Raw genomic sequence first — 267,852 nt, forward strand, 5'->3', positions numbered from 1 at the left:
CCCCATCAAACACTCCCAGGACAGGTACAGCACGGGGTTAGATACAGTGTAAAGCTCCCTCTACATTCTCCCCATCAAACACACCCAGGACAGGTACAGCACGGGGTTAGATACATAGTAACGCTCCCTCTACACTGTCCCCATCAAACACTCCCAGGACAGGTACAGTACGAGGTTAGATACAGAGTAAAGCTCCCTCTACACTGTCCCATCAAACACTACCAGGACAGGTGCACCACGGGGTTACAAACGGAATAAATGTTCCTCTCCAATTTCCACAACAGAAGCTGCCAGGATATTTACAGCAAGTAGAGGGAATGAAGCAATGTTTTCAAAGGAAGGGTTTTATTTTGAAAAGAGATCGCAAATTATCAACATAACAGAACTGACCCCAAATGATGATTACTCCAATATCCAAATCCAAAACGATGCAGAATTCATTCCCATCCCACTTTTCCGGATAATCTTAAATAGATAAACATAGAAATAATTAGCAATGACAGACCACAAGGAATAGGAGCAGGACTGGTCCATTCAGCCCTTCGAACTCACTCCACCAGTCAATATGATCATGGAGATTCTTCCATTTCAACACCGTCTTCCTGCCCTATCCACGTGCCTCTTGTTGATCCATCAATCGCAGTCCAGAACCGGCTCAATGACTGAGTCTCCACATCCCTTTGGGATAGAGAATTCCCAGGATTCACCACCATCTGAGTGACAAAATTCCTCCTCATCTCAGTCCGGCATATCGTTGGTTAATACACAGAATAGATTATATCTGGGAATGAATTACAGACTGCAATCTAATGGAGGGCTTCGGGATAGATTATATACAGAATAACAGATACCCGGGAGTGAGTTACAGACTGGAAACTAATCGAGGGGATCAGGATAGTTTATATATAGAATAACAGATACCCGGGAGTGAGTTACAGACTGGAATCTAATAGAGGGCTTCGGGATAGTTTATATATAGAATAACTGATACCCGGGAGTGAGTGACAGACAGGAATCTAATTGAGGGGTTCAGGATAGTTTATATATAGAATAACAGATACCCAGGAGTGAGTTACAGACTGGAATCTAATCGAGGGGTTCAGGATAGTTTATTTTAAGAATAACAGATACCCAGGAGTGCGTTACAGACTGGAATCTAATCGAGGGGTTCTGGATGGTTTATATATAGAATAACAGATACCCAGGAATGAGTTACAGACTGGAATCTAATCGAGGGGATCAGGATAGTTTACATATAGAATAACAGATACCCGGGAGTGAGTGACAGGCTGGAACCTAATCGAGGGGTTCAGGATAGTTTATATAGAGAATAACAGATACCCAGGAATGAGTGACAGGCTGGAATCTAATCGAGGGGTTCAGGATAGTTTATATAGAGAATAACAGATACCCAGGAATGAGTTACAGACTGGAATCTAATCGAGGGGATCAGGATAGTTTATATAGAGAATAACAGATACCCAGGAATGAGTTACAGACTGGAATCTAATCGAGGGGTCCAGGATATTTTACATATAGAATAACAGATACCCAGGAATGAGTTACAGACTGGAATCTAATCGAGGGGTTCAGGATAGTTTATATAGAGAATAGGACGAAGTCTTACAACACCAGGTTAAAGTCCAACAGGTTTGTTTCGATGTCACTAGCTTTCGGAGCGCTGCTCCGTCCTCAGTTGAATCCTGCCACCTGAGGAAGGAGCAGCGCTCCGAAAGCTAGTGACATCGAAACAAACCTGTTGGACTTTAACCTGGTGTTGTAAGACTTCGTACTGTGCTCACCCCAGTCCAACGCCGGCATCTCCACATCATATGTAGAGAATAACAGATACCCGGGAGTGAGTTACAGACGGGAATCTAATCGAGGGGTTCAGGATAGTTTATATAAAGAATAACAGATACCCAGGAGTGCGTTACAGACTGGAATCTAATCGAGGGGATCAGGATAGTTTATATAGAGAATAGGACGAAGTCTTACAACACCAGGTTAAAGTCCAACTGGTTTGTTTCGATGTCACTAGCTTTCGGAGCGCTGCTCCGTCCTCAGGTGAATCCTGCCACCTGAGGAAGGAGCAGCGCTCCGAAAGCTAGTGACATCGAAACAAACCTGTTGGACTTTAACCTGGTGTTGTAAGACTTCGTACTGTGCTCACCCCAGTCCAACGCCAGCATCTCCACATCATATATAGAGAATAACAGATACCCAGGAGTGTGTTACAGAGTGAAACCAAATTGAGGGGTTAGATTTAACTCACTCTTACACACTCACTCACACCCTGACACAATCGCTCACTAACACACACTATCACGCACTTAATAACGAAATCACGCTTACACACCCTGATGCACACTTGCTCACTATTACACACTCGCTCACACACTGAAACTCAATTATTCCTACACACTCACTCATTATTACACACTGACTTACTCTCACACTCTCACTTACACATTCACACCACTCACTCAGTCTTACACACACTCATTCTCTCATACGTAAGCACTCACTTGCACACTCACTCTTACACATTCCTTCACACACACACACACACTCGCTCTTACACTCACTCACTCTCACTCACTCGCACACACTCACTCACACCCACTATTAAACACACACTCGCACACTCACTCACCTACTCACTCATTGTTCCACACTAACTCGCCCACACACTCAAACTCACTTACACAATCACTCACACTGACATACACACACACACTGACTTGCTCACTCTTACACAAACTCACCATTACACATTCAGTAACTCTTGACACAGTCACTCACTCACATACTCACACACTAACTAATTCACACTTACACACTCACTCACTTATACACTGACACAACCACTCACTCACGCTGTCCCCATCAAACACTCCCAGGACAGGTACAGCACAGGGTTAGATACAGAGTAAGGGTTCCTCTATGCTGTCCCCATCAAAAACTCCCAAGGCAGCTACAGCACGGGGTTAGATACAGAGTAAAGCACCCTCTACACTGTCCCCATCAAACACTCCCAGAACAGGTACAGCACAGAGTTAGATACAGAGTATAGCTCCCTCTACACTGGCCCCATCAAACACTCCCAGGGCAGGTACAGCACGGGGTTAGATATAGAGTAAAGCTCCCTCTACACTGTCCCCAGCAAACACTCCCAGGACAGGTACAGCACGGGGTTAGATACAGAGTAAATCTCCCTCTACACTGTTCCCAGCAAACACTCCCGGGGCAGGTACAGCACGGGGTTAGATACAGAGTAAAGCACCCTCTACACTGTCCCCAGCAAACACTCCCACGGCAGGTACAGCACGGGGGTTAGAAACAGAGTAAAGCTCCCTCGACACTGTCCCCATCAAACACTCCCAGGACAGGTACGGCACGGGGTTAGATACAGAGTAAAGCTCCCTCCACACTGTCCTCAGCAAACACTCCCAGGACAGGTACAGCACGGGGTTAGATACAGAGTAAAGCTCCCTCTACACTGTCCCCATCAAACACTCCCAGGACAGGTACAGCACAGGGTTAGAAACAGAGTAAAGCTCCCTCGACACTGTCCCCATCAAACACTCCCAGGACAGGTACGGCACGGGGTTAGATACAGAGTAAAGCTCCCTCCACACTGTCCCCAGCAAACACTCCCAGGACAGGTACAGCAAGGGGTTAGATACAGAGTAAAGCTCCCTCTACACTGTCCCCATCAAACACTCCCAGGACAGGTACAGCACAGGGTTAGATACAGAGTAAAGCTCCCTCTACACTGTCCCCAGCAAACGCTCCCAGGACAGGTACAGCACGGGGTTAGATACAGAGTAAAGCTCCCTCCACACTGTCCCCAGCAAACACTCCCAGGACAGGTACAGCACGGGGTTAGATACAGAGTAAAGCTCCCTCTACACTGACCCCATCAAACACTCCCAGGACAGGTACAGCACAGGGTTAGATACAGAGTAAAGCTCCCTCTACACTGTCCCCAGCAAACGCTCCCAGGACAGGTACAGCACGGGGTTAGATACAGAGTAAAGCTCCCTCTACACTGTCCCCATCAAACACTCCCAGGACAGGTTCAGCACGGCGTTAGATACAGAGTAAAGCTCCCTCTACACTGTCCCCATCAAACACTCCCAGGACAGGTACAGCACGGGGTTAGATACAGAGTAAAGCTCCCTCTACACTGTCCCCATCAAACACTCCCAGGACAGGTACAGGACGGGGTTAGATACAGAGTAAAGCTACCTCTACACTGTCCCCATCAAACACTCCCAGGACAGGTACAGCACGGGGTTAGATACAGAGTAAAGTTCCCTCTACACTGCCCCATCAAACACTACCAGGACAGGTGCACCACGGGGTTACAAACGGAATAAATGTTCCTCTCCAATTTCCACAACAGAAGCTGCCAGGATATTTACAGCAAGTAGTGGGAATGAGGCAATGTTTTCAAAGGAAGGGTTTTATTTTCAAAGAAGATAGTGAATTCTCAACAGAACAGAACTTACCCCAAATGATGATTTCTCCAATATCCAAATCCAAAACGATGCCGAATTCATTCCCATCCCACTTTTCCGGATAATCTTAAATAGATAAACAGAGAGATAATTAGCAATAACAGACCACAAGGAATAGGAGCAGGACTGGGCCATTCAGCCGTTCGAGCTCAGCGAGTGAGTGACGGACGCAGCGAGAGAGAGTGACGGACGCAGCGAGTGAGAGTGAGGGACGCAGCGAGAGAGAGTGAGGGACGCAGCGAGAAAGAGTGAGGGACGCAGCGAGAGAGAGTGAGGGACGCAGCGAGAGAGAGTGAGGGACGCAGCGAGGGAGAGTGAGGGACGCAGCGAGGGAGAGTGAGGGACGCAGCGAGAGAGTGTGAGGGACGCAGCGAGAGAGAGTGAGGGACGCAGCGAGAGAGAGTGAGGGACGCAGCGAGAGAGAGTGAGGGACGCAGCGAGAGAGAGTGAGGGACGCAGCGAGAGAGAGTGAGGGACGCAGCGAGAGAGAGTGAGGGACGCAGCGAGAGAGAGTGAGGGACGCAGCGAGAGAGAGTGAGGGACGCAGCGAGAGTGAGTGAGGGACGCAGCGAGAGAGTGTGAGGGACGCAGCGAGAGAGAGTGAGGGACGCAGCGAGAGAGAGTGAGGGACGCAGCGAGAGAGAGTGAGGGACGCAGCGAGAGTGAGTGAGGGAGGCAGCGAGAGAGAGTGAGGGACGCAGCGAGAGAGAGTGAGGGACGCAGCGAGAGAGAGTGAGGGACGCAGCGAGAGAGAGTGAGGGACGCAGCGAGAGAGAGTGAGGGACGCAGAGAGAGAGAGTGAGGGACGCTGAGAGAGAGAGTGAGGGACCCAGCGAGAGATTGTGAGGGACCCAGCGAGAGAGAGTGAGGGACGCAGCGAGAGAGAGTGAGGGACTCAGCGAGAGAGAGTGAGGGACGCAGCGAGAGAGAGTGAGGGACACAGCTAGAGAGAGTGACGGGCACAGCTAGAGAGAGTGAGGGACGCAGCGAGAGAGAGTGAGGGACGCAGCGAGAGAGAGTGAGGGACGCAGAGAGAGAGAGAGTGAGTGACACAGCGAGAGAGAGTGAGGGACACAGCGAGAGAGAGACTGAGGGACACAGCGAGAGAGAGACTGAGGGACACAGCGAGAGAGAGACTGAGGGACACTGCGAGAGAGAGAGTGAGGGACACAGCGAGAGAGAGAGTGAGGGACACAGCGAGAGAGAGAGTGAGGGACGCAGCGAGAGAGAGACTGAGGGGGACGCAGCGAGAGAGAATGAGGGGGACGCAGCGAGAGAGGGGGACGCAGCGAGAGAGGGGGACGCAGCGAGAGAGGGGGACGCAGCGAGAGAGGGGGACGCAGCGAGAGAGGGGGACGCAGCGAGAGAGGGGGACGCAGCGAGAGAGGGGGACGCAGCGAGAGAGGGGGACGCAGCGAGAGAGGGGGACGCAGCGAGAGAGGGGGACGCAGCGAGAGAGGGGGACGCAGCGAGAGAGGGGGACGCAGCGAGAGAGGGGGACGCAGCGAGAGAGGGGGACGCAGCGAGAGAGGGGGACGCAGCGAGAGAGGGGGACGCAGCGAGAGAGGGGGACGCAGCGAGAGAGGGGGACGCAGCGAGAGAGGGGGACGCAGCGAGAGAGGGGGACGCAGCGAGAGAGGGGGACGCAGCGAGAGAGGGGGACGCAGCGAGAGAGGGGGACGCAGCGAGAGAGGGGGACGCAGCGAGAGAGGGGGACGCAGCGAGAGAGGGGGACGCAGCGAGAGAGGGGGACGCAGCGAGAGAGGGGGACGCAGCGAGAGAGGGGGACGCAGCGAGAGAGGGGGACGCAGCGAGAGAGGGGGACGCAGCGAGAGAGGGGGACGCAGCGAGAGAGGGGGACGCAGCGAGAGAGGGGGACGCAGCGAGAGAGGGGGACGCAGCGAGACAGGGGTGTCATGATATTCAAACACACACATCATGATAGACACACCAACAGACAAATCAGAACACACAACACCACAACCAATGACAGAAAGATATAAAAGCACAGACACGACCCCCGGTGGTCAGTATTAGCTGCAGAGGAGAACCAGGACACATCTATTGCCAAACACACTTAGGGAGACAGCACGTGCAGAGTATCCAGAACGAACTGTATTATAAGAGTTATAATAAAATAGAGTTGTACCACATACAACTGTGTTGGCTCATCTGTGCACCAGAGCACCCAACACCACATGGTACAGGAGTGGAGCGATACCTGCCGGCATACCTCCGTGTACACAGACAACCAGCAGTGCCCAGGCATGATGTACAAGCTCCCGGTTCCGCAGGCGCTCCAGTGCGACGGCGACCTCCACGAAAACTGGCGGCGATTCCGGCAAAATTTCGAATTGTTCCTGGTGGCAGCTGAACTCAAAGACCTGGATGATAGGGAAAAAATTGAATTTCTCCTCACCGTCGTCGGTGCAAGGGCAAGAGAAATGTTCAGAAGGTTCAGGTTCTTCAGGAGGCAGCAAAGGTACGATTACCAGGCAGTCCTGGGCAAATTCTCCAAGTACTGTGAAGAATACGCAATCCAATGGGCACTTAAAGGTAAGAAAAGCTGCAGTACTCACCTCGTGGCTGGGATCCCGGAGCCCGAAATCCCGGGCCTGAGAAAAGGCTGGGTCGAGTTCGGCGGCCATCTTGCTAAAGGTATAACGCTAGCACAGTTGCGCGAGAAGTGCGCAGAACCGGAAGTTTCGTTTGCGCATGCGCGAGATGCTGCGCATGCGCAGTCAAGAAAACGGCCATCGGTAAAGGAACAGCGATCTGAGCATGCGCAGTCGCTTCCTACGTGCTACATACCGAGCGTCAGGATGTCAGAGGCCCCAGACTGCACCAATTTAAAAGGGAAATGTCCCAAATCCAATTTAAAAGGGAAACGTCCCAAATCAAAAAAACAAAAATCTGTTAAAGCTGAAAAACAACCTTCCCTCACCTGGAATGACAGCACAGTGCCGCAAATTGACCCAGGAGATGAATTTGACCTCCGAAGAACCCTCCGACAAGCAGTTACCTACGCACAAGCCGATGATTCCGACCTTGAATACTTCGATGACGATTTTTACAGGGTTTCCGGACCTCGCGAGCCCAATGATAGCTCCGTGGTCCTATATGACTATGACTCGGACGAACCTTTCGTGTTGCACATTGGCGGCCCCCACATTGAATCCGACGCAGATGCGGATTCATTTTTCGGATTTGAGGATCTTCAATCCAGCAGATATGACGTTCCAACTTATCAGTACCGGATGATGCTGCAGCCTGACATTAACAGACAGGGAGCGGTGCAAGTACACGGAGAGTGCCCTGCTGCCACACAGAGCGTGGTCCACGTCCCGCTCAACGTTCCCGACTCTATGAAAGAAGACATGCAAGACTCCAGAGTGCAGTCCTCGCATGAACCAGAAGTGACTCCAGTGTCACAAGCTTCCACAGCAAGCTCGTGGACAGACTCCACAATTGCAGAAATGCAAGACTCCAGAGCGCAGTCCTTGCACGGACAAGAAGTGACTCCAGTGTCACAAGCCTCCACAGAGAGCTCGTGGACAGCCTCCACGATAGAAGCAACGCAAGACTCCAGAGCGCAGTCCTTGCACGAACAAGAAGTGACTCCAGTGTCACAAGCCTCCACAGAGAGCTCGTGGACAGCCTCCACGATAGAAGCAACGCAAGACTCCAGAGCGCAGTCCTTGCACGAACAAGAAGTGACTCCAGTGTCACAAGCCTCCACAGAGAGCTCGTGGACGGACTCCACGATGGAAGGAACGCAAGACTCCAGAGCGCAGTCCTTGCAGGAACAAGACCATGAGGGTCTAGCAACCTCTCCTGACCAACCAGCGGCAGACGATGCAAGTCTGCCATGCTCACGTGAACAGCAAGAAGGCTATAACAGCCTACCATGCTCCACTACACAGCAGCATGACCATGACGGTCTCTCATGCTACAATGAAGGGCACAGCGCTGAAGACTGTTCAAGCCCAACTGAAGACAAGCCAAAGGAATCGCCTCGTCCAAGCCCGAAGAAAAATGGTTTATGCGCTGACCTTCAGGATCATTGTAGCCGAACAGAGATTAATAATGCTGCACGGCCACAGAAGGATGCTGAGGATTTGCTAACGAAATTAATTGAATGTTTAACTTGCAAGGAGCAGACTGAGAATTGCCAGTGTTTTAGTACGGATCGAAAAAATGGACAAGGCATTGATCCTCAGGTAATGGAAATAACACAACCTGAATCATATCTACAGCAGGGACAAATGTCTCCCTTCAACACAATGCCGCAAAATCCCAACTTCGGAGACCAGCAGTTAGTAAGTAATGACTCTTCAAACCTGGAGGGGAACATTAATTGCATTGAACCTATACACACTCCACTGATTATTGAGCAGAACATTGGAGCAAGAATCCTGAGGACACCGACATCGAGTAGCCAGATAACGAATCTAAAACCCACAGCAGTTTCAAGTGAACCAAGTGTGCTTTCCACTAATGGTGAAGATGCAGATAAGGTCGACCCGATTATCCATTGTACCACACTAACCCCAGTGATTAAGCAGTTATGTATGGGGAGTATAATGTGGGCAATTGAGAACAGTAAAATAGAGATTGTGACCATGCCAGTCCCAGCAAAATCAGACCCAGAGACCATGAAGGCATGTACATTAAACAAAGTTACATATGAGGTACCTGAGAAGAAAAGTGAAACGGAATGTTCTTTGGAAAATGGTACAATGTCGATAGAAACAGTGGATCCTATATTCGAGACCATACATATGGGAGAATTTGGGGGTAATAAACAAGGTTCTGCAATGTCTGGGGGAAGATTTAAAGTTCCAAAGAAGAAAAGCCCAAATGAAGGACAATGGCAAGACAATGACAGTCCACCGACATGGTGTGCACCACCAGATGAAAACTCTGACAATTTACCCAACCCTAGTGAACAGCAAGCTGCTAATGACGATCTATCCACGGGATGTGAGACGAGTGACGACAGCATCCCACTTCCCATGCAAAAGGTGCAAGGTGACAGACCTCGCCTAGTGCGTACCGAGGCACTCGACGATCACGGTGGGACCACTGACGACTGCGGTGGCGGCGCACCGCTTCCACCCTCGATGGCTCGAGCCTCTCCGCTGGTTGGTGCATTCCTGCATGTTCCGACTCCAGAAGTGCAGCTTCAGGGAATCTCGGCTGCCTCCAGTGAACCTGTTGGGACTCCGGACGGGGGGCATCGACGGAAGGCAGACCGGACTCCAGATGGGGAGCAGCCAAGCGCCGACTCTGATTTGCGCACGCCAGACCTTGCTCCGGACGGGCGGTGTCGCGGCCTCGGTGATGGCACGCTCAGGGTGACGGCAGATGCCACGGCGACAGGGAATGGATCGCGTGGCAGTCCCACTGGGTCGGCAGTGGCAACCAGCACCGGCGGTCCAAGATGGACACACCAATTCGCGCCATCGCCAGACGTTGATGCGAGCAACAATTCTCTCTCCAAGGCGACATGCTTCGACGTTTCTCTGCGGAGTCGCCCTTCCGGCACAGCAGGTGGCCGGAACCAGCGTACACTGTCTCGGCCAACTTCCACATCTGGCACAGTCATCGCCTTGCATGATATTAGTGATGGTGCTACTTCGATGGCAACGACCCATCGGCTACAAGATGCCGTCCACCACAAACATAAAAAGAAAACAGACTCCACCTTGTTCCTGGCATGCAGGGCGGATGGATTGGTGCGTAGGCGCAATCAGCGGGCTTTGTGCCGCCTTCCACGCTCGCAACTGCACCGTACGCACACGCCGGATCCTCCACTGGTTCCCAAGGATGACTTCGTGGAGATGCCACGGATCATGCCCCTTCCATCGCCACCAGAACCAAACCACAGCCAGGGCACCACTAACAAAGATGTTGAATGTTATATTTGCACGAATGAAAAAACCAAGCACTGCACGAAGTACAACAAATGGTAAAGTAGAGACTTCGGCAACAGCATCACCTCCAACAGTCCAAGGTGAACCAGTGTGACCCCAAATCTCCACAGCTGAACCGGCTTGAGGACCAGCCCATTCTTGAGGCGGTCACCCATTAGACTGGACTTATAACGCTGTTCATACGTTCAAAAAGTCAAACACTTCTGTATTATAACCTGTTGTTGTTTATTGTTCCAGATATCGTCTGACCGGACCAATGTTCAAGTTTTTTTTTTCTCTCGCATCCAAGTTTTGTTATGGTACAACCTTGTTAGTGTGACGCACCCGACATCGCCCCATGTAAATAGTTACGTCATAAACACACGCTGTACACAACACAAACACACACTCTTAGATGCACTCACGACACAATTATATTTATAACCACGTAGGCACTTATCTTTGTAAAAAGGGGGGATGTCATGATATTCAAACACACACATCATGATAGACACACCAACAGACAAATCAGAACACACAACACCACAACCAATGACAGAAAGATATAAAAGCACAGACACGACCCCCGGTGGTCAGTATTAGCTGCAGAGGAGAACCAGGACACATCTATTGCCAAACACACTTAGGGAGACAGCACGTGCAGAGTATCCAGAACGAACTGTATTATAAGAGTTATAATAAAATAGAGTTGTACCACATACAACTGTGTTGGCTCATCTGTGCACCAGAGTACCCAACACCACAAGGGGGACGCAGCGAGAGAGGGGGACGCAGCGAGAGAGGGGGACGCAGCGAGAGAGGGGGACGCAGCGAGAGAGGGGGACGCAGCGAGAGAGAGAGAGAGGGGAACAGGGAGAGAGAGAGAGAGAGGGGGACAGGAAGAGAGGGAGAGAGAGGGGGACAGGAAGAGAGAGGGGGACAGGAAGAGAGGGAGAGGGGGACAGGGAGAGAGAGAGAGGGGGACAGGGAGAGAGAGAGAGGGGGACAGGGAGAGAGAGAGAGGGGGACAGGGAGAGAGAGAGAGGGGGACAGGGAGAGAGAGAGGGGGACAGGGAGAGAGAGAGAGGGGGACAGGGAGAGAGAGGGGGACAGGGAGAGAGAGGGGGACAGGGAGAGAGAGGGGGACAGGGAGAGAGAGGGGGACAGGGAGAGAGAGGGGGACAGGGAGAGAGGGGGACAGGGAGAGAGGGGGACAGGGAGAGAGGGGGACAGGGAGAGAGGGGGACAGGGAGAGAGGGGGACAGGGAGAGAGGGGGACAGGGAGAGAGGGGGACAGGGAGAGAGGGGGACAGGGAGAGAGGGGGACAGGGAGAGAGGGGGACAGGGAGAGAGGGGGACAGGGAGAGAGAGGGGGACAGGGAGAGAGAGGGGGACAGGGAGAGAAAGGGGGACAGGGAGAGAGAGGGGGACAGGGAGAGAGAGGGGGACAGGCAGGGAGAGAGAGAGGGTCAGGGAGGGAGAGGGACAGGGAGAGAGGGGGACAGGGAGAGAGAGGGGGACAGGGAGAGAGAGGGGGACAGGGAGAGAGAGGGGGACAGGGGGAGAGAGGGGGACAGGGGGAGAGAGGGGGACAGGGAGAGAGAGACGCAAATAGAAAGAGTGCGTGAGTGTGTAAGTGGGAGTGTGTACGTGAGTGTGAGTGAGTGCGCGTGAGTGAGTACGAATGAGTGTGTGTGTAAGAATAAATGTGTGTGCATAAGAATGAGTGTAAGCATCTGTGTGAGTGAGCGAGTGAGTGTGTAACAGTGAGTGTGTGTGTGTAAGCATCAGTGTGAGCGCGTGCGAGTGAGCACGTGTACACGAATGCGTGCGCGCAAGTGATTTTGTGTGTGTGTGTGTAAGTGAGGCAGTGCGTGAGAGTGTGAATGAGTGCGTGTGCATGTGTACGAGCGAGGGATGCACAGAGCGAGGGGCGCACCGAGAGCGAGGGGCGCACCGAGAGCGAGGGGCGCACCGAGAGCGAGGGGCGCACCGAGAGCGAGGGGCGCACCGAGAGCGAGGGGCGCACCGAGAGCGAGGGGCGCACCGAGAGCGAGGGGCGCACCGAGAGCGAGGGGCGCACCGAGAGCGAGGGGCGCACCGAGAGCGAGGGGCGCACCGAGAGCGTGGGGCGCACCGAGAGCGTGGGACGCACCGAGAGCGTGGGACGCACAGAGAGCGTGGGACGCACAGAGAGCGTGGGACGCACAGAGAGCGTGGGACGCACAGAGAGCGTGGGACGCACAGAGAGCGTGGGACGCACAGAGAGCGTGGGACGCACAGAGAGCGTGGGACGCACAGAGAGCGTGGGACGCACAGAGAGCGTGGGACGCACAGAGAGCGTGGGACGCACAGAGAGCGTGGGACGCACAGAGAGCGTGGGACGCACAGAGAGCGTGGGACGCACAGAGAGCGTGGGACGCACAGAGAGCGTGGGACGCACAGAGAGCGTGGGACGCACAGAGAGCGTGGGGTAAAGCTCCCTCTACACTGTCCCCAGCAAACACACCCAGGACAGGTAGAGCACGGGGTTAGATACAGAGTAAAGCACCCTCTACACTGTCCCCATCAAACACTTCCAGGACAGGTACAGCACTGGGTGAAATACAGTAAAAAGCTCCCTCTCCACTATCACCATCAAACAGTCCCAAGATAGGTACAGCACGGGGTTAGATACAGATTAAAGCTCCCTCCACGTCGTCCCCATCAAACACTCCCAGGACAGGCACAGCACGGGGTTAGATACAGAGTAAAGCTCCCTCTACACTGTCCCCATCAAACACTCCCACACAGGTACAGCACGGGGTTAGATACAGAGTAAAGCTCCCTCCACGTCGTCCCCATCAAACAGTTCCAGGGCAGGTACAGCATAAGGTTAGATAAAGAGTAAAGCTCCCTCTACACTGTCCCCATCAAATACTTCTCGGACAGGTACAGCACGGGGTGAGATACAGAGTAAAGCTCCCTCTAGACTGTCCCCATCAAACACTCCCAAGACAGGTACAGCACGCGGTGAGATACAGAGTAAAGCTCTGGGGCAGCATGGTAGCATTGTGGATCGCACAATTGCTTCACAGCTCCAGGGACCCAGGTTCGATTCCGTCTTGGGTCACTGTCTGTGCGGAGTCTGCACATGCTTCCAGTGTGTGCGTGGGTTTCCTCTGGGTGCTCCGGTTTCCTCCCACAGTCCAAAGATGTGCAAGTTAGGTGGATTGGCCATGCTAAATTGCCCTTAGTGTCCAAAATTGTCCAGATGTAGCTCCCTCTACATCTGTCCTCACCAAATACTCCCAGGAGAGGTACATAGGAACTGGAATGGGCCATTCAGCTGATCTGCCTTAGCGACTAGACCACCTTAATCAATAACCTATTTTAATAATCCGATACAAAGCCCTGGATGACTTTATTTCCCAGCAGCATCAGTAGCTGTAAATCCTGCTCTACACGGTGTGAGAAATATTACTGCATTAGAGAATGTCATTGTGAATATTACCTTGTAATATATAACCGTTCTCATCCACATCTCTATTGAGAACACATTAGCTCCTTTCCCAGTGATCACTGCAGTTGACCCCGTCACTGTTTATACTGTGAGCTCTTGTCCCAGTTAATACTACATTACACCACACTGCTGTGGACACTACAATTAACAGTTTTGGAGTGCTGACTACCATGTACCCAGGGTAAGAGCCTGTGGGACTACCATGTATAATAATCTTTATTGTCACACGTAGGCTGACATTAACACTGCAATGAAGTTACTGTGAAAATCCCCGAGTCGCCACATTCCGGCGCCTGTTCGGGTATACAGAGGGAGAATTCAGAATGTCCAAATTATCAAACAGCATGTCTTTCAGACTTGTGGGAGGAAACCGGAGCTCCCGGAGGAAACCCACGCAGACACAGGGAGAACATGCCAAGAATCGAACCCGGGACCCTGGAGCTGTGAAGCCACAGTGCTACCCTCTGTGCTACCGTGCCGCGTAATGAGTCACACACACAACCTCCCACCCCACCCAAGACACACAAACACGTGTACAGACAAACACAAACTCACACACAGACACAAACTCAGACAGGCTGCGTCATTACATCTTTCAAATGGAGCGAGATCCATTCTCCACCTTTAACTTGGAGTGGTGTATCTGGCCTGTGTGTGACCCAAGTTACACACTGACTCTGAACATCCTCACAACAGCTTGGGGACAGACTTTTCGAAAGCACTTTTCATAACCTTTGGGTATCACAAACTGCTTCACAGGCAATGGAGCCCTTTTGAAATCGAGTCAGTGGTAATTTAGGAAATGGACCAGCTAATTTCAGAGAGACACACAGAAACAGGATGAGATTGTGCTGTACATGTTTCACAGCTGACACTGAGACACACACGAGATGTACAATATCAATTATTATTCTGAAGCATGTGATTAAATCACCCTTAAACTAAATTCCAGTGTTTCAGAGTAAAGCTTTCTCTGCACTGTCCATCAAACACTCACAACCAAAATACTGTCTGGGCTTAAATACAGAGTCAAAATCCCTCTGTCCTGTCCAAAGAATTTTTCATTGCAGATAGTTATTTTTATTTTATGGAAAAGCAGAACTCAAATTGCACCGAATCCCAGGGTGGACTCTTGCTTATTTCAGCCCTTCACATTTAAACATGAAGTTTAAGCTCCGATTCCAGGTGTCTGCTTGTCTCTGTTTGTATATTCTCTGTTATTGTTGTTTTGTCACTTGTCTGAAGTATTTGAATAATAGGCCTTGGTTAATCAATCCTTTATCTCAGCACATGGAAGTTGTGAATCTTCAAGGCTGTCAGTCTGATATAGATAACAAAAAACTACATCCTTTGATCAATCCATTCCCCAACCCTAAATAGATCTCACACATTTCCATAATGCAGGATTACCTCCATCAAAACTTCTAATCAGTTCCCAATACTCTTGTTAACACTTGCCTGTATAACCTAAATTCCACTGACAGATTCCGAAAGCTGCACAGAAAAATGACTGGTTATTTTAAACTTTGAAACAAAACTATTTGAACTTGTGCTTCAATCCTATTATACAGAAAGGTTGTCCCTGTGGGCTGACAGTTTCTCAGTAAGACTGAAACATTGAGGTACGCCTCGCACTGCTCTTGACAACATTTGTGGCACTTCCAAAATCTACGATACATTGCTGTCTGTATTGTGTGAATCTAGCTGTGAAATATCTGTACAGTTTAAACTTCCACTGTTTCTGTCTTCTCATCATTTAAAAAGATCACGGTTCTATCCTTTTTAAGTCTAAAGCACATCATCTAAACCTTTCCCAACACTGAAACACGTCCACCAGTTCAGTCTACTGCCAAAACGATAATATCTCCCTGCAATTTGATATTTCCAGCTATGTTGCTTACAACGCTGTCTAATGTTTGGTGTCATTGGCAAACTGGGATGTGTAGCATTCTATCAAATGGTCTTAAATGGCTAATATATATGTGTGTGTGCGCGCCAATGTGTGTGTACACGCATGTGTCTATGCACGCATGTGTGTGTATGTATGCATGTATCTGGACCCGTGTATGTATCAGTCAGTGTGTGCACGCGCATGTGTGTGTGTATCTGTGAACCTGTGTGTGTATACGCATTTAAGTCTCAAAGGAAAATATGAGCAGGTGTAGGCGATTTGGCCCATCGAGTCTGCTCCACCATTCAAACAGATCCTGGAACGCACAGACGCACGCACACTCACACACACATTCCTATTGCATTATACACACTCGATTTGTGTCTGGAACATGCTCAATGATTGAGCTTCCACAACCCTCTGGATTCTCCACCCTCTTAATGAAGAAATTCATCCTCATCTCAGTCTGCAATGGTCTACCCCTGATTCTGAGCATTCATGTCAAGAGGGCGAGAAGACAAGACCAGGGATCTACTTCTGAGGCTGGATAAGGCTCTGGTCAGATCCCATTTGGAGTATTGTGAGCAGTTTTGGGCCCGGTATCTAAGGAAGGATGTGCTGGCCTTGGAAAGGGTCCAGAGGAGGTTCACAAGAATGGTCCCTGGAATGAAGAACCTGTCGTATGAGGAATGGTTGAGGACACTGGGTCTGTACTCGTTGGCGGTCAGAAGGATGAGGGGGGATCTTATTGAAACTTACAGGATACTGCGAGGCCTGGATAGAGTGGACGTGGAGAGGATGTTTCCACTTGTAGGAACAATTAGAAGCAGAGGACACCATCTCAGACTAAAGGGACGATCCTTTAAAACAGAGATGAGGAGGAATTTCTTCAGCCAGAGGGTGGTGAATCTGTGGAACCCTTTGCCGCAGAAGGGTGTCGAGGCCAAATCACTGAGTATCTCTAAGACAGGGATAGATAGGTTCTTGATCAATAAGGGGATCAGGGGTTATGGAGAGAAGGCAGGAGAATGGGAATTAGAAAAATATTACCCATGATTGAATGGTGGAGCAGACTCGATGGGCCGAGTGGCCTAATTCTGCTTCTATGTCTGGTGGTATGAGACTGTGCCCCCTCCCCCTGGTTCTAATCTCACCTGTCAGAATGATCATCCAACCTACATCTATCTTGTGATGCCCCGTATGAATTGTGTATGTTTCAAGATCACCTCTCATTTTTCGGCACTCTCGGGAACACGGGTACATTTTCCTCAATCTCTCCTCATCAGACAACTTCACCATCCCAGGGATTCGTCTGGTGAATCTCCGTTACACTCCTTCTACAGCAAGTATATCCTTCCTTAGATATGGAGAACAAAACTCTACACAATGGTCCAGGTGTGTTGATACCAAGGCTCTGTACAATTGCAGCAAGTCATCTTAAACCCTGTACTAATAACCCCGAGCGATGAAAGTTAACGTACCATTGGCCCTCCTGATTGCTTAATGTACCCGCACGCTCGCGTTTAGTGACCCATGAATAAGGAGTTAGATACAGAGTAAGGTTTCCTCTACACTGCCCACATCAAACACTCCCAGGACAGGTACAGCACAGGTTCAGATACAGAGTACAGCTCCCTCTACACTGTCCCCATCAAACACTCCCAGGACAGGTACAGCATGGGGTTAGAACAGAGTACAGCTCCCTCTACACTGTCCCCATCAAACACCCCCAGGACAGGTATAGCACTGGGTCAGATACAGAGTACAGCTCCCTCTACACTGTCCCCATCAAACACTCCCAGGACAGGTACAGCACGGGGTCAGATACAGAGTAAAGCTCCCTCTACACTGTCCCCACCAAACACTCCCAAGACATGTACAGCACGGGGTTAGATACAGAGTAAAGCTCCCTCTACACTGTCCCCAGCAAACACTCCCAGGACAGGTACAGCATGGGGTTAGAACAGAGTACAGCTCCCTCTACACTGTCCCCATCAAACACCCCCAGGACAGGTATAGCACTGGGTCAGATACAGAGTACAGCTCCCTCTACACTGTCCCCATCAAACACTCCCAGGACAGGTACAGCACGGGGTCAGATACAGAGTAAAGCTCCCTCTACACTGTCCCCACCAAACACTCCCAAGACATGTACAGCACGGGGTTAGATACAGAGTAAAGCTCCCTCTACACTGTCCCCAGCAAACACTCCCAGGACAGGTACAGCACGGGGTTCGATACAGAGTAAAGCTCCCTCTACACTGTCCCCACCAAACAATCCCAGGACATGTACAGCACGGGGTTAGATACAGAGTAAAGCGAAAGCGAGTGAGGGACGCAGCAGGAGAGAGTGAGGGACGCAGCGAGAGAGAGTGAGGGACGCAGCGAGAGAGAGTGAGGGACGCAGCGAGAGAGAGTGAGGGACGCAGCGAGAGAGAGTGAGGGACGCAGCGAGAGAGAGTGAGGGACGCAGCGAGAGAGAGTGAGGGACGCAGCGAGAGAGAGTGAGGGACGCAGCGAGAGAGAGTGAGGGACGCAGCGAGAGAGTGTGAGGGACGCAGCGAGAGAGAGTGAGGGACGCAGCGAGAGAGAGTGAGGGACGCAGAGAGAGTGAGTGAGGGACGCAGCGAGAGAGAGTGAGGGACGCAGCGAGAGAGAGTGAGGGACGCAGCGAGAGAGAGGGACGCAGCGAGAGAGCGTGAGGGACGCAGCGAGAGAGCGTGAGAGACGCAGCGAGAGAGAGGGAAGCAGCGAGAGAGAGACGCAGCGAGAGAGAGGGACGCAGCGAGAGAGAGGGACGCAGCGAGGGCGAGGGTCGCAGCGAGGGCGAGGGTCGCAGCGAGGGCGAGGGTCGCAGCGAGGGCGAGTGACGCAGCGAGGGCGAGGGAGGCAGCGAGGGAGAGGGAGGCAGCGAGGGAGAGGGAGGCAGCGAGGGAAAGGGAGGCAGCGAGGGAAAGGGAGGCAGCGAGGGAGACGGACGCTGCGAGAGAGGGACGCTGCGAGAGAGAGGGATGCAGCGAGAGAGAGGGACGCTGCGAGAGAGAGGGACGCAGCGAGAGAGAGACGCAGCGAGAGAGAGGGACGCAGCGAGAGAGAGGGACGCAGCGAGGGCGAGGGTCGCAGCGAGGGCGAGGGTCGCAGCGAGGGCGAGTGACGCAGCGAGGGCGAGTGACGCAGCGAGGGCGAGTGACGCAGCGAGGGCGAGGGACGCAGCGAGGGCGAGGGACGCAGCGAGGGAGAGGGACGCAGCGAGGGAGAGGGAGGCAGCGAGGGAGAGGGAGGCAGCGAGGGAGAGGGAGGCAGCGAGGGAGAGGGAGGCAGCGAGGGAGAGGGAGGCAGCGAGGGAGAGGGGGACACAGCGAGAGAGAGGGGGACACAGCGAGAGAGATGGGGACACAGCGAGAGAGAGGGGGACACCGCGAGAGAGAGGGGGACACCGCGAGAGAGAGGGGGACACAGCGAGAGAGAGGGGGACACAGCGAGAGAGAGGGGGACACAGCGAGAGAGAGGGGGACACAGCGAGAGAGAGGGGGACACAGCGAGAGAGGGGGACAGAGAGGGACACAGCGAGAGAGAGTGGGACAGAGAGAGAGAGAGAGGTACACAGCGAGAGAGACAGAGAGAGGGTGACACATAGAGGGAGAGGGACACAGAGAGTGACACAGAGAGAAAGAGGTACGCAGTAAAAGACAGGGATAGAATGAAATAGAAGGACACAGAGAGAGACAGAGAGACAGGGACACAGAGGGAGAGAGGGATACATAGAGGGACAGAGAGAGGGGGCCACACAGACAGAGCGAGGGACACACACAGAAAGAGGTACACAGCGGGTCAGGATGTGAGGTTTCGGGGACGTGAGTGGGTCAGGATGTGAGGGTTAGGGGACATGAGGATGTGATGGTGTGAGGGTGCCAGGACGTGAGGCAGTCAGGACATTGGGGTTATTAAACTGACCGTTTTCATTGAATCCAAATTGTTTCATTTTAAATTCTAAACTCAGGAATTGACATCAGTGGATTTCAGTGAAAAATCCCATTGAACCTCCTTGTCTAATAAAATGATGTTGTTGCCGATGACCCTGTATTGATTCAGGAATAAACTTTATATCTCAGTGAGAAAAAGTCAAATTGAATCCATATTTATAGAGCAGCTCATTGAAGAAATCTGTCTGTGAACAACATGTAAAATATGAAGTGAAACTTTGCAATGAGCTTTGTTTGTCTGGCCAGGAATCTTCTCTTAAAATGGAGGCAGAAATGAACTTGTGTTTAACTCACATTCTGTGATTTCTTGCTGGTTTTTACTCATTCTATGGAAAGCCTTTCTAAGGCGACAGACGAATAGTCATTCCAAATACGTCAGAAATTCAGAGGGAAACAAATGTTAAACCAAAGACAGAAATAAGGACAGGACAGAATCTGTTGTTGACTGCTGAATTAACATAACCATAGACAGGACAAGTGTCTTCCTTAGCAGACACAGGAACCACACCGAGGGGGACATTGCTGACAGAAAGTCGGGGGTGGGGTCTGCACACAGGTCACTGAGGAGATCTCAGTCCAAACTGTTTCCAATCATTTCCCAAATGTTTGACAACATTTGTGGCACTTCCAAAATTTAAGGTACTTTGCTGTCTGTATTCTGTGAATCCAGCTGTGAAATATCTTCACTTCAATGTCTTTTCCCCAACACTATCCCCAAATCCCTTTATGTCAATGCGATTTAGAAATCAGTCAATTTCTGCTATAAACTTAGTCAATATCTTTCCATCTTTGAGAGTGGAGAAATCACCAGGAATGTGGGATTTTATCTCCAGGGTTAGGTTGGAGAAACAGGGCTCATTCAGGCCCTATTGAACCAATCTCTCCTCCTAGGACAGTCCGGCAACCTCCCTATCAGACGATTGACCCTCCGCTGCACTCTCTCTTTGACAACTATATCCTTTCTCAGTTAGGGAGACCGAAACTATACGCAATACTCCAGGTGTGGTCTCACCAAGGCCTTGTGTAACTGCAGGAAGACATCTCCACTTCTGAATTCAAATCCCTCTTGCAATGAAGGCCAACGTGTCATTGGCCTTCTTAACTGCTTGCTGCACCCCCCTCTCCTCTTTCAGTGACTGGTGTACAAGCTCCATTTGTACATCCACATTGTCCAACATATCATGTTTAAATACAACTCTTTCCTTCAGTTTTTGTTTGACACTAACTTGGACAACTGTCCGAATTGTCTCAGTGTTGTGCTCACATAAAATGGCCACCGTTAAGTAACTTAAAATGGCTGACTGCTGATCGTGGATTTGTTTAGACAGATTCTCAGAGAGAGATAGAGAGATGCAGAGACAGATAAGATGGGGAGACTAACAGAATACATCAATTCAAGATTCAGAATCTCCATCAAACACTGTTAGCAAAAGTCCATCATGGGGTTACATACAGATTACACATCCCTCTAAACCGTCCCCATCAAACACTCCAAGGGCAGCTACATTACGATGATGTATACAGAGTAAAGCTTCCTCGACGCTGTCCCCATCAAACACTCCCAGGACACGTACAGCACGGGGTTAGATACAGAGTAAAGCTCCCTCTACACTGTCCCCATCAAACACACTCAGGACAGGTACAGCACGGGGTTAGATACAGAGTAAAGCTCCCTCTACACTGTCCCCATCAAACACTCCCAGGACAGGTACAGCACGGGGTTAGATACAGTGTAAAGCTCCCTCTACATTCTCCCCATCAAACACACCCAGGACAGGTACAGCACGGGGTTAGATACAGAGTAACGCTCCCTCTACACTGTCCCCATCAAACACTCCCAGGACAGGTACAGTACGAGGTTGGATACAGAGTAAAGCTCCCTCTGCACTGTCCCTATCAAACACTCCCAGGGCAGCTACAGCACGGGGTTAGATACAGAGTAAAGCTCCCTCTACACTGTCCCATCAAACACTACCAGGACAGGTGCACCACGGGGTTACAAACGGAATAAATGTTCCTCTCCAATTTCCACAACAGAAGCTGCCAGGATATTTACAGCAAGTAGAGGGAATGAAGCAATGTTTTCAAAGGAAGGGTTTTATTTTGAAAAGATATCGCAAATTATCAACATAACAGAACTGACCCCAAATGATGATTACTCCAATATCCAAATCCAAAACGATGCCGAATTCATTCCCATCCCACTTTTCCGGATAATCTTAACTAGATAAACATAGAAATAATTAGCAATGACAGACCACAAGGAATAGGAGCAGGACTGGTCCATTCAGCCCTTCGAACTCACTCCACCAGTCAATATGATCATGGAGATTCTTCCATTTCAACACCGTCTTCCTGCCCTATCCACGTGCCTCTTGTTGATCCATCAATCGCAGTCCAGAACCGGCTCATTGACTGAGTCTCCACATCCCTTTGGGATAGAGAATTCCCAGGATTCACCACCATCTGAGTGACAAAATTCCTCCTCATCTCAGTCCGGCATATCGTTGGTTAATACACAGAATAGATTATATCTGGGAATGAATTACAGACTGCAATCTAATGGAGGGCTTCGGGATAGATTATATACAGAATAACAGATACCCGGGAGTGAGTTACAGACTGGAAACTAATCGAGGGGATCAGGATAGTTTATATATAGAATAACAGATACCCGGGAGTGAGTTACAGACTGGAATCTAATCGAGGGCTTCGGGATAGTTTATATATAGAATAACTGATACCCGGGAGTGAGTGACAGACAGGAATCTAATTTAGGGGTTCAGGATAGTTTATATATAGAATAACAGATACCCAGGAGTGAGTTACAGACTGGAATCTAATCGAGGGGTTCAGGATAGTTTATATAAAGAATAACAGATACCCAGGAGTGCGTTACAGACTGGAATCTAATCGAGGGGTTCTGGATGGTTTATATGCAGAATAACAGATACCCAGGAATGAGTTACAGACTGGAATCTAATCGAGGGGTTCAGGATAGTTTACATATAGAATAACAGATACCCGGGAGTGAGTGACAGGCTGGAATCTAATCGAGGGGTTCAGGATAGTTTATATAGAGAATAGGACGAAGTCTTACAACACCAGGTTAAGGTCCAACTGGTTTGTTTCGATGTCACTAGCTTTCGGAGCGCTGCTCCGTCCTCAGGTGAATCCTGCCACCTGAGGAAGGAGCAGCGCTCCGAAAGCTAGTGACATCGAAACAAACCTGTTGGACTTTAACCTGGTGTTGTAAGACTTCGTACTGTGCTCACCCCAGTCCAACGCCGGCATCTCCACATCATATATAGAGAATAACAGATACCCAGGAGTGTGTTACAGAGTGAAACCAAATTGAGGGGTTAGATTTAACTCACTCTTACACACTCACTCACACCCTGACACAATCGCTCACTAACACACACTATCACGCACTTAATAACGAAATCACGCTTACACACCCTGATGCACACTTGCTCACTATTACACACTCGCTCACACACTGAAACTCAATTATTCCTACACACTCACTCATTATTACACACTGACTTACTCTCACACTCTCACTTACACATTCACACCACTCACTCAGTCTTACACACACTCATTCTCTCATACGTAAGCACTCACTTGCACACTCACTCACACTCCCTCACTCACTCTTACACATTCCTTCACACACACACACACACACTCGCTCTTACACTCACTCACTCTCACTCACTCACACACACTCACTCACACCCACTATTACACACACACTCGCACACTCACTCACCTACTCACTCATTGTTCCACACTAACTCGCCCACACACTCAAACTCACTTACACAATCACTCACACTGACATACACACACACATTGACTTGCTCACTCTTCCACAAACTCACCATTACACATTCAGTAACTCTTGACACAGTCACTCACTCACATACTCACACAGTAACTAATTCACACTTACACACTCACTCACTTATACACTGACACAACCACTCACTCACGCTGTCCCCATCAAACACTCCCAGGACAGGTACAGCACAGGGTTAGATACAGAGTAAGGGTTCCTCTATGCTGTCCCCATCAAAAACTCCCATGGCAGCTACAGCACGGGGTTAGATACAGAGTAAAGCACCCTCTACACTGTCCCCATCAAACACTCCCAGAACAGGTACAGCACAGAGTTAGATACAGAGTATAGCTCCCTCTACACTGGCCCCATCAAACACTCCCAGGGCAGGTACAGCACGGGGTTAGATACAGAGTAAAGCTCCCTCTACACTGTCCCCAGCAAACACTCCCAGGACAGGTACAGCACGGGGTTAGATACAGAGTAAAGCTCCCTCTACACTGTCCCCATCAAACACTCCCAGGACAGGTACAGCACAGGGTTAGATAAAGAGTAAAGCTCCCTCTACACTGTCCCCAGCAAACACTCCCAGGACAGGTACAGCACGGGGTTAGACAGAGTAAAGCTCCCTCTACACTGTCCCCATCAAACACTCACAGGACAGGTACAGCATGGGGTTAGATACAGAGTAAAGCAACCTCTACACTGTCCCCATCAAACACTCCCAGGACAGGTACAGCACGGAGTTTTATACAGAGTAAATCTCCCTCTACACTGTTCCCAGCAAACACTCCCGGGGCAGGTACAGCACGGGGTTAGATACAGAGTAAAGCACCCTCTACACTGTCCCCAGCAAACACTCCCAGGGCAGGTACAGCACGGGGGTTAGAAACAGAGTAAAGCTCCCTCTACACTGTCCCCATCAAACACTCCCAGGACAGGTACGGCACGGGGTTAGATACAGAGTAAAGCTCCCTCTACACTGTCCCCAGCAAACACTCCCAGGACAGGTACAGCACGGGGTTAGATACAGAGTAAAGCTCCCTCTACACTGTCCCCATCAAACACTCCCAGGACAGGTACAGCACAGGGTTAGATACAGAGTAAAGCTCCCTCTTCACTGTCCCCAGCAAACGCTCCCAGGACAGGTACAGCACGGGGTTAGATACAGAGTAAAGCTCCCTCTACACTGTCCCCATCAAACACTCCCAGGCCAGGTTCAGCACGGCGTTAGATACAGAGTAAAGCTCCCTCTACACTGTCCCCATCAAACACTCCCAGGACAGGTACAGCACGGGGTTAGATACAGAGTAAAGCTCCCTCTACACTGTCCCCATCAAACACTCCCAGGACAGGTACAGCACGGGGTTAGATACAGAGTAAAGCTACCTCTACACTGTCCCCATCAAACACTCCCAGGACAGGTACAGCACGGGGTTAGATACAGAGTAAAGTTCCCTCTACACTGCCCCATCAAACACTCCCAGGACAGGTACAGCACGGGGTTAGATACAGAGTAAAGCTCCCTCTATACTGTCCCCATCAAACACTACCAGGACAGGTGCACCACGGGGTTACAAACGGAATAAATGTTCCTCTCCAATTTCCACAACAGAAGCTGCCAGGATATTTACAGCAAGTAGTGGGAATGAGGCAATGTTTTCAAAGGAAGGGTTTTATTTTCAAAGAAGGTAGTGAATTCTCAACAGAACAGAACTTACCCCAAATGATGATTTCTCCAGTATCCAAATCCAAAACGATGCCGAATTCATTCCCATCCCACTTTTCCGGATAATCTTAAATAGATAAACAGAGAGATAATTAGCAATAACAGACCACAAGGAATAGGAGCAGGACTGGGCCATTCAGCCGTTCGAGCTCAGCGAGAGAGAGTGAGGGACGCAGCGAGAGAGAGTGAGGGACGCAGCGAGAGAGAGTGAGGGACGCAGCGAGAGAGAGTGAGGGACGCAGCGAGAGAGAGTGAGGGACGCAGCGAGAGAGAGTGAGGGACGCAGCGAGAGAGAGTGAGGGACGCAGCGAGAGAGAGTGAGGGACGCAGCGAGAGAGAGTGAGGGACGCAGCGAGAGAGAGTGAGGGACGCAGCGAGAGAGAGTGAGGGACGCAGCGAGAGAGAGTGAGGGACTCAGCGAGAGAGAGTGAGGGACGCAGCGAGAGAGAGTGAGGGACGCAGCGAGAGAGAGTGAGGGACGCAGCGAGAGAGAGTGAGGGACGCAGCGAGAGTGAGTGAGGGACGCAGCGAGAGAGAGTGAGGGACGCAGCGAGAGAGAGTGAGGGACGCAGCGAGAGAGAGTGAGGGACGCAGCGAGAGAAATCGTGTAAGGGGGCTAGTTTGCAGACTTCCGCTGCGGCTGCACTCCCATTTCCCCCGGGGAGGTTGACACAAAGCCCGGTGCTGGCATCTTCCTTCAACATCTGGAGCAAGCGGAGACGCCATTTTGCTTTGGTAAACTTGACGGTGCGAGCCCCTATTTATGGAAACCACCGATTCACCCCAGCGGCAAGACTGGATACAATATTTAAACAGTGGCATAAAGCTGGGCTGAGACAGGTTACAGACTTGTTGTTGGAAAGTAGATTTGAAGAATTGAGGGAGAAACATAAAATGCAGAGGGACGTGAAGTTTAATTATCTTCAATGATGAAACTTGGTGAAAAAGGAGTTGTCCTCGTTCGTTTGCCTACCGGAGAACAAGCTGCTGGAGAAATTGCTCCTCCCAGCTGAGTTGGTGATGGGAGAATTACTAACATTTACAGGTGGCTGATGGACAGAAAGAAAGCAGCGATTGAAGAGATGAAACAAAAGTGGAAGGAAGAGTTGGATATGGAGTTGGAATGGGGACTATGGAGTGAGATTATACACAGGGTCAATGCGACATCTTCATGTGCTCGGATGGGCTTGATACAATTCAAGGATGTACACAGGGGCCCATATGACACAGGAACGAATGAGCAGATTCCTCACAGAGGAAGAAGATAAATGTGAGAGTGTAAAGGAGGACCAGTTAACCATGTCCACATCTTCTGGTCACGTCCACGATTTGTGGGCTTCTGGCTCTCGCTATTTCAACACGAACAAAAGTTGTGGAGGTGGAAATATTACTGGGACCACGAGGCAATTTCTGGGGTGTCGGAAGTACCGGGACTAATAGGTGGGGACGGGGCCGATGTGGTGGCCTTTGTCACATTGATCGCCCGGAGGCTAATTTTATTGGAAGGGAAGTCAGAAGATCCGCCAAAAATATCGACATGGTTGAGGGATATTGCGGAATTCCTTAAACTTGAGAAACTAAAGTTAGCCCTTTGTGGCTCAGATGGGGGTTTCTGGACGAGATGGAAGCTGTTCTTGTCTCTATTTACAGATCTGTTTGTTGCCAGTGGGTAAGGGGAGGGAAGAGCGGAAAGGTTTAATGGAAATAAAGGAATAAATGTCAAATGAGGAGAATAGTATTTTGTTTGTGTTGTGACTGACTGATTGTTTGTATGTTGTTATGTCCGTCCTCATCGGAATGAAAATATTTTCAAAAAACACAGCAACGGTGACCACACTTATTAAAAAGTAGCTCACGGACTGCAAAATGTTTGAAGGTCATGAGTTAAAAGTCTTAAACTTAAACGTGGGAATGAGGGAGTTAATTCAACCTTTCCACAGGGGACGTAGGGGAATTTTCCACCATGATCACATTTCTGACTGGGGAATCTTGCTGTGCAATCAATATGCCTGCTGTCAGTGTGTACATGTTCAAGTAGAAAGAGAGAAAGAAATCCATCTTCAGAGACTCTGAACTTAATTTTGAAAGTGCCACCATTTTGGGGCTCTTCCTGTGCACAAGCTGCCAGCAGAATTCCCCAACTTAAAAACAAGGTGAGAGTGGAGAGTGACGGGCGAGTTAACAGAAAGCAGTTGGGGTTATCAAACTAACCGTTTTCATTGAATCCAAATTGTTTCATTATCAATTCTAATCTCATGAAATGACATCAGATGATTTCAGTGAAAAAATCCCATTGAACCTCCTTGTCTAATAAAATGATGTTGTTGCCGATGACCCTGTATTGATTGAGGAATAAGCTTGACATCTCACAGTGTGAATAAATCAAATTGAATCCAAATTTATAGAGCAGCTCATTGAAGAAATCTGTCTGTGAGCAACATGTAAAATATGAAGTGAAACTTTGCAATGAGCTTTGTTTTTGTGGCCAGGAATCTTCTCTTAAAGACCCATCAAACATTCCCAGGACAGGTACTGCACGGGGTTAGATAAAGAGTAATGCTCCCTCGACACTGTCACCATCAAACACTCCCAGGGCAGGTACAGCACAGGGTCAGATACAGAGTAAAGCTCCCTCTACACTGTCCCCATCAAACACTCCCAGGACAGGTACAGCACGGTGTTAGATACAGAGTAAAGCTCCCTCTACACTGTCCCCAGCAAACACTCCCAGGACAGGTTCAGCATGGGGTTACAAAGGGAATAAATGTTCCTCTACAGTTTCCAAAACAGAAGCTGCCAGGATATTTACAGCAAGTAGAGGGAATGAGGCAATGTTTCCAAAGGAAGGGTTTTATTTTTAAAGAAGGTAGGAAATTATCAACGTAACAGAACTTATCCCAAATGATGATTTCTCCAATATCCAAATCCAAAACGATGCCGAATTCATTCCCATCCCACTTTTCTGGATACTCTGAAATAGATAAACAGAGAGATAATTAGCAATAACAGACCACAAGGAATAGGAGCAGGATCTAATTGAGGGATTCAGGGGTGTTTATATATAGAATAACAGATACCCGGGAGTGAGTTACAGACTGGAATCTAATTGAGGGATTCAGGGGTGTTTATATATAGAATAACAGATACCCGGGAGTGAGTTACAGACTGGAATCTAATTGAGGGATTCAGGGGTGTTTATATATAGAATAACAGGTACCTGGGTGTGAGTTACAGACTGGAATCTAATCGAGGGGTTCACAATGGTTTATATATTGAATAACAGATACCCGGGAGTGAGTTACAGACTGGAATCTAATCGAGCTCTCGAGTCGTGCAAGACTCGCTCACTCTTGCACACACTCAGTTAACAGATACACTGCAGTGCGATACAGTGTGCAATCTAATCGAGTGGATTTAACTCACACTTACACACTCACTCACACAGTCGTACACAATCACTCACTAACACACTCACTAACTCACTCTTACACACCCTGACTCACACTCGCTCACCATTACACACTCACTCACACTCTTATTCCTACACCCTCACTCATTATTACACACTCACTTACTCTCACACACTCACTCAGTCTCTCACACACACTCTCTCACACTTAAACACTCACTCACACCCCCCACTCACCTTTACACATTCAATCACACACACACTCACTCTCTTACACACTCACTCACACACTCACTCTTATACATTCACTCACACACTGCTACAAACTCGCACTCACACTCCCTCACACACTTAATCATTCACTCTTACACACACACTCACCCCCACTATTACACACACACACTCGCACACTCACTCATTCTTACACACTAACTCGCTCACACACTCAAATTCACTTACACAATCACACACACTGACTCGCTCACTCTTGCACACACTCACAGTTAACAGATACACTGCAGTGCGATACAGTGTGCAATCTAATCGAGTGGATTTAACTCACGCTTACACACTCACTCACACTCACTTACACACTGATACTCACTCATTCCTATAGACTCACTCATTATTACACACTGATTCCACACTCACTCACTCTCACACACTCACTCAATCAGTCTCACACACACACATACTCACACACTCTTGCACAATCACTCACTAACATACTCTCACTCATTAACTCACTCTTACACACCCCGACTCACACTCACTCACCATTACACAATCACTCACTCACACTCACTTACACACTGAAACTCACTCATTACTACAGACTCACTCATTATTGCACGCTGATTCCACACTCACTCTCTCACACCCACACACACCCACCCACTCACACACACCCACCCACTCACACATACCCACCCACTCACACACACCCACCCACTCACCCACACCCACTCACCCACACCCACTCACCCACACCCACTCACCCACACCCACTCACCCACACCCACTCACCCACACCCACTCACCCACACCCACACCCACTCACCCACACCCACTCACCCACACCCACTCACCCACACCCACTCACCCACACCCACTCACCCACACCCACTCACACACACCCACTCACACACACCCACTCACACACACCCACTCACACACACCCACTCACACACACCCACTCACACACACCCACTCACACACACCCACTCACACACACCCACTCACACACACCCACTCACACACACACCCACTCACACACACACCCACCCACTCACACCCACCCACTCACACCCACCCACTCACACCCACCCACTCACACCCACCCACTCACACCCACCCACTCACACCCACCCACTCACACCCACCCACTCACACACACACACCCACTCACCCACACCCACTCACCCACACCCACTCACCCACACCCACTCACCCACACCCACTCACCCACACCCACTCACCCACACCCACTCACCCACACCCACTCACCCACACCCACTCACCCACTCACCCACACCCACTCACCCACACCCACTCACCCACACCCACTCACCCACACCCACTCACCCACACCCACTCACCCACACCCACTCACCCACTCACCCACACCCACTCACCCACACCCACTCACCCACACCCACTCACCCACACCCACTCACCCACACCCACTCACCCACACACCCACACCCACTCACCCACACCCACTCACCCACACCCACTCACCCACACCCACTCACCCACACCCACTCACCCACTCACCCACACCCACTCACCCACACCCACTCACCCACACCCACTCACCCACACCCACTCACCCACACCCACTCACCCACACCCACTCACCCACTCACCCACTCACCCACACACCCACACCCACTCACCCACACCCACTCACCCACTCTCCCACACACACCCACACCCACTCACCCACACCCACTCACCCACACCCACTCACCCACACCCACTCACACACACCCACTCACACACACCCACTCACACACATCCACTCACACACACCCACTCACACACACCCACTCACACACACCCACTCACACACACCCACTCACACACACCCACTCACACACACCCACTCACACACACCCACTCACACACACCCACTCACACACACCCACTCACACACACCCACTCACACACACCCACTCACACACACCCACTCACACACTATCACTCACACACTATCACTCACACACTGTCACTCTGACACACTGTCACTCTGACACACTGTCAGTCCCACATGCTAACTCACACTCACTCTTACATAATCACTCACACTCACCCCAACACAGTCAATCACATGCTCACTATTACATACAGATACACTCTTTCACTCTCAATAATCCACTCACTCATTCTTACACGCCAACTCTCTCTCACACACTCACACACACTCAAACTGACTTACACAATCACTCACTCTGACATACACACACAGACTCGCTCACTCTTACACACTCACCATTACACACTCACTCACATACTCATACACGCTAACTAATTCACACTTACACTCTCACTCACTTATACACTTACACTTACACAGTCACTCACACTAACTCTTACATCCACACTCACTTTTACACACACACTAACTCACCCAATCACACACTCACACTTACACCCTGACTCTGACACACTCTCTCACTCACACTCACTCAGTCATACATACTCAGGCACACACATCCACACACATGCACTCACATGCTCACTCACTCACACACACTCACTCAGGATCAGACTCACTCACACACAATTATTCACTCACACTCACTCACTCTTACACACGCACTCACTCTCGCTCACACACAGACTGACTCACTCATTCACACTAACTTACACACAATTACTCATTCACACTCACTCACACTCACTCACTCATACATACTCAGACACTCACATCCTCACTCATACACTCACACTCACACATTCACTCACTCCTACACGCTCAATCACTCTCACTCAGACACAGACACACTCAGTTGTTCACACTCACTTACACACAATTCCTCACTCACACTCACGCTTGCACAATCCTCTTACACTCACACTTACACACTCACACTTACACAAACACTATCATTCTTACACACTGTCTCACACACACACAATCTTACATACTCACACTCACTCACATCCTCACTCACACACTATTACACACACATTCTTACATACGCACACACTTACACACACATACTCACTCACTTTTACACATTAACTCGCTCAGTCTTACACACACACCCACACTTGCAATCACTCACACTCACATACCCACTCACACACTAATCACTCACACACCAACCCGCTCACAACCACACCCACAGACTCGCACATTCACATTCACTCACACGCTCACTCTTATACACTCAGTCACTCTTATTCAAACACACTCTTCACACACTTACACACACACACTCGTACTGACTCACTCTCACACACACTAGTTCTCACCAATTCTCACTCTTACACTCACTCACTGTATGACACACTCACATCCACACTGACTCTGACACACTCATTCACTGTTATACACACTCACTCGCACTTACACACTCACTCAGACAGTGGGGGCGCAGAGCGAGTGGCGCAGCGAGGGAGAGGCACGCAGCGAGAGAGAGGGGGACGCAGCGAGAGAGAGGGGGACGCAGCGAGAGAGAGGGGGACGCAGCGAGAGAGAGGGGGACGCAGCGAGAGAGAGGCACGCAGCGAGAGAGAGGGGGCCACAGCGAGAGAGAGGGGGCCACAGCGAGAGAGAGGGGGCCACAGCGAGAGAGAGGGGGCCACAGCGAGAGAGAGGGGGCCACAGCGAGAGAGAGGGGGCCACAGCGAGAGAGAGGGGGCCACAGCGAGAGAGAGGGGGCCACAGCGAGAGAGAGGGGGCCACAGCGAGAGAGAGGGGGCCACAGCGAGAGAGAGGGGGCCACAGCGAGAGAGAGGGGGCCACAGCGAGAGAGAGGGGGACACAGCGAGAGAGAGGGGGACACAGCGAGAGAGAGGGGGACACAGCGAGAGAGAGGGGGACACAGCGAGAGAGAGGGGGACACAGCGAGAGAGAGGGGGACACAGCGAGAGAGAGGGGGACACAGCGAGAGAGAGGGGGACACAGCGAGAGAGAGGGGGACACAGCGAGAGAGAGGGGGACACAGCGAGAGAGAGGGGGACACAGCGAGAGAGAGGGGGACACAGCGAGAGAGAGGGGGACACAGCGAGAGAGAGGGGGACACAGCGAGAGAGAGGGGGACACAGCGAGAGAGAGGGGGACACAGCGAGAGAGAGGGGGACACAGCGAGAGAGAGGGGGACACAGCGAGAGAGAGGGGGACACAGCGAGAGAGAGGGGGACACAGCGAGAGAGAGGGGGACACAGCGAGAGAGAGGGGGACACAGCGAGAGAGAGGGGGACACAGCGAGAGAGAGGGGGACACAGCGAGAGAGAGGGGGACACAGCGAGAGAGAGGGGGACACAGCGAGAGAGAGGGGGACACAGCGAGAGAGAGGGGGACACAGCGAGAGAGAGGGGGACACAGCGAGAGAGAGGGGGACACAGCGAGAGAGAGGGGGACACAGCGAGAGAGAGGGGGACACAGCGAGAGAGAGGGGGACACAGCGAGAGAGAGGGGTCTGAGAGGGACACAGCGAGAGAGAGTGGGACAGAGAGAGAGAGGTACACAGCGAGAGAGACATGGAGAGGGCCATACATAGAGGGAGAGGGACACAGAGAGAGTGACACAGAGAGAAAGAGGTACTCAGTAAAAGAGAGGGATAGAGTGAGATAGAAGGACACAGAGAGAGACAGGGACACAGAGGGAGAGAGGGATACAGAGATGGACAGAGAGAGGGGGCCACACAGAGCGAGGGACACACACAGAAAGAGGTACACAGCGGGTCAGGATGTGAGGTTTCGGGGACGTGAGTGGGTCAGGATGTGAGGGTTTGGGGACATGAGGATGTGATGGTGTGAGGGTGCCAGGACGTGAGGCAGTCAGGACATTGGGGTTATTAAACTGACCGTTTTCATTGAATCCAAATTGTTTCATTCTAAATTCCAATCTCAGGAATTGACATCAGTGGATTTCAGTGAAAAATCCCATTGAACCTCCTTGTTTAATAAATTGATGTTGTTGCCGATGACCCTGTATTGATTCAGGAATAAGCTTAACATCTCAGTGAGAAAAAGTCAAATTGAATCCATATTTATAGAGCAGCTCATTGAAGAAATCTGTCTGTGAACAACAGGTAAAATATGAAGTGAAACTTTGCAATGAGCTTTGTTTGTCTGGCCAGGAATCTTCTCTTAAAATGGAGGCAGAAATGAAGTTGTGTTTAACTCACATTCTGTGATTTCTTGCTGGTTTTTACTCATTCTATGGAAAGCCTTTCTAAGGCGACAGACGAATAGTCATTCCAAACACGTCAGAAATTCAGAGGGAAACAAATGTTAAACCAAAGACAGAAATAAGGACAGGACAGAATCTGTTGTTGACTGCTGAATTAACATAACCATAGACAGGACAAGTGTCTTCCTTAGCAGACACAGGAACCACACCGAGGGGGACATTGCTGACAGAAAGTCGGGGGTGGGGTCTGCACACAGGTCACTGAGGAGATCTCAGTCCAAACTGTTTCCAATCATTTCCCAAATGTTTGACAACATTTGTGGCACTTCCAAAATTTAAGGTACTTTGCTGTCTGTATTCTGTGAATCCAGCTGTGAAATATCTTCACTTCAATGTCTTTTCCCCAACACTATCCCCATATCCCTTTATGTCAATGCGATTTAGAAATCAGTCAATTTCTGCTATAAACTTAGTCAATATCTTTCCATCTTTGAGAGTGGAGAAATCACCAGGATTGTGGGTGTGATCTCCAGGGTTAGGTTGGAGAAACAGGGCTCATTCAGGCCCTATTGAACCAATCTCTCCTCCTAGGACAGTCCGGCAACCTCCCTATCAGACGATTGACCCTCCGCTGCACTCTCTCTTTGACAACTATATCCTTTCTCAGTTAGGGAGACCAAAACTATACGCAATACTCCAGGTGTGGTCTCACCAAGGCCTTGTGTAACTGCAGGAAGACATCTCCACTTCTGAATTCAAATCCCTCTTGCAATGAAGGCCAACGTGTCATTGGCCTTCTTAACTGCTTGCTGCACCCCCCTCTCCTCTTTCAGTGACTGGTGTTCAAGCTCCATTTGTACATCCACATTGCCCAACATATCATGTTTAAATACAACTCTTTCCTTCAGTTTTTGTTTGACACTAACTTGGACAACTGTCCGAATTGTCTCAGTGTTGTGCTCACATAAAATGGCCACCGTTAAGTAACTTAAAATGGCTGACTGCTGATCGTGGATTTGTTTAGACAGATTCTCAGAGAGAGATAGAGAGATGCAGAGACAGATAAGATGGGGAGACTAACAGAATACATCAATTCAAGATTCAGAATCTCCATCAAACACTGTTAGCAAAAGTCCATCATGGGGTTACATACAGATTACACATCCCTCTAAATCGTCCCCATCAAACACTCCAAGGGCAGCTACATTACGATGATGTATACAGAGTAAAGCTTCCTCGACGCTGTCCCCATCAAACACTCCCAGGACAGGTACAGCACGGGGTTAGATACAGAGTAAAGCTCCCTCTACACTGTCCCCATCAAACACACCCAGGACAGGTACAGCACGGGGTTAGATACAGAGTAAAGCTCCCTCTACACTGTCCCCATCAAACACTCCCAGGACAGGTACAGCACGGGGTTAGATACAGTGTAAAGCTCCCTCTACATTCTCCCCATCAAACACACCCAGGACAGGTACAGCACGGGGTTAGATACAGAGTAACGCTCCCTCTACACTGTCCCCATCAAACACTCCCAGGACAGGTACAGTACGAGGTTGGATACAGAGTAAAGCTCCCTCTGCACTGTCCCTATCAAACACTCCCAGGGCAGCTACAGCACGGGGTTAGATACAGAGTAAAGCTCCCTCTACACTGTCCCATCAAACACTACCAGGACAGGTGCACCACGGGGTTACAAACGGAATAAATGTTCCTCTCCAATTTCCACAACAGAAGCTGCCAGGATATTTACAGCAAGTAGAGGGAATGAAGCAATGTTTTCAAAGGAAGGGTTTTATTTTGAAAAGAGATCGCAAATTATCAACATAACAGAACTGACCCCAAATGATGATTACTCCAATATCCAAATCCAAAACGATGCAGAATTCATTCCCATCCCACTTTTCCGGATAATCTTAAATAGATAAACATAGAAATAATTAGCAATGACAGACCACAAGGAATAGGAGCAGGACTGGTCCATTCAGCCCTTCGAACTCACTCCACCAGTCAATATGATCATGGAGATTCTTCCATTTCAACACCGTCTTCCTGCCCTATCCACGTGCCTCTTGTTGATCCATCAATCGCAGTCCAGAACCGGCTCAATGACTGAGTCTCCACATCCCTTTGGGATAGAGAATTCCCAGGATTCACCACCATCTGAGTGACAAAATTCCTCCTCATCTCAGTCCGGCATATCGTTGGTTAATACACAGAATAGATTATATCTGGGAATGAATTACAGACTGCAATCTAATGGAGGGCTTCGGGATAGATTATATACAGAATAACAGATATCCGGGAGTGAGTTACAGACGGGAATCTAATCGAGGGGTTCAGGATAGTTTATATTAAGAATAACAGATACCCAGGAGTGCGTTACAGACTGGAATCTAATCGAGGGGTTCTGGATGGTTTATATACAGAATAACAGATACCCAGGAATGAGTTACAGACTGGAATCTAATCGAGGGTTTCAGGATAGTTTACATATAGAATAACAGATACCCGGGAGTGAGTGACAGGCTGGAATCTAATCGAGGGGTTCAGGATAGTTTATATATAGAATAACAGATACCCAGGAGTGTGTTACAGCGTGAAACCAAATTGAGGGGTTAGATTTAACTCACTCTTACACACTCACTCACACCCTGACACAATCGCTCACTAACACACACTATCACGCACTTAATAACGAAATCACGCTTACACACCCTGATGCACACTTGCTCACTATTACACACTCGCTCACACACTGAAACTCAATTATTCCTACACACTCACTCATTATTACACACTGACTTACTCTCACACTCTCACTTACACATTCACACCACTCACTCAGTCTTACACACACTCATTCTCTCATACGTAAGCACTCACTTGCACACTCACTCACACTCCCTCACTCACTCTTACACATTCCTTCACACACACACACACACACACTCGCTCTTACACTCACTCACTCCCACTCACTCACACACACTCACTCACACCCACTATTACACACACACTCGCACACTCACTCACCTACTCACTCATTGTTCCACACTAACTCGCCCACACACTCAAACTCACTTACACAATCACACACACTGACATACACACACACACTGACTTGCTCACTCTTACACAAACTCACCATTACACATTCAGTAACTCTTGACACAGTCACTCACTCACATACTCACACACTAACTAATTCACACTTACACACTCACTCACTTATACACTGACACAACCACTCACTCACGCTGTCCCCATCAAACACTCCCAGGACAGGTACAGCACAGGGTTAGATACAGAGTAAGGGTTCCTCTATGCTGTCCCCATCAAAAGCTCCCATGGCAGCTACAGCACGGGGTTAGATACAGAGTAAAGCACCCTCTACACTGTCCCAATCAAACACTCCCAGAACAGGTACAGCACAGAGTTAGATACAGAGTATAGCTCCCTCTACACTGGCCCCATCAAACACTCCCAGGGCAGGTACAGCACGGGGTTAGATACAGAGTAAAGCTCCCTCTACACTGTCCCCAGCAAACACTCCCAGGACAGGTACAGCACGGGGTTAGATACAGAGTAAATCTCCCTCTACACTGTTCCCAGCAAACACTCCTGGGGCAGGTACAGCACGGGGTTAGATACAGAGTAAAGCACCCTCTACACTGTCCCCAGCAAACACTCCCAGGGCAGGTACAGCACGGGGGTTAGAAACAGAGTAAAGCTCCCTCTACACTGTCCCCATCAAACACTCCCAGGACAGGTACGGCACGGGGTTAGATACAGAGTAAAGCTCCCTCTACACTGTCCCCAGCAAACACTCCCAGGACAGGTACAGCACGGGGTTAGATACAGAGTAAAGCTCCCTCTACACTGTCCCCATCAAACACTCCCAGGACAGGTTCAGCACGGCGTTAGATACAGAGTAAAGCTCCCTCTACACTGTCCCCATCAAACACTCCCAGGACAGGTACAGCACGGGGTTAGATACAGAGTAAAGCTCCCTCTACACTGTCCCCATCAAACACTCCCAGGACAGGTACTGCACGGGGTTAGATACAGAGTAAAGCTACCTCTGCACTGTCCCCATCAAACACTCCCAGGACAGGTACAGCACGGGGTTAGATACAGAGTAAAGTTCCCTCTACACTGCCCCATCAAACACTCCCAGGACAGGTACAGCACGGGGTTAGATACAGAGTAAAGCTCCCTCTATACTGTCCCCATCAAACACTACCAGGACAGGTGCACCACGGGGTTACAAACGGAATAAATGTTCCTCTCCAATTTCCACAACAGAAGCTGCCAGGATATTTACAGCAAGTAGTGGGAATGAGGCAATGTTTTCAAAGGAAGGGTTTTATTTTCAAAGAAGATAGTGAATTCTCAACAGAACAGAACTTACCCCAAATGATGATTTCTCCAGTATCCAAATCCAAAACGATGCCGAATTCATTCCCATCCCACTTTTCCGGATAATCTTAAATAGATAAACAGAGAGATAATTAGCAATAACAGACCACAAGGAATAGGAGCAGGACTGGGCCATTCAGCCGTTCGAGCTCAGCGAGAGTGAGTGACGGACGCAGCGAGAGAGAGTGACGGACGCAGCGAGAGAGAGTGACGGACGCAGCGAGAGAGAGTGACGGACGCAGCGAGAGAGAGTGACGGACGCAGCGAGAGAGAGTGACGGACGCAGCGAGAGAGAGTGAGGGACGCAGCGAGAGAGAGTGAGGGACGCAGCGAGAGAGAGTGAGGGACGCAGCGAGAGAGAGTGAGGGACGCAGCGAGAGAGAGTGAGGGACGCAGCGAGAGAGAGTGAGGGACGCAGCGAGAGAGAGTGAGGGACGCAGCGAGAGAGAGTGAGGGACGCAGCGAGAGAGAGTGAGGGACGCAGCGAGAGAGAGTGAGGGACGCAGCGAGAGAGAGTGAGGGACGCAGCGAGAGAGAGTGAGGGACGCAGCGAGAGTGAGTGAGGGACGCAGCGAGAGAGAGTGAGGGACGCAGCGAGAGAGAGTGAGGGACGCAGCGAGAGAGAGTGAGGGACGCAGCGAGAGAGAGTGAGGGAGGCAGCGAGAGAGAGTGAGGGAGGCAGCGAGAGAGAGTGAGGGACGCAGCGAGAGAGAGTGAGGGACGCAGCGAGAGAGAGTGAGGGATGCAGCGAGAGAGAGTGAGGGACGCAGCGAGAGAGAGAGAGAGTGAGTGACACAGCGAGAGAGAGTGACACAACGAGAGAGAGTGACACAGCGAGAGAGAGTGACACAACGAGAGAGAGTGACACAACGAGAGAGAGTGACACAACGAGAGAGAGTGACACAGCGAGTGAGAGTGAGGGACACAGCGAGAGAGAGACTGAGGGACAAAGCGAGAGTGAGACTGAGGGACACTGCGAGAGAGAGAGTGTGAGGGACACTGCGAGAGAGAGAGTGTGAGGGACACAGCGAGAGAGGGGGACACAGCGAGAGAGAGAGAGAGAGAGAGAGAGGGACGCAGCGAGAGAGGGGGACGCAGCGAGAGAGGGGGACGCAGCGAGAGAGGGGGACGCAGCGAGAGAGGGGGACGCAGCGAGAGAGGGGGACGCAGCGAGAGAGGGGGACGCAGCGAGAGAGGGGGACGCAACGAGAGAGAGTGACACAACGAGAGAGAGTGACACAGCGAGTGAGAGTGAGGGATGCAGCGAGAGAGAGTGAGGGACGCAGAGAGAGAGAGAGAGAGTGAGTGACACAGCGAGAGAGAGTGACACAACGAGAGAGAGTGACACAGCGAGAGAGAGTGACACAGCGAGAGAGAGTGACACAGCGAGAGAGAGTGAGGGATGCAGCGAGAGAGAGTGAGGGACGCAGAGAGAGAGAGAGAGAGTGAGTGACACAGCGAGAGAGAGTGACACAACGAGAGAGAGTGACACAGCGAGAGAGAGTGACACAACGAGAGAGAGTGACACAACGAGAGAGAGTGACACAGCGAGTGAGAGTGAGGGACACAGCGAGAGAGAGACTGAGGGACAAAGCGAGAGTGAGACTGAGGGACACTGCGAGAGAGAGAGTGTGAGGGACACTGCGAGAGAGAGAGTGTGAGGGACACAGCGAGAGAGGGGGACACAGCGAGAGAGAGAGAGAGAGAGAGGGACGCAGCGAGAGAGGGGGACGCAGCGAGAGAGGGGGACGCAGCGAGAGAGGGGGACGCAGCGAGAGAGGGGGACGCAGCGAGAGAGGGGGACGCAGCGAGAGAGGGGGACGCAGCGAGAGAGGGGGACGCAGCGAGAGAGGGGGACGCAGCGAGAGCGGGGGACGCAGCGAGAGCGGGGGACGCAGCGAGAGCGGGGGACGCAGCGAGAGCGGGGGACGCAGCGAGAGAGGGGGACGCAGCGAGAGAGGGGGACGCAGCGAGAGAGGGGGACGCAGCGAGAGAGGGGGACGCAGCGAGAAAGGGGGACGCAGCGAGAGAGGGGGACGCAGCGAGAGAGGGGGACGCAGCGAGAGAGGGGGACGCAGCGAGAGAGGGGGACGCAGCGAGAGAGGGGGACGCAGCGAGAGAGGGGGACGCAGCGAGAGAGGGGGACGCAGCGAGAGAGGGGGACGCAGCGAGAGAGGGGGACGCAGCGAGAGAGGGGGACGCAGCGAGAGAGGGGGACGCAGCGAGAGAGGGGGACGCAGCGAGAGAGGGGGACGCAGCGAGAGAGGGGGACGCAGCGAGAGAGGGGGACGCAGCGAGAGAGGGGGACGCAGCGAGAGAGGGGGACGCAGCGAGAGAGGGGGACGCAGCGAGAGAGGGGGACGCAGCGAGAGAGGGGGACGCAGCGAGAGAGGGGGACGCAGCGAGAGAGGGGGACGCAGCGAGAGAGGGGGACGCAGCGAGAGAGGGGGACGCAGCGAGAGAGGGGGACGCAGCGAGAGAGGGGGACGCAGCGAGAGAGGGGGACGCAGCGAGAGAGAGGGACGCAGCGAGAGAGGGGGACGCAGCGAGAGAGGGGGACGCAGCGAGAGAGGGGGACGCAGCGAGAGAGGGGGACGCAGCGAGAGAGGGGGACGCAGCGAGAGAGGGGGACGCAGCGAGAGAGGGGGACGCAGCGAGAGAGGGGGACGCAGCGAGAGAGGGGGACGCAGCGAGAGAGAGAGAGAGAGGGGAACAGGGAGAGAGAGAGAGAGGGGAACAGGGAGAGAGAGAGGGGGACAGGGAGAGAGGGAGAGAGAGGGGGACAGGAAGAGAGGGAGAGAGAGGGGGACAGGAAGAGAGGGAGAGGTGGACAGGGAGAGAGAGAGAGGGGGACAGGGAGAGAGAGGGGGCCAGGGAGAGAGAGGGGGACAGGGAGAGAGAGGGGGACAGGGAGAGAGAGGGGGACAGGGAGAGAGAGGGGGACAGGGAGAGAGAGGGGGACAGGGAGAGAGAGGGGGACAGGGAGAGAGAGGGGGACAGGGAGAGAGAGAGAGAGGGGGACAGGGAGAGAGAGAGAGAGGGGGACAGGGAGAGAGAGAGAGGGGGGGACAGGGAGAGAGAGAGAGAGAGGGGGACAGGGAGAGAGAGAGAAAGAGGGGGACAGGGAGAGAGAGAGAGAGAGGGGGACAGGGAGAGAGAGAGAGAGAGGGGGACAGGGAGAGAGAGAGAGAGGGGGGGACAGGGAGAGAGAGAGAGGGGGACAGGGAGAGAGAGAGAGAGAGGGGGACAGGGAGAGAGAGAGAGAGAGGGGGACAGGGAGAGAGAGAGAGAGAGGGGGGGACAGGGAGAGAGAGAGAGAGAGGGGGGGACAGGGAGAGAGAGAGAGAGAGAGGGGGGGACAGGGAGAGAGAGAGAGAGAGAGAGGGGGGGACAGGGAGAGAGAGAGAGAGAGAGGGGGGGACAGGGAGAGAGAGAGAGAGAGGGGGGGGACAGGGAGAGAGAGAGAGAGAGAGGGGGGACAGGGAGAGAGAGAGAGAGAGAGGGGGACACAGGGAGAGAGAGAGAGGGGGACACAGGGAGAGAGAGAGAGAGAGGGGGACACAGGGAGAGAGAGAGAGAGAGGGGGACACAGGAAGAGAGAGAGAGAGGGGGACACAGGGAGAGAGAGAGAGAGAGGGGGACACAGGGAGAGAGAGAGAGAGAGGGGGACACAGGGAGAGAGAGGGGGACAGAGAGAGAGAGGGGGACAGGGAGAGAGAGGGGGACAGGGAGAGAGAGGGGGACAGGGAGAGAGAGGGGGACAGGGAGAGAGAGGGGGACAGGGAGAGAGAGGGGGACAGGGAGAGAGAGGGGGACAGGGAGAGAGAGGGGGACAGGGAGAGAGAGGGGGACAGGGAGAGAGAGGGGGACAGGGAGAGAGAGGGGGACAGGGAGAGAGAGGGGGACAGGGAGAGAGAGGGGGACAGGGAGAGAGAGGGGGACAGGGAGAGAGAGGGGGACAGGGAGAGAGAGGGGGACAGGGAGAGAGAGGGGGACAGGGAGAGAGAGGGGGACAGGGAGAGAGAGGGGGACAGGGAGAGAGAGGGGGACAGGGAGAGAGAGGGGGACAGGGAGAGAGAGGGGGACAGGGAGAGAGAGGGGGACAGGGAGCGAGAGGGGGACAGGGAGAGAGAGGGGGACAGGGAGCGAGAGGGGGACAGGGAGAGAGAGGGACAGGGAGAGAGAGGGACAGGGAGAGAGAGGGACAGGGAGAGAGAGGGGGACAGGGAGAGAGAGGGGGACAGGCAGGGAGAGAGAGGGACAGGGAGAGAGAGGGACAGGGAGAGAGAGGGACAGGGAGAGAGAGGGGGACAGGCAGCGAGAGAGAGAGGGACAGGGAGAGAGAGGGACAGGGAGAGAGGGGGACAGGGAGAGAGAGGGGGACAGGGAGAGAGAGGGGGACAGGGAGAGAGAGGGGGACAGGGAGAGAGAGGGGGACAGGGAGAGAGAGGGGGACAGGGAGAGAGAGGGGGACAGGGAGAGAGAGGGGGACAGGGAGAGAGAGGGGGACAGGGAGAGAGAGGGGGACAGGGAGAGAGAGGGGGACAGGGAGAGAGAGACGCAAATAGAAAGAGTGCGTTAGTGTGTAAGTGGGAGTGTGTACGTGAGTGTGAGTGAGTGCGCGTGAGTGAGTACGAATGAGTGTGTGTGTAAGAATACATGTGTGTGCATAAGAATGAGTGTAAGCATCTGTGTGAGTGAGCGAGTGAGTGTGTAACAGTGAGTGTGTGTGTGTAAGCATCAGTGTGAGCGCGTGCGAGTGAGCACGTGTACACAAATGCGTGCGCGCAAGTGATTTTGTGTGTGTGTGTGTAAGTGAGGCAGTGCGTGAGAGTGTGAATGAGTGCGTGTGCATGTGTACGAGCGAGGGGCGCACCGAGAGCGAGGGGCGCACCGAGAGCGAGGGGCGCACCGAGAGCGAGGGGCGCACCGAGAGCGAGGGGCGCACCGAGAGCGAGGGGCGCACCGAGAGCGAGGGGCGCACCGAGAGCGAGGGGCGCACCGAGAGCGTGGGACGCACCGAGAGCGTGGGACGCACAGAGAGCGTGGGACGCACAGAGAGCGTGGGACGCACAGAGAGCGTGGGACGCACAGAGAGCGTGGGACGCACAGAGAGCGTGGGACGCACAGAGAGCGTGGGGTAAAGCTCCCTCTACACTGTCCCCAGCAAACACACCCAGGACAGGTCGAGCACGGGGTTAGATACAGAGTAAAGCACCCTCTACACTGTCCCCATCAAACACTTCCAGGACAGGTACAGCACTGGGTGAAATACAGTAAAAAGCTCCCTCTACACTATCACCATCAAACAGTCCCAAGATAGGTACAGCACGGGGTTAGATACAGATTAAAGCTCCCTCCACGTCGTCCCCATTAAACATTAACAGGACAGGTACAGCATAAGGTTAGATAAAGAGTAAAGCTCCCTCTGCACTGTCCCCATCAAATACTTCTCGGACAGGTACAGCACGGGGTGAGATACAGAGTAAAGCTCCCTCTAGACTGTCCCCATCAAACACTCCCAAGACAGGTACAGCACGCGGTGAGATACAGAGTAAAGCTCTGGGGCAGCATGGTAGCATTGTGGATCGCACAATTGCTTCACAGCTCCAGGGTCCCAGGTTCGATTCCGTCTTGGGTCACTGTCTGTGCGGAGTCTGCACATGCTCCCCGTGTGTGCGTGGGTTTCCTCTGGGTGCTCCGGTTTCCTCCCACAGTCCAAAGATGTGCAAGTTAGGTGGATTGGCCATGCTAAATTGCCCTTAGTGTCCAAAATTGTCCAGATGTAGCTCCCTCTACATCTGTCCTCACCAAATACTCCCAGGAGAGGTACATAGGAACAGGAATGGGCCATTCAGCTGATCTGCCTTAGCGACTGGACCACCTTAATCAATAACCTATTTTAATAATCCGATACAAAGCCCTGGATGACTTTATTTCCCAGCAGCATCAGTAGCTGTAAATCCTGCTCTACACGGTGTGAGAAATATTACTGCATTAGAGAATGTCATTGTGAATATTACCTTGTAATATATAACCGTTCTCATCCACATCTCTATTGAGAACACATTAGCTCCTTTCCCAGTGATCACTGCAGTTGACCCCGTCACTGTTTATACTATGAGCTCTTGTCCCAGTTAATACTACATTACACCACACTGCTGTGGACACTACAATTAACAGTTTTGGAGTGCTGACTACCATGTACCCAGGGTAAGAGCCTGTGGGACTACCATGTATAATAATCTTTATTGTCACACGTAGGCTGACATTAACACTGCAATGAAGTTACTGTGAAAATCCCCGAGTCGCCACATTCCGGCGCCTGTTCGGGTATACAGAGGGAGAATTCAGAATGTCCAAATTACCTAACAGCACGTCTTTCAGACTTGTGGGAGGAAACCGGAGCTCCCGGAGGAAACCCACGCAGACACAGGGAGAACATGCCAAGAATCGAACCCGGGACCCTGGAGCTGTGAAGCCACAGTGCTACCCTCTGTGCTACCGTGCCGCGTAATGAGTCACACACACAACCTCCCACCCCACCCAAGACACACAAACACGTGTACAGACAAACACAAACTCACACACAGACACAAACTCAGACAGGCTGCGTCATTACATCTTTCAAATGGAGCGAGATCCATTCTCCACCTTTAACTTGGAGTGGTGTATCTGGCCTGTGTGTGACCCAAGTTACACACTGACTCTGAACATCCTCACAACAGCTTGGGGACAGACTTTTCGAAAGCACTTTTCATAACCTTTGGGTATCACAAACTGCTTCACAGGCAATGGAGCCCTTTTGAAATCGAGTCAGTGGTAATTTAGGAAATGGACCAGCTAATTTCAGAGAGACACACAGAAACAGGATGAGATTGTGCTGTACATGTTTCACAGCTGACACTGAGACACACACGAGATGTACAATATCAATTATTATTCTGAAGCATGTGATTAAATCACCCTTAAACTAAATTCCAGTGTTTCAGAGTAAAGCTTTATCTGCACTGTCCATCAAACACTCACAACCAAAATACTGTCTGGGCTTAAATACAGAGTCAAAATCCCTCTGTCCTGTCCAAAGAATTTTTCATTGCAGATAGTTATTTTTATTTTATGGAAAAGCAGAACTCAAATTGCACCGAATCCCAGGGTGGACTCTTGCTTATTTCAGCCCTTCACATTTAAACATGAAGTTTAAGCTCCGATTCCAGGTGGCTGCTTGTCTCTGTTTGTATATTCTCTGTTATTGTTGTTTTGTCACTTGTCTGAAGTATTTGAATAATAGGCCTTGGTTAATCAATCCTTTATCTCAGCACATGGAAGTTGTGAATCTTCAAGGCTGTCAGTCTGAGAAAGATAACAAAAAACTACATCCTTTGATCAATCCATTCCCCAACCCTAAATAGATCTCACACATTTCCATAATGCAGGATTACCTCCATCAAAACTTCTAATCATTTCCCAATACTCTTGTTAACACTTGCCTGTATAACCTAAATTCCACTGACAGATTCCGAAAGCTGCACAGAAAAATGACTGGTTATTTTAAACTTTGAAACAAAACTGTTTGAACTTGTGCTTCAATCCTATTATACAGAAAGGTTGTCCCTGTGGGCTGACAGTTTCTCAGTAAGACTGAAACATTGAGGTACGCCTCGCACTGCACTTGACAACATTTGTGGCACTTCCAAAATCTACCATACATTGCTGTCTGTATTGTGTGAATCTAGCTGTGAAATATCTGTACAGTTTAAACTTCCAATGTTTCTGTCTTCTCATCATTTAAAAAGATCACGGTTCTATCCTTTTTAAGTCTAAAGCACATCATCTAAACCTTTCCCAACACTGAAACACGTCCACCAGTTCAGTCTACTGCCAAAACGATAATATCTCCCTGCAATTTGATATTTCCAGCTATGTTGCTTACAATGCTGTCTAATGTTTGGTGTCATTGGCAAACTGGGATGTGTAGCATTCTATCAAATGGTCTTAAATGGCTAATATATATGTGTGAGTGTGCACACGCATGTGTCTATGCACGCATGTGTGTGTATGTATGCATGTATCTGGACCCGTGTATGTATCAGTCAGTGTGTGCACGCGCATGTGTGTGTGTATCTGTGAACCTGTGTGTGTATACGCATTTAAGTCTCAAAGGAAAATATGAGCAGGTGTAGGCGATTTGGCCCATCGAGTCTGCTCCACCATTCAAACAGATCCTGGCACGCACAGACGCACGCACACTCACACACACATTCCTATTGCATTATACACACTCGATGTGTGTCTGGAACATGCTCAATGATTGAGCTTCCACAACCCTCTGGATTCTCCACCCTCTTAATGAAGAAATTCATCCTCATCTCAGTCTGCAATGGTCTACCCCTGATTCTGAGCATTCATATCAAGAGGGCGAGAAGACAAGACCAGGGATCTACTTCTGAGGCTGGAAAAGGCTCTGGTCAGATCCCATTTGGAGTATTGTGAGCAGTTTTGGGCCCGGTATCTAAGGAAGGATGTGCTGGCCTTGGAAAGGGTCCAGAGGAGGTTCACAAGAATGGTCCCTGGAATGAAGAACCTGTCGTATGAGGAATGGTTGAGGACACTGGGTCTGTACTCGTTGGCGGTCAGAAGGATGAGAGGGGATCTTATTGAAACTTACAGGATACTGCGAGGCCTGGATAGAGTGGACGTGGAGAGGATGTTTCCACTTGTAGGAACAATTAGAAGCAGAGGACACCATCTCAGACTAAAGGGACGATCCTTTAAAACAGAGATGAGGAGGAATTTCTTCAGCCAGAGGGTGGTGAATCTGTGGAACCCTTTGCCGCAGAAGGGTGTCGAGGCCAAATCACTGAGTATCTCTAAGACAGGGATAGATAGGTTCTTGATCAATTAGGGGATCAGGGGTTATGGAGAGAAGGCAGGAGAATGGGAATTAGAAAAATATTACCCATGATTGAATGGTGGAGCAGACTCGATGGGCCGAGTGGCCTAATTCTGCTTCTTTGTCTTGTGGTTTGAGACTGTGCCCCCTCCCCCTGGTTCTAATCTCACCAGTCAGAGTGATCATCCAACCTACATCTATCTTGTGATGCCCCGTATGAATTGTGTATGTTTCAAGATCACCTCTCATTTTTCGGCACTCTCGGGAACACAGGTACATTTTCCTCAATCTCTCCTCATCAGACAACTTCACCATCCCAGGGATTCGTCTGGTGAATCTCCGTTACACTCCTTCTACAGCAAGTATATCCTTCCTTATATATGGAGAACAAAACTCTACACAATGGTCCAGGTGTGTTGTGACCAAGGCTCTGTAAAATTGCAGCAAGTCATCTTAACCCCTGTAATAATAACCCCGAGCGATGAAAGTTAACGTACCATTGGCCCTCCTGGTTGCTTAATGTACCCGCACGCTAGCGTTTAGTGACCCATGAATAAGGAGTTAGATACAGAGTAAGGTTTACTCTACACTGTCCACATCAAACACTCCCAGGACAGGTACAGCACAGGGTCAGATACAGAGTAAAGCTCCCTCTACACTGTCCCCGTCAAACACTCCCAGGACAGGTACAGCACGGGGTTAGATACAGAGTAAAGCTCCCTCTACACTGTCCCCATCAAACACTCCCAGGACAGGTACAGCACGGGGTTAGATACAGAGTAAGGTTTCCTCTACACTGCCCACATCAAACACTCCCAGGACAGGTACAGCACGGGGTTAGATACAGAGTAAAGCTCCCTCTACACTGTCCCCAGCAAACACTCCCAGGACAGGTACAGCACGGGGTTAGATACAGAGTAAAGCTCCCTCTACACTGTCCCCATCAAACACTCCCAGGACAGGTACAGCACAGGGTCAGATACAGAGTACAGCTCCCTCTACACTGTCCCCATCAAACACTCCCAGGACAGGTACAGCACGGGGTTAGATACAGAGTAAAGATCCCTCTACACTGTCCCCAGCAAACACTCCTAGGGCAGGTACAGCACAGGGTTCGAGACAGAGTAAAGCTCCCTCTACACTGTCACCACCATACACTCCCAGTACAGGTACAGCACGGGGTTCGATACAGAGTAAAGCTCCCTCTACACTGTCCCCATCAAACACTCCCAGGACAGGTCCAGCACAGGGTTAGATACAGAGTAAAGCTCCCTCTACACTATCCCCATCAAACACTCCCGGGACGGGTACAGCACAGGGTCAGATACAGAGTACAGCTCCCTCTACACTGTCCCCATCAAACACTCCCAGGACAGGTACAGCACGGGGTTAGATACAGAGTAAAGCTCCCTCTACACTGTCCCCAGCAAACACTCCCAGGACAGGTACAGCACGGGGTCAGATACAGAGTAAAGCTCCCTCTACACTGTCCCCAGCAAACACTCGCAGGACAGGTACAGCACGGGGTTAGATACAGAGTAAAGCAAAAGTGAGTGAGGGACATAGCGAGAGAGAGAGTGAGGGACATAGCGAGAGAGAGAGTGAGGGACATAGCGAGAGAGAGAGTGAGGGACATAGCGAGAGAGAGAGTGAGGGACATAGCGAGAGAGAGAGTGAGGGACATAGCGAGAGAGAGAGTGAGGGACATAGCGAGAGAGAGGGTGAGGGACATAGCGAGAGAGAGGGTGAGGGACATAGCGAGAGAGAGGGACGCAGCGAGAGAGAGAGAGAGAGAGGGACGCAGCGAGAGAGAGAGAGAGAGAGAGAGGGACGCAGCGAGAGAGAGAGACGCAGCGAGAGAGAGAGAGACGCAGCGAGAGAGAGAGAGACGCAGCGAGAGAGAGAGAGACGCAGCGAGAGAGAGAGGGACGCAGCGAGAGAGAGAGGGACGCAGCGAGAGAGAGAGGGACGCAGCGAGAGAGAGAGGGACGCAGCGAGAGAGAGAGGGACGCAGCGAGGGAGAGAGGGACGCAGCGAGGGAGAGAGGGACGCAGCGAGGGAGAGAGGGACGCAGCGAGGGAGAGGGACGCAGCGAGGGAGAGGGACGCAGCGAGGGAGAGGGACGCAGCGAGGGAGAGGGACGCAGCGAGGGAGAGGGACGCAGCGAGGGAGAGGGACGCAGCGAGGGAGAGGGACGCAGCGAGGGAGAGGGACGCAGCGAGGGAGAGGGACGCAGCGAGGGAGAGGGACGCAGCGAGGGAGAGGGACGCAGCGAGGGAGAGGGACGCAGCGAGGGAGAGGGACGCAGCGAGGGAGAGGGACGCAGCGAGGGAGAGGGACGCAGCGAGGGAGAGGGACGCAGCGAGGGAGAGGGACGCAGCGAGAGAGAGGGACGCAGCGAGAGAGAGGGACGCAGCGAGGGAGAGGGACGCAGCGAGGGAGAGGGTCGCAGCGAGGGAGAGGGTCGCAGCGAGGGAGAGGGTCGCAGCGAGGGAGAGGGTCGCAGCGAGGGAGAGGGTCGCAGCGAGGGAGAGGGTCGCAGCGAGGGAGAGGGTCGCAGCGAGGGATAGGGTCGCAGCGAGGGATAGGGTCGCAGCGAGGGAGAGGGAGGCAGCGAGGGAGAGGGAGGCAGCGAGGGAGAGGGAGGCAGCGAGGGAGAGGGAGGCAGCGAGGGAGAGGGAGGCAGCGAGGGAGAGGGAGGCAGCGAGGGAGAGGGAGGCAGCGAGGGAGAGGGAGGCAGCGAGGGAGAGGGAGGCAGCGAGGGAGAGGGAGGCAGCGAGGGAGAGGGAGGCAGCGAGGGAGAGGGAAGCAGCGAGGGAGAGGGAGGCAGCGAGGGAGAGGGAGGGAGCGAGGGAGAGGGAGGCAGCGAGGGAGAGGGAGGCAGCGAGGGAGAGGGAGGCAGCGAGGGAGAGGGAGGCAGCGAGGGAGAGGGAGGCAGCGAGGGAGAGGGAGGCAGCGAGGGAGAGGGAGGCAGCGAGGGAGAGGGAGGCAGCGAGGGAGAGGGAGGCAGCGAGGGAGAGGGAGGCAGCGAGGGAGAGGGAGGCAGCGAGGGAGAGGGAGGCAGCGAGGGAGAGGGAGGCAGCGAGGGAGAGGGAGGCAGCGAGGGAGAGGGAGGCAGCGAGGGAGGGGGAGGCAGCGAGGGAGGGGGAGGCAGCGAGGGAGGGGTCGCAGCGAGGGAGGGGGACGCAGCGAGGGAGAGGGACGCAGCGAGGGCGAGAGTGACAGCGTGGGCGAGGGACACAGCGAGGGCGAGAGACACAGCGAGGGCTAGGGAGAGGCACGCAGCGAGAGAGAGGCACGCAGCGAGAGAGAGGCACGCAGCGAGAGAGAGGCACGAAGCGAGAGAGAGGCACGAAGCGAGAGAGAGGCACGCAGCGAGAGAGAGGCACGCAGCGAGGGAGAGGGAGGCAGCGAGGGAGAGGGAGGCAGCGAGGGAGAGGGAGGCAGCGAGGGAGAGGGAGGCAGCGAGGGAGAGGGAGGCAGCGAGGGAGAGGGAGGCAGCGAGGGAGAGGGAGGCAGCGAGGGAGAGGGAGGCAGCGAGGGAGAGGGAGGTAGCGAGGGAGAGGGAGGCAGCGAGGGAGAGGGAGGCAGCGAGGGAGAGGGAGGCAGCGAGGGAGAGGGAGGCAGCGAGGGAGAGGGAGGCAGCGAGGGAGGGGGAGGCAGCGAGGGAGGGATCGCAGCGAGGGAGGGGAACGCAGCGAGGGAGAGGGACGCAGCGAGGGCGAGAGTGACAGCGTGGGCGAGGGACACAGCGAGGGCGAGAGACACAGCGAGGGCTAGGGAGAGGCACGCAGCGAGAGAGAGGCACGCAGCGAGAGAGAGGCACGAAGCGAGAGAGAGGCACGAAGCGAGAGAGAGGCACGCAGCGAGAGAGAGGCACGCAGCGAGAGAGAGGCACGCAGCGAGAGAGAGGCACGCAGCGAGAGAGAGGCACGCAGCGAGAGAGAGGCACGCAGCGAGAGAGAGGCACGCAGCGAGAGAGAGGCACGAAGCGAGAGAGAGGCACGAAGCGAGAGAGAGGCACGAAGCGAGAGAGAGGCACGCAGCGAGAGAGAGGCACGCAGCGAGAGAGAGGCACGCAGCGAGAGAGAGGCACGCAGCGAGAGAGTGGCACGCAGCGAGGGAGAGGGGGACACAGCGAGGGAGAGGGGGACACAGCGAGGGAGAGGGGGACACAGCGAGGGAGAGGGGGACACAGCGAGGGAGAGGGGGACACAGCGAGGGAGAGGGGGACACAGCGAGGGAGAGGGGGACACAGCGAGAGAGAGGGGGACACAGCGAGAGAGAGGGGGACACAGCGAGAGAGAGGGGGACACAGCGAGAGAGAGGGGGACACAGCGAGAGAGAGGGGGACACAGCGAGAGAGAGGGGGACACAGCGAGAGAGAGGGGGACACAGCGAGAGAGAGGGGGACACAGCGAGAGAGAGGGGGACACAGCGAGAGAGAGGGGGACACAGCGAGAGAGAGGGGGACACAGCGAGAGAGAGGGGGACACAGCGAGAGAGAGGGGGACACAGCGAGAGAGAGGGGGACACAGCGAGAGAGAGGGGGACACAGCGAGAGAGAGGGGGACACAGCGAGAGAGAGGGGGACACAGCGAGAGAGAGGGGGACACAGCGAGAGAGAGGGGGACACAGCGAGAGAGAGGGGGACACAGCGAGAGAGAGGGGGACACAGCGAGAGAGGGGACACAGCGAGAGAGAGGGGGACGCAGCGAGAGAGAGGGGGACGCAGCGAGAGAGAGGGGGACGCAGCGAGAGAGAGGGGGACGCAGCGAGAGAGAGGGGGACGCAGCGAGAGAGAGGGGGACGCAGCGAGAGAGAGGGGGACGCAGCGAGAGAGAGGGGGACGCAGCGAGAGAGGGGGACGCAGCGAGAGAGAGGGGGACGCAGCGAGAGAGAGGGGGACGCAGCGAGAGAGAGGGGGACGCAGCGAGAGAGGGGGACGCAGCGAGAGAGAGGGGGACGCAGCGAGAGAGAGGGGGACGCAGCGAGAGAGAGGGGGACGCAGCGAGAGAGAGGGGGACGCAGCGAGAGAGAGGGGGACGCAGCGAGAGAGAGGGGGACGCAGCGAGAGAGAGGGGGACGCAGCGAGAGAGAGGGGGACGCAGCGAGAGAGAGGGGGACGCAGCGAGAGAGAGGGGGACGCAGCGAGAGAGAGGGGGACGCAGCGAGAGAGAGGGGGACGCAGCGAGAGAGAGGGGGACGCAGCGAGAGAGAGGGGGACGCAGCGAGAGAGAGGGGGACGCAGCGAGAGAGAGGGGGACGCAGCGAGAGAGAGGGTGACGCAGCGAGAGAGAGGGTGACTCAGCGAGAGAGAGGGTGACTCAGCGAGAGAGAGGGGGACACAGCGAGAGAGAGGGGGACACAGCGAGAGAGAGGGGGACACAGCGAGAGAGAGGGGGACACAGCGAGAGAGAGGGGGACACAGCGAGAGAGAGGGGGACACAGCGAGAGAGAGGGGGACACAGCGAGAGAGAGGGGGACACAGCGAGAGAGAGGGGGACACAGCGAGAGAGAGGGGGACACAGCGAGAGAGAGGGGGACACAGCGAGGGAGAGGGGGACACAGCGAGGGAGAGGGGGACACAGCGAGAGAGAGGGGGACACAGCGAGAGAGAGGGGGACACAGCGAGAGAGAGGGGGACACAGCGAGAGAGAGGGGGACACAGCGAGAGAGAGGGGACACAGCGAGAGAGAGGGGACACAGCGAGAGAGAGGGGGACACAGCGAGAGAGAGGGGGACACAGCGAGAGAGAGGGGGACACAGCGAGAGAGAGGGGGACACAGCGAGGAGAGGGGGACACAGCGAGAGAGAGGGGGACACAGCGAGAGAGAGGGGGACACAACGAGAGAGAGGGGGACACAGCGAGAGAGAGGGGGACACAGCGAGAGAGAGGGGGACACAGCGAGAGAGAGGGGGACACAGCGAGAGAGAGGGGGACACAGCGAGAGAGAGGGGGACACAGCGAGAGAGAGGGGGACACAGCGAGAGAGAGAGGGGGACACAGCGAGAGAGAGGGGGACACAGCGAGAGAGAGGGGGACACAGCGAGAGAGAGGGGGACACAGCGAGAGACCGGGGGGCACAGCGAGAGAGCGGGGGACACAGCGAGAGAGCGGGGGACACAGCGAGAGAGCGGGGGACACAGCAAAAGAGCGGGGGACACAGCGAGAGAGCGGGGGACACAGCGAGAGAGCGGGGGACACAGCGAGAGAGCGGGGGACACAGCGAGAGAGCGGGGGACTCAGCGAGAGAGCGGGGGACACAGCGAGAGAGAGGGGGACACAGCGAGAGAGAGGGGGACACAGCGAGAGAGAGGGGGACACAGCGAGAGAGAGGGGGACACAGCGAGAGAGAGGGGGACACAGCGAGAGAGAGGGGGACACAGCGAGAGAGAGGGGGACACAGCGAGAGAGAGGGGGACACAGCGAGAGAGAGGGGGACACAGCGAGAGAGAGGGGAACACAGCGAGAGAGAGAGGGGGACACAGCGAGAGAGAGGGGGACACAGCGAGAGAGTGGGACAGAGAGAGAGAGGTACACAGCGAGAGAGACAGAGAGAGGGCGACACAGAGGGAGAGGGACACAGAGAGAGTGACACAGAGAGAAAGAGGTACGCAGTAAAATAGAGGGATAGAGTGAGATAGAAGGACACAGAGAGAGACAGGGACACAGAGGGATACAGAGAGGGACAGAGAGAGGGGGCCACTCAGACTGAGCGAGGGACACACACAGAAAGAGGTACACAGCGGGTCAGGATGTGAGGTTTCGGGGACGTGAGTGGGTCAGGATGTGAGTGTTAGGGGACATGAGGATGTGATGGTGTGAGGGTGCCAGGACGTGAGGCAGTCAGGATATTGGGGTTATTAAACTGACCGTTTTCATTGAATCCAAATTGTTTCATTATAAATTCTAATCTCAGGAATTGACATCTGTGGATTTCATTGAAAAATCCCATTGAACCTCCTTGTCTAATAAAATGATGTTGTTGCCGATGACCCTGTATTGATTCAGGAATAAACTTTACATCTCAGTGAGAAAAAGTCAAATTGAATCCATATTGATAGAGCAGCTCATTGAAGAAATCTGTCTGTGAACAACAGGTAAAATATGAAGTGAAACTTTGCAATGAGCTTTGTTTTTGTGGCCAGGAATCTTCTCTTAAAATGGAGGCAGAAATGAAGTTGTGTTTAACTCACATTCTGTGATTTCTTGCTGGTTTTTACTCATTCTATGGAAAGCCTTCCTAAGGCGACAGACGAATAGTCATTCCAAACACGTCAGAAATTCAGAGGGAAACAAATGTTAAACCAAAGACAGAAATAATGACAGGACATTGCTGAATCTCGTGTTGACTGCTGAATTAACATAACCATAGACAGGACAAGTGTCTTCCTTAGCAGGCACAGGAAACACACCGAGGGAGGTTCCTGACAGAACGTCGGGGGTGGGGTCTGTACACACGTCACTGAGTAGATCTCAGTCCAAACTGTTTCTAATCATTTCCCAATACTATTTTAAATTAGGATTCAATCCTATTGGAGGGGAGTGAATGAGTGAGTGAGAGATATGGCAGATGCAGTATAACGTGGATAAATGTGAGGTTATCCACTTGGGTAGAAAAAATAAGAACGTCTCTGTCTAACAATTACATTTAATCCAATTTTTTCCGGCCTGCTCAGTGAACAACAGTGGTGTGGGGAAAGCCAAGGTTTGGCTGAAGTCACATTTTTTGTGTGTGGGGCTGAGCAGCAAGGAGATCAGTATCTCTCGTCAGTCATTTACATGTCAATAGAGAGCTGTCCTCTGAGACAGACATTCCACTCATGGCAGAGACTAGGGGTGGAGTCTGCTCACAGCTCACTGAGGATATATCTGTATCTGAGGGACTTCAGTTCACAAACCAAAAACTCATTACACTGAAAACATTACCCCTCTGCTTCAGTGTGTGTGTCAATCTGCCTGTTTTGAGCTGTGCATTTTGGGTGTTGACATGTTACTGATTGACTCGAGATTGGAAATGTTGGACTCCTGTTGTGCTGTTTTGTATATTTTATTAAAATGTCCCTGTTATTGCCTTTATAATCAATTTTATCTCCTTTTTTTCTCCAGAGGCGTTTTTATTTGGAAAACTGGAAGGGGGTCGGGAATCCAGTGAGGAGGACGAAGGAGTGTGAATTCTTCCCGAGGGAGCGCTGGCTGAGGCCTGTTCCGCAGGCTTCACCCGGGTTATTACCCTGACTGAGGTTTAATTTTAATATTGGAGGGATCAAAGAGAGTGAGGGAGGGAGGGAGACAGAAATATGTATAAGAGGGACAGAGAGACAGCGAGAAACACAAGAGAAGGGGATTTTCACAGTAACTTCATTGCAGTATTAATGTCAACCTAATTGTGACAATAAAAAGATTTTGAGTATTAATTGTCTCTCAATCTTTTTTAACCTCTGGTTGAAAGCTGTGACTTATTTGTATTCGGATGTTGCTGAGGGGTTGTAAAACTGAAAAAGGGACCCTGGGCTCTCGCTGTATTGAATAGCTTCATTCTTTTCCTGTGGTTTAGTTAATTTTCTCCCTCTTTTTCCCAGGAATTTGAATTTGAAAAGACTGCAATGTGAGCAGGAACCTTTGGGTAAGGGAATTTCTCCAGAGCATGGATGGATAGACTGAGGCCTACTCCACAGGCCGCACTCACGTGAGTTGTCTCTTTATTGCAGCCCCGGCCTTGCACTTAAGACACAAACACATTAAACCTTTGGTGGGCGGCAAAGAGTAAAATTCCAATCTGGAATATGAAGCTGTCTAATTTTGTTCCAAAATAACAGGGGTTATATTAATTCTGAGCGTCCCAGGGATGGAGGTGGGGGTGCGGTGTGGGGGAGGGGGGGGCATTTCGCTGTTTCAGCCACTCTCTGCAATCTGGTAGAGAGAGAGAGAGAAATCTCAGATCAGAAACTCTGAACTCAATTTTGAAAGTGGTCATCATTTGTTGGGCTCTCCCTGTGCACAGGTTGCCTGCAGAATTCACAAAATTATCGATAGTGGAGTCACTTTTAAAATGGATCCATTGACTGTAAAGTAATCTCGATTGCCCAGAATTAAAGTCCCTTAACTTGAAGCAGGTATAATTCTGGAATGAAGCCTGTGTTTTCGGCCAAGACACAAGTATCAGGATGAAATTAAATTTGCAGGAGGTCATTTGAATTTAGTTTGCTGTGGTTGTGAATGTTGGATTCCTGTGTGTGACCCTGTCTCTCTCTCTCTTTCTCCTTCCCAACTATTAGAATGATAGAAAGAGAGAGAGAGAGAAGTACAGAAAGTGTGTGGGGCTGGGGGGTAATGGAGATTAGAGAGAGGGAGAGGAGAAAGACAGAGATGGTGGAGGGAGAGGGAGGTCGTGAAAAAGAGAGGCTTTCTCTCCCTTTCTGTCTTCTTTCCATTCTTGCCTCTCTCTATCTCCCCAGCTTTCTGCCACTATCTGTCCATCTCTCTGCAGCTTTTTAGTGTCTCTTTAAACCTTTAATCTAAGAAAACCACCCCACAAACTGCAATGGGGAGTCTCATCACATCTTTCTGGGGAGACCCTGATTAGGGAAATAAATAGAAATAAATGCTGGGAGGGTGATGAGGGATAACGAGGGAGACAGAAATATGAATGAGAGGGATAGAGAGACCGAATGAGATAGCGAGAGAGAGAGAAAGAGAAACACAAGGGAAGCGGGAACTGTCTCTCAATCTTTTTTATTCTGTGGTTTATAACAGATTATTGTAGGTGGATGTTGCTGAGAGTTTGGGTGTAACTGAGAGGGGGAATCTTGGCCTCTTGCTGTGCTACAAGTTTAAACATTTTCCTGCATTTCAGTGAATTTTCTCCCTCTTTTCCCCAGGAATTTGAAATTTGAAGACTGCAATGCGACCAGGAATCTTTGGACAAAGGCTATTCTCCAGAGGACACGTGGATGGACTGAGGCCGATTCCACAGGCCGCACTCATGTGAGTTGTCTCTTTATTGCCGCCCCGGCCTTGCACTTTGACACAAACACATTAACCCTTTGGTGGGTGACAAAGAGTAAAATACCAATCTGGAATATGAAACTGTCTAATGTTGTTCCAAAATAACAAGGGTTATATTAATTCTGAGCATCCCAGGTATGTGTGGTGGGGGTGGGGGGGGGGGGGGGGGGGGGGAGTGGATTTCACTGCCTCAGCCACTCTCTGCAACCTGGTAGCAAATGTCAACGACACTCAACATTGCCGACTGCACCTCCTGGGATCTTTCTGTGTGCCAATGGATTTTGTTTTAAAAAATGTTTTTCTTTGTTTTAAGAGGCAGTTTAACTCTTTCAGAAACTGAAGGGACTTCTCCAGGGATGTTCCAATCCACACATGACACGGCGGTGGGAGTTAGGTGCAGTGGGGAATGGGGCTCCCAGCAGGAGTGAGGGGGAGTGGGGGGAGGAAGGACAGTGTCCCATCTGGTTAGGTCCAGATTGCTGCTGCTGTGGGATCTTGCTGTTCACTCACAGGCCTGTGGCCTTTGCCCGCGCAGCAACAGTGACCACAACTCTTAAAATAAAATAGCTCTCTTCCTGTGTTTGCGTGGGTTTCGCCCCCACAACCCAAAGATGTGCAGGCTAGGTGGATTGGCCACGCGAAATTGTCCCTTCATTGGAAAAAATGAATTAGGTACTCTAAATTTATATAAATAAATATAGAGTACCTACTTTTTTTTTTAATGAAATAGCTCACGGACTGCAAAGTGGGTTCGAAGGTCTCGAATTTTAAAGTCTTAAATTTGAGTGCTTGGCGACGAGAGAGTTAATGAACCCTTTCTGCATGCACTGAAGCGATATTCAGCCATGATCTCATCGCTGCTGAGAGAGAAATCCACCATCAGAAACTCTGAACTCAATTTGGAAAGTGTCACCATTTTTGGGATCTCCCCGTGCACAAGTTGCCTGCAGAATTCCGGAAATGAACCAACGGTGGGGTCACTTTAATAATGAATCCATCGACTGTGAAGTAATCTCGAATTATAGTCCCTTAACTTGAAGGGGGTATAAATCTGGAATAAAGCCTGTGTTTTAGGCCGAGATTTAAATGTGAGGGTGAAATGAAATTGGCAGGGGGCCATTTGAATTCAGTTTGCTGTGGAAGTGATTGTTGGATTCCTGTGTGTGACACTCTCTCTCTCTCCTTCCCAACTACTGGGATGAGAGAGAGAGAGAGAGAGAGAGAGAGAGGACAGAAAGAGTGGGGTCGTGGAGGGCTGTGGGGGGGGGGGGGTGTAAGAGGAAGATGTGAGAGAGAGAGAGTTTGGACGGAGAGGGAGGTAGTGAAAAAGAGAGGTTTTCTCTCCCTTTCTGCCTTCTTTCCATTCTAGCCCCTCTCTTGCTCTGTCTCCCCCGCGTTCTGCCACTATCTGTCCATCTCTCTCCAGCTTTTTAGTGTCTCTTTAAACCTTTCATCAATGAAACCATCCCACAAACTGCAATGAGGAGTCTCATCACATCTTTCTGGGGATACCCTGATTTAGGAAATAAATAGAAATAAATGCTGGGAGGGCGATTGTAAAAAGTCTCCGGACGGACCAGGCAGCTGGTTTCCCAGTTTAAAGAGGGAAGTGTAACTTTCTGGGGACAGTGAATGTGTCTCCAGACTCACAATACCCGTGGTGTTCAGGGGTGGGGGTATTTGGGGGGGGGGGGAAGAGATGGAAGAAAGAATATAGCGGGCAAGGGAAGGAATATGTCTCTCCCCCATCCCCCCACTCACCTGCCTGTCCCACCCGGTCAGGATCACATTGCTGGTTGTGGGATCCTGCTGTGCGTCAGTGGCCTGCAGCCTTTCCTGAACTGTCAACTTAGTGACCACGCACTATTTAAAATTAAACTGGCTCACTGAGTGTGCAGCAGTCGGGAGAGGGTCTGAAATGAATAGGCCGCAGCCTGGGTACAGGTTTGTCCTCAATGGTGGTGTTTGTGTTTTCGACAGGGCGGTGGGATAGGAAGGATTTCTGAGGGGGGTTTGGGGTTAAATGTCCCTGCCTCAGTCACCCCAGCTTTCTATCTCTCTCTCCTACTTTCCAGCCATTTCTTTCTACATTTCATCTTGTACTAAATGTAATAGAGAACCCCAATGTGATTTGTCGAGAGAGTGGAGAGAGTGGCGGGAGAAAGAGAGTGAAAAAGAGAGGGCAGGGAGAGAAAGAGAGAGACAGTGGAGGTAAAGAGATATAGTGAAAAGGGGAGGGGGACAGAGAAAGACAGAGGGTGGAGGGAGAGAGAGTGAAAAAGAGGGTGGGAGAGAGAGTGAAAAAGAGGGGGAGAGAGAAAGAGAGAGAGAGTGGAGGGAGAAAGATATAGTGACAAGGGGAGGGGGACAGAGAAAGACAGGGTTGAGGGAGAGAGAATGAAAAAGAGAGGGGGGACAGAGAAAGACAGGCTGGAGGGAGAGGGAGTGAAAAAGAGGGAGAGAGAACGACAAGAGGGTGGAAGGAGATAAAGTGAAAAGGGGAGGGGGACAGAGAAAGACAGAGGGTGGAGGGAGAGAGTGAAAAAGGGGGAGAGAGAGAGGGCGGTGGGAGCGAGGAGTGAAAAAGAGAGGGGGTGAGAGAAAAGGGAGGGTCAGGGGAAACGGGGGGAGAGATGTGGGGTGGAGTGAGGGGGTGATCAGGCACAGGGTCTGGGGGTGGGGGTTCTGCTGTGCACTGTCACGGCCCAGTTACATTATCTTTTAGAAAGTGCGATTTTACACAATCCTGAGACAGTCGATGTGAATATGTCCTGAGACAGCCCTGTCCTGTCCTGAGAGTCGATTTGAAAATGTCCTGAGACAGCCCTGTCCTGTTCTGAGACAGCCCTGTCCTGTCCTGAGACGAGTTGATTTGAAAATACCTCCAGAGGGAAAGAAGCCCTGAGAGAGAAAGAGAGGGGGGGGTGGGAGAAATTGCCTGTCTCACTCTTCCCCACCGCATCCCCCTCCCCTCACTGAGCCTCTCTCTACAGCTATTTCCCTCTATATTTCCTCTTCCAATAAAATGATAAAAACACCAATGTGATTTGTCGTTATTTGAATGGGGAGGCTGGTGGGGGTGGCGAATGTGTGGCTGTGTAAGGGATTGTTTCTAATCCCGGAATATCTCCTGTGATGAAGGCGGACTGATTAGTGAAGTGTTGGTGATGGGGGGGGGGCTCACTGAGTTCTCCAAAGTTTCCAAACTTTGCCCCACTCCCCTCACCCCACTGACAGCTTTAAAGAGGGACTTTTCATTGAGACAATTTGCCAATTGCACAGTGCCCGTGTTTGACCGGAATGTCACTGTTGTGTGTGGAAAGGCCCACCCAGGGCAGCGTTTGAATCGTATTGGACTAAGTTTGTCTGTCTCTTTCCCCATCTTTCTCCCTGAACCGGAGAAATGGGTGAAGAGAGAGAGAGAGAGAGCAAGGGAAACAGGAATAGAGAGCAGAATAGAGGTGGAGTTTGGTGGGAGGGTCAAATAGGGGGTGGGGGGGTTAGACACCTGGGGGTCTCAGGGGAGTTGGGGGGGGGGTCTGTCACACCATGTGGAGATTCCCAGATTTGGGAATAGGAATAAATGCAGGGAGGGCGATTGTAAAAAGTCTCCTAACGGACTGGGCAGCTGATTTGCCCAGTGGAAAAAGGGGAGGGTAACTCTTTCTGGGGACAGAGGGGATGTGTCTCCTGACTTCCGGAATCCAGATGGTGTTCAGGTTGGGGGGCGGGGGGCTCGGAGAGATAGAGTGTTGGGACGTGGGTGAGGGAGGGAAGATGACAGCAGACGGGGGAAGGAAAGTGGCTTCACTCAGGGCCCATTTTGTCTGGTTCTGACGCCCGATCAAGGTTTTATTTTAATATTTGATGGACAAAGAGAGCATGAGTGAAGGAGGGATGGGTTTGGCGGTGTGAACGAGGGATAGAGAGACAGAGAGAAACACAAGGGAAGGGGTCAGTCTCCCAATCTGTTCTAGTCTGGTTGGTAACGGTGATATTTGTGTGTGTGGTTGGTGCTGAGAGATTGTGGAACTGGGAGGCTGGGAGAACTGGGCTGTTATAGGGAGAAACAGGGAGAGCTGTAGGAAAAGAGGGAGAATGAGGGAAACGGGGAGAGAGAGAGAGCGAGCCTCCTGGCATCTTGCTATGCATGCAACAAACTGGAATTGCAACAATGAGCAAAGAAATGGTTCATGGTCAGTAATATACTGTTGAATTTTTGAATTAAAAGTTCCTAAATCTGTATACTGGAGACAGAGAGACAGACAAAGAGAGGGTGGACGGACAGAGCGGCAAACAGGGTGGAGGGAGAGAGAGAGAGATAGACAGACAAAGAGAGGGTGGACGGACAGAGAGAGGGAGACAAACAGGGTGGAGGGAGAGAGAGACAGACAAAGAGAAGGTGGACAGACAGAGAGCGGGAGACAAACAGGGTGGAAGGAGAGAGAGAGACAGACAGACAAAGAGAAGGTAGAGGGAGAGAGAGAGAGAGAGACAAAGAGGGTGGAGGGAGAGAGAGAGAGACAGACAAAGAGAGGGTGGAGGGAGAGAGAGATATGTACAAAGAGAGGGAGGGAGAGGGAGAGATAGCCAAACAGAACAGATGTGGGATGGGGTGAGGGAGTCAACAGGGTCTGGGGTGAGGGTCTAGTGTGCAGTCCCTGCCCAGTCACATCTTGTTTAGAAAGTGCGATTTTACAGAAACTCCAATCCCGAGTCGGTATGAAGATGTTTCCTGAGGGAGTGAGCAGATTCTTCCCAGTTGTACCTCTCTCTCTCTTTCTGTAGATTTGTTCCTGACCTGCATCCCCTCCCAGCTTTCCTCTCCCTCTCCAGCTATTTCTCTCCCTATATTTCCCCTTCAATAAAATGATAAAAACACCAATGTGATTTGTTAATATTTGTATTGGGAGCCTGGCAGGGGAGTGTGTGTGTGTGTGTGGGGGGGGGGAGGGGTTTAAGAGAGATGCAGGATCTGGGCTGGGCTCCTGTCTCCATCATGTTTATTTTTGTGGGATCCTGCTGTGCACACTGCAACATGTAAACATGAACGTATCGACTTCCATAATGTTCCCGAGGTGCTGGGATTGAATTTGTAAATGTGAGGCTGTGTCAGGGCTTGTTTCTAATCCCGGAATATCTCCCGTGCTGAAGGCTGACTGATTAGTGAAGTGTTGGTGATTGGGGGGGGGGTTGTGTGTGTGGGAGGGGGTTAATTCAGCTCACCGAGTTCTCCAAAGTTTCCAGGCTGCCCCCCCCCCACCCCTCTGCCCCACTGTCAGTTTTAAAGAGGGGCTTCCATTTAATCAGACAATTTCCCAAGCGCACGGTGCCCGTGTTGTACTGTGATTAATGTCACGGTTCCTTGTGAAAGCCCAGGGGACCGTTTGAATTGAGTTTCTGCTTGTAACATTCTCAGTCTCTCTCTCTCCCCGTCTGTCTCCCCCTCTCCCTCTCAGCCCCCCTCTCCCTCGCAGCCCCCCTCTCCCTCGCAGCCTCCATCGTTCTGCCAGACTGAGAGAAATTGTTGAAGAGAGAGAGAGAGAGAGAGAGAAAGGGGAGAGTGAGGGAAACAGGACTAGACGGCAGAATAGAGGTGGAGTTTGGAGGGTGGGCCGAGGGAGGTGTGGGGGGGGATGGTTAGAGAGACAGTATCTGGGAGTCTCCAGTGTGAAGGTGCCCAGCTCCCAGTCCCAGGCATGGGGGTGGGCGTGGGGAGGCTCTGTCACACCCTGTGGGGATTCCCTGATTTAGGAATAGAAATAAATTCTGGGGGGCGATTATAAAAAGTCTCCTAAAGGAATGGGCGGCTGATTTCCCCAGTGGAAAGAGGGCAGTGACGTGATGACTTTGCATTTGTCCCTGTGTCTGTCTCTCTCTCTGTCGCTCTGTGTCTGCGTCATGTTCTCGTTCTGTCAACACCTCTCTGACTGCCTAACTCTGTCTCTCTCTTTGCCTCTCTCTCTCCCTCGGTCTCTGCGCCAGTTTCTCATTCTGTCTCTCTCTCTGACTGCCTGGCTCTTTCTGTCTCTGTCTATGTCTCTCTCCCTGTTGGTCTGTCTCTACCTCTCTTTACTTCTCTCTCACTCCCTCTGTCTCTGCCTGCCTGTCTGCGTGTCGTTGTGTCACTCTCTTTCTGTCTGTCTCTGTGTGTAATGTGTGTCACATGTTTTAAAGGGCTCAACACAGCTGACATTACAATAAATCCAGGTTCGAGTTAAATGCACAGGAAATATTTGGATTTGTGTTTTAGTGGTGTACTGACTTTGCATTTTTCCCTTTCTCTCTGTCTCTCTGTTTGTTCTGTCTCTGTCTGTTTCTCTCTCTCTCTCGGTCTGTTTCTGCCCCTCTGTCTGTTTCCCTCTCTGTCTGTTTGGTGGGCGGCAAACAGTAAAATACCAATCTGGAATATGAAGCTGACTAATTTTGTTCCAAAATAACAGGGGTTATATTAATTCTGAGCGTCCCAGGGATGGAGGTGGGGGTGCGGTGTGGGGGAGGGGGCATTTCACTGTTTCAGCCACTCTCTGCAATCTGGTAGAGAGAGAGAGAGAAATCTCAGACATGAAACTCTGAACTCAATTTTGAAAGTGGTCATCGTTTGTTGGGCTCTCCCTGTGCACAGGTTGCCTGCAGAATTCACAAAATTATCGATAGTGGAGTCACTTTTAAAATGGATCCATTGACTGTAAAGTAATCTCGATTGCCCAGAATTAAAGTCCCTTAACTTGAAGCGGGTATAATTCTGGAATGAAGCCTGTGTTTTCGGCCGAGACACAAGTATCAGGGTGAAATTAAATTTGCAGGAGGTCATTTGAATTTAGTTTGCTGTGGTTGTGAATGTTGGATTCCTGTGTGTGACCCTGTCTCTCTCTCTCTTTCTCCTTCCCAACTATTAGAATGATAGAAAGAGAGAGAGAGAGAAGTACAGAAAGAGTGTGGGGCTGGGGGGTAATGGAGATTAGAGAGAGGGAGAGGAGAAAGACAGAGATGGTGGAGGGAGAGGGAGGTCGTGAAAAAGAGAGAGGCTTTCTCTCCCTTTCTGTCTTCTTTCCATTCTTGCCTCTCTCTATCTCCCCAGCTTTCTGCCACTATCTGTCCATCTCTCTGCAGCTTTTTAGTGTCTCTTTAAACCTTTAATCTAAGAAAACCACCCCACAAACTGCAATGGGGAGTCTCATCACATCTTTCTGGGGAGACCCTGATTAGGGAAATAAATAGAAATAAATGCTGGGAGGGTGATGAGGGATAACGAGGGAGACAGAAATATGAATGAGAGGGATAGAGAGACCGAATGAGATAGCGAGAGAGAGAGAAAGAGAAACACAAGGGAAGCGGGAACTGTCTCTCAATCTTTTTTATTCTGTGGTTTATAACAGATTATTGTAGGTGGATGTTGCTGAGAGTTTGGGTGTAACTGAGAGGGGGAATCTTGGCCTCTTGCTGTGCTACAAGTTTAAACATTTTCCTGCGTTTCAGTGAATTTTCTCCCTCTTTTCCCCAGGAATTTGAAATTTGAAGACTGCAATGCGACCAGGAATCTTTGGACAAAGGCTATTCTCCAGAGGACACGTGGATGGACTGAGGCCGATTCCACAGGCCGCACTCATGTGAGTTGTCTCTTTATTGCCGCCCCGGCCTTGCACTTTGACACAAACACATTAACCCTTTGGTGGGTGACAAAGAGTAAAATACCAATCTGGAATATGAAGCTGTCTAATGTTGTTCCAAAATAACAAGGGTTATATTAATTCTGAGCATCCCAGGTATGTGTGGTGGGGGTGGGGGGGGGGGGGGGGGGGGGGGGAGTGGATTTCACTGCCTCAGCCACTCTCTGCAACCTGGTAGCAAATGTCAACGACACTCAACATTGCCGACTGCACCTCCTGGGATCTTTCTGTGTGCCAATGGATTTTGTTTTAAAAAATGTTTTTCTTCGTTTTAAGAGGCAGTTTAACTCTTTCAGAAACTGAAGGGACTTCTCCAGGGATGTTCCAATCCACACATGACACGGCGGTGGGAGTTAGGTGCAGTGGGGAATGGGGCTCCCAGCAGGAGTGAGGGGGAGTGGGGGGAGGAAGGACAGTGTCCCATCTGGTTAGGTCCAGATTGCTGCTGCTGTGGGATCTTGCTGTTCACTCACAGGCCTGTGGCCTTTGCCCGCGCAGCAACAGTGACCACAACTCTTAAAATAAAATAGCTCTCTTCCTGTGTTTGCGTGGGTTTCGCCCCCACAACCCAAAGATGTGCAGGCTAGGTGGATTGGCCACGCGAAATTGTCCCTTCATTGGAAAAAATGAATTAGGTACTCTAAATTTATATAAATAAATATAGAGTACCTACTTTTTTTTTTTTTAATGAAATAGCTCACGGACTGCAAAGTGGGTTCGAAGGTCTCGAATTTTAAAGTCTTAAATTTGAGTGCTTGGCGACGAGAGAGTTAATGAACCCTTTCTGCATGCACTGAAGCGATATTCAGCCATGATCTCATCGCTGCTGAGAGAGAAATCCACCATCAGAAACTCTGAACTCAATTTGGAAAGTGTCACCATTTTTGGGATCTCCCCGTGCACAAGTTGCCTGCAGAATTCCGGAAATGAACCAACGGTGGGGTCACTTTAATAATGAATCCATCGACTGTAAAGTAATCTCGAATTATAGTCCCTTAACTTGAAGGGGGTATAAATCTGGAATAAAGCCTGTGTTTTAGGCCGAGATTTAAATGTGAGGGTGAAATGAAATTGGCAGGGGGCCATTTGAATTCAGTTTGCTGTGGAAGTGATTGTTGGATTCCTGTGTGTGACACTCTCTCTCTCTCCTTCCCAACTACTGGGATGAGAGAGAGAGAGAGAGAGAGAGAGAGAGGACAGAAAGAGTGGGGTCGTGGAGGGCTGTGGGGGGGGGGGGGGGGGTGTAAGAGGAAGATGTGAGAGAGAGAGAGTTTGGACGGAGAGGGAGGTAGTGAAAAAGAGAGGTTTTCTCTCCCTTTCTGCCTTCTTTCCATTCTAGCCCCTCTCTTGCTCTGTCTCCCCCGCGTTCTGCCACTATCTGTCCATCTCTCTCCAGCTTTTTAGTGTCTCTTTAAACCTTTCATCAATGAAACCATCCCACAAACTGCAATGAGGAGTCTCATCACATCTTTCTGGGGATACCCTGATTTAGGAAATAAATAGAAATAAATGCTGGGAGGGCGATTGTAAAAAGTCTCCGGACGGACCAGGCAGCTGGTTTCCCAGTTTAAAGAGGGAAGTGTAACTTTCTGGGGACAGTGGATGTGTCTCCAGACTCACAATACCCGTGGTGTTCAGGGGTGGGGGTATTTGGCGGGGGGGGGGGGGGGAAGAGATGGAAGAAAGAATATAGCGGGCAAGGGAAGGAATATGTCTCTCCCCCATCCCCCCACTCACCTGCCTGTCCCACCCGGTCAGGATCACATTGCTGGTTGTGGGATCCTGCTGTGCGTCAGTGGCCTGCAGCCTTTCCTGAACTGTCAACTTAGTGACCACGCACTATTTAAAATTAAACTGGCTCACTGAGTGTGCAGCAGTCGGGAGAGGGTCTGAAATGAATAGGCCGCAGCCTGGGTACAGGTTTGTCCTCAATGGTGGTGTTTGTGTTTTCGACAGGGCGGTGGGATAGGAAGGATTTCTGAGGGGGGTTTGGGGTTAAATGTCCCTGCCTCAGTCACCCCAGCTTTCTATCTCTCTCTCCTACTTTCCAGCCATTTCTTTCTACATTTCATCTTGTACTAAATGTAATAGAGAACCCCAATGTGATTTGTCGAGAGAGTGGAGAGAGTGGCGGGAGAAAGAGAGTGAAAAAGAGAGGGCAGGGAGAGAAAGAGAGAGACAGTGGAGGTAAAGAGATATAGTGAAAAGGGGAGGGGGACAGAGAAAGACAGAGGGTGGAGGGAGAGAGAGTGAAAAAGAGGGTGGGAGAGAGAGTGAAAAAGAGGGGGAGAGAGAAAGAGAGAGAGAGTGGAGGGAGAAAGATATAGTGACAAGGGGAGGGGGACAGAGAAAGACAGGGTTGAGGGAGAGAGAATGAAAAAGAGAGGGGGGACAGAGAAAGACAGGCTGGAGGGAGAGGGAGTGAAAAAGAGGGAGAGAGAACGACAAGAGGGTGGAAGGAGATAAAGTGAAAAGGGGAGGGGGACAGAGAAAGACAGAGGGTGGAGGGAGAGAGTGAAAAAGGGGGAGAGAGAGAGGGCGGTGGGAGCGAGGAGTGAAAAAGAGAGGGGGTGAGAGAAAAGGGAGGGTCAGGGGAAACGGGGGGAGAGATGTGGGGTGGAGTGAGGGGGTGATCAGGCACAGGGTCTGGGGGTGGGGGTTCTGCTGTGCACTGTCACGGCCCAGTTACATTATCTTTTAGAAAGTGCGATTTTACACAATCCTGAGACAGTCGATGTGAATATGTCCTGAGACAGCCCTGTCCTGTCCTGAGACAGTCGATTTGAAAATGTCCTGAGACAGCCCTGTCTGTTCTGAGACAGTCAATTTGAAAATGTCCTGAGACAGCCCTGTCCTGTCCTGAGACGAGTTGATTTGAAAATACCTCCAGAGGGAAAGAAGCCCTGAGAGAGAAAGAGAGGGGGGGGTGGGAGAAATTGCCTGTCTCACTCTTCCCCACCGCATCCCCCTCCCCTCACTGAGCCTCTCTCTACAGCTATTTCCCTCTATATTTCCTCTTCCAATAAAATGATAAAAACACCAATGTGATTTGTCGTTATTTGAATGGGGAGGCTGGTGGGGGTGGCGAATGTGTGGCTGTGTAAGGGATTGTTTCTAATCCCGGAATATCTCCTGTGATGAAGGCGGACTGATTAGTGAAGTGTTGGTGATGGGGGGGGGGCTCACTGAGTTCTCCAAAGTTTCCAAACTTTGCCCCACTCCCCTCACCCCACTGACAGCTTTAAAGAGGGACTTTTCATTGAGACAATTTGCCAATTGCACAGTGCCCGTGTTTGACCGGAATGTCACTGTTGTGTGTGGAAAGGCCCACCCAGGGCAGCGTTTGAATCGTATTGGACTAAGTTTGTCTGTCTCTTTCCCCATCTTTCTCCCTGAACCGGAGAAATGGGTGAAGAGAGAGAGAGAGAGAGCAAGGGAAACAGGAATAGAGAGCAGAATAGAGGTGGAGTTTGGTGGGAGGGTCAAATAGGGGGTGGGGGGGTTAGACACCTGGGGGTCTCAGGGGAGTTGGGGGGGGGTCTGTCACACCATGTGGAGATTCCCGGATTTGGGAATAGGAATAAATGCAGGGAGGGCGATTGTAAAAAGTCTCCTAACGGACTGGGCAGCTGATTTGCCCAGTGGAAAAAGGGGAGGGTAACTCTTTCTGGGGACAGAGGGGATGTGTCTCCTGACTTCCGGAATCCAGATGGTGTTCAGGTTGGGGGGCGGGGGGCTCGGAGAGATAGAGTGTTGGGACGTGGGTGAGGGAGGGAAGATGACAGCAGACGGGGGAAGGAAAGTGGCTTCACTCAGGGCCCATTTTGTCTGGTTCTGACGCCCGATCAAGGTTTTATTTTAATATTTGATGGACAAAGAGAGCATGAGTGAAGGAGGGATGGGTTTGGCGGTGTGAACGAGGGATAGAGAGACAGAGAGAAACACAAGGGAAGGGGTCAGTCTCCCAATCTGTTCTAGTCTGGTTGGTAACGGTGATATTTGTATGTGTGGTTGGTGCTGAGAGATTGTGGAACTGGGAGGCTGGGAGAACTGGGCTGTTATAGGGAGAAACAGGGAGAGCTGTAGGAAAAGAGGGAGAATGAGGGAAACGGGGAGAGAGAGAGCGAGCCTCCTGGCATCTTGCTATGCATGCAACAAACTGGAATTGCAACAATGAGCAAAGAAATGGTTCATGGTCAGTAATATACTGTTGAATTTTTGAATTAAAAGTTCCTAAATCTGTATACTGGAGACAGAGAGACAGACAAAGAGAGGGTGGACGGACAGAGCGGCAAACAGGGTGGAGGGAGAGAGAGAGAGATAGACAGACAAAGAGAGGGTGGACGGACAGAGAGAGGGAGACAAACAGGGTGGAGGGAGAGAGAGACAGACAAAGAGAAGGTGGACAGACAGAGAGCGGGAGACAAACAGGGTGGAAGGAGAGAGAGAGACAGACAGACAAAGAGAAGGTAGAGGGAGAGAGAGAGAGAGAGACAAAGAGGGTGGAGGGAGAGAGAGACAGACAGACAGACAAAGAGAGGGTGGAGGGAGAGAGAGATATGTACAAAGAGAGGGAGGGAGAGGGAGAGATAGCCAAACAGAACAGATGTGGGATGGGGTGAGGGAGTCAACAGGGTCTGGGGTGAGGGTCTAGTGTGCAGTCCCTGCCCAGTCACATCTTGTTTAGAAAGTGCGATTTTACAGAAACTCCAATCCCGAGTCGGTATGAAGATGTTTCCTGAGGGAGTGAGCAGATTCTTCCCAGTTGTACCTCTCTCTCTCTTTCTGTAGATTTGTTCCTGACCTGCATCCCCTCCCAGCTTTCCTCTCCCTCTCCAGCTATTTCTCTCTCCCTATATTTCCCCTTCAATAAAATGATAAAAACACCAATGTGATTTGTTAATATTTGTATTGGGAGCCTGGCAGGGGAGTGTGTGTGTGTGTGTGTGGGGGGGGGAGGGGTTTAAGAGAGATGGCTGACTGATTAGTGAAGTGTTGGTGATTGGGGGGGGGGGGGGGGTTGTGTGTGTGGGAGGGGGTTAATTCAGCTCACCGAGTTCTCCAAAGTTTCCAGGCTGCCCCCCCACCCCCCTGCCCCACTGTCAGTTTTAAAGAGGGGCTTCCATTTAATCAGACAATTTCCCAATCGCACGGTGCCCGTGTTGTACTGTGATTAATGTCACGGTTCCTTGTGAAAGCCCAGGGGACCGTTTGAATTGAGTTTCTGCTTGTAACATTCTCAGTCTCTCTCTCTCCCCGTCTGTCTCCCCCTCTCCCTCTCAGCCCCCCTCTCCCTCTCAGCCCCCCTCTCCCTCGCAGCCCCCCTCTCCCTCGCAGCCCCCCTCTCCCTCTCAGCCCCCCTCTCCCTCGCAGCCCCCCTCTCCCTCGCAGCCCCCCTCTCCCTCGCAGCCCCCCTCTCCCTCGCAGCCCCCCCTCTCCCTCGCAGCCCCCCCTCTCCCTCGCAGCCCCCCCTCTCCCTCGCAGCCCCCCTCTCCCTCGCAGCCCCCCTCTCCCTCGCAGCCCCCCTCTCCCTCGCAGCCCCCCTCTCCCTCGCAGCCTCCATCGTTCTGCCAGACTGAGAGAAATTGTTGAAGAGAGAGAGAGAGAGAGAGAAAGGGGAGAGTGAGGGAAACAGGACTAGACGGCAGAATAGAGGTGGAGTTTGGTGGGTGGGCCGAGGGAGGTGTGGGGGGGGATGGTTAGAGAGACAGTATCTGGGAGTCTCCAGTGTGAAGGTGCCCAGCTCCCAGTCCCAGGCATGGGGGTGGGGGTGGGGAGGCTCTGTCACACCCTGTGGGGATTCCCTGATTTAGGAATAGAAATAAATTCTGGGGGGGCGATTATAAAAAGTCTCCTAAAGGAATGGGCGGCTGATTTCCCCAGTGGAAAGAGGGCAGTGACGTGATGACTTTGCATTTGTCCCTGTGTCTGTCTCTCTCTCTGTCGCTCTGTGTCTGCGTCATGTTCTCGTTCTGTCAACACCTCTCTGACTGCCTAACTCTGTCTCTCTCTTTGCCTCTCTCTCTCCCTCGGTCTCTGCGCCAGTTTCTCATTCTGTCTCTCTCTCTGACTGCCTGGCTCTTTCTGTCTCTGTCTATGTCTCTCTCCCTGTTGGTCTGTCTCTACCTCTCTTTACTTCTCTCTCACTCCCTCTGTCTCTGCCTGCCTGTCTGCGTGTCGTTGTGTCACTCTCTTTCTGTCTGTCTCTGTGTGTAATGTGTGTCACATGTTTTAAAGGGCTCAACACAGCTGACATTACAATAAATCCAGGTTCGAGTTAAATGCACAGGAAATATTTGGATTTGTGTTTTAGTGGTGTACTGACTTTGCATTTTTCCCTTTCTCTCTGTCTCTCTGTTTGTTCTGTCTCTGTCTGTTTCTCTCTCTCTCTCGGTCTGTTTCTGCCCCTCTGTCTGTTTCCCTCTCTGTCTGTTTGGTGGGCGGCAAAGAGTAAAATACCAATCTGGAATATGAAGCTGACTAATTTTGTTCCAAAATAACAGGGGTTATATTAATTCTGAGCGTCCCAGGGATGGAGGTGGGGGTGCGGTGTGGGGGAGGGGGCATTTCACTGTTTCAGCCACTCTCTGCAATCTGGTAGAGAGAGAGAGAGAAATCTCAGACATGAAACTCTGAACTCAATTTTGAAAGTGGTCATCGTTTGTTGGGCTCTCCCTGTGCACAGGTTGCCTGCAGAATTCACAAAATTATCGATAGTGGAGTCACTTTTAAAATGGATCCATTGACTGTAAAGTAATCTCGATTGCCCAGAATTAAAGTCCCTTAACTTGAAGCGGGTATAATTCTGGAATGAAGCCTGTGTTTTCGGCCGAGACACAAGTATCAGGGTGAAATTAAATTTGCAGGAGGTCATTTGAATTTAGTTTGCTGTGGTTGTGAATGTTGGATTCCTGTGTGTGACCCTGTCTCTCTCTCTCTTTCTCCTTCCCAACTATTAGAATGATAGAAAGAGAGAGAGAGAGAAGTACAGAAAGAGTGTGGGGCTGGGGGGTAATGGAGATTAGAGAGAGGGAGAGGAGAAAGACAGAGATGGTGGAGGGAGAGGGAGGTCGTGAAAAAGAGAGAGGCTTTCTCTCCCTTTCTGTCTTCTTTCCATTCTTGCCTCTCTCTATCTCCCCAGCTTTCTGCCACTATCTGTCCATCTCTCTGCAGCTTTTTAGTGTCTCTTTAAACCTTTAATCTAAGAAAACCACCCCACAAACTGCAATGGGGAGTCTCATCACATCTTTCTGGGGAGACCCTGATTAGGGAAATAAATAGAAATAAATGCTGGGAGGGTGATGAGGGATAACGAGGGAGACAGAAATATGAATGAGAGGGATAGAGAGACCGAATGAGATAGCGAGAGAGAGAGAAAGAGAAACACAAGGGAAGCGGGAACTGTCTCTCAATCTTTTTTATTCTGTGGTTTATAACAGATTATTGTAGGTGGATGTTGCTGAGAGTTTGGGTGTAACTGAGAGGGGGAATCTTGGCCTCTTGCTGTGCTACAAGTTTAAACATTTTCCTGCGTTTCAGTGAATTTTCTCCCTCTTTTCCCCAGGAATTTGAAATTTGAAGACTGCAATGCGACCAGGAATCTTTGGACAAAGGCTATTCTCCAGAGGACATGTGGATGGACTGAGGCCGATTCCACAGGCCGCACTCACGTGAGTTGTCTCTTTATTGCCGCCCCGGCCTTGCACTTTGACACAAACACATTAACCCTTTGGTGGGTGACAAAGAGTAAAATACCAATCTGGAATATGAAGCTGTCTAATGTTGTTCCAAAATAACAAGGGTTATATTAATTCTGAGCATCCCAGGTATGTGTGGTGGGGGTGGGGGGGGGGGGGGGGAGTGGATTTCACTGCCTCAGCCACTCTCTGCAACCTGGTAGCAAATGTCAACGACACTCAACATTGCCGACTGCACCTCCTGGGATCTTTCTGTGTGCCAATGGATTTTGTTTTAAAAAATGTTTTTCTTCGTTTTAAGAGGCAGTTTAACTCTTTCAGAAACTGAAGGGACTTCTCCAGGGATGTTCCAATCCACACATGACACGGCGGTGGGAGTTAGGTGCAGTGGGGAATGGGGCTCCCAGCAGGAGTGAGGGGGAGTGGGGGGAGGAAGGACAGTGTCCCATCTGGTTAGGTCCAGATTGCTGCTGCTGTGGGATCTTGCTGTTCACTCACAGGCCTGTGGCCTTTGCCCGCGCAGCAACAGTGACCACAACTCTTAAAATAAAATAGCTCTCTTCCTGTGTTTGCGTGGGTTTCGCCCCCACAACCCAAAGATGTGCAGGCTAGGTGGATTGGCCACGCGAAATTGTCCCTTCATTGGAAAAAATGAATTAGGTACTCTAAATTTATATAAATAAATATAGAGTACCTACTTTTTTTTTAAAAATGAAATAGCTCACGGACTGCAAAGTGGGTTCGAAGGTCTCGAATTTTAAAGTCTTAAATTTGAGTGCTTGGCAACGAGAGAGTTAATGAACCCTTTCTGCATGCACTGAAGCGATATTCAGCCATGATCTCATCGCTGCTGAGAGAGAAATCCACCATCAGAAACTCTGAACTCAATTTGGAAAGTGTCACCATTTTTGGGATCTCCCCGTGCACAAGTTGCCTGCAGAATTCCGGAAATGAACCAACGGTGGGGTCACTTTAATAATGAATCCATCGACTGTAAAGTAATCTCGAATTATAGTCCCTTAACTTGAAGGGGGTATAAATCTGGAATAAAGCCTGTGTTTTAGGCCGAGATTTAAATGTGAGGGTGAAATGAAATTGGCAGGGGGCCATTTGAATTCAGTTTGCTGTGGAAGTGATTGTTGGATTCCTGTGAGTGACCCTCTCTCTCTCTCTCTCTCTCCTTCCCAACTACTGGGATGAAAGAGAGAGAGACAAGGACAGAAAGAGTGGGGTCGTGGAGGGCTGTGGCGGCGGGGTAAGAGGGAGATGTGAGAGAGAGAGTTTGGACGGAGAGGGAGGTAGTGAAAAAGAGAGGTTTTCTCTCCCTTTCTGCCTTCTTTCCATTCTTGCCTCTCTCTCTCTCTGTCTCCCCAGCGTTCTGCCGCTATCTGTCCATCTCTCTCCAGCTTTTTAGTGTCTCTTTAAACCTTTCATCAATGAAACCTTCCCACAAACTGCAATGAGGAGTCTCATCACATCTTTCTGGGGATACCCTGATTTAGGAAATAAATAGAAATAAATGCTGGGAGGGTGATTGTAAAAAGTCTCCGGACGGACCAGGCAGCTGGTTTCCCAGTTTAAAGAGGGAAGTGTAACTTTCTGGGGACAGTGGCTGTGTCTCCAGACTCACAATACCCGTGGTGTTCAGGGGTGGGGGTATTTGGGGGGGGGAAAGAGATGGAAGAAAGAATATAGCGGGCAAGGGAAGGAATATGTCTCTCCCCCATCCCCCCACTCACCTGCCTGTCCCACCCTGTCAGGATCACATTGCTGGTTGTGGGATCCTGCTGTGCGTCAGTGGCCTGCAGCCTTTCCTGAACTGTCAACTTAGTGACCACGCACAATTTAAAATTAAACTGGCTCACTGAGTGTGCAGCAGTCGGGAGAGGGTCTGAAATGAATAGGCCGCAGCCTGGGTACAGGTTTGTCCTCAATGGTGGTGTTTGTGTTTTAGACAGGGCGGTGGGATAGGAAGGATTTCTGAGGGGGGTTTGGGGTTAAATGTCCCTGCCTCAGTCACCCCAGCTTTCTATCTCTCTCTCTCCTACTTTCCAGCCATTTCTTTCTACATTTCATCTTGTACTAAATGTAATAGAGAACCCCAATGTGATTTGTCGAGAGAGTGGAGAGAGTGGCGGGAGAAAGAGAGTGAAAAAGAGAGGGCAGGGAGAGAAAGAGAGACAGTGGAGGTAAAGAGATATAGTGAAAAGGGGAGGGGGACAGAGAAAGACAGAGGGTGGAGGGAGAGAGAGTGAAAAAGAGGGTGGGAGAGAGAGTGAAAAAGAGGGGGAGAGAGAAAGAGAGAGAGTGGAGGGAGAAAGATATAGTGACAAGGGGAGGGGACAGAGAAAGACAGGGTTGAGGGAGAGAGAATGAAAAAGAGAGGGGGGACAGGGAAAGACAGGCTGGAGGGAGAGGGAGTGAAAAAGAGGGAGAGAGAACGACAAGAGGGTGGAAGGAGATAAAGTGAAAAGGGGAGGGGGACAGAGAAAGACAGAGGGTGGAGGGAGAGAGTGAAAAAGGGGGAGAGAGAGAGGGCGGTGGGAGCGAGGAGTGAAAAAGAGAGGGGGTGAGAGAAAAGGGAGGGTCAGGGGAAACGGGGGGAGAGATGTGGGGTGGAGTGAGGGGGTGATCAGGCACAGGGTCTGGGGGTGGGGGTTCTGCTGTGCACTGTCACGGCCCAGTTACATTATCTTTTAGAAAGTGCGATTTTACACAATCCTGAGACAGTCGATGTGAAAATGTCCTGAGACAGTACTGTCCTGTCCTGAGACAGTCGATTTGAAAATGTCCTGAGACAGCCCTGTCCTGTTCTGAGACAGTCGATTTGAAAATGTCCTGAGACAGCCCTGTCCTGTCCTGAGACAGTCAATTTGAAAATGTCCTGAGACAGCCCTGTCCTGTCCTGAGACAGTCGATTTGAAAATACATCCAGAGGGAAAGAAGCCCTGAGAGAGAAAGAGAGGGGGGGTGGGAGAAATTGCCTGTCTCACTCTTCCCCACCGCATCCCCCTCCCCTCACTGAGCCTCTCTCTCCAGCTATTTCCCTCTATATTTCCTCTTCCAATAAAATGATAAAAACACCAATGTGATTTGTCGTTATTTGAATGGGGAGGCTGGTGGGGGTGGCGAATGTGTGTGTGTGTAGGTGGGGGGTGTGGAAGGGGGCGGTTGAGTGGGAGGTTAAGAGAGAGGCAGGATCTGGGCTGGGCTCCTGTCTCCATCATGTTTATTTTTGTGGGATCCTGCTGTGCACACTGCAACATGTAAACATGAACGTATCGACTTCCATAATGTTCCCGAGGTGCTGGGATTGAATTTGTAAATGTGAGGCTGTGTAAGGGATTGTTTCTAATCCCGGAATATCTCCCGTGCTGAAGGCGGACTGATTAGTGAAGTGTTGGTGATGGGGGGGGGCTCACTGAGTTCTCCAAAGTCTCCAAACTTTGCCCCACTCCCCTCACCCCACTGACAGCTTTCAAGAGGGACTTTTCATTGAGACAATTTGCCAATTGCACAGTGCCCATGTTTGACCGGAATGTCACTGTTGTGTGTGGAAAGGCCCACCCAGGGCAGCGTTTGAATCGTATTGGACTAAGTTTGTCTGTCTCTTTCCCCATCTTTCTCCCTGAACCGGAGAAATGGGTGAAGAGAGAGAGAGAGAGAGCATGGGAAACAGGAATAGAGAGCAGAATAGAGGTGGAGTTTGGTGGGAGGGTCAAATAGGGGGTGGGGGGGTTAGACACCTGGGGGTCTCAGGGGAGTGGGGGGGGGGGGGGGGGAGGGGGTACTGTCACACCATGTGGAGATTTCCGGATTTGGGAATAGGAATAAAAGCAGGGACGGCGATTGTAAAAAGTCTCCTAACGGACTGGGCAGCTGATTTGCCCAGTGGAAAAAGGGGAGGGTAACTCTTTCTGGGGACAGAGGGGATGTGTCTCCTGACTTCCGGAATCCAGATGGTGTTCAGGTTGGGGGGCGGGGGGCTCGGAGAGATAGAGTGTTGGGACGTGGGTGAGGGAGGGAAGATGACAGCAGACAGGGGAAGGAAAGTGGCTTCACTCAGGGCCCATTTTGTCTGGTTCTGATGCCCGATCAAGGTTTGATTTTAATATTTGATGGACAAAGAGAGCATGAGTGAAGGAGGGATGGGTTTGGCGGTGTGAATGAGGGATAGAGAGACAGAGAGAAACACAAGGGAAGGGGTCAGTCTCCCAATCTGTTCTAGTCTGGTTGGTAACGGTGATATTTGTGTGTGTGGATGGTGCTGAGAGATTGTGGAACTGGGAGGCTGGGAGAGCTGGGCTGTTATAGGGAGAAACAGGGAGAGCTGTAGGAAAAGAGGGAGAATGAGGGAAACGGGGAGAGAGAGTGAGAGAGAGCCTCCTGGCATCTTGCTATGCATGCAACAAACTGGAATTGCAACAATGAGCAAAGAAATGGTTCATGGTCAGTAATATACTGTTGAATTTTTGAATTAAAAGTTCCTAAATCTGTATACTGGAGGCAGAGAGACAGACAAAGAGAGGGTGGACGGACAGAGAGACAAACAAGGTGGAGGGAGAGAGAGAGAGAGACAGACAGACAAAGAGAGGGTGGAGGGAGAGAGAGAGACACAAAGAGGGTGGAGGGAGAGAGAGAGAGACAGACAGACAAAGAGAAGGTAGAGGGAGAGAGAGAGAGACAAAGAGGGTGGAGGGAGAGAGAGAGAGACAGACAAAGAGAGGGTGGAGGGAGAGAGAGATATGTACAAAGAGAGGGAGGGAGAGGGAGAGATAGCCAAACAGAACAGATGTGGGATGGGGTGAGGGAGTCAACAGGGTCTGGGGGTGAGGGTCTAGTGTGCAGTCCCTGCCCAGTCACATCTTGTTTAGAAAGTGCGATTTTACAGAAACTCCAATCCCGAGTCGGTATGAAGATGTTTCCTGAGGGAGTGAGCAGATTCTTCCCAGTTGTACCTCTCTCTCTCTTTCTGTAGATTTGTTTCCTGACCTGCATCCCCTCCCAGCTTTCCTCTCCCTCTCGCTCTCTCTCTCCAGCTATTTCTCTCCCTATATTTCCCCTTCAATAAAATGATAAAAACACCAATGTGATTTGTCAATATTTGTATTGGGAGCCTGGCAGGGGGAAGAGAGAGTGTGTGTGTGTGTGGGGGGGGGGGGGGGGGTAGTGTGTGTGTGTGTGGGGGGGGGGGGGGAAAGAGTGTGTGTGTGTGTGTGTGGTGGGGGGGGGGGGGTAGTGTGTGTGTGGGGGGGGGGCAGGGTGGGGGGGGAAGAGTGTGTGTGTGTGTGTGTGTGTGTGTGGGGGGGGGGGTTGTGTGTGTGTGTGGGGGGGGGGTTGTGTGTGTGTGTGGGGAAGAGGGGGGGGTGTTAAGAGAGACGCATGATATGGACTGGGCTCCTGTCTCCATCATGTTTATTTTTGTGGGATCCTGCTGTGCACACTGCAACATGTAAACATGAACGTATCGACTTCCATAATGTTCCCGAGGTGCTGGGATTGAATTTGTAAATGTGAGGCTGTGTAAGGGATTGTTTCTAATCCCGGAATATCTCCTGTGCTGAAGACGGACTGATAGTGAAGTGTTGGTAATTGGGGGGGGGTTGTGTGTGTGTTGGAGGGGGTTAATTCAGCTCACCGAGTTCTCCAAAGTTTCCAGGCTGCCCCCCCACCCCCCCTGCCCCACTGTCAGTTTTAAAGAGGGGCTTCCATTTAATCAGACAATTTCCCAAGCGCACGGTGCCCGTGTTGTACTGTGATTAATGTCACGGTTCCTTGTGAAAGCCCAGGGGACCGTTTGAATCGACTTTTACTGAGTTTCTGCTTGTAACATTCTCAGTCTCAGTCTCAGTCTCTCCCCCTCAGCCCCTCTCTCCCCCTCAGCCCCTCTCTCCCCCTCAGCCCCTCTCTCCCCCTCAGCCCCTCTCTCCCCCTCAGCCCCTCTCTCCCCCTCAGCCCCTCTCCTTCTCAGCCTCCATCGTTCTCCCAGAATGAGAGAAATTGTTGAAGAGAGAGAGAGAAAGGGGAGAGTGAGGGAAACAGGACTAGACGGCAGAATAGAGGTGGAGTTTGGAGGGTGGGCCGAGGGAGGTGTGGGGGGGGATGGTTAGAGAGGCAGTATCTGGGAGTCTCCAGTGTGAAGGTGCCCAGCTCCCAGTCCCAGGCATGGGGGTGGGCGTGGGGAGGCTCTGTCACACCCTGTGGGGATTCCCTGATTTAGGAATAGAAATAAATTCTGGGGGGCGATTATAAAAAGTCTCCTAAAGGAATGGGCGGCTGATTTCCCCAGTGGAAAGAGGGCAGTGACGTGATGACTTTGCATTGTCTGTCCCTGTGTCTGTCTCTCTCTCTGTCGCTCTGTGTCTGCGTCATTTTCTCGTTCTGTCAACACCTCTCTGACTGCCTAACTCTGTCTCTCTCTTTGCCTCTCTCTCTCCCTCTGTCTCTGCGCCAGTTTCTCATTCTGTCTCTCTCTCTGACTGCCTGGCTCTTTCTGTCTCTGTCTATGTCTCTCTCCCTGTTGGTCTGTCTCTACCTCTCTTTACTTCTCTCTCACTCCCTCTGTCTCTGCCTGCCTGTCTGCGTGTCGTTGTGTCACTCTCTTTCTGTCAGTCTCTGTGTGCAATGTGTGTCACATGTTTTAAAGGGCTCAACACAGCTGACATTGCAATAAATCCAGGTTAGAGTTAAATGCACAGGAAATATTTGTATTTTAGTGGTGTACTGACTTTGCATTTTTCCCTTTCTCTCTGTCTCTCTGTCTGTTTCTGTCTCTGTCTGTTTCTGTCTCTCTGTCTGTCTCCCTCCCTTCCATCTTTGTCTTCGGCTAGTGAAGTATCAGAGAGAGATAGACAGAGAGAGAGAGAGAGAGAGAGAGACAGAGAGAGAGAGAGAGAGAGAGAGAGAGACAGAGAGACAGAGAGACAGAGAGACAGAGAGACAGAGAGACAGAGAGACAGAGAGACAGAGAGACAGAGAGACAGAGAGACAGAGAGACAGAGAGACAGAGAGACAGAGACAGAGAGAGTTAGAGAGAGAGAGAGTTAGAGAGAGAGAGAGAGAGTCAGAGACAGAGAGTCAGAGACAGAGAGTCAGAGACAGAGAGTCAGAGACAGAGAGTCAGAGACAGAGAGTCAGAGACAGAGAGTCAGAGAGAGAGAGTCAGAGAGAGAGAGAGTCAAGAAAGAGAGTCAGAGAGAGAAAGAGTCAGAGACAGAGAGAGACTGAGAATCAGAGACAGAGAGAGAGATAGAGTTAGAGAGTCAGAGACAGAGACAAAGAGAGACAGAGTCAGAGAGAGAGAGAGACACAGAGTGAGAGAGTCAGAGACAGAGACACAGAGTCAGAGAGAGAGACAGAGAGAGAGTCAGAGACAGAGACAGAGAGAGAGAGAGAAAGAGAGAGAGAGAGAGAGAAGCCAGAGGGGCAGGGAGAGGGAAGAGGAGATTGTTGGATGGGGTTCTCTGCTGCACAGCCAGGGCACAGACCCCCACCTCCCCACCCCATATTCCTCACCCCGCCATGGTGTCCACACTGTAAACCTAAATAGACGGAGGGAAAGGGCGGGGGGAGAAACAGGGGGAGGGAGAACCAAACTGAGAGGGGGTGGGGAACATTGGGGACTCAGTTAGGATAATGGATACTGGAACTTGGAGCGGTTGAGTCCTCCTCCGTTGTGGGGCTGCCGTGGGATCCTGCTGTGCAGAATGGTCTTCATTGTAACTTTAGTCATTAGTACATTGACTGTGTGTGTGTGTGTGTGTGGAGGGGCGGGGGGGGGGGGGGGGGGGGGGTAAGATTTGGGTTTTAGTTCTGTAATCATGAAAATTAAACATGTCCAGTGTGGTGGGACACTTATTCTAAATGGGAAGACAGGAGATTTTCCGAGGACATTTCAATCCAGCTCTCACAAAGAGACAAGGAAAGGAAAAGCTGCGATTGGGGCCTGGTTCAATTTACCAATCGCACAGTGCCAGTGTTTTACTGGAAATGAATGGGAAAGGAGAGAGAGAATGGGAAAGGAGAGAGAGAAAGGGAAAGGAGAGAGAGAGAAAGGGAAAGGAGAGAGAGAGAAAGGGAAAGGAGAGAGAGAGAAAGGGAAAGGAGAGAGAGAGAGAAAGGGAAAGGAGAGAGAGAGAAAGGAAAGGAGAGAGAGAATGGGTAAGGAGAGACAGAATGGGTAAGGAGAGAGAACACGGGAAAGGAGAGGGAGAGAGAATGGGAAAGGAAAGAGAAAGGAAAATGAGAGAGAGAATGAAATGGAGAGTGGAGAGAATGGAAATGGAGAGAGATGGGAAAGGAGAGAGAGGGGAAAGGAGAGAGAAAGGAAAAGGAGAGAATGGGAAAGGAGAGAGAGAAAGGAAAGGAGAGAGAGAATGGCAAGGAGAGGGAGAGAGAGAATGGGAAAGGAAAGAGAAAGGAAAATGAGAGAGAGAATGGGAAAGGAGAGAGAGAGAATCGGGAAGGTGCCCATGTTTTATTGAAATTCGCTTATTGTCACAAGTAGGCTTCAAATGAAGTTACTGTGAAAAGCCCCTAGTCGCCACATTCCGCCGCCTGTTCGGGGAGGCTGGTACGGGAATGGAACCGTGCTGTTGGCCTGCCTCGGTCTGCTTTCAAAGCCAGCGATTTGGCCCTGTGCTAAACAGCCCCAGTTTGTGCTGAACAGCCCAGTTAATGGGGAATTAATGGGAAAGGAGAGAGAGAGAATGGGAAAGGAGAGAGAGAATGGAAAGGAGAGAGAGAATGGGAAAGGAGAGAGAGAATGGGAAAGGAGAGAGAGAATGGGAAAGGAGAGAGAGAATGGGAAAGGAGAGAGAAAGGAAAATGGAGAGAGAGAATGGAAATGGAGAGAGAGAATGGGAAAGGAGAGAGAATGGGAAAAGGAGAGAGAGAATGGAAATGGAGAGAGAGAATGGGAAAGGAGAGAGAATGGGAAAGGAGAGAGAGAAATGGCAAGGAGAGGAGAACATGGGAAAGGAGAGGGAGAGAGTGAATTGGTAGGAAAGAGAAAGGGAAAGGAGAGAGAGAATGGGAAAGGAGAGAGAGAGAATGGGAAAGGAGAGAGAGAGAATGGGAAAGGAGAGAGAGAGAATGGGAAAGGAGAGAGAGAACGGGAAAGGAGAGAGAGAACGGGAAAGGAGAGAGAGAACGGGAAAGGAGAGAGAGAACGGGAAAGGAGAGAGAGAACGGGAAAGGAGAGTGAGAGCGGGAAAGGAGAGAGAGAGAACAGGAAGGAGAGAGAGAACGGGAAAGGAGAGAGAGAACGGGAAAGGAGAGAGAACGGGCAAGTAGAGAGAACATGGGAAAGGAGAGGGAGAGAGAATGGGAGAGGGAGAGAGATAATGGGAAAGGAAAGAGAAAGGAAAAGGATAGAGAGAATGGAAATGGAGAGAGAGAATGGGAAAGGAGAGAGAGAATGGGAAAGGAGAGAGAGAATGGGAAAGGAGAGAGAGAATGGGAAAGGAGAGAGAGAATGGGAAAGGAGAGAGAGAATGGGAAAGGAGAGAGAGAATGGGAAAGGAGAGAGAGAATGGGAAAGGAGGAGAGAGAATGGGAAAGGAGAGAGAGAATGGGAAAGGAGAGAGAGAATGGGAAAGGAGAGAGAGAATGGGAAGGAGAGAGAGAGAAAGGGAAATGAGAGAGAGAGAAAGGAAAATGAGAGAGAGAATGGGAAAGGAGAGAGAGAGAGAGAAAGGGAAAGGAGGAGAGAGAGAATACAGTAAAGGGGGAGAGAGAGAAGGGGATGGAGATTGGTAACGGTGCCTTGGAGTCTTGCTGGGCAGAGATGACCCAGAAAGTGCCTCCTAAAGGAGCAGCCGCTGGGTTTTAAATCCATCCTCCACTTGTGAAGCTGCTGGGAGAGGGACGTGAATTGAAAGTTGTTTAAGGTGAAGTTTTATTCCTGGATAATCTGCTGCCAGTTTTCCCCACACGGGGATGAATTGAGAGATTCAGTGCGATGTGCAGGAAGCATTTTGAGTTTATTGAGGTGTTGACTGGATTTCTCTCTCTGTCTCTCTCTCTCTGTCTGCCTGGACACATTTTGGACCATCTGTGAATTTTGTGTTTATAAAGATCCACCCTGGATAATGTTGCTGTCTCGCTTGTTTTAAAGAAGGATACAGCTCTGGGGAGGATCAAAGGATGTGGGGGGTGGGGGGGGGAGGGGAACAGGTCACTGAGTTGGATGGTCAGCGTGATAATGAATGGCAGAGCAGCTTGGAAGGGCCGAATGGCCTGCTCCTGGTTTCAGTGTTTAAATTGTTCCCCTGTCCGTTGTGTGTGTGTGTGTGTGTGTGTGTGTGTGTGTGGAATCGTGCTGTGTACTCTCCTGGTCTGGCTCCCTATTACTTACAAACACCCGCGAGCTCACTGTAAATGTAAAAGATTGAGGGAAAGAGGGAGGCTGGGAGAGGAGAGGCAGACAGAGAGAGAGAGATGGAGAAATGAAGGAGGGAAGGGCAGCTGAACAGGGAGGGGCTGGGAGGGGGGGGGGGTGAGGGGCTCAGGAAGGGTAGTGGAAAGAGACAGAGTGTGGGGGGGGCGGGGAAGTGTCCACCTCTGCCGTGGGACTTACTGGGATCTTGCTGTGCGGAACTGCCTTCATTGCGACTGTAATTGATTCATTGACTGGAGAGGGTTTGGGATGTGAATGTGGAATGTTAAACATTTAAACATGTCCAGTGTGGGGGGACTTTATTCAGGATGATAAGACAGAACATTTGAAAGTTATTTCGATCGAGCGTTGACAAGGGCCTGGAATGTAAAAGGCGGTGACTGGAAGCGGGCTTAAATTGCCAATCGGAACGTTCGTCATGTCACATTTACATGGAAAAGGCCAGGGACCATTTTAATTCACTTTACTGAGTTTCTGAGTGCAGAATGTTCTTGTCTCTGTCTCTTCCAGATTTCTCTCTGTTGGAGAGAATTGGGCGGTTTGCGACACCCAACGTGTGGTAACATTCAAGGCTCTGGGCCTAGTGCTGGGCAGAGGGATTGGAGCAGATTCGAGTATTTACACTTGTCTCTCCAGGCTTGGTGGGTGGAAGGGCCGGTTCTGTGCGCTCTGATTCTGTGGAGATCCGGCTCAGAGAGGGAGAGGGAGAGAGAGAGAGAGAGAGAGAAATGAAATGGAGGGAGAGGGGAGAGAGAGAAATGAAATGAGAGAGAGAAATGAAAAGTGAGAGAGGGAGAGAAATGAAATGAGAGAGAGGGAAGGAGAGAAATGAAATGAGAGGGAGGGAGAGAGAGAAATGAAATGAGAGGGAGGAGGGGGAGAGAATGAAATGAGAGGAAGGGAGGGAGAGAAATGAAATGAGAGAGAGGGAAGGAGAGAAACGAAATGAGAGGGAGGGAGGGAGAGAAATGAAAAGTGAGAGAGGGAGAGAAATGAAATGATGAGAGAGAGAAATGAAAAGTGAGAGAGGGAGAGAAATGAAATGAGAGGGAGGGAGAGAAATGAAATGAGAGAGAGGGAAGGAGAGAAATGAAATGAGAGGGAGGGAGGGAGAGAAATGAAATGAGAGGGAGGGAGAGAAATGAAATGAGAGAGAGGGAAGGAGAGAAATGAAATGAGAGGGAGGGAGGGAGAGAAATGAAATTAGAGGGAGGGAGGGAGAGAATGAAATGAGAGGGAGGGAGGAGAGAAATGAAATGAGAGGGAGGGAGAGAAATGAAATGAGAGGGAGGGGGAGAAATGAAATGAGAGAGAGGGAAGGAGAGAAATGAAATGAGAGGGAGGGAGGGAGAGAAATGAAATGAGAGGGAGGGAGGGAGAGAAATGAAATGAGAGGGAGGGAGGGAGAGAAATGAAATGAGAGGGAGGGAGGGAGAGAAATGAAATGAGAGGGAGGGAGGGAGAGAAATGAATGAGAGGAGGGAGAGAAATGAAAAGTGAGAGGGAGAGAGAGAAATGAAATGAGAGAGAAAGAGAGATGGAGGCAGAGGTAAGTGATGGGAGTTGAGACTGGGATGTGAAGGGGATCTGGAGGGGTGGGGGGAGAGAGACAGAGTGTGGGAGGGGTGTCCTGCACCATCGTGGTACTGCCAGTGGGATCTTGCTGTGTAGAATTGCCTTCATCGCTCATGTACACTGACTGGAGGGGTGATTGGATCTGATTGTGCAATAGGACGGAGATAGGGGAGAGTGCAAAGCCAGAGGGAGCGGAGAGAGAGACAAGAATCGTGGATGGGGGTTTCCTGGTGTAGAGTCAGGGTCCAGCGCCCTCCCCCCACCCCTCCCCTTCCCCTTGCGCCCACACAACCCGCCAGTGTTCCTCGCAAGGCGACACTGTCCACACTGGGGGGGTGGGGAATATTGTGGGCTGTGTGGGTGAAAGAGAGCCAGTGAGGTGATGGGGTGGGAGGGGGTATCCAGAGACAGCAAAGCAGAGGTGGACATTGGTTGATGGGTCAACGGAGGGGGGGGATAAAGTCACAGGATCTGACAGTCTCCAGTGTGGGATCGTGCTGTGTGAGGCTGAGGGAAATATTGACATGGGGCGGTGGGACTGGAGAATCAATCTCCACTTGGAGAGGCGAGCTTTGATCAGGAATAGTCAGCGTGGCAGAGGGAGGCCGTGCTGAACCAATGGGACTGAATTATTTTGAGGAGGTGACCAGATGAGGGTGTTGCAGTTGATGTAGTTTATCTGGATTGCAGCCAAGCCTCTGACAAGGTCCCACATGGGAGACTGACAAAGAAGTCAATGCACATGGGAGATGGGGTAACTTGGAAGCAGAACTGAGTTAGTGATAGGAGACAGAGGGTGGTGGAAAGAAGGCTGTTTGTGTGACTGGAGGCCAGTCATAGAGTTAAAGATGTTTACAGCATGTAAAACGTCCCTTCGGCCCAGCGTGTCCATGCTGCCCAGTTTCTATCACTAAGCTAGTCCCACTTGCACGCATTTGGCCCATATCCCTCTGTACCCACCCTGCCCACGGATGGGAGGGTTCCAGCCTCCCTAGACCCCACCCTACATTCTTTGCACAACAACTGCGGCAATTCTGGGAAAGGGAGCGGTTGCTGAAAGAACCTTTGAGGGTGGACAGACAATATGCGGAGGCACCGGAGGAGGGACTGTACAGGGAAAGGCAAAGGCTACATGTAGAATTTGACTTGTTGACTATGGGTAATGCAGAGGCACAATGGAGGAAGGCACAGGGTGTACAGTACGAATATGGGGAGAAGGCGAGCTGGTTGCTGCCCCACCAACTGAGGAAGAGGGAGCAGCGAGGGTGAGAGATGAGGAGGGAGAGATTGGAGCGGGGAGCGGAGAGAGTGAATGGGGTGTTCAAGGCATTCTGTAAAAGATTATACAAAGCTCAGCCCCCGGAAGGGAAGGAGAGAATGATGAGCTTTCTGGATCAGCTGGAATTCCCTAAGGTGGAGGAGCAGGAGAAGGCGGGACTGGGAGCACAGATTGAGATGGAGGAGGTAGTGAAAGGGATTGGGAGCATGCAGGCGGGGAAGGCGCCGGGACCAGACGGATTCCCGGTGGAATTTTATAGGACGTATATGGACTTGCTGGCCCCGCTTCTGACGAGAACCTTTAATGAGGCTAGGGAAAGGGGGCAGCTGCCCCCAACTATGTCAGAGGCAACGTATCGCTCCTCCTAAAGAAGGAAAAAGACCCGCTGCAATGCGGGTCCTATAGGCCCATTTCTCTTTTAAATGTGGATGCTAAGATTCTGGCCAAGGTAATGGCGACGAGGATAGAAGACTGTGTCCCGGGGGTGGTTCATGAGGACCAAACTGGGTTTGTGAAGGGGAGACAGCTGAACACGAACATACGGAGGTTGCTAGGGGTAATGATGATGCCCTCGCCAGAGGGGGGAAGCGGAGATAGTGGTGGCGATGGATGCCGAGAAAGCATTTGATAGAGTGGAGTGGGATTATCTGTGGGAGGTGCTGAGGAGATTTGGCTTTGGAGATGGGTATATCGGATGGGTACAGTTTGCTGTATAGGGCACCGATGGTGAGTGTGGTTACGAATGGACGGGGGTCTGAGTATTTCCGGCTTTACAGAGGGACGAGGCAGGGGTGTTCCCTGGCTCCGTTATTGTTTGCACTGGTGATTGAGCCCCTGGCCATAGCACTGAGGGGTTCCAGGAAGTGGAGGGGAGTACTCAGGGGAGGAGAAGAACACCGGGTATCTTTGTATGCGGATGATTTGTTGTTGTATGTGGCGGACATGGTGGAGGGGATGCCAGAGATAATGCGGATACTTGGGGAGGTTGGGGATTTTTCAGGGTATAAATTGAACATGGGGAAAAGTGAGTTGTTTGTGGTGCATCCGGGGGGAGCAGAGCAGGGAAATAGAGGATTTACCGCTGAGGAAGGTAACAAGAGACTTCCGGTACTTGGGGATTCAGATAGCCAAGAATTGGGGAACCTTACACCGGCTTAATTTAACACGATTGGTGGAACAGATGGAGGAGGACTTCAAGAGATGGGACATGGTGTCCCTGTCACTGGCAGGTAGGGTGCAGGCGGTTAAAATGGTGGTTCTCCCGAGATTCCTCTTTGTGTTTCAGTGCCTCCCGGTGATGGTCACGAAGGCTTTTTTTTTTTTTAAAGAGAATCGAGAAAAGCATTATGAGTTTTGTGTGGGCCGGGAAGACCCCGAGAGTGAGGAGGGGGTTCTTGCAGCATAGTAGGGATAGGGGGGGGCTGGCACTACCGAGCCTAAGTGAATACTACTGGGCCGCCAATATTTCAATGGTGTGTAAGTGGATGGGAGAAGGGAGGGGAGCGGCGTGGAAGAGATTGGAGAGGGCCTCCTGCAAGGGGACCAGTTTACAAGCAATGGTGACGGCGCCGTTGCCGTTCTCACCGAAGAAATACACTACAAGCCCGGTGGTGGTGGCAACATTAAAAATTTGGGGGCAGTGGAGACGGCATAGGGGAAGGACGGGAGCCTCGGTGCGGTCCCCGATAAGAAATAACCACAGGTTTGTTCCGGGGAGAATGGATGGGGGATTTGGAGCATGGCAAAGAGCTGGGGTAGTACAATTGAGAGATCTGTTCGTAGATGGGACGTTTGCGAGTCTGGGAGCGCTGACGGAAAAATATGGGGTGCCCCAAGGGAATGCATTTCGGTACATGCAATGGAGGGCTTTTGCGAGGCAACAGGTAAGGGAATTCCCGCAGCTCCCGACGCAGGAGGTGCAGGATAGAGTGATCTCAGAGACATGGGTGGGGGATGGTAGGGTGTCGGATATATACAGGGAAATGAGGGACGAGGGGGAGATCATGGTAGATGAGCTGAAAGGGAATTGGGAAGAAGAGCTGGGGGAGGAGATTGAGGAGGGGCTGTGGGCTGATGCCCTACGTAGGGTAAACTCGTCGTCCTCGTATGCCAGGCTAAGCCTGATACAATTCAAGGTTCTGCAGAGGGCGCATATGACTGGAGCACGGCTCAGTAAATTTTTCGGGGTAGAGGATAGGTGTGGGAGATGCTCGAGAAGCCCAGCGAATCACACCCACATGTTTTGGTCATGTCCGGCATTACAGGGGTTCTGGGTGGGGGTGGCGAAGGTGCTTTCGAAGGTGGTGGGGGTCCGGGTCGAGCCAAGCTGGCGGTTGGCTATATTTGGGGTTGCAGAAGAGCCGGGAGTGCAGGAGGCGAGAGAGGCTGATGTTTTGGCCTTTGCGTCCCTAGCAGCCCGGCGCAGGATATTGCTTATGTGGAAGGAAGCCAAACACCCGGGGGTGGAGACCTGGATAAACAACATGGCAGGGTTTATAAAGTTAGAACGGATCAAGTTCGTATTAAGGGGTTCGGCTCAAGGGTTCACCAGGCGGTGGCAACCGTTCGTCAACTACCTCACAGAACGATAGAGGGAATGAAAAGGAAGAAAGACAACAGCAGCAATCCGTGGGGGGTGGGGGGGGGGGGGGGAGGATCCGGGCGGGCTCTCAGGGATGTCATTGTATATGTATAGACATTGGTTACAGGTAATGTATATTGGACTGTTGGATTGTATCTTTGGAGAGTAACTATTTTGGACAAGGCAGTTGCCATTTAGTTTGGTTTTTGTTTCTGTTTGTATATAATTTATTTATTTGTTCAAAATTGGCCACTGTTATTTATATTGCTTTATTGTTGTTTAAAAGAAAAACTATGCACTGTTCTGTTTGGCCAAAAAAAAATCTTGAATAAAATATATATTTTTAAAAAAGATGAAATAACCGAGGAATCATCCAGCGATGTTTTGTGGGTGGAACCAAGGATGGGATGGTGACCTCATTGGGATTGTACCCAAATAGTCAACAGGAATTGGAAGCGGAAATATGCAGGGAGATTGGGGGAAACCTGCAGGGTAGGGGGAGGGGGCGGGGGGGGGGGGGGGAGACAGAGGGGGGAGAAGGTGGGGAGGAGACAGAGGGGGAGAGGGTGGGGGATGCGGGTGAAAAGACAGAGGGGGAGAAGGTGGGGGGGGGGGGGAGAAGAGACAGAGGGGGAAGAGGGTAAATACCAGTCCTGGAGTGAGCAGGGAGAGTGATGGAGGGGAAAGTGTCGGATATCTATCAGGATTTGTTGGAAGCGGAGGAGACCCCGGTGGAGGAACTGAAGGGCAAGTGGGAGGGGTTAGGTGGGGAGTTAGAGGCGGGTTTGTGGGCGGACGCCCGCAGGGTTAATTCCTCCTCATCATGTGCCAGGCTCAGCCTATTACAGTTTAAGGTGGTACACCGGGCACACATGAAGACGGCGAGGATGAGCAAGTTTTTCGGGGTAGACGAGAGATGTGCAGGAAGCCCAGCAAACCACGTCCACATGTTTTGGGCATGCCCGAAGCTTAGAGGGTTTTGCTCAAGCAATGTCCAAGGTGCTAGACACGCGGGTGGCGCCGAGTCCGGAGGTAGCGATCTTTGGAGTGTCAGAAGATCCGGGAGTACAGGGAGTGAAATAGGCCGACGTTCTGGCCTTTGCCTCCCTGGTAGCCCGGAGACGGGTCCTTTTAATGTGGAGGCACTCGGAGCCCCCGAGTGTGGATACTTGGGTCAGTGACATGGCTGGGTTCCTCAATCCGGAGAAAATAAAGTTTGCCTTGAGGGGGTCAATGCTGGGGTTCTCTCGGAGGACGCAGCCGTTCGTAGACTTTCTGGGGGCAAATTAAAGTGTCGGCAGAAGCAGCATTGTGAAGGGGGGGGGTGGTAGATGCAATATGGTTAAGGGATGTACAGAAGGGGTTGGGTGGGAAATGTTTTGTTTACTATGTTGATGGTTATGTTATTATTGCTTTTGTTATTGTTATCAATAAAAATATTTTTTTTAAAACAACTAAATTGTAGCATCGTCTGGCCGTGTTTATAAAATGGGTTTTATAAAACAGATTGGGGGCAGTCCCAGAATGTTGCTGTGCCTTTATTATTTCAATAACACTTTGCTTTAATCAATTTCCAGCTTTCTCTTTCTCTCCCCGAGGAGAGTTGATTTTGAAGCTTGGACGACGCAAAGAGAATCTTTCCTCGGCGAGGAATCCTCAGACAGGAGTTCTAACCTGAGAGAAACAGAATAAATGTCAATGTGTCTTTGTCCGTCATTATTGGGGTTTCATTATTCTGAAGTGTACTCAAGCGTTGTGCTCTTTTTTTTTTTTGGAAGCAGGTGGGGGGGGGGGGGGGGGAATCAGGAGTTTCAGTGTCTCTGGGGGTGGGGGGGGCGGGGAAAGAGGCAGGAGTCAGTGTCTCTGGGGGGAGTGGGAGACCAGTGACATTTTCACACCGAGGGTTGGGTGAGTTATTCCAGTGAACAAGATGTTGTGTGGGAGCAGGAGGGAAAGCTGCCTCAGGAGGGGATTAAGGAGGTGGAGTGGGGAGCAGGAGGGAACGCAGCCTCAGGAGGGGATTAAGCAGGTGGAGTGGGGAGAAGGAGGGAACACAGCCTCAGGAGGGGATTAAGGAGGTGGAGTGGGGAGCAGGAGGGAACGCAGCCTCAGGAGGGGATTAAGGAGGTGGAGTGGGGAGCAGGAGGGAACGCAGCCTCAGGAGGGGATTAAGGAGGTGGAGTGGGGAGCAGGAGGGAACGCAGCCTCAGGAGGGGATTAAGGAGGTGGAGTGGGGAGCAGGAGGGAACGCAGCCTCAGGAGGGGATAAAGGTGGCGAGTGGGAGTAGGAGGGAACACAGGAGGGGTCTGGTGTGTTGAATAAATTAAACAGTGGATTTGCACCTTCATTTCATTTGAACTCTCCCCATGTGGGTCAGTGTTTTGTAAGGGGGGGGGGGAACGGAACCCCCCCATCTCTGTATCCACATTGGCAATAAAATGTGTAAACAACCAACTTGACCTGAGGATTATGTATTTTTTCCACGGGGGATATTTTTTGCGGAAGAATGTGTGGGGGATTATAATTGGGGGGGGGAAATATTTGGAGGATGGGGTGGGAATATTTGGAGTAAAAGTTTTGGGGGGGGAAAAATTTGAGGGGGGGGCAAGTTTGAGGGGGGGGCAAGTTTGAGGGGGGGGCAAGTTTGAGGGGGGGGCAAGTTTGAGGGGGGGGGCAAGTTTGAGGGGGGGGCAAGTTTGAGGGGGGGGCAAGTTTGAGGGGGGGGCCAGTTTGAGGGGGGGGCCAGTTTGAGGGGGGGGCCAGTTTGAGGGGGGGGCCAGTTTGAGGGGGGGGCCAGTTTGAGGGGGGGGCCAGTTTGAGGGGGGGGGCAGTTTGAGGGGGGGGCCAGTTTGAGGGGGGGGCCAGTTTGAGGGGGTACTATCTGGAGTTGACACCATGAAATGAAATGAAAATCGCTTATTGTCACAAGTAGGCTTCAAATGAAGTTACTGTGAAAAGACCCTAGTCGCCACATTCCAGCGCCTGTTCGGGGAAGCTGTTACGGATCATTATCTTACTTAATGTTGAATGGGATTGACTACAAATGGCTTACTAATACTATTATTTTTCATGTTCTTGCTCTCCGAAATTGGGTTCTTGAGGAAAATAGCTTTTGCAAATTGGTTGGATAATTAAAAAGTGTGAAAACAATGCATTTATATGTGTTGAATTTAGAAGTGTGAGCTTTATAATTTCATTATTCTTCAGGGCTGAATCTTTTCGCTGACAAGTTGAATATATTTTGGGAGTGTAGCTTTAAATTAAAGTTAACTGAAATGTGCCCTGCAATATGTTATCTAGTCTCCCTGGTGGCAATCCTGGTCAATTGTTGTCTTGCAAAGGAAATCTCCAGTTCCTTAACTGAGCAGAAGGTATTTACTCTTCTGCACCATGGCAGCAGCCGACGAACATAAAATAAGTCAATCTCCCAAATTTTCAGAAAAGTGTTATGGATAGCGGGTTAGAAATAGTGTTTCAATAAACTCTCTGTTTGTAAGATGAAGGAGAGTTGGAATCCAGGTTCACTAATTTGCATTTATTCTTCGATTCTTACCTAATGTGTTTCACGATGCCATGCAGAAGTGGGAAGAGGAGGCCCTTTTGAGGTTACGTTACAGGCTTCCATGAAATAAATCAATGAAAATGAAATGCACAAAACAATTTTGGTGGTTCTGTGTCATATGCAATTAAAGAAAAATCTGAAATTGTGAGTTAGAGGCAGCCAGTCCTGCATCCGAGCATGATGAAACCTTAACTCTATTAAACAACCAGGAAAATGCTGCAGGAAAATCGTGTTGATTGAAGAGCGCATAAGTGTGGACTCAGATAATGCTACAGTTTGGGCTACAGGGATAGGTGTCAGCATCATAATAACCACAGTACGAAGTCTTACAACACCAGGTTAAAGTCCAACAGGTTTGTTTCGATGTCACTAGCTTTCGGAGCGCTGCTCCTTCCTCAGCTTAATGTCAGGATTCATCTGAGGAAGAAGCAGCGCTCCGAAAGCTAGTGACATCGAAACAAACCTGTTGGACTTTAACCTGGTGTTGTAAGACTTCGTACTGTGCTCACCCCAGTCCAACGCCGGCATCTCCACATCATAATAACCAGGAATGGCAGTTCTGGGATAAAAATATATTTGGCTTTAAAAGTGAAATGGAAGTACAATATTCGATGCTGGCAATGACTATGCACTGTTTGCACTCTGAAATGTAGCTGAGTGAAGATTTTGATTCGGCATAAATACGTAAAATAACAGTGTATATGTGTAACTGGACGTATACATTGGCTAATAACAGGACCTAATTTCGGTTATAGGTTTGTCTTTACTAATTTTTCAGTGTAAAGACCTTAAAATTACGATGGATCATTTGTTCAGCGAAGTAATTTCGGACTCTGTCTTTGAACGTGCTACCTCTCCATGGATATGACAAGGCTAATGTTTTACGTAGTGGGATGTGATGGTCCTGCTTTTAAAACATAAAGAAGCAAATTGGAGTATTCAACTTTATAATTTCTCAGCAATTCTTTGAGTGAAAAGACCGACCCCCCCCCCCCCCCCCACCACGAAAACAATCAATGGAATTAGTAGCAACAGTGAAACTTAACATGGAATGCATCTTTGATTCATAAAATATATAGTATGTGATTACACATAGATCTCGGGATTCAATGATTCAATATAAAGTCCCTAATTTCTGCCTCGCTTGAAGGTTGTAACTTATTTGAAATAGTGCTTACATTTAAGAACTTAATCAGTTCAGAATTACCTTAGCTTTCCAGGCAAATATTGACACGAATATTGCGTACAAGATGCTTTTGCAGAATACAATAAGGTATGTCAATTTTGCTGTTCCCATGCCTTGCATTTTCTCTTCTGTTGAGTGGATATAAGGCAAACAGGATGTTGACAATTGTTTTTTAAATTAAGACATTGTACCGCTGACGATGAATACATTTTCATATCAGGTGCTAAAAGTTTGATTCGAATTGTCAAGATAAATAATTCCCGCTTCGATGCAATGAATGTTTTACTTTACAATATTTCACTGCAGCACGTGTTCTCCAACCATGAACCATAATCAATACTGCAGATCTCTGTTCCTTTTGGGGTATTTGAGAGATAATAATATTCTAGGTTCAGGTTAACGATCATTGACTCTCGCTTTCTTGTTTTCCCCCACAGCCTCTCTACATCTCCTGGTAAAAAGATGACATCTATGTCCCTGGCTCTTTTATCATCTGCCAATGATAACAACTTTCCTTTTTTGTCTTCCCAAAACCTATAGTTGTTCTGTACACTTGTTTCAAACCTCAACTCAATGCCCTCTGATCCCACTAATACAACCCGGATCTAACCTCTGAGCCCAAATCACATCCCTGGGACAGTTCTGGTGAATATTATCTGCAGACAATCCTTCCTGAAATGTAGCGACCGGAAGCAGACGAAAGGAAATAGGGACTTACCTTTACTAAGGCCACAGATTTCTGAAAAAAATGAAGGGAAAAAAATCATTTAGCTTCTAATAACTAAAGAAATCACGCTGTAAATGCAGAATATTACAGTTGTAATTCACAATGGCAATGTTGCGTGTTTTCTATAAGACGGCTCCTTAGTAAGTGACAATGTCGGTTATCTATTTCTATTATGTTACTTGACTTATCAGTGAATGATTAAATCACTGACCAATATACTCTGCTATCCATTACTTTTAGCACAGGGATTAATTAGAAGCAAGGTCTTGCTTTCGTTGAAGCTGAATTAAAATGGCCCCCATGTTCCATGTGGACTTACTGGCGTTGACGGTTAATTTTGAGCTGAATGTAGTAGGATCGGATCCATTCGAATAGTGATTCACTTTGCACTCAACGGTCTGAGACAGGGCCCATGTTTGCTGATCAAATCTCAGCCGACTGCTGATGCTATATGATTCGGGCCCTCCGATGGAATTGAGGTCAGTCTGAATGTTTGAGTCGTTGTCCGGCTTCTGATTGTCATCTACAAACCAGAGGATCTGGATGTTGTCAGGGTAGAAATCAATGACCGTGCAAACCACGGTTGCTTTCTCTTTATCCTTAATCTCTTCGGGCGAGGGATCGAAGAGAGTAATTTTTGGATCTCGACGCGGCTGGTCTGTGTGGGAATTAACCAAATCATGGAGATTATATGGGTGAGAGTGAAAATCAACTGACACCATAAAACAACATCACTTTAAATTGTGCTGCAAACATTGTTAGCTCTGCGGAAACTCTGGAATAACATGGAACCCATTATTACTGTCACACCGAATCAAATACATATGTTATGAGAGCTCTGTCCGTTTAAACCGAAACTACCGAGAAATCAGAATCCTCTGTTCCACATGTGAAGTGCAATTGGGTGTCATAACCGGGAATTACTCCAATCTTTTACAAACGCTTTATCGGGAGTCGAATTTAACTTGTCGGCCAAAATTGTGAAGCAGCCCTCTTCCTGTTGCATTATTCTGCACCTTACTAGTAAGGACATTATGCTGAAACTTTATAAAGCAGCCGGACGGTTGATTATTCCACACTGCCTGATAAACTAATTTAAGAAGGATGTGATAAACCTTGAGATGTTGTACAGGAAAGTGACACTAAGGGAGGCAGGAATGAAGAGTTGCACTCATAATGGTAGGTTGGAGAAGTTTGAAAATGTATTGCTGTTACTCTTTTATACGTGTAGAGGACAAAGGTTTAATGCCGTGAACAAGCGACTGAGAGAATATTAAAGAGATTTTTTTTGTATACTGAGTGTATTAATGATTCAGTACTCGATACCCACAGGTGTGCCGGAATCTGAGCTACGCGATATTTTTTTAACAAGGCATTGGGGGAACAACTGAGGATTTTACCTTGCGGAGCGAAGGGGATGGTGTTGGTTAATGGACAGCCTAGATGTTTTTTTTAGAGGACGTGCATGCTCTGCAGGGGACAAATTAATTGTTCATCTGTTGTACTAATTCCATTACTCTTTGACTGTGATGCTAATTTTGTCTCGTTCACAAAATGTTGCCCTATTGTAATCAGTATAATGACGGAATAACGCAGTTAAGAGAGAGTATATTAGGCTGATCATGCCAGTGCCGCTTCTTCGGTAGAGTTGTGGAAATGTACGTCTCAATTATTGGTGATAATCTTAGAAGTGCAGTCCATGGACATCTCACTGTTCCCTCGCCCCCAACAAGTGAAATGTATTCCAACGTTTCTTCTCTACCAGACAGCCTCCCACGTGTAATAGTTCTATGAGCTTATCGGTCAACTTATTTCTTCCTCGATAAAACAGGTCATGCCTGCTGTATTCCTCCCTGTGTTGTTGATAACCCCGTAGTTGTGAGCAATCGTTTCAATATGCTGTTCCGCCTTCTCTGACACTTATTTCTTATTTTGGTCGGGGTAGAACGTCACAAAACCCAGTCTATGTATTTAGTATTTTATGCACTTGGGCGCAACTGGCAAGGTCAGCATGTGTTGCCAAATCCTTTAAACTGAGTTGCTTGCCACATTATTTCCGCTCTACTTAAGAGTGAAGGACATTGCTTTGTCTCTGGAGTCACACGCAGGCCATACCAGGTAAAATTGCCTGATCTCCTACCCCCAAAGGCATTCGAGAACCAGATGGGCCTTTACAACAATCTAAAGTGGTTTACATGGTTACCAGTACTGAAACTCGCTTTTAATTTCAGCTTGAATAATTAGGTACGAATTGCACCAGGGCCCGTGCGAGGATTCGAACCCGTGTCCCCTGAGCATCAGTCTAGGCCTGCTGTATTACAAATGACACTACCATTTCCCCATCATGCCCAACAAAATGTGATCTAACTAATTTTCCACGAAACGTTCATGCATACTATTCACTTTTGAATACTTTTATTTTTTAAAGATATAACGTGCTCGTTATTGTCTTGTTCAGATTGGATAAAAATAAATGTTGAAATTGCAAGAAGCTATTATTTTGTATTGTATAAGGGACACTAATTCGAATTAAGCCTGCACTTTGCTCAAAGACAGATTAAAGCTAAAGCGGACTCAAATATAACCATTTATGTGCATTTATGCGCACCCTCGAAGCGAACAATCAGGAATCTCAGAATCTAACAGTACATGCAAGCCATTAGAACTACTGCGACTTTCTTGGCTCTTTAATTATATAGTTATATACTTTTTGAATGCCTTGCATTTGTCTGTGGCTATTCAATTCAATTTACTAGTCTTAATAATATATGTCTAGTTACGACCACTATACAAAACCTTTATACGTATCAGCCTTTAAACACCATATTTACGTCAACACTTCCCTCGACCTCCACCTCAAGCTAACAGGAACAATATATATTTTTAGGTCAGGTTGGGGAAGGACGGTGGTTATTATGAGACTCCAGATTTCCATCAGGAATTGTGAAAGCAATATCTTCCTGATTTGAATTCTATATGGCCGAGCCAGGAATTTAAGATATTCCTCTATTGATAAGAATTCTGATGTGCACATCAGGCAACTTTAAAATAATCTTTCATAATACACTTCGCAGCCCACACTGCTGATCAATTGATATTTAATGTGTTACTACTGTATTAATCTTCTTGAACTATTTCGAATGAACAAAATTTGGGTTAAATGACGGTAAAAATGAGTTATTTGGGCTGCGACTGTGATTATTGGCCCTTTAGTGGGATGTGGGATTCGCGGGATGTATGATTCGCGAACACAGTTACAGATGAGTCCGTGCAAGAATTAACGCATTGACTACCTCTCCAAACCTGTTGAGGGGAGAGTGTGAGAGAAGGGTATGTGGGAGGAGGGGTGAGGAGCAGTGTTTGAGCAGTGCTGGTGAGTCCACCTTTACTGTCCGTCCCTCCTGGCTGCCCAGATTTGACAAAGGTAGCTGTGGCCTCCTCTGTGAACTGTTACAGACCATATGTTCATCGCTGGGCTAGACATGGTATCCCAACATATTAACACACTGACGGTAAAACAGCGTAAGGAGGATTTGCTGGCTCTCATTACGGAGACTCCAGTCTGCGGGAAAATGTAGACCAGTATCTTCAGAAACCTGTATTTGGTGTTACCCCTCTGCAATGTAAACTAATAAATAATACCCTTCGAAGGGCATTCAAATTTAGTTATTTTAGATTGACATGTAAAAGCATTTACATTGTAAATATTATACAAGATTTGTTGTTGGTGTTTAGAACTGAAGTAGTGAAGTGTATTGGCCAATTGGAGATTATAAATTAGACTATCAAATGTTTGATAGTGAAATTGAAGTATCCTTGGTCGGAATGATTTGGTCTTGCAATTAACAAAATAAAATTCATATTAAACGACATGATAATTCTTGATGCACCATTCTTCAACATTTGTATTCGATAAAGCAAAAATACAGCTGGCCGATAAATGAAACAATTGTAAGTCGGTTGCCTTAAACCGAGTCCCTGCCACATTGTCCTTGAAGACGTTTAGAAGATTACTCATTACATGTTTATAGTTTCCGTATTTTCGTTTGTGCTCCATTTATTTATTTCTCTCTCTCTCTCTGGATCGATTTTCTCTATTTGTATTTTTCTGGATTTGCTGACACCCAAATTTATCGACTTCTTCCCAACACTCAATTTCCATGAATCCGACTTTGCATAATGGCGTTAACTCCTGTCGTTCATGGCGGTGCCAGATACCCAGGTTGCCTCGCTGTTCCGTTTCCGACTCAGAATTCCGGATCTTTGCAGCCTGATTTGGTGACGGTTGCATGGGAAATGTGCTGCCCACAACCTATGCCTTAAAAATTCCCAGGTTTACCAAAATTCCATAAAAAGAGTTGTTCAAAGTTTTGATAACTACCGAGGTGTATGGGTTTGTCCATGATGAGCAGGAACGGGGAGACACGTTACAATAATCTATTAAACACGGTGATTGTGAATGGGGGTCTCTCAATGGGATTGATATATAATAGTTCGACAGGTTCGAGCAATCCAAGCGAATATTATTGAAATGTGTTAAGACGAGTTGTGGTGCCCTCAATGATAAACAGCAAAATAACTTTCGAGACGGGTCGGACATTGACTCATAAGTAAACCCATTCACTTCCATTATATGTTACAACCTGCAAATTTAATGTGATGCTCTGAATTGTTAACCTACCTATAACTGCTACCTTGGTCCCAACTCCAAACGTATAATCGTAGTTATTTGAGCACAGTGGTGCAGGCCAGTGTTAAAACTAGCAATCAGCTAAAATGAAAAATGAACCACCTTCCTAAATATGTGTTCAAAGAACGAACTTGTATCCTCTCCCATTTTATTTTGCAAACATCAGTAACCCCATGTTTTAGATAGCACTTTTAAGGTACCTGAACATCAAAATTTCTCAGATAGGACGACAAATGGTGCACATGGAAGTGGATATTTGAGGGGATAGTGAAACACATGTTTAAGTAATGAAGTTTTAAGAAGCAACTTTAAGGCAATGGGTGGACTAATGGAGTGGGAGTGTTTTGAAGTGATGAGACACTTTAAACTAAAGATTGGGGGGGGGGGGGGGGAGTCGGGGAACCAAGAGGTGAAGTAATCAGTGAGAAGTGTAGCTGCTTAGGAATACAAAAAAGCACGAAAAGACAGAACTCAGGAGAGGTTACAATAGTCCCCATCCCACAAAATATACACACTGTATGTAAAGGCTCAGTAAACCACGGTCCACCACACTAAGAAAGCAAAAAGGGACGGTCAATACAGAATTAAAGGTGCTATATTTAAAGGCGCGCAGTGTACGGAGCAAGGTAGATGAGCTTATGGCCCAGATTGTGACTGGCAGGTATGATGTGGTACGCATCACAGTGACATGGTTGCAGCGGGTTCAGGACTGGCATTTAAACATCCAGGGATTCACAACCTATCGAAAAGACAGAGAGGTGGGCAGAGGGGGCGGGGTTGCCTTGTTAATTAGGAATGAAATTAAATCAATAGCACTAAACGACATGGCGTCGGATGATGTGGAGTCTGTGTGGGTAGAGTTGAGGAACCACAAAGGCAAAAAATCCATAATGGGAGTTATGTACAGGCCTCCTAACAGTGGTCAGGACCAGGGGCACAAGATGCACCACGAAATAGAAAGTGCATGTCAGAAAGGCAAGGTCACGGTGATCATGGGGGACTTCAATATGCAGACGGACTGGGTAAATAATACTACCAGTGGACCCAAGGCAAGGGAATTCATTGAATGTTTACAGGAGGGCTTTTTGGAACAGCTTGTGATGGAGCCCACGAGGGAACAGGCCATTCTGGACTTAGTGTTATGTAATGAGCCAGACTTGATTAAAGATCTTAAATTAAGGGAGCACTTTGGAGGAAGTGATCATAATATGGTAGAATTCAATCTCCAATTTGAAAGAAAGAAGGTAGAATCAGATGTAAAGGTGTGACAGTTAAATAAAGGTAACTACAGGGGCATGAGGGAGGAACTGACGAAAATCGACTGGGAGCAGACCATAGTGGGAAAGACAGTAGAACAGCAATGGCAGGAGTTTCTGGGAGTAATTGAGGACACAGTACAGAGGTTCATCCCAAACAAAAGAAAGGTTATCAGAGGGGGGATTAGGCAGCCATGGCTGACAAAGGAAGTAGGGAATGCATCAAAGCAATAGAGAAAGCCTATAATGTGGCAAAGAGTAGTGGGAAGTCAGAAGATTGGGAAGGCTACAAAAACAAACAGAGGATAACAAAGAGAGAGATAAGGAAAGAGAGGATCAAATTTGAAGGTAGGCTAGCCAGTAACATTAGGAATGATAGTAAAAGTTTCTTTAAATACATTAAAAACAAACGGGAGGCAAAAGTTGACATTGGGCCGCTCCAAAATGTCGCTGGTAATTTTGTGATGGGAGACAAGGAAATAGCCGAGGAACTGAATAAGTACTTTGCGTCAGTCTTCACAGTAGAAGACATGAGTAATATCCCAACAATTCCGGAGAGTCAGGGGACTGAGTTGAATATGGTAGCCATCACAAATGAGAACATGCTAGAGAAACTAAGAGGTCTAAAAATTGATAAATCTCCGGGCCCAGTTGGGCTACATCCTAGAGTTCTAAAGGAGATAGCTGAAGAAATAGTAGGGCGTTGGTGATGATGTTTCAACAGTCACTGGAGTCAGGGAAAGTATCAGAGGATTGGAAAATCGCTGTTGTAACCCCCCTGTTCAAGAAGGGAACAAGGAAAAAGATGGAAAATTATAGGCCAATTAGCCTAACCTCGGTAGTTGGCAAGATTCTAGAATCCATCCTTAAGGATGAGATTTCTAAATTCTTGGAAGTGCAGGGTCGGATTAGGACAAGTCAGCATGGATTTAGTAAGGGGAGGTCGTGCCTGACAAACCTGTTAGAGTTCTTTGAAGAGATAACAAATAGGTTAGACCAAGGAGAGCCAATGGATGTTATCTATCTTGACTTCCAAAAGGCCTTTGACAAGGTGCCTCACGGGAGACTGCTGAGTAAAATAAGGGCCCATGGTATTCGAGGCAAGGTACTAACATGGATTGACGATTGGCTGTCAGGCAGAAGGCAGGGAGTTGGGATAAAAGGTTCTTTTTCGGAATGGCAACCGGTGACGAGTGGTGTCCCGCAGGGTTCAGTGTTGGGGCCACATCTGTTCTCTTTAGATATTAACGATCTAGATGACGGGGCTGAGGACATTCTGGCTAGGTTTGCCGATGATACGAAGATAGGTGGAGGGGCAGGTAGTATGGAGGAGGTGGGGAGGCTTCAGAAAGATTTAGACAGTTTAGGAGAGTGGTCCAAGAAGTGGCTGATGAAATTCAACGTGGGCAAGTGCGAGGTCTTGCACTTTGGAAAAAAGAATAGAGGCGTGGACTATTTTCTAAACGGTGACAAAATTCAAAATGCTGATTTGCAAAGGGACTTGGGAGTCCTAGTCCAGGATTCTCTAAAGGTAAACTTGCAGGTTGAGTCCGTAATTAAGAAAGCAAATGCAATGTTGTCATTCATCTCAAGAGGCTTGGAATATAAAAGCAGGGATGTACTTCTGAAGCTTGATAAAGCATTAGTTAGGCCCCATTTAGAATACTGTGAGCAATTTTGGGCCCCACACCTCAGGAAGGACATACTGGCACTGGAGCGGGTCCAGCGGAGATTCACACGGATGATCCCAGGAATGGTAGGCCTAACATACGATGAACGTCTGAGGATCCTGGGATTATATTCATTGGAGTTTAGGAGGTTGAGGGGAGATCTAATAGAGACTTACAAGATAATGAATGGCTTAGATAGGGTGGATGTAGGGAAGTTGTTTCCATTAACAGGGGAGACTAGGACCCGGGGGCACAGCCTTAGAACAAAAGGGAGTCACTTTAGAACAGAGATGAGGAGAAATTTCTTCAGCCAGAGAGTGGTGGGTCTGTGGAATTCATTGCCACAGAGGGCGGTGAAGGCCGGGAGATTGAGTGTCTTTGAGACAGAAGTTGATAAATTCTTGATTTCTCGAGGAATTAAGGGCTATGGAGAGAGAGCGGATAAATGGAGTTGAAATCAGCCATGATTGAATGGTGGAGTGGACTCGATGGGCTGAATGGCCTTACTTCCACTCCTATGTCTTATGGTCTTATGGACACAAGGTTGACGGCATGTTGTTAAGTGGTGAAGGTATCATGGAAAGATTTATAACAGAGACACGGAGGGTGTGAGAAACCAAATGGAGATATGATGAAGCTAGCAGTAACCGCCAAAATGAATGAATGAGGAAATATTAAAGACGCTCCCTCTGCGCCACATGGACAGCGGTGCTTGGGATTCGTGGCTCTTCGGCAGCTTCTCAAGTGCATTTGCAGGAGTGCAACAAATACTGACTTTCTCAGCTTGTCACATCTCGTGACAAATGAGAGAAACGCAAACTTCTTTCTGTGTTTTAGATTAAGGAGACATTTAAATATTTTCAATGAAGTCTGACTCTGGCATTGTCTGCTTCAAATATTTACTTTAGAAATAAAACAGGACGATTCCATCTCAATTTCTCATTTGGGAACTGAAAATCACAAAAGGAACATTAAGTGAACCGTGTTTCGAACTTTCTACTCACCCAACACAATCAGTTTGGTCCCGTCACCAAAGAAATACTCGTAGCTACCAGAGCACAGTATTTTAAACCACCGCTAAAACTATTGAGTTCCCTGAAACGGTGTGGTACATTTAAGAGACTGATTACGCTAATGCTGCATCCACAGCATCCAAATCAAGAGTGTCCACACGGTTTTCCACGTGCTTTATACATGTTTAAAGGATCAGTGTTCCCTCGTGCCCCCCTGAGTGTCTTCTTGTGTCCACATAATAAATGCACTGTGTAAAGGAAAACGTTCTTTCCACAACCAACCGTGAAACGTGAACGTATGTTGACAATATGCATGATCAGAGGTGACATAACATTGCTGTGCTCACCTTTTACAACCAATTTGGTCCCGCTACCGAAGTAGTACTCATTCCCCGAACACAGTGTGAGACGCATGTAGGGAAACTTCATATGGTAAACTGAGGTAGCGCTGCTGCCTCTTTCACGTTTGCCGCAGCACTTCACGCCCTCATCAATACATCATTTGAAATAACTTTGCTTTTTATAAACTTTCTAGCTCTATATAATCTTTCTTATCAGTCCATGGTCAAACTGTGTAGATGCGTCAGCAACGGACAAGGCTATCCAGCCTTTTCTTTCCTCTCGATTTGGACATGAGCTATATGTACCCGAATTTGTTTGAGAAAAAGTTAGGTTTTCCATATTGCTCCAGAAAACTGAGTGAGGGATATGATTATTCAGAATTCATAGCATTGAATTTACAGTTCTGCAAATTTCCATTCCATTCAACAATATCTTCCCAGCCATCAGGAAATAAATGTTGTTCATACTATACTACGAACTAAACTAAAACCACGGATATCGAATGATCTTCATTTTTACCCGTAGTTTCGAGGCATTTTGTTACAGCTGCGAGACAAAATGTATATTTCTATACATTTCTACACAAAGATTAATCAGTGCAGTGGAATCATTCAATACCGTGTGGCATTCATTATTCCGCCGCAACACCCTCTCATTATTCATTTTTTTAAAAACCATGCGCTCCTTTCTCCTGCACTGTTAATAATATTGCGTTCACTTTTTTGTCTAGATTATGTTCTGTATCTTGATCCACGGTATAACTATTTGCCTCTCTTGCCTTCGGCACGATCCACCAAGACTTGTTCCATAATTATGTGCAGGTATTTTAATTTACGTTTCTTTAATATATATATTTTCCCCAGATGTTATGGTCATTCTTGGTTGAGCAAACAGATCTCGAGTTCAAATACTTACTGAACCCAAAGTCCATAAGAGCATAAGACATAGGAACTGAATTAGGCCATTCGGCCCATCGAGTCTGCTCCACCGTTCAATCATGGCTGATATTTTCTCATCCCCGTTCTCCCCATAACCCCTGATCCTCTTATTAATCAAGAACCTATCTATCTCTGTTTTTACTACACTCAGTGATTTGGCATCCATTGCCTTATGTGGTGAAGCGTTCCACAGATTGACCACCCTCTGGCTGAAGAAATTCCTCCTCATCTCTGTTTTAAAATAATCTTCCCTTTAGACTGAGATTGTGTCCAGTGGTTTTAGTTTTTCCTACAAGTGGATCATCCTCTCCATGTCCACTCTATCCAGGCCACGCAGTACTCTGCAATTTTTAATAAGATCCCCCCTCATCCTTCTAAACTCCAACGAGGAGATACCCAGAACGAGTAGAGACCCTCAACAGTTCCTCATACGACAAGCACCTTGTTCAAAAGATCATTATTGTGAACCTCCTCTGGATCTTTTCCAAAGCTAGCACATCCTTCCTTCGATACGGGCCCCAAAACCGCTCACCATACTCCAAATGAGGTCTGACCAGAGCCTTATGCAGCCTCATAAGTACATCCCTGGTCTTGTATTCTAGCCCTCTCAACGTGAATTCTAACATTGCATTTGCCTTCATAAATGCCGACTGAACCTGCACGTTAACCCTAAGGCCAATATTTCACTCTCCTAGTACTGTTAAGTTAGTGCCATCTCCAAAGTACAAGCTCTGGCTGCTTCCTGTGCCCACATAATCATGAGACATCACAAAAATGTACCTGAACAGTGTCCTCTCAAGTTGAACTGTTCCGACAATTAATTTATGACTTTTGGCTTTTGGTTAACATAAAAGAACAAGAAGTCAAATTAAACTCTTAAGATAGACGGTGTTTGAATTTAAACCATCTTTCCCAATGTGTGTCTTTTCATATGCGTGTGCAACTGTCAGTCAATTATTCAAGTTATAGTTTTGACAATACTAGATGATTATCTGGGGATGAATAACGATTAAGTAAATTCTGCAGGCAATCGGAATCCTGAACAGTGTTTGTTTTATCAAAAAGAAATATGACTCAGACAAAACGGTTAATGTCGACCCTTTCGCAAAATGTAAACGTTGGTTGCTCCCCGAGTACTACAGCAAACAACAATACTAAAACATTAACAGGCAGATAACTATGACCATATGTACACAGACACACCGAAAAATGAGCTGATAGATGGTTAGATAGGCAGATTAATTGAGATAGAAAACGTACCGACAACAGTCAACTTGGTCCCAGCTCCGAAGTAGTAAATGCTGCCAGAGCACAAAGCTAGATCCCTGTATCAAAACTTCCGATCACTCAGTGGCAAATATGCCTTCACATCAAAGATAATATGTAAACAGAGGATCCTTGTAACTTAAGGGATATTGAATCATTGCGACCGGCGTAGAAACCATTCAGTTTTAAGAAGATTGCTGCAACATGTGCTTAAACTATCGCTAATCTGTCTCACAGCACGATGCACCTGCATTTAGTCTATGCCCTTTGACACCCTTGTCGACCAAGATCTAGCAACATTAGAGCAAATTACTCTCAATCCTCAGCAATTTCTTGAGGTTGCACCGGTTGAGGGGGAGACCACGGTTGCACCAATATTTATGCCCTGCCGCCACCCCTGAAGGGCCGAGTTGTGTTCCGAATGCTACCTCCGCCCTCCCCACCCTCGTTTGGGACTGTCACCAGAGGAAATATCTAGAGATAACACCACCTGCCGTTATGGTGGTATTTCTAACGTCTCAGTTCTGACATCAATCTTTATTTTTACCTGGAATAATGCTTCGACATGGTGTTCTCCAACATAGTTTATGAAAATGTATGTAGGCAAAATGACACAACCTTTCTTATGTTTGACACTCCTTTGATTTTGTTCTACTGTCATAGTCGTTCGAGTCAGGCTGCTTGGAGTTACATTGTCGCATGTTATTTTTATCTGAGATACTTTGCATATTGTTCCCACACAACCATTTTCCTACGGGAAGGTGATTAGAACAGTAGCGAATTTGTATTCGTAAGGTGAAGTGCCGAAATAAATTGATCGAGTTCATATATTTTCATTCCCTCCATCCTAACGCCCTCACCCCACAACATATATTATTGAATTGAACAATCTTTATCAGTGTTAGCAATGCGGGCACTTACCTAAAACGACTACTTTGGTCCCAGCTCCGAAGTATGCTTCGGAATTGCTACACAGCCTTACGAGGCTGTCACAAAATCGACCTTGCACCTGTTAAGTCGGAATGCTCCATAACAGTTCCTACTATGGCTGTAGCCATCAAGGATTTCTGGACCAGATGACCAGATGTGGCCAAATCGCCCCTGGAAGCGTCACATCATTCTAATTCGGCATCTTAAAACCATCCGCTTGCCTTGACCTGAATAGCGTTACCAACTAACTATTTATTTATATAGAGTTTCATGTTTTCAATTGACCTTCCCTGCATTAACGGATTTGGCGCGGATTTGATGACAGGGAGAGAATTTAAGATGTATCTTTTTTACAAAGAGTTTGTTTCTGATGTATCTCCTGAACGGCGGTTGCTTGAATGTACTTTTTCGGTAGACCTCCACAAGCGGAATTACTTTATATCTATCGTTGCGCATGCTTTTAGCATAAAGGTTCGGTTCTATCAATCCTTATTGTTCTATACATACGGAAACCTAAAACGGGTCCCTGTCAACACTTAGTCGCTTTACATATTTACTTTCTCCAATCTGAGGATTCTTTTCACTTACCTAATACAACCAGTTTTGTCCCGCTTCCGAAGTATGCTTCTCTGTTGTTACACAGCCGTACGAGGCTGTCACAAAAATCACTTTCGTATCTGGAACGCGGTTTCTATTCTCCCGAAGAACTGTCTATGTTAATGAACTATAAATTCTTTCCGGACTTAGAGCCAGATTGTGGCCAGAGTACACTTTGAACCATTACTGCTCCGTATCGAGTCTTTATTTACTTGTCTTGGCTCGTTAACCATTAATCGCGTGACCCAGTAATGTTTTAACTAGATAGAGTACGTAGCTTTAATTTACCCACCACAGGAATGCAGAAATGTGTCTTTGAGTGTGTGTGCTGTGTTAGGGAGAGGGGGGGGGGCGGGAGCAGGGAGAGCAGGTACGGCAGTGGCAATGCGGGGTGCGGGGGCCTGATTTCCTCGGGCTTTTGTAGGGGGGTTAGTTTCTGAGAATCAGGCATGAACGTTCTAACTTTAATGTCAATTGTTGAAGTGTATACGTACTAGAGAATATCATTATCTATCTATCCTCTGAGCTCTATCATTCGGCTTACGACGTTGCCATGTCACTGCTTCATGTTCTATATGTGAGGCAATATAAACTGAGTCTATGCATCCGATCGGCAGCTTTTATATGTAATAACGAACACGACCCCTCCACACTTTTAGCCGCGTAAAGAAAGATATTTTGATTGACAGATTTCGAACATGTACAGAGTTGCCTCAATGAAAACAAAAATTAGTAACTTTGTCGCCTTGCCAAAGCCAGCTTAAACGACGATCAAACCTAATTCACGACAAGGCCTGCAACACGCCCTTTCCAACTGAACGTGGTTGAGAATACTGCAGGCTAAAACTCACAGACCGATTGATGTTTTGGACAAATTTTGAAAAATCAAGCAAAATATTCATCAATAACCTGTGCGGACTACTTAGTTGAGATGATGAAGGAAAGATTGACTCACCCAGAACTGTTAATTTGGTGCCTTGACCAAAGTAGTTCACATTTGCAGCACTGTGATACAGAGGCGTCACAAAATGGCTCAAGGTATTTTTTGTGTCGAATATCTAACATGCAAATCCAAACTGCATGGGTCTCTTATGGAAGGCAAGGCCTTGTTCTAACCTTCCTGATAGCATACTAATCTATTGACGCTGCGTCGGTCAATCTGAATCTGTGAATTGCATGCCTGCATACCGCAAAGGTACAGAATGTGGATCATAGTGCAGGTTTTGGAGACTAAACAATCTTGCGTGAGTGCAATTATTTACTAATCGCAGGTTGCGCATTCCAAGCTCTGAGCAGTGTCCCATTTTAAATTTAACTAAGGGGGGAAACACCACCCTAATATAGGTTGATGTTAGCAAAAGTAAATTTGTGTTGCTCGACGATGCAGCAGCCATCTTTCCTTTGTTAGTTAAAAACAACGGTAGTGAGGCCAAGGGATCGATCACCACACTATCGTGAGAATGGAAAGCAGTCTAGGTATGAAGAATAGACAAAGCGTGTTGAGGCAAAGTTAACAGGCGAAATTAGTTTCTAATCAGTAAGTTTGGAAATCAAATAGCTGAACATTAATCCACGGATAAAACGTCATTTTTCTTACCTAATACCGTAAGTTTGGTGCCTGGCCCGAAGTAGATTGTTGTTCCAGCACATCAATAGACCACTTTACAACAACCTGTGAAAAAGAAAGAGATCAAATTTAACTGTTCATGATCTATGAAGCAGAGGTCAAGTGGGTAAAACGTCCAAAGCAGTTTTGGGCCAATTAAGTTTTCCTTGACAAAGTGGGCTCTGCAGGGATGTGCAAATAGTAGAATTTCCTGATGGTATTGCTGCGTACGAAATGACCGAGCCATTTGTTGTGCTATTGATTGCGGGTAGGCCGAGGCGTGAGTTGCAGCTTAGGAGCAGCCAATGTTCTCATCAATAACATTGAAAAACATTACCCTTTTGGATAAAATAAAAATGTGTAATATTTTTTATGGATGACGATTCCAATAGCAATTTAAGGTGAAAATAACACAAATCACTCAATATTCCTTCTGTGATGTTGGCGCAGTGATCTCCGCTGCCACTATCCTTCAGCACATCTTCTGAGAGGTTTTTGTACGGCGGCTGCATTGACTTTTATCACCGTGCTCCCCCTGTCCCACACTGATACACACTCATACAAAAAATAACACGAGCGTTACCAGGCTCCGCCTCATCAGTGACTGCTCAAGGATTCTGTTGGTAATGCCATTTGTGATGAATATGTGGAGGGTGGTTGTACCATCATCGGAGAATGATTTACATTGGAAGGAACCTCCTGATGTCTTCAGCGCAAGGACGTAAAATGGCCATTCAACCAAATGAAAGTAGGACAAGATGGGATTATTCAGCGGACCCCGGCTGCAAAATAGAGCCATTCAGCCCACGAGAGCCTGTGATCCAGCGAAGGTGAGAGGCCCATTCCGCCCCCTAATCTTTCCCACAGAAGAGCAGGAGCACAAAACTAAAGAAAGTACTTCGACAATTCGCTACGCTACTCTTTTTAACTTCTTCCCTCCCTTCCTTCCTTCCCTCCTGACTTACTTCCGCCCTTCCTTTCTTCCGTACTTCCCATTCGTCATTAATTTCTTTCTTTTTTTCTTTCTTTTTTTTCTTTATTGATGTATTATATATTTATTTCCTTCTCCCTTTCCTTCTTTTTTAATTTTAATCATCGCGCCTATTCTTTTCACTACTCCATCTACCAATTTCTCGCATTCTGCATTGCTGTATTGTTCCTTTCTCACTGTAGTGTACCTCACTGCCCCTCCACAAGCGATCATTATTTGCTTCATCGCTTGAATTCTCCTTTCGACAAGGCGCTAGGGCCCTGGATAGCATTTGGGACAGAACGCACTCAGTAGATTGTATTCGCGCCTATCGCACTGTCCTGAATTATCACACAGAGCATTGTATTCTTGCAAAGCAAAGGGTGCATATGTTTCCAGGTGTCCTGGCCGCATTTGCGGGCTGTTATAGTTTTGACTGATCTGATTTCAAACGACCCTGAATCGTGACGAACCTACAATAGAAACCTGACATTGTGAACTCTATCGTTCCGTTCTCATTTTGAGATGATTGATCTTCGGGTGAAAGAAGTGCGAGCCTTCGAACTGAAGAGTTTTCAAAGATGAATTTATCAGAAAAGCCTAAAGTTGATTGAACTAATAGGACAGGGACTTCAGGATAGTAACAACGGACGGCGATATGAGCGTCAGGATGTAAGTCATCAGTCTTTCCCAGTATGCAATTGCGAGTACAATGTGTGAATGCGAATGTTTCTTAATAATACGTAACAGACGAAAATGAACTCTGAGAAATAGTATGACTGCGTCCAGAAGTTTGGTGAATCGAAATGTCCAGCATTGTGCACAATTCCGCTAGTAATCCTGGCGAAGACATTGTGTAAAGATATCAGATTAGGTGCCGTAATAATTGACAACGAAGTGAAAAGTTATATATATCGGGAATGATTTAACAATCTGGTATCATTTTCTCTGGCAAGCGGGGAGGCTGATGGTGACTTGACATAAATTAATCAAATTTCGAAGATCATTGATAGCATGTGCGTAGAGAGGGTGTGGGGGAGTTCGTAATTAACGGTCGTTAATGTCAGAAAGTAACTCATATGTCGCTCGGGCAATTAAGTAGAAACATTCCGAAACATGACTGGAGAATATTGAACTCAAGATCGTATTGGGTTCTGTGATGCGAATAGAAGAAGTACGTTTGAGGAGAAGGCTGTTTAATGAAATAGGGGAAATTGCGGACATGGAGCTGTATTTTCGTGGTTTTTATTTGGGATCAGAACGTCGTTGAAAGCACGAGAATTTTTGAGGAATGAGATGAAGCGGGAAGACTGCAGGCCAATGTTGACCACGTAAATCAATATGGGCCTCATCTCCGGTTCCGTTGCTGTGAATACTCGATAATTCGTAGGATAGATATCGATTCTCGTAAAACCGCACGATTACGTCTGGTCGTGTGAAATAATGTATTTTCCCCTGTCAACAACAGTGCGTCAGAGGTATTGACCCGTCTGTTACTGCACACAGGGCGCGAGAGGGATGCTAATGCGATATTTAATGAACCAGTTCGAGACAATTTAGTGTTAACTTTTAAGTCGTAATTTGAAACATGCAAATGTGTCAGCAATAAGGTAGGACTCCTCTGTTGGAGGAGATGTCCTGACAGAAAGCTACGTTTGTTGAACTTCCGCCACGGAGAGAGCGCTGCACTGCAGGTGGATCAACACTGATGTAATACTGCACCAAGGAAGCGTCCGCACTGGCCGAGTGCTTTCTGTAGGATCAGCGCACATTGAGGCAACAGTATCGGAAAGCTCGTACTGAGATAGCGCTGTACTGTGTCAGTTAATGGTGAGGCTATTTTCCGGTGCCAAATAACTCATCATGAGTGAAACCTGAGATTTCATTCGAACGCATCGTCCTGGGATATAAATGATCCCAAACTACTCTTGCCAATGTCAGCTTGAGACGTTTGCCACTATATTGTCACTATTTCGAAGAGCATCAGGATAATCTTGTCAATATCCTGTAACAAACATTATCAATCCTCCAAATGCGCTCAAATAGGTTAGGTGGGCCCTTGTTACATTGTGTTTGTGGTACCCAGCTTAACACAAATTCGCTTTTCTGTTCCCTTCCTACTATATAGACCTAAGTCCAAAAATATTTCCCAATTTCGGCAGTGCTCCGCTGTCACGCTGATACTGTTGAGCCAATCTAGCATTGGTCTGACGATATACGTACGTTTTAATTAAGAGGGAATTAAAGTAAGAACGGATAACGTGTTTCACGATTTCTCACCTAACCCGTCAAAAATTGTCATCCCGATTGAGTAAAAGTATGCATCAGGCAGCTATAAGTCCATGCGCCCTCCAGTGGTGGCGAAGGGGCTGCAATGTACTCATGGTCATTATCTTCTGAATTTGGTTATGGTAAACATCCACTTCCATCCAGTGCAATAGAGCCTTAGCGGGCACGTACAGTCTGTCATTTATTTTCAATACGCCGTGCTTATAATTATTGTCTCGTGTAACTACGGTCAGGACATAGCAACGGACGTAAACTTCATCCTCCTCTAATGTCGAATACCATTCTTGAAACAACAGTTCGATGCCATTGAAAAGGTGTGTGGATAAAGACCATCTGGAAGTAATAGTGGCATTCAATAAGGAGACGTTGCAGCGTGCTTGGCTTCAGTGATTCAAAGTTCTAGTGATTCTGCCATTTGGCACTCGACTACCCTCATCGGAACAGGAGTAGGCCATTCATCCCCCAAGTCTTCCACACCGTTTAGCAGCTGACCAGTGGGCTAACTCCATTTGCGTACCTTTGGCCCATATCCCTTGATATGTAGCTAAACAAAAATCTATCCATCTCAGGTTTCAAATTGGCAACGTTTCTAGCTTCAGCTGCTGTTTGTGGGAGAGAGTGCGAAACCTCATCACACCTCTGCCTTCCCTCGCCCTCGCCTTCCCCCTTCCTTGCCCCAACGAAATCTGGTGGCTATTGCAATTATTGTCTGTCATCATGAATTTGTTGAATTTAAATTTCCAACATTCCCTTTTAGGATTTCAACTCATCTCTCATCATTGCTGCGAGGTTCCGAATTAAACAATTATTAAACCGCCCCCCAGCACCACACTGCGCCCCCCCCCCCAACACCACCACCATACCACCACTGCAAAATACAAAATGTGCAACTCACTATCGGTAACAACATAACTTGATCTTGTATGAAGGAATATGAAGAGAGGCAGAAGACATATTGTGTAACAATTCCATATTGCCAAGAATATTAATAAAGTACATTTGAAGATGTAACATGCAATGCAGATGCAGGGGAACCGGTAGATGTAATTTACCTGGATTTTCTCAAGGCATATAATATTATGTAATACTAAATATTATTACATATTATGTGCGAGACACAATAGGTTTTGTGTGTCGGTGCCAATGCACTCGCCTTGTCAGGAGAATAGTTATGGGACAGAAGTCAACCTGGATAAACATGGAATTTTAAGTTTGGTAGGCATTGTCATGTTGAGATCAAACTTTAATTTGTAATATACTGTGAAAGCTGAATATTAGGTCAATATTTTAGTAATTAGGTGTTTCCTTTATCCATACGGGTGATCCATTTACCTATTATGCCTTTGGTTGAAAATTGGGAGTGACATAAATTCCTCTCGCGTGTCATTGTAACGGCATGCAAAGATCCTGAGCAATTTTCCATTATGCACTTAATAGGACGAGATGTAAGACTCTTCCTCCACGATCCTCTACTGCTGTTCAATAAGATCATTCCCTACTCTCGCTGTGGTCTTAAGTAAAGTTGCCATATGACCATAGGCTGCTTTCCCCTATGAAGGGAAGTGTTGACTAGTGGTGATTTAACCTGAGTATCACCACACCACCGGTGAGGGGCAAGATAGAGAAGGGGATGGGGGTGGGGGTGCCTTCATTAATAACTTCAGCCGGTACGGGGATTGAAGCCGCATAGTTACCCTGAACAGCCTTCCGTCCAACGTAGCTGATCCGCCACGGCCAATTAAGAGCGAGCGTTAAGTCCAGTTGCCCGTCTCCCCGAGTAGATGAAACATCTGTGCAACTCAGCCTCAAATGTTCAATGATCTAACTTCCACTGTCCTCCTGGAAAGAGAGTCCCAAAGACTAAGGGCCATCTGACAAAACATATTTCTCTTCCTCTCTGTTCTAAATGCAAGATCCCTCATTCTGAACTATGCTTCCTCCTTAAGGTTCTCCCAGGATATGAAATAAGTTAATCACTAATTGCTCAAAATCCTGTGAGAAGACGCTCAATCTGCCGATCGTGTGTTCCTAAGTTGAACTTTTGATCCCTGCGACTAACTTGGTGAACTGCTTCCAAATCAGGTGTACTGCCCCCAAATAATGAGATGGACGCGAGACACAGTACTATGAGTACAGTCTGAACGATGCCTTGCAATACAAACAAGCATCCCATTTGCATTTGTAATTATTTGCTGTGACTGTGTGCTATTTTTTATTCTGATGAATTTATAATGACCTCAATGTCACTGTATTTAGCTGAGTTCTATAGCCTTCATCGAGTTAAATACTATTCTGCTCTTCTGCCCATCAAGACAACTTTGAAAACCTCACAGTTTTCAACAAAATATTAATCTGCCAAATTTTACAGACTGACTTAACCCACAAACGGTTTGCTAACTATTTGAGTCATTCTCACATAGGGTTACCTACTTACGTTTGTGCCATCAACAAATGTGCCTGCAATAACCTCAGTTTCATCATCAAATCCATCAATATTGGTCATATATAGGTGCAAATCCGTCATTTATTTGGTTCTGAAACAAAATATTGATCTGGATGATTCTGAGAACTTTAGAGAGGACCAGCGAACTTGTCTATCCATTCTGAGAAGTATTTCGAAATAGTTGAATATCTTTGTTTTTGAACATGTAGCAAAACTCATGCAGGATTGGATTATGCAGCCTCTTCTACCATTAATCCGGAGTGCATATGTTTAGTGGTTTACATGTGTAATCTCATTGATACCCTTAGTATCCGGGGATTTGTTCCAACGTACAGGTCAGCAGATCTGGCTGCAAAACGCTTAGGTTACCCATGCAACTCATAGAGTCACAGATGTTTGCAGCATGGACAGAGACCCTTCTGCCCGACTTGTCCATACCGCCCAGTTTCTATCACTAACCGAGTCCCACATGCCCGCATTTGGCCCATATCTCTCTATACCCACCCTGCCTATGTAACTATCTAACTGTTTTTTAAAGGACAACATTGAACCCGCCTCTACCACTGCCTCAGGCAGCCTGTTCCAGATGCTCACCGCCCGCTGTGTGAAAACATTTCCCCTCTGGTCTCTTTTGTAACTCTCATTTGTAACCTTAAACCTATGCCCTCTAATACTAGACTCCTCTACCTTTGGGAAAAGATGTTGAATATCTACCTTATCTGTGCTCCTCGTTATTTTAGAGACCTCTATGAGATCACACCTAAGCCTCCTATGATCCAGGGGAAAACGTCCCAGACTATCCAACCTCTCCTTATACCTCAGGTCATCAAGTCCTGGTAGGAAGGGGCAGCACGGTGGCGCAGTGGTTACCACTGCTATGTCACGGCGCCGATGTCCCAGGTTCGATTCCGGCTCTGGGTCACTGTGCATGTGGAATTTGCTCATTCTCTCCGTGTTTGCGTGGATTTCGCCCCCACAACCCAAAGATGTGCAGGGTAGGTGGATTTGCCACGCTATTTGCCACTTAATTGGAAATAATTAATTGGGCATTTTAAATGTCCTGGTAGCATCCTCGTAAATCTCTTGTGCACTGTTTTAGTTTAACAATGCCTTTCCTATAATAGGGTGACCAGAACTGAACACAGTATTCCATGTGTGGCCTTTCCAATATTTTGTACGACTTCAACGAGACGTTCCAACTCCTGTATTGCTCCAACCAATCGAACCTACCATGCTGAATGCCTTCTTCACCACCCTGTCCACCTGCGACTTCACCTTCATGGAGCATTGAATTGTACCTCTAGATCTCTTTGTTCTACAACTCTCCCCCAACTTCCTACCATTAACTGAGTAGTCCCTGCCCTGGTTTTATGTACCAAAATGCATTACCTCACGTTCATCCAATTAATCATCATCTGCCTTCCATCGACCCACTGGCCTAAATGATCAAGATCATGTAGCAATCTTATAAAACTTACTTCACTATCCACTATGCCAGCAATCGTGGTGTAATCTGCAAACGCACTAACCATGACTCCTACATTCTCAGACAAAGCAGTTATATATATGGCAAATAAGAATGGACACAGGACCGTTTCCTGAGGCACACAGCTGGCCACAGGCCTCCGGTTTGAAAGTCAACCCGTCAGAACCAACGTTGGGCTTCGGTAACCAAACTATTTTTGTATCCAATTGGCTACCTCACCCTGGATTCGGTGATAATTAACCTTTTGCAACAACCTAGCATGCAGTAGTTTGTCAACCGACTTCGAAAGTCCATGGAGACAACGTCGGCAGCCCTTCCCTCATCTACCGCATTGGATACCCCTACAAAAATCTAAATCACATTCGTGAAACATGACTTCCCCTTAGAAAGCCATGCTGACTTTCCCTAATTAGCCCTTGCCTGTCTAAATACCAGTAGATCATGTCCCTCAGAATACCTTCTACCAACTTGCCCACTACGGAAGTAAAGCTCACCGGCCTGTAGTTCCCAGGCGTATCCCTACAGCTCTTCTTAAATAAGGGCACAATACCCTCCAATTTTCAGGCACCTATCTCAGCTAGGGGGGGGGGGGGGGGGGCGGTAATTTCCAACCTAGCCTCTCACCACATCCTGGGATACGTTTCATCAGGTCCCGTGGATTTATCTATCTTCTTGCGCTTTAATACCTCCAGGATCACCTTCTTTGTTATATGTACACTCCTCAAGCCATCAGTTTTTATTTCCCCAATTTCCCTCACATTCATGCCTTTCTCAACTATAAATACTGACGAGAAATATTCATTTAAGATCGCTCCCATTCCTTCTAGATCGGCATGAGGTTGACCTTATTTGCCTTTAACAGGCCCTATCATCCCCCTAATCATTCGTATGCCCACTATGTGTCTGTAAAAGCTCTTTGGATTTTCCTTTCCCTTATCTGCTAAGACAATTTCATATTCCCCCTTTGCCCTTCTAATTTCTCTCTTAACTCTACTCTGACAAGCCGTATGCACTCCAAGGGATTCAGTTAATCCCGGCTGCCGATGTGTGTCATATGCCTCCTTCTTCATCTTCATCCTGGCCTCAATTCCCCGAGTCATCCACGGTTCCCTACTTCTACCAGCCTTCACTCGAAGACGAATGTGATCACCCTGAACCCGAGTTAACACCGTTTTGTAAGACTCCCATTTACCAGCTGTCCCCTTGCCTGTGAAGAGGCTCCCCCAGTCGACCTTTGAACGTTTCCACCTAATACCATCGAAATTGCTCTTGCCCCAATTTAGATTTATCTATTGGGCCAGACCTATCATTCTCCATATCTATATTATGGAATTATGGTCACTGGTCCCAAAGTTGTCCCTCACTAACACTTCCATCAGCTGCCCTTCCTTATTCCCCAAGAGGAGGTCAGGTTTTGCCCCATCCCTCGTCGGGCCATCAACATGTTAAATGAGGAATTATTCCTGAATACACTCGACATATTTATCGTCACCTAAACCCTTAGTGTTCTTGCTGTCCCAGCTAATGTCGGTAAAGTTAAAGTCCCTCACTATTACCACCCTATTTTTCCGTCAGCTAGCTTTAATCTCCTTACGTATTTGCTTCTCGATTTCCCGCTGACTATTTGGGGGCCTATAGTTCAATCCTATCAAAGTGATCTCTCCCTTCGTATAGAATAACCTTGAATTCATGTCGGTAACTCAATAATCTTGACCTTAAATAGGTGCACTAGCGACACTTATTTGTCTTCGAACATGAATCTAAAACGCCGCTGTGATATGTGGAGTGACATGCTGAAGAGAGTGAACATGCATTATGGCTTGCTCGGCTAATTGTGGAAGGGTTCGATGACAACATCATCAGACGAAACTGACTCACCAATGACAGGCGCATTTCGCCCAGTTGTTATTCTCCAGGGTCATGCTAACCTTGACTTCATTACAGCCTATGTTCAAACATGGACAAACGAGCTGGACTGAAGAAGCGGCATTCGAGTGGTTGCCCTTCATGCCAAGGCAGCTGTTCAATAAGAACCGCCTGCAAAGTGGCGTAAATGGGAATCGGGGGAAACTCGACACTGGTTGGGGGCATGGCTCGCAGAATGGAAGACGATTCTGATTGTAGTCGATCAATAATCTCGTTCCCTGGCGAAACGGCAGTGGTTCCACAGGATAGTCTGCTCAGCCCAACCATCTTCAGGTGCTTCATAAATTACTATTCCTCCATCATAAAGTCAAATGTTGGATTGGTCACTCATGCTTTCATCATGTTCAGTACAATTCGGCGATCCTATGAAGATGCCTGTTCTCAGCTCTTGCAAGATCAGTAACACATTCAAACTTGGGCTGACAAGTGGTAAGCGCTATTTGCGCCACACAATTAACAGACAATGACCATCTTCGACAAGAGAGAACCCATCCACCGCCCATTCACAGTCAATGGCATTACAATCGCGGAATGCTCCATTATCAATGTCCTGTAAACCCCAACATTTAAAATTCATTTTTACGGGATTTAGGCTTCGCTGCTGTGACAGCATTCTTTGCTCATCCTTAATTGCCGTTGAGAAGGTGATGTTGAGCTTCCTCCTGAACCGCTGTGTTCCGTGTTGAGTAGGTACACCCACTGTGCTTTTAGACAGGGAGTTCAAGGAATTTGGATGCAGTGACAGAACGAAACGGCGACGTATTTTCAAATCGGGATGGTAAGTGACTTGGATGGGAACTTGCAGGTGGTGGTATTCCCATGTATCTGCGACCCATTTCCGAGATGACTACAGACGTGGGTTTGAAAGTTGCTGCCTGAGGTGTCTTGGTGAGCTCCTGCAGTGCATCTGGTACATGGTACAAACTGCTGCTACTGTGCATCAGTGGTAGAGCGAATGAATGTTCGTGCAAGGGTAACAATGAAGCGGGCTATTTGTTTGTTCCTGAATGGGCTCGAGCTTCTTGAGGTTCTTCTGGAGCAGCCGTCATCCAGGCGGTTGGGGCGTATTCCATCATACTCGTGACATGAGCTTGTAGGCTTCGGGGAGTCAGAAGGTGAGGAACTCACCACAGGATTCGTCATCTCTGACCTGCTCTTGTAGCCCCAGTATTTATATTGCTGATCGAGTTCAGTTTCTGATCAATGGTAATCCACAAGATGTTGATAATGGATGAATCAGTGATGGCAATGCCATTAAATGTTAAGGGGAGATTGGACTTTCGGTGTGACAACATGTGGAGAGACAACGAGTAGGAGGTGTCTGCAAATAGCGCGCTGTGCGTTTAGCTCCTTTCGCAGTTTTTTGGGGGCATTTGTGTTCATAAGCGCACTCGGTTATTGGAATAAAGTGACCACAGAGAGGACATTCCCATGAAGATCAAGAAGAAAAAGCCTTAATGCTGACGTTTGTCGTCTCAGTCGGAGGCTTCGAGGGGCTCGGCAATGGCGAAGATGGTGAAGGCAGCTACTGTGACATCGGCCACTCCACTAACGGCCGGGATGCTTGTCGACAAAGAGGCAATGCGTGCACTGACGGGAAAGAACGCCATCAGGCTTGACGAGGATGTCGGAGCAAAACTGATAAAGATGAGGCGGCGTGGGGTGGGGGGGGGGGGGGGGGGGGGCTTAGTTGTTCAACAACAGTGAAGTCCGATTTGGGGTGGTTTCCCCAGCACAACTGAAAGGGACATTGCTGGGGAATGACTATTTTTTTGAGGCGCCAGAGAAGGCTGATTCTTTTGTAAAAACATCATCGACTAACCTCCGTTGGCGGCCATGATGTGAGTGTTTGCACACAAGGTAGCTCCTGCTGAAAGGCACAGAAAATACCTCTTTTTACCCGATAGTGGGTGGAATGTTGATGAAACGCTGTAGGTGATGATGGGAGGAGTAGTTTCTCCCAAGAGTGGTATATCTGCCAGTTACCCAACTAGACAGAAGACGGTGAGAGACCTGGCTAAGGGGTTGAAGGAAACCCGTGGTGCAGCAGCCAGTGTTAGAACGGCTGCGGGCGAAGGGCTGGTGCAAGGTGGAAGGCCCCAGATGGAGCAGTTGATGGCTTTTATTAAGGAGGGAGGAAATGTGGGAGGGTCGCTCGAAGGCCATCGAAGGAGCTGTGGCATCTCTGAGGAGTTCGATGGAACGGGTGGCGAAGTGTTTGGAGGTGCAGGGGTTGGACAGTCGGGAGATTGAATGAGTGATCTGGGACCACAATGATCGTGTGGTGGCTCTGCAGGCAGAGGTCGGTTCCCAGGAGACCTTTATAAAACGTCGAGGGCAAAGATGGAGGAGCAGGATAATACCACTAAAAGGCAGAACCTGCGAATCGTGGTCCTGCCTGAAGGGGTGGAAGGTATGAATGCAATGAAAAACATCTCGCAGATGCCGGCAGGAACTGATGGTGGAACAGCTGCGAGATAAGGCCGCTGAAGTGGGCCGAGCACACATCCCTGAGGCAGAAGCCTAGAGTGTGAAGCCATCACGGGGAGTGCTTGTGTGACATTTGTCTGGCATTTAAACATCCAGGGATTCACAACCTATCGAAAAGACAGGAAGGTAGGCAGAGGGGGCGGGGTTGCCTTGATAATTAGGAATGAAATTAAATCAATAGCACTAAATGACATAGGGTCAGATGATGTGGAGTCTGTGTGGGTAGAGTTGAGGAACCACATAGGCAAAAAAAAACCACAATAGAAGTTATGTACAGGCCTCCTAACAGTGGTCAGGACCGGGGGCACAAAATGCACCACGAAATACAAAATGCATGTCAGAAAGGCAAGGTCACAGTGATCATGGGGGACTTCAATATGCAGGTGGACTGGGTAAATAATGCTGCCAGTGGAGCCAAGGAAAGGGAATTCATTGAATGTTTACAGGAGGGCTTTTTGGAACAGCTTGTGATGGAGCCCACGAGGGAACAGGCCATTCTGGACTTAGTGTTATGTAATGAGCCAGATTGATTAAAGATCTTAAAGTAAGGGAGCACTTAGGAGGCAGTGATCATAATATGGTAGAATTCAATCTCCAATTTGAAAGAAAGAAGGTAGAATCAGATGTAAAGGTGTGACAGTTAAATAAAGGTAACTACAGGGGCATGAGGGAGGAACTGACGAAAATCGACTGGGAGCAGAGCCTAGTGGGAAAGACAGTAGAACAGCAATGGCAGGAGTTTCTGGGAGTAATTGAGGACACAGTGCAGAGGTTCATCCCAAAGAAAAGAAAGGTTATCAGAGGGGGGATTAGGCAGCCATGGCTGACAAAGGAAGTTAGGGAATGCATCAAAGCAAAAGAGAAAGCCTATAATGTGGCAAAGAGTAGTGTGAAGTCCGAAGATTGGGAAGGCTACAAAAACAAACAGAGGATAACAAAGAGAGAAAAAGGAAAGAGAGGATCAAATATGAATGTAGGATAGCCAGTAACATTAGGAATGATAGTAAAAGTTTCTTTAAATACATTAAAAACAAACGGGAGGCAAAAGTTGACATTGGGCCGCTCCAAAATATCGCTGGTAATTTTGTGATGGGAGACAAGGAAATAGCTGAGGAACTAAATAAGTACTTTGCGTCAGTCTTCACAGTAGAAGACATGAGTAATATCCCAACAATTCCGGAGAGTCAGGGGGCAGAGTTGAATATGGTAGCCATCACAAAGGAGAAAGTGCTAGAGAAACTAAGAGGTCTAAAAATTGATAAATCTCCGGGCCCAGATGGACTACATCCCAGAGTTCTAAAGGAGATAGCTGAAGCAATAGTGGAGGCGTTATTTATGATCATTCAAAAGTCACTGGAGTCCGGGAAAGTCCCAGAGGATTGGAAAATTGCTGTTGTAACCCCCTGTTCAAGAAGGGAACAAGGAAAAAAATGGAAAATTATAGGCCAATTAGCCTAACGTCGGTTGTTGGCAAGATTCTAGAATCCATTGTTAAGGATGAGATTTCTAAATTCTTGGAAGTGCAGGGTCAGATTAGGACAAGTCAGCATGGATTTAGTAAGGGGAGGTCGTGCTTGACAAACCTGTTAGAGTTCTTTGAAGAGATAACAAATAGGTTAGACCAAGGAGAACCAATGGATGTTATCTATCTTGACTTCCAAAAGGCCCTTGATAAGGTGCCTCACGGGAGACTGCTGAGTAAAATAAGGGCCCATGGTATTCGAGGCAAGGTACTAACATGGATTGACGATTGGCTGTCAGGCAAAAGGCAGAGAGTTGGGATAAAAGGTTCTTTTTCGGAATGGCAACCAGTGACGAGTGGTGTCGCGCAGGGTTCAGTGTTGGGGCCACAGCTGTTCTCTTTATATATTAACGATCTAGATGACGGGACTGGGGGCATTCTGGCTAAGTTTGCCGATGATACAAAGATAGGTGGAGGGGCAGGTAGTATGGAGGAGGTGGGGAGGCTGCAGAAAGATTTAGACAGTTTAAGAGAGTGGTCCAAGAAATGGCTGATGAGATTCAACGTGTGCAAGTGCGAGGTCTTGCACTTTGGAAAAAAGAATAGAGGCATGGACTATTTTCTAAACAGTGACAAAATTCATAATGCTGAAGTGCAAAGGGACTTGGGAGTCCTAGTCCAGGAATCTCTAATTGTAAACTTGCAGGTTGAGTCCGTAATTAAGAAAGCAAATGCAATGTTGTCATTCATCTCAAGAGGCTTGGAATATAAAAGCAGGGATGTACTTCTGAAGCTTTATAAAGCATTAGTTAGGCCCCATTAGAATATTGTGAGCAGTTTTGGGCCCCACACCTCAGGAAGGACATACTGGCACTGGAGCGGGTCCAGCGGAGATTCACACGTATGATCCCAGGAATGGTAGGCCTAACATACGATGAACGTCTGAGGATCCTGGGATTATATTCATTGGAGTTTAGGAGGTTGAGGGGAGATCTAATAGAAACTTACAAGATAATGAATGGCTTAGATAGGGTGGATGTAGGGAAGTTGTTTCCATTAGCAGGGGAGACTAGGACCCGGGGGCACAGCCTTAGAATAAAAGGGAGTCACTTTAGAACAGAGATGAGGAGAAATTTCTTCAGCCAGAGCGTGGTGGGTCTGTGGAATTCATTGCCACAGAGGGCGGTGGAGGCCGGGACGTTGAGTGTCTTTAAGACAGAAGTTGATAAATTCTTGATTTCTCGAGGAATTAAGGGCTATGGAGAGAGAGCGGGTAAATGGAGTTGAAATCAGCCATGATTGAATGGTGGAGTGGACTCGATGGGCCGAATGGCCTTACTTCCGCTCCTATGTCTTATGGTCTTATGGTCTTATGGACATCACAAATTTGTTGCGAAAGAGGAGAATTACCATTGGGACAGGGAGAAGTGTGCCTCCCGCTTGGCGCGGAATAAAGTTCGGATTAATCTGGACATCGGAGAAGCGGCGGTGGAACAGGTTTGGGAGCTCTACCCGACGAAATTATGGGTGACGTTCGCAGGACTGGAGTATTATTTCGAGTCCCCCAAAGCGTCCAAAGACTTCATGAAAGAGCATAAACTGGGGGATAACTGAATAGACAATGCTTGGGAACCGGCTACTGGCACTTCGTAATGGTTGGAAAAGTGGGATTAGGGATTGGGGGATTTTACTCCCCTCCGGTTTCGAGTGTGTCCTTTTTTTCGGTTTTGCTGTTTACTGTTGGGATTCTAAGGAGTTGCTGTGGTTAAAAAAACTTATGTGGGGATGGATGTTCCCATCCCTCCCTCCTGTTTTATGGAATTGTTTACGTTTAACATCTGTTTGTTTGCTTTGAGAGAAGGCAGCCTGGTGTTCAGGAGAAGACTTTATTTGGGTGGGGGAGGGTAAAGTCAGGATGGAGCCTTCTTCCTTGAGCTGAGGACTTGGAAGAGAGGCAGAGGCTATGTTATTGGGCGCTGCATTTCGGCAGCGGCTGCCACGCTAGCAGGGTATGCTGGTGAACGAAAGCCAAGTGTTGGAGAGGAGGCCGAGAGTGTGGCGGAGGGGTGGAGGGGGGGGGTATGTGGAGGGGGTAATGGGGTGAGGGAAGGCAGTTGTTGCGACGAGTCAGGGGGTGAGAAATGACATGGACAGGGGCGAAGAATGGGCCATCTGAGATGGGCAAGGTACAGAGTGGGATTAAGTGTGTGGGGGTTAAGTGGGGACGATGGGCGCTAGAGGGGATTGGAGGCGTATGCCTCCAGTACGGCTGGTAATGTAGAGCATCCAAGGACTGAATGGGCCGCTTAAAAGCTCGCAGTGTTCATGCACCTCAGGTGCTTGAAAGCGGGGTTGGACTATTTGCAGGGGGACGCACCGTGTAAGGACCAGGTTAGGTTAAGGAAGGGGTGGGTCAGCCAGGTTTTCCACTCGGGGTGCAATTCGAAATCGCGGGGGTGGCGATGTTAATGAGCAACAAAATGGGATTTGTGAGTTCGAAGGAGGTGAGGGATCCGGGTGGGGGATATGTGATTGTGAGTGGGGTATTGGAAGGGGCATTGGTCGTGTTGGTAACTGTGTATGCCCCAAATTGGGATGATGTGGGTTTATACGGGGTTTCTGGCAGTGATCCCGGATTTGACCGTGCACCAGTCGATCATGGAAGTAGATTTTAACTGTGTCCTATGGCCGTGGGTGGAAAAGGTGAGCCCCAGGTCTATGAGTTGTGTACGAATGGCAAGGGAGCTGGGGAGTGGGCGGGGGGGGGTGGTTATGGAGAGAATGGGTATGGTGGACCTAAGGTGTATTCGAGGACTGATTACTTTGTAGTCCGTCGGGAGATTTCGGTTGGGTTGGAGGGGGCAGAATATGCGGGAATAGTTATCTCGGCCCATGCGCCCCACTGGTTGGAGATTCGGTTTAGATCGAGACTAGTGCAGAGGCCGGGGTTGAGGTTTGATTCGGGATTGTTGGCATGGGGAGTATTCGAGAGATCCCACCGCGGAGAGTTTGGCATGGAGAAAACTGTTGCAGAGGCAGTTTGACAGGCTGACAATGGGGAGCACAGTCGGGCAAGTCCGTGGGGAGGGAGAGGTACAGTATGAGTATGGGAAGAAGGCGAGCCGTATGCTGGCACAGCAGCTGCAGAGGCAGGCTGCGTCCAGGTAAGTATTGAAGATACGGACTGGGGCTGGGAATGTGGTGCCAGAGCTGGGGATGATAAATCAGGAGTTTATGGAGTACTACCAGGGACCTTACGAGCTGAACCCGGGAGGTGAAGAGGGGGACATAGATATTTTCTTGACCAGCTGGAATTTACCCAGGTGTTTGAAGCAAAGAAGGAGGCATTACTGGACTCCCTGGTCTGAGGAAGGTACTGGATAGTATCAGGGGCATGAAGTCGGAGAAGGGCCCAGACCCAGATGGGTACACGGCGGAATTTTCTCAGGAATGTGCGACGGACTGACATCATATTTGTTGGGGGCGTTTAATGATGTGCTGGAGTATGGGGTGTTGCTGGAGACAATGACGGAAACAGTCATTCACTTCATTCTTTAAAAGAGCTACTCACCGTCAGTTGTTAAGGAGTTTAGTTTAATGTTGGGGGGGGGGGGGTTACATTAATTTGTGCTTTTGATTGTTTATTGCGTTCTTTTTGTGTTGTAATTTTAATTATCCGTTCTTATTACTGTGTTTGGAACACAAAAACTTGCAATAAAAATATATTTTTGAAAAAGAGATGGTTTAATTCGCTCTTATTAGAGATGGCCACAGCCTGGCACTTGTCTGGCGTAAATGTTAGTTTCACCTTGTCCACCCTAGCCAAGATATTGCCCAGTCTTGCTGCATTTTCACGTGGAATGCGTCAGTGTCGGAGGGGTTGCGAATAGTGCTGAATTGTGAAGCCATCATTGAAATCTGCACATAGACCATTTGTTGGAAGGAATGTCATTTATGAAGCAGCTAGAGATTGTTGGTCCTAGGCCACGAGCCGAAGCAAATCCTTTAGTGATGTCCAAGGAATGGATGGCAGATCTCCAACAACTTCATACATCGTTCATCGAGCTAGGAGTCTCCCCAACCTGTTGAGATTTTTCACTCTGATTTCTACTGACTCCACTTTTGCTGGGGCTACCTTCAGCCACACTCGATCAAGTTATGCCTTGCTGTCAAGGGCAGTCACTCTCATCTCACCTCTGGACTTCAACATTTATGTCCATGCCTGAATCAAGGTTGGAATGAGGTCAGGATCCGAGTAACGCTTGTGGAAACCAGTTTTGTGACTGTACTGGAAGAAGTTGGCGTGAGGCGTGGCACGTTACGGAGTGCACGTCGTCAGTACTATTACAGGAATATTGTTAGGGTCCATAGCCATTGCAGTATCCAGTACCTTCAGCGGTTTTTTCCCCTCACATGGGCGGAATAGAATTATTTAAAGACGGTCATCTGTGATTCGGAAGACTCTGGAGGAGACGGAGATTGTTCATCCACTTGGCACTTCTGGCTGAAGATTATTGCAAATGCTTTAGCCTTGTCTTCTGCACGGGTGTGCTGGGCCCCTCTCTCATTGACGATGGAGATAGTTGTGGAGCCTCCTCCTCCTTCAGTAAGTTATTGAATTGTCCACCACTATTCACGATTGGATGTGGCAGGACCGCAGAACATAGATCTGAGACTTCGGTTGTGGGATCGCTTAACTCTGTCTATCACTTCCTGCCTATGTTGTTTGGCATGCAAGTAGTTCTGTGTTGTAATTTCACCAAGTTGTCACCTCATTTTTCGACATGCTTGGCGTACTCCTATCATGCAATCTTACACGTTTCTTTGAACTAGGGTTGATCCCCTGGCTTGGTGTCAAGGTAGAATAGGAGATATGTCAGCCCATCAGGTTACAGATTGTGGTTGAGTACAATTATTTTGCTGCTGATGACCCACAGTGCCTTATGGATTCCCAGTGTTGGGTTTCTTGATATGTTCTAAATCTCCTATACTGAGCGCGATGGTAGTGCCACACAACACAATTGATGGTATCCTCAATGTGAAAATTGGACATCATCTCCGCACCAAGAGTACGGAAGTCAGCCCTACCGATACAGCTGTGGACAGAAGAACCTGCGGACAGCAGGTTAGTGGGGATGATGTCTACTAGATTTTCTTCCTGCTATTTCCCTCACCACCTTTGTGGGCAGCACGGTAGCACATTGGTTAACATAGTTGCTTCACAGCTCCAGGATCCCAGGTTCGATTCCCGGCTTGGGTCACTGTCTGTGCGGAGTCTGCACGTTCTCGCCGAGTGTGCGTGGGTTTCCTCCGGTTGCCTCCACAGTCCAAAGGTGTGAATGTTAGGTAGATTGACCATTCTAAATTGCCCTTAATGTTCAAAAAGGTTAGGTGGGGTTACTGGGTTACGGGGATAAAGGGGACAAGGAGGATGTGTGGAGCTTAAGTGGGGTCCTCTTTTCAAGGGACGGTGCAGACTCTATGGGCCGAATGGCCTCCTTCTGCACTGTAAATTCTATGAAAACCTGCCGTAGTTACTGTCTAGCAGTCGTCTCCTTTTGAACTCGACTATCTAAGTCAGTAGTGGAGCTACCAAGCACCTCTTATGATGGAATGTATCCATCCAGGCTACATTCTGTGCACTTGACACCCTCTGTGCTTCCTCAAATGGTATTCAACATGGAGGAGCACTAATGCATCAGCTCAGATTACACGATACGTGTTAATCAGCAGCAGTTTTCTGTGTGAATGTTGGACCGGAAGCCGTGAGTTTTCATAGTCTCCAGAGTCGGTGTTGAGGACCCAACGCAACTCCCTCCACCATGCAGATTAGAAACAAGTTCTATGAAGAGTTCAACACTGCTATGAGTAAAATCACAATGTCATCCATGTTGGGGGATTTCAACACAAGAGTAGGAGAAGTCCATGAGGCATGATCTTCCAGTGCTGGATACCATGCCCCGGGAAAGGTAAATAAAAACTGGTAGAAACTAACAGGATAATAAAAGCAAATTACTGCGATGCTGGAATCTGAAACAAAAACAGAAAACACTGGACGATTTCAGCATGTCTGACAGCATCTGTGGGGAGGACATGGGGCTAAGGTTTCGAGTCTGGATGAAAACCCGAAGAAAAAAGGAAATTACTGCGGAAACCAACAGGGTGTTTCTGCGAGCACTAGCTTCGAGTAGTTAGCATTTCCTTTCAGAAGCAGCCACGCCATAAGTTGTCTTCGATGCATCAAATTGCAGGTCCTTGGCAACAGCTTGTTAGCACCATCACCAGCTCTGAATCCCTCCGGCCTTACTGTTTTATGGATCTCGCGATGGTGTGCTCTAGGTTGAGGATGGAACCGATCTATTTTTTAAAATTCAAATCAAATCTGCGGTACTCGGGTCAACGTAGCAATACCGCCTACACAGATTAAAGAAAAACGCACATAAATGTGCCCCATGAGTGAACTGGATCTCGTTGACATGTCGACTGACCACAAAGTGAATGGAAAGATATTCCGAGACATCATCGACAATAGCACACTCTCAACACATGGGAAGCGAGAGACCGAAAAACGCTAAGTAGTTGGAGATCAAAATCATGGTGCTGGAAACAATCACTGAAGTCAAGCGGTACACTCCCATTCAGGTGCGGGGATGGGGCTGTGCGTCATCGCTGACAACAATATGCAGCTGTTGAAATGCGCGGGATAACGCATGTGTTGTTCCCTGGGGAGAACGGTGTCACCGAATATTATCTCAACACCATAGAAAGCCTGTCTCCCATGGCAGAGCTGGAATGGAATGCAGAATAGAGGAGTGTATAGCAGTTATTGAATACTTTGTCTTGGCAAAACCTCCAGGTGCCGACGATAAACCATCTGAACCCATCAAACACAGGCAATAAGCATTTTTGTAGCACGTTACTGATCTTACTGGAGCGACGCAGTGAGCGGACAGTGCCGCAGTGTGAATGTGATGCAAATATTGTGAGCATGCCAACCAGCAAACGTTGGCTGCGAACATCTCCCCAAATCACAATCTTATTTCATAAGTGGAAGACGTACAATTGAAGTGACCGTCTCAGTTCGCCAGCTGAAGGGCAAATGTGTGACAAATGCATACTGGATAAATTAGATTCGTGCATCTCACCGAGGCAATGATACAGTTGATCCGCCATGTTCCACTTAAGCCGCTGGGGAAAATTGGCGTTTGCCAAAGCTTCGCTAGAGAAAGAGTGGCGAAACCTATGCCAAAACAACATTACAACCCAGTGAGGCCCACAGTGATGCCGAAGAGGATCAGGACTGTTTCCGAAAGTATTTTCTGCTTTTATCCAACTGTCATATGTGGAAAGTACATTTGCAGCGGATGTTAACATACATATCAGAACAGATGGAAAACCGGGCAGCCTTGCTCGTCTGATATCAAATGCAAAGGCGGGTGAAACAGCAACTGAATTCAGTAGAAGGTGACACACTACCAATCTATAGCGAGGAACACCGGTATATTTTCTGATCCCTTTACGGAATATGCTTTCAACATCAGTAACAGGGAGAACCTGCCAGGGTCTATAATGTTACTATCATGCCATCATCTGTCAGCATTGACAATCTAACGCAGGAGGTTGTGGATAGTTTCACATATCTCGGCTCCATTATCACCAGCAGTCTGTGGCTTCCGACTGAAATCCACACAAGCATTGCAAAAGCTCCAGGTGCTATGTTGCAACTGTGTCAGGGATTGTGGTATAACAGCAAACTTATTGAGACCATCAACTGTGACTTTGTCAAGCCTGCATATTTACCACACGTCTCTACAAATGGTAAGACATGAGCTTTATATTTTGGGCTAGATACATTACTGACCGGTATCGGCCTTCGCTGCCTCAACCTACTCTGAGCATCTTTTGGCAGAACATTATCATGAATGAAGCGTTCCTGGAGAGTGATTCATCCATCAGCAAACACTCATTGATCTGTCTGCGCTGGAATTCATCAGATGGATGTCGGAGCATATCCACAGTTCCAAAGCGTGTTGAATTTGTCACTCGGTTTCGAGTAATTTGGCATTCATACCTCTGCCAGGCCTGAGGAAGGGTTGAGGACTCTGGGCCTGTACTTGTTGGAGTTTAGAAGGATGAGGGGAGATCATATTGAAACTTACAGGGTACTACCAAGCCTGGATAGAGTGAACGTGTAGAGGTGGTGTACACTTGTGGGAGCAACTAGGACCAGAGGGCACCGTCTCAGGCTAAAGGGACGATCATTTAAAATAGAGATGAGGAGGAATTTCAACATCCAGAGGGTGGTGAATCTGTGGAACTCTTTGCCGCAGAAGGCTGTGGAGGCCAAATCACTGAGTGTCTTTAAGACAGAGATAGATAGGTTCTTGATTAATAAGGAGATCAGGGGTTATGGGCAAGAGGCAGGGGAATGGCAATGAGGAAAATATCAGCCATGATTGAATGGCGGAGCAGACTCGATGGGCGGAGTGGCTGAATTCGGCACCTATGCCTTACGGTCTTATGGTCTTATCACACCTGCAAGCCATATATTAAGTTGGCTGATATTAACGTTGGAGAACGGGATAGAATCGTTGACAGCAGGTGGCGTGGATGCTGACTATTTGGAAGGGAATTGGGTGAGATGTTCACAATCCGAAAATTGCCTGTGGGTGAGAAGTGGCACAGAAGAGAAAAAAAAACCAGCGACTCGTCCACCTCCCACGTGCTCATTCTCTTGATTGGCGGTAAATGCAGCAGAGACTGCCAGGCAAGTGCGTGGCTCCCTAACCACACCAACCAATGCTTAGTGGGCAGCACGGTCGCATTGTGGATAGCACAATTGCTTCACAGCTCCAGGGTCCCAGGTTTGATTCCGGCTTGGGTCACTGTCTGTTCGGAGTCTGCACATCCTCCCCGTGTGTGCGTGGGTTTCCTCCGGGTGCTCCGGTTCCCTCCCACAGTCCAAAGATGTGCAGGTTAGGTGGATTGGCCATGCTAAATTGTCCTTAGTGTCCAAAATTGCCCTTAGTGTTGGGTGGGGTTACTGGGTTATGGGGATAGGGTGGAGGTGTTGACCTTGGGTAGGGTGCTCTTTCCAAGAGCCGGTGTAGACTCGATGGGCTGAATGGCCTCCTTCTGCACTGTAAATTCTATGTTAAATTAACAAGGATTTGTCCACCAAAACATAACCGGTTCTTTGTGAAACGGAAGGTAGCTACCGCATAAATAATATTGTCTGACACATTCAATCAGTCAAATGGTTGACATGTTGTCAATCCCTTTCGGAATCCGCAGCTTTCTTGGGAGAGAGTTTGCGAGCTTCCCTCCAGCCATTCGTGGACAAGTGTTTCATGAAGATGTCACCGGGAGGGCTTTTTAATGTTCGGCTGACTCTGCATTCAACATTTATACTCTCGGCCGTAATTAACAGAAACGCAATTCGCTTTAGTCAACATGTAATTGTATGTATTGGAAGCAAATTGTGCTCTTGAATTACCATTGTTTGTCGATCAAGAATTCTATATGATATATCTAATGTTGACGAGTCTGCTTTACCTGACTGCCTGCCGGGGTTCCCAATTACGTCACAACAGCCGAATAGTGTGTTCAGAAACAGAGGGAAGCGACACAGAACGTTAGTACAATGGTGGAACAGCATTTCGTAAAGGAACGAAGACAGAGAGTGCTCAGCGGTGTTGAGTTCCAAAGTTCAAGTCGACGTTGGATGGACTCTACTTTAATACTAGGAGTACTATAGGTGATACTGATATCACGAACCACGCTGACTTTATCGGCTTGAGAACTGTTGAAAACACCAGTTCGTGGGGATGTGCAGTTTTTCTTTTGGAATGGTGTAACGTACATACGAACAGGACGACACTATTCTAAGACAATTGTGATTATGAACCACGAAGCACATAGTTTATTTAGAGCATAACCCATTTTCCAAAATACATCTACGATCCCTAACATCTTATGAGTTCCCCTTTCCACCAAACAACATGCAAGTTAAATAGATCTATCAATTAAATCCAGTTTATAATCATCACACAATGCAGGTCCGATGATTAAGTCTGGGAAACGCATTTCGCGTGTCCAGTCAAATCACATAAACACCCGGTACACAGGTTTATGCACTGCCATGGTTCTAAGACTTAGAGGATGTTAGATGTAAAAGTGGCCCTCTCGACTGATAGATGTAAAAAACGGTCTCCAGGCTTTTAGATGCAAACTGGTCTATATTGCCTCCGAGGTTGCTCGCAATTATTTCACTGTTCCCCTGTGCTGGACCCTAGAAATGACCATGTGTATGCGTCAAGTTTCTCCCAAACGCCGAGGTAAACTTTTCAACTATTAAAACCAAAGAGAAAATGCTGGGAAATCTCAGCAGGTCTGGCAGCATCTGTAGAGAGAAATAAGAGCTAACGTTTCGAGTTCAGGTGACCGTTTGTCAAAGCTAAGGTTTACTACTAATAGGCATTTCACAGCTGATTCTGGTGCCTGGTAATCTCGTATGCATGCTATTGCTGTTTTTGGCATACTTATACAGATTGCTGTGCACATCACACCCTGTTGTCTTGTAAAATTCGTGTCACTTCTATTGCTAAACAAATGCATGACACTGATGAAGTCATGGTTATGGATTGACATGTGGAAATGTGATATGGTTGCAGATATGTGGTTGAAGGATGGGCAGGACTGGCAATCAACAGCCATTGCATAGGATGTTCAGATAAGACATGGCATGTTGTAGAAGTGAGGAGGTGTAGAAGTGTGGTGCTAATAGTGACGGATTATTAATTAATGAGTCGTTCACTCCAGTAAGTGTGTGGGGGGGGGGTCAATATAGGTTCTGTCAGTGCGGAGTTTGCACATCCTCCCCGTGTCTGTGTGGTCTCACCCCAACCCAAAGATGTACAGAGCATTGAACAATGAATTGCCCCTTAATATGAAACATTAATAGCTTTGTGGGTAAAGCTCAGGATGAAAAGGGGCATTTACATCTGTAAGTGTTAAAGTTAGGGTTATGTATAGGCCTCCAAACAGTCAGCGAGCAATAGAGGAACAAATATGAAGGAAATTCACTGGGGTGTGCAAAAATAATAACGGGGTTATTATATTAGCTAACTCCGAAATAGTTGGAATGTACGAAGATAAAAGCAAATTACTGCGGATGCTGGAAACTGAAACAAAGCAGAAAACATTGGACAATCTCATCAGGTCTGCGAGCATTTCTGGAGAGAGAAGGGAGCCAACTTTCCAAGTCTGGATGAAGTTAGCACAGTATCATCAAGAGGTTCACCACGATGATCCCTTGGATGGAGCATTATGAAGAGAGGCTGGATAGCTCGGGTTGTTTTCCTTGGAGCAGGGAAGGCTGAGTTGGGGCCTGATTGAGGTGTAAAAGATTATGAAGAGTATTGATAGTGTGGGTAGGAAACAGCGATCCCCTTGAGTTCAAGTATCAATAAGGAGTGAACATAATTTTAAGGTGAGGAGAATGGCGTTGAGAGAAGGTTTGAGGGTTTTCTTTTCACCTAGATATTGTTGCGAGTGTGCAACATCATGTCTTGTAGGCTAGTGGGGTCGGGAAACCTCACAATCTCTGCCATGGTAGCACAGTGGTTAGCACTGTTGCTTCACAGCTCCAGGTTCCCAGATTCGAATCCGGTTTGGGCCCACTGTCTGTGCGGAGTCTCTTAAAACCTTAAAACCTCTCCTGGAACCCCTTTTGAAACGTGGACTCAGAAGCGACAAGAGAGGAGACTATTAACTGCAACTCTGGTCCGGAGTGGGCGGTAACACTGCATGTTTATGTTCCTTGTGTCTTTCTGGTAGCAGTATCCCCGGCTCCTTCCCTTTTCCGATGAACACTCGGTTACCGCTGAACACAACTTTAGTGACGTTAAATCGCTTCACTGCAGTTGGCTTGGGGACGGATAATCAATTTTTAGCCGGTTTCCCACAGTTATACTGCTAATTCGACCGCAAAAAAGATGATTTGCACGCTTATAGGCAGCGAGTTCCAGATTCCAAACACCCTCTGGATGAAAATGCTTTCCCTCACATCCTCTCTAAACCACCTTCAATTGATGTCGCCAATTTATTGACTCCTCTTCTAAGGGGAAATATACATTCCTATCTAACCTATGTGTGCTCCTCAATCCGGTCCCGCTCAGGCTTCCCTGCGCCATGAAAAGACGTCTGCCTATCCAGTCTCTGTTTCTAACTGAAATATCCCAGCCCAGGCGACACCTTGGTGAATCTGCTCTGAACCCTCTCTCGTGTAATCACTCCCTCCCTGCGGCGAACAGAAATGCACACTGTACTCCAGCTGTGACCCAATGTGCTGTTTAAACAGCTCCAGCAGAACCTCGGCCCTTATATTCCATAAGTCGGCACATAAAGGCAGGTATCACATATGTCGTATCACAAGTACTGTAGTGAGCTCATTTTACTCGAATTATACGGTCATGACTCGCACAGTCTAAAAGGGTCGTAGGTTTTTGATCTGGTGGCACAGTGGTGGTACCTGCTTCTGAGGCCGAAAATCTGGATTCAACGCAAATGAAGGTTGACGGAAACGCATTGATGACACGGCTGAAACGCAAAGAAAACGGCTAAGTATCATTTTTGCGTTCATTCGACGTCCGCCAATGACAGGCGTTGAAGGCGAGAGTGATTCCTGACAGGCATGAAATGGAAACACATTGGCGCCTCTACAATCACTATGTGTGCAGCATGGTATCATAACTCCAGGGTCCCAGGTTCGATTCCCGGCTTGGGTCACTGTCTGTGCGGAGTCTGCACATCCTCCCTGGGTCTCCCTGGGTTTCCTCCCGGTGCTCCGGTTTCCTCCCACAAGAAAGACGTGCTGTTAGGATATTCTGAATTCTCCCCCTGTGTACCCGAACAGGCGCCAGAATGTGACGACTAGGGGCTTTTCACATTAACCTCATTGCAGTGTTAATGTAAACCTGCTTGTGACAAAGAAGATTATTATTACATGTATCGCCCAAAGCTGTGAGATGCACGCAAGGGTGTACAATGCCATAGCAACAGAGATTGTTGGCAGTCGACTTGGCGGCGGGGAATTGGACTTCGGTGCGGTTAGCCATTGTGGGTTTGATGCATGCGAAAAACACGGGACCCCCATCCTCGTTTTGTCTGCAGACAATTCAGGATCTGCCGCCTGACCTTACCTGGGATGCATTGGGTTGCGTTGAGGGTTGGACCGAATTTCGATCCGAGAGCCCAAGACGGTGACTGAGTTTTTGTTTCACACCTGCACCCCTTCCGATCACTGTGATCACTAGCAGCGCAGTAATAATCCGCCGTATCAGTCGGATCCACGCGCAGTATTTTCAGGCTGCAGCTTTTGAAATCGGGCCTGGTGACTTCAACCTTTCCCGGGAAACTGTCCTCAGGCTGAGGATCAGAGCCGAAAGCCGATGTAATGATCAGCTGCAAACCCTCTCCGATCTTCTGACGATACCAGTTCATGTAGGTCTCGCTGGTGTCATTCTGGTAACACTGCATCTCCACTGTCTTCCCCTTTTCAACGGACATGCGGTTCCACCACTGTGTAACGAAAGCGCTCCGATAGCCAACTGCGGAGAAACATGAGGAACAGATAGGATCAAAAATGAAATGGGACGGTGAAGGTAGCGAGGATGCTCCGTCTTTTGTCTGCAGACAATTCGCTCAATCACGCCACAAACCATACCTCAATAATAAAAGCCTTACGACTTCCACCAGCGAGAGTGCCCGGCGCCTCTCATTGCCGTGACATTGAAAATTGTACTGATATAGAAGGCTATATACATATAATATATGCATATATATTTCAAAAACAAGGTATTTAGAAAACGAAGCAATTGTGCAGTTCAGAAGCTGAAGTCGGCGAATGGTCAGCTCTTGAAAGAGATGCGTTACAATTACTCACACCTCCATGTAATTTGACAGTAGATCAGCAAATCTGTTTGTACTTAAATCATGATCCATGTACCTTTTGTAAGCCGCGTCTGCAAGTGTTTCATTATGCTCCCAGCCAACCGGCAGTCCGCCGTTCAAAGATTACCACACGACAAATCTGACTGATAAAATCGTTTCTACAGAACCAAGAAGTACATAGAACATTACAGCGCAGTACAGGCCCTTCGGCCCTCGATGTTGCGCCGACCTGTGAAACCACTCTAAAGCCCATCTACACTATTCCCTTATCGTCCATATGTCTATCCAATGACCATTTAAATGCCCTTAGTGTTGGCGAGTCCACTACTGTTGCAGGCAGGGAATTCCACGCCCTTACTACTCTCTGACTAAAGAACCTATCTCTGACATCTGTCCTATATCTATCTCCTCTTAATTTAAAGCTATGTCCCCTCGTGCTAGTCATCACCATCCGAGGGAAAAGGCTCTCACTCACTGTCCACCCTATCCAATCCTCTGATCATCTTGTATGCTCAATTAAGTCACCTCTTCAGTGACTTAAGTGACTTCTCTTAAGAGAAAAAAAAATAACATTCGCGAAACGAGTCATACAAGGATGAAAAGTAACCTGGGAGCATCAGCAACAATAGGTGTTGGAACATAATACGCCTCATGATGCCGGAATGTGAACCTTCAGTGAATATCTGGCCTCGGTTACCCTCCCATGGACTGCACTCTGAACGCGCTGTCACTCCGTTTACGCCAGACTGTGGAAATTACGTCATTTCAAGAGTAGCCAATAAAACGTCCCCTGCTTCATCAAAGCCAAGCGTACGCTTTAAGGTTGTGTTCATAAAGTCTTCTTGCAATGTGCAATATTTTGTAGGTCAGTGGGTTGCTCAGAAAGATTTGAACGGCCTACATCTTTGTGGTTTGTTCGTGAAGGCGTTGCGAAATCCTCTCCAACTCGCTTCATGATTCACCCTCCGATGGACATCGGAACGTAACTCTCATTTCAAGCAGTATTAACGGCAATGTGCAAGCAGGAACACTCTTCCTCAGCTGGATAAAACTAAGAGGAGATGCGATGTATATCTTTCAAATGAAAAAGGCTTTTGAGAGAGTACAGGGGTCCAAACAGCTTCCGTTGAGTGGAGGGTAGAGTAACTAAAGGCGATTCGTCAAAGGGCAACGGCGGGGGGGGGGGGGGGGATACCATTTTGATTTCAAATAATTGCGTTTTCAAAAGCTGGAGTAAATTTCCTGACAGACGAGAGGGAGCAGATCGAAAATAAATTGTGGGAGGAGGTTTCGAAATATGTTTGAACAGGATATATTCAGAGCCCTTTTTGCACTGTTGAGACGCGTTGGCCTTTAGTTATCCAGCGTTGTTCAAAAGCGGGGAATATATTTGGGAGTGGGCAGGTGTCTTTAATATGTGCTGCTTCGTGAACAGTCCGCTCACTGACTAACAGGGCGGCATGTTTTTGAACCCCAAACAGAAACTACTGGATAATCGCAGATGGTCTGGCAGCATCTGTGGCGAGAAGAGGGAGCTAACAGTTCCAGTCTGGGTGACTCTTTGTCAGAGCTAGCTTTGATGTTGTTAGACATGCTGAGATTATCCAATATTTTCTGGTTTTATTTCAGATTCCGGTATCCGCAGTAATTTGATCTTGCCACCATGTTTTTGATGCAGCCCGGCACATGTTTGAGTCACTGTGATCACTCGCAGCGCAGTAATAGACCGCAGTGTCAGCCGGTTCCACGTTCTCTATTTTCAGACTGCAGCGCTTTGTCTCCGTTCTGCTGCCTTTGAATCTCTCCGGTACACCTCCCTCAGGGGTGGGATGTGAGGTGCCAATCGAAGTCATCAGGAGCTGTAACCTTGCTCCGGATTGCTGGCGGTACCAGTACATGTAGGTATTGCTAGTGTCGTTCTGGTAACAATGCATTTCCGCCGATTCTCCCTCGACAACGGACAATCGATTCGCCCATTGGGAGACGAGAGCGCTCCTGCAAGTGGCTGAGGAGACAAATGAGAAACAGTTCAGATCAAATATAAAGTGGCACAATAACGATAGGGAGAAAGCCTTTGTCAAAGCTCAAAACGAACCCCTCAGTTGCTTTGCATCTGAGCCGAGTAACGGACTGCAGAATATAACGTTGTCTGTTTTCTTATTGATAACAGAATATTTGGCAGAGAAATTATCAATTTTCTAACTGATCGAACTGATTGAAGTATTCCTTTAGCAACAAGTACCGATGATGCTAAAGGCCGTGTGAGCCGAACCCAAATCGCTCGACAGGTATTAACCGTCACCTGGAAGCAACAGCAACAGTGGACAGAGGTACACAGTGCACGGCATGGTCTGGGTTTTGAACATTCTTTCAAACTTCCAAGTTCGCTGTGTTTACTGACTGCAGTCCTATTGCCTTTGCACTTCGTTTTATGATTAGGTGCGGAAGTGATGTCATTGGACGTGCACTCGACAGCATATGTACTTGTTTATCAAAGCAATACAGTTGTGTTGGTTTTGTGTGTAATGGTAATGATGTACAGCTTTTGTTCGAGGCGGATTTTACTCAGTATCGCCTTTATGTGTTTTTCATTGGCTATGGACTCCGCTTGCTAGCCCAGCATATATTGTCCATCCCTAAAGGCCCTTGCGGAGCTGGTGAGTAACCATCTGAAATCTATGCAGTCCATTTTCTGAAGGTACGCCCACACTGCTGTCGGGGTGAGAGAGGGGGGGGGGGCTGGTTTGTGATGCGCACCACGCCCCAGAGCGCGGGTTCAATTCCCATACAGGTTGCGGGTATTCACGCAACCTTGCTCCTCGACTGACGTGTGCCGACTCTCCTGTTAAATCACCACCAGTCACCTCTCCCTGTCAAAGGGAAAGAAGCCTGTGGTCACCTATGTCCATGGCTACTTTACTTACTCTAAGGGTAGGAGGTCCGAGGCAGTTAGGGTACTTCTCAGTCGGGTTAATGTGTGGCCGTAGCGGAACTTGTGAATGTATCTTTTGCAGGTGTCCTTTTTTGTTGTCTTATGTCTGCAATGTGGAGAATGACATTATTTGTCGGACTTGTGTCCTCAAATCATGAAAGACGAGAGGATGTTACATGGAGGTCTTCCTAAGCATGAGGTAGCGTCGGTAAGGATTAATTGTTTTCAGTAGCAGGAAGGTCTGTAATCAGGTGAACATACTGAATATGGTCCATGAAAGCAGCAGAACTGACCTCAGAAGCTTTTTGTTGCACTTAAGGAATGGTTGACGTCTGAAATGCAGCGCTTGGAAGTCTAATGGATACAGATTGAATCCTAAATTTCAAAGCCAATTCGGAAGCACAATTGACTAAAAAAGCAGCATCGGCAGTTTGACAGGGAACGGGTAAGATAATTAAAGCAATTAGTTTCAAGCACAATGAGTTAGTTAGTTAGTTAGTTAGTTATCCCTCAGTTAGTTCTGCTTGCCTTTAGGATCTGAATAAAACGGGGATTTCTCAGATTGATCAATGAGTTGAAATAACCAGGCAAGGGATGTCGTGAATCTGGAGGGAACAGAGTCTCCCGATATTGCTGTAGTTCGGAATGAGTTCAAGTGAGAAAGTAGTGCATTTTCTCAGAACGGAATAGTTATTTGCCATTGTCACTTTCAAGATCTCAGGAATACCAAAGCAACTTTAAACCGACTGAATTGTTACCCTAATTTTAATCGCTGTTAAAAGGGAAGAATCTGGACAGGAAATTAACACCAACGTGAGAATTTTAATTTCCAACTGACTTGTTAACTGGGTTTCCCGTTTTATCGTTGGATGTACGCTTGGCAGAATGTTTTTTGATGTAGTGACCATGGGACCTGTTGCGCCTCCCTCAGGTTTCTATGGGCGTGGCTAGCTTGGACGTCTCAAGCCAGCGTCACAATATCAATGGTGGGAGCACTTTGTCAGTGTTGGTGAAACAAACTCCTAATTCCCTGCTCTGGGGCTGAGTCCGACCTCAAACCTCAACTTCCTCGCTCGGAGATCAAAGAGATAGTGATATTATGTGATGAAAGGGAAATTGAACTCGCCCTAGAAGTCTTTCGTTCATATCCTACCTGCTTTCTAACTCTCTTTCTGCAAATGGTAATTAATGGCGGTGAGAATCGGATACTGGGAAATGATTACGCCTCAGAACTGAAAATTGTTTGAACTGGTCTTATTTTCTCCATCCTACTGAAAAGGCTGTGTGCCAAGTGCTGGCAATTAGGATTCAGTAGGTAGGCCAAGTTTTTTTCATGTGTCGGTGCAGACTCGGTGGGTGGAAGGGCATCTTGTGCACTGTATTTCCTCTGATTCTGTGACGCCGAGGGCTTGTTTTTTTCAAACTTGTGAATTGGTTGGAAGTAGGGCAGTACCCCATGGCCGGCATCGCAGTAAGTAAACATAACGTCGCTCGGTGTCATGCGCCATATGGTGAGAGCGAATTTCGTCTGGCTCTCGTTTCTCTCCATCCCTAATCTCGCATTAAAAATGACTACGACCATCAAAATATCGCCCTGCTGACAGTATTTGCTCGAGTTGCTCTTGTAACGCTGCGGATCTTGGCTGAATGTGTGTTCCAAAATTCCTGGTGACTTCATAATTGGCAGATCTGCAATGCATATGATCGACAGGTGAATGATCCTCACTGACCGGCAGCTGCAAGAACAATGTGCTGGTGATTGGTTTAATCGATTTCATCTGCGCACTGGACAATGTGAGCAGAGGCAGAGGCTGCTGCCGAAAACTGGCCGCCCTCACAAACTGCTGAATGTAATCATCTCATTCCACAACAGCACGGTGCGGTCAGCGAACACGTTAAAGTCCATCATGGCGCGTTAAACAAGGTTCTCTCCCGGCTCCGACACTCTTTTCCATGTTCTGCCCTTTGTTGCTGTTGGACTGCTCCAGGTCACCTGCACCGCTTTTATACTCGCAGAACGCGAAGTGATACAAATCTGTTCAGCCTTGTTCACTTGAGGTCGCATCGAAAACTGAACAAAGTCCTCTTCAGGTAATTGACCTGTTCATAGAATAGATTTCATAGAATTTACAGTGCAGAAGGAGGCCATTCGGCCCATCGAGTCTGCACCGGCTCTTGGAAAGAGCACCCTACCCAAGGTCAAACACCTCCACCCAATGCCCATAACCCAGTAACCCCACCCAACTCTAAGGGCAATTTTGGACACTAAGGGCAATTTAGCATGGCCAATCCACCTCACCTGCACATCGTTGGACCGTGGGAGGAAACCGGAGCACCCGGAGGAAACCCACGCACACACGGGGAGGATGTACAGACTCCGCACTGACAGTGACCCAAGCCGGAATCGAACCTGGGACCCTGGAGCTGTGAAACAATTGTGCTATCCACAATGCTACCGTGCTGCCTATTCGAGCTACTCAAAAGTAATGTATGCTGAGGAAAACCTCAAGCAGCAAGTGGACATACTGACTCACGTCTGCAATGATATTGCTTTGACAACCACCATCCGCTGGACAATTGTCACGAACTTGAATGTTGCCATAGTGCCACCTATCGGCGTTACCGATGTGGCACTGGCCATTGTTGATACCATCACATATATAGACTCGGCAATCATCCTTTCAAATTACTAAACCTTATATCAACCCTCTCGTGGCAAAATTGGTAGCCATGTGTATCGATGGAGAACAAACTGGGCCTCTATCAACGCTCCATTCTCAGTAAACACCTCTGCAGTTTTGTAACCTGGACAAGATCTTCAAGGAAGGAGAAAGTTCTCAGTAATATCCGGCCATACTCTTGAATGGATGATGCCAATGCGCCCACGCGTATTGTATGCAGTGAGTTCGCCAATGGGACACAGCTTCTTGGCCGTCCATACACCTTGCTCCATTAACACCTAAAAGCGAGTTATGGAAATGGGGGATATTAAGGGAGCCAACCGGAAGTTAGTTGCTGTCGGCCTTGGCCTGTGGAGGCTGAGTTTATGGAGGGCTTTTGGAGAAGTGAGCAGAAATGCAAAATCTCAGCTGGCCGAGAAAAGGGACGGCCAAGATACAGCAGTCTGTTGATTCCTCTCTAATTTCAGTCCATTCTCTTCATCTGCATCGACTTCGGCAGACGTTGATATGTCAGGATGGGACTGCTGAGTCACTCAAGCAGTAATTTAGAAAGGGCGGGGCTCCGCGACACAAAGCACCTTAGAAAGGGTGTTGCCCATTAATTCAATCCAAGTAACTGAGATTGATATTTTTTTGTGAAGGCTTAACATCTTTTTGGTGGAGGGGTGAGTTTGTTACTATTCGTCCACGTTATTAATGTTGTGCCGACCCTCCACTCACCGAACTTGAGCGAATACTCTCTCCAATAACTGTGTTAACTCATTTAAACCGAAAATGCCATTCTTGTTCTTTCGACATGTAAACTTGTAAAACAGCATAGTGGTTCCAGCTAACTTCAAATGTCGATTTTCTTTCCGCATCGCCATTTCACAATTTATTAATCAGCTTGCACACAAAAAGCTGCACGGTATCCTCACTGAACAATCCGGTTGCGGATCACTGCTCACTCCATGGTCCTGATACTCGAGCTTACTTTCGGAAGTTTTTGAAACAGCTCCTCACCAGCTTGAGTCACTGTGTTCACTAACAGCGCAGTAATACACCGCAGTGTCAGTCGGCACCGCGACCTTTATTTTCAGGCTGCACGACTTCGTTTCGGGTCTTGTAACTTCAAAACCCTCAGCGAACCCCTTTTCAGGCGTGGGGTCTGAACTGATCACCGAGGTGAACATGAGCTTCAACCCCTCCCCACGATATTGGCGATACCAGTACATGTAGCTCTCGGTAGTGTCGTTCTGGTAACAGTGTATCTCTGCTGTGTTCCCCTTGCCGACAGCGAGCCGGCTCGGCCACTGGGAAACGAGGGCAGAACTGCAGCCAGCTGCGGAGGAACGCGAGAAAGAGATCGGTTCAATAATGAACTGTTAAAATACGGATATAGATTAATTTTCCTTCAAAATACATTGTACACACATACATATACGTGTATATACAGCGTTCCAGATAACGCATAGTGCACCAGATCAAAACGCTGCCGGAATCAATAACAAGGCGTCTGAACCATCTTACTGATTAAAGCACTTCCATGTGACCAATAATGGAAGTTGTTGAACGCAGATTGATACTGGCCCAAAATGTTATGCAAAGAGGAGAAGTAACCTGGTAGCAGCAGCATCACCAGGAGATGCAGACAATCTGAATACAGCATGGCGCAAGAATGGAAACCTCTGCCAGCCTTCCAAATCCGTCCTCCTCTCAGACACGGGAGCGTTATCGCCCCCTCAGCAACGCTTTATGCTTGAATGTGGAAATGACGTCATTGCGAGTAGACTCAAGACACCTCCCACGTATGCCTCCAAGCAAACCATATGACATTTATTGTGCGCACACCGGGGAACAAGAGAATTATGATTTATCGCAAATAGCATTTCATCACAATGGTTTGGAATGAATTACATATGTGTGGTTTCTCGAAAGATAAGTGACGTGAAAATGCGGGAGACTCTTTTCGGACTCGCTTCATTTCTCCACTCACCATCGCAGCAGGTCATCGACAGTTAAGCTACGTCAAAGTCGCACAACTATTGCCCTGATACGACACTGCAAATTCCAATGTCGAAGTAAACGTTTCATCGTCAGCCAGAGAAGACTAAGTCGAGATCCGATAGACATATTTCAAATGCAGCGTCTGGATGTCGTACAGAAATATTAACTTTTTTCCCTTGGCAGTAGCCTGGGCGAAAAGGGAACAACGGCTAAACAGTATTTATGATAATCCAACAGGGAAGATAGAAAAGTGTAGTTAACTTATTGTGGTAGTAATACTTATATGGATGTCAGGTTGCAGGAAGCATGGTCAATAATAATGTTGAGAAGGTATTATGACATATAGTGGAACACGATATCATTTTCGCCCTCTTCGGAAATGAATTTAGTGGAAGGAAATATGAAGCAATTTTAAATATTCAAGGAAAGCCAAATTGAATATTCTGTCGCGATATAAGTCCACGTTTCATCTCCGATAATTTTCTGTTTTGGGACGTACTGAATTTTGGTGTTGGGATTCTATTGTCACTGCTTTGAAACGAAGTGATTATTTCATCCAACGGCAAAGTGTTACTCAAGGCTCAATATTCCTTCATGAACAAGTGGTTTTTTTTCGGAGTGCTGCTTTTCCGACCTGCCAATAATTGCCTCTCAAGATACTACCTGGCAGTGTGTCTTTTGACCTGTAACTGAATTAGGTTGAGTTCTGTGGTCACTAGCAGCGCAGTAATAGACAGCAGTGTCAGACGGTTCCCAGCTCAGCATCATCAGGCTGCACGAGGTAAGATCGGGTCTGGTGACGTTTACCCTTCCGGTAAAATTCTTTTCTGGCGTGGGCACTGAACCGAAACCCGAAGTGCCGAGGAGCTGGAGCTCTGCTCCGCGTTTCTGGCGATACAAATACATGCAACTATCGGTCGAGTCGTTTTGGCAACAGTGCATCTCAGTTGTCTTCCCTTTGTCAATGGACAACCGTTAGCACCATGTAGGAAACGAGAGCGCCCCTGCAGCCTACTGCGGGGTAACATCAGAAATAGGTCAGATCAATTGGACAGCGTTGCATAAGGAGATAAGTGTATTCTGTCGTCAAAGGACACGGTGGACTCGACACGCGTTCCGTTCGCTTTTCAGGCAGAGGGTCATGTCTGCACGACCAGTTACCGCTGGACTCAATTGGAGAGCAACCGAATTGCTAGGTTCGGCCGGCATGACAATTACTCATCGAGACCAAATGTAAGCCAGGTGACCATTATCTCCGCCGCAAACTGGACCTCAGTTGCCATGCTTTGCACTGCTGGTCAGTCCAGCGAAGCTGACTAGTGCGGCGCAATGATCTGGCCAATGACAGATCTACTGCCGAGTGCATTTTTAAGTCCTGACCACGCGAAAATGTCGGTTCAAAATACTGAGTATTTTGCACCGGCCCTTGGAAGGAGCACCCTGCCCAAGCCCACACCATCACTCTACCCCCGTAACCCACCCAACCTTTTTGGACACTACGTGCAATTTAGCACGGCCAATTCACCTAAACTGCACATCATTGGACTGTGGGAGGAAACCGTAGCACCCGTAGGAACCCCCTGCAGGCACGGGGAGAAAGTGCAGACTCCGCACAGGCAGTGACCCAAGCGGGGAATCAAACGTGGGACCCTGGAGCTTTGAAGCAACTGTGCTAACCACTACCGTGCTGCCCTAAAAAGGCCGCTCGTAAGAAACTACTCATGGTAAATGATGGATCAATACCAATTGTGGCGCAACCTTTGACCGGATTTTAAAAAAACACTTTCAAGGATATTTATTTTTTACAGCAAGCCCCGATGTATTGAAACACAACATTTACAAATGCCTCAAAGAGCATTTAGAAATTCAGATGCTGAACTGGCTTTTTAGCCAATGCAAATTCTCGAGCAAAATTACCGAGAGCAAAAAAGGAGTCTACTAAATTACATGACAAAATATTCCCTTTGCACCGAGAATTGAAGGAGACGAAGCCAGATAAAGACTGGACCAATGTGGCAACAGGATGAAATGTCACCTGGGAGCAACAGAAACGTAACGTGCAGGCAAGCAGTAGATATCATTATCCGGAATGTCCTTTCGACGCCTCAGCCCTGAACACGTTTCACGCGCTGTAGTTCGATTGTTCCTGCACCTCGTTTTTGCTATGGATGAGGATATTACGTGATTTAAAGATCACCCAATAGCTATCCCCCTTTGTATCCAAACACAATTGAAGTATTATTTTCGTGTGTGAATGCAAGAACAATAACTATCCAGTGTTGCCTTGCAATGTTTACTGTTTTGCAGATGATGAAGATATTCATTAAAAAGGAACGATTGGCACACATTTATTTTAGTTCATTCATTGGAAGTGGGCATTATTGTCTTGACCAGCACTTTTTCACCACCGCTAACTGCCCCTTGGAAGGTAGAGCTGAACTGCATTCTTGAGCGGCTGCAGAAAATGTTTTGTAGATCGACCCAATGTGCTGTGAGAGAGAGAATTACATGCTTTTGACCCAGTGACACTGGAGGAACAACGATATTCTTCCCAACCAGGGCTGTTTGTGGATTGAAGGGCAACTCCACGATGATGGGTTTTCCAATGTACCTGCAACCCTTGCCCTTCGAGATGGTAATGGTCGTGGGTCTGCAACGTGCAATAAAAGTAGCCCCGGAGAATTTCTACACTGAGTCCTAGGGACCATAAATCTGCTGCCATGATGGAATGTTATCGGCTTGTAGAAAAAAAATTCAGGTTAGAGACAGTAAACCCTGTCCGAATTCGCCTTATTTCGCCATGGGCACCTCAGCCGCCATCGAGTGGAAAGCCGACCAAGAGGTTAATTTGACATTTTCAAGATAGAGATTTGACTGAGTACAGCCTTTCTTCCCAGAGGGCTATGATAAATGACGATTTAAAAAATCCAACCGGCTAAGATGTGGAGAGGTTTTCTTTAAACTCATTAATATACAATTTTGATAGACCAAGTAAGGAAACGCGTTTACCATTAAATAGCAGGTTTGGCGAAGAGGGGACACAGATTAAAGTTCAATCTTAAAAGGCCCACAGGGATGATAAGGAGTTATTTGTCCTTTTAACATACTGAGTTGTCAGGAGCTGGAATATATTTCCCGAGAACATTGAGGAAGCGCAATTGTAATATTGAGATCTGTTTTGGAAATGTATTCTGGCTGAATTTGTAATACCGCACATTGTGGAATCAGAAACAATGAGATGAATTACAGGGAGGCAGAAATAATTGCCTGTCCCAGTTGCTACCGTGTTTGTTCAAGCCTACGTGTTTTGTTATTTTTTGGAAAGTACTGGATTTGGTATTGTTACTCGGGCAATGCTGTGGGGCTATGGAAGACTATCCAATGGGGTCGTTGTCAAACACCGGACATGGCGTCATTTAATTCACTGATGGTTTTGTAAGCCATGCTTGCTGGAGCTTTCCGAACTTTCGGCAAATAGCATAGTCTGGTGGCATGTTTTTGACCTACGTCTGCACCGGTTTGAGTCACTGTGATCACTCGCAGCACAGTAATAGGTAGCAGTGTCAGTTGGCTCCACGCTCTCTATTGTCAGACTGCAGGACTTAAGATCGGGTCGGGTGCCTTTAATCCTCGTCGTGACACCTTTTTCAAGCGTGGGCTTTGAGATGCCCGCAGAGGACATTAAGAGCTGCAAACCCTGCCCGTGGCTCTGGCGATACCAGTACATGTAGCTATAGTCGGTATCGTTCTGGTAACAGTGCATCTCCGCCGTGCCCCTCTCATCAATTGAAAGCCGGTTCCGCCATTGGGAAACGAGAACGCTCCTGCAGGCACCTAAAGAAGTAGATAAGAAAGAGCTCGCATCAAATATGCGCTGGCACAATAAGAAATATCAGAATCTACCCACGGTCGATCATCTCGTTGCACCAACAGAATGGTAATTGCCTTGCATCACTGAGTGCAATTTTAAGAGTGCTCCAGCGATACCCAAAGCTTCAGTCCGATATATGTGGAATTCTAATATCAACCAGCTGACGAAATTACACAACGCCGATTTTGCCTCGATCGGAATGTCGTGCTCCTTAAACCCCGAAGCGAGACTTACTGGTTCTGATGACCAGTGAGGGCAGTGTGTCCGGAATGTCTAACGAGGCCCGTCCAAATTCCAATTAATTGACAGGGAAAAAGAGAAGTCGATGACAGGTATTTTCTCTTTTAAAGAACAAAAATGTATCAGACCAAAAATGTAAACATGATCAGAGGCACAGAATCATACATCTCCAAAACAGATCTATCACTCAACCATTAGAGAGCTTTCACGTATTCCCTCGATCTTTACCCACGATCCTGAAATCATTACTCATTCAAGCATGAATCCAAATATTGTAGACTTCTATTGTTTTTTACCCCCACCAGCCGATCGGGTAAGGTCTTGCAGACGACACATTTAGAGCACCGGTTAAAGCAAGAAGCAATAACTTAAACGACAGATACTGATTGAATTGTTTACGAAATAACACAAAACCTATATTTCTTCAAGCAGATTGATGCTGCCTGAAATTTCTTCAACAATTTCTTCTTTAACACTAACCTGGGAGAAGCAGCAGAAACAATTTCGTGCATAATGTACAAAACATGATGGCCGACTTTGATCCGTCTTTTCAGCTTCCAGTCTCGCCCTGTGTTCACAGCCTGCAGTTCCGCTGCTATTGTCTCTCGGTTTGTGATCAGGTACGGAAGAAACGTCATTTCAGTCACATCCAATAGAAAATCTCCTTGTTATCAAAACACAGCAGACAGCTATTTCTCATTTCTTAAGGTAAGAATTACATGTGTGCAGCTTTGCAGCTTTGGATTGCAGGTTGCGATTGCCTCCAGCACTCGGGAAATTACTCACGCGTGGAATGGTTGTTATTTACCTGCCTTCTGGAGATACACATTGTTTATAGCAATCCAATAATATCACACCGACCAGAAAGCATGAAGGAAAGTTTTAATCGAGGTATCGAAATCATGAATAATTTAAAGAAATTAACTAATGAAATAAATTAGTATAAAAAGGATAGTATATATCGGTTGCTGACTGTAGCTTAACTCAAAATCCTTCACAACAGAAATGGAAATACATGGTACAAAGTTCATGGATAAATGACAAATGAGTAGGTTAAACAAAAGCAGCCGCATAAAGTATTCCAAAGACTCCATTCAAGGAAGATGGGTCGCGCGTCCTCAGTTAATGGTGTGGACATTAATGAGTCCTTGCAGACCGTTTGCACTGCTTTGGTAAAAACGGATGACGTGTCATTGATTTTAAATTCTCCATCAAGAAATATCGTGACGTTTTGCAAAAACAGAAAACAAAACGTCCTCCATTGATGCTGTCGAATGGACTGGAAGAGTGGATATTTGCATCAGAGATCAGTGCATCTTTGCAGAAACGACGATTGCACTTTTTTTGCATTCATACGATGTTACGTTTGACCAGGCCACGTTTGTGCTCAGTATGCGTGCTATGAAATTCGAACTGTTGTACTGCAGGGTATTGGAGAGGTTATTTTAATCTAGCTAACATTCACTGCAAGCATCAGTAAGGCTCTACATTTACATTTTAGCGATATCTCTTTATTTTTGTTTGACATTGGAGACAACACCTGTGTTGCAATGGCAAAGGAGTCGCTTGTGTAATACAGACAGTCCTGACTTACACACAGATTGCCTTTCTTCACTGTCACCAGTACAAGATCGCGGACATCCCTGCCTAACCGCACTGATACGACACGGCATGCAGCGGTTCAAGAGGAGGATTACCACACTTCCTCAAGTGGCAATTAGAGGTGCGCAATAAATGCTGGCCTCGCCAAATAAAATACTGAGACCCGAGAAGGCTGAGTCATTTGGACCTATCATCAAAAAACAGAAACTTCCAGACAGCAAATCCTTGCCACAGTAGTTGGTCAGCTTGAATGGTGGAGTGGACCTTCAGTTCGGAACCTCTTCATCCAGAAGCGGGTGGGGTATTTGGGGTAACGTGCCGTCATTAAATTCCGAATAAGCCATTGTGTGCTGACGTCTTCCCTTCCTTATGGTTGTCCTTCTTTCTGACTATCCCAAGCAATGAAGCAATGATTATGTGACGTTCAGCGTCGATATGGCCTATTCTGTGGCTGAGACACGTCAGTTGTTTTGCCACTATGCCTTAGAAAAGCCCGGCTGTCTCTCTCATTTTCGCACTGAGGTTTTTCATCTTGTTTTGTCACGTGCCCAAAGCAATTGCGCCATCTCCGGCGAGACATTCACGGCAGCAGCACGAGGTGTCGGCCTTGGAATGTAAAATGCATCTCCTTTCTCTCTTTTATCGCCCCAGGGACAACTATCGTGATAAAAGCATGATCCAATTGGGATGCAGGCGAAACCGCAGCGTCGTTATTGAAACAATCCCTCTCCTGCGAATCTGTACCAAATGATGCTGGGGCAATTTGGATAGACCCTGGATAGAATGTGTGTCCTCGCTATTTGCCTCACTACCAAAGAACGGCAGCGCCAATAAGATTCCGCTGGACAAATAAGTCTGCAGCTGACGCCACGTGTGGTGAGGACGGTGACATCGCATTCCCAACAGCACCCGCATTTAGAGCGTTCCTTCGAGACTTCCTTTCTCAGCAGATCGTTCGTTTCAGTGAAGGTAAAATATCGCCTTACTGCAATGAAGAAAATAGGAACTACGTAACCCACAGAACGACATTCAGCGAGGAAGCCGGAGGCGTCGAGCAGCTCCCCTCATGGACAAAACGACTGCGTCGGCGACAGGAGCTTCCCCAATATCATCAGGGACAGTGGCCAGCGGTCTAGCTAAAGGATGTGATGCCCACGTCGAGAAGCAGTGGAGTCCGATGGAAAACGAGCTATATTAATAATTTTAGGAAACCCTGGGTACTGAAATGAAATGAAATTCGCTTATTGTCACAAGTAGGCTTCAAATGAAGTTACTGTGAAAAGTCCCTAGTCGCCACATTCCGGCGCCTGTTCGGGGAGGCTAGTGCGGGAATTGAACCGTGCTGCTGGCCTGCCTTGGTCTGCTTTCAAAGCCAGCGATATAGCCCTAGGCTAAACACGCCCCTGCCGGCTGAAATTAGAAAGAAAGCTGCGGAGTCTGCAAAAATCACGGCGAGGCAGTGGGAAGCACGGAGGAAGCACGGACAAGTCGAAAAGGGCAGCTTGTCTCACCTGAAGCTAAAGTGATAAAAACAGGAGGCTGACGGTGAAAGCCGACAACTACGAAGACCGAACAAGGAGGCTGTACCTTAGAGTCGCCGGTTTGCCAAAGGGAGTAGAGGGACTGAACTCAATTGCTGAAATGGTCTGGAAAAAGCTGGAAGAGGATGGATCCACGTGTCCCGCCAGATTCCACTCCCCAAATTGTAGAGCGCCTCTTGGACACTTCGCCAAAGTCCCTGACTAACGAGCTGCCACGTGCGATAACAGTGCTCGTCCACTGTTTTCAGGAGAAAGAGTGCATACTAAGGGCGGCACGGTAGCACAGTGGTTAGCACCATTGTTTCACAGCGCCCGGGACCCGGGTTCGATTCCCGAGTTGGGTCACTTGTCTTGTGAAGGTAGAGTTGTTTTCTGGAAAGGGATTGAAAACTGCTGGTTGAAACTGGATCCGAATCTCAGAGAAAGGACCAGTCCCAGTCAAGTGAGATTACAGTGCGCTGGGTAACACCCTTGAAAGGGGTTTTGGTGTATGGATTGTGTTATTACATAAAGGTTATAGGTCAGGTGAACTTCACAATACACTTTGGAGTTTCTATGCCCTGACCCTTAACACACTGTCTGTGCGAAGTCTGCACGTTCTCCCCGTGTTTGCGTGGGTTTCCTCCGAGTGCTCTGGTTTCCTCTCACTGTTCAAAGATGCATGGGTTAGGTGGATTGGTCATGCTAAATTGGCCCGCAGTGTCCAAAAAAGTTAGTTGGCTTTGCTGGGTTACGGAGATAGGCTGGAGTTGTGGCCATCAGTAGGATGCTCTTCCAGAGGCCTATGTGGACTTGATGGCAAACCTGTATGGATATACCAGGCATGGGTGTTGAGTATGCAGGCAGCATTGAATAAGGCTAAGGCCGCCTTGCTGCAGGGAAAGAGATTGCTGTGGGGTTGTTATACGCTGTGAGACTGTGGGTCATGTACGAGTCAAAATACTTCTACTTCGATACGCCAGAGTAAATGGGTGCCTTTATCAAGAAGCATGGACTTGGTTCAAATTAAACAATAAAACCATAAGACATAGGAGCAGAATTAGGCCATTGACCCATCGAGTCTGCTCCGCCATTCCATCATGGCTGACATTTTCTCACCACCATTGTCCTGCCTTCTCCCCATAACCCCTGATCCCCTTATTGATCAAGAATCTATCTATCTCTGCCTTAAAGACACTCAGTGAATTGACCTCCACAGCCTTCTGTGGTAAAGAGTTCCACAGATTCACCACCCTCTGGCTGAAGAAATTCCTCCTAATCTCTGTTTTAAAGGATCGTCCCTTTAGTCTGAGATGGTGTCCTCTGCTTCTAGTTTTTCCTACAAATGGAAACATCCTCTCCACGTGCACTCTATCCTGGCCTTCCATTTCTAACCTAAATACATACCAGCTGATGTTTGGAGGGGATTTCAACAATCTTCTGGATCCAAAACTAGACAGATCAAGGATTGTATGGTTTCATCCCTCGGGGATGCCGAATGAGAAGAAGTAGCGATGGGAGGGGGGTAAGCGGTCATACCACTGGTAGGTTTTGCATCTTGGGGACAAGAACATCTCATTCTGTTCCGGGGTGCATAAGATCGGCTCCAGAATTTTCTTTATTTAATAGGTGGTTCCTTTATTCCCTGGGTGCGGAGAGCAGAATATTTGACAATTGCTATCTCAGACCTCCCTCTATACTTATCCATGGAAGCGGATTCCAGCCAGCGGCCACCCTGGAGACTCGACGTAGCCACTGGCGTATGGAGGGTTCTGTGAGCACATGACAAAAACCATTGAGGACACTAGATTAAATAGGAACCCCTCTTCCTTTTCCTACATTGGGAAGCCCTTTAACCGTTCATAACAGGGAAATTCATTTTGTTTGAAGCACGTTTAAATGGGACGATGAGGACAGAGAAACAACGACTTGTGGATGTGCTCCTTGAGACGGGTCATCTATATTCGTCTGACATTAATCCGGAGTTTCTTGCGAATAGGAAGAAGCTGAAATCCTTGGTTGATTTGCTGTCAACAGGGAAGGCGGTGGGCCAACTCCAGCGCTTCGGATGGTGGCTGTTTATGAGTATGGGAAAAGGCCAGCTGTCTTCTCGCTCACCAGTTATGGCAAATTCGCCTACCCTGTGCACCTTTTTCAGTTGTGGGGTTGAACCCGGGTTCGATTCCCGACTTGGGCCACTGCCTGTGCGGAGTCTGCCCGTTCTCCCCGTGTGCGCGTGGGTTTCCTCTTGATATTCCGGTTTCCTCCCATAGTCCAAAAATGTCCAGGTTAGGTAGATTGGCTATTCTAAATTGTCCTTAGTGTCCAAAATGATTGGATAAGGTGGGGTTGTGGGGAACGTGGATGTCTGGGGATAGGGTGGAGGTGTGGGCTTCGGTAGGGTTCTCTTTCTCAGTGCCGGTGTAGACTCGATGGTTAAAATTGCGTCCTCCTGCACTATAAATTCAATGATTCAATGAACCCACGCAGACACGGGGATAATGTGCAAACGCCACATGGAAAGTGACCCGGCGCCGGGGTCGAACTCGGGTCCAACGCGGCAGTGCTAAACACTGCGCCACCGTGCTGCCCCCGAGGTTTTCCTTTATTTTTCACTGCCTCATGATCTGTGTCCTCGAATTTCTTTTTGCTAAATCAAAATTTATGACGTCTTGTATTTGGGCAGGTAAGGGCTCCAAGTGTCCGTCGAGCTTTTTTTTCAGATAGACAGGTAATGTGTATATATATATTTTTTTTTTGGGAGGGGGGGGTGTGGGGGGGGGGGGGGGGGGTCAGGTACTATCAATTTTTCTCGTTTGTTATTGGACAACAACGTCGATAAGATACTGGAATGGTTTGGGGAACCGGGACCCATGTCGAGACAGATGGAGGCAAGCTCCTGTCGGGTCTCTAGACTGAGGGCTTTGCAATGGCCCAGTTTCCACTCTCTCCGAAGAGGTTCTGTTTGAAGCTGGTGGTGTTTCTCACTCTTAAAATATGGTGGCAATTTAGACAGCAGTACCAATTAGGATCCACGTTGCTGCTGTACTTATTGTGGAAAGCACCGATTTGATCATTCGGATTTAGGCACGAGGTTAAGGTCATGGGAAGGGGACGGTATTGGGAGTGTTAGCAATCAAATTGTGGGGGGATGGTTTGCTAGTATGGAGCTATTATCAACAAAGTATGAACTCCCGGGGATGAACTAATTTCATTCCGTCCAGTTGCGTGATTTTGTTCGAAAGTCCTTTCTCACGTTCCTCACGGCTCCGTAGCTCTCCCTCTTGAGTAGGATCCTATTGGATGTTGGGTCCTGAGGGGTGGGGGAGCAGTTCGAACATCTATGGAAAATCTTGCCAACGGGGGTGGCCCCCCACAGCCTTCTGCGGCAATGAGTTCCACAGATTCACCACCCTCTGGCTGAAGAAATTCCTCCTGATCTCTGTTTTAAAGGATCGTCCCTTTAGTCTGAGATGGTGTCCTCTGCTTCTAGTTTTTCCTACACGTGGAAACATCCTCTCCACGTCCACTCTATCCAGGCCTCGCAGTATCGTGTAAGTTTCAATAAGATCCACCATCATCCTTCTAAACTCCAACGAGTACAGACACAGCGTCCTCATCCATCCCTCAATATGGCAAGCTCTTCATTCCAGGGATCATTCTTGTGAACATACTCTGGGACCTTTCCAAGGCCAGCATATCCTTCTTAGATACGGGGCCCAAAATTGCTCACAGTGCTCCAAAAGGGGCTCTGACCAGAGCCTTATATAACGTCAGAAGTACGTCCCTGGTCTTGTATTCTAGCCCTCTCGACATGAATGCTAACATTGCATTTACCTTCCTAACTGCCGACTGAACCTACACGTTAACCTTACGAGAATCGTGACGAAGGACTCCAAAGTCCCTTTGTGCTTGTGATTCCCTAATCATCTCGCCATTTATAAAATAGTCTATGCCTCCATTTCTTCTCCCAAAGTGCATAACCTCACACATTTCCACATTGTATTCCATCTGCCGCTTCATTGCCCACTGTCCTAGCCTTCCCACGTCCTTCTGCAGCCCGACTGCTTCCTCAATACTGCCTGTCCCTCTACAGATCTTTGTATCATCTGCAAACTTAGCAACAGTGCCTTCAGTTCCTTCTCCTAGACCATGAATGTGTATTGTCAAAAGTTGTGGTCCCAGCGCCGACTCCCGAGGCACATCACTAGTCACCGGCTGCCATCCTGAAAAATGCTCCTTTATCCCACTCTCTGCCTTCTGCCAGTCAGGCATGCCAGTATTTTACCTTAACATCATAGACTCTTTACTTATTCAACAGTCCCCTATGTGGCACCTTCTGGAAATCTAAATAAATCACATCGACATCCTCCTTTGTCTAACTTCCCTGCTACTACCTCAAAGAACTCTAACAGTTTTGTCAGACAAGCCCTCCCCTTGAGGAAGCAGTGTTGACTCAGTCCTATTTTACCTTTCACTTCCAACCAATTTAGTGTACCCAGTTATTTTTTTCCAATTAAGGGGCAATTTAGCGTGGCCAATCCACCTAGCCTGCACATCTTTGGGTTGTGGGGGCGAAACCCACGCAAACACGGGGTGAATGTGCAAACTCCACACGGACGGTGACCCAGAGCCGGGATCGAACCTGGCACCTCGGCGCCGTGAGGCTGCAGGGTTAACGCACTGCGCCACCATGCGGCCCGATCGCATCGTTAATAATGGACTCCAAAATCTTACCAACGACCGAAGTAAGGCTAACCGGCCTATAATTTCCAATCTTCTGCCTCCCTCCCTTCTTAAACAGCGGTGTTACATTAGCCACTTTCCAGTCCCCTGGGACCATCCCTGACACCAGTGATTCCATAAAGATAATCACAATGCCTCCACAATCTCCGGAACTATCTCTTTTAGAACCCTGGGGTGTAGTCCATCCGGTCCAGGTGATTTATCGACCTTGAGATATTTCAGTTTCCCCAGAACGTTCTCCTTAGTAATGGTCACTGCACTCACCTCTGCCCCCTGCTTCTCCTGGAGCTCTGGCATCTCACTGGTGTCTTCCACGGTGAAGACTGATACAAAGTAACTATTCAGTTCGTCTGCCATTTCTTTGTTTCCTATTCTTACTTCCCAAGCCACATGTCCCAGTGGACCAATGTACATTTTTGCCTCTCTCTTACCTTTTATATATTGAAAAAAAGGCTTCCTATCTTGCTTTATATTATTAGCTAGCTTACATTCATGCTTCATTTTCAGCCCCCCTCATTGCCTTTTTCGTTGTCCTCTGATCGCTTTTAAAGGCTTCCCAATCCTCAGGCTTCCCATTAATCGTTGTCACTTTATACGCGCTTTCATTTCTTTTATGCTGTCCTTGACTTCACTCGTCAGCCATGGATGCGTTGCCCCCCCCCCCCCCCCCACACACACACACCTCCTTCCTTGTTTCGTCCTCCTTGGGGTGAATGTCTGTTTTCCACCCGATTAACCCCCCAAAAAACCTGCCATTACTGTTCCATTGTCTTCCCCGCTGGGCTCCTTTTCCAATCAAATCTGGCCAGCTCCTCCCTCATCCCTTTGTAGTTGCACTTATTTAATTGTAATACAGTTACATCTGATTCCAGCTTCTCCCTCTCAAACTGCAGGGCACATTCGGCCGTATTGTGGTTACTGCTCCCTAAGGGTTCTTTCGCCTTATGTTCCACAATCAAGTCTGCTTCATTACACATTACCAAATCCAGAATTGACTGTTCCCTAGTAGGCTCTATCGCAAGCTGCTCCAAAAAAATCATCTCAGAAAGACATTCCACAAACTCCTTTTCTTGGGATCCACTACCAACCTGATGTCCCCCATGATTACTGTACCAATGCCTTGTTACATGGCTTTTCGATCTCCTGATTAATTTTCTGCCCCACAACCTGACTACTGCTAGTGGGCCTATACATTACTCCCACAGGGTCTTTTACCTTTGCGATGCCTCAACTCTACCCACAGAGATTCTATGCCTTCTGATCCTTTATCGCTCCTTGCTATCCATTTAACCATTCCTTACGAACAATGCAACCCCGCCCCCTTTGTCCATCTGCCTGTCCTTTGGATAGGACACAAATCCTTGCATATTTAGAGACCAGCCCTGATCCCCTTGCAGCCTCATTTCTGTGATGCCCACAACATCGTACCGGCCAATTTCAATGTGCGCATCAAGCCCATTTACCTTGTTCCGTATACTGAGCACATTTAGGTACAACACCCTCAATCCTGAATTGACCAACTCCCTTTTCACACTTGTCACCATTTTTGCTCTGCCTGAGGGTGATGTTGTTTTTTATTTTGGTTCTCTGATTCCCCTTCAGTCATGACACCTTCTAAGATCTCATTCTGGTTCCCACCGTCCTGCCATACTAGTTTAAATATTCCAGAGTGAATCTAGCAAACCTCCTAGCCAGGATATCGGTGCCCCTCCAATCCAGATGCAACCTGTCCTTCTTGTACACGTTCTACCTGCACCGGAGGAGGTCCTAATCGTCCAAAAATCTGAAACCCACCCTCCTACGCCACCAGTTTCCCCAATCTTTAGCTGCTCTATCCTTCTATTTTTAGCATCAGTAATACGTGGCATAGGGAGTAATCCCGAGATTACAACCCGAGAGGTTCTGCTTTTTAGCTTACTGCCTAACTCCCTGAACTCCTTCTGCGTGACATCATCACTCTTCCTGCCTATGTCGTTAGTACCAATGTGTACTACGAACTCTGGCTGTTCACCCTCACCCTTCAGGATGTCCTGTGTTCATTCAGAGACATCCTTGACCCTGACACCAGGGAGGCAACATACCATTCTGCAGTCTCTTACACGTCCACAGAAACCGTGTGTTGTTTGCGCATCCTCCCCGTGTCTGCGTGGGTCTCACCACCACAACCCAAAGACATGCAGTGCACTTGGATTGGCCACGCTAAATTGCTCCTGAATTGGGGAAAAAAAGAAAATACACCATGGATTAATTTACAACAGAATTTTATATCAACTGGCCGACAGGGGATGAGTTAGTTAATCTCGGAAAATCTTTGAAAAGCTTTACTCTGTACTTGTTGAGATTTAGACGAGCGACCGCTGATATTACTGAAAAACATAAGATCCAGATGGGACTTGGTAACGGTAATACCGGGAAAATGCTCCCTCGTTTGGTGGTGACTGTAGCCAGGGGATACATAAAAACATACATGGAAAATAAAAGCACGAGGAGGCCGTTCGGGCCTTCTAATCTATTCCGCCATTCATAGTGATGATGGCTGATCATCGAGTACAATACCCTGATCCCTCCTACCGCACCCCCCCCCCCCCCACTCCCCTCCCATGATCCATTTAGCCCAAGAGCTATATCTAAATCCCGTCTTGAAATTCCGCAACCTCTTGGTCTCAACTACTTCTTATGAACCTGAATTTCACCACTCCCTTGGTGAACTCTCTTGCCCGGGAAGCAGCCGTTTCTGGGTCAGTACATTATTGAAGCCCTGAGTTGGTAGAGATTTGATAGACAAAGAAGGCAGATCGGGTGAGCAGATAGAATCGTGACGTGCAGCCGATAATCAGATTGACCTTCATTGCTTTTAATAGTGGAGCAGTCTCTAAAGGGGTAGTAGCCCACTCCTGCTCTTAACTTCAATGCTGTTCTGTACACTGTACATCGAATACTTAGGCCTTATTTAATCCACGTTCACAAGGCGTTCATGGGACACAGGTAAACACATTATTCTGGTTGTTGGCAGGGCATAGTTAAAAAATATAGATCCGGATTTCTGTGCAGTAAATTTCGCGTGTGAAAAGAAGAATTGTAGAATTTGAAAACTTATATTTGATCACATACGAATATTCGATTCCAGAACAGGAGCGGCCCATCTGGCCCATTTTGCATGTTTCGCCATTCAACAATGTTATTGTGGCCTTACCATCCAGATCCTACCGATACCCGACATCCTGTGTTACCCGTGTGAGTCAGGAACATATAAACGTCTCCCTCAAAAATATTCAACGACCCTACCTCAGTAACTCTGGCAAAATGAATTCCACACACTCACTAACCTCTGAGAAAAAGCGCCCCCCTGTTTCTAGTCTCGCGTACAAGGAGCATTGTCCTTTGAACATTGCCTCTGTCAAGCTCCACCTGGATCCTCGGTGTTTCAATATGATCACCTCTCATTCATCCAAATGCCAATGCGTACAGACGCAACCTGCCCAGTGTTTCTTCATGGGAGAACCTTCAATCCATGATTCATTCGCAGATCAGTCATGGTCTCATGCGAAGGGTGAAGAAGGAATGAGGGTTAACACGTCCCGGCCCGTTGCTGTCCGATATCAGCGGCTTATTTTGTTAGTAGACCCTGCATTCCTTTCATTTTTTCACTCCCCAATATCTCCCTTCCAGCTTCTCCATCGTTCCTTTCGCCTATCTGTCTTTATTTTCAAACTTCTTCTTTCGCTCCTCATTCATTCCATTTGAACAGATCTTGTCTGAAATCGAAAGAGAGACTATTGCGAAATGTGTAAAGTAGATGAACGCGACATGGATCGCAGGTGTGGAAGGGCTGTCTCACTTGAGCGGTTTTTGTCATTGTGCCAGATGAGCCTGTAGCGCTGTGTCCTATCACCAACCGCGCAGTAGTACACCGCCGCGTCTGTAAGCTTGACAGCTTCCAACTTCAAAGTGGACATCTTGTCGTCCGTTGTCCGGCTTATTTCAAATCCCGTTTTGAATCCCTTTGCATACTCAGCCCGTCCAGCTCTGTAGAAGTAACCGATGAAGATCAATCCTCCCCTGCCGATCTGTCGATACCAAGACATGCTGTCTCGGACTGTTTCATTCTGATTACAGTTGAACTCGATGGTTTTCCCTTCCATTGCCACCAGAGCAAGTGGCCACTGATGCACCAGATCCCCATAGGCACTGGCTGAAAACCGACAATGGGAGAAATGTATTTATATACGCTATTGATCAGCGAGTCGATTGCAAATTGAAAGGTGATTTCAATCATTAAATTATACATGTTAATCCTTTCAATGGTAACATTTAATTTCGTTAAATTGATTACTTAAAGATATTCCAATGCAACCCTTAAACAGAGGGACAGTTCTCGCGGTAGATTCGGGCCAACACATTTCGCACAGACAACAAACAAAACATTTCCACACAGCTGTTGATGCAAGCATGTTGCCTGCAAAGCGGCTAGTTTGCAAGATTGTCTCCATTTCCCTCTGAAATGGCCTCAGATCAACGACATCAAGTTCTAAACAATGTTGCTCCCCACTGTCGTCTCAAAGATAGTTAGATATCTTGGTCACTAGCGGCCCTGTCATCCCGCGGGGGATCCGGAAATCTTCAAAACAAATTAAGCGGCAAAATCTTAAAAAATGTAAGTCTTTCCGTTTCTAAGTAAAATATATGTCTAAAATCTTAACACGCAATAGAGAATTCCGGGGTATAAATTCGACACATCGTCTCTCGCTTTAGGTAACGGAGGAACAAGCAAACTATATTGTAAAAGGATTGTTTATTTCGATTCTTACACGTTAGTCGTATTATAGCGCTAAGCTTGAGTAAAGTCGAAAGCATCGTGGCTGTAAGACCTTATCCGACACGTGCTGCCTTCTTCAGAGATTAGGATTGAGTGTCCAATGCGTTAAATTAATTGAAGTTTTACATCAGAGTGGAAAGTTGCATCGAAGAGGCTGAACCCTCCGCTACTACCGGAAGTTGCATCTACATCCGTGAGCGTCATGTCACACAACACTACCCTTCCTGCGATCTGACATTTCCATCAGAGCAGAGATGTTACTGGCCTCTTGGTATTTGCACCACTCAAGCCCCAGTCAATGGGACTGGCGAGAAGAGAAAACATAGTTTCTACTTGAAAGCAAATGCGGTATCACCATTTAATCGCCACCATCAACATATTCTGTGTGACCATTGATAATAAAACGTAACTGGACTGATCACATTCGGGACGGCACCTTGACACGGTGCTGTGGCACTGCTGTTTTATCATACGAGGGACCCTGGTTCGATTCTGAACTTGTGGCATTACCTGGATGCACTGTAACCAATCAATGTTTGTCGGTGTACCATTTGTCAATGTTCTCTGTTGATTATTCTTTTGTCTACTATGCACGTACTGTGTACGTTCCCTCGGCCGCAGAAAAATACCTTTCTCTGTACTTCGGTACACGTGACATTAAATCAAATCAATCAATCAAGACCTGTGTGGCAACTGTCTCCCCCATTGGTTTCCTCCGGATGATCCAGTTTCCTCCCACCGTCCAAAGATGTGTAGATTTAAAGATGTTGATTGAACGTGCTAAATTACCCCTTAGTGTCCAAAGGTTAGGTAGGGTTACAGGGAAAGGGCGGGGGAGAGGGATGTTCTTTCGGAGGGTCGTTGCAGACTCGAATGCTTCCTTCAGCACGTTCGGATTCGGCGGAAATGCTGTGTGAGCTGGTCAAAAGCCGAGATATCCCGTGGTGAATTAGTCAGGTATTGGCACAGCAAAGCCTGCCCTGCATCTACAAAGCAAACGTGAAAAGTGTGATGGCACAGAAGTGCAGCTGCAAGCTTGCCCGAGAAGCTGGGTAAAAGGAAGTATAGTTCTGGCTTGACAACCCATCCACCACATCACACAGTGGCAACGGTTTGGGCAGTATGCAAAGTAGAAATCACCAAGGCTCTTTCAATAATCATTTCAAACCCAGGATTCCTGCCACCGAGAAGCCGATACCGCACCTCCACATGACCTTCCACAATGGGTAATATGGATGAACAGAAGATGCTCGGTTACCAGCGATTTCACATCCGATGCAAGAATAAGATATTCCAGAATGGGTGCTAATGATAGGGGGCTAGAGTTGAAGTAGATCATTTAAACTCAGTTGATCAAACAAACAAAACGAAGAAAAGGTTTTCCATTGAAATATTGTCAATGAAAACCATCAATTTTCATCCCAGCCCAACCAGTCCACCCCTGTTGGTGGATTGACGTGTTCATACGTCGCTGCAGATCATGCCTCTGAAATGTCCCAGTAGGTTATTGAGTGAGGGACCGTTTGCGATAATTGTTCGCCACCTCAGCGATGCACACAGGGGCATGGTTGATTTTTTTGAACACCTCAATTTTTCGTTCACCCCTGTTTCCTTGTTTGCCCCCCTTCCTTCCCGTTGTCTGTTTTAATGGATTACCATGCGATCAGAACTGAGCAGGTCTGAGAGGGCTATACTTGCGTTTGTTTGTGCTGACTGTTCGGGATTTGAAATCGCAGCAAAACCAGCGAAATGAACTGTTATTACTCGTCACACTCTATTGCATTATTATTTTCTGGGCAAGCACGTAGGAGCACAGAGTGCAATGGCGCTACAGCGCTGCGTAACGGATGAACGTGAAACCTGCGATATGGACCGCGCAATCCATAATATCGGTCTTTCAAAGTGAAAGCTCAGAATTGTTTGAAAATATTTTTGTTCGAGGCTTTTTCCGTACATACACAAAAATATCAGAAGACCAAAGCATCAATCTGAACGAACACAAATCCCCAAACTAGTCTGATACCAACATCCCACTACATCCTGCCTTGACAATTTGTCCCTCTCATCCCCCACCTATCTCCGCCCCCTTTCTCCCCTCAATACTCCTTGGAGAAATCAACGAACGGTTTCTACCTCCGGGTGAACCCTCTGCCGAACCCGGAAAGCGAACCTGACCTTCTCCAAACGCAGGAATTCTGCCAGGTCACTCACATATAACCCCGCCTTCGGCGGCGGCACATGTCTCCTCATGAAATCCGTCACCTACCGGTACCTAAAGCCCTTGTGCAATTGTTGAATTCCTCCAAGTCATTCAGTCCCGCAAACTTGCCTTCTATAAACAAGTATCTCAGGTTGTCTATCCTGACATGCATCTACCCCCAGAGCCTTGCATCCAGCTCGGCCGGTTGAACCCAGCTATTGTCACATATGAACGCCGACAACCGCATGCTCTCCAGCCAAAGATATTGCCTGCGCAGCACGGTAGCATTGTGGATAGCACAATTGCTTCACAGCTCCAGGGTCCCAGGTTCGATTCCAGGCTTGGGTCACTGTCTGTGCGGACTCTACACATCCTCCCCGTTTCCTCCGGGTACTCCGGTTTCCTCCCACAGTCCAAAGATGTGCAGGTTAGGTGGATTGGCCATGATAAATTGCTCTTAGTGTCCAAAATTGCCCTTAGTGTTGGGTGGGGTTACTGGGTTATGGGGATAGGGTGGAGGTGTTGAACTTGGGTAGGGTGCTCTTTCCAAGAGCCGGTACAGACTCGATGGGCTGAATTGCCTCCTTCTGCACTGTAAATTCTATGAAACTGCCTATATACATGGAACGCGAGAATGGAAGAGGTGACAACAGTCCTGCCGTCAAAACCGCCCCCCTACACGAATTCGCATCCATTCGCCCCCAAACCGATCTCACCACTACCGCCTAATTCCTCACCATTGCACTGTCCGACCGATAACAATTTATCAGAACCGGCAATGCCCTTCAAACTCGCCCCCTCTCCAGAAACACGTGCCTCACCCATGATGTCCTCCCCCCCCCCCCCCCCCCGCACCTCCCACACACACACACACATAACCACAGAAATGAGCCTGTTACCCTTTTCGAAAAATGACTTCGGAACAAAGAGTGGGAGGTTTTGGAATATGAACAAGAACCCCGTTCAACACCACCGTCATTCCCAACCTCTGCATGCCAGTACCTGCTGCAACACATCCCACCTCTTAAAATCCGCCTTCATTCCCCCGAACAATCGTTTCTAAATTGAACCAAAGTTCAGTTTGTGTGGCTGGGCCCAGCTCCGTTCCACTTGGATTCCTAGATACCTAAAACTCGCCCCACCGCCCTGAACGGCCACAGGCATAACCTCCCAGCTTGCCCTCTCGCACTGATTGGTAACACCTTGGTCTTCGCATGTTCAATTTGTACCGTCAAAACCAGCCAAATTCCCTCTAATCTCCATCATCCCTCCAATGCTGCCCACCGGGTCCGAAATATATAATAACACATCATCGGCATATAGTAAAACTCTCTGGTTTGCACCTTTCCGCCCCCAACACTATCCCTCTCCAATCCCTCAACGCCCAAAGCACAATTTTCAGCAGCTCTATCAGCAAGGCATAACGCAACGTGGAGGGTGGGCACACCTGCCTTGTCGCACAATGTAACCGAAAGTACCCCAAACTCATCCAGTTTGTCTAAACACGAACGCCAGCGCCCCCTAGAGCACGGAACCAGGTCCATGAACCCCTGCACAAACCTGAACTGTACCAGCACCGCCAACAAATAGGCCCACTCCACCAGGTCAAAGGACTTCTCTGTGTCCATTGTCACCACTTCTTCTAACTCCTCCCCGCCCCCGAGGCCATCATAATTACATTAAGTAGCCTGCACACTTTCGCCAACAACTGCCTTCCCTTCACAAATGTCACCTGGATCTCCCCGATCACCACGGCTCACATTCCTCAATTCGCGATGCTAGCACCTTAGCCAATAATTAGCATCAGTATTGATATCTGGTGGTACGGCCTACACTGCTCCGAGTCCTTCTCTTGCTTTAAGATGAGGGAGATAGAAGCCTGTGACAATGTTGGGGAGAGCTCCCCCAAATGCCTCACCTCATTGTACGTCCTCACGAACAATGCCCCCCGCGCTCAACACCAAACATCTAATAAAACTCTATTGGGAACCCGGGGTGTTCCTCACCTGCATCGCACCCTCGTGGTCAATCTGCTACCTTAACGCAATTACGGCCCCAAGCCCCTGCAACCTCTTCCCCTCCACCTGACAGAACTCCAACCCTTCCAGGAACTGCCGCATCCCCTCCTCCCCGACCGCGGGCTCCGACTCTTGCAGCCCTCTCGAAGGTCTCAAATGCCCCATCATCCCTCCGAATCCGCCAACACCTTACCCCTCTCGCCCCCCCCCCCCCCAATGTGCCTTGCCACCACCTGCTTCCTCAGGTCATGGGGCAGCATCATTTTCGCATTTCCCCTTACTATTAGAGTGCCCCTCTGTCCCTCCGCAACCGACCTCCTGACTTTCCCATCGACACTAACCAAACGCCTGGAACCTCTCCCTCTCCTCTGGCGTGACCTAGTACCTCCGATCTACGCTTGTAATGTCCTACACCAGCCTCGCTGTCCCCTAATGTTTCATCCTCTCCTTATGCGCCTGGATTGAAATAACTTCCCCCTAATCTACTGCAATGGCGTGCCTCTAAACTCTCCTCTGCAATGGGCCAGCGAGCCGCTCAGACCAAGGGCGCTTCCGAAAATACAATACAATATCGTTATTAGATATAGTTTAATACGTATACAGTTCCCTGCTCGTAGCATGACCGGACAACACAATGTAATTTACTCCAGCTATTTCCAGGAAAATGGAGAGAAGCACAACACGCCAGAATTAGTCAACACTACCTTACTTCGGGCAAGATGTAGGAGAGCAAAGGAAAATAATCTGAGATACAAGGTGGCCGGTTATCCCCGACAGACTGTTTCTCTCAGCCAAGAGATTGATGATGAAGACAATGCAAATTTCCAGGTCAGAGCGGACGTTCGTTCAGCAACAAAGTGCGGAACTTGCTTTAGCGCCTCCTTTGAGCACAGGGCGGTTGATTGTGTTTTCTAACCTGTGGTGTACTTTTGTGCGACGCAGCCCCGCATTTATGCTCGGGAACACGGCAACAAATTTGAGCAGAGCAAGATCCCACGACACCACTGTGTCTGGACCACCAAATCTTTGGTTAGTAACTGTAGGTCAGAGCTCAGTATTAAACACGGGGATTTGAGGTTAGTCGTCTTTTCATTTGTGCCAGAAAAAACTCTGATTATATCAGAGATGGCTGACAGAATGTTTAATTTTTTCCTCAGGGCCAACAGTGCAAAAGATCAGTGCTTCCCTCACTTCTCCACCGTGGGATCATAGACATCTGTCCAATCCAGTTATGCCTTGAGTTGCTGATCATTCTCACATCAGTGTTGACCTTATTCTTCAAAATTTCACAACACTGATATTTTTGAAGATTACTTGGCATTTTCTCTCATTGCTGCTACGCGCAGATTACGACTCTGACTTAATAGCGACTCACAAGGGACTATTATGGCCCCGGAGTTTAGTCTAACTCCTTGTCGAGTAACTCCGTCCCCTTTTGGAACTGTAGCATGAACCCTTTTAACCCCAAACTGCACTGTGCTGCGAGAAGGCGGGTAATACGTTGCCGAGGAGTTTATCAGTATATCGCTGCAGTATTTTCAAGAATTAAGAATGCATTGATGTTGTCTTTCCCGACAGAAATTAAGTTGAATTAATATAACTGAAACAACAAAAGAACTGATATAATATGTGAAATGATATCACATAGCTCGTGGTGCGAAATTGACGCAGAAACACATTTTAATTGATAGAACAGGAGGGAATTGCATTGAAACCGGTCGGAAAAATCGATTCGTGCAGACAGTTAGATCAATAACACAGAGTTGGATACTCACCTAGTCAAACATGTAAACAGACACATAGGTAAACAGACAAACAAAGACCCGAAGATACAGAGAGATCATTTATCTCCTATAGATATAAGCTGAGCCCTTACAGCTTTTTGTTGAACGCCCCGAACTCTTGGAGTCGCTGTGCTCACTCCAGGCACAGTAATAGACGGCGGTTTGATTCGCCAGCAAACTGGGGGACTCCAGGTAAAAGTGTGTGCTGTTGGGTCTCCTGGCCGTGAAACCGTCCACCTGAAATGTGGGTGTCACCACGTCAGCATAGTTAGAGTAGAACATGTTTTGAGGCTCTCGATCGGGACGCCACCTGTACCAGTAGAAATAGGAGCCAGCTGTTGCTTGTTTGTTGAGGCACTCGATCCTAAGTTGAGTCCTGGGGAAAGTGGATATGGATGCGGGCGTCTGTAAGATTACCACCGCCTGCACTCCTGTAAAATACGGAGAAAGATAAAATGTGGAAAAATAGTTGCAAATCCAGGAATATTATCGAAATAGGTATAATTTCAGCTCCACCTCACCTGTCAGTATTAGCAAAACAAAGAGCTGGGACACAGCCATCTCTGGAGAAAGGTGGTTGCGTTCAATGTGTGAATTCACTTGAGCAGTTCTATTGAGGAATATCTGAAATGTACGGCGCTTGCAGCAATATATATGTTTCCGTATTCCGGCAGGCTGGATCGCTCTTTCTTCATTGGCTCGTGTGCCTGATCTCGTCTTTTTCGATGAGAAAGGGGTGTGGAGGCTGGGCGATAGGTTCATTCACGATTGAGCTGTTGAAATGAAGCCTGCAGCCACCTCCTTCTGAACCGCGCCCACGTTTTTCCTTCTGATTGCCACTTGCTCAGATCATGCGCTCAGCGCCAACTCTCCCAAAGTTCTGTGAAACACCCTCTTGCGGCTGAGCCAGTTATTCGATGGCACCATTCCGTTAGAACTGCTCTCCTTCCCGCCCCAGTCCGCAGCACAGTTCCGAAAGAAAGTCTTTGCATCTCGCTGAATCACCACGTTTTATTTAAACACTCGATAACAAAGTTTCGAGCGAGGAAGGCGTAGGCGGACACACATCGCCACCTCCTGGCTATGTAATGCAACTGCAACGTCCCAGTTGGATGGGGTGGCGCTGACGACTCTTCTAGTTGTACTTTGCGATATGGATGATTTCAATTGTCCTTCCCTGCGTAAAATGCTGTCTTCCGCTTCATTGTACCGCGTGTAATAAATAAAATAAAATATATTCTGTCACTCGGTTGCCCTTAATATATACTGTGCTTAAAGTTGACCACTAAGCCTTAATTCATCGCTCTTTCTTAACCTATGGAAGCCTCCTTATATTATGCCTCCTATTCGGATCGGCTGCTTAGTCCTATCCAATTTAACTTGAAATAAGTCCGCGGTGTGTGCTTCAACTGGTCTGTGTTGCGGCGATATCCTCAATCATCCCGTTCAATATCAGTGATTGAGGCTGTACTTAAAATAGTCACCAACAGAAATCTAACAGCAAAACCTCATAAACATTTCAGTCGATGTTCTGTGATTAAAGGAAAACAAATACATTTAACGCAGAACACTAAGTCATCAGATCTACTCAGACTACTGCAATTAAATGACCCTCTCTTTAACATGTCCTTATTTCTTTTTCCTTTCTTTTCCATCCACCCCCACCACCCCCGCTATCTCTATCGCTACAAATAGACAGATTGTTGCTTCTTCGTGCACCTGTTTCGAAACCTAAACGAGCAAAACTGCGCAAAGCTGCGAGGGTTCTGAGAGAACCTAATCTTTTCTCTTCTCCAGTTTCTGTCGCGGCTTCTGCTGAGTCTGCAGCTGTGTGCACCCTCACTGACTGCGCAGTAATACACCGCCGAGGCGGCTGGGTTAATTCTGTGGATACTGAGAGTGCACAGCTTATCGTTCATCGTTCGGGTGGTTTCAAATCCCGTTTTGAAGCTCTCTTCGTATTGAGCGTCGCTGCCTCTGTACCTGTACCCGATGAGCGTGAATCCTTGTCCAGAAATCTGGCGGTACCAGAACACGACATTCCGAACGGTCCCATTCTGATAACAATTTAACCCGGCTTCTTGATCCAGTTCCACAGCGACCCAAGCCGGCCACTGATGTATGACATCCCCAGGGGAACACTCTGAAAAAACAGGCGATATGTTTAATAATCGGATACATCTGAGAAGTTGGAGTATATTTCCAGTTGGTGCCTGGGAAAATAACCGACACGAGACAGTGTTTCACCTGCATGAAGTGGTTACAATGCTCAGGTCAAGCACACAATTAGTCCGATACGTCTGGAATTATCAGCAAAGGAAGAGGGGAACAATGAAAAACGTTCAGTTTTTTCCAAAACCGTCGCTTTCTGGAACATAAAGCTAAATTGAGAATATGTGTTATCAATGATTTTCTAATAGCTTGAATAATGTTAAAAGCCTTTTCGCAAGAATATACACCAATTGGCATATCGCTGTTCGATATTGTTTTCTTGCGCGAATAAAGATATCCGATCATGGCATCAAACAGATTCGTCACTTTTTTTCCCGTTGAAAGCGAGAAATGTACAAGACTTAGAATTAGTCAAAGTTTTCTTACTTGGAGATAGAAATACAAGAGCAAATGCGAGGAAACTGAGATGCATGGTTGACGGCAATCGACTATATAATGTTGTTGCAGAGGGCTGGGAATGAAAGGGGTTGTGCAGCATGAACAACTATCTGCGTCAGGGCCGGAAGTTGGTTTTAGTACACTTTTACCATCCCAGCTGTTGCTGCGACTCTGAGTCGGATGCGGGAGCGGAACCCTCGCTCGATAGATCGTGAGTTCTTATTTTTATTTAGAGACACGGATGAACAAAATCATAGGACTGCCGATTATCTTTTAGCAAAATAACAAAACATTTTAAGACAAGAAACGATTAAAACAGGGGCTAATTTAGCATAGGGCTAAATAGCTGTCTTTGAAAGCAGGCCAGCAGCACGGTTCCATTCCCGTACCAGCCTCCCCGAACAGGCGCCGGAATGTGGCGACTAGGGGCTTTTCACAGTAACTTCATTTGAAGCCTACTTGTGACAATAAGCGATTTTCATTCCATTTCATTTCAAACTGTCGACTGTCGTCAAAACCCACCGATTCACTAAAGCCCTTTAGGGAAGGAAATCTGTCATCCTTACCTGGTCTGGCCTACTTTTGACTCCAGATCCACAGCAACGTGTCCGACTCTTATTTTCCTCCAGCCCTGGCACAGCCTACGTCCCATGAACAAATAATAAATAAAACAATGCTTCCCATTCTTCGAGGATGTTTTAGGCGATGTGAGCCAAGCTTGCTGTAGCGTTGGCCCGATTGAACTAATGTCAGAGCTTGTGAGCCTCGCCTCACAGTTAATCGACCTTGAACAGTTGCTGGAGAAGTCATGTATTTAATATAACTAAACGGGTAGCTGGTAAATCCAGAGACTGGCTTATCGACAACAGCTGAGCTGCAAATCTCAAATCGTTCAAAACGGGTAAAGCTGGTAGCTTTGCTCTGCTAAAGTGAAGAAATTAACTGCTGGGTTTTAAAGATAAACTGGTAGTTCCAGGTTGAAGATCATTGACCCGATATCTTTAGTGCAACATTTATTCACTTAATAGAGTAAAAATCTCATTGCGGGCTCTGTGGGCTTTGAAAATATGCGGCGACGCCAATATTGCAGGATTCTCTAGCAGTGATATACCAATCAGCTCTACTATAAGTGAACCTCTGTACAGAAGGACAATTGAATGCTCAAACTATTCGACGGTATGAACTTCTGGTTTCTCAGAAGAAACGCACCAAAACAAAGCCAAGAGAAGCGGGAAAACGGGTTGCAAACAGCTTCAGAAAATATGTCAGGTCCCAGGGGCATAGGAATTATCTGGAGCTGCATCTCGACTTTGCACAATGGGACAGTGAGGTGCCCCTGCCCTGAAAACGTTGGTTTAGCCACCTCAGTGCTGCTAATGTCATCAAAAATATTTGCATGGACGGCACCCGGAATGACGAGGGACGTCCGCTTATTGGCTAGCTTGTGGTTTAGAAAACCGGGAACCGCTCCTGCTGAGAACGAGGTGGAGCCTGACTCCCGGCTCAGCTCCTGAACGTGGAAAGAAAGAACAAATCGCAACAGGTTGAACGGCCCCGAAAAACACCTCAGTGCTAAAAATCGCCAGGAAACTACGGAAGCGCCTGTGTTATGGGCAGAAGACTCATGGGTGGATGTTTGTCATCATAACTGGCTTCGATCGAATAATTGGGAAGAAACGATGTTCCCTCAAGTCGGATCGGTAACGAGAGGGCACAGATATAAAATGAGGGACGCGAGAGAAAGGAAAAGTAAGCGGGATATTAACGGAAGGACCGAGAGAGCCTGCTCCATATCTGCGTATGTTCCTACTCCCTATTTTTGAATTTGTCTGTCAATCTAGCCACGTAAGTGAACATATATGCCTCAGTATCTGTCTGCTAATGCACTAAGTACACTGTAAGTAAAAGCTGTGAGTTTGCGTCTCCAAGGCAGCGCAGGTTTTTGTAGCACGGTTCTGCCCGAGTGCATGTCTGTGCATCACTGGAGGCGCAGAAATACACAGCTGCGTCGCTCGGCTGGAGCTCCTCGATCGCCAGATTGAAGATACCTTCTGGAGTCTTCTGCGCCTTGAACCGCTCCGTGATTCCTTCCGATCTAGTTGGCTCAGCTCCTTGTACTGCGTACAAAATGTGCCGGAGCCCTCGGTCCAGCGACTGACGGTACCAGTACATGTAAGTATCAGTCCCGCGTTGGGCGCATGGAATCGTTACAGACTCTCCATTTTTCACCGTTATTGATCTTATGGACTGTACGATCTTTTGAGACTCGCCAAGCCCTCGAAACAGAACAAGAATTATGAGTATTAACCTGGCCAGCTAGGCAATCCGATTGCAAAACTGAATTTGAAATAAACATTGGATCATTGTACAGGGGCATTAATGGGACTGAACAGGGAATGAATGGGACAAGAACACAAGGTGTCCAAAATCTAATAAGTGGGCACAGAGTTCGAGGCACAATATCCTGATGCCCTATGTTTGCTCAAGCGCTTCCCCCATTTACACCATTTGAATTTTTCAATAAGTACATTTTCGCGCTCTCTAAAGCCACACATACAGTTGCCTCGGAGATATTGAACTCGACATTTACTTTTAACGGAGCAGCATGGTCTGCATTTTTACAAATGCGTTTTCTGAAGCTGCTTTGTCCCCGCCACTGCATATTCAACTGGTGTGTCCTCCAGCCCAGGACAATGTGTTTCTTGCCGATACGTCCAGTGCAGAAAAATAGATCAAACCTGCAGGTATCTGGCGTTCCCTGCGGGCCCCCTTGGTTTGGAATGCCCCCAATGTAAGTATTGAAGTTCCTCACGTCTGCAATGTTACAACACTCAACTATCCAAACCAATTAAAGTGTTCGCTTGCTCACGGGACAGCGCAAGATAATTTATTTAACAAGCATGTTCCTTTCCTTTACACACCTCTCCATCCTTCCGTCGCACCCCCCCCCCCCCCCCTCTCTCGGTTTCCCTCTCTCTATATACGTTATTTGAAGATTCCACCCTACCTATCTTTACTAGCCGCTTGATCGTCGGGATTCATTATGTGTTCCAGCCCAAATCTCTAACTGCTGCACGTGGCGGTGGCTTCTCGCTTTACTCACCCGCCAATAGGAAGAAGATGGAACTGGAAAGACAGCGCCAAGCCGACATGATGCAGGCGGAGGGTGTCTGGGGAGAGATTGCACTCTCAATTGGTCGCACACAGGCAGGAGGTGCGAGGCCGCCCGCCTGCAAGAGGTGACGAAACTGTGCACGTCAACTCCGAACGGCAGCCTTGCCCTTATTGCCCGACCCAGAGGCCCGCCCTTTCTTCTCTCACTGATATACACACCACGCCTCCCATTTTGGCCGCCCCGCTGCTCCATCTACGACACGCACACCTTTCACGCCTGATCCGCTGAGAATCAAGCCCGCTCGCGTTTTCTGTCGCAGGGATTTTCTGGAATGAGTCGTCTTGCCGGGTTGGCACCGTGACCAATGCTGATGTTCCGCAATGATCGATCTCATCCCAATTGCTTTGAATTGACCGGAACGATTAGATGCACTTAACCAGAGGTACCCAAGAAATAAGAGTTTCATTATGGGGAAATATCAAATATTGATTTTCGGTGAACAGGGAACATGGAGTCATGGTCTATTCCTATTGCTGGCATCCTCAGAATACATGATAGAGACAAACAAATTAGTAAGTCCCTTGCAGCTGAAAATATGAATGAAACCAGATCAGCGCTCACAAGAAATACAACTTCAGAAAGAGTGTTATAGAGGGACAGAGCCAAGCCTAAAGAGCGAGACCGGCTATCGGAGCAGCCTCTCGTTCTCTCTCTGGATTTATCTCAGACTCTCTCTCTCTCCGCAACACCTACAAGAATGATTTCAATAATTAGATGTTTCAACATTTATGTTCACAGTGTTCAGGATCAACGAAACAAGGCGGGGGAGGGGAGAGTTTAATTTCAAGTATGACGTGATCTCAGTGACGAGTAAATGGTCATCGAAAGGCCACGGAACGGCCTGCCCCATTGGCCTACTGGAGCCTCGAAGCAGTCAAACGTTCCACAACCTTTTCCTATGGAACAGGATGGAGAGAGGGCTCACACCTGTGGTTACTGGGAGTCTGAATGACATCCTGGTTTTGTGCACCAGCATTGACGAGGATAAATTACCTCCTCCAATCATAGAACCACAGAGTTAGAGCTTCACAGCACATAATTCTCGCCTGTTTCGGCCAGTTATTGAGTAATAGACAGGGAGAGGTGAATTACCCTTATCACTTTATTATTCATCTGGCGCAAGCAACTCAATGAGCCTCCTTCCATATCCCCGGGAGGAACTCATTGCCCTGCCCCCTGGAGTCAAATGAAAGTGATGTGAAGAAACATAAACTAATTTTGTTCACTAAATGGCATCGACGACGCAGATGCATTTGTTTGAGAAAGGAATGAGGGCATCGTGACTGTCGTTATGACATCCAGAACGAAGTAACAGATTTCTGTTAATCGAATGTGATTCAGATATTTATGCAGATGCGTGAAAAATGGTGAGATGGAAATCACCAATGATCTAACTGCCTGGCAGGAAATGGTTCGAGCGGTGGCTATATGGCCTCCTAGTTTTCCTGCGCAATAAACCCGAAGGCCAGACACTTTTGTTTTCAATTTTGAGTGTCAATTCATTTTTTCCAATTAAGGGGCAATTCAGCGCGGCCAATCCACCCAGCTTGCCCATTCTTGGGTTGTGGGGACGAAACTACGCAAACACGGGGAGAATGTGCAAACTCCACACGGACAGTGACCGGGATCGAACCTGGGACCTCGGCGCCGTGAGGCCGCAGTGCTAACCCACTGCGCCGCCGAAGGCCCGGCATGATTGGGTTTCTGTCTAACCGGAGAACGGGGGGGGGGGGGGGGGGGCGGTGCTGATTGTTTCTACCTCTTATTCTGTGTACTAGGCGCTACAGAATAAATAAACGTAGCCTTATTTATGTGCATGTGCATTGAGGGGGCCAATAGCCTTCTGTTGCTGTGTTTTTGGTTCAAGCGTCATCTGCGGGACATCATGGTCATACCACGCTCTCTGCTGTCCCTGTTGTGAAAGGGAACAGAGTCTGTGCATGGATTAGAGTGGCTTACTTCTTTCGTTATTGTTGGATTTGGTGAATTTATTATTTAATTACTTGATATTTCTGTTCACGATTCCTTTCTAAGGCTATGCACAATCCAACCATGTCAGACCTCCCCCAGGTCAACCATTAGGTATCTGTTTGCCGTTTCTGGGCAAACGTTCCTGCTCTGTGGAAACCTCTTTCCAGCCATGATCTCGGTTCCGGCATCATTCTAGTGCTTATATATTGACGTCCCAGAATAGGGAAATGTATCTCTACGTGAAATGATGTTGTCCATCTTGGAAAAAAATGACATCTTTGTAAGGCAATGACAGATTTGATCTGGAACAGCCATACTGGGGGTTTTCTTAAACTGTTTGACAGTTGGGAGTCACTTTGAAAGCAGCTGGCACAGCAATGCACGCCCAGCTCCTCTGTCAGCGCGCTGAGCTCCTGCCCACTCTGCCGCTGGCCAGTAAGCCTGGGCACCGCTCCCCCTGCATTCGGAGATTCAAACTGCCGACGCTTGCCTCAATACTGCCCGTAGAATTGCAACTTCGGTGTACTGGTATTCGAATTAGCGCTTCCTGATTGGGTTTCTCACGGATAGCCTGTGCGAGCTCATTTCAGGCATAGAGAGGTAAGACAGTAAATTGTACATTTTTAAAATTCACTTATATGATGTGATCGTTGCTGACTTATATGACATTTATCTCTCACCTCTTCTTGAAGTGTATGGGGCTGGCTTAGCACAGGGCTAAATCGCTGGCTTTTGAAGCAGACCAAGGCAGGCCAGCAGCACGGTTCAATTCCCGCACCAGCCTCCCCGAACAGGCGCCGTAATATGGCGACGAGGGGCTTTTCGCAATAACTTTATTTGAAGCCTACTTGCGACAATAAGCGATTTTCACTTTGATTTCATTTCAAGTCAGCGGGTTGCGAGGGCATTTCAGAGTCAACATTGCTCTGGATCCAGAGTGACATAGAGGCCAGAGCGGGGAACGAGAATAAATGTTAGGATCTTCCAGGTTTTAATTCCATTCACATATCACCATTAGAGGGTTGGGAACCCAAGGCCCCCAGATCATTTGCCCGGGTGTCTGGATTACTAGTCCACTGACAATATAGCCAAACCCCCTGCTCCCCATTCTGAAAAGGAACAGAATGAATGAAGTGAAGGAAAAGTAAATTACTTTGATTTCCCAAACTCCTTACCCTGAAACACAGTCGCAGAGACAACATCAGATATACAGTATCCTAGAATTGTTGCAGTGCAGCAGGAGTAAATTCAGCCCACCTTGTCTGCACTGTGTTACCATTGACTGATAAAATAGTGCCATTTATCTTCCTTCTCACTGTCATGGATGCCGGAACTGGCAACTAGCGGATTTCCACAGTAACTTCATTGCAGTGTTAATATAAGGTTACTTGTGACAATGAAGATTATCAGTATTATTTTATACTCTAACTAGGCACTTTTTAAAAGGATATCAGACAATCCGCCTCTTCCAGCAGCACCCCCTCCCCTCTTCCCACAGTGCATTTCAGACCTATAGGTAAAAAGGTGTTCTCCATATCCCTCCGAAATCCCGTGCCCCCTCACCTTGAACTTATGGCCAGTCGCGACTGACCCTTCATCGAAGAGGAACAGCTGTTCCCGATCCACCCTACCCATGACCCTCAAAATTGTGTACAGCTAGATCAGAGCGCCCATCAATCTCCTCTGCCGGAAGGAAAACCAGCCGGCCTCTCAACCTCCCTTCATAAGTTCAATGTTCCATGTCAGGTAATGTCACGCATGAAGCTCCTGGCACCTCCCCCATTGAAACGACATATTTCCCATAATGTGGCGACCAGAATTGCACACAGTACACCAGATATGACCTCGCCACACTTCTATACAACTCCAACATTATCTCTCTCCTTTTGTAATCTAAGGCTGGATTGTGATTTAAGGTAGACATCAGATGAGGAAGTTCCCCAAAACGAAGTTGAAGGGTCGCTGCTGGGGGACGCCGCACGCGGATTTCCTGGCGGCGTGGGATCGTTTCAATGGGAAACCCAGAGCGATAGTCTCCAGTCCACCAGCACCGAGCTTCTCTACGCTGCGCCTTTCCCTATCGGCGGGATTTTATTCCCGCCGCTTGTCAATGGGATTTCCTACTTAAGCGTCTCCATGCCGCCGTAAAGCCACTGCAGGGAATGTATTGCCGGCAGGAACAGTGAATCGGAGCGGCCAGAGCTGCCCATTGACCAGCCGCGCGAATAGAGAATCCCGCCGCCAGTGACCAGCATGCCGCCGAGAAACGCACGGCTGTGGGACCGTAAAATCCCGCCCAATCTTTTTAACGTGTTGTTTTTCTGTCAGTGTGAAATACTACTCCGACTTAAACACAGAATGATTATTGGATTTAAATGAACGGTAGTGAATCAGTTAGTTATTTAAGATAATCCATGCCTGTTTCACTGTCACATATATTCAGACATAACTGTAAATCCCAATGTTAAAAATCAATTAATTGATGAGCATAGGAAGGATCTATATCAATCTAAGACCGTTGCGGACCCAAGGGAGAAATGGAAAATTATATATTGCAAGGATGCGATGGTTGGCGCTGTTGCCTCACAGTACCAGGGTCCCAGATTCGATTACTGGCTTGGGACACTGTCTGTTTGGAGTCTGCACGTTCTCCTTGTGTCTGCGTGGGTTTCCTCCGGACGCTCCGGTTTCCTTCCACACGTCCCGAAAGATGTGCTGTTAGGTAATGGGACATTCTGAATTCTCCCTCAGTGTACTCGAACAGGCACGAATGTGGTGACTAGGGGTTTTTCATAGTAACTTCATTGCTTTCTTAATTTAAGCCTATTTGTGACAATAATAAAGATTATTATTCGAAAGATTATGATTAAAAAAGGCTGGGCGGATTTTTGTGTGGAGCTAAATTATTAATTCACGTAAATAGTTTGCAGAGACGGTAAAATATACTGGTCTTCTTCGGTTGTCTAGACTCTGAGACTTGCGAGGAATACTGTTGAACATTATGTACAGCGCTATTCAAAAAAGATTGGCGAGCTGCGTTATTGAACTGCTACAACCCAGATGCGTGACCTTCGGAACTCAGCTCCAAGAATTTGAGTCACAGGCAGTGAAGGGACGGAGATATGGTTCAAATTCAAGATGGTGTGTGGCCTGGAGAGAAATGTTCAGCTATTGTGTTCCTATGCATTTGTCCATTGATGTTCCAAGTACTTAAGTTAGCGGTTTGGCGAGTTGCTGCACTGCATCTGGAAGTGTGCACCGTATGCTGTGTTGGATTGCAGAGAGGCCTACTATTTCAGTCTATTGTTTTCAATTCATCCATGCGTTTGAACTGAAGAGCGCCACCTATTCGCAGAAGACACAACCTGCGGGCAATATAGATAGGCGATGCTCGGCAAACGTGCAGTAGCATGGGCAGAAATCAACTAACACGTGTAATTGACATTGGACGGTTGGAGGTGCCACCATTCCTTTAATGAAGCTAAATGGGCAGCTGGTAATTTCAGAGACCGGCTTAGAGTCAATAGCTGAGCTCTAAATTACATATGGTTCCATCCGTGTACGAATGGTAGAGTTCCTCTGCTAAAGTGAAGGGATAAATCATTGGATTTTAAGGCCTTGTAGCCACATGGCGAAGATCAATGAAACAAGATTTTCAGTGCACACATTTATTCGCTTAAAAAGTATGTGCCCCATTGCAGGCCGTGTGGGTGTTGAACGTGTGTGCAGGCGACAATATTGCAGGAGTATGCATTAGTGGTCTACAAATCGGCACTAATATAATCGTTCCTCTGTGCTGAATGGTATAACTATTCATTGGCACGCCTGCTAGCTTCTAAGAGTAAACAGCGACACTCGCAGGGAGAAGATGGGAAATGGGTTTCAAACAGTTTCAGGAAAGCTATCAGGAGACAGGTGCTGCAGACCTGCGAGTATCTGGAGCCGCGTCTGAACATTGCACGATGTGACCCTTCCCTGAATGTCTGTTTCACAATTCTATCTGGGTTTGCTACCTTAGTGGTGCTAATGTGATACAAAGCGATTTACCAGATAACACCCGGAATGACGGAGGTCGTCTTTATTGGCTCGCGTGTAGTTTAGAATACCAGAGACAAATTCCTGGTATTTCCCGATGCTGCTGATAAGAGGTAGGGCCTACCCCCTTGACCAGCTCCTGCTAGTGGAATGAAATTACAAATCACACCTGGTTGAAGGGCCCCGAGGTACGCCTCAGGTTTAAGTATCGGGAGACAATGAACGGAGCACCTGTCTTGGGCAGAACACTAATTGGTGGATGTTTGTCATCATAACTGACTTGGATAGAATATGTGGTTAAAAAAATATATGTTCCCTGCAGTAGGGTCGGTAACGAGAGGGCACATATATAATTTAACGGAGAGATGGAGAGATTGCGAGCTGTGTATCTGTGTTTTCTTACGCCCTATTTGTCAGTCAGTCTGTCCATTTATCGAGCCACGTATGTAAAGATACATGCTCCATTCTCCGTCTATCTGTCTACTCGTAAAACATCCGAAAGTCAGTCTGAGACAGGGCAGGTTTTTGTAGCACGGTTCTGTCCGAGAGTATGTCTGTGCGCCGCTGGTGGCGCAGTAATACACCGCTGCGTCGCGCGGCTGCACATCTCCGACCATTAGATTGAAGGAGCCGTCTGCAGTCTTCTTCGCCTTGAACCGCGCTTTGAACTCGTCCGACTTGTACGGCTCCTCGCTTTGGAATGCATGCAGAATGTACCGGAGCCCCTGGTCCGGCGACTGACGGTACCAGAACATGTAATCATCAGATCCGTGCTGGGTGTGGGTGCATGCAATCGTTGCAGACTCGCCCTCTCTCATCGATATACACTTGCTGGACTGTACTATCTTTTGTGACTCGCCAAACCCTCGAAACATAACAAGAACTGTCAATATTAATGTGGTTAGGTATTCCACTCATTGCAAAACCAAAATTGAAAAACATTGGATACTTGTGTGAGGGGATTAATGATACGAAACACAATACATGGAGCATAAACACACAGTGGTCGTGATCTAATCAGATGGGCGCCGAGGCCCTGAATGTCCTCATGTCCCGATGTGCACATTTTTTCTGCATATTCCTGTACTTTTTGTTATTTGCCGATTAGTAAAATCCAGAATTATATATGTGCAATCATCAAGGATCTCGCGTTGTTTGGAAGCGGGTTTCGGGTCCCCCCTCGTGTCGCCATTAACATTTCTCACAGCTGTAATCTTACAGCACGCAACCATCCGAGAGAAATGATATCCTCCCTGGCTCACAGGGTAGAACACGATCATTTATCTGACAATCTTGATGCTTTCTTTGACATGATTTTCACGCTCTCCCACGTTCCGTAACCGCGCCCCCCCCCCCCCCTTCTCTCCTCGGTTTCCCTCTCTTCATACAAGTTGTTGTATGAATCCACCCCACGTTCGTCCCCAACCACTTGGTCTGCATTCCAGGTCAAAACCCCAATTTCCTCCATGTGACGGTTACTTCTCGATTTACTTACCCGCTAATAAGATCAAGAGAGTTGTTAAGAGCCAGAGACAAGCGGGCATGGTGCACGGCGGATGGTTTGTGGGCAGAAATTGCACTGTGAATTACGAACCCAGTGGTAGACGGAGCGATACAGACCGTCTGCAAGATATGAAGTAGTGTTGCAGCTCATCTCCTCGAGGCAGCCTTGCCCTTCAGTGCCTGACGCACAGACTCGCCCATCATTCTCTTTTGGAAATGCTCACCACGCCCCCCATTTTGGCAGCAGTTTCTCCATCTCTTTCTGACACCATTTAACTCCTAATCTTACTGAGTGTTAACCCCTCTCCCGTTCTCACGAGATTTCCTGGCGCATGAGCTTTCCCGATTAACCCGTTGGCTAATGCCCCTGTTATAAAATGGATAACCTCTTCTCACTTGCTTTGAATTTATCAGAATGGTAGGTGCACTTAACAAGAGTCAACCGCGAAATAAGTATTTCCTGATCAGGAAGGTAATAAACATTGCTTTAAGTTGATTTTTGAACTTGGAGTCATGGTCTACATCGATTGTTTAAAAGACATGATAGATCATTCAAATAAATTATTTTGAATGGTAAAAGAGACCTGTGCAGATGAGGGTAAGATTAATATCCGATAAGGGCTGACAACAAAAAAATGCTACTTCAGAACTAGCCCAACTGGCCTTCGGAACTTCCGTTCGTATATCTCTACTTCTGCACCTCTCTCCCCCTCTCTGAATCTTCCTCGCGCAGAATCTTTCTCGGCGCCTCTCTCGCTATTTCTCTCTCTCTCTCGGTCTCTCCCTCTCTTTGTCTTACGTCCTCCACCTCACCCACAAGGATGAGGCCGAGTTATGGTATCAGGCATCAGATGACATTTGATGTGATGTTGACGGTACCAATGATAACGGAAACAGGGCTGATTAACAAGGTTGAATTTCAGGTCTGACATGATCTATCTGACGATCATAATGGAATCGAGGACCACGGGACGGTCTGCTCCTCTTAATGTGCGACAGGCTCCATGAGGTTGAATATTTCACGATCTGCTCCGGTATGAGAGGTTGGGGATAGTGATATTCCTATATAGTGTGGTTTCTAGCAGACTGAATGGTTTAGCTGTACCAGCCCTGAGGTAGCTGAATGACCTCCTATGACCTCCTATTCTAGAGCCAGACATGTTTTCAGCACAAACTACTCCCCTCGATCTACCGTCTGCGTTGGGCAATTCTGGAGTCAGAAGCGAGGAAAAGATGCATTGCCCTATCCCTTTTACTGTTCACCTGGCCAGAGGGAGTGAATGAGCCTCCTGTATATCTTCAACAGTATCTCGGTGCTCTACGCCTGGAGTCACATGGAAGACAGATCAGAAAACGTAAGCCGGTTTCCTTCCCTAAATTACAAGGGACGAGAGCTCGCTGAGTGTACTTTTCAATTCCACAGGTACCAAACGGATTTAAGTTCATCGAATGTGATTCAGGGTGTTGAGGGTGACGATGCAAAGATGTGGAAAAAGTTTGAGATGCAAATCATCCATGATCTAACTAACTGACACAACTGGTTCGCACGGAGGCTCAATGCCTTCTTCCCATTCCTGTGCGAGAGGCCCGAAGGGTATTCCTGTTACTGTGTAACAGGATAGAACGGGCGAATGGCCTGAATCCTTTTTACAGGCATGAGCCGGGTAGGGGGATGGTGTTCCACGGACCTCCCTCTGCGCCTGTGTAAGAGGCTGGAGGGGATGAATGCGGTCATCCCTGTTCGTGTGCAGCTGTGTCTCGGGACCGAATGACCTGCTGCTCCTGCGTTTTGACTAAACGTTCATCTGTTCTACAACGTGGTCCTGCAGGAACCTCTGCTGTCCTTGAAAGTGAACAGAGTCGGTGTCTGCACTCTCGTGTATTCTTTACTTCACTCTTGTTGACTTTCGTGATATTCTTATTTCATTACTTACTTTTTCTGTTAACCATTCCATTTAAAGTTGGTTGCACCATCCAACCCTGCCAGTTCCTGAAATACCTCCCCAGGTCAACCATCAGCTTTCTCTTTCCAGTTTCTAGACGAAGGTGTGTCGTGCCTAATGGACGGATACATGAATTCACTTCCACCATTATCCTTACGCATGTCCCTTTCCATATTCATCAGCGTCTGAAAACTGAAAACGTTTTTTCCTTCAAACTATTCTGGCCTTCTTCACAAAGAAATACTTTCGTCTGCCAATGACAGATTTGATCTCGAACCGGTGTTTCCTGCTTGAATTGGGGTTTTCTGTGCACCGTTCCATCGGCACTTAGTCCCCATGCAGTGCACCTGCGGTTCTTTCTGCACAATTGCCTCCACCTTCTCCAGGGAAATTAGGGATATTCAATCCATATTATTGCCAGCCAACGAGACCCAGAGCCCACGACTGAAGGAGGAAAAGTGTTTCAAAGCCGCCCTCTCTGTTAGGGGCCATTAGTCAGGCTGACCTTGCCGGCCAGGACGGCATTGCGTGAAGAAAAAATAATCAATAAGGGAAAACCGTCTTCACACGTAATCAATGATGACAGCCAATAATCTATCAGCCTGGTTTAGTCTCTGTACTTACTCTGAAAAGCACCCGAGTCCGAAACTGATCAGCGGTTCTCAGAGCGAGGAGGGAAAGCAGTGGCTTCAGTTCCAAGAAATTTAGCTGCAGAGCATTTCTTCTCATCGAAATCTGGATGCTCATAAAGTTCTTCCCACACCGACCCCGGGCGCCGAAAGGCACAGAATCGATCACCAAGAAGCTTCAAATATGCGTGAGCACGTTTCCCGCAAGTGTTTCCCGCCGCAGAAACTGCATTTCCAGCTGTCCTTCCTTGTTGATTGACAAACGCGGGAAGCCACTGGCGTCCCAAAACCTTCCAGTTGCCGCTCGGAAACAGGCACGACGCTGAAATGGATTAGAATTACTAAAGGACGCGCGCGGGTCATTTCTGTCAGTCCTGCAACGTCAACGAGGCAACGTTAGTCCCAGCTCGGAGTTCCTAAAATTTCCGCAAATGTACCAGAACCAAATTATGGCGTGCCCACATCTGCATGAGTGCTAATATTAAACGCTAGAAGTAATATAAAAACTACTTGTGTTCTTTATTTCAGAAGGCGCTGCCGCACTGAATCATGCAGTTCCTCAATCATCCCATTCAGCTGCAACGACGAGTCACTGAGACGGAATTTAACACACGGGGCAGAAATTAAACAGCAAAAATATTTTGATTCAATTACATATATGCAGATGAATCTGAGAGACATTTTCGATTGTTCTGGGTTTAAAGGAAAAAAATCAGATAAAATGCAAAACGCACAACACGATTGCACCAGAGAAACTCGCACCAGTGCAATTAAATCCATCCGATAGTCAATTCTTTCTTTCTCTCTGTCTGTCTTTCTTTCTTTCCTTCTGTCTGTCTGCCTGTCTGTCTGTCTTTCTTTCTGTCTTTCTGTCTTTGTTTTTCTGTCACTTTAAAGCTTCTCATTCTGCACCGCTGCAGATACATTCATTCTTGTTTCCTGGTGCAGCTGTTCACAAGCCGGAAGGAACGAAGCAAGGTTGAGGCGAAATCCGAGACATTACCTGCTCTAGTTTTTGTCAGGGCTTCCGGTGTGTCTGCAGCTGTGTGCACCATCACTGGCTGCGCAGTAATACACCGCCCAGCCGGCTGCTTTAACTCTTTGGATTTTCAGAGTGGACATCTTATCATTCATCGTTCGGGTGATTTGAAATGCGGTTTTGAAGGCCTTGTCGTACACAGCGTCGCTACCCCTGTACTGAGACCCGATGAATGTCAACCCTTGTCCAGGGATTTGGCGATACCAGATCATGTTATCCGCATACCGCCATTCTGAAAACAATTTATCTCGGCCTCTTGTCCCGGTTCCACAGCGACGGAAGCCGGCCACTGATGAATCACATCCGCCAGAGGACACTCTGGTGAAAAACAGGCGACATATTTCATAATCGGATACATTTGAGAAAGTAACTTACATTTCCAGTTAATGCCTTGGTGAATATTGGTAACGAAGAAGTGCGTCACCTGCATATAAGCTTTAAAATACCCACCGCCAACATATAACTAATCCCATATCTGGAGTTCCCAGCAAATCAATAGCAGAATAATGAATAACGTAGTTTTTCCGAAACCATCACTTTCTGGACTTTTAAGTTAAAGTGACATTAACTGTTAACGATAAATATCTGAATAATACTAAACGTCCTTTCAGAAGACAATGCACCGACTATCTCCGATCATGGCATCAGCTCATTCCACAGAACTGGGGCCAAATGATTTTCCCGGGAAGTACAGCACTTCAAAATAGTCAAAGTTATCTGACTTGGAGATAGAAATAGAAGAGCAAAGGCAAACAAATTGAAATGCATGTTTGCCGGAAATCGATGATAGAATGTTTGCCTGAGGGCTCAGGGCGATGGTTTTGAAGGGTGTGCAAATGTCGACGTCAAATCCGGAAGTTGTTCAAATATATTTAAATAAGGAGCCTCCATTTCTCTAGCGCCTCACGTTGAAACGAATGAAAATCGCTTATTGTCACGAGTAGGCTTCAATGAAGTTACTGTGAAAAGCCCCTAGTCGCCACATTCCGGCGCCTGTTCGGGGAGGCTGGTACGGGTACGTTCGAAGGTGAGGTAGTCCATTTGCAAACCCATTTTCTTTATTTGAAGGTCAGCTACTGTTTCATAATTGAAACATTGCAACCCCTTTGGGCAGAACAAGGTCTAACCACCAAGGCCGTGGCCGGAGATAGATAATTTGTTGTTATTGATTTTGTTTGAGGGACCTTGATTGCTGTGGAGATTAGTCGGAGCCCTGAGCTTGTCCTTCCAATAACGCTGACCGTTATATACGCCCAATTAAGAGGGTGGGCGGAGGCTCTGTTTAATTATCTCCTCAGCACTACCCATTATGCAGTACACCCTTATTACCGCATGAAAGTGGAACAGCGAACGAGCCGCTCAAACAATGACTTTGTTTGGTCAGTCGAAATAGAATGTTAAAAGTGATAGGGGGGCTATTATGAGTTTGAATAGAGAATGTGCATTTTTATAGTCGGCCGGGAGTTGGTTATAGAGAGATTTACCTCGATTGGACCACTGTTGAGCAATATTCATCCTGTGGAGAGGCTCAAGCAGCAAGGATGTTTTTAATTGGAGCAGAGCAAGTTCAAAGAAGGATAGAACAGGGAACCAATGCAGACACAGGGACAAAGTACAAACTCCAGACAGACAGCCACCCAAGGGCCGAATCGATCCCGGGTTTTTGCCGCAGTGAGGCGGCAGTGTTAACCACCGGTGTTTAGTATAAAGGACGTACCGTCCGCCCCAATAAGCACCATATCATGGTCAACAACAGAACGTGTATCTTGGGAAAGAGAGTAACACGCATATGGACCTTTCCCTGTTTCTCTTTCCCTCTCACCCAGGAGATTACACGAATGAGATTAACACGTATGGGCTGCCCAGGGAAGCAGGACGTGGACAGCAATAGAATGTCAGGCCTAACATGACATAACTGACGAGCTGGAGACACACGAGATATAGTGGGATCGCATTCTGCTATTGATATGCAGCAGGTTTGAAGAGGTTGAATCGTTGCCCACATGTTCCTGTGTAACAGGTCAGAGTGAGAGATACTGCAGTTAACCTGCGGTTTCAGGAGTCTGAATGGCCTCTTTGTGCCGTTCAACAACGTTGAGAGAGATGAATGACCAGCTCGTCTTCATGTGTAGTAAGTGATAGAAAGCTGACTCGGCCTCGTCCTTTTGCTGGTTAAAAGGCTCAAGGAACTGAATGAGCCCTCACAATTTTTTCGGATGTAACTTAATGTTCTGCGCATGAAATCAGGAGAACTGGCGATTCAGGGACTTATGGATCTGCTGTGACTTTGCTCAGTATGCGCCGGCCATGTTTGACAAAGGCGATAGTGGAAACACAGCGCCACCTCGTGGCAGAACTTCGTAAGATTAAATCAGTTCATTTTGTTCCTGGTTCAGGGCGGTCTGGGTCCAGAATATGTGAGGGTGTTTTGTCTGACGAGAAAGAGTCTGAACCGCAGCGCCTTTAAAGCTTCACATAAAAATATACAAAACACATCCCCCAATCGCACCACAACCTCCTTTGACGCTGTTGCCCTTCAGAGTCGAGTTCTTATTTTCAGTAATTTTCAGAACCAAAAATCCGCCTTCTGAACGTTCTTTGTACTAACCATCGGTACCGGCAAATTGGGCCGAATAACAAGAGGCCTTTTCTGGTGGGCGGAATATATCGTCCCCGGTTATCAGGACGTGTCCCGTTTCCACAGTAAGGGCATTTAATCGGGTTCTTGGTTAAATTCAAGCATAATATCTATGCAGAAGGGCAGCAATAATATTCATATTTCTACAATTGCACGTGAATGTAATGATCACATCCTTTATATAATGTCAAAAGCACTTGTGTTCCCATCAGTGGGACTAAGTAAACGGTCCTCGAGTAAATAATTATTTCTTGATTTTACGAGCCTCACTTTAACTACTTGATAAACGTCTTTAACCATCCCATTTTAGTTGCAAAGGCCAGTAATTGCGACTGTTCTAAAAAGACAGTCTAGTGGCATCATTGCGGAGGAATTCGAGAAAGACTTTGACGACATGTTTGGGGGGGGAGGGCGATTCTGGAAGAGAAATCGGTTGAATGCACGCCGAACGTTCTATCACCAGGGGACTTGCACGACTGCTATAAAATCCGCCGTGACATTTCAGTTGTCTCCTGTGTTTTTTATGCATCTTTTTGTCTGTCTTTCCGTGTACACTTTTTTGCTGGTTCCCCTTCATCCTCTCTTTCTAGGTCGACAGAAACTATTTGTTGTTTTGACGATGAGCCGGATTTTAAAGCAGAAACGAGCGAACTTGCTGTCGGTGGGAGGGGTTTGGATTAACCAACGCAGAAGACGTTATTCGACGAAAGTTTTTGTTCGGGCCTGGATTGAGTCTGGAACGCTGTGCTGCATCACTGGCAGCGCAGTAATACTCGGCCGAGTCGGCAAGTTCAACGATTCCAATCCTGAGGCTCGACATCTTGTCGTTCCCCGTTTTTGTGATTTCAAATCCACTTTTGAAGCGCTCTTCATATTGAGCTTCATTGCCTCTGTACTTACTGCCGAGGAGCGCGAATCCTTCTCCGGGAATTTGGCGATACCAGAGCATGGTAGCACGCACAGTCTCATTCTGGTGACAATTTAACTGGACCCCTTGACCCTGTGCAACAGCGATTGAGGCCGGCCACTGATGGATGACATCCGCCAACAGGCAATCTGAATAGAAACAGGTGACAGTTTTAAAATCGCAAGCTTTTCAAAATTCCTACGTGTTGATAACTTCCTTGGCCATTCGAATTGATGCTTCATGAATATCCGACATTAAAGCGGGTTTCAGATGCATGTACGTTTTTCAATGCACGATGCTCGTCTAAATAAATAAATCGTATAAAGCTCGCGTTATCAGCAACTGAAAAGTGGATAATGTTTACCCATGGAAAAGAACAATTCAGCTCTGGAAGGGCAAGTTTAATTCTGAATATCTTACCGCAGTTACAGTATATTTAGTGCCTCTTCGGTAGATTCGTTCTGATTGTATTGAATTACACATCTTAGATTTTTTTCTTCTGGTGGATATGTAATTATTCTGTAAAATTGCAGCACCGCATAATTTTCTAAATTTAGTTCACTATTAGAGAATATCAAGAGTGTGAGACAAGATGATCTTACTTGGTTTCAGGTGAAGAAGAGCAAAGAGGAGAAAATCGAGATGCATGGCTGAGATCAAGCGGCCATATCATGTTTCATTCAAAGCTGAGAGTGAGTCAGAAAGATGTGACGCCAACGCCGGAAGGTGGCAAAGCAAATAGAAATAAAGAATGCGCGAGCCGCAGTCTTTTCGGCTGTCAATCAGCAGTGAATGTTACTCCATACCGACATGAATGCGCTTACATTTTAAAGTCTCCCTTCGCCCGACCGACTGAGTTTGATACCGACGGGGGTGCCGATATAGTGTGTGTATGGGGGGCGGGGGGGGGGGGGGGGGGGGGGGAGGTCCGAGAGTGATAGGGGAGTTGGTGATGGTTCGGATATCGGCATGTCGGGGGTTGTGCATCATGGGGGTGAGGGACTTTTTTTCTCCATTGATGGGATTTGGCCTTTGCTGATCGGGCCATTATTTATTCTGCATTTCTGAGTGGATATAGGAATCAGTCACATTGCAATTGGACTGGGGTCACATGTAATCGTTCACTAGGTAGGGGCGATAGATTTCATGCCATGAAGGGCATTAGTGGACGTTTTCTTTTACGACCATGGTTTCATAGAACATAAAACATTACAGCGCAGTACAGGCCCTTCGGCCCTCGATGTTGCGCCGACCTGTGAAACCACTCTAAAGCCCATCTACACTATTCCCTTATCGTCCATATGTCTATCAAATGACCATTTGAATGCCCTTAGTGTTGGTGAGTCCACTACTGTTGCAGGCAGGGCATTCCACGCCCTTACTACTCTCTGAGTAAAGAACCTACCTCTGACATCTGTCTTATATCTATCACCCCTCAATTTAAAGCTATGTCCCCTCATGCTAGACATCACGACCCGAGGAAACAGGCTCTCACTGTCCACCCTATCTAATCCTCTGATCATCTTGTATGCCTCAATTAAGTCACCTCTTAACCTTCTCTCTAACGAAAACAGCCTCAAGTCCCTCAGCCTTCCCTCATAAGATCTTCCCTCCATACCAGGCAACATCCTGGTAAATCACCTCTGCACCCTTTCCAATGCTTCCACATCCTTCCAATAATGCGGCGACCAGAATTGCACGCAATACTCCAAATGCGGCCGCACCAGAGTTTTGTACAGCTGCAACATGACCTCATGGCTCCGAAACTCAATCCCTCTACCAATAAAAGCTAACACACCGTGCACCTTCTTAACAACCCTCTCCACCTGGGTGGCAACTTTCAGGGATCTATGTACATGGACACCGAGATCTCTCTGCTCATCCACACTACCAAGAATCTTACCATTAGCCCAGTACTCTGTCTTCCAATTATTCCTTCCAAAATGAATCACCTCACACTTTTCTGCATTAAACTCCAGTTGCCACCTCTCAGCCCAGCTCTGCAGCTTATCTATGTCCCTCTGTAACTTGTAACATTCTTCCTCACTGTCCACAACTCCACCGACTTTAGTGTCATCAGCAAATGTAGTCACCCATCCTTCTACGCCCCCCTCCAGGTCATTTATAAAAATGACAAACAGCAGTGGCCCCAAAACAGATCCTTGTGGTACACCACGAGTAACTGGACTCCAGGCTGAACATGGTCATCATAAGACGTTTAACATGAATTAACTGCAGGCGGAATTCCTGCCCCTCCACGGGGATCAGCCCAGTCTCAGGGCGCAGCCGGCCAACCTGATTTTCCGAAAGCTCGCTGGTGTTTGAAGTATCAGAAGCTATTGAACCTCTACAGTGCAGGAGGAAACTATTCGTCCAATCGACTAGGCGCCCATCCTTTGAAAAGGCAGTCAGCGTCGGCGCATGTCCCGGCCACATCCCCGCAACACCGTAAGCTAACGGGCATATTTTTGGACACTAAGGGGACATTTAATTTGGCAAATCAACCTCACCTGCAAACCTTTGGGCTTTGGGAGGAACCCGGAGCACCGGAAGAAACCCAGGCAGCCACTAGGAAAACGTAACAAATCCACACAGACAGTGACCCAAGGCCAGAATTGAACCTGGGTCCCTGGCGCTACAATGCAGCAGTGCTAACCACTGTGATCGAAGACAGGGCTGGGACGATGAATCTAAGTCCTGGAAGTCTCGGACGAAGCATTTTGTACTTGCCGTTAGGCGGCAAGAGGGCAGAGGCCTCGAGAGTTGGACAGAGCGGACTCGGGACTTGGGTGTTGGTCCAGTCGCCTGGAGGAGCGGAGCGCCCGCAGCGGCCGCACCTTGAGGCAAAAGCGGCCGGGTGCAGGGTGGGCAGTTAAATTAAGGTTGCTGTTTGAGTGGACACCTTCCCACCCCCTGACATTCTCATCTGAGGCCTGGATGCCCGTCTCTCGCCTGAAACATTGACGGTGTGCGGTGAAAAGGCCCCTAAGTGGCCAATTACTGGCGACGTTCGAGCCGAAAATGAAGGCAAGGTGGTCTGGCCTCACCTATTCCAGGTGAAGAATGCACGAAATATTCAGGTAGGCCTGAACCCGTCCATAATGCCACTGAATCAATCAAAGAATCTTCCCGCTAACAAACCCCCGGAGTCAATACCTACTACTACCTTTTCCCATCTTCAGCACTTCCCCGAGCCTTCATTACCTGGATAATTCCAGCAACTGAACTTTAGCACTCTAAGGTTTCTTTGATTTCTAGTCCCCTGGGTGGATTCTCTCTCGGGTGGTTACCGCCAGAGGTCTCCCTCCCCCCCCCCCCCCCCCCCCTCCAGTTTGGCAGATCCCCCTTCCTGAATCCTCTCGCTCACTGGACTCCCTCTACATACCCACCCCGGGACCCGGAACTTTAGTTTTGAGGCACCAAAACAGTTTCCCCTCATCGTTGTTGGACACGTAATGCGTAAGGCGTTGCAGATGCGCCGGATTGCTGAGCACTGAAGGTGAAAAGTTTGAAAAAAGAGCATACACGAGCCTGCGGCAGCCCGTTATCCTGCAGGTTCCCCACATGCCCGCAACTCTGGTGCCTAACGGGGAATACCGTCCTCAGCAATCAGCTGTGTTCCCATTTATTAATAGCGTCGGTTAACTTCATTGAAGAAGGAACACATTTGAGTGAGCGGAGGGAAGGTGGTGGTCAAGGAGTTGGAGGGATGAGCATAGCGTCGGAGAAAATTAGATGTTTATTCCAAGCCAAGAGCAGGACAGATCGTGAAGGCAATGCTGTCGAATGGACTTTTGGAATGATGATTTCCCCAATACACATTCAAACAAAGGAAATAGAACATGTACGTGATAACGAACAACACCCATGGTTGCGAGGAAGGAAAGAGGCGTGGTGCCCTTTACTAGATAATTCTCTAAAATGTGCTGGGACCAGCAATGGGGACAGAATGGTTTCTTCTGTCTTGTCCCATTCTGTGATCCCATGATCTGGGTTCATTCACTGTGCATCAAACAGCAAACTTATGCTGCCACCTAATGGCAGACAATACACCTGATATTAACGCACAGTTGTCGGTTTTTGTAGCTGCAGACCCGCCGTCTGAAACGCTGTGCGAGACTGCAAGCGCAGAAGTAGATAGCGGTTTGAGATGAAGAAAGATTTGGCAACTTCAGAGTAAACAACGTGTCACTGGGTCGTTTGGCTTCAAAAGACTCAGATGTGTAACCTGTAGATTCCCCTTTTCCAACCGAGTAGAATAAAGCTTCCATGGTCCGGCCTTGCCGTTGCCTGTACCAGTACATATAGCTGCATGCAGTATTCGTTAGAGTGCAACTAAGTGTTGTCGACTTTCCGACTTCAATCGACACACTGGAAGGTGACTGCTCCACGAAAGTGGCAAAAAACCCTGTGAAGTGGAAGAAACGACAGGATCACATCTCTTCTAATGACGGGTTGGAAAACGGATTACATTTGTGGAAAGAATTGCATTCATATAGCGCCCGTCAGAACTTCGGGATATTCTTGCGCGCTTCGCAAAAAGAGTAGATTTTTAAGTGTTCACAGCTAAAATATAGGCAAAACCGACGGAAAGTTCAAATCAATAGCAACATTGCAATTCACATGTTTTATGTGCTCTATTTAGAGTTGGGTCCGTTTCACATATTTGTCCTGGACACAGGTAATACCGTTCTACAAGTGTAGCTATGAGATCATTTGGTGCACTGAAGAGGACAGACATGGGGAATATTACAACGAAACCAATGCCACTCTAAAGGGGGAGGCTCACCAATTAGAAGCAGCAAGAGTATAATTTTACCTCATCCTCTTGAATGAGATTCGAACCTTTAACTCTCTGACCCAGAGATCAGAGCGCTACCGACGAAACTGCAGCTAACAATATAAGGTATCATGCCCATAACTTACCAGGCAAAAGTGCAGCCATTGATATCACATAACAAAGTTCATGGAGCATTTTTCATTCGGAAGTAGCTAGATGCGAGGACGACTTTGGACCAACACCGCAAAGAATGCAGTTTCTCTTCTGCGACCTGTTAAATAACAAACATTTGGTTGTCTTGACAAGAAAAACGTCATTTCCTGTTCAAGGTAAGTGCCAACATATTACTTTTCTGAGCTGTTCCCTCCTATTGGTCATTTCAGTAAAGTTGTAGAATGACATTGGACAGTACGATAGGCAAGGACTGCACAGCAGTCGTGATTCCTCAGAGTAGAATGGAAGAGTTAGTGTATCTGGTCGGTTGTCGGGAATACAGAGTCCACAGGGTGAAGAGAATTGGCAAAAGTGCACATCGTAGATGAGGAAAGCTTTGTCTCTGCTTCCCGATGCTAACATTGCCTGAAAGTGAATTGCGATAGAACATTAGGAGCTTTCAAATTAGAATTGGACAACCAATTGGACTGGAAGACACCTGGCCTGTAGGGGAAAAAAATAACATACATGGGATGGACGGAATTGAGGTCAGAAATGTGATTTTATATACATAGAACATACAGTGCAGGAGGATGCCATTCGGCCCATTGCGTCTGCACCGACCCACGTAAGCCTTATCCCCATAACCCAATAACCTCTCCCGACCTTTTTGGACACTAAGGGCAATTTATCATGGCCAATCTACCTAACCTGCACATCTTTGTACTGTGGGAGGAAAGCCAGAGCCCCCAGAGGAAACCCACGGAGACACAGGAACGTGCAGACTCCGCACAGACAGTGACCCAGTGGGGAATCGAACCTGGGACCTGGCGCTGTGAATCCACAGTGCTAGCCACTGTGTGCTACGGTGCTGCCCTGTGTGTCTGTTGATGCCCATTTTGTGCCTGTTGATGCATAAGTAACATGGGGTCATGTATATTCCCAACACACTATTAAATGAATCAAATTGTCAAAACAAGGATAAGCACAAAACGTATTGTGTTACCATTTATTGACAGGATGTGGGTGTCTCTGGGAAAGGCAACACTTATTGCTCATTCCAGTTTTTTTGCTGAGTTGACGATCGTCACAGATAAGGGCCGACGCTCAGAAAACGCGGCTCGGCACATCGCGCGAGAGCCGGTAAAGTACAACCACCTAACTGTTCTCATCCCATTTCCCAGCACTGGGCCCATAGCCGTCTATGCCTTGGCATTGCAACTTCGCAAATGTTATGATGATCTCAGCCTCGACCAACCTTTCAGGCAGTGGGTTCCAGACCCCCACCAGCCTCTGGGTTGAAACATTTTTTCTCACATCCCCTCGAAACCTCCTGGCCTTGAACATAAATCTACGCTCCTAGCCATTGATCACCCAGCATAGGAAAGGTGTCTTTCTGTCGACTCTATCCCTGCCACTCGTAACATTGCTCATCTGAATTATACCAACGAGCAGTCTCCTCTGCTCCAATGAAAAGGACTCTGTCAATCTAATCTCCTAGATTGGCTAAAACTCTCCAGCACAGACAACATGATGGGAAATCTCCTCTCCACCCTTTCCAGTATCATCACATGCCCCATATAATGTGGATTGCAGAACCGCATGCAATACTCGTGCTGTGGCTTCAACAATGTTTTTTTTATAATTACAGCTTCACCTCCCTGCCCTTAAGCACTATTCCTCGGCTAATAAGGCAACTATGACAGATGCTCTCTTAAACGCTGTAGCTACGTGCCCAGCTAATTTAAGAAACCACTATGTATTCTTACCAATGTCCCTCTCGTCCTCGGTGCTACCCAAGGTCTTACCGTTTATGATGCGTTCTCCTGATATTTTAGCCCAGCGCAGATGCATCACCTCTCACTTATCATGATTAAACTCCATTTGTCACTGATCAACCGATCTGTCCAGACCGTCTACGCCCTACTGCAATCGCAGGCTGTATTCCTCACTATACACCACCGCCCAAATTTTCGTATCACCCAGTAATTTACTGATCAGCCCTCCTACATTCATGTCTACATCATTTATACAAACCACAAACAGAAAGGGCCTCACCACTGTTCCCTGCCGGACACCATTGGACACAATCTCATCAACAGGCTTACTGAAGTGCGGGTAGACTAGGTCAAACCCTTATATGTACATATGGCCAGCTCTTCGAAAAAGTCAGTCACATAACCTTCCCCTCAACAAAATCCTGCTGATTAATCTTGATTGATCCCTGCCTCTCCAAATTCAGATTAATTAAATCTCGCAGAATCTCTTCCAATAATTCCCCTGCAGTGATGTTAGACTGACTTGCCTGTATTCCTGGTTTACCCTTTCCTCCATTCTTGAACAATGGCAGCACAATAACCAACCTTCAGACCTCAGAGACCTCTCCTGTGGCCAGAAAGGACATGGAAATTGTTGCCAGCGCCCCTCTCATTTCCTCCTTTGCGTCGAAACAGCCTGGGCCTTGAGATAGTGAGCGGCCTTTATTATCACCTTTATTATCATCTGCAGTCCATGATTTGGATTCGGATTCAGATTTGTTTTTATTGTCACGTTTACCGAGGTACAGTGAAAAGTATTTTTCTACGAGCAGCTGAAACAGATCATTTAATACATGAAAATATAATAAAATAAAAAGAAAATACATAAAAAGGCAACAAAAGGCCCACAATACAACTACATACACACCGGCATCGGGTGAAGCATGCAGGAGTGCAGTGTCAATCAGGTCAGTTCGTAGGAGGGCCTGTCGTGACGTTGCATTACTTCTGGATTTCTGCAACATTTCAGAGAACAATTGGAAGTCAGCCATGTTGAAATTGGGCCGATGCATTTCAGACCCAATAAAGGCAGCAGGACATCTTTCGGAAAGGGCATCAGAGGGTCGGAAGTGTATTGATGACAATCGCTGTTAGTTCTTAGGTCACAATATAGCTTTCAATTGCAGATTTTTGTGAATTGAAGAGAATAGCAAATATTATTTCAAGAGGAAGCTACATAGACCCAAGGAAGAAAGTAAATAAGGTTATCCGGTCGGGTGAAATGAACAAGGGTGCAGCAGATCTTTGTGGGTTTAAGTTATTACCATCTGCAGAGACCGCAATTGCTTAATAGGACTCTTTCTTTCTTAACGATTGTCTGACTTAACACAGTAAGGAACATTTTCTTCTATCCTTTCACGCGATGTCGGCTTCCCTGCAATGTCACTTCTATTTCCCACCCAGAATTGTCATTCAAAACGTGGTTGTGACGCAGACTTCAACCTCTGCAGTCGACGTAATGCAAGTACATCCCGGTTGGAAGCGAGGTCCAATGTTTTGACCCAGCGACTGTGAAACAGATTCAATACAGGTGAAAGTCAGACAGGTGTGCAGCTTTACCATGTATTCAATGCGCCTGTTCTTCTAGTTGGTAGAGGGACGCGACTCCATCGAATGGGCATGGGCGAGTTACTGCAGTCCATTTAATCGATGCCACTCATCGTCTTTTCATGCTCCATACAATGGGAGCGTTCTGTTATTCTGTTCGATATTTCGTTCACTGGATGTGGAAGGAAGGGTCGCCAGGCAGTTGTACAACCGACATAAAAACTTGGATCTCTGATGGAGGCGCTCCAATATGCATGCGATCTTCAACCGACCTTTCTCTCAGGTGGAGGTTGGTCACCCCGGATCTTGACATGTTGGGCTGCTCTCACCTCTAATTGGTCTTGAAAAATTGTGTTGGCTTCATTTCCCGGCGCAGATCCGTGAAGCCGATACATTTTTCCAAGTAACCGGACCGTTCCACGGGAACAGTGGAAGATATTCGTTCAATGTGATGTAACTCCCATACCTGCACCTTTCCAATTTCAGCATGGGTTTTGGTGTCACTGCAGGCCGCTATATTAATGGTCTACCAATCTGCCATGATGTTACTGGAAAGTGGTGCTAGTAGAACATTCAATGCTTAAACATTCAATGATACGAATTCATACTTTCTAATAAAACAGTCACACGAAGATAACTTCTAGACTAGTGACCAAGCAGTTTTGAAACAAGTTCTGAAAAACTATTGGGAGGAATATGACCAGAATGTCCTGTGGCATTTGCACAGGGTGAAAACTTGCTGAGATCAGCTAACCTTTTTTTTTGCATTTAGGGGACAACTTAGTGTGGCCAATCCACCTACCCTGCACATCTGTTTGTGTTGTGGGGGGTGATACCCACGTAGAAACGCGAGATTGCGCAAACTCCTTCCGGGCAGCGACCCGCGGCCGGGATCGAACCCGGGTCCTCGGCGCCGTGAGGCAGCGGTTCTAATCACTGCGCCTCCTTATGCCTCAGCTTTAGAGCGATGCCAGAGGCGAGTGATACACTGGCAGCAGTAGTGTCGAACATCAATGTGTAGACAGACTGGAGAAGTTCGAATGGTTGCGTACAATGCAGGAAGAGCAAGTGTAGATTGAGTATAGCGTCTCCAAATAGGCAGTAGGTTCGTTAGGTTAATGACGAGTGGCCGCTTCTACTGATAGAAGGGCTGAAAAACCAGTGGGTACTGATCGAACGTCATTGACAAAATCATCTGGGGAGAAAGGGCGATGCTTCTTTTGAGGATGAAGTTGCGCTGCCCTTGCAGGCACAAACATCTGAAAAGAGGTTGTTTGCAGATTCAATGGCAGCATTAAAAACAGAGCGCGGCTCGGCAAATCGGTGAAGGAAGCAAGCCGGAAGGTGAGTGGAAAGAGGGGGAGGTCGTTTTTGCAGCTAGCCTTCTGCTTGTGTGACAGCGCTCGGACGGAGAAGGTTGGAGGAACGGCCTCCTCAGCCCCGCATTATTCCATGATTCCCAGATGGTGGCAGAAACTGAACCCAGAACAGCAATGTCTCACTGCCACCCAGCGGCGGACAGGGAAGCCGGAGCCACCGACTCGAAACCTGGAGGTTTTTGTAGCTGCAGAATGGCTTCCTCAAACGCTGTGCAATACTACAAGCGCAGAAGTAGACAGCGGCGTGAGATGGAGCGGCGTCTATCAATTCCAACATGAACAGTGTTTGGCTGGGCCTCGTGGCCTTAAAAGACTCCGATGTGTAAGGCGTAGCGGCATCTTTGCCAGCAGAAAAGAACAGAGCTTCGATTGCCTGGCCTCGTTGTTGCCTGTACCAGTACATGGTGGGGTAGCCAGTATTCTTCAGCGTGCATCTGAGTATTGTCGAGTCTCCTTTCGCTATCGATAGGAACGGAGGCGACTGTTCAACGTAAGAGGCGAGAATTCCTGATGAATTGAATATAGAATAGATTCGAGGGTAAATTCAAAATGCGTTATCAACCAGGGCATTTAAACAATTAGCTTGCATTGATGGGCAGTTATTAGAATCTCGTGACATCCTGACATGTTTTCCAACTGTTTAAAAATGCAACGCTGACCACTAACTGCATGGAAGGTCGTTGCGGAATTGTGGGCAGTACATTGCCGCAGACATCAATCTGCTGAAAAGCAATTCCTAAGGGCTCTTTTAAGTGGATTAATGTTTGAAATGTGATGCAAGACACGGGGGTAACCCTCTGCCCTTCTCCGTATCGGGCAAAGAGATCATTTGTGTGCACTGGCAAGGATTGATCCCCGACACGATATCCAATGACTGGCCGCAGTGAGAGGTCATCCCTGCGGAGACAGACAATGCCCCCTTTGAATTTGAAGCCCCGCTTTTGGAAGAAGAGTCGAACATATGGGATTGCACCTCAGATATGGGATTGCGACAGCCTCAGTTATAGCTGGCCTTGCAATGCAATGAAGTTGAAATTTCGACTTACGTGGAAGAAGCGCAGCCAAGGACATGATATAACAACCTTCCAGCAACATGGTCGCGTATTTGGACTCTCGGTGTGTGAAGAGAGTGCAGTTCAACATCGAGTTACATGGACGATTCACTGCTGCATCTTGTGAAATGCTGAACATTTGGTTTGCAGACTTATGCGAACGTCACTTCCCCCCGGAACCTGTCCTCCACCCTATTACTGTCCTCAGAAATTATGTCGAATCATTCGACACAGTGTGGCGGGGAATAACTTCATAATCAAGTTTAATTTTCAGAGTTTTCTCTCCAGAAGATTACGAGTGTCAATTCGCCTGGCCGATTGTCGCTGACAATATTCATAGTTGGAAGATAATTGGAAATATTTGACAAAAAATGTGCCGATGGAACCTGGGGGAGAAACATATATTTTATTTGCTGCAGCAACATGGTGTGCTGTGGTCAGAAACGCATTGCCTCAAACTATTATCTTCGCAGAATGATAACGTCTTGGAGAACTGAATTGGCTGCCTGCTGGAACACCAAATTAAGTGTGTTAGAGGTTGAGATTGACAGATTTTAATCAGTACGGAATCAATGATTAGATCCATTGAATCGCCACAGTGCAAATGAGGCAAATCGATCCACCGTGTTTGCACCGACCCTCTGACAGAAGACGCTCTCTTGGGTGGCACTGTCCCGCCAATCCATTGCTTTGGGCAGCATCTTTAGACATTAAGTGACAATTTAGCATATGCCAATCTACCTAGGCTGCAGATCTTTGAACTCAGGAGGAAAGCGGAGGAGGCGGAAAAATCCCAGGCACAGGGAGAACTTCCAAACTCCCCATAGACAGTCACCCAATGCTGGAATTGGACCCAGGTCCCTGGAGCTGTGAGGCAGCAGTGCTAATCCACCTTGTCATTATGGACAATTAAGTGGAGTTGAGTATTTCGTCAGATCAGCCATCTAATAGTGGGCGGAGCAGTCTTGACTTTCCGAGTCACCTTCTTGTGCTCCGACGCATTATGGTCTAAATTGGCAGACCATCCGAAGTTAGCAATTTAAATCGCTGCTGTCGGACCGTTGCCCGCCAAGCAGAATTGTCCAGAGGAAGCTAGCCCTTCTGAACAATGACCGGACAAACCATTAGGGGGGAACTTCCTAGATGGATTCCCCAGCTCATCATTGGGGTACCCCCGAAGTGCGACGGCGCCTGAAATCCAGAGAATTATAGGCATCGCTCTCGCATTGAATTCACAGCGATCTGAACGGATTCTTCCTTTGCTGCACAGAATACAGTTGGGTCCAATTCCTGCTCGTCTGGCCCACCGAGCTCTGAATCTGGCGCCGGGACGGCACTGTGGTCTGCAGGAAGTGTAAACCGTAACAGGGAAGTAGTGGTGACAGGCGCCTCAGATGGGGCATCTGTTTTGCAGTCATTATAAAACTGAGCTTCCACAGCATCGGCTACCCCCACTTCTCGGTGAGCTTCGATGCACAGTTGCCCTTGAGAACTCGGTGGTGATTACTTTGTTGAATACGAATTGATGGCTTACTATTCCAGTTCTGAGATAGATTAAAATCGATCGAGGGGTATCCCCAGGAACCTCCATTCCTCGATAGGGGACTTTTGGCGCAATGTCAGTGAATTAGTAAAACCTAGGTTCGAATCCCACTACAGCAGACGGTTAAATGTCAATTCCATAAAAAATTGTAAGCAACGGTTTAAGGATTTCCGTCTCCTTTTGTGAGAAAGCATAACCTGGTTAGCTGGTGTAACTTAGAGCAGGACGTTTCCTATCGCAATTGATGTAGCTCCAGATCCCAGCGAAATGGTTGGCCATGGAATGCTCTATCAAGCCATTCAGAACAAATGGGCAACACATGCTAGCCTAACCAAAAATGTATTATCGAGGCAATAATTATTAATCCAAGATTGTGTAGTTTATTTAATTAAATTTTCATTCCATTGTGGGGGATTGTGTTTTCACTTAATGCATTGGGGCATTAGTAGTCTGGATTAGTAGTCTGGGGATGTTATTACGGTGCTGCCATAATTGAGGGACAAACGCGAACAAATTAAAGGGTTAACATAATTCAGTATTTGCAGTCTCTCTGAAGTGTGCAAATCGGCACCTGCATCAGAGCGCAAACTGCCTTTAACGCATTGTGAAACCGCGATCGGGAAACAGGTGTCCAAGAGTGCATCATCTCTGCAGAGTCGTCTCGAATTTGCAAACGGCACATTGTTCCTGAGCGATTGAAGCCCGGTGGTATAGCGCGCGTTTTCTGTTGCAGACGTATCCGACCGCTTAATGCTGCAGAGGTTCCAGCGAGTTCTCGGAGAATGATGACAGAAACTCTCGCCTTCAGTTATAATCACAGGCTGGAGACACACGTGGCGTTTTTGTTCCGGGACAAAAGGTGTTTTTCAGATCGGATACAGATGATTCAGATGACGGCAGCTTGATCACAACATCCAGGCGAGAAATGGTCAAATATTTGCCACGGAAAAAAGTGGAAAGGTGGAATATTTAGACTAATTGGGTTAGCTCTTAAAAGACAGGCTAGATTTAGTGGTGATCTGTAGTTCTGCATCATTCCACGCTCAGATGAAAATGCTAAGCTCTCGTCTTCATGGCAACAATGAGATAATGACCACCAGGCATGTTAAATATCTGCTCACAATTTGTCACAGACTTATTGACCGAAGGCTGTGGTGGAGTCACAGCGCCATCTAGTGCCAATATCAATCAATTACAAGAGGCTGCAATTTATCTCTGGTTGCCAGGTATCTCTGGGCACATACATTGTGCAATTTGTTTCAATTATGTCAAAGAATCTCAACCTCTTCTCTATCAATGCTGGAGAAAAGGTATTACATTATAAACGGCAGCAATTGCCGTTTATGGGAGAGGGTTCCAAACCTCAACTGTTCTTTCTGAGTGCTTCCTAAGATCTCTCCTGAATAGCCTAGCCATAATTTTTCGACGTTGCCCTTAGTTTTAGAATGTCCAACTATGTAACTCTTTTAGATTCAGCTACGCTGTCAATTCCTGCCAATACCCTGAAGAGTTCGATCAGGTCACCTCCTAAACTCTACTTTCTGGAGAAAATAGGCCGAATTAGAATAATCTCTCCTCATATTTTATTCGCTGATGTCCCGGCGTTATGCTTGTAAACCTACACTGCACACCATCCAAGGTCAAAATATCCTTTCTGAGGATCCTAGATCTGCAGATGGTAACCCTAGTCGGGTTGAAATAGGGTTTTTCAAAACTGCAGCATAATTATTGGTTCCCAGTCCTCTAGATATAAAAGCCATCAATTCATTAGCCTTCTTGATGACTTTTTGTGGCGTTTTAAAGATCTATGTACCTGAAGCCCTAAGTTACTTTGGACACCCAATGAACTTAGCTCCATAGCATCTAGAAAGTGCCCTTATCTTACTTTTTGGTCCACAGTAGATGACCTCACAACTGCTTACACTAAAATCCATCTACCACAGTCCTGCCCATTCACTTAGTCTATTAATATTACTTTGTACTTTTATGCTGGCTACAATGACATTCAACTTTGTGTCAGCAGAAAATTTAGATATAGTACTTTCTATGCCATTGGTCAAGTAGTGAACAATTGAAGCACTAACAATTGAGGCCCTTTGGGACACCACCAGTCACATCCTGCCAATTTGAGTACCTACCCATGACCTCTATTTTCTGTAGCATGTCGCAACCAATTTTCCAGCCATGTAATTTGTCCTCATTTCAGGGAACTTCTCTAGAGTTACTAGATTTTCAGCCTGGACTTTGTTACATTCCTTCTGGAAGTTCATATAAACAACATCCAGAGACATTCTACTGTCCACTATCTTAGACACCCCTTCAGAAACCTCAATGAGTGTTTACCAGGTAAACCTACCTGTCAGGACTCCATGTGGGCTCTTCCTGATAAATTGAACATTATCCTTGATTAGAGACTTCACCAATTTCCCCATCACATACTTTAGGCAGATTCTAATGTGACCGAACGTGTCCTCTCCCGACCCCTTGACTTTCTTTAGGAGATCCTTGTTCGTGAATATCCCGTCAATTCTGATGCACCACAACAGCCAAGGAGCCACCTGAAACCAGGAAGTACTTGGGAAGAATTAGAAATGCTGTGATACACTGGTGACGCTGAACGTTGAAGTCCTGCAAAGCTAACGAAGCAAACTTAGCCCATGTCCTAATTACCCACTCTGCAACAAATATCAAACGGTTAACATCATATCAAAAACATTTGTGTTCCCCGAATGTGAACTGAGTAAACGGTTTATCTCATAGTAACGTTTATTTCTGATTTCACGGTACTCTGTGGCAATACATGATACGTTCTTGCCTTTTTTTTTGCTTAGGATGTGGGCGTCCCATTTGTTGCCCAGCCCTTGATTCGAGCGGCAAATACAGAGGGCGCTGTCAGAGTCCACTTTGCTGTAGGTGGAGTCACTTATAGATTAGACCAGTTAAAGGTGGCACAATTCCTCCCCAAAAGGACAGAGGTAAATAGACAATGGTCATCGTTAGGCTTTGAATGGCTGATTCACTGAGATCAAATGTGACCATGTGTCGTGGTTTTATTAGCTTGTGTCTCGGGATCAGTTTTCCAGTGTGAATTCCATTACCCCACCACCTCCCCAATATGAACACTTAACGAGACCAATTAGTGGAAAAGAGCAATGATTGTGGCAGAGGTTTACATGCTCGGCATCAAGAGTTAAAGAGGAATATCAGTGTGATCCCAAACCCTAGTTTCGGAAGCAGATACGAAATTTATTGCTCTGTTCTCTGGGTTTCAAGGAGAGACGTAGACAAATTATATGCAATACAGTATTGCAACAGTGATATTAAAATTACTGCAGTTAGATGGCATTTTGTAATGATGCTCTTTCTGTTCCTCTCTCCCTCGTTTTGTGCTTTTTTTCGCCCAAACATATTTTCTTTAATTTCCTTTTCTTTTCGTGTACTTAATGGTCTGTTGAGCAGAGAGAAACACTTGTCACTGTGCCTTGGCACACGTGACCATCAACAAAGTCCAGCATCCATTCACGGTTCCTTGCTGAAGCTGTTTCAGGGTGAATTCAGCGTATTTATGTTGTCGCGAGGTGCCTGATGGGCGAGGACAGCAGACATGTCTCTGGAACGGTTTTGGTCAGGGCCTCTGGTGTGCGCGCAGCGCTGTGCTCCATCACTGGCGGCGCAGAAATACTCAGCCCAATCTCCAGCTTTAACCTTCTTGACCGTGAGCGTGCTCATCTTATCTTCCATCGTCCGGGTAATTTCAAACCCAGGTTGGAACCGCTTCTCATATTGCGCTTCGCTGCCTCTGGGGCTGGAGCCGACGAGCGCGAGTCCCTGTCCGAGTCCTTGCCGATACCAGAGCATCATATTACGCACAGTGTCATTCTGACAGCAATTTAACACGGCCTCCTCTCCCTGCTGGACAGCGATAGCAGCCGGCCACTGGTGTATCACATCGGCAAGCAGACATTCTGACAGAAAAACAAATGGGTCAGTTTCACTAACCAGATTCATTCCATTACTTTCCTGACATTTTCACTTGCTGCTTGGGCGAATAACCGACATCAAAATGGGCTGCCCCTGTCCACCCGGTTGCTTTCCATACCTAGAGATCGTACCTAACTTAACTCCATACATCTGCGGCACCAGCAAAACGGAAATGTGAGTATTAATCCTTCAATTGGTTTAAGTAAAAAGAAGCGAATTATGCAGGTTTTGTCTGCCGTCAATCCTGCTAACGGGAGCCAAAATAATATTAAGCGCAGTCCTCAAGACTTTGCACCGAATATAATGTAAGATCGTTGCTGGTTTATATGTTTCATCAGTTCTCAGTTCCCCGGCTATAACATCACGAGGCGCCAGAATATCATTTCTAAATTGATTCGCAGAAAACACGAGAGAAGAACAGAACTTAGAAATAGTCGCTGTCACCTTACTTGGGGCCAGATATAGAAGAGACAAAGTCAGCAGTTTCAGATGCATGTCTGAAGGCAGTCGGAGATCTAGTGGTTCTCTCGGGGCTCCGGTTTAAAGGGTGGTGACGCTCATGCACACGTGAGAATCGATATCTCGTCAGCGAGTAGAACAAGAAAAGTCCTACATTTGCCTTGGCTCTCTTCCGGTCTCAAGACAATCGTTGCCTATTCCGAACCTGCAATGTTTCTTTAAGGGGAGCCGCAGCAAGAAACTTGTTCACAACAAAGTCCGCTTTAACCGCGCTGGGCCCCTCAATCAGCGAATGTGTTATTAGTGTTGGTGGATGGAGGATAGAAATCGGTTTCGATACCAGCAGAAATTCCGATCCCTTCTTGTCAATAGTAACAGCGGGTTGGTGGGGGAGGAGGGGTGGGAGAAATAATATTCAACTGAGAGCGCGTGATTTAATTATTCCTTCAGTGCTAACCCCAGCAGCTTTGCAGCCCTGCTCAGTTTTGCACTTGACTATCCAGTCAACTCATGAGCTTTATTGAATTAATCTGTGTCAAACAATACCGACGGTAATGGGCTTCCTTCATTGGGGGAACAGAGATGCTTTATTTGCTCTTCTTGGCCCAGGAGCGATTAAAGTGATATGTAACAGGGCGGTACCTTGCACGAGAGGCGCTAATACTGTGACGGCGCAAGGCTACTCATATATCGTCATGGATTTTAACAGCATAAAGCGAGGCCTGTGGGTCTATCCTGTCCCTGTCGGCCATCAAGAATTATCTCTTCCACTCTTATTTTCCAGCACTTCATCCGTAGCCTGGTATGCTATGGCGTTGCAAGTGCTTATCTAAACGCTTCTTAAATGTTGCGATGGTTACCATCGTCACCTCAACTTCAGGCAGCGAGGTGCAGATTCCAACCACCTCTCATTGAAACAGCTTTTCCTCAGATCCCTGCTAAATCTCCTGCCACTTTACTTCAATCTATTTTCCCAGGCTATGTCCTTCATAACTTTTTCCACCTGTAACAAATCCCCCCTCAGCCTTCGCTGCTCTAAGCAGAAGATCCCCAGCCTAACCAGCCGCTCTTCATAGGTGAAACGCACCAGCCCAGGCAGCAGCTTGGTGAATCTGCGCTGCACTCTTTCCAATGGAATCACCTCTTTATATATTGTGGCGACCAGAACTGCACACAGTACTCTAGCTCTGTGCTAGCAGGGAGTCTTCTACAGATCAGACCTGCTCTTATATTCTATGTCTCGACTAACAATGATAAGTATCCCACGTGCCTCCTTCACCCCCTTATGTACCTATCCTCAGCCTTCAGGGACCGAGGAAGATGCACCCAAAGGTCACTCTTATCGGTGGTCCCACGTCTTTATCGCACTGCCAAGGAACACTTTCATTCTCGCTGTTTACCAAAGTTCCAATTTTGTTCATCTGCGAATTTACTGACCATACAGCCCACATTCACATACAGACAATTAATGTGCATTACAATAATTCAGAGTCCCATCACAGATCCGTGGTACACCACTGGACACCAACTTCCAGTCAGAAAAACAACCTTCGTCCAGCACCCTCAATTCCCTTTCAATAATCCAACTTTGGAGAGGGCGCAGAGAAAATACACTTGCCTGGGATGGAAAACCTTAGCTATGAGGAGAGGCTGCAGAAACTCGTGCTATAATGTTTCTTTGGACAGTGAAAGCTGAAAGGGGACCATGTCGACATGGACACGGCTGAAAGAAAAGAACTGCTCCCTTCAGATGAACGGTCAATAATATCTAGGTAAAAGGTTTAGCTGGGATGTGAGGAAATGTGTTTTCACCCAAGGGGTGATAGGAGTTGGAATGCAATGTCTGGGAGCAGAGCTGAGGCTGGAAACATAACCATATTTAAAAGGTACTTCGATAAACACTTGAAATGTCATAATATTCAAGGTAATGGTCAGGTGCTGGGAAGGAGGATGTGTGTAAATTAAGTAGTTTTTTCTGCAGGCTTGATGGGCTGAAAGGCCGCTTCTCTACCATGATTCTATGGCTGCAATTAAGCTAATTACCCTAAAACCCAAGGGCTAATTATCTTGGAAACGTGATCAGTTTCCCATGCATGTCCTTTTCAAAAGTCTTCCTGAAGTGCATGTTGACTGCGTGAACAGCAATGCCCACATCTCGGAAACTCGATGAAACGTCCAATCAACTTTGTTGGACAAACCCATGCAGGCCCCCCATGGTTAACCTTTGCCTCCCCAAGTAGAGATTCATTCTGTCCCACAGAATGTTTCCAATAATTTCTGTTGTGTGAGCGTACCTTTAAGACATGGATGTTTAAGCAATGTACCTTTAAGAAAACAGTGATGTCAGAGAGTGGGTGGGGCTGAGCTCATGTCAGCCATTTTGCAGGTTTTTAGTTTCAGTTTAAAAAAACAGTGTCTGTGTTTTTCCAGAGAGCTGCACGTTTTGAAAAGAGCTGAGTGGGTGTCTGTGTTTTGCAGGGAACTGGATATCTGCCATGAAAGAGAATCTCTGGATCATTTGGGTGATTTAAACTTATAATACTGAAGCCTTTAACCTGATGTGATTTTGTTTAAAGGTGTTAAGTCTCTTGGAAGTTTTGAAGGAATTATTTACTGTTCCAATATTTTCTGAGCTATCTTTCAAGTCAGGGATGTTAAGAGACACGCCTCCCCCCCCCCCCCCCCCCCCCCCGCACGGGGCCCTGTCCTTCCAACGCCGATGTCCACATCACACAGCCCCCACATCAAGCCATTTCACCCAACCCCAGCCAGCACCAAAGAAAACAGAACAGAGTGTCCCCCAAAATACAGTAACCCCCCCAGGTACCTCCTCCCATCAAACCCTCAGTTCGAGTCCAACTTTTCAGTTTGGATAAAGGTCCATGCCTCCTACGGCATCTTGCAGTAGTGGTGCCGATCCTGAAATGTGACCCACAACCGCGCTGGCTGCAGCATCCTGAACTTCACCCCCTTCCGATGTAGAACCGCCTTAGCCCGGTTGTACCTGGCCCCCTTCCTGGCCATCTCGGCGCTCCAGTCCTGGTATATTTGGACCTCTGTGTTCTCCCGCCTGCTGCTCCGCTCCTTTTTAGCCTATCTCAGGACACACTCCCTGTTCACAAAGCGGTGGAACCGTACCATACCCGCCCTTGGTGGCTCGATGGCCTTGGGCCTCCTCGCCAGGACTCGATGAGCCCCATCCAGCTCCAGGGGCCTCGGGAAAGAAACCGCGCCCATCAACGCATCGAGCATTGTGACCACATATGCCCCGGCATCAGAACACTCCACTCCTAGAATTCGGAGCTTCTTCCTCCTTGACCGATTCTCCATGTCCTCAAATTTTCCCTGCCACTTCTTGTGCAGCGCCTCGTGTGCCTCCACCTTCACCGCCAGGCCCAAGATCTCATCCTCGTTCTCTGGGGCTTTTTGCCGCACCTCCCAGATCACCGCCCTTTGGGCCTTCTGGGTCTCCACCAGCTTGTCGATTGACGCCTTCATCGGCTCCAGCAGTTCCTACAAGTGGAAACATCCTCTCCAGAGGGGGACAGGGAGAGAGAGGGGGACAGGGAGAGAGAGGGGGACAGGGAGAGAGAGGGGGACAGGGAGAGAGAGGGGGACAGGGAGAGAGAGGGGGACAGGGAGAGAGAGGGGGACAGGGAGAGAGAGGGGGACAGGATGAGAGAGGGGGACAGGGAGAGAGAGGGGGACAGGGTGAGAGAGGGGGACAGGGAGAGAGGGGGGACAGGGAGAGAGAGGGGGACAGGGAGAGAGAGGGGGACAGGGAGAGTGAGGGACAGGGAGAGAGAGGGGGACAGGGAGAGAGAGGGGGACAGGGAGAGAGAGGGGGACAGGGAGAGAGAGGGGGACAGGGAGAGAGAGGGGGACAGGGAGAGAGAGGGGGACAGGATGAGAGAGGGGGACAGGGAGAGAGAGGGGGACAGGGTGAGAGAGGGGGACAGGGAGAGAGGGGGGACAGGGAGAGAGAGGGGGGACAGGGAGAGAGAGGGGGACAGGGAGAGAGAGGGGGACAGGGAGAGTGAGGGACAGGGAGAGAGAGGGACAGGGAGAGAGAGGGGGACAGGCAGGGAGAGAGAGGGGGACAGGCAGGGAGAGAGAGGGACAGGGAGAGAGAGGGGGACAGGCAGCGAGAGAGAGAGGGACAGGGAGAGAGAGGGACAGGGAGAGAGAGGGACAGGGAGAGAGAGGACGGGGAGAGAGAGGGACAGGGAGAGAGGGGGACAGGGAGAGAGGGGGACAGGGAGAGAGGGGGACAGGGAGAGAGGGGGACAGGGAGAGAGGGGGACAGGGAGAGAGGGGGACAGGGAGAGAGGGGGACAGGGAGAGAGGGGGACAGGGAGAGAGGGGGACAGGGAGAGAGGGGGACAGGGAGAGAGGGGGACAGGGAGAGAGGGGGACAGGGAGAGAGGGGGACAGGGAGAGAGGGGGACAGGGAGAGAGAGGGGGGACAGGGAGAGAGAGGGGGACAGGCAGGGAGAGAGAGAGGGTCAGGGAGGGAGAGGGACAGGGAGAGAGGGGGACAGGGAGAGAGAGGGGGACAGGGAGAGAGAGGGGGACAGGGAGAGAGAGGGGGACAGGGAGAGAGAGACACAAATAGAAAGAGTGCGTTAGTGTGTAAGTGGGAATGTGTACGTGAGTGTGAGTGAGTGCGCGTGAGTGAGTACGAATGAGTGTGTGTGTAAGAATAAATGTGTGTGCATAAGAATGAGTGTAAGCATCTGTGTGAGTGAGCGAGTGAGTGTGTAACAGTGAGTGTGTGTGTGTAAGCATCAGTGTGAGCGCGTGCGAGTGAGCACGTGTACACGAATGCGTGCGCGCAAGTCATTTTGTGTGTGTGTGTGTAAGTGAGGCAGTGCGTGAGAGTGTGAATGAGTGCGTGTGCATGTGTACGAGCGAGGGGCGCACCGAGAGCGAGGGGCGCACCGAGAGCGAGGGGCGCACCGAGAGCGAGGGGCGCACCGAGAGCGAGGGGCGCACCGAGAGCGAGGGGCGCACCGAGAGCGAGGGGCGCACCGAGAGCGAGGGGCGCACCGAGAGCGAGGGGCGCACCGAGAGCGAGGGGCGCACCGAGAGCGAGGGGCGCCCCGAGAGCGAGGGGCGCCCCGAGAGCGAGGGGCGCACCGAGAGCGAGGGGCGCACCGAGAGCGAGGGGCGCACCGAGAGCGAGGGGCGCACCGAGAGCGAGGGGCGCACCGAGAGCGAGGGGCGCACCGAGAGCGAGGGGCGCACCGAGAGCGAGGGGCGCACCGAGAGCGAGTGGCGCACCGAGAGCGAGGGGCGCACCGAGAGCGTGGGACGCACCGAGAGCGTGGGACGCACAGAGAGCGTGGGACGCACAGAGAGCGTGGGACGCACAGAGAGCGTGGGGTAAAGCTCCCTCTACATTGTCCCCAGCAAACACACCCAGGACAGGTAGAGCACGGGGTTAGATACAGAGTAAAGCACCCTCTACACTGTCCCCATCAAACACTTCCAGGACAGGTACGGCACTGGGTGAAATACAGTAAAAAGCTCCCTCTACACTATCACCATCAAACAGTCCCAAGATAGGTACAGCACGGGGTTAGATACAGAGTAAAGCTCCCTCTACACTGTCCCCATCAAACACTCCCACACAGGTACAGCACGGGGTTAGATACAGAGTAAAGCTCCCTCCACGTCGTCCCCATCAAACAGTTCCAGGACAGGTACAACACGGGGTTAGATACAGAGTAAAGCTCCCTCTACACTGTCCCCATTAAACATTAACAGGACAGGTACAGCATAAGGTTAGATAAAGAGTAAAGCTCCCTCTGCACTGTCCCCATCAAATACTTCTCGGACAGGTACAGCACGGGGTGAGATACAGAGTAAAGCTCCCTCTAGACTGTCCCCATCAAACACTCCCAAGACAGGTACAGCACGCGGTGAGATACAGAGTAAAGCTCTGGGGCAGCATGGTAGCATTGTGGATCGCACAATTGCTTCACAGCTCCAGGGTCCCAGGTTCGATTCCGTCTTGGGTCACTGTCTGTGCGGAGTCTGCACATGCTCCCCGTGTGTGCGTGGGTTTCCTCTGGGTGCTCCGGTTTCCTCCCACAGTCCAAAGATGTGCAAGTTAGGTGGATTGGCCATGCTAAATTGCCCTTAGTGTCCAAAATTGTCCAGATGTAGCTCCCTCTACATCTGTCCTCACCAAATACTCCCAGGAGAGGTACATAGGAACAGGAATGGGCCATTCAGCTGATCGAGCCTGCCTTAGCGACTAGACCACCTTAATCAATAACCTATTTTAATAATCCGATACAAAGCCCTGGATGACTTTATTTCCCAGCAGCATCAGTAGCTGTAAATCCTGCTCTACACGGTGTGAGAAATATTACTGCATTAGAGAATGTCATTGTGAATATTACCTTGTAATATATAACCTTTCTCATCCACATCTCTATTGAGAACACATTAGCTCCTTTCCCAGTGATCACTGCAGTTGACCCCGTCACTGTTTATACTATAAGCTCTTGTCCCAGTTAATACTACATTACACCACACTGCTGTGGACACTACAATTAACAGTTTTGGAGTGCTGACTACCATGTACCCAGGGTAAGAGCCTGTGGGACTACCATGTATAATAATCTTTATTGTCACACGTAGGCTGACATTAACACTGCAATGAAGTTACTGTGAAAATCCCCGAGTCGCCACATTCCGGCGCCTGTTCAGGTATACAGAGGGAGAATTCAGAATGTCCAAATTACCTAACAGCACGTCTTTCAGACTTGTGGGAGGAAACCGGAGCTCCCGGAGGAAACCCACACAGACACAGGGAGTACATGCCAAGAATCGAACCCGGGACCCTGGAGCTGTGAAGCCACAGTGCTACCCTCTGTGCTACCGTGCCGCGTAATGAGTCACACACACAACCTCCCACCCCACCCAAGACACACAAACACGTGTACAGACAAACACAAACTCACACACAGACACAAACTCAGACAGGCTGCGTCATTACATCTTTCAAATGGAGCGAGATCCATTCTCCACCTTTAACTTGGAGTGGTGTATCTGGCCTGTGTGTGACCCAAGTTACACACTGACTCTGAACATCCTCACAACAGCTTGGGGACAGACTTTTCGAAAGCACTTTTCATAACCTTTGGGTATCACAAACTGCTTCACAGGCAATGGAGCCCTTTTGAAATCGAGTCAGTGGTAATTTAGGAAATGGACCAGCTAATTTCAGAGAGACACACAGAAACAGGATGAGATTGTGCTGTACATGTTTCACAGCTGACACTGAGACACACACGAGATGTACAATATCAATTATTATTCTGAAGCATGTGATTAAATCACCCTTAAACTAAATTCCAGTGTTTCAGAGTAAAGCTTTATCTGCACTGTCCATCAAACACTCACAACCCAAATACTGTCTGGGCTTAAATACAGAGTCAAAATCCCTCTGTCCTGTCCAAAGAATTTTTCATTGCAGATAGTTATTTTTATTTTATGGAAAAGCAGAACTCAAATTGCACCGAATCCCAGGGTGGACTCTTGCTTATTTCAGCCCTTCACATTTAAACATGAAGTTTAAGCTCCGATTCCAGGTGTCTGCTTGTCTCTGTTTGTATATTCTGTTATTGCTGTTTTGTCACTTGTCTGAAGTATTTGAATAATAGGCCTTGGTTAATCAATCCTTTATTTCAGCACATGGAAGTTGTGAATCTTCAAGGCTGTCAGTCTGATATAGATAACAAAAAACTACATCCTTTGATCAATCCATTCCCCAACCCTAAATAGATCTCACACATTTCCATAATGCAGGATTACCTCCATCAAAACTTCTAATCATTTCCCAATACTCTTGTTAACACTTGCCTGTATAACCTAAATTCCACTGACAGATTCCGAAAGCTGCACAGAAAAATGACTGGTTATTTTAAACTTTGAAACAAAACTATTTGAACTTGTGCTTCAATCCTATTATACAGAAATGTTGTCCCTGTGGGCTGGCAGTTTCTCAGTAAGACTGAAACATTGAGGTACGCCTCGCACTGCACTTGACAACATTTGTGGCACTTCCAAAATCTACGATACATTGCTGTCTGTATTGTGTGAATCTAGCTGTGAAATATCTGTACAGTTTAAACTTCCACTGTTTCTGTCTTCTCATCATTTAAAAAGATCACGGTTCTATCCTTTTTAAGTCTAAAGCACATCATCTAAACCTTTCCCAACACTGAAACACGTCCACCAGTTCAGTCTACTGCCAAAACGATAATATCTCCCTGCAATTTCATATTTCCAGCTATGTTGCTTACAACGCTGTCTAATGTTTGGTGTCATTGGCAAACTGGGATGTGTAGCATTCTATCAAATGGTCTTAAATGGCTAATATATATGTGTGTGTGTGCGCCAATGTGTGTGTACACGCATGTGTCTATGCACGCATGTGTGTGTATGTATGCATGTATCTGGACCCATGTATGTATCAGTCAGTGTGTGCACGCGCATGTGTGTGTGTATCTGTGAACCTGTGTGTGTATACGCATTTAAGTCTCAAAGGAAAATATGAGCAGGTGTAGGCGATTTGGCCCATCGAGTCTGCTCCACCATTCAAACAGATCCTGGCACGCACACTCACACACACATTCCGATTGCATTATACACACTCGATTTGTGTCTGGAACATGCTCAATGATTGAGCTTCCACAACCCTCTGGATTCTCCACCCTCTTAATGAAGAAATTCCTCCTCATCTCAGTCTGCAATGGTCTACCCCTGATTCTGAGCATTCATGTCAAGAGGGCGAGAATACAAGACCAGGGATCTACTTCTGAGGCTGGATAAGGCTCTGGTCAGATGCCATTTGGAGTATTGTGAGCAGTTTTGGGCCCGGTATCTAAGGAAGGATGTGCTGGCCTTGGAAAGGGTCCAGAGGAGGTTCACAAGAATGGTCCCTGGAATGAAGAACCTGTCGTATGATGAATGGTTAAGGACACTGGGTCTGTACTCGTTGGCGGTCAGAAGGATGAGGGGGGATCTTATTGAAACTTACAGGATACTGCGAGGCCTGGATAGAGGGGACGTGGAGAGGACGTTTCCACTTGTAGGAACAATTAGAAGCAGAGGACACCATCTCAGACTAAAGGGACGATCCTTTAAAACAGAGATGAGGAGGAATTTCTTCAGCCAGAGGGTGGTGAATCTGTGGAACTCTTTGCCGCAGAAGGGTGTGGAGGCCAAATCACTGAGTATCTCTCAGACAGAGATAGATAGGTTCTTGATCAATAAGGGGATCAGGGTTTATGGAGAGAAGGCAGGAGAATCAGAATTAGAAAAATATTACCCATGATTGAATGGCTGAGCAGACTCGATGGGCCGAGTGGCCTAATTCTGCTTCTATGTCTGGTGGTATGAGACTGTGCCCCCTCCCCCTGGTTCTAATCTCACCAGTCAGAGTGATCATCCAACCTACATCTATCTTGTGATGCCCCGTATGAATTGTGTATGTTTCAAGATCACCTCTCATTTTTCGGCACTCTCGGGAACACGGGTACATTTTCCTCAATCTCTCCTCATCAGACAACTTCACCATCCCAGGGATTCGTCTGGTGAATCTCCGTTACACTCCTTCTACAGCAAGTATATCCTTCCTTAGATATGGAGAACAAAACTCTACACAATGGTCCAGGTGTGTTGATACCAAGGCTCTGTACAATTGCAGCAAGTCATCTTAAACCCTGTACTAATAACCCCGAGCGATGAAAGTTAACGTACCATTGGCCCTCCTGATTGCTTAATGTACCCGCACGCTCGCGTTTAGTGACCCATGAATAAGGAGTTAGATACAGAGTAAGGTTTCCTCTACACTGCCCACATCAAACACTCCCAGGACAGGTACAGCACAGGTTCAGATACAGAGTACAGCTCCCTCTACACTGTCCCCATCAAACACTCCCAGGACAGGTACAGCATGGGGTTAGAACAGAGTACAGCTCCCTCTACACTGTCCCCATCAAACACTCCCAGGACAGGTACAGCACTGGGTCAGATACAGAGAACAGCTCCCTCTACACTGTCCCCATCAAACACTCCCAGGACAGGTACAGCACGGGGTCAGATACAGAGTAAAGCTCCCTCTACACTGTCCCCACCAAACACTCCCAAGACATGTACAGCACAGGGTTAGATACAGAGTAAAGCTCCCTCTACACTGTCCCCAGCAAACACTCCCAGGACAGGTACAGCACGGGGTCCGATACAGAGTAAAGCTCCCTCTACACTGTCCCCACCAAACAATCCCAGGAAATGTACAGCACGGGGTTAGATACAGAGTAAAGCGAAAGTGAGTGAGGGACGCAGCGAGAGAGAGTGAGGGACGCAGCGAGAGAGAGTGAGGGACGCAGCGAGAGAGAGTGAGGGACGCAGCGAGAGAGAGTGAGGGACGCAGCGAGAGAGAGTGAGGGACGCAGAGAGAGTGAGTGAGGGACGCAGCGAGAGAGAGTGAGGGACGCAGCGAGAGAGAGTGAGGGACGCAGCGAGAGAGAGTGAGGGACGCAGCGAGAGAGAGTGAGGGACGCAGCGAGAGAGAGTGAGGGACGCAGCGAGAGAGAGTGAGGGACGCAGCGAGAGAGAGTGAGGGAGGCAGCGAGACAGAGTGAGGGACGCAGCGAGAGAGAGTGAGGAACGCAGCGAGAGAGTGAGGGACGCAGCGATAGAAAGTGAGGGACGCAGCGAGAGAGAGTGAGGGGCGCAGCGAGAGAGGGAGAGGGAGGCAGCGAGGGAGAGGGAGGCAGCGAGGGAGAGGGAGGCAGCGAGGGAGAGGGAGGCAGCGAGGGAGAGGGAGGCAGCGAGGGAGAGGGAGGCAGCGAGGGAGAGGGAGGCAGCGAGGGAGAGGGAGGCAGCGAGGGAAAGGGAGGCAGCGAGGGAAAGGGAGGCAGCGAGGGAGAGGGAAGCAGCGAGGGAGACGGACGAAGCGAGAGAGGGACGCTGCGAGAGAGAGGGATGCAGCGAGAGAGACGCAGCGAGAGAGAGGGACGCAGCGAGAGAGAGGGACGCAGCGAGAGAGAGGGACGCAGCGAGGGCGAGGGTCGCAGCGAGGGCGAGGGACGCAGCGAGGGCGTGGGACGCAGCGAGGGAGAGGGACGCAGCGAGGGAGAGGGACGCAGCGAGGGAGAGGGACGCAGCGAGGGAGAGGGAGGCAGCGAGGGAGAGGGAGGCAGCGAGGGAGAGGGAGGCAGCGAGGGAGAGGGAGGCAGCGAGGGAGAGGGAGGCAGCGAGGGAGAGGGAGGCAGCGAGGGAGAGGGAGGCAGCGAGGGAGAGGGAGGCAGCGAGGGAGAGGGAGGCAGCGAGGGAAAGGGAGGCAGCGAGGGAAAGGGAGGCAGCGAGGGAGAGGGAGGCAGCGAGGGAGAGGGAGGCAGCGAGGGAGAGGGAGGCAGCGAGGGAGAGGGAGGCAGCGAGGGAGAGGGGGACACAGCGAGAGAGAGGGGGACACAGCGAGAGAGAGGGGGACACAGCGAGAGAGAGGGGGACCCCGCGAGAGAGAGGGGGACCCCGCGAGAGAGAGGGGGACACAGCGAGAGAGAGGGGGACACAGCGAGAGAGAGGGGGACACAGCGAGAGAGAGGGGGACACAGCGAGAGAGAGGGGGACACAGCGAGAGAGAGGGGGACACAGCGAGAGAGAGGGGGACACAGCGAGAGAGGGGGGGACACAGCGAGAGAGGGGGGGACACAGCGAGAGAGGGGGACAGAGAGGGACACAGTGAGAGAGAGTGGGACAGAGAGAGAGAGAGAGGTACACAGCGAGAGAGACAGAGAGAGGGTGACACATAGAGGGAGAGGGACACAGAGAGTGACACAGAGAGAGAGAGGTACGCAGTAAAAGACAGGGATAGAATGAAATAGAAGGACACAGAGAGAGACAGAGAGACAGGGACACAGAGGGAGAGAGGGATACAGAGATGGACAGAGAGAGGGGGCCACACAGAGCGAGGGACACACACAGAAAGAGGTACACAGCGGGTCAGGATGTGAGGTTTCGGGGACGTGAGTGGGTCAGGATGTGAGGGTTAGGGGACATGAGGGTGTGATGGTGTGAGGGTGCCAGGACGTGAGGCAGTCAGGATATTCGGGTTATTAAACTGACCGTTTTCATTGAATCCAAATTGTTTCATTTTAAATTCTAAACTCAGGAATTGACATCTGTGGATTTCATTGAAAAATCCCATTGAACCTCCTTGTCTAATAAAATGATGTTGTTGCCGATGACCCTGTATTGATTCAGGAATAAACTTTATATCTCAGTGAGAAAAAGTCAAATTGAATCCATATTGATAGAGCAGCTCATTGAAGAAATCTGTCTGTGAACAACAGGTAAAATATGAAGTGAAGCTTTGCAATGAGCTTTGTTTTTGTGGCCAGGAATCTTCTCTTAAAATCGAGGCAGAAATGAAGTTGTGTTTAACTCACATTCTGTGATTTCTTGCTGGTTTTTACTCATTCTATGGAAAGCCTTTCTAAGGCGACAGACGAATAGTCATTCCAAACACATCAGAAATTCAGAGGGAAACAAATGTTAAACCAAAGACAGAAATAACGACAGGACAGAATCTGTTGCTGACTGCTGAATTAACATAACCATAGACAGGACAAGTGTCTTCCTTAGCAGACACAGCAACCACACCGAGGGGGACATTGCTGACAGAAAGTCGGGGGTGGGGTCTGCACACAGGTCACTGAGGAGATCTCAGTCCAAACTGTTTCCAATCATTTCCCAAATGTTTGACAACATTTGTGGCACTTCCAAAATTTAAGGTACTTTGCTGTCTCTATTCTGTGAATCCAGCTGTGAAATATCTTCACTTCAATGTCTTTTCCCCACCACTATCCCCATATCCCTTTATGTCAATGCGATTTAGAAATCAGTCAATTTCTGCTATAAACTTAGTCAATATCTTTCCATCTTTGAGAGTGGAGAAATCACCAGGAATGTGGGTGTGATCTCCAGGGTTAGGTTGGAGAAACAGGGCTCATTCAGGCCCTATTGAACCAATCTCTCCTCCTAGGACAGTCCGGCAACCTCCCTATCAGACGATTGACCCTCCGCTGCACTCCCTCTCTGGCAACTATATCCTTTCTCAGTTAGGGCGACCGAAACTATACGCAATACTCCAGGTGTGGTCTCACCAAGGCCTTGTGTAACTGCAGGAAGACATCTCCACTTCTGAATTCAAATCCCTCTTGCAATGAAGGCCAACGTGTCATTGGCCTTCTTAACTGCTTGCTGCACCCCCCTCTCCTCTTTCAGTGACTGGTGTACAAGCTCCATTTGTACATCCACATTGCCCAACATATCATGTTTAAATACAACTCTTTCCTTCAGTTTTTGTTTGACACTAACTTGGACAACTGTCCGAATTGTCTCAGTGTTGTGCTCACATAAAATGGCCACCGTTAAGTAACTTAAAATGGCTGACTGCTGATCGTGGATTTGTTTAGACAGATTCCCAGAGAGAGATAGAGAGATGCAGAGACAGATAAGATGGGGAGACTAACAGAATACATCAATTCAAGATTCAGACTCTCCATCAAACACTGTTAGCAAAAGTACATCATGGGGTTACATACAGATTACACATCCCTCTAAACCGTCCCCATCAAACACTCCCAGGGCAGCAACAGTACGATGATGTATACAGAGTAAAGCTTCCTCGACGCTGTCCCCATCAAACACTCCCAGGACAGGTACAGCACGGGGTTAGATACAGAGTAAAGCTCCCTCTACCCTGTCCCCATCAAACACACCCAGGACAGGTACAGCACGGGGTTAGACACAGAGTAAAGCTCCCTCTACACTGTCCCCATCAAACACTCCCAGGACAGGTACAGCACGGGGTTAGATAAAGAATAACGCTCCCTCTACACTGTCCCCATCAAACACTCCCAGGACAGGTACAGTACGAGGTTAGATACAGAATAACGCTCCCTCTACACTGTCCCCATCAAAAACTCCCAGGACAGGTACAACACGGGGTTAGATACAGAATAACGCTCCCTCTACACTGTCCCCATCAAACACTCCCAGGACAGGTACAGTACGAGGTTAGATACATAGAACATAGAACGATACAGCGCAGTACAGGCCCTAAGGCACAGCACGGGGTTAGATACAAATTAATGCTCCCTCTGCACTGTCCCTATCAAACACTCCCAGGACAGGTACAGCACGGGGTTAGATACAGATTAAAGCTCCCTCTGCACTGACCCCATCAAACACTCCCAGCACAGGTACAGCACGGGGTTAGATACAGAGTAAAGCTTCCTCTACACTGTCTCCACCAAACACTCCCAGGACAGGTACAGCACTGGGTTAGAAACAGAGTAAGGTTTCCTCGACACTGTCCCCATCAAACACTCCCAGGACAGTTACAGCATGGGGTTAGACACAGAGTAAAGCTCCCTCTACACTGCCGCATCAAATACTCCCAGGACAGGTACAGCACGGGGTTAGATACAGAGTAAAGCTCCCTCTACACTGTCCCATCAAACACTCCCAGGACAGGTGCACCACAGAGTTACAAACGGAATAAATGTTCCTCTCCCATTTCCACAACAGAAGCTGCCAGGATATTTACAGCAAGTAGAGGGAATGAGGCAATGTTTCCATAGGAAGAGTTTTATTTTTAAAGAAGATAGTGAATTCTCAACATAACAGAACTTACCCCAAATGATGATTTTTCCAATATCCAAATCCAAAACGATGCAGAATTCATTTCCATCCCACTTATCCGGATAATCTTAAATAGATAAACATAGAAATAATTAGCAATAAGAGACCACAAGGAATAGGAGCAGGATTGGGCCATTCAGCCCTTCGAGCTCACTCCACCAGTCAATATGATCTCACAGCAAGACAGAGTGAGGGACGCAGCGAGAGAGAGTGAGGGACGCAGCGAGAGAGAGTGAGGGACGCAGCGAGAGAGAGTGAGGGTCGCAGCGAGAGCGAGTGAGGGACGAAGCGAGAGCGAGTGAGGGACACAGCGAGAGCGAGTGAGGGACTCAGCGAGAGCGAGTGAGGGACGCAGCGAGAGCGAGTGAGGGACGCAGCGAGAGCGAGTGAGGGACGCAGCGAGAGCGAGTGAGGGACGCAGCGAGAGCGAGTGAGGGACGCAGCGAGAGCGAGTGAGGGACGCAGCGAGAGCGAGTGAGGGACGCAGCGAGAGCGAGTGAGGGACGCAGCGAGAGCGAGTGAGGGACGCAGCGAGAGCGAGTGAGGGACGCAGCGAGAGCGAGTGAGGGACGCAGCGAGAGCGAGTGAGGGACGCAGCGAGAGCGAGTGAGGGACGCAGCGAGAGCGAGTGAGGGACGCAGCGAGAGCGAGTGAGGGACGCAGCGAGAGCGAGTGAGGGACGCAGCGAGAGCGAGTGAGGGACGCAGCGAGAGCGAGTGAGGGACGCAGCGAGAGCGAGTGAGGGACGCAGCGAGAGCGAGTGAGGGACGCAGCGAGAGCGAGTGAGGGACGCAGCGAGAGCGAGTGAGGGACGCAGCGAGAGCGAGTGAGGGACGCAGCGAGAGCGAGTGAGGGACGCAGCGAGAGCGAGTGAGGGACGCAGCGAGAGCGAGTGAGGGACGCAGCGAGAGCGAGTGAGGGACGCAGCGAGAGCGAGTGAGGGACGCAGCGAGAGCGAGTGAGGGACGCAGCGAGAGCGAGTGAGGGACGCAGCGAGAGCGAGTGAGGGACGCAGCGAGAGCGAGTGAGGGACGCAGCGAGAGCGAGTGAGGGACGCAGCGAGAGCGAGTGAGGGACGCAGCGAGAGAGAGTGAGGGACGCAGCGAGAGCGAGTGAGGGACGCAGCGAGAGCGAGTGAGGGACGCAGCGAGAGCGAGTGAGGGACGCAGCGAGAGCGAGTGAGGGACGCAGCGAGAGCGAGTGAGGGACGCAGCGAGAGCGAGTGAGGGACGCAGCGAGGGAGAGTGAGGGACGCAGCGAGGGAGAGTGAGGGACGCAGCGAGAGCGAGAGAGGGACGCAGCGAGGGAGAGTGAGGGACGCAGCGAGAGAGAGTGAGGGACGCAGCGAGAGAGTGTGAGGGACGCAGCGAGAGAGAGTGAGGTACGCAGCGAGAGAGAGTGAGAGAGGGACGCAGCGAGAGAGAGTGAGGGATGCAGCGAGAGAGAGTGAGGGACGCAGCGAGAGTGAGGGATGCAGAAAGAGAGGGGCAGAGAGATCGAGGGGGACACAGCGAGAGAGAGGGACACACCGTGAGAGATGGGGTCAGAGAGAGACGGGGGACTGAGCGAGAGGGGGACTGAGCGAGAGGGGGACTGAGAGAGAGGGGGACTGAGAGAGAGGGGGACTGAGAGAGAGGGGGACTGAGAGAGAGGGGGACTGAGAGAGAGGGGGACTGAGAGAGAGGGGGGACAGAGAGAGAGGGGGACTGAGCGAGAGGGGGACTGAGCGAGAGGGGGACTGAGCGAGAGGGGGACTGAGAGAGAGGGGGACTGAGAGAGAGGGGGACTGAGAGAGAGGGGGACTGAGAGAGAGGGGGACTGAGAGAGAGGGGGACTGAGAGAGGGGGACTGAGAGAGGGGGACTGAGAGAGAGGGGGACAGAGAGAGAGGGGGACAGAGAGAGAGGGGGACAGAGAGAGAGGGGGACAGAGAGAGAGGGGGACAGAGAGAGAGGGGGACAGAGAGAGAGGGGGACAGGGAGAGAGGGGGACAGGGAGAGAGGGGGACAGGGAGAGAGGCACAGGGAGCGAGAGAGGGACAGGGAGCGAGAGAGGGACAGGGAGCGAGTGAGGGACAGGGAGCGAGTGAGGGACAGGGAGCGAGAGGGGGACAGGAAGAGCGAGGGGCACGCCGAGAGCGAGGGGCGCGCCGAGAGCGAGGGGCGCGCCGAGAGCGAGGGGCGCGCCGAGAGCGAGGGGCGCGCCGAGAGCGAGGGGCGCGCCGAGAGCGAGGGGGGCGCCGAGAGCGAGGGGGGGCGCCGAGAGCGAGGGGGGCGCCGAGAGCGAGGGGCGCGCCGAGAGCGAGGGGCGCGCCGAGAGCGAGGGGCGCGCCGAGAGCGAGGGGGGCGCCGAGAGCGTGGGGCGCGCAGAGAGCGTGGGGCGCGCAGAGAGCGTGGGGCGCGCAGAGAGCTTGGGGCGCGCAGAGAGCGAGGGGCGCGCCGAGAGCGAGGGGGGCGCCGAGAGCGAGGGGGGCGCCGAGAGCGAGGGGGGGCGCCGAGAGCGAGGGGGGGCGCCGAGAGCGAGGGGGGCGCCGAGAGCGAGGGGGGCGCCGAGAGCGAGGGGGGCGCCGAGAGCGAGGGGGGGCGCCGAGAGCGAGGGGGGCGCCGAGAGCGAGGGGCGCGCCGAGAGCGAGGGGCGCGCCGAGAGCGAGGGGGCGCGCCGAGAGCGAGGGGGCCGCCGAGAGCGAGGGGGGCGCCGAGAGCGAGGGGGGCGCCGAGAGCGAGGGGGGGCGCCGAGAGCGAGGGGGGGCGCCGCGAGCGAGGGGGGCGCCGAGAGCGAGGGGCGCGCCGAGAGCGAGGGGCGCGCCGAGAGCGAGGGGCGCGCCGAGAGCGAGGGGCGCGCCGAGAGCGAGGGGCGCGCCGCGAGCGAGGGGGGGCGCCGCGAGCGAGGGGCGCGCCGCGAGCGAGGGGCGCACAGAGAGCGTGGGGCGCACAGAGAGCGAGGGGCGCACAGAGAGCGTGGGGCGCACAGAGAGCGTGGGACGCACAGAGAGCGTGGGGCGCACAGAGAGCGTGGGGCGCACAGAGAGCGTGGGGCGCACAGAGAGCGTGGGGCGCACAGAGAGCGTGGGGCGCACAGAGAGCGTGGGGTAAAGCTCCCTCTACACTGTCCCATCAAACACTCCCAGGACAGGTGCACCACGGGGTTACAAAGGGAATAAATGTCCCTCTCCAATTTCCACAACAGAAGCTGCCAGGATATTTACAGCAAGTAGAGGGAATGAGGCAATGTTTCCAAAGGAAGGGTTTCATTTTTAAAGAAGATAGGAAATTATCAACGTAACAGAACTTACCCCAATTGATGATTTCTCCAATATCCAAATCCAAAACGATGCCGAATTCATTCCCATCCCACTTTTCCGGATAATCTTAAATAGATAAACATAGAAATAATTAGCAATAAGAGACCACAAGGAATAGGAGCAGGATTGGGCCATTCATCCGTTCGAGCTCAGCGAGAGTGAGTGAGGGACGCAGCGAGAGAGAGTGAGGGACGCAGCGAGAGAGAGTGAGGGACGCAGCGAGAGAGAGTGAGGGACGCAGCGAGAGAGAGTGAGGGACGCAGCGAGAGAGAGTGAGGGACGCAGCGAGAGAGAGTGAGGGACGCAGCGAGAGAGAGTGAGGGACGCAGCGAGAGAGAGTGAGGGACGCAGCGAGAGAGAGTGAGGGACGCAGCGAGAGAGAGTGAGGGACGCAGCGAGAGAGAGTGAGGGACGCAGCGAGAGAGAGGGAGGGACGCAGCGAGAGAGAGGGAGGGACGCAGCGAGAGAGAGGGAGGGACGCAGCTGGAGAGAGGGAGGGACGCAGCTGGAGAGAGGGAGGGACGCAGCTGGAGAGAGGGAGGGACACAGCGAGAGAGAGTGAGGGACACAGAGGGACACTCCCAAGACAGGTACAGCACAGGGTGAGATACAGAGTAAAGCTCTGGGGCAGCATGGTAGCATTGTGGATAGCACAATTGCTTCACAGCTCCAGGGTCCAAGGTTCGATTCCGTCTTGGGTCACTGTCTGTGCGGATTCTGCACATGCTCCCCGTGTGTGTAGGTATCCTCTGGGAGCTCCGGTTTCCTCCCACAGTCCAAAGATGTGCAAGTTAGGTGGATTGGCCATGCTAAATTGCCCTTAGTGTCCAAAATTGTCCTGATGTAGCTCCCTGTACATCTGTCCTCACCAAATACTCCCAGGAGGTACATAGGAACAGGAATGGGCCATTCAGCTGATCGAGCCTGCCTTAGCGACTAGACCACCTTAATCAATAACCTATTTTAATAATCCGATACAAAGCCCTGGATGAATTTATTTCCCAGCAGCATCAGTAGCTGTAAATCCTGCTCTACACGGTGTGAGAAATATTACTGCATTAGAGAATGTCATTGTGAATATTACCTTGTGATATATAACCGTTCTCATCCACATCTCTATTGAGAACACATTAGCTCCTTTCCCAGTGATCACTACAGTTGACCCCGTCACTCTTTATACTATGAGCTCTTGTCCCAGTTAATACTACATTACACCACACTGCTGTGGACACTACAATTAACAGTTTTGGAGTGCTGACAACCATGTACCCAGGTTAAGAACCTGTGGGACTACCATTTATAATAATCTTTATTGTCACACGTAGGCTGACATTAACACTGCAATGAAGTTACTGTGAAAATCCCCTAGTCGCCACATTCCGGCGCCTGTTCAGGTACACAGAGGGAGAATTCAGAATGTCCAAATTATCAAACAGCACGTCTTTCAGACTTGTGGGAGGAAACCGGAGCTCCCGGAGGAAACCCACGCAGACACAGGGAGAACATGCCGGGAATCGAACCCGGGACCCTGGAGCTGTGAAGCCACAGTGCTACCCTCTGTGCTACCGTGCCGCATAATGAGTCACACACACAACCTCCCACCCCACCCAAGACACACAAACACGTGTACAGACAAACACAAACTCACACACAGACACAAACTCAGACAGGCTGCGTCATTACATCTTTCAAATGGAGCGAGATCCATTCTCCACCTTTAACTTGGAGAGGTGTATCTGGCCTGTGTGTGACCTGACTCTGAACATCCTCACAACAGCTTGGGGACAGACTTTTCGAAAGCACTTTTCATAACCTTTGGGTATCACAAACTGCTTCACAGGCAATGGAGACCTTTTGAAATCAAGTCAGTGGTAATTTAGGAAATGGACCAGCTAATTTCAGAGAGACACACAGAAACAGGATGAGATTGTGCTGTACATGTTTCACAGCTGACACTGAGACACACACGAGATGTACAATATCAATTATTATTCTGAAGCATGTGATTAAATCACCCTTAAACTAAATTCCAGTGTTTCAGAGTAAAGCTTTATCTGCACTGTCCATCAAACACTCACAACCCAAATACTGTCTGGGCTTAAATACAGAGTCAAAATCCCTCTGTCCTGTCCAAAGAATTTTTCATTGCAGATAGTTATTTTTATTTTATGGAAAAGCAGAACTCAAATTGCACCGAATCCCAGGGTGGACTCTTGCTTATTTCAGCCCTTCACATTTAAACATGAAGTTTAAGCTCCGATTCCAGGTGTCTGCTTGTCTCTGTTTGTATATTCTCTGTTATTGTTGTTTTGTCACTTGTCTGAAGTATTTGAATAATAGGCCTTTGTTAATCAATCCTTTATTTCAGCACATGGAAGTTGTGAATCTTCAAGGCTGTCAGTCTGATATAGATAACAAAAAACTACATCCTTTGATCAATCCATTCCCCAACCCTAAATAGATCTCACACATTTCCATAATGCAGGAATATCTCCATCAAAACTTCTAATCAGTTCCTAATACTCTTGTTAACACTTGCCTGTATAACCTAAATTCCACTGACAGATTCCGAAAGCTGCACAGAAAAATGACTGGTTATTTTAAACTTTGAAACAAAAATATTTGAACTTGTGCTTCAATCCTATTATACAAAAATGTTGTCCCTGTGGGCTGACAGTTTCTCAGTAAGACTGAAACATTGAGGTCCGCCTCGCACTGCACTTGACAACATTTGTGGAACTTCCAAAATCTACCATACATTGCTGTCTGTATTGTGTGTGTGAATCTAGCTGTGAAATATCTGTACAGTTTAAACTTCCACTGTTTCTGTCTTCTCATCGTTTATAAAGATCACGGTTCTATCCTTTTTAAGTCTAAAGTACATCATCTTACATTTCCCAACACAGAAACACGTCCACCAGTTCAGTCTACTGCCAAAAGGATAATATCTCCCTGCAATTTGATATTTCCAGCTATGTTGCTTACAATGCTGTCTAATGTTTGGTGTCATTGGCAAACTGGGATGTGTAGCATTCTATCAAATGGTCTTAAATGGCTAATATATATGTGTGTGTGCGCCAATGTGTGTGTACACGCATGTGTCTATGCACGCATGTGTGTGTATGTATGCATGTATCTGGACCCGTGTATGTATCAGTCAGTGTGTACACGCGCATGTGTGTGTGTGTGTGTGTGTGTATCTGTGAATCTGTGTGTGTATACGCATTTAAGTCTCAAAGGAAAATATGAGCAGGTGTAGGCGATTTGGCCCATCGAGTCTGCTCCACCATTCAAACAGATCCTGGCACGCACAGACGCACGCACACTCACACACACATTCCTATTGCATTATACACACTCGATTTGTGTCTGGAACATGCTCAATGATTGAGCTTCCACAACCCTCTGGAGTCTCCACCCTCTTAATGAAGAAATTCCTCCTCATCTCAGTCTGCAATGGTCAACCCCTGATTCTGAGCATTCATGTCAAGAGGGCGAGAATACAAGACCAGAGACGTACTTCTGAGGCTGTATAAGGCTCTAGGCAGATCCCATTTGGAGTATTGTGAGCAGTTTTGGGCCCAGTATCTAAGGAAGGATGTGCTGGCCTTGGAAAGGGTCCAGAGGAGGTTCACAAGAATGGTCCCTGGAATGAAGAACCTGTCGTATGAGGAATGGTTGAGGACACTGGGTCTGTATTCGTTGGCGGTCAGAAGGATGAGGGGGGATCTTATTGAAACTTACAGGATACTGCGAGGCCTGGATAGAGTGGACGTGGAGAGGATGTTTCCACTTGTAGGAACAATTAGAAGCAGAGGACACCATCTCAGACTAAAGGGACGATCCTTTTAAACAGAGATGAGGAGGAATTTCTTCAGCCAGAGGGTGGTGAATCTGTGGAACTCTTTGCCGCAGAAGGGTGTGGAGGCCAAATCACTGAGTATCTCTAAGACAGAGATAGATAGGTTCTTGATCAATAAGGGGATCAGGGTTTATGGAGAGAAGGCAGGAGAATGGGAATTAGAAAAATATTACCCATGATTGAATGGCGGAGCAGACTCGATGGGCCGAGTGTCCTAATTCTGCTTCTATGTCTGGTGGTTTGAGACTGTGCCCCCTCCCCCTGGTTCAAATCTCACCTGTCAGAGTGATCATCCAACCTACATCTATCTTGTGATGCCCCGTATGAATTGTGTATGTTTCAAGATCACCTCTCATTTTTCGGCACTCTCGGGAACACGGGTACATTTTCCTCAATCTCTCCTCATCAGACAACTTCACCATCCCAGGGATTCGTCTGGTGAATCTCCGTTACACTCCTTCTACAGCAAGTATATCCTTCCTTAGATATGGAGAACAAAACTCTACACAATGGTCCAGGTGTGTTGTGACCAAGGCTCTGAACAATTGCAGCAAGTCATCTTAACCCCTGTACTAATAACCCCGAGCGATGAAAGTTAACGTACCATTGGACCTCCTGATTGCTTAATGTACCCGCACGCTAGCGTTTAGTGACCCATGAATAAGGAGTTAGATACAGAGTAAGGTTTCCTCTACACTGTCCACATCAAACACTCCCAGGACAGGTACAGCATGGGGTTAGATACAGAGTAAAGCTCCCTCTACACTGTCCCCAGCAAACACTCCCAGGACAGGGACAGCACGGGGTTAGATACAGAGTAAAGCTCCCTCTACACTGTCCCCACATCAAACACTCCCAGCGCAGGTACAGTACGGGGTCAGATACAGAGTAAAGCTGCCTCTACACTGTCCCCATCAAACACTCCCAGGACAGGTACAGCACAGGGTCAGATACAGAGTACAGCTCCCTCTACACTGCTCACATCAAACACTCCCAGGACAGGTACAGCACAGGGTCAGATACAGAGTAAAGCTCCCTCTACACTGTCCCCATCAAACACTCCCAGGACAGGTACAGCACAGGGTCAGATAGAGAGTAAAGCTCCCTCTACACTGTCCCCATCAAACACTCCCAGGACAGGTACAGCACAGGGTTAGACACAGAGTAAAGCTCCCTCTACACTGTCCCCATCAAACACTCACAGGACAGGTACAGCACGGGGTTAGATACAGTGTAAAGCTCCCTCTACACTGTCCCCATCAAACACTCCCAGGACAGGTACAGCACGGGGTTAGATACAGAGTAAGGTTTCCTCTACACTGATCACATCAAACACTCCCAGGACAGGTACAGCACAGGGTCAGATACAGAGTAAAGCTCCCTCTACACTGTCCCCATCAAACACTCCCAGGACAGGTACAGCACAGGGTTAGACACAGAGTAAAGCTCCCTCTACACTGTCCCCATCAAACACTCCCAGGACAGGTACAGCACGGGGTTAGATACAGTGTAAAGCTCCCTCTACACTGTCCCCATCAAACACTCCAGGGACAGGTACAGCGTGGGGTTAGATACAGAGTAAAGCTCCCTCTACACTGTCCACATCAAACACTCCCAGGACAGGTACAGCACGAGGTTAGATACAGAGTAAAGCACCCTCTACACTGTCCCCATCAAACACTCCCAGGACAGGTACAGCACAGGGTCAGATATAGAGTACAGCTCCCTCTACACTGTCCCCATCAAACACTCTCAGGACAGGTACAGTACGGGGTTAGATACAGAGTAGGGGTTCCTCTATGCTGTCCCCATCAAACACTCCCAGTACAGGTACAGCACAGGGTTAGATACAGAGTAAAGCTCCCTCTACACTGTCCCCATCAAACACTCCCAGTACAGGTACAGCACGGGGTTAGATACAGAGTAAAGCTCCCTCTACACTCTCCCCATCAAACACTCCCAGGACAGGTACAGCACGGGGTTAAATATAGAGTAAAGCTCCCTCTGCACTGACCCCATCAAACACTTCCAGGACAGGTGCAGCATGGTGTTAGATACAGAGTAAAGCTCCCTCTACACTGCCCCATCAAACACTCCCAGGACAGGTACAGCACGGGGTTAGATACAGAGTAAAGCTCCCTCTACACTGTCCCATCAAACACTACCAGGACAGGTGCACCACAGGGTTACAAACGGAATAAATGTTCCTCTCCAATTTCCACAACAGACGCTGCCAGGATATTTACAGCAAGTAGAGGGAATGAAGCAATGTTTTCAAAGGAAGGGTTTTATTTTGAAAAGAGATCGCAAATTATCAACATAACAGAACTGACCCCAAATGATGATTACTCCAATATCCAAATCCAAAACGATGCCGAATTCATTTCCATCCCACTTTTCCGGATAATCTTAAATAGATAAACATAGAAATAATTAGCAATGATAGACCACAAGGAATAGGAGCAGGACTGGTCCATTCAGCCCTTCGAACTCACTCCACCAGTCAATATGATCATGGAGATTCTTCCATTTCAACACCGTCTTCCTGCCATATCCCCGTGCCTCTTGTTGATCAATCAATCGCAGTCTAGAACCGGCTCAATGACTGAGTCTCCACATCCCTCTGGGATAGAGAATTCCCAGGATTCACCACCATCTGAGTGACAAAATTCCTCCACATCTCAGTCCGGCATATCGTTGGTTAATACACAGAATAGATTATATCTGGGAATGAATTACTGACTGCAATCTAATGGAGGGCTTCGGGATAGATGATATACAGAATAACAGATACCCGGGAGTGAGTTACAGACTGGAATCTAATCGAGGGCTTCGGGATAGTTTATATATAGAATAACAGATACCCGGGAGTGAGTGACAGACAGGAATCTAATCGAGGGGTTCAGGATAGTTTATAATAGAACAACAGATACCCAGGAGTGAGTTACAGACTGGAATCTAATCGAGGGGTTCAGGATAGTTTATATGGAGAATAACAGATACCCAGGAGTGTGTTACAGAGTGAAACCAAATTGAGGGGTTAGATTTAACTCACTCTTACACACTCACTCACACCCTGACACAATCGCTCACTAACACACACTATCACGCACTTAATAACTAAATCACGCTTACACACCCTGACGCACACTTGCTCACTATTACACACTCGCTCACACACTGAAACTCAATTATTCCTACACACTCACTCATTATTACACACTGACTTACTCTCACACTCTCACTTACACATTCACACCAGTCACTCAGTCTTACACACACTCATTCTCTCATACGTAAGCACTCACTTGCACACTCACTCACACTCCCTCACTCACTCTTACACATTCCTTCACACACACACACTCGCTCTTACACACTCACTCACTGATACACACTCACTCACTCACTCATACACACTCACTCACACCCACTATTACACACACACTCATTCTTCCACACTAACTCGCCCACACACTCAAACTCACTTACACAATCACTCACACTTACATACTCACACACTGACTCACTCACTCTTACACACAGTCACCCTAACACACACTCACTGTTAACAGATATACTGGAGTGCAACACAGTGTGCAATCTAATTGAGGGGGTAGATTTCACTCACTCTCTCACACACACTTACACACTCGCTCACATGCATACGCTTACACACTCGCTCACACACTTACACAATCACGCACTAACACTCACTCACTAACTCACTCTTACACACCTGTGTCACACTCGCTCACTATTACACACTGACTCACTCACGCTCACTCTCATTCCTATAGACTCACTCATTAGTATACACTGATCCACACACCCTCACTTACTTTCACACACTCACTCAGTCGCACACACACTCACTCACACACTCACTGTCACACACTCACTGTCACAGTCACACACTCATTCTTACACACCTGTCACTCTGACACAATCACTCCCAGATGCTAACACACATCACTCTTGCATACTGATTCACAGTTCTTCACCCTCTCACAATTACACACAGACACACTTTCACACTCAATCACCTACTCACTCATTCTTACATACTAGCTCACACTCACTCACACACTCAAACTGATTTACACAATCACTCACATTGATATACGTACACACTGATTCACTCACTCCTACACACACTCACCATTACACACTCAGTCACTCTTGACAGTCACTCACTCACATACTCACACACACTAACTCGTTCACACTTACACACTCACTCATACACTCACACTTATACAGTCACTCACTCTTACGCGCACACACTCAATCACACAGTCTGACACACTCACTCACACTCTTACACAATCACTCACTAACACACACTCTCACTAACTCACTGTTACACATCCTGACTCACATTCGCTCACGATTACACTCACTCACACTCACATACAGACTGAAACTCACTCATTCCTACAGACTCACTCATTATTACACATTGACTCACACACACTCACTTAGTCTCACACACTCACTCGGTCTTACAAACACTCACTCTCACACACTCACTATCACTCTGACACACTATCACACCCACATGCTAACACACACTCACTCCTACACACTCTTTCACACTCAATAACCCACTCACTAATTCTTACACACCACCACTCACACACACTCACTCACAAACTCAAACTGACTGACACAATGACTCACACTGACATACACACACACACTGACTTGCTCACTCTTAAACAAACTCACCATTACACATTCAGTAACTTTTGACACAGTCACTCACTCACATACTCACACACAAACTCATTCACACTTACACACTCACTCACTTATACACTGACACAACCACTCACTCACGCTGTCCCCATCAAACACTCCCAGGACAGGTACAGCACGGGGTCAGATACAGAGTAAGGGTTCCTCTATGCTGTCCCCATCAAACACTCCCAGGACAGGTACAGCACGGGGTTAGATACAGAGTAAGGGTTCCTCTATGCTGTCCCCATCAAACACTCCCAGGGCAGCTACAGCATGGGGTTAGATACAGAGTAAAGCACCCTCTACACTGTCCCCATCAAACACTCCCAGGACAGGTACAGCACAGAGTTAGATACAGAGTAAAGCTCCCTCGCCACTGTCCCCATCAAACACTCCCAGGGCAGGTACAGCACGGGGTTAGATACAGAGTAAAGGACCCTCTACACTGTCCCCAGCAAACACTCCCAGGACAGGAACAGCACGGGGTTAGATACAGAGTAAAGCTCCCTCTACACTGTCCCCATCAAACACTTCCAGGACAGGTACAGCACGGGGTTAGATACAGAGTAAAGCAACCTCTACACTGTCCCCATCAAACACTCCCAGGACAGGTACAGCACGGGGTTAGATACAGAGTAAAGCAACCTCTACACTGTCCCCATCAAACACTCCCAGGACAGGTACAGCACGGGGTTAGGTACAGAGTAAAGCTCCCGCTACACTGTCCCCTGCAAACACTCCCAGGACAGGTACAGCACGGGGTTAGATACAGAGTAAAGCTCCCTCTCCACTGTCCCCATCAAACACTCCCAGGACAGGTACAGCACAGGGTTAGATACAGAGTAAAGCTCCCTCTACACTGTCCCCAGCAAACACTCCCAGGACAGGTACAGCACGGGGTTAGATACAGAGTAAAGCTCCCTCTACACTGTCCCCATCAAACACTCCCAGGACAGGTTCAGCACGGGGTTAGATACAGAGTAAAGCACCCTCTACACTGTCCCCATCAAACACTCCCAGGACAGGTACAGCACGGGGTTAGATACAGAGTAACGCTCCCTCTACACTGTCCCGATCAAACACTCCCAGGATAGGTACAGCACAGGGTCAGATACAGAGTAAAGCTCTCTCTACACTGTCCCCCATCAAACACTCCCAGGACAGGTACAGCATGGGGTTAGATACAGTGTAAAGCTCTCTCTACACTGTCCCCATCAAACACTCCCAGGGCAGGTACAGCACGGGGTTACATACTGAGTAAAGCACCCTCTACACTGTCCCCATCAAACACTCCCAGGACAGGTACAGCATGGGGTTAGGTACAGAGTAAAGCTCCCTCTACACTGTCCCCATCAAACACTCCCAGGACAGGTACAGCATGGGTTTCGATACAGAGTGAAGCTCCCTCTACACTGTCCCCATCAAACACTCCCAGGACAGGTACAGGACGGGGTTAGATACAGAGTAAAGCTCCCTCGACACTGTCCCCATCAAACACTCCCAGGACAGATACAGCACGGGGTTAGATACAGTGTAAAGCTCTCTCTACACTGTCCCCATCAAACACTCCCAGGGCAGGTACAGCACGGGGTTACATACTGAGTAAAGCACCCTCTACACTGTCCCCATCAAACACTCCCAGGACAGGTACAGCATGGGTTTCGATACAGAGTAAAGCTCCCTCTACACTGTCCCCATCAAGCACTCCCAGGACAGGTACAGCACAGGGTCAGATACAGAGTAAAGCTCTCTCTACACTGTCCCCCATCAAACACTCCCAGAACAGGTACAGCATGAGGTTAGATACAGAGTAAAGCTCCCTCTACACCGTCCCCATCAAACACTCCCAGGACAGGTACAGCATGGGGTTAGATACAGTGTGAAGCTCCCTCACACTGTCCCCATGAAACACTCCCAGGACAGGTACAGCATGGGGTTAGATACAGTTTAAAGCTCTCACTACACTGTCCCCATCAAACACTCCCAGGGCAGGTACAGCACGGTGTTACATACTGAGTAAAGCACCCTCTACACTGTCCCCATCAAACACTCCCAGGACAGGTACAGCATGGGGTTAGATACAGAGTAAAGCTCCCTCTACACTGTCCCCATCAAACACTCCCAGGACAGGTACAGCATGGGTTTCGATACAGAGTAAAGCTCCCTCTACACTGTCCCCATCAAACACTCCCAGGACAGGTACAGCACGGGGTTAGATACAGAGTAAAGCTCCCTCTACACTGTCCCCATCAAACACTCCCAGGGCAGGTACAGCACGGGGTTACATACTGAGTAAAGCACCCTCTACACTGTCCCCATCAAACACTCCCAGGACAGGTACAGCATGGGTTTCGATACAGAGTAAAGCTCCCTCTACACTGTCCCCATCAAACACTCCCAGGACAGGTACAGCACGGGGTTAGATACAGAGTAAAGCTCCCTCTACACTGTCCCCATCAAACACTCCCAGGACAGGTACAGTACGGGGTTAGATACAGAGTAAAGCTCCCTCTACACTGTCCCCATCAAACACTCCCAGGACAGGTTCAGCACGGGGTTAGATACAGAGTAAAGCACCCTCTACACTGTCCCCATCAAACACTCCCAGGACAGGTACAGCACGGGGTTAGATACAGAGTAAAACTCCCTCTACACTGTCCCCATCAAACACTCCCAGGACAGGAACAGCACAGGGTCAGATACAGAGTAAAGCTCTCTCTACACTGTCCCCCATCAAACACTCCCAGGACAGGTACAGCATGAGGTTAGATACAGAGTAAAGCTCCCTCTTCACCGTCCCCATCAAACTCTCCCAGGACAGGTACAGCATGGGGTTAGATGCAGTGTGAAGCTCCCTCACACTGTCCCCATCAAACACTCCCAGGACAGGTACAGCATGGGGTTAGATACAGTGTAAAGCTCTCTCTACACTGTCCCCATCAAACACTCCCAGGGCAGGTACAGCACGGGGTTACATACTGAGTAAAGCACCCTCTACACTGTCCCCATCAAACACTCCCAGGACAGGTACAGCATGGGGTTAGATACAGAGTAAAGCTCCCTCTACACTGTCCCCATCAAACACTCCCAGGACAGGTACAGCACAGGGTCAGATACAGAGTAAAGCTCTCTCTACACTGTCCCCATCAAACACTCCCAGGGCAGGTACAGCATGAGGTTAGATACAGAGTAAAGCACCCTCTACACTGTCCCCATCAAACACTCCCAGGACAGGTACAGCATGGGGTTAGATACAGTGTGAAGCTCCCTCTACACTGTCCCCATCAAACACTCCCAGGACAGGTACAGCACGGGGTTAGATACAGAGTAAAGCTCCCTCTACACTGTCCCCATCAAACACTCCCAGGACAGGTACAGTACGGGGTTAGATACAGAGTAAAGCTCCCTCTACACTGTCCCCATCAAACACTCCCAGGACAGGTACAGCACGGGGTTAGATACAGAGTAAAGCTCCCTCTACACTGCCCCCATCAAACACTCCCAGGACAGGTACAGCACGGGGTTAGATACAGAGTAAAGCACCCTCTACACTGTCCCCATCAAACACTCCCAGGGCAGGTACAGCACAGGGTCAGATACAGAGTAAAGCTCCCTCTACACTGTCCCCATCAAACACTCCCAGGACAGGTACAGTACAGGGTTAGGTACAGAGTAAAGCTCCCTCTACACTGTCCCCATCAAACACTCCCAGGACAGGTACAGCACGGGGTCAGATATCGAGCAGGGCTCTCTCTACACTATACTGTTTCCATTTTCTCACATCATATTTGCTTCTTTTCCAATTCACTTTAATTCTCTGCCATCTCGTTCTTGATCTTCTTAATAGTGGGAACCGTTTCTCCCTGTCTACTCTGTCCGGCACCCCCAAGAATTTGAACACCTCTATCTCATCTCCTCTTGGCCATTTCTCTCCGTGGAGAACAGACCCAACCTCTCCAATCTAACCTCATCACTGAAGTTTCTCATTCCTGAACCATTCTTGTGAACCTCCTCTGCACTCGCTCCAGTGTGTTCACATCCTTCCTACAGTGTGGCACCCAGAACTGTCCACAATATTCCAGCTGAGGTCTAACTAGTGTCTTGTATAAGTTCAGCCTTACCTCCGCGCTCTTGTACCAATGCGGGAAAATACTGAGCAGGTCAGGCAGCATCTATGGAGAGTGAAATATAATCTTGGACCAGGGCGACTGGCAGATAGACAGATAGAGAAAAGTCCACACACACAGTAACACACTTACCCTCACACAGACACCCTGCTCTAATCAGATAGGAAATGCGGCAGATGACTTCTCCATCGGTAACTGGAAGGTGATTAATTGGATTTCTCTTCAAAAAGACCAGCTCATATTTAAAAAGAATGGGTGGGTGGGAGGGTTGGTGCTTCCCAATCTTTTGTATTATTATTGGGCGGTGAATTTGGAGAAGATTGGGCAATGGTGGGGAGAGGAAGAAGCGGAATGGGTACAGGTGGTGGAAGAATCGTGTAAGGGGGCTAGTTTGCAGACTTCCGCTGCGGCTGCACTCCCATTTCCCCCGGGGAGGTTGACACAAAGCCCGGTGCTGGCATCTTCCTTCAACATCTGGAGCAAGCGGAGATGCCATTTTACTTTGGGAAACTTGACGGTGCAAGCCTCTATTTATGGAAACCACCGATTCACCCCAGCGGCAAGACTGGATACAATATTTAAACAGTGGCATAAAGCTGGGCTGAGACAGGTTACAGACTTGTTGTTGGAAAGTAGATTTGAAGAATTGAGGGAGAAACATAAAATGCAGAGGGAGGTGAAGTTTAATTATCTTCAATGATGAAACTTGGTGAAAAAGGAGTTGTCCTCGTTCGTTTGCCTACCGGAGAACAAGCTGCTGGAGAAATTGCTCCTCCCAGCTGAGTTGGTGATGGGAGAATTACTAACATTTACAGGTGGCTGATGGACAGAAAGAAAGCAGCGATTGAAGAGATGAAACAAAAGTGGAAGGAAGAGTTGGATATGGAGTTGGAATGGGGACTATGGAGTGAGATTATACACAGGGTCAATGCGACATCTTCATGTGCTCGGATGGGCTTGATACAATTCAAGGATGTACACAGGGGCCCATATGACACAGGAACGAATGAGCAGATTCCTCACAGAGGAAGAAGATAAATGTGAGAGTGTAAAGGAGGACCAGTTAACCATGTCCACATCTTCTGGTCACGTCCACGATTTGTGGGCTTCTGGCTCTCGCTATTTCAACACGAACAAAAGTTGTGGAGGTGGAAATATTACTGGGACCACGAGGCAATTTCTGGGGTGTCGGAAGTACCGGGACTAATAGGTGGGGACGGGGCCGATGTGGTGGCCTTTGTCACATTGATCGCCCGGAGGCTAATTTTATTGGAAGGGAAGTCAGAAGATCCGCCAAAAATATCGACATGGTTGAGGGATATTGCGGAATTCCTTAAACTTGAGAAACTAAAGTTAGCCCTTTGTGGCTCAGATGGGGGTTTCTGGACGAGATGGAAGCTGTTCTTGTCTCTATTTACAGATCTGTTTGTTGCCAGTGGGTAAGGGGAGGGAAGAGCGGAAAGGTTTAATGGAAATAAAGGAATAAATGTCAAATGAGGAGAATAGTATTTTGTTTGTGTTGTGACTGACTGATTGTTTGTATGTTGTTATGTCCGTCCACATCGGAATGAAAATATTTTCAAAAAACACAGCAACAGTGACCACACTTATTAAAAGGTAGCTCACGGACTGCAAAATGTTTGAAGGTCATGAGTTAAAAGTCTTAAACTTAAACGTGGGAATGAGGGAGTTAATTCAACCTTTCCACAGGGGACGTAGGGGAATTTTCCACCATGATCACATTTCTGACTGGGGAATCTTGCTGTGCAATCAATATGCCTGCTGTCAGTGTGTACATGTTCAAGTAGAAAGAGAGAAAGAAATCCATCTTCAGAGACTCTGAACTTAATTTTGAAAGTGCCACCATTTTGGGGCTCTTCCTGTGCACAAGCTGCCAGCAGAATTCCCCAACTTAAAAACAAGGTGAGAGTGGAGAGTGACGGGCGAGTTAACAGAAAGCAGTTGGGGTTATCAAACTAACCGTTTTCATTCAATCCAAATTGTTTCATTATAAATTCTAATCTCATGAAATGACATCAGATGATTTCAGTGAAAAAATCCCATTGAACCTCCTTGTCTAATAAAATGATGTTGTTGCCGATGACCCTGTACTGATTGAGGAATAAGCTTAACATCTCACAGTGTGAATAAATCAAATTGAATCCAAATTTATAGAGCAGCTCATTGAAGAAATCTGTCTGTGAACAACATGTAAAATATGAAGTGAAACTTTGCAATGAGCTTTGTTTTTGTGGCCTGGAATCTTCTCTTAAAGACCCATCAAACATTCCCAGGACAGGTACTGCACGGGGTTCGATAAAGAGTAATGCTCCCTCGACACTGTCACCATCAAACACTCCCAGGGCAGGTACAGCACAGGGTCAGATACAGAGTAAAGCTCCCTCTACACTGTCCCCATCAAACACTCCCAGGACAGGTACAGCATGGTGTTAGATACAGAGTAAAGCTCCCTCTACACTGTCCCCAGCAAACACTCCCAGGACAGGTTCAGCATGGGGTTACAAAGGGAATAAATGTTCCTCTACAGTTTCCAAAACAGAAGCTGCCAGGATATTTACAGCAAGTAGAGGGAATGAGGCAATGTTTCCAAAGGAAGGGTTTTATTTTTAAAGAAGGTAGGAAATTATCAACGTAACAGAACTTATCCCAAATGATGATTTCTCCAATATCCAAATCCAAAACGATGCCGAATTCATTCCCATCCCACTTTTCTGGATACTCTGAAATAGATAAACAGAGAGATAATTAGCAATAACAGACCACGAGGAATAGGAGCAGGATCTAATTGAGGGATTCAGGGGTGTTTATATATAGAATAACAGATACCCGGGAGTGAGTTACAGACTGGAATCTAATTGAGGGATTCAGGGGTGTTTATATATAGAATAACAGGTACCTGGGAGTGAGTTACAGACTGGAATCTAATCGAGGGGTTCACAATGGTTTATATATTGAATAACAGATACCCGGGAGTGAGTTACAGACTGGAATCTAATCGAGCTCTCTAGTCGTGCAAGACTCGCTCACTCTTGCACACACTCACAGTTAACAGATACACTGCAGTGCGATACAGTGTGCAATCTAATCGAGTGGATTTAACTCACGCTTACACACTCACTCACACAGTCGTACACAATCACTCACTAACACACTCACTAACTCACTCTTACACACCCTGACTCACACTCGCTCACCATTACACACTCACTCACACTCTTATCCCTACACCCTCACTCATTATTACACACTCACTTACTCTCACACACTCACTCAGTCTCTCACACACACTCTCTCACACTTAAACACTCACTCACACCCCCCACTCACCTTTACACATTCAATCACACACACACTCACTCTCTTACACACTCACTCACACACTCACTCTTATACATTCACTCACACACACTGCTACAAACTCGCACTCACACTCCCTCACACACTTAATCATTCACTCTTACACACACACTCACCCCCACTATTACACGCACACACTCGCACACTCACTCATTCTTACACACTAACTCGCTCACACACTCAAATTCACTTACACAATCACACACACTGACTCGCTCACTCTTGCACACACTCACAGTTAAAAGATACACTGCAGTGCGATACAGTGTGCAATCTAATCGAGTGGATTTAACTCACGCTTACACACTCACTCACACTCACTTACACACTGAAACTCACTCATTCCTATAGACTCACTCATTATTACACACTGATTCCACACTCACTCACTCTCACACACTCACTCAATCAGTCTCACACACACACATACTCACACACTCTTGCACAATCACTCACTAACATACTCTCACTCATTAACTCACTCTTACACACCCCGACTCACGCTCACTCACCATTACACAATCACTCACTCACACTCACTTACACACTGAAACTCACTCATTACTACAGACTCACTTATTATTGCACGCTGATTCCACACTCACTCTCTCACACCCACTCACACACACCCACACCCACTCACACACACCCACACCCACTCACACACACTCACACACACCCACTCACACACACCCACACCCACTCACACACACCCACACCCACTCACACACACCCACACCCACTCACACACACCCACACCCACTCACACACACCCACACCCACACACCCACACCCACTCACACCCACTCACACACACCCACACCCACTCACACACACCCACACCCACTCACACACACCCACACCCACTCACACACACCCACACCCACTCACACACACCCACTCACACACACCCACACCCACTCACACACACCCACACCCACTCACACACACCCACACCCACTCACACACACCCACACCCACTCACACCCACCCACTCACACACACCCACACCCACTCACACACACCCACACCCACTCACACACACCCACACCGACACCCACTCACACACACCCACTCACACACACCCACACCCACTCACACACACCCACACCCACTCACACACACCCACACCCACTCACACACACACCCACTCACACACACACACACCCACTCACACACACACACACACACCCACACCCACTCACACACACCCACTCACACACACCCACACCCACTCACACACACCCACACCCACTCACACACACCCACACCCACTCACACACACCCACACCCACTCACACACACCCACACCCACTCACACACACCCACACCCACTCACACACACCCACACCCACTCACACACACCCACACCCACTCACACACACCCACCCACACCCACTCACACACACCCACACACACCCACACCCACTCACACACACCCACACCCACTCACACACACCCACACCCACTCACACACACCCACACCCACTCACACACACCCACACCCACACACCCACACCCACACCCACTCACACACACCCACACCCACTCACACACACCCACACCCACTCACACACACCCACCCACACCCACTCACACACACCCACACACACCCACACCCACTCACACACACCCACACCCACTCACACACACCCACACCCACTCACACACACCCACACCCACTCACACACACCCACACCCACACACCCACACCCACACACCCACACCCACACCCACTCACACCCACACCCACTCACACACACCCACACCCACTCACACACACCCACACCCACTCACACACACCCACACCCACTCACACACACCCACACACACTCACACACACCCACTCACACACACCCACACCCACTCACACCCACACACACCCACACCCACTCACACCCACACCCACAACCACTCACACCCACACCCACTCACACCCACACCCACTCACACCCACACCCACTCACACCCACACCCACTCACACCCACACCCACTCACACCCACACCCACTCACAGCCACACCCACTCACAGCCACACCCACTCACAGCCACACCCACTCACACCCACTCACACCCACACCCACTCACACCCACACCCACTCACACCCACACCCACTCACACCCACACCCACTCACACCCACACCCACCCACACCCACACCCACTCCCCCACACCCACTCCCCCACACCCACTCCCCCACACCCACTCACCCACACCCACTCACCCACACCCACTCACCCACACCCACTCACCCACACCCACTCACCCACACCCACTCACCCACACCCACTCACCCACACCCCCACACCCACTCACCCACACCCACTCACCCACACCCACTCACACACACCCACTCACACACACCCACCCACACCCACTCACCCACACCCACTCACCCACACCCACACCCACTCACCCACACCCACTCACCCACACCCACTCACCCACACCCACTCACCCACACCCACTCACCCACACCCACTCACCCACACCCACTCACCCACCCACCCACACCCACTCACCCACCCACACCCACTCACCCACCCCCACTCACCCACCCCCACTCACCCACCCCCACTCACCCACACCCACTCACCCACACCCACTCACCCACACCCACTCACACACACCCACTCACACACACCCACTCACACACACCCACTCACACACACCCACTCACACACACACACTCACACCCACCCACCCACTCACACACAATCACTCAGTCTTAAACACACTCACACTCACTCTCACACACACACTGTCACTCTGACACACTGTCACTCTGACACACTGTCACTCCCACATGCTAACTCACACTCACTCTTACATAATCACTCACACTCACCCCAACACAGTCAATCACATGCTCACTATTACATACAGATACACTCTTTCACTCTCAATAATCCACTCACTCATTCTTACACGCCAACTCTCTCACACACACACACACTCAAACTGACTTACACAATCACTCACTCTGACATACACACACAGACTCGCTCACTCTTACACACTCACCATTACACACTCACTCACATACTCATACACGCTAACTAATTCACACTTACACTCTCACTCACTTATACACTTACACAATCACTCACACTAACTCTTACATCCACACTCACTTTTACACACACACTAACTCACCCAATCACACACTCACTCTTACACCCCGACTCTGACACACTCTCTCACTCACACTCACTCAGTCATACATACTCAGGCACACACATCCTCACACATGCACTCACACGCTCACTCACTCACACACACTCACTCAGGATCAGACTCACTCACACACAATTATTCACTCACACTCACTCACTCTTACACACGCACTCACTCTCGCTCACACACAGACTGACTCACTCATTCACACTAACTTACACACAATTACTCATTCACTCACTCACACTCACTCACTCATACATACTCAGACACTCACATCCTCACTCATACACTCACACTCACACATTCACTCACTCCTACACGCTCAATCACTCTCACTCAGACACAGACACACTCAGTTGTTCACACTTACACACAATTCCTCACTCACACTCACGCTTGCACAATCCTCTTACACTCACACTTACACACTCACACTTACACAAACACTATCATTCTTACACACTGTCTCACACACACACAATCTTACATACTCACACTCACTCACATCCTCACTCACACACTATTACACACACATTCTTACATACGCACACACTTACACACACATACTCACTCACTTTTACACATTAACTCGCTCAGTCTTACACACACACCCACACTTGCAATCACTCACACTCACATACCCACTCACACACCAACCCGCTCACAACCACGCCCACAGACTCGCACATTCACATTCACTCACACGCTCACTCTTATACACTCAGTCACTCTTATTCAAACACACTCTTCACACACTTACACACACACACTCGTACTGACTCACTCTCACACACACTAGTTCTCACCAATTCTCACTCTTACACTCACTCACTGTATGACACACTCACATCCACACCGACTCTGACACACTCATTCACTGTTATACACACTCACTCAGACACTGGGGGCGCAGAGCGAGTGGCGCAGCGAGGGAGAGGGACGCAGCAAGGGAGAGGCACGCAGCGAGAGCGAGGCACGCAGCGAGAGAGGGGGGGACGCAGCGAGAGAGAGAGGGACGCAGCGAGAGAGAGGGGGACCCAGCGAGAGAGAGGGGGACACAGCGAGAGCGAGGCACGCAGCGAGAGAGGGGGGGGGACGCAGCGAGAGAGAGGGGGACGCAGCGAGAGAGAGGGGGACGCAGCGAGAGAGAGAGGCACGCAGCGAGAGAGGGGGGGACGCAGCGAGAGAGAGGGGGACGCGGCGAGAGAGGGGGGGACGCGGCGAGAGACAGGGGGACGCAGCGAGAGAGAGAGGGACGCAGCGAGAGAGAGGGGGACACAGCGAGAGAGAGGGGGACACAGCGAGAGAGTGGGGGACACAGCGAGAGAGAGGGGGACACAGCGAGAGAGAGGGGGACACAGCGAGAGAGAGGGGGACACAGCGAGAGAGAGGGGGACACAGCGAGAGAGAGGGGGACACAGCGAGAGAGAGGGGGACACAGCGAGAGAGAGGGGGACACAGCGAGAGAGAGGGGGACACAGCGAGAGAGAGGGGGACACAGCGAGAGAGAGGGGGACACAGCGAGAGAGAGGGGGACACAGCGAGAGAGAGGGGGACACAGCGAGAGAGAGGGGGACACAGCGAGAGAGAGGGGGACACAGCGGGAGAGAGGGGGACACAGCGAGAGAGAGGGGGACACAGCGAGAGAGAGGGGGACACAGCGAGAGAGAGGGGGACACAGCGAGAGAGAGGGGGACACAGCGAGAGAGAGGGGGACACAGCGAGAGAGAGGGGGACACAGCGAGAGAGAGGGGGACACAGCGAGAGAGAGGGGGACACAGCGAGAGAGAGGGGGACACAGCGAGAGAGAGGGGGACACAGCGAGAGAGAGGGGGACACAGCGAGAGAGAGGGGGACACAGCGAGAGAGAGGGGGACACAGCGAGAGAGAGGGGGACACAGCGAGAGAGAGGGGGACACAGCGAGAGAGAGGGGGACACAGCGAGAGAGAGGGGGACACAGCGAGAGAGAGGGGGACACAGCGAGAGAGAGGGGGACACAGCGAGAGAGAGGGGAACACAGCGAGAGAGAGGGGGACACAGCGAGAGAGAGGGGGACACAGCGAGAGAGAGGGGGACACAGCGAGAGAGAGGGGGACACAGCGAGAGAGAGGGGGACACAGCGAGAGAGAGGGGGACACAGCGAGAGAGAGGGGGACACAGCGAGAGAGAGGGGGACACAGCGAGAGAGAGGGGGACACAGCGAGAGAGAGGGGTCAGAGAGGGACACAGCGAGAGAGAGTGGGACAGAGAGAGAGAGGTACACAGCGAGAGAGACATGGAGAGGGCCATACATAGAGGGAGAGGGACACAGAAAGAGTGACACAGAGAGAAAGAGGTACTCAGTAAAAGAGAGGGATAGAGTGAGATAGAAGGACACAGAGAGAGACAGGGACACAGAGGGAGAGAGGGATACAGAGATGGACAGAGCGAGGGGGCCACACACAGAAAGAGGTACACAGCGGGTCAGGATGTGAGGTTTCATGGACGTGAGTGGGTCAGGATGTGAGGGTTTGGGGACATGAGGATGTGATGGTGTGAGGGTGCCAGGACGTGAGGCAGTCAGGACATTGGGGTTATTAAACTGACCGTTTTCATTGAATCCAAATTGTTTCATTATAAATTCCAATCTCAGGAATTGACATCAGTGGATTTCAGTGAAAAATCCCATTGAACCTCCTTGTCTAATAAAATGATGTTGTTGCCGATGACCCTGTATTGATTCAGGAATAAGCTTAACATCTCAGTGAGAAAAAGTCAAATTGAATCCATATTTATAGAGCAGCTCATTGAAGAAATCTGTCTGTGAACAACAGGTAAAATATGAAGTGAAACTTTGCAATGAGCTTTGTTTGTCTGGCCAGGAATCTTCTCTTAAAATGGAGGCAGAAATGAAGTTGTGTTTAACTCACATTCTGTGATTTCTTGCTGGTTTTTACTCATTCTATGGAAAGCCTTTCTAAGGCGACAGACGAATAGTCATTCCAAACACGTCAGAAATTCAGAGGGAAACAAATGTTAAACCAAAGACAGAAATAAGGACAGGACAGAATCTGTTGTTGACTGCTGAATTAACATAACCATAGACAGGACAAGTGTCTTCCTTAGCAGACACAGGAACCACACCGAGGGGGACATTGCTGACAGCAAGTCGGGGGTGGGGTCTGCACACAGGTCACTGAGGAGATCTCAGTCCAAACTGTTTCCAATCATTTCCCAAATGTTTGACAACATTTGTGGCACTTCCAAGATTTAAGGTACTTTGCTGTCTGTATTCTGTGAATCCAGCTGTGAAATATCTTCACTTCAATGTCTTTTCCCCAACACTATCCCCATATCCCTTTATGTCAATGCGATTTAGAAATCAGTCAATTTCTGCTATAAACTTAGTCAATATCTTTCCATCTTTGAGAGTGGAGAAATCACCAGGAATGTGGGATTTGATCTCCAGGGTTAGGTTGGAGAAACAGGGCTCATTCAGGCCCTATTGAACCAATCTCTCCTCCTAGGACAGTCCGGCAACCTCCCTATCAGACGATTGACCCTCCGCTGCACTCTCTCTTTGACAACTATATCCTTTCTCAGTTAGGGAGACCGAAACTATACGCAATACTCCAGGTGTGGTCTCACCAAGGCCTTGTGTAACTGCAGGAAGACATCTCCACTTCTGAATTCAAATCCCTCTTGCAATGAAGGCCAACGTGTCATTGGCCTTCTTAACTGCTTGCTGCACCCCCCTCTCCTCTTTCAGTGACTGGTGTACAAGCTCCATTTGTACATCCACATTGCCCAACATATCATGTTTAAATACAACTCTTTCCTTCAGTTTTTGCTTGACACTAACTTGGACAACTGTCCGAATTGTCTCAGTGTTGTGCTCACATAAAATGGCCACCGTTAAGTAACTTAAAATGGCTGACTGCTGATCGTGGATTTGTTTAGACAGATTCTCAGAGAGAGATAGAGAGATGCAGAGACAGATAAGATGGGGAGACTAACAGAATACATCAATTCAAGATTCAGAATCTCCATCAAACACTGTTAGCAAAAGTCCATCATGGGGTTACATACAGATTACACATCCCTCTAAACCGTCCCCATCAAACACTCCAAGGGCAGCTACATTACGATGATGTATACAGAGTAAAGCTTCCTCGACGCTGTCCCCATCAAACACTCCCAGGACAGGTACAGCACGGGGTTAGATACAGTGTAAAGCTCCCTCTACATTCTCCCCATCAAACACACCCAGGACAGGTACAGCACGGGGTTAGATACAGAGTAACGCTCCCTCTACACTGTCCCCATCAAACACTCCCAGGACAGGTACAGTACGAGGTTGGATACAGAGTAAAGCTCCCTCTGCACTGTCCCTATCAAACACTCCCAGGGCAGCTAAAGCACGGGGTTAGATACAGAGTAAAGCTCCCTCTACACTGTCCCATCAAACACTACCAGGACAGGTGCACCACGGGGTTACAAACGGAATAAATGTTCCTCTCCAATTTCCACAACAGAAGCTGCCAGGATATTTACAGCAAGTAGAGGGAATGAAGCAATGTTTTCAAAGGAAGGGTTTTATTTTGAAAAGAGATCGCAAATTATCAACATAACAGAACTGACCCCAAATGATGATTACTCCAATATCCAAATCCAAAACGATGCAGAATTCATTCCCATCCCACTTTTCCGGATAATCTTAAATAGATAAACATAGAAATAATTAGCAATGACAGACCACAAGGAATAGGAGCAGGACTGGTCCATTCAGCCCTTCGAACTCACTCCACCAGTCAATATGATCATGGAGATTCTTCCATTTCAACACCGTCTTCCTGCCCTATCCACGTGCCTCTTGTTGATCCATCAATCGCAGTCCAGAACCGGCTCAATGACTGAGTCTCCACATTCCTTTGGGATAGAGAATTCCCAGGATTCACCACCATCTGAGTGACAAAATTCCTCCTCATCTCAGTCCGGCATATCGTTGGTTAATACACAGAATAGATTATATCTGGGAATGAATTACAGACTGCAATCTAATGGAGGGCTTCGGGATAGATTATATACAGAATAACAGATACCCGGGAGTGAGTTACAGACTGGAAACTAATCGAGGGGATCAGGATAGTTTATATATAGAATAACAGATACCCGGGAGTGAGTTACAGACTGGAATCGAATCGAGGGGTTCAGGATAGTTTATATATAGAACAACAGATACCCAGGAGTGAGTTACTGACTGGAATCGAATCGAGGGGTTCAGGATAGTTTATATATAGAACAACAGATACCCAGGAGTGAGTTACAGACAGGAATCTAATCGAGGGGTTCTGGATGGTTTATATACAGAACAACAGATACCCAGGAGTGAGTTACAGACTGGAATCTAATCGAGGGCTTCGGGATAGTTTATATACAGAATAACAGATACCCGGGAGTGAGTTACAGACTGGAATCTAATCGAGGGGTTCAGGATAGTTTATATATAGAATAACAGATACCCAGGAGTGAGTTACAGACTGGAATCGAATCGAGGGGTTCAGGATAGTTTATATAGAGAATAGTACAAAGTCTTACAACACCAGGTTAAAGTCCAACAGGTTTGTTTCGATGTCACTAGCTTTCGGAGCGCTGCTCCTTCCTCAGGTGAATCCTGCCACCTGAGGAAGGAGCAGCGCTCCGAAAGCTAGTGACATCGAAACAAACCTGTTGGACTTTAACCTGGTGTTGTAAGACTTCGTACTGTGCTCACCCCAGTCCAACGCCGGCATCTCCACATCATATGTAGAGAATAACAGATACCCGGGAGTGAGTTACAGACTGGAATCTAATCGAGGGGTTCAGGATAGTTTATATGGAGAATAACAGATACCCAGGAGTGCGTTACAGACTGGAATCTAATCGAGGGGTTAGATTTAACTCACTCTTACACACTCACTCACACCCTGACACAATCGCTCACTAACACACACTATCACGCACTTAATAACTAAATCACGCTTACACACCCTGACGCACACTTGCTCACTATTACACACTCGCTCACACACTGAAACTCAATTATTCCTACACACTCACTCATTATTACACACTGACTTACTCTCACACTCTCACTTACACATTCACACCACTCACTCAGTCTAACACACACTCATTCTCTCATACGTAAGCACTCACTTGCACACTCACTCACACTCCCTCACTCACTCTTACACATTCCTTCACACACACACACTCGCTCTTACACACTCACTCACTGATACACACTCACTCACTCACTCATACACACTCACTCACACCCACTATTACACACACACTCATTCTTCCACACTAACTCGCCCACACACTCAAACTCACTTACACAATCACTCACACTTACATACTCACACACTGACTCACTCACTCTTACACACAGTCACCCTAACACACACTCACTGTTAACAGATATACTGGAGTGCAACACAGTGTGCAATCTAATTGAGGGGGTAGATTTCACTCACTCTCTCACACACACTTACACACTCGCTCACACGCATACGCTTACACACTCGCTCACACACTTACACAATCACGCACTAACACTCACTCACTAACTCACTCTTACACACCTGTGTCACACTCGCTCACTATTACACACTGACTCACTCACGCTCACTCTCATTCCTATAGACTCACTCATTAGTATACACTGATCCACACACCCTCACTTACTTTCACACACTCACTCAGTCGCACACACACTCACTCACACACTCACTGTCACACACTCACTGTCACAGTCACACACTCATTCTTACACACCTGTCACTCTGACACAATCACTCCCAGATGCTAACACACATCACTCTTGCATACTGATTCACAGTTCTTCACTCTCTCACAATTACACACAGACACACTTTCACACTCAATCACCTACTCACTCATTCTTACATACTAGCTCACACTCACTCACACACTCAAACTGATTTACACAATCACTCACATTGATATACGTACACACTGATTCACTCACTCCTACACACACTCACCATTACACACTCAGTCACTCTTGACAGTCACTCACTCACATACTCACACACACTAACTCGTTCACACTTACACACTCACTCATACACTCACACTTATACAGTCACTCACTCTTACGCGCACACACTCAATCACACAGTCTGACACACTCACTCACACTCTTACACAATCACTCACTAACACACACTCTCACTAACTCACTGTTACACATCCTGACTCACATTCGCTCACGATTACACTCACTCACACTCACATACAGACTGAAACTCACTCATTCCTACAGACTCACTCATTATTACACATTGACTCACACACACTCACTTAGTCTCACACACTCACTCGGTCTTACAAACACTCACTCTCACACACTCACTATCACTCTGACACACTATCACACCCACATGCTAACACACACTCACTCCTACACACTCTTTCACACTCAATAACCCACTCACTAATTCTTACACACCACCACTCACACACACTCACTCACAAACTCAAACTGACTGACACAATGACTCACACTGACATACACACACACACTGACTTGCTCACTCTTAAACAAACTCACCATTACACATTCAGTAACTTTTGACACAGTCACTCACTCACATACTCACACACAAACTCATTCACACTTACACACTCACTCACTTATACACTGACACAACCACTCACTCACGCTGTCCCCATCAAACACTCCCAGGACAGGTACAGCACGGGGTCAGATACAGAGTAAGGGTTCCTCTATGCTGTCCCCATCAAACACTCCCAGGACAGGTACAGCACGGGGTTAGATACAGAGTAAGGGTTCCTCTATGCTGTCCCCATCAAACACTCCCAGGGCAGCTACAGCATGGGGTTATTAACAGAGTAAAGCACCCTCTACACTGTCCCCATCAAACACTCCCAGGACAGGTACAGCACAGAGTTAGATACAGAGTAAAGCTCCCTCGCCACTGTCCCCATCAAACACTCCCAGGGCAGGTACAGCACGGGGTTAGATACAGAGTAAAGCACCCTCTACACTGTCCCCAGCAAACACTCCCAGGACAGGAACAGCACGGGGTTAGATACAGAGTAAAGCTCCCTCTACACTGTCCCCATCAAACACTTCCAGGACAGGTACAGCACGGGGTTAGATACAGAGTAAAGCAACCTCTACACTGTCCCCATCAAACACTCCCAGGACAGGTACAGCACGGGGTTAGATACAGAGTAAAGCAACCTCTACACTGTCCCCATCAAACACTCCCAGGACAGGTACAGCACGGGGTTAGGTACAGAGTAAAGCTCCCGCTACACTGTCCCCTGCAAACACTCCCAGGACAGGTACAGCACGGGGTTAGATACAGAGTAAAGCTCCCACTCCACTGTCCCCATCAAACACTCCCAGGACAGGTACAGCACAGGGTTAGATACAGAGTAAAGCTCCCTCTACACTGTCCCCAGCAAACACTCCCAGGACAGGTACAGCACGGGGTTAGATACAGAGTAAAGCTCCCTCTACACTGTCCCCATCAAACACTCCCAGGACAGGTTCAGCACGGGGTTAGATACAGAGTAAAGCACCCTCTACACTGTCCCCATCAAACACTCCCAGGACAGGTACAGCACGGGGTTAGATACAGAATAACGCTCCCTCTACACTGTCCCGATCAAACACTTCCAGGATAGGTACAGCACAGGGTCAGATACAGAGTAAAGCTCTCTCTACACTGTCCCCCATCAAACACTCCCAGGACAGGTACAGCATGGGGTTAGATACAGTGTGAAGCTCCCTCACACTGTCCCCATCAAACACTCCCAGGACAGGTACAGCATGGGGTTAGATACAGTGTAAAGCTCTCTCTACACTGTCCCCATCAAACACTCCCAGGGCAGGTACAGCACGGGGTTACATACTGAGTAAAGCACCCTCTACACTGTCCCCATCAAACACTCCCAGGACAGGTACAGCATGGGGTTAGGTACAGAGTAAAGCTCCCTCTACACTGTCCCCATCAAACACTCCCAGGACAGGTACAGCATGGGTTTCGATACAGAGTGAAGCTCCCTCTACACTGTCCCCATCAAACACTCCCAGGACAGGTACAGGACGGGGTTTGATACAGAGTAAAGCTCCCTCGACACTGTCCCCATCAAACACTCCCAGGACAGATACAGCACGGGGTTAGATACAGTGTAAAGCTCTCTCTACACTGTCCCCATCAAACACTCCCAGGGCAGGTACAGCACGGGGTTACAGACTGAGTAAAGCACCCTCTACACTGTCCCCATCAAACACTCCCAGGACAGGTACAGCATGGGTTTCGATACAGAGTAAAGCTCCCTCTACACTGTCCCCATCAAACACTCCCAGGACAGGTACAGCACAGGGTCAGATACAGAGTAAAGCTCTCTCTACACTGTCCCCCATCAAACACTCCCAGAACAGGTACAGCATGAGGTTAGATACAGAGTAAAGCTCCCTCTACACCGTCCCCATCAAACACTCCCAGGACAGGTACAGCATGGGGTTAGATACAGTGTGAAGCTCCCTCACACTGTCCCCATGAAACACTCCCAGGACAGGTACAGCATGGGGTTAGATACAGTTTAAAGCTCTCACTACACTGTCCCCATCAAACACTCCCAGGGCAGGTACAGCACGGTGTTACATACTGAGTAAAGCACCCTCTACACTGTCCCCATCAAACACTCCCAGGACAGGTACAGCATGGGGTTAGATACAGAGTAAAGCTCCCTCTACACTGTCCCCATCAAACACTCCCAGGACAGGTACAGCATGGGTTTCGATACAGAGTAAAGCTCCCTCTACACTGTCCCCATCAAACACTCCCAGGACAGGTACAGCACGGGGTTAGATACAGAGTAAAGCTCCCTCTACACTGTCCCCATCAAACACTCCCAGGACAGGTACAGTACGGGGTTAGATACAGAGTAAAGCTCCCTCTACACTGTCCCCATCAAACACTCCCAGGACAGGTTCAGCACGGGGTTAGATACAGAGTAAAGCACCCTCTACACTGTCCCCATCAAACACTCCCAGGACAGGTACAGCACGGGGTTAGATACAGAGTAAAGCTCCCTCTACACTGTCCCCATCAAACACTCCCAGGACAGGAACAGCACAGGGTCAGATACAGAGTAAAGCTCCCTCTACACTGTCCCCATCAAACACTCCCAGGACAGGTACAGCATGGGTTTCGATACAGAGTGAAGCTCCCTCTACACTGTCCCCATCAAACACTCCCAGGACAGGTACAGGACGGGGTTTGATACAGAGTAAAGCTCCCTCGACACTGTCCCCATCAAACACTCCCAGGACAGATACAGCACGGGGTTAGATACAGTGTAAAGCTCTCTCTACACTGTCCCCATCAAACACTCCCAGGGCAGGTACAGCACGGGGTTACATACTGAGTAAAGCACCCTCTACACTGTCCCCATCAAACACTCCCAGGACAGGTACAGCATGGGTTTCGATACAGAGTAAAGCTCCCTCTACACTGTCCCCATCAAACACTCCCAGGACAGGTACAGCACAGGGTCAGATACAGAGTAAAGCTCTCTCTACACTGTCCCCCATCAAACACTCCCAGAACAGGTACAGCATGAGGTTAGATACAGAGTAAAGCTCCCTCTACACCGTCCCCATCAAACACTCCCAGGACAGGTACAGCATGGGGTTAGATACAGTGTGAAGCTCCCTCACACTGTCCCCATGAAACACTCCCAGGACAGGTACAGCATGGGGTTAGATACAGTTTAAAGCTCTCACTACACTGTCCCCATCAAACACTCCCAGGGCAGGTACAGCACGGTGTTACATACTGAGTAAAGCACCCTCTACACTGTCCCCATCAAACACTCCCAGGACAGGTACAGCATGGGGTTAGATACAGTGTAAAGCTCTCTCTACACTGTCCCCATCAAACACTCCCAGGACAGGTACAGCATGGGTTTCGATACAGAGTAAAGCTCCCTCTACACTGTCCCCATCAAACACTCCCAGGACAGGTACAGCACGGGGTTAGATACAGAGTAAAGCTCCCTCTACACTGTCCCCATCAAACACTCCCAGGACAGGTACAGTACGGGGTTAGATACAGAGTAAAGCTCCCTCTACACTGTCCCCATCAAACACTCCCAGGACAGGTTCAGCACGGGGTTAGATACAGAGTAAAGCACCCTCTACACTGTCCCCATCAAACACTCCCAGGACAGGTACAGCACGGGGTTAGATACAGAGTAAAGCTCCCTCTACACTGTCCCCATCAAACACTCCCAGGACAGGAACAGCACAGGGTCAGATACAGAGTAAAGCTCTCTCTACACTGTCCCCCATCAAACACTCCCAGGACAGGTACAGCATGAGGTTAGATACAGAGTAAAGCTCCCTCTTCACCGTCCCCATCAAACTCTCCCAGGACAGGTACAGCATGGGGTTAGATGCAGTGTGAAGCTCCCTCACACTGTCCCCATCAAACACTCCCAGGACAGGTACAGCATGGGGTTAGATACAGTGTAAAGCTCTCTCTACACTGTCCCCATCAAACACTCCCAGGGCAGGTACAGCACGGGGTTAGATACAGAGTAAAGCTCCCTCTACACTGTCCCCATCAAACACTCCCAGGACAGGTACAGCATGGGGTTAGATACAGAGTAAAGCTCCCTCTACACTGTCCCCATCAAACACTCCCAGGACAGGTACAGCACAGGGTCAGATACAGAGTAAAGCTCTCTCTACACTGTCCCCATCAAACACTCCCAGGGCAGGTACAGCATGAGGTTAGATACAGAGTAAAGCACCCTCTACACTGTCCCCATCAAACACTCCCAGGACAGGTACAGCATGGGGTTAGATACAGTGTGAAGCTCCCTCTACACTGTCCCCATCAAACACACCCAGGACAGGTACAGCATGGGGTTAGATACAGAGTAAAGCTCCCTCTACACTGTCCCCATCAAACACTCCCAGGACAGGTACAGTACGGGGTTAGATACAGAGTAAAGCTCCCTCTACACTGTCCCCATCAAACACTCCCAGGACAGGTACAGCACGGGGTCAGATATCGAGCAGGGCTCTCTCTACACTATACTGTTTCCATTTTCTCACATCATATTTGCTTCTTTTCCAATTCACTTTAATTCTCTGCCATCTCGTTCTTGATCTTCTTAATAGTGGGAACCGTTTCTCCCTGTCTACTCTGTCCGGCACCCCCAAGAATTTGAACACCTCTATCTCATCTCCTCTTGGCCATTTCTCTCCGTGGAGAACAGACCCAACCTCTCCAATCTAACCTCATCACTGAAGTTTCTCATTCCTGAACCATTCTTGTGAACCTCCTCTGCACTCGCTCCAGTGTGTTCACATCCTTCCTACAGTGTGGCACCCAGAACTGTCCACAATATTCCAGCTGAGGTCTAACTAGTGTCTTGTATAAGTTCAGCCTTACCTCCGCGCTCTTGTACCAATGCGGGAAAATACTGAGCAGGTCAGGCAGCATCTATGGAGAGTGAAATATAATCTTGGACCAGGGCGACTGGCAGATAGACAGATAGAGAAAAGTCCACACACACAGTAACACACTTACCCTCACACAGACACCCTGCTCTAATCAGATAGGAAATGCGGCAGATGACTTCTCCATCGGTAACTGGAAGGTGATTAATTGGATTTCTCTTCAAAAAGACCAGCTCATATTTAAAAAGAATGGGTGGGTGGGAGGGTTGGTGCTTCCCAATCTTTTGTATTATTATTGGGCGGTGAATTTGGAGAAGATTGGGCAATGGTGGGGAGAGGAAGAAGCGGAATGGGTACAGGTGGTGGAAGAATCGTGTAAGGGGGCTAGTTTGCAGACTTCCGCTGCGGCTGCACTCCCATTTCCCCCGGGGAGGTTGACACAAAGCCCGGTGCTGGCATCTTCCTTCAACATCTGGAGCAAGCGGAGATGCCATTTTACTTTGGGAAACTTGACGGTGCAAGCCCCTATTTATGGAAACCACCGATTCACCCCAGCGGCAAGACTGGATACAATATTTAAACAGTGGCATAAAGCTGGGCTGAGACAGGTTACAGACTTGTTGTTGGAAAGTAGATTTGAAGAATTGAGGGAGAAACATAAAATGCAGAGGGAGGTGAAGTTTAATTATCTTCAATGATGAAACTTGGTGAAAAAGGAGTTGTCCTCGTTCGTTTGCCTACCGGAGAACAAGCTGCTGGAGAAATTGCTCCTCCCAGCTGAGTTGGTGATGGGAGAATTACTAACATTTACAGGTGGCTGATGGACAGAAAGAAAGCAGCGATTGAAGAGATGAAACAAAAGTGGAAGGAAGAGTTGGATATGGAGTTGGAATGGGGACTATGGAGTGAGATTATACACAGGGTCAATGCGACATCTTCATGTGCTCGGATGGGCTTGATACAATTCAAGGATGTACACAGGGGCCCATATGACACAGGAACGAATGAGCAGATTCCTCACAGAGGAAGAAGATAAATGTGAGAGTGTAAAGGAGGACCAGTTAACCATGTCCACATCTTCTGGTCACGTCCACGATTTGTGGGCTTCTGGCTCTCGCTATTTCAACACGAACAAAAGTTGTGGAGGTGGAAATATTACTGGGACCACGAGGCAATTTCTGGGGTGTCGGAAGTACCGGGACTAATAGGTGGGGACGGGGCCGATGTGGTGGCCTTTGTCACATTGATCGCCCGGAGGCTAATTTTATTGGAAGGGAAGTCAGAAGATCCGCCAAAAATATCGACATGGTTGAGGGATATTGCGGAATTCCTTAAACTTGAGAAACTAAAGTTAGCCCTTTGTGGCTCAGATGGGGGTTTCTGGACGAGATGGAAGCTGTTCTTGTCTCTATTTACAGATCTGTTTGTTGCCAGTGGGTAAGGGGAGGGAAGAGCGGAAAGGTTTAATGGAAATAAAGGAATAAATGTCAAATGAGGAGAATAGTATTTTGTTTGTGTTGTGACTGACTGATTGTTTGTATGTTGTTATGTCCGTCCTCATCGGAATGAAAATATTTTCAAAAAACACAGCAACAGTGACCACACTTATTAAAAAGTAGCTCACGGACTGCAAAATGTTTGAAGGTCATGAGTTAAAAGTCTTAAACTTAAACGTGGGAATGAGGGAGTTAATTCAACCTTTCCACAGGGGACGTAGGGGAATTTTCCACCATGATCACATTTCTGACTGGGGAATCTTGCTGTGCAATCAATATGCCTGCTGTCAGTGTGTACATGTTCAAGTAGAAAGAGAGAAAGAAATCCATCTTCAGAGACTCTGAACTTAATTTTGAAAGTGCCACCATTTTGGGGCTCTTCCTGTGCACAAGCTGCCAGCAGAATTCCCCAACTTAAAAACAAGGTGAGAGTGGAGAGTGACGGGCGAGTTAACAGAAAGCAGTTGGGGTTATCAAACTAACCGTTTTCATTCAATCCAAATTGTTTCATTATAAATTCTAATCTCATGAAATGACATCAGATGATTTCAGTGAAAAAATCCCATTGAACCTCCTTGTCTAATAAAATGATGTTGTTGCCGATGACCCTGTACTGATTGAGGAATAAGCTTAACATCTCACAGTGTGAATAAATCAAATTGAATCCAAATTTATAGAGCAGCTCATTGAAGAAATCTGTCTGTGAACAACATGTAAAATATGAAGTGAAACTTTGCAATGAGCTTTGTTTTTGTGGCCTGGAATCTTCTCTTAAAGACCCATCAAACATTCCCAGGACAGGTACTGCACGGGGTTAGATAAAGAGTAATGCTCCCTCGACACTGTCACCATCAAACACTCCCAGGGCAGGTACAGCACAGGGTCAGATACAGAGTAAAGCTCCCTCTACACTGTCCCCATCAAACACTCCCAGGACAGGTACAGCATGGTGTTAGATACAGAGTAAAGCTCCCTCTACACTGTCCCCAGCAAACACTCCCAGGACAGGTTCAGCATGGGGTTACAAAGGGAATAAATGTTCCTCTACAGTTTCCAAAACAGAAGCTGCCAGGATATTTACAGCAAGTAGAGGGAATGAGGCAATGTTTCCAAAGGAAGGGTTTTATTTTTAAAGAAGGTCGGAAATTATCAACGTAACAGAACTTATCCCAAATGATGATTTCTCCAATATCCAAATCCAAAACGATGCCGAATTCATTCCCATCCCACTTTTCTGGATACTCTGAAATAGATAAACAGAGAGATAATTAGCAATAACAGACCACGAGGAATAGGAGCAGGATCTAATTGAGGGATTCAGGGGTGTTTATATATAGAATAACAGATACCCGGGAGTGAGTTACAGACTGGAATCTAATTGAGGGATTCAGGGGTGTTTATATATAGAATAACAGGTACCTGGGAGTGAGTTACAGACTGGAATCTAATCGAGGGGTTCACAATGGTTTATATATTGAATAACAGATACCCGGGAGTGAGTTACAGACTGGAATCTAATCGAGCTCTCTAGTCGTGCAAGACTCGCTCACTCTTGCACACACTCACAGTTAACAGATACACTGCAGTGCGATACAGTGTGCAATCTAATCGAGTGGATTTAACTCACGCTTACACACTCACTCACACAGTCGTACACAATCACTCACTAACACACTCACTAACTCACTCTTACACACCCTGACTCACACTCGCTCACCATTACACACTCACTCACACTCTTATTCCTACACCCTCACTCATTATTACACACTCACTTACTCTCACACACTCACTCAGTCTCTCACACACACTCTCTCACACTTAAACACTCACTCACACCCCCCACTCACCTTTACACATTCAATCACACACACACTCACTCTCTTACACACTCACTCACACACTCACTCTTATACATTCACTCACACACACTGCTACAAACTCGCACTCACACTCCCTCACACACTTAATCATTCACTCTTACACACACACTCACCCCCACTATTACACGCACACACTCGCACACTCACTCATTCTTACACACTAACTCGCTCACACACTCAAATTCACTTACACAATCACACACACTGACTCGCTCACTCTTGCACACACTCACAGTTAAAAGATACACTGCAGTGCGATACAGTGTGCAATCTAATCGAGTGGATTTAACTCACGCTTACACACTCACTCACACTCACTTACACACTGAAACTCACTCATTCCTATAGACTCACTCATTATTACACACTGATTCCACACTCACTCACTCTCACACACTCACTCAATCAGTCTCACACACACACATACTCACACACTCTTGCACAATCACTCACTAACATACTCTCACTCATTAACTCACTCTTACACACCCCGACTCACACTCACTCACCATTACACAATCACTCACTCACACTCACTTACACACTGAAACTCACTCATTACTACAGACTCACTTATTATTGCACACTGATTCCACACTCACTCTCTCACACCCACTCACACACACCCACACCCACTCACACACACCCACTCACACACACTCACACACACCCACTCACACACACCCACACCCACTCACACACACCCACACACACTCACACACACTCACACACACCCACACCCACTCACACCCACTCACACACACCCACACCCACACACCCACACACCCACACCCACTCACACCCACTCACACACACCCACACCCACTCACACACACCCACACCCACTCACACACACCCACACCCACTCACACACACCCACACCCACTCACACACACCCACACCCACTCACACACACCCACACCCACTCACACACACCCACACCCACTCACACACACCCACACCCACTCACACACACCCACACCCACTCACACACACCCACTCACACACACCCACACCCACTCACACACACCCACACCCACTCACACACACCCACACCCACACCCACTCACACCCACCCACTCACACACACCCACACCCACTCACACACACCCACACCCACTCACACACACCCACACCGACACCCACTCACACACACCCACTCACACACACCCACACCCACTCACACACACCCACACCCACTCACACACACCCACACCCACTCACACACACCCACACCCACTCACACACACCCACACCCACACCCACACACACACACCCACACACACCCACACCCACACCCACTCACACACACCCACACCCACTCACACACACCCACACACACTCACACACACCCACACCCACTCACACACACCCACACCCACACCCACTCACACCCACCCACTCACACACACCCACACACACTCACACCCACACCCACTCACACCCACACCCACTCACACCCACACCCACTCACACCCACACCCACCCACACCCACACCCACTCACACCCACACCCACTCACACCCACACCCACTCACACCCACACCCACCCACACCCACTCACCCACACCCACTCACCCACACCCACTCACCCACACCCACTCACCCACACCCACTCACCCACACCCACTCACCCACACCCACTCACCCACACCCACTCACCCACACCCACTCACCCACACCCACTCACCCACACCCACTCACCCACACCCACTCACCCACACCCACTCACCCACACCCACTCCCCCACACCCACTCCCCCACACCCACTCCCCCACACCCACTCCCCCACACCCACTCCCCCACACCCACTCCCCCACACCCACTCCCCCACACCCACTCCCCCACACCCACTCCCCCACACCCACTCCCCCACACCCACTCCCCCACACCCACTCCCCCACACCCACTCCCCCACACCCACTCACCCACACCCACTCACCCACACCCACTCACCCACACCCACTCACCCACACCCACTCACCCACACCCACTCACCCACACCCACTCACCCACACCCACACCCACTCACCCACACCCACTCACCCACACCCACTCACCCACACCCACCCACACACCCACACCCACTCACCCACACCCACACCCACTCACCCACACCCACTCACCCACACCCACTCACCCACACCCACTCACCCACACCCACTCACCCACACCCACTCACCCACACCCACTCACCCACCCCCACTCACCCACCCCCACTCACCCACACCCACTCACCGACACCCACACCCACTCACCCACACCCACTCACACACACCCACTCACCCACACCCACTCACACACACCCACTCACACACACCCACTCACACACACCCACTCACACACACCCACTCACCCACACCCACTCACCCACCCACACCCACTCACCCACCCACACCCACTCACCCACCCCCACTCACCCACCCCCACTCACCCACACCCACTCGCCGACACCCACACCCACTCACCCACACCCACTCACACACACCCACTCACCCACACCCACTCACACACACCCACTCACACACACCCACTCACACACACCCACTCACACACACCCACTCACACACACCCACTCACACACACCCACTCACACACACCCACTCACACCCACCCACCCACTCACACACAATCACTCAGTCTTAAACACACTCACACTCACTCTCACACACACACTGTCACTCTGACACACTGTCACTCTGACACACTGTCACTCCCACATGCTAACTCACACTCACTCTTACATAATCACTCACACTCACCCCAACACAGTCAATCACATGCTCACTATTACATACAGATACACTCTTTCACTCTCAATAATCCACTCACTCATTCTTACACGCCAACTCTCTCACACACACACACACTCAAACTGACTTACACAATCACTCACTCTGACATACACACACAGACTCGCTCACTCTTACACACTCACCATTACACACTCACTCACATACTCATACACGCTAACTAATTCACACTTACACTCTCACTCACTTATACACTTACACAATCACTCACACTAACTCTTACATCCACACTCACTTTTACACACACACTAACTCACCCAATCACACACTCACTCTTACACCCCGACTCTGACACACTCTCTCACTCACACTCACTCAGTCATACATACTCAGGCACACACATCCTCACACATGCACTCACACGCTCACTCACTCACACACACTCACTCAGGATCAGACTCACTCTCACACAATTATTCACTCACACTCACTCACTCTTACACACGCACTCACTCTCGCTCACACACAGACTGACTCACTCATTCACACTAACTTACACACACTTACTCATTCACACTCACTCACACTCACTCACACATACTCAGACACTCACATCCTCACTCATACACTCACACTCACACATTCACTCACTCCTACACGCTCAATTACTCTCACTCAGACACAGACACACTCAGTTGATCACACTCACTTACACACAATTCCTCACTCACACTCACGCTTGCACAATCCTCTTACACTCACACTTACACACTCACACTTACACAAACACTATCATTCTTACACACTGTCTCACACGCACACAATCTTACATACTCACACTCACTCACATCCTCACTCACACACTCTTACACACTCATTCTTACATACGCACACACTTACACACACATACTCACTCACTTTTACACATTAACTCGCTCAGTCTTACACACACACCCACACTTGCAATCACTCACACTCACATACCCACTCACACACTAATCACTCACACACCAACCCGCTCACAACCACGCCCACAGACTCGCACATTCACATTCACTCACACGCTCACTCTTATACACTCAGTCACTCTTATTCAAACACACTCTTCACACACTTACACACACAGACTCGTACTGACTCACTCTCACACACACTAGTTCTCACCAATTCTCACTCTTACACTCACTCACTGTATGACACACTCACATCCACACCGACTCTGACACACTCATTCACTGTTATACACACTCACTCAGACACTGGGGCGCAGAGCGAGTGGCGCAGCGAGGGAGAGGGACGCTGCAAGGGAGAGGCACGCAGCGAGAGAGAGGGGGACGCAGCGAGAGAGAGGGGGACGCAGCGAGAGAGAGGGGGACGCAGCGAGAGAGAGGGGGACGCAGCGAGAGAGAGGGGGCCGCAGCGAGAGAGAGGGGGCCGCAGCGAGAGAGAGGGGGCCGCAGCGAGAGAGAGGGGGCCGCAGCGAGAGAGAGGGGGCCGCAGCGAGAGAGAGGGGGCCGCAGCGAGAGAGAGGGGGCCGCAGCGAGAGAGAGGGGGCCGCAGCGAGAGAGAGGGGGCCGCAGCGAGAGAGAGGGGGCCGCAGCGAGAGAGAGGGGGCCGCAGCGAGAGAGAGGGGGCCGCAGCGAGAGAGAGGGGGCCGCAGCGAGAGAGAGGGGGCCGCAGCGAGAGAGAGGGGGCCGCAGCGAGAGAGAGGGGGCCGCAGCGAGAGAGAGGGGGCCGCAGCGAGAGAGAGGGGGCCGCAGCGAGAGAGAGGGGGCCGCAGCGAGAGAGAGGGGGCCGCAGCGAGAGAGAGGGGGCCGCAGCGAGAGAGAGGGGGCCGCAGCGAGAGAGAGGGGGCCGCAGCGAGAGAGAGGGGGCCGCAGCGAGAGAGAGGGGGCCGCAGCGAGAGAGAGGGGGCCGCAGCGAGAGAGAGGGGGCCGCAGCGAGAGAGAGGGGGCCGCAGCGAGAGAGAGGGGGCCGCAGCGAGAGAGAGGGGGACGCAGCGAGAGAGAGGGGGACGCAGCGAGAGAGAGGGGGACGCAGCGAGAGAGAGGGGGACGCAGCGAGAGAGAGGGGGACGCAGCGAGAGAGAGGGGGACGCAGCGAGAGAGAGGGGGACGCAGCGAGAGAGAGGGGGACGCAGCGAGAGAGAGGGGGACGCAGCGAGAGAGAGGGGGACGCAGCGAGAGAGAGGGGGACGCAGCGAGAGAGAGGGGGACACAGCGAGAGAGAGGGGGACACAGCGAGAGAGAGGGGGACACAGCGAGAGAGAGGGGGACACAGCGAGAGAGAGGGGTCAGAGAGGGAGAGGTACACAGCGAGAGAGACATGGAGAGGGCCATACATAGAGGGAGAGGGACACAGAGAGAGTGACACAGAGAGAAAGAGTTACTCAGTAAAAGAGAGGGATAGAGTGAGATAGAAGGACACAGAGAGAGACAGGGACACAGAGGGAGAGAGGGATACAGAGATGGACAGAGAGAGGGGGCCACACAGAGCGAGGGACACACACAGAAAGAGGTACACAGCGGGTCAGGATGTGAGGTTTCGGGGACGTGAGTGGGTCAGGATGTGAGGGTTTGGGGACATGAGGATGTGATGGTGTGAGGGTGCCAGGACGTGAGGCAGTCAGGACATTGGGGTTATTAAACTGACCGTTTTCATTGAATCCAAATTGTTTCATTATAAATTCCAATCTCAGGAATTGACATCAGTGGATTTCAGTGAAAAATCCCATTGAACCTCCTTGTCTAATAAAATGATGTTGTTGCCGATGACCCTGTATTGATTCAGGAATAAGCTTAACATCTCAGTGAGAAAAAGTCAAATTGAATCCATATTTATAGAGCAGCTCATTGAAGAAATCTGTCTGTGAACAACAGGTAAAATATGAAGTGAAACTTTGCAATGAGCTTTGTTTTTGTGGCCAGGAATCTTCTCTTAAAATGGAGGCAGAAATGAAGTTGTGTTTAACTCACATTCTGTGATTTCTTGCTGGTTTTTACTCATTCTATGGAAAGCCTTTCTAAGGCGACAGACGAATAGTCATTCCAAATACGTCAGAAATTCAGAGGGAAACAAATGTTAACCCAAAGACAGAAATAAGGACAGGACAGAATCTGTTGTTGACTGCTGAATTAACATAACCATAGACAGGACAAGTGTCTTCCTTAGCAGACACAGGAACCACACCGAGGGGGACATTGCTGACAGAAAGTCGGGGGTGGGGTCTGCACACAGGTCACTGAGGAGATCTCAGTCCAAACTGTTTCCAATCATTTCCCAAATGTTTGACAACATTTGTGGCACTTCCAAAATTTAAGGTACTTTGCTGTCTGTATTCTGTGAATCCAGCTGTGAAATATCTTCACTTCAATGTCTTTTCCCCAACACTATCCCCATATCCCTTTATGTCAATGCGATTTAGAAATCAGTCAATTTCTGCTATAAACTTAGTCAATATCTTTCCATCTTTGAGAGTGGAGAAATCACCAGGAATGTGGGATTTGATCTCCAGGGTTAGGTTGGAGAAACAGGGCTCATTCAGGCCCTATTGAACCAATTTCTCCTCCTAGGACAGTCCGGCAACCTCCCTATCAGACGATTGACCCTCCGCTGCACTCTCTCTTTGACAACTATATCCTTTCTCAGTTAGGGAGACCGAAACTATACGCAATACTCCAGGTGTGGTCTCACCAAGGCCTTGTGTAACTGCAGGAAGACATCTCCACTTCTGAATTCAAATCCCTCTTGCAATGAAGGCCAACGTGTCATTGGCCTTCTTAACTGCTTGCTGCACCCCCCTCTCCTCTTTCAGTGACTGGTGTACAAGCTCCATTTGTACATCCACATTGCCCAACATATCATGTTTAAATACAACTCTTTCCTTCAGTTTTTGTTTGACACTAACTTGGACAACTGTCCGAATTGTCTCAGTGTTGTGCTCACATAAAATGGCCACAGTTAAGTAACTTAAAATGGCTGACTGCTGATCGTGGATTTGTTTAGACAGATTCTCAGAGAGAGATAGAGAGATGCAGAGACAGATAAGATGGGGAGACTAACAGAATACATCAATTCAAGATTCAGAATCTCCATCAAACACTGTTAGCAAAAGTCCATCATGGGGTTACATACAGATTACACATCCCTCTAAACCGTCCCCATCAAACACTCCAAGGGCAGCTACATTACGATGATGTATACAGAGTAAAGCTTCCTCGACGCTGTCCCCATCAAACACTCCCAGGACAGGTACAGCACGGGGTTAGATACAGAGTAAAGCTCCCTCTACACTGTCCCCATCAAACACACCCAGGACAGGTACAGCACGGGGTTAGATACAGAGTAAAGCTCCCTCTACACTGTCCCCATCAAACACTCCCAGGACAGGTACAGCACGGGGTTAGATACAGTGTAAAGCTCCCTCTACATTCTCCCCATCAAACACACCCAGGACAGGTACAGCACGGGGTTAGATACAGAGTAACGCTCCCTCTACACTGTCCCCATCAAACACTCCCAGGACAGGTACAGTACGAGGTTGGATACAGAGTAAAGCTCCCTCTGCACTGTCCCTATCAAACACTCCCAGGGCAGCTACAGCACGGGGTTAGATACAGAGTAAAGCTCCCTCTACACTGTCCCATCAAACACTACCAGGACAGGTGCACCACGGGGTTACAAACGGAATAAATGTTCCTCTCCAATTTCCACAACAGAAGCTGCCAGGATATTTACAGCAAGTAGAGGGAATGAAGCAATGTTTTCAAAGGAAGGGTTTTATTTTGAAAAGAGATCGCAAATTATCAACATAACAGAACTGACCCCAAATGATGATTACTCCAATATCCAAATCAAAAACAATGCAGAATTCATTCCCATCCCACTTTTCCGGATAATCTTAAATAGATAAACATAGAAATAATTAGCAATGACAGACCACAAGGAATAGGAGCAGGACTGGTCCATTCAGCCCTTCGAACTCACTCCACCAGTCAATATGATCATGGAGATTCTTCCATTTCAACACCGTCTTCCTGCCCTATCCACGTGCCTCTTGTTGATCCATCAATCGCAGTCCAGAACCGGCTCAATGACTGAGTCTCCACATTCCTTTGGGATAGAGAATTCCCAGGATTCACCACCATCTGAGTGACAAAATTCCTCCTCATCTCAGTCCGGCATATCGTTGGTTAATACACAGAATAGATTATATCTGGGAATGAATTACAGACTGCAATCTAATGGAGGGCTTCGGGATAGATTATATACAGAATAACAGATACCCGGGAGTGAGTTACAGACTGGAAACTAATCGAGGGGATCAGGATAGTTTATATATAGAATAACAGATACCCGGGAGTGAGTTACAGACTGGAATCTAATCGAGGGCTTCGGGATAGTTTATATATAGAATAACTGATACCCGGGAGTAAGTGACAGACAGGAATCTAATTGAGGGGTTCAGGATAGTTTATATATAGAATAACAGATACCCAGGAGTGAGTTACAGACTGGAATCTAATCGAGGGGTTCAGGATAGTTTATATAAAGAATAACAGATACCCAGGAGTGCGTTACAGACTGGAATCTAATCGAGGGGTTCTGGATGGTTTATATACAGAATAACAGATACCCAGGAATGAGTTACAGACTGGAATCTAATCGAGGGGTTCAGGATAGTTTACATATAGAATAACAGATACCCGGGAGTGAGTGACAGGCTGGAATCTAATCGAGGGGTTCAGGATAGTTTACATATAGAATAACAGATACCTGGGAGTGAGTGACAGGCTGGAATCTAATCGAGGGGTTCAGGATAGTTTATATAGAGAATAGGACGAAGTCTTACAACACCAGGTTAAAGTCCAACTGGTTTGTTTCGATGTCACTAGCTTTCGGAGCGCTGCTCCGTCCTCAGGTGAATCCTGCCACCTGAGGAAGGAGCAGCGCTCCGAAAGCTAGTGACATCGAAACAAACCTGTTGGACTTTAACCTGGTGTTGTAAGACTTCGTACTGTGCTCACCCCAGTCCAACGCCGGCATCTCCACATCATATATAGAGAATAACAGATACCCAGGAGTGTGTTACAGAGTGAAACCAAATTGAGGGGTTAGATTTAACTCACTCTTACACACTCACTCACACCCTGACACAATCGCTCACTAACACACACTATCACGCACTTAATTACGAAATCACGCTTACACACCCTGATGCACACTTGCTCACTATTACACACTCGCTCACACACTGAAACTCAATTATTCCTACACACTCACTCATTATTACACACTGACTTACTCTCACACTCTCACTTACACATTCACACCACTCACTCAGTCTTACACACACTCATTCTCTCATACGTAAGCACTCACTTGCACACTCACTCACACTCCCTCACTCACTCTTACACATTCCTTCACACACACACACACTCGCTGTTACACTCACTCACTCTCACTCACTCACTCACACCCACTATTACACACACACTCGCACACTCACTCACCTACTCACTCATTGTTCCACACTAACTCGCCCACACACTCAAACTCACTTACACAATCACTCACACTGACATACACACACACACTGACTTGCTCACTCTTACACAAACTCACCATTACACATTCAGTAACTCTTGACACAGTCACTCACTCACATACTCACACACTAACTAATTCACACTTACACACTCACTCACTTATACACTGACACAACCACTCACTCACGCTGTCCCCATCAAACACTCCCAGGACAGGTACAGCAAAGGGTTAGATACAGAGTAAGGGTTCCTCTATGCTGTCCCCATCAAAAACTCCCATGGCAGCTACAGCACGGGGTTAGATACAGAGTAAAGCACCCTCTACACTGTCCCCATCAAACACTCCCAGAACAGGTACAGCACAGAGTTAGATACAGAGTATAGCTCCCTCTACACTGTCCCCAGCAAACACTCCCAGGACAGGTAGAGCACGGAGTTAGATACAGAGTAAAGCTCCATCTACACTGTCCCCAGCAAACACTCCCAGGACAGGTACAGCACGGGGTTCGACAGAGTAAAACTCCCTCTACACTGTCCCCATCAAACACTCCCAGGACAGGTACAGCATGGGGTTAGATACAGAGTAAAGCAACCTCTACACTGTCCCCATCAAACACTCCCAGGACAGGTACACCACGGAGTTTTATACAGAGTAAATCTCCCTCTACACTGTTCCCAGCAAACACTCCCGGGGCAGGTACAGCACGGGGTTAGATACAGAGCAAAGCACCCTCTACACTGTCCCCAGCAAACACTCCCAGGGCAGGTACAGCACGGGGTTAGATACAGAGCAAAGCACCCTCTACACTGTCCCCAGCAAACACTCCCAGGGCAGGTACAGCACGGGGGTTAGAAACAGAGTAAAGCTCCCTCTACACTGTCCCCATCAAACACTCCCAGGACAGGTACGGCACGGGGTTAGATACAGAGTAAAGCTCCCTCTACACTGTCCCCAGCAAACACTCCCAGGACAGGTACAGCACGGGGTTAGATACAGAGTAAAGCTCCCTCTACACTGTCCCGATCAAACACTCCCAGGACAGGTACAGCACAGGGTTAGATACAGAGTAAAGATCCCTCTACACTGTCCCCAGCAAACGCTCCCAGGACAGGTACAGCACGGGGTTAGATACAGAGTAAAGCTCCCTCTACACTGTCCCCATCAAACACTCCCAGGACAGGTTCAGCACGGCGTTAGATACAGAGTAAAGCTCCCTCTACACTGTCCCCATCAAACACTACCAGGACAGGTGCACCACGGTGTTACAAACGGAATAAATGTTCCTCTCCAATTTGCACAACAGAAGCTGCCAGGATATTTACAGCACGTAGTGGGAATGAGGCAATGTTTTCAAAGGAAGGGTTTTATTTTAAAAGAAGATAGTGAATTCTCAACAGAACACAACTTACCCCAAATGATGATTTCTCCAGTATCCAAATCCAAAACGATGCCGAATTCATTCCCATCCCACTTTTCCGGATAATCTTAAATAGATAAACAGAGAGATAATTAGCAATAACAGACCACAAGGAATAGGAGCAGGACTGGGCCATTCAGCCGTTCGAGCTCAGCGAGAGTGAGTGAGGGACGCAGCGAGAGAGAGTGAGGGACGCAGCGAGAGAGAGTGAGGGACGCAGCGAGAGAGGGTGAGGGACGCAGCGAGAGAGGGTGAGGGACGCAGCGAGAGAGAGTGAGGGACGCAGCGAGAGAGAGTGAGGGACGCAGCGAGAGAGAGTGAGGGACGCAGCGAGAGAGAGTGAGGGACGCAGCGAGAGAGAGTGAGGGACGCAGCGAGAGAGAGTGAGGGACGCAGCGAGAGAGAGTGAGGGACGCAGCGAGAGAGAGTGAGGGACGCAGCGAGAGAGAGTGAGGGACGCAGCGAGAGAGAGTGAGGGACGCAGCGAGAGAGAGTGAGGGACGCAGCGAGAGAGAGTGAGGGACGCAGCGAGAGAGAGTGAGGGACGCAGCGAGAGAGAGTGAGGGACGCAGCGAGAGAGAGTGAGGGACGCAGCGAGAGAGAGTGAGGGACGCAGCGAGAGAGAGTGAGGGACGCAGCGAGAGAGAGTGAGGGACGCAGCGAGAGAGAGTGAGGGACGCAGCGAGAGTGAGTGAGGGACGCAGCGAGAGTGAGTGAGGGACGCAGCGAGAGAGAGTGAGGGACGCAGCGAGAGAGAGTGAGGGACGCAGCGAGAGAGAGTGAGGGAGGCAGCGAGAGAGAGTGAGGGACGCAGCGAGAGAGAGTGAGGGACGCAGCGAGAGAGAGTGAGGGATGCAGCGAGAGAGAG

The 267,852-nt window shown here is 48.7% G+C and overlaps 4 long non-coding RNA genes and 1 gene segment (V, D, J or C); 1 reads left to right on the plus strand and 4 right to left on the minus strand.

Annotated features, from left to right (window-relative positions):
- The first annotated feature begins 54,962 nt into the window (after positions 1 to 54,962).
- On the plus strand, positions 54,963 to 234,716 carry LOC140410187 (uncharacterized). Of its 10 annotated transcripts, none has more exons than XR_011940540.1 (7): positions 54,963 to 55,045; positions 55,602 to 55,735; positions 56,075 to 56,181; positions 57,374 to 57,479; positions 65,005 to 65,110; positions 72,735 to 72,840; positions 90,279 to 90,417. It is a non-coding gene; the product is annotated as an uncharacterized lncRNA (long non-coding RNA). The 10 variants fall into 10 exon arrangements; XR_011940545.1 differs by having other exon boundaries at positions 54,980 to 55,087; XR_011940546.1 differs by lacking the exon at positions 54,963 to 55,045 and adding an exon at positions 55,130 to 55,200.
- On the minus strand, positions 93,273 to 159,970 carry LOC140410186 (T-cell receptor beta chain C region-like). The segment is given in 6 exon segments: positions 93,273 to 93,578; positions 94,169 to 94,189; positions 94,497 to 94,835; positions 106,274 to 106,320; positions 158,962 to 159,274; positions 159,891 to 159,970. Coding segments are annotated over 6 exon segments (888 nt in total).
- On the minus strand, positions 165,779 to 166,816 carry LOC140411585 (uncharacterized). Its single transcript, XR_011940878.1, has 2 exons — positions 166,422 to 166,816; positions 165,779 to 166,331 (listed from the first exon to the last, which is right to left on the minus strand). It is a non-coding gene; the product is annotated as an uncharacterized lncRNA (long non-coding RNA).
- Positions 190,624 to 228,202, minus strand: LOC140410189 (uncharacterized). The gene is made up of 4 exons (XR_011940549.1): positions 227,288 to 228,202; positions 217,785 to 217,859; positions 191,277 to 191,401; positions 190,624 to 190,758 (listed from the first exon to the last, which is right to left on the minus strand). It is a non-coding gene; the product is annotated as an uncharacterized lncRNA (long non-coding RNA).
- A 1,712-nt stretch (positions 234,717 to 236,428) lies between the features above and the next one.
- LOC140410188 (uncharacterized) lies at positions 236,429 to 243,176 on the minus strand. Its single transcript, XR_011940548.1, has 2 exons — positions 242,971 to 243,176; positions 236,429 to 236,565 (listed from the first exon to the last, which is right to left on the minus strand). It is a non-coding gene; the product is annotated as an uncharacterized lncRNA (long non-coding RNA).
- Between the last annotated feature and the right edge of the window lie 24,676 nt (positions 243,177 to 267,852).

This window comes from Scyliorhinus torazame, chromosome 4 (assembly GCF_047496885.1).
Source record: "Scyliorhinus torazame isolate Kashiwa2021f chromosome 4, sScyTor2.1, whole genome shotgun sequence".
In the NCBI taxonomy this organism is placed as follows: domain Eukaryota; kingdom Metazoa; phylum Chordata; class Chondrichthyes; order Carcharhiniformes; family Scyliorhinidae; genus Scyliorhinus; species Scyliorhinus torazame.